At 37.9% G+C, this 288,358-nt stretch overlaps 1 protein-coding gene and 1 long non-coding RNA gene across 3 annotated transcripts; both read right to left on the reverse strand.

Moving 5' to 3' along the window:
• Positions 1 to 41,404: 41,404 nt before the first annotated feature.
• On the reverse strand, positions 41,405 to 177,281 carry pcdh11 (protocadherin 11). 2 transcript variants are annotated; one of them, XM_026142903.2, is made up of 7 exons: positions 177,142 to 177,281; positions 170,362 to 170,942; positions 161,796 to 164,303; positions 121,396 to 121,455; positions 98,239 to 98,274; positions 87,948 to 88,146; positions 41,405 to 45,790 (listed from the first exon to the last, which is right to left on the reverse strand). In XM_026142903.2, the coding sequence occupies exons 2-7, from the start codon at positions 170,899 to 170,901 to the stop codon at positions 45,336 to 45,338; spliced, it is 3,798 nt and encodes a 1,265-aa protein (XP_025998688.1). In that variant the 5' UTR covers positions 170,902 to 170,942; positions 177,142 to 177,281; the 3' UTR covers positions 41,405 to 45,335. The 2 variants fall into 2 exon arrangements, with proteins under 2 accessions (XP_025998688.1, XP_025998697.1); XM_026142912.2 differs by lacking the exons at positions 41,405 to 45,790; positions 87,948 to 88,146; positions 98,239 to 98,274; positions 121,396 to 121,455 and adding an exon at positions 154,326 to 156,425.
• A 35,994-nt stretch (positions 177,282 to 213,275) lies between these two features.
• LOC145431600 (uncharacterized) lies at positions 213,276 to 214,249 on the reverse strand. The gene is made up of 2 exons (XR_013911947.1): positions 214,115 to 214,249; positions 213,276 to 213,524 (listed from the first exon to the last, which is right to left on the reverse strand). It is a non-coding gene; the product is annotated as an uncharacterized LOC145431600 (long non-coding RNA).
• Between the last annotated feature and the right edge of the window lie 74,109 nt (positions 214,250 to 288,358).

A 288,358-nucleotide genomic window follows, 5' to 3' on the forward strand; every position in this document is an offset into this window, starting at 1 on the left:
ATTTTAATCGATAATGGTTGCTGCATTTTATTTTAATAGTTAACATAGGCAATTTAATCTAATGTAGGTATTATGTGAATGTTGTGGTTTATTTCTAAAATAAATAAATAACTTCTTTATATTGATACAGACATTTGTCACTAACACTGACACTTCTGTCTTCTCTGCTGGGTCTTGAAGTTCAAATATTGACCGGAAAAGGTATTAGAATTCCGCTTTTCTAAGTTGACTGTTGACTGACTGATGGCATTATTTTATTAATGATTTTTCACTGAACTTTGCATTGTGCTGACACGAGAGATGGGGAAGCTAAGCTTTGAATTAAGCCCCAAATCCCTGCCTGGCAGTCTGCTCATCACCATTACTTATTCACCAGAAATAAAAACGGGGCTTCCAGTGTGGTAGCGTCTCTCTACATACACTATATCCTCCAAGTCCTACCTACCTGTTATAATCCTGCATAATGGAAAAGTGGAATGTCACCTTGTGTGAGAGGCAGCTGATATCTCTCAGCGAGTGGAAAAAAAAGTCATTTAGCACAAGTGCAGATCACATTTAATTAGATGAGAGGATTTAAATTGCCATGCATCAAACACTGCCGCTGACCAAAACGGAAAGAACTTGGGCCACGGGCCAGATTCCATGAGCTCTTCCATAACCCATCAAAATCCCCTGAGCTACAGGGGGTCAATAAGTCAGAACACAGCCGCCTTAATTAACAATGACCATAGCTAGGAGGTGTCCAGAATTTCAATGCTGCTACCAGCATTCCAGTGAAATATGGAGGAAATTTACAAATGAGCATTATTGTTTATTTCAGTGCAAGATTCAGCTACAAAGGTCTGTGCAGGAATTTGCCATTAAGAATCCTCCCGGACAACAAAAAAAATCTTCTTTCTCATTGCACATATGAGATTGATATCTCCATAAGGCGCCTCAGATAAAATGAGTTTGATGCTCCGAGTTCACTAATGATTCCAGCCCAGGTATGGTGGGGTGATTTTTTTTATACACGTTAACCTGTCAGTGTGGGTGAATGTTTTCACCATTTAGCTGCCACCTATTGTTGAGGAGTGATTTCACTTTCATTATGCTTCACAAAGACATCAATAATGGCCACACAGCTGTCAGGGTCCATTAAGACCCATCTACATAAGGATGGGAGCAAATATTCATCGGCATATCAGTTTTCCTGGAGCAGCTTGGTGAGATAGATTGGAATGACACTAGGATGAACTCCCTTTCGAATGCATTGTGGGACTGGGAACTGCAACACTGGCTCAAGGTAAAATATCGCCCACACGTATATGCGCTTGAATATCATACATGTCCAGAAAAACACACACACACACACACACACACACACACACACACACACACACACACACACACACACACACACACACACACACACACACACACACTTATCTTTACAATGAGACACAGTAGAAGAAAATATGGCTAGCTGATACCTTGGCTATTCAGGGTCTGAGCACTGACAGTTGGAAAGGACCCACTGTATCTGCACTGCTAATTATTATTTACAAAAATTTGTTGCTTATCTGAAGGATTAAACCTTTTTTGCACTCAATCCAGGTCTGTTGTAAATTTCAGTATTTTATGGGTCTCGCACATGGATGGAGCAAAACGGCTCTGTAGCACCCCTATAAAAGTTGCAAAAGACGAACCCCACTGCTGTGTTTTTGTGTCATGAAATTTGGTTCACATGTGTAACGTAACAAGATGCTATAAAAAAAAACCTTGGAGCCATGCCCTAAACTAAACAGGAAGTCCACATTTTGTAATTTATTGGTGGTTTTAGTGCCATTTTTGCCGTTTCTACGGGTTGTAATTTTTCAATCTACTCCTACGGTTTTAATGGCATCAGTACTTTGTGTTTATACTTTAAAGCGCTGAAACTTGACACGCACCTTTCATGCCATGGGTCTGGCAAACTGTCTTCATAGGTACCACCTCCAAAATGTCATCTAAGTGTCTGAATTTCATACCCTCATCTCCCAAGACATGAGAAAAAGTTTCTTGGACCCATGCCCTAAACTGATTTTATCATGACCATGGTGATTTATTTATTTGTAGAAAGGTGTATGTATCCCTGGCAGCACACTGAATTTTGATCATTTGTCACAGCACACACAATTTTTACATGCCAGAAGTATACTACTGAATATGTCCTATGATCAAGTTAATGGTAATGTAGCCATGCAACAACAGTATTGATTAGGACCCCTTTCATGTATTTTGCATATACATGAAAATATATCATGTCAGTCATCAAATACTCAGATTTTGTCAAACCTATTGTCGTCTTACAGTTTTTTATAGACGCTAGGACACATTTCTCAATACTTAGGTCACGTTTGCAAAACTCCTCACACAGTGAGCACAACAGAAGTCTATGTGGGCTAAACTGAGGATCAGTTATCATTGTTTTGGCACAAAATGCATTCAATGACTACATCTCTCAAATTTCATGAATTATCTTCTCACTCAGACACAACAACTGCCAAAAATCTTTGTACGGACAGGACATTTTGCATGTGCTTACATACTGTTTTCAAAACTGTTAAACTTATGGCCAAAACAATAACACAATGCAAAACTTAAAAAGACAGCAAAATCCAACAGCAATATTTCATTGAAACATATTTTAAATCTAAAAATGCAGTTTAACCAGCCACAGCTGATCCTCATTGTAGATGAACATCTACACAGGTGTTACTCCTTCAATTTTTCAACTCCTTCAATTCTGGCAGCCAGAAGATTCTTTCCTAGGTGTATCGCCCTAGATGACATAAGATGTGATGTGGATGAGAACCTGTGGCCAAATGGAGAAGATCGAGTAGAATAGCATTACTATTGTATGTGTATCAGTGGATGGTGTGTATACAAATTCTTGTATTTTGGGATTACTTAGTGCAAAAAAATAAAAATACATAAACAAATATTAACGAATTCAGCATGATGTCTGATTCATTCCAGTAACATATATTGAAATTATAAACAGAGATGTGTCCTTGTTTTACACAAGAAAACACTGTGTAATGCTACATGTTGTTAGTGTTTTTTAGGTCATTGTTTTGTGGGTGACAAAGTGTGTTTGTCGGCTGTCAACCTTTGCTAGTGTTCTGGAAGAATGAGTTTATTTGAGACCTGAATGAAGTGTTTTGGTAGTTGTAGTGCATTTTGAATGTGAAATGAACTGCTTTGCCAAGCTGACGGTCAGTTAGGAGGATTGTGTGAAGTGTTTTGCAAAAGTATTGAGACGTGTGTCCTAGCGTCTGTAAAAAAACTGTAAACTTGATTTGTTGTCAGTGTGGGTAATTTTCCATCTATACAGAAAAATATTTCATGGGAATTCAAACATTGCACAGTTACTGATAAGTTCTCCAACAAGCCAGCAGCCCAGTGGTCGTCTGCACTTTGTTAGCAACTGGTTAAAAATGAGAAAATGAAATGAACAATGCAGAGTCCCCCACTGAAATGGAAGAAGCACCAAAAACAACCAAGATAAAAGACAGATGGGAAGCACCAAGCATGGCTGCAGCAGGCAGTTTTAATAGTTTATTATATATATCACTGAGTTTCACTCCGCTACAAAGACATTTTTGTACTTTATAGCTTCTGTCACACAGGCAAAGTTAAAATATAAATGTGACCAAGTAAAGTCTTCATCTTTGATTATTTCATATATTTCTCCAGTATCCCCAAATGACATTCACTGGCAGACATACATCCAGAATTCTGCATGACACCATGTCCTACCATCACACATTTGCCACTACACAGTAACACAACAGAGTACACACAAGGTGTCCTTTGGCATTGGTGTTCTGATGCACTGGCAATAGTCAGACTAGTCTGACAGCCAACTTATCGCATATGGACACTTGACATTTAAAGCACTGGTACCCTTAAGCAATATGTTACAACATGCAGGGTTAACATTATAAACTGGTGTTATTTGCCAGTCCATAATGACTTCATAAACCTAACCAAGTGATTTGCAGTGGCGAAAGCCAGTAGAGCTGCAAGGGAAAGCAAAAGTAAGTAGAAATAGTAAAACACAAAGATGCTATGTGTGGATTAAAGTATGCTGTCTTACATCAAAGCACCCCAATTGTTTTTAGAGAACCTTAACTAGTGTTTTAAACTGTACTGTCGGTTCTCACCATCCATTGGCATCAAGCTGGCTAATTCAGAATTTATGTTAGCTAATCAAACTAAAAAAACCGACAATAGCATAGATATTTTTAAAAATGCATTGTGGGAAATCTGAATAAAAAAAATTTAACAAAGTTGGACAAACATGAGCAAGCAACAAAAACAAACTCATGCAAAGATGTTTCAAGAATCAATCCTTCTTCATTAGGGCTGCATTGCTTTGTACAGTAACAAGCAACAAGAACTTACCTCATTGTTCTCCCTTCACATCTGTAATATACCGGGCAAAATGAGCAAATTGAGTTAGCAGACACTGACATTATTGCATTGATGATGTGATAGCCCCCAGCAGTATCTGCACAATGAGGACAATCTTCTTGATTATCTAATAATTACTGCATATTACTTTGCACAGGCTTCATTTAAGCCAAACACAAATCTACACGCATTGTTGGTGGTGTTATATCAAAAGGCTGATTCCTTTACTTGTCTGAACTCAGCAAATAAATATACACGAAAGAAACAAAGAAAAACCAAAATAATGTGCTGCACCAGTACTGATTCAAATCCCAGATGGAGCAGGATCATAACAGTGACCGAGCATCCCAGCCCACATCCAGGTGTCCCTGGAAGCACTGGTATTGACCATCACAACAGTGCTGTGGCGAGAACAAGCTTCCCTGTGGGGCCCAGATGAGTAAGGAGCTGTCAAGCTTGGCTCCCCTAAGTGTTAATAGACCCCCTGCCTGCAACTATCTCCAGGTCTGCATCTACCCTTGAGCTGAGTTCTCCAAAGCTTTTCCTGTACCCAATTTCTATAGTCACCTTCTTTTTCTATCTCACAGACGAAGCAATGAACAAAATCTATCAAAAATTGGTTAAGATTAAAACTGTGACTTGTAAATCTGTAACATGATCAACTTTGATTAACACTCATTTGCACAAAATGGAAAATTAGCACCAGGATCCAGTCTAACATCATAAAGTTGTCATGGAATCAAACACATTTTGTTGATTAGACCTTTATGTTATTTTACAAGAGTCTTCCATTCACGCACTTGGATAAAGCGTTCAGCCCATGTGCACAAAGGCTTTACAAGAAAAGTTTTTTGGATTTATTTCAGTGGTACTGCTGTGAGTTTTATATTACTTTTTACTGTCCACTCTCCTATTGTAGTGGGGCTAAGTTACAAATGCAGTATCTGCTATACTTTTCACATCCAAAGCTTTTAACTGACAAAGCAATATGTAGCTTTTGTTGTAGCATTTCTAGTATGTGTTAAAGTAAATGTCACTGTCTGGTAAGCTCTGAGTACAATCATTCAGTTCATAAAGTCAACATAAAAACAGCCTTTTTTGACAATATCTTCTTTTTTTCTTTTCTTTTCTTTTCTTTTCTTTTCTTTTCTTTTCTTTTCTTTTCTTTTCTTTTGGTAGAGCAGTTTTAAAATGTAGTGGGTGGGATAGAACAAAAGGTGCAGCCACAGAAAGCTTTGAGATGAAGACCAAAGTAACCAATTCCTATTACTGTGGAATTTTTTAATGTTGACTTTTTCCCCCTTCTTAGGAGAAAAGTAGGTCACCAGTGCATTGTATCCACCTGTTACCAGCATGTGTCTCCTTTGCAGAGAACGGATATAAATCAGCATTGTTGAGACCAAAGCATCCCTCATGTGCATTTTTGTCTTGCTGTGCATTTGGCATGTACTAGTTCACATGTACTAGTTCTTTATTTCTTATATATTTCACTGTATATAATATAGAAGAGATTTTAATGAACTAATTATTTTAGAGTTTACTTTTCTCCGTTACTCTATTTAAAAATAATCCATAGCATGGATGATGTCTATGTAAAGGTAAGTCTTTTTAGAAATTTAGAAAAAAAAATGTGCTTCTTATCCTCAAACATTCCTTATCCCCATGTTTTACTTCTGCCATACCTTCATTAAAATGATCTAATTTACCCTTCCTCTAACTTAAATCCACATTTAAAACAAGGGATTGTTGCTTTAATTGGGAGAGCACTGATTGCAGTGGCAAATCAACACTGTGCAGATCTTACAGTTCCACTGCTTGTCATCAGCATTCGTAACAATCTGCTCAAGTAGACCAAGAGGTATCAAGTTTGACAAAACTGTGTGGAAAATTACTGGCCAGAAGGGCAAGTAGGCCTGAAAAACAAATGGACATCAATGAGGCTTTAGTTTTTACTGTCATTGGAGCTTAAGTGGATGTCTCATTAGCCTTCTTTCTGGAAACCTGTAAATTCAGCAATAAACACACTGGTCTGCAAACTAATGTCAAAAATCTTATTTTTTTTCACTTTAGCACACAGTGTGAGTTTATACATGACATCTCAGTGAATAGCTAAAAGCTGTCTGGTCCAATTTGGGTGTTGATGTCCATATAATACATAGCAGCCATTCTGTGTTCAGTCATAACCTCCTCTCAACTGAGGCAGCTAACACCATTCAGACAGTGTGAGATGCAAATGTATCTCCACGGGACGTGCCATGAATCATAGCATTAGCTCATTACTCCCAAAAAATGTAATCATTGTTACATTTGTCTTTCAGCTTAACTATTGTTCATGTCATTGTGATCATAGATTTTTGAACCCCAGAGTTTTTTTCTTTCCAAGGCAGAGAAATGCCAATACAAATGTTCAACAAAACATATTTTTGCTTTTTGAGTTGTGATAGCTAGATAGATAAATAGCTGGACAGATAAATAGATACCTAAGCCAAGGTCCCACTTGTATGTCTAAGACTTCATCAACTCTTACAAACATGTTGTCAGAGTTTCATGTTGAATGCCATCAGTACTCTGCCTCAGTTAATCGACAAGGGCTAAAACACAAGCGACAATAGGAAATGTAAAGAGTTAAAGGTTTCTATGACAACGGAAAAAAGCTTTGATAACTCTTCACATCAGATGATGAAGATTTAGAAAGACTTTGTGGATTTCTATCCCAACTCTGCACCTTGAGAAAATAGTGGCCATTTAAATTCCTGTCAATTACAAAGAAACCTTCAAACCCGTTGAATGTAATGTAATGTTAAACATTTTTTCTCATCTGAGTAATTATATTTTACTGAAAGTTCTGTATGTACTGCAAACATAATGCCCTACTAAGGCCTTGGCCATCGGCTTTCTCTGTAGTTTCTGAATTGTGTTATTGGAAAAACAGAACCTTTGTCATGTTACAAGTAACTGGATAATTCTTTTAAAACAGTGCCTGGTAACATATACTTGGATTTCTATACGTTAAATTCCTGACCCATACACGTGCTCTGTCAAAAATGAATAAAAGAGAAAAAAAAAAACCTTTCTTATCAGGCTGCTGTTATTTTACAAACATATCACTTTGCTAACTCTTGTTATCTAATGTCACTTCAGTTGTATAGTTTATTCCTTGAGAAGAAAAAAACACATGGTAAGCCTTGCTGAAATGTTAAAGTACCTGGCACCTTCTTGCTTTTTGAGAGTTGTGAAAGATAGATAGATAGATAGATAGATAGATAGATAGATAGATAGATAGATAGATAGATAGATAGATAGATAGATAGATAGATAGATAGATAGATAGATAGATAGATAGATAGATAGATAGATAGATAGATAGATAGATTATCCAAGGTCCCACTTGTATGTCTAAGACTTCATTAACTCTTACAAACATGTTGTAAGAGTTTCATGGTGAATACCAGCAGAACTCTGCCTTATTCAGATGGACAAGGGCAAAAACACAAGCGACAATAGGAAATGTAAAGGGTAAAAGGTTTCCATGACAACGGAAAAAAGGGCTTTGATAACTCTTGGCATCAGATGATGAAGATTTAGAAAGACTTTGTGGATTTCTATCTCAGCTCTGCACCTTGAGAAAAGAGCGGCTATTTAAATTCCTGTCATCCACAAAGAAACCTTCAAACCTGTTGAATATAAAGTTAAACATTTTTTCTCATCTGAGTAATTATATTTTACTGAAAGTTCTGTATGTACTGCACACATAATGCCCTACTAAGGCCTTGGCCATTGGCTTTCTCTGTAGTCTCTGCATTGCGTTACTGGAAAAATAGAACCTTTGTCCTGTTGCAAGTAACTTGATATTGGTAACATTTATTTAGATTTGTGTCATGTCAAAAATTAATAAAAGAAAAAAACCTGAAAACACTTCCGTATCAGACTGCTGTTATTTTACAAACATATCTCTTTGCTAACTGTTGTTATCTAAAGTCACGTCAGTTGTATGGTTTATTTCTTGAGAACACATGGTATGCCTTGCTGAAATGTAAAAGTGCCTGCCACATTTTAGAGCCAGCCTGTCAGAGTACATTATTACAAGCCTTATTGATTCCATGATTTTCATTTAATCTGCCTCCGAGATGCATTAATGCTCACTCTTTATGATCTCATATTGTTTTATTGAACATGCATTGTGCTTCTGTGGTAGTGCTTGCTTTTATGGCACTGCAGTAAATTCCACTCTTTTAAGATGGAATCTGAAATTACTTTGAAAAGTTGGTGCTGAATTGCACAAAAGGAATATACTAAAAGAAATATGTGGTGTAGTGAGAAGTGGTTAAATGACAGATTCACAGAATGTAATTGTTAACTATGGCAGAGTGGAATTTATTTAACTGAAATCTGCAACAGCAGAAAAGCAGCTGAATTGAATTTAAGAACATGCTTTTACCCTGACTACTTGAAAATGACATGGACAAAACACACTGGTTGTCTTTCTCTGCCTAGAAACATCCTCTAGCAAGCACACGCGGAATATGAAGGTTGCCATGGTGTGGCTCAGGATTGAAAATGCCTGCTGAGGACTGACGACAGTTTAGCTAACATCATAAATGAACGCATTCCAAATTTGGAAGATAACAAGACTATAAATAGATGAGAGACCACTCTTAATAGCTTTGTGTGTGTGTGTGTGTGTGTGTGTGTGTGTGTGTGTGTGTGTGTGTGTGTGTGCGTGCGTGTGTGTGTGTGTGTGTGTGTGTGTGTTTATTAGGTGCACTTAATTATGAGTAACATGTACAGACTGTAAATAAAAGATAGAGAGCAGATAGCGACTGGCCAAAATAGCCTGTGTCAGCATCCACCTGCTAGTTAGCAGCCACATCTCTAATAATGCATAACTTTGAGACTTAATAGAGTTTAAATGAGTCTCCCCAAAATAAATAAATAAATACTTCACCTCTGCTTTAAGCATTTTAACATGGACATTTGAGGAGATTGACTCTGAACTGCAGTTTTGGCATTTCTGTTGGTTTTCTTTTTAAAGGTTTATAGGTGGTTTAGACAACTTACTATTAGGATGGAAAGAAAACATCAAAAACAGAAAGATGCAGGACAGTGACTCCGTTTTAATTCAACTGTCAGAAAATATGTATTTGACCAGAATATTGACTTTAACATAAATCTCTTTGTCTTCTTTTATTATAATTATTATATTTTATTTTATTTATTTAGCATCTCTGGTTTGTTTTCTCTCGATTATTCTTCTAGAGACACATTATGAAAGAATCATAAATCCCAGTGAATGAATTACTTATTAAATCAAAGTTAAACAATAATATTGAACACTAATTTACTACTGCTGTCTATTGTTTTTCAGTCCACCCATGTACTGTGCATTAAAAATACATGTTGATGTATGCAGACAAACACGCTTACATTTAGAATTAGCAAATTTTATATTGAAAGTGTAATCATTATTACATGAGGGTATTACGTGTTGTTACACATGCTGATTTAACTGGGAACTTTACATTTAACTGAATCTGAGTGTTGGCTTTGAAATCTAAAAGCAGGTTCCTCTTGAAAATTGAATTTCTAAATTGGAATCAAAATCAGGCTTACATACAGACTGAGAAAAATCCTACTATTCTATAACAAATAGTCATGTGACTAATGCAGAGGGTCAAAACACATCCATGTCAAAGGCTTTTTTTGAAGGATAGCACATACTAATAATATAAAAACAGGACCACAGGAACATCCTCTCTGGTTTCCACAAGAATTGCCATGGAAACCAATAAAGCATGGCTTAACTGTGTTTTATGGGAATTATTGGCTCAACCGGAGCACATCTTTGACCAAATTGCTTGGCCCAAACTACACATTATTTAACAGTGTATTAACCACCAATTATGAGTCAGCAAAATTCAAGTTGTATTAACGTCTTTTTCACTCTGCCCGTGGTGAAAGATGTTGCTTTATTTGACTGAACATGTAGATGGGTAACATGCTTCAGTTCATTCAGGCAAAAAGGCGAACAGCTGGATTTGGGACAATAAAACTAGGACTCATGTAATCTAAAGCATCTTGGGGTATAGGTACAATAAACCTACTCTAACACCACTCTGCAGCTCTGGTTATTATCGCTGTGTTATACCAGATTTTTCAGCTGACCTTGAAACCTTTGTGTTAATGCAAATCTAAGTAATACAGATATGTTTCCATATCAGAGCATCTAAGAAAAACTATTTTTTCCCTAGCATAAAGTCTTCCATATCTTAAACACAGAAGTCTGGAACAACTGCTCAGGTGATGCCATCTACATCTGTTTTGTGGAGACCTCCTGTTGATATTTAGCAAGACATATTCATTGCAACTATTTGTCATGATCAGGAGCTCTAGCCCAAGGGCTGCATATAGGCGAATTCTTCACATTGAAAAGAATCATATGGACGTATAAATCAAAAAGTGCATTCTCAAGTGATAAAGAGGAAGATAAATAGGCTCAATCCAATAATGCCTCTGGAAGGAGCAGTGAGCTTGAGGCATTCAAAAGCAGCCCACCCTCTTCAATAAGCCATGAGCAGATGAATGGACTGTTCTCCCATTCCGGGCTGATTGGTGCTGACAAACTATAGATCACCTGTGAGGGAGCAGCACCCTATTTCACCAGGAGTTGTCTCACTCTATTCCTCAGCCACAAGAATCACTCTACCAAAGACAAAACTGCAACTCGGGCCTTTTGTGTGACTTCGTGATTTTCACCCTCACACACAGTTTAGTTCTAATGGAAGCTACTTTTTTGTGGATACAGCATGGGTGATGCCAGGGTCGGGCTTACAGGGCTTAAACCCTGAGTGTTTTCAGCAAAGCTCTAAATCTTTTACTGTCAGTCTCTTGCTGCATTTTCTATTCTAAACCCAGTCATAGCTGCATGGGAATCAATGAGTTTTAAGTGGGATGGTCTGAGTGAAGCACTGATAAAATGGAAGAAGAAGCCTCTTCCCCGTGTAGTGTGTGTTTGCATGTGTAGGGGATAGTATCAGTGGGCAACTTTTGTGTCTTGATAATCAGATCGTGTTTATATAGGAATATTAAGTGACCTCTAACTCATTTGCTACTTTTTGCTGCTTCCTTATTCACAAGTTTCATTTGAAGTGAAGCCACATGACCCCATCTCATTTTATGTTCTTTAATCAGAGGATGGATAATCTTTCACCCAAACAAGTAATTTGTTTACAGTTACAGTTGTCTTTCATAATTGTATTTGGGGGGATTTTGTCCTTATATTTGCACTTATCCGGACACATTTAGATTTTCTTGACGCTTCTATTTTGTTATGGATCCTAACTGGGGAGAAGATTCCAACTTTGCTGGGAACTTTATCATTGGTTACGGTTCATGTCTGATGTTGCGCTTTGTCTAGGTGACAAAAAACACCACATTCAGAAAGTGCTGCCAAATTATGCTGACATGTAGTTCTTATGGATTCCAGAAATATCATGCAGTTGAGAACATTTGACAAATGATGTAATGGACCTACGCCTACAGTGGCTTTTACTTTGAAAAACATCTCATTAGAGGCAGAGAAAAGTGTATATTCCTGGGTATAACAAAGAGCAGTTGGGTTAGTTGTTATTGGAGAATTATGGTGTACGTGTGTGTGTGAGGAAAATAACTCGAGAACTACAGGCAATGCCAAACTTATCAATTGAATAAATTGCATGATTTATATCCTGTTAATATATCCTTCAAACCCATCTTTAATACATATTTTATTGCCTGGGGCAAAACTCTGTTTCTTTGATCTTCTGCAAGTCAGTGCATAAAGGATCATAAGGAATTGTGCCATTAGGATTAGGAGAACAGCTTCTTTTATCAATTACATCAAAGTTTCAGCTGGTGCCCATTAAATACATGCTCTCGCAGACACGCAGTCATACAAACACACATCCACGCCATTTCATTCTCTGGACATCTAAAAGATTGTTGGTAAAAATAAGGAGCACATTTTTGTACTCGACTTGTCTCAGTGTCTGCATAGTAATCAGCTTGTAAATTTGGGTTGAATCACAAGTCAATCCTCAAAGCATCATGCTTGTTAGACCCATGGGCTTGAGGCTAGAAGCTTGGAAGACAGCCAGGGGCATTTAAAAAACAGTCTTCTTTCCAAAGAAGGGATGAAAGCTTACTTTTAACTCCTGCTATGCTACCACTGTTGAAAGTGCAATTCTGACACTGTTATTATGTTCTGTGCAAACATGCTGAAATGTACACCAGCTGTAGATGACACTAATGACAATAACCAGCAGGAGATATTTTGCTATTACCACATACTACAGAGAATATCTTATTTGTAAGGGAAAAAATGCAGCTTTTACAATGTACAAAATTTAACAAAGAAACAAACAGTTTATGCTCAAGATGGAAAATATTTGCTGCATTTTTTGCATCAATTACTTAAAAAAGTTGTAATACCGCTGAGCACTAGAAGGTAAAAAGCACAACCTCTACAATGCCCTTGTGAGACAGTAAATTTTATGATGGAGCCCCCTGTGTTGGGCATTCACTAAATAAAATCCCTCATGACTTGTTATATGGCAGCTAAGCGGAGATGGATCACCCGCTCAAAGCAGATGTTGTCACCACACACAGGGCCCTTTGAAAACAATGTGATCCTTCAGAACTAACTAAGTGCACACAGACACAAACAGATCTCAAAGTCACACTAACACACACTAATGTTAATATATTACAAAAAACTTGCTTGCTCCATTATAGCAGAAAAGACATAACATTGCAAAAAGCTTTCAATAAAATCATTGTACCTTGTGGTGTTTATTTTAGTGTGACAGCTAAGGTCATGCCAGGTTACAGACAGTAATTTCCTATTGAGTAAATATATATTGAACACTGATTTTATATTCTTATTGTCATTGTTTAAGTCTGGAGCAAATGATGGAGGGCTCACATGAAAACATCCAGACAAGCATCCAGGTGTATCTATAGTCGCCACATCACAATTAATTCTTATTTTGATGGTATCATATTTTTGTTTTTGTTTGTTTGTTTAAAGAAAAATCTCGAACTAACAGTATGCAATTTTAAAAATCATTACATTTTTCATATTTGATATTTCATCTCCTTAAATATGATTAATTAAAGACATTTTAGTGCTGAATACTTCCCTCAGGTCCTAATTTCACCTTCACATTTGAATTTACAGCTTTTCCTACTGAAATAAATAAGATATATTCTCTTTATCCCACTGCAGTGCATTAAAGAAAATTCAAAGATTTTTACTGCAGCTATTATGAAAAAATATCTAAATAAATAAATAAGTGCCTTGAGGCAACTGCCATTGTGATTTGGTGCTATATAAGTAAAACTGAAATAAATTTAAATAAATATATATATATATATATATATATATATATTTTTTTTTTTTAAATTGTGTCTGTTTGTTTGCCCTTGAACCCCTCCTACATGAGCTGAGCAACCAATGGTGGTACACAGGTAAATCTTAGACTGCTGAAGGTTCTTTTCTATATCACATATTACGATGACATCATGTTGCCCAGCAACCACTATTAACTAGCTAAAATGACTCATCTGTAGCATTTACTGTATGTACCTAGAACACCTCATGAAAGTATCATGTCGTTTCTTCAGATGTAAGTACATTTTGTGGTACGTAACCTAACAATGACTCCCATATTGATAAATAAATGTAAACAGCATCTACCACTCCCATGGTTCTTTTTAGTTTTCTCAGTGTGATTAAGTAAAGCAATTTGCCAACACTATGAACAGACCAAATAATAGAATAGCAAGGAGATGTACTGTAATAATAATATTATAATAATAATTGAAGTAGCATTTTCAAAATCAAAAATGCAAAACTGAATATAAACTGGAAATAAAATGTTAAAAATGGAACTCTAGCTGATTCTCTCCTTGACAGATGGGTCACACTGTTATGCAGTTATTGTTTGAGGCATGGAAGATTTCCTGTATTTTTCTCTCTGGTGGGGAAGCTAAGTCAGTCTGTCAGAGGTGCAGAGGTTGGTCGGCATTATTCATGACGGAAAACAGTTTGTTCGCTGACCTGATCTTTAACACAGCTTCAAAGAGGAAAATTTCACTTCCGTGTGACACCAGACCAGAGGTCTGTCTGACAAAGCAAAATTTCTACTTATCCAGATAACTTCAGGGTTAACCCAAGGTTTCTCAAGTATGAAGGCCACTCACTTGTTACTGGGGTATACTGCCATTGTTACTGCCATGTTGCTAACCTAACATTCTCTGGAACAGGTTATGTTCAAGATTAGAGCTCAACAGGTATGAGATCACTACTGACCAATCGGTTCTCTGAAACATAGTCACCTTTCCTGGAACACCACATGGACATCTATGGATATATTAGGAGAGTCTAAAGTTTTTTTAATGGAGTCAAATTTCTTTGTATTGTCTAAGCATCATACTTATTCTTTACTTTCTCTCATACCCTTAAACACCACCAAGGCTGCAGTTGAAATAATAAAAACTAAAACTGTCTTTTAAATATTTATTTCAATTAATATTTGATTATAATCCATCTGATTTTCTCATGTCTTAATGACAGAGTTGTGAATTTACACAGTTGACTTTTTACCAGCTTTCTTTCCTGGCTTCAAATAGGCTAGACTTCATCAGTATGTCCAGTCTTACCAAGGAACAAGGGGCATACAGCGCTTTTAATACTAAACTACAGTATAGTGCTTATCCTCTCACACACTCATGATGCTGCCTTGTCTGCAGCAGCTGTATTGCTTTCTGTCTATATGATATGTTTAACCTATTCATATAGTATAGTTTAGTCTTTTTTGTTGGAAGACTAAGTCTGTTCTTAAACTGATCGTTTGTCCTGATGTTACGATAAGTGAATCCAAATAATGCAAAGATACCATGGGCATGTAGATATTTTTTTAGAGTACAGAGCTCTGTTTCCCCAGCTTAGACCGTATCCACTGGGATCATACTATGGTTAAAATACTCGGTTAAGAAATATTGATTTATTACATATGTTATGAAAGGGCATATTTAAACCAACCCTAACAAAGCCATTTTGTAACCTAAACATAACCGCTTGTTTGTTTGTGGTGCTTTTGAAATAACACACCACACACAATGATGCTCTAAAAACCAGATAAATCTAAGAGCTTCTTCCTACTGACGAAGAAGCTCACAGGGGATCTTTTTTTATTCCTTGCTGATATCTGTTTTCATTTAGAAATTCAGATGCTTGCATGTTTTCTAAAGTCACCATTGTCATGGGAATAGAAATGGAGCACACTCATGCACAGAACTAAATGTCAACTGCCTCCCTTGGGTAACTGATTCATATGGTGTTTGAAGACTGGAATAGAAAGGTGTTTAATAGACCCACATTGGACCAAAGTTAAAGTTGGTGGTAGATGGCCTATTAAAATGTGTCACACTAACATTTGGCCAAAAGTGTTCTATTCTTATTCAATAAATTACAAAACAAAATAAAATAATTTAAATTTCAATGTAAAAATAAAACGAGTTCTAAGTGTCCCATGAGAAATATGAATAGAATAGAAAAAAAAATCAGGATTCCTATTTCCCTCACTTCTTAAATGTTTATGCTGAATAGATCTCTATTCAGCATGCAGATAGATGAATATACATGATGTAATCAATGTTAATCTTACAATCTTAGGGGAATGTCCTCAGCAGGAAGCACAGTGCTACAAACTCTGCGTCTCTTTTGTCTCATCTGTGAATGAGACACAGTTTGTATTATGTGTCATTGGTAAAGGGATTAGGAGACATGATTTATGCTCGAAAGACATTTATCTTTGAAAGCAAATGAGTTTCTTTTCTCAAAGGAACAATGGGGGCCTGCCTGACTCCTCCCTTAATCTTTGTGAACAAAAAGAGCTCACCAAACTGGAACTCAGAGTCCATGTAATTCAGACCCTGATTAAACCACTTCTTCTAATTTTACATTAGCCTTACTTTCTAGTCCCTCATTAAGACCGTTAATCACAGTTATACAGACCAACCAGTGGTCAAAACAATGAATCTGGTAGATTTGTTTTTATTGGTTGCTTTAGATACAGACAGCCAAAAGCTAAAATCAGAGGTTTTTTTTAGTCTTTGAAATAGAAGATTTGTAGAAGCAAAAAGTAAAGAGAAAAATGCTTTGGTTTCTTTTGTTCTTTTTTCTCTTTGTCCAGAGAGCCATTTGTAGACCATGGCTCTTTCGTTTCTCTGAATTAGGCAGTTGCAAAAAACTGCCTACTGTTTACTACTGTCCCTTTTGAAAATGATTTGCTGGAATTGGTTTCTGACACAGCTCCAAGGTATTTTGTTGTTAACATCCCAGATTCAAAAGTGTTTGTTTTTCCCTTCTTCCTTCTCCATCACAGATCACCTGCTACACTCTGAAAGCACATGCTGTAACCCCTGTTTGAACTTTGGTCCGTTAATATAAGGCTGACAGGGCTGAATGAAATGTTTTCTTTGTACTGTACATTATGTTTTTTTTACAGTCATCATGGGTTCGCACATAATCTTGATGAGCCCAAGGGAATATAAGAGTCAGAAAAGTCAATATGACTGGCATGACTTTCAACCTTGGTGGTGGGGCTTGGCAATGAAATGGGGGTTGGGGTTTTCTTGGCTGTTAACACATGGCGTGGTACTCAGCCAGGGAGATTAATGGTTCTGACTGCATCAGCCCAGTGACTGGGGATCAGAGGATGTAATTGGGTTGAGACCAAATATGGGCATTCTAGACAGCTGCTCATAGCAGGAGCCAATCACAGGATCTCATCTCTGCCACGCTTCCAGTTGTTCACCAACTCAGGTAAAGATAAGAGATTCTCTTATGCTGTAGAGAAGCCGCCTTGAGACTGTGATTCTGATTACTCTCATGTTGAAGGAGGTTCTTTCTAAAATTAACCATCTGTTATCTTAGAAACTTCTCGTCTACTGTGAAATAGAATCACTGGGATTATTACCACTATAAAGAACTACTCACACAAATAATATTTTAAAGGAAGTTTTATAATGTTTGCAGCATCAGTGTACAATATTTCCAGTACATGTATGTACTTTAAATATGACTGTTCAGATTCTCAGTCACCCAGGTCCTGGTAGTCTCTGTCCGGTGGTGCTGGGTCATGATCGCCCCGAATTTGTGTCGTTGGTGGTGGGCATTGAAGAGTAAGTACTGATCTGTGTGTGGGTTTCAGATAAACTTGAATCATGTGACAGCTTACATGGCTAATAGTAGGTCAGCAACTCTCAGGACCACCTCCAAGGGTGCAACCCTCATAAGGGGTTACATACCTGGGACTTTCTGTTGGTTGTTTTAAAAGTGAAGAAACCCTGTGGATGAGAGGTGAAACATCTTCACATACCAAAAAAGAGCATCTTTTGAAGCACTTGAATTTACTTTAAATAAGCTGCATTAATATAAGCACCTATTTGTTGCTTATATGAAAAGAATTCCCTCACAAAAGAGTGCATATACCATGTTACTGCAAACATTTCCATTAATTCTCTGGACACCATCTCCTCCTTCCCATTCTCTCTACTCCATGTAAATGCTTTTTATGTTATATATTTCCCGCTTTACAGGTATAATAGATACTCAGTAGGTACACAACATGCTATTCTTGTGTTGAAACAATAGTAATTGCATTTTTGTTTTACTATACACTATATATAAATGACATATTAATCCTTACCTCAAAACTAGCCAACTTGAAATGAACTGGTCCCGCTCTTTTGACATTGTCATGCTCTCCTAATTTCAGCAAAGTTCCCACTCTGATCCCAGCTGTAGCAAGACAGAAATCATGTAAATTTATTGGTGACATTGAGATGGTTCTTTGCTATTCAAATGAGGGCTGCCTCATCAGACACTAAACTGTACCGCATATTGGCTTGTAGCGGTAACCTCCCCGCAAACAGCTGTGACCCCATGCAGGAAGTCAGACATCCCACTTCCTGTGGCAAGCTGTGCCACTGGCTCTCTTGGCTGAGGATGGCTTTCTAATTGGTGTCCTCTCACCCTTTTACTTTGAGATGCTCCTGCCTGACAGGTCCTGGCAGCAGGAGAAGACGTCCTTGGGGGGGGCCGGGAGATAGTGGTGGTGGGGGATCTGAGAAAATGCCAGAGCCCAACATTTTCGAAAATGTCCCTCAAAGTCTTTTCAGAAAGTAAACTGAGGGGGAGTTTTATTAGATATAAAGAACACAGAAGAAAAGAATCCATGTGAGCCTGTCAGGGGCTGCCTGCTATTGATGTAAGACAGATACTTGAAGCAAACTGAACTTCATTTTATCACCCAATTGCCTGCTAGTTTAAGAGGTGGCAAGCAGTCGATCAAATTCTATCTTTGTATGAGAGGGTAGATTGGGTATGTAATGGGAATTTTTGATTGATAAAAATAATCTAGGTTTGCAAGGTGAAGTACATGTAAAAAAAAAAAAAGACTAGTAATGAAGTGTGTTTATTTCTGCCATATTTTGGTTGAAGTATTCAGTCACATGTTTTTTGAACCAAGCTACATTCAAACTTTGAAAAGATGGATGCACAAAGCGCACAGAAAACAGAATTTAAGATCTGATGTCGTCTGCAAAAGGGGAACAGCAGACAAGAAATGGAAATGGAAAAAAGATACAGCAATTAATTGAAGCATACACAAACACAAAAGGAAATACAACACAAAAGCCAAAAGCAGAATTTCTAAAACTGCAACAAGCTTGAAAGTTAATATTTTGCATGACCACAATTATTCTTCAACACAGCTTGAACTCTATTTGGCAAGCTTTCTTGTAATTTCTTGTAAATTCTCCAGTCTTCTTGAAGGACATTCCAAAATCTTTCTTTGGATGTTGGCAACTTTTGTTTTCCTCTCTCCCACATTGATGTTGGGGTCTGGGCTCTAGGGAAGCCAGTCTATGTGTGGTTTTCTATGCAGGTATGTTTTTACTGCAGTGTGTTTTGGATCACTGCCATGCCGAAAAATTAAGCTGGTGCCAATAAGACACTTTACAGATAGTATTGCGTGGTGGATTAAAATCTGGCAGTACTTTTCTGGATCCATGACAAGATCCTCAACACCACTGGCTGAAATACCACCACAAACCATGACAGAAACTCAACAGTGTTTTAAAGATGGCAATTTCTTACAATAAAATTGTAATTATTCTACCTTGGTGCCTTGGAAGAAAAATAGAAAGAAATAAGTGTACAAGTAATGTATAATAATCAGTGAGCCTGTTTTGGTAGAAGCACATTGAATAATTGTAATCTGTGATTATCTTTCTGAAAATAATAGTTAATTTACCATTCATTTTACACTTTACAGACACACTATACGGACAAAAGTATTGGGCCACATCTAGTTCAGGAGTTGCACCTAGCCATATAGTAGGTCTTTACAAAGATTTGTGAAAGAATGTCTTGATCATCCTGCATTGGAGCATGGTGTTGTATTAGGATCCCACAATTGCAACGAGCCAATTTGTTAAATTTCTTCCCTCCTAGATATTCCATGATCAACTTTAAATGATATTGATAGCAATAAAGGGGTCATGTTTAGGAACACAGAAACTCAGCCATAAAAGAGCAGACTCTGTAATGTTATAAAGTTGCATGGTGTGTAAAAATCACCAACAATCTGTAATTGGATCCCAAACCTCTTCTAGCATTAGCACTGGCATTCAAATTGTTCACCAGGAGCTTTATAGCATGGTTTCCACGTCCGAACAGCTCCTATAGATGTAGTGTGTGGTTGATCAACTACCTTTGTAAATTTAAGAGTGTCTCTTCTATATTTATGCAGAGCTAGACTTGGGTGTAGAAAAGTATATACTGTAAGACTTTATAATTTTGATGAAAATGTGTTTCGTTCTGCCACTTCAAATAAAAGCAGCGTGTACACTTGTCTTTGGAGAATCTTATTTATTCATCTTCAGATGAATTTAATCATTCATCATAAAAAAAATATTTGTTACCATTCCCATAGCAATGTCAGAAACATTAAGAACATAACTGAAAAATTATTAGTAATGCAGTTTTGTGACGAAGATAGAAAGATTGGTAATTTACAGTGCAATATCTGCAGTGCACTGTTGCACTTTAATTGGCAGTCTGATTTGCATTTAGCTGTAGAGATCATCGAGGAAACAAATACTACCCACATAAATATAAAAGGGTCACTTTCCTTCACGATTTTCTAGTTGCACTTTTGACTTCAGGTTCAGTTCTGAATCTTGCAGCCTCCGGCAATTCTTTGATGATTTCGTTATAGTGGGTGTCTGGTGGAGTAAGAAGAACCATCTGCAGCTAAATGTCAGTAAGATCAAGGGGTTGGTGGTGGATTTCCGACAGACCGAGAAGCTACTGACACATGTCATCATTCAGGGTGAAGAAGTGAAGATGCTGCAGACCAACGAGTACCTGTGTGTGTACACCACCATACGAGTCTGAGTCAACAAAAAAGAGACATTGTATGACTGAGGGCAGTGCAGTTTAAAAGAGAGCTACTGTATATGGAACAGACTACTCTTCATGTTTAATCCAGCGACTGAGCCCAGGGCACTTCAGTTTACGGCTGTAAAGACGGGCTGAGCGGTTTAAATAAAGTCTGCATTGAAAGAAATAGAGGTTTTTACCTCCTACTACACACAGCTGTCATGTGTGGTGCTTGGTGCTCATCAGGATCAACTTTGGATGCAGTGTCTTGCTCAAGGACACTTGAGCATGAGGATTGGGAGGAGTTGAACTGAATCACCAACAAACAGTCTACTACCTGAGCCACAGCCACCCACCGTTCCACCTCAGACAGCTCCTTCTTAATTCTTGATTTATTTCTGCTTTAACTACCGCTGCTCTTTCTTCTCTTATTGCATATTTAGCCAGACTCAGATTCAGACAATTTATACATACCTACCCAGAGTCAGTTCTTTAGAGTCTGTTTTGCTTTTTTTGTGTATCTGATGTTTAAATTATCTGCTTTGCTCTATTTGTATTTTATTTTATTTTTTATCAATATTCCTCTTAGATGTGTTATTTTGCTTTTTGGTTCTTTTAAAGTTGCCCTATGGTAATTATAAAACATCGGTCTTATCTTGTCTTCCCACAGATAAGGCACAATATTTTCACTCCAAATGTTTGAATCCTATACAGAATTCCATTGTATAGAGCGAGATACTGCAGTAAGAGTTAATATAATAGGGGAATCCAGAGTGTGGAACATGCAGCAAGCCTGATATCCATGGTTCTGATACAGAGCGCACTGGCTGTGCTTTGAGACTCTATCTGATGGTGCGCAGAGGAAAGGAGCACTATCTATATTGTTAATGCCAAAGCCTGTGGGCATCAAACATCGAAATGTCAGAGTTGGGCTAAATTCAAAGGATAAATTATTCATATGGCCCTAGTAAATGCTGTGCGTGAGGTCACCTGCAGGCCTCACAAGCAAAGGAGAACTTGACAGGGAGCAGCACACAAGTAGTCTTCCAAGCCCTGTTCGGAAGAGGGAGGTCATCACTGAAGCAGCTGTTCAAGCAAGCAGGGGAAGTGACCTGCTCACTAAACCATAAACAAGTGTGAGGAATATGCAAAAAAGGCTTCTGTACTGTACGCTGAGTTGGAGTTGGCAAGATAGCACGTTCACCTTGGGGAGGTGATGAATTGAGATGAGAGAGGCTTGCCAAGTCAAATGCACTGATGTCACTGCAGATTTAAGGAAGCATTTGATCCCACTGATGTACCTAACAACATGACAGGAGCACTTGCCACCGCCTATCAGATGACAAAAAAACAATCTCGGGTAAAATGAAACAGGATGTTGTGGTTTGGCTTGCACTGTGGGTACGAACGAGTGCGAGAAAACATCAGATTTTGTTCTTTTCTTTCAAGTGATATTAGATAGCAAAGATGCTAAGATGATTACATGCACAACATGACACAAGACAGGTAACAAGGGTTTCATCTTAGACAGCCTCTGCTGGGAGAGTAACTCCAGATACACGTAATGGCTTATGAATATAGAAGTTTATAATTGATTTTTAGTGTTATCCGTATTTCCTGGGGCAGTTTCGTATATAAAGGCATTTCCAAAGACATAGATTTAAGAGAGATAGTCTATAGAAAATAGCCTGACTAATTAACACCAGTGTACAAAATGATTTGACTGTTTCCAGCTTTGACATTGCCAGACATTATTTCTTTAGATTAATCATGAATCTAAACCTTTATTTTGTCTTCAGTGACTTCTTCTTCTTTTAGTTAGTTAGTTCACTGGTTTACTTTGAAAGTTCCTCTTTTCTCCCAGTATGCGGGCATGCTGCTCATATGGTGTGTGCGCACATCTTGCTCATATTGAAAACTGTTGTGCTCTAAAGAGAAGTTTTATTGAGCCAATTAAACACTACAGACAAAAGCAACCCCTTCCTATTTTGAAAGACCCTTTTCTTTCAAAAAACACAGATTGCTATATTTCTGCCACGTCTCTGTGGCAGTGACAAGGAAACCAATGTTGACCTTCATTTAGAGAATTGAATGACAATACCGGAGGGGGATGAGAAAGTGAGGGGGCAAAAGAAAAAAGGAAAATCAATAGCTCATTTTCTGCTTTTTTGTATAGGGATTCTGATGTTTGCTGAGATAAAGGTCGACAAGCCTGAGAGATCTCTTGCACCGTCTCAACTTGAACAACCATGAAATTGCTATTGTGTCCACGGCAATTTAAATCTGGGAAATCAGATCTTGCCCCATAGCCTTTAATGTGTCTTTTTGTGCAGTTATGTTCATTGTCTTCATTCTCCTGCAGAAAGTAGGATTTATAATACTTCTGATTATTTTTTGGTTCATATTTAAAAATGAGTGAGAAAACAAGGAAAATAAAACCCACAAACAAATGAGCATCTCTCCTGTTGAGATTTACAGTAATATCGGGCTAAAGCAAATATCAAAAAAAATGAAACTACAACAATGATAGGGAAATTATATGTGTCAGTAAATTCCAGTTGTATTGTAACTATATGGATCAGAAGGGGGAAAAAAGGAAAACAAAGAGATTCTGAGAGAAGCATCAGCTGGTAAGGTGTGTCTAAGCTCTGTACATGATACAAGATACTTGAAGCGAAACATCAAAAACACTGAAAACAGCTTGGATGGGCGGACCACCAGATGTTTAATTCTGATATCACGAATTATGACTGATGAGGGGGTGTCTGTGAAGCAAAGCCATAGACGTAAGTGGAACAGTTTGCTTCTTGACTGACACGGCAGTTAGCAGTTGTAAACACAGTTGAATTAGTACAAGAATAAGAGGATGAGATCTGAAAAAAAAAGATTAATTGGAAACTAAGAAAAAAAAAAAACGGTCCTCTTGTTTAAAAATAAAGTTAACAGAATATTTCAACATTTAATTTAAATTGAATCAATTTTACAGATTACCCCGAAGCATTGTCCTTTCTTTTGTGCAGAAGAGAAAGTGTCTAAAAGGCTTCAGCAATAATGATGATCCTCTTATGTAAAAATAGAATCCTACTTCCCATTTTAGAAGAGCTGTCCATTCCTCACCACATGTTGCCCGTTGTGTGTTCTCACAATAATTTTTAAGTTACAAGAGTGTGATTATGTCCACAGGAGGCTTTGCTCTTCCATCCTCACTTCCATCATTTCCACAATTCAAACAGAACAACTGTCAAGTTCACAGTCTCTGGTAATTATGGTGTTTCTTCTCAGCGAAAACAGGCATGTTGAAATGGGTCAGAAACCCCCCACCTCCTGTTTTACCCTACCATCCACATAGAGACCGAGGAATCAATAACCAATAAACAGGCTGTTCAAAACACGTTGCCATATCCTAATTTGTAGTTTCTAGTCCAATACATAATTGGTTGTCATGGAGAATGAGCAGCAATGTGTGGATTCATATTATATTTGGTTGTAATTCTGCAAAATCTAGTGTTGTGGTGTTGTGTAACATGCTGTGTATTGAGGCAAATACTTCCAACAGAGATAGAAAAGACAAAGTTGTAATGTTGCATCTAGTTTTTAAGGGTTTGCATACACAGATTGTATCTAATCATTAATTAAAAGACAGCTACTAAAATATAATTTCATGAAGAAAAAGTAAGAGGATTATCACCAAAAAAAGCACAGAGGAATATTCAACACCAGCCAGAAAAGGTAATAAAAGGCCTTTTTTAACTGGGCTTTTTTTTGAGTGAGTTTGCACCTCCAGTGTCCTCTACAGGGTTCTCTACACCCCGAAGAAGGTGCAAGCTGATACACTTTGGTCTATTTTTAATGTTTTTAAACTAGCAAAATAAAAGCCTCTTATTAATTTTCCAAACTCTGACTTGATGTTTTATGCTATTTTTTGCTCACAATCTTCTCATTTTTCTTTTTGCTATTGTTCCCCTCCAATAGCACTGGGGGTTTGAGGGACACAAATAATGCAGCTCTTATTTCCTTTTCTTTCTTTTCCTTTTGTTGTATTGAGCAGTTATCGGTTAAATCTTCTTTTGAAACCCAAAGTGACTAGTGTATGACGGCTGGTCGTGTTCAGCAAACATCCCCCAGCTAATTAAGTGCAGAACAGATCCTGATTAACTGATGGCAACTTTTTCAGTGAAAGTTTGAGTTGCAGTCCAATGAAAACTGAAACAAATTTCCTTCTAATAGGTGTACTTATATATTTAGCTTTAAAAATTAAAGCTAAAAATAAAAAAAAAATAACAGAGAGAAAAATGTAATACTGTCATTTAAATAAACACCAATAAGGTCTGTATGAAAACAGTCCAGAATAGTATAATGCAATGCACAAGGCTACTGGATGTTGGAAGACCTGTTGCTGCAAGCCGCCTGTTGTATGTGATTATTTGTGACATTGATGGCATAAGGACTGGAACCAGATAACAGATGCTTCTATCTAACCAGTCTGCTGCTACTAATGAATCACAAAGTCCTTGAATGCTAAGTGGCATTTGAGAAGTCCCAGGGTATGTGTGTTGTTGTTTTTTTTTTAAATTCTGAATGGTTTTCCCTGTGCACCTGCACTCTGACAGTTAAATGACTCTCCAAAGGCTGTCTAGTGTCTGGTTAGGGATTGCATGCTTTAATGAGGAAATGTTATGCAGTCACAAATGATGCACGATATCCACGATTATGTTTGTCCAACATTTAAATGTATTTTCTGCCAGGTTGATTTGCTGTCAATCATGCTATCAACGTATCAATGGGAGTGACTGGTGAAATGCTAGAGATCTTTTATCTGAATAAGCAGCATCCTTTTGCCCCTTACAATTGACTTGCACACATCAGCTGTTGTCTGCCATGATCAATTACCTCAGATTAAAGTGACAAGGCTACTGCACCTCTACAGTGAAGCATTTCCTGTGCTAGCCTCACTGCAAGGAGTGATGGTATGTCTCTGTCAGCAAATCTATCTCTTGAAATTCAAGCCTCTCAGCTGTGACACATGCTCAAAAAGCAACAGAGATGTGACTACGGTATGGAAGAGAGGTGTCAGCTATTGAATGACCCTCTCATATATTGGTGGAAAAGAATGAGGTGTCAGAACAAAAGTGGTAATAGACTGGAATATATTAAATGATGTGTAGTATCCGGCCAACTGGAACCAATTTTGCCCGTTTCTTTAAGGCTCGGTTACCTAAGAATCAGTGTAAGAGAGCTCATACCTGAAGGAGGTTTGGGGTGTTTTACGTGATTATGCTTATGATTTTTTTTTAAATGTAAACGACGCGGTGTGAGCTAAAAACACAATTTTTTATTTAGTTTTCTAACGTTTATGTTGTGACTGCTGTTGAATTTCTGTGCTGTTATGTGGTGCTGATGTATTTCTCTTTCTTTTTATAAGGTCTGCACAGTGTGTTTTACTAAGGAGTGAGGGACAGTATAACCGGTGCTTTGATCGGAGCAGCACTCCACAGCTCAGACATGATTTGCTGCAAGCTTCATAGGGAGCCAAGCCAACATAGGGCTGCCATCTGGATAGAGGATTCATAAACTTCTCCACCTTACAACCACCCATGCTGCCTTTTATTTTGAACAGGTTTGTTTGGGTTACTTTCAGAGCTTAGTTGTTGTGTTTTGGTTTGTTTGTTTCACTAAGGTTTTGAGTCCTGCACTACAATGCAAGTTCAACCATGCTGAACAACACTCAATTTTTTATTCATTTTGCTCAGGAAATGGGAAGTTGATGCAGTTTTTTGGGATGTGCAAACATACACAGAAAGGCTAAAATTGAGCTTTTATAATTTAACTAACTTGGAAGTCAATATGTAGTTTGACCACTGAATTCTCTGAGGCAAAGTTACTTGTAATTTCTTTAAGTAGACTTCATGAATAGTTCTTCAGGCTTCTTGAAGGTCATTCAAAACTTTTTTTTTTCAATGGTGGCTGCCTTTTATTCTGTTCTTTCCCAAGATGATTGTCCACTGCTTCAATAACATTGAGGCCCATTCTCTGGGGAAGCAAGACTACGACTGGAAGTGTTTCATTGTGCATTTTTTAAATCTTTTATTGCACTGACAATATGTTTGGGATCAATACCGTGCTGAAAAACGAAGCTGTTACCAATCAGACACTTTCAAACGCTGACAGTACTCGTCTGCATTCACAGTTCAAACAGTTTTGACAAGATCTCTAACACCACTGCCTGAAATCCAGCCCCTAACCATGACAGGGCCTCCGTTGTGTTTAAAAGATAGGTGTAGACACTCACTGTTGTACTTCTCTCCTGACCTCCTCCATACATATTGATAACAATTTTAATCAAAAGTTTTACATTTGGATTCATCACTCCATAAGAACTGCAGCCAATGATTTTAGTACACTTCTTGTGTAATTCAACATATTGCAGCCTTTTCCCTTACCTAAAAATTGCTTCCTGGTAGCCAGTCTTGCATTTCTGAATTGGCTTCAATGAAACAGTATATGGATCAGCTGAAGGGCCAGATGCAGCTCTCAGGTGTATTTGTTTTTTTCCTTACCTATTTCTTCAGGACATGACTTTCAGATACTATTCATGCACCTTAGTTTTTTGTGCAGTGTCCTCAAAATGTTTAATATCACACTCCATATGTAGTTCATTGGAAAACACCTTTATGGTGAAAACATACTCGTAACCTCAACCTGGATATATTTCCACGATCTGGGTTCACCTTGTCTAATATAGGCAATTAAGCTAAATTGACATCCAAAGGTGATCAACAGCTCAAAAAGTTAAACTACAGTCTGGTTTCCCAACCTAGTCACAAGTGTGTTTACATGACGGGATGGCATTTACAGTATATAACCGGAAACATGGAGACGTCCACTGACAGCAGGGTTGCTGCTTTTGCAAAGAAAGATACATCGATAATATTACAAAATAGGAAGAATTATACATAATTGTACATAACACATGGTGAAAGCAACAAAGCTACCTCAGCCAAAGCAGTGGTGTGAGTGTGTGTCAAAATGAAGAGTATTAAAGCTGCCTATATGTGTGTGAACGTTAAGCAGTTTTTTCAGTAAGACTGGAAAAGACCTACCATATTAATAATATTCAGTCTATTTGAAATCAAGAAGAAAAGCCAACAGAAATACTCACTGCTATTCAAACAGACTTATCATTATAAGGCCTCTATCATTAAGAAACAGGAAAATATGGTGAATAATAATTGTTTTTAATTAACTTAATGTTTAGATGTGCAGCTTTTATTTTTGGGTTGCAGCACTGGTGGTCTTTAACAGTCTGAAAGCAAATATAGAATGAATATAAAAAAAACTGGAAAAAAAGAATATGTACGTACACTATTTTAGGATCATAATGTTTAAAAAAGATGAAGAAAGATAAAATCTGTAGGCACAAACAAAGTACAAAATACCTTTAGAAGTTCCCTTTCTATAGAAAGTCCCCTGGATAATGTCACCATAAATTATTTTCCAAAGACTTGATTGGTCAGTAGAAGATGATGATTTCATATTTGTTGGTCTTTACTTAGGTCTATAGCATATGTAACCACAAGGATATAGATTGGTAAAAAGTAAAGCCTGAAGTGAGCCAAATACGACTCTATAGACTTATTTTTGTCTGTCGCTTAGTATTGGCTCATTCGTACGTCAGTTTATGCTCCTGTATTTGGTAAAGTGTTGTTAAATATCTGGATGTTTATTTGTTATTGTTTTTTGTCGGAAGATGGAAGTTTTTCATGTTGCGTCTCAGCCTCCCTGGCAGGCCGTCATAAAAGATTAGCTATCATAGACTATCTCAAAATACTGTTCATTTCTTGTAAAAGAAGAAAAAGGCAGTTTTAATTACACACTGAATTGAACTTTTAAAGGAAATAGTTGCTAAGTTGACCTAATCAAGTACTTTCACTGCATTTACATACTGTATTCCTTTACCTTTTATACTTTTTTTTATTGTGGATATTTGCTTTGAGCACAGATGTGTTCATAATTTGCCACAATTCACAAGCTTGACACTTCAAAGTGCACATGGTAAAGGAGAGAAAAACATTCTTTCATCCATTTCCTAAGCCTTTTAAAAGAAAAAAAAATGTCACCACTTTATTATCTTATGCATTTGCATGTTGACACCACACCTAAGCTTCACCACATCATCGTTATGGAAACATAATGCCTCTTGTGAATCTTATTTGTCTGACATTTCAAATAATTTCAAAGTACATCTACTTCCCTCCCCCTCGTTCTCTCCTTTTCTCTCTCATGCACACACGAACTCATCCTTCCACACCCTCCTCTCTAGTCTAGTAAATCTCATAGCATCGGCTGTGAAAGCTGCTGGGATCTGCTATTTTGTTCTCTTTGGGATTGCTGCCTCTTCCCACTTGATCCAAACAGTCAGCTTAGGGAGCTTGTGGCACACAGGCGCACAAGTTGCCAAGGAGCTGTCACAGAGATGTCCGCACAAAGGATTTCTGCTGCAGACTAGTGGAGTTTGATACACAGAACAGCGCTTTACCTCGGTATTTTGAATGTACATAGCAGTAGGGGGTGATCCAATTGCAGCCCCAGGAAGTGTCGAATTTTACCAAAAACCCAGTTTAGTAACAAAATGACAGCTTGAGATATAAATTGGTGTCGATGATGCACAAAATGCATCTTGACAATGCTGGCAAAAGGACTAATTTAAAAAATTGTTGATAACTGTGCCATGCAAACAGATTTCAGGCAAGAGTAAAATATGGGAGTGAAGGTTGACAGCATGGTTGTCGAGTATTTTTTAAAAGCTAGTACTCTAGATAGGGTGGAGTGCAACAATGTGATTTGAAATACATTAAAAAATGCACTGCTACTAAGTCTGTTCATAAGTTACAAGTCACAAGTTAGTCTGCTTCCTCAAATTAACAACTAAACACTCATAATATTCTCATTGTTAGTATGTTCTGAGTACTACTGGCACACAGTGTCATTCAGTTTGGACAGTTTTGGTTCAAGAGCTAAAAAACACCAGAGTGAATCTTCAACCGCTGTCCATCTAAAGACATCAGAGACTTGAGCAAGCCTCCATCTATAGACAGCACTCAATCAGTCTGAGCCTTCAAACTGACCTTGCTCTGCAATCATCTAGCTACAGGGGATTAGGCAATCACTCAAACTACCTGGAAAAGACTGTTTGTTCACATCCCACAACCTCCATCATATCACAGATATATGTCAAAGCCCTTTTTTTCTTTTAAGCCCTCGGATTCATCAATAACTCGTTGATTAGGGAGCAACCCCAGAGTTTTGGAGAAACACATTTAGAGTGTCAATTGTTCATTTATGGCTTCCATTTTTTAGATGGAGGCAAGCCTATAGACTACTAATTGGACACTGTTGCTTGATTATATCTATTATACAATCAGGATAATGAGGAGCTTCACAAGAGAAATTCATTTTTGCCTGATTTTAGGAATCACATATAGAGGAGTTTCCAGCTCATTACAGTACATATCTGTTTTTTTCTTAGTCTTTTTAATTGTTTTTGTCTTCAAAAGCAGCTTTTTTTTTTTTTCAATAAATTTCCTGTCAGAAGAGGGGTCGTAGCATTATCAGGTCGCAGCGTGACAATTATTTCCCCCCTTATTCGAGCGGTTTTCATAGTTTGTTCTGTAATTGCAAACAAAACGATCAAAGAGAGATTATGATTGAAGGTCGCAGCGATGGTGTTCTGTCTATTGTTACCTTTTTGGCATTGTTTGGTGTCCTTAATTGTCTTATGTCAATAATCCATTCAGAATATTATTAATGCTGACTTCAATGATGAAAATATGTTGAGAATCTTTTTAAAATATGACTGTCAAAACATTAATGCTAGATTTTCTGTTTTGAACATAAAATACCTTGTGTATAAAATGGAGATGGACCGATCCGATATTACATATTGGTATCAGTCCGATACTGACCTAAATTACTGGATCGGATTTGGAGAGAAATAAAAAATGTAATCTGATCCCTTAAATATCAAAAAAGCACCTCACACGCTGTAACTCGCCTCATAACCTTAGCACGTCGGAGCAGTATGCGTCACGTGATAGAGCGGCTGTGGCGTGCAAGACCTGTTGGTAGTCTGGTTGGGCATTAACAGGGAAAAGGGGGGGCACAAAGACAGACTTTTCTTTCTTATTCTCATTTAAAATGTCGAGCTTTTAATAAATAATTATCCGAATCTTACGCTCAAAGTTTTAATCTGATGTAAAATGTATAGAAGTCCATTACTGTATATAGTAACTATTAAGTCTAATATACCCTAGTAAGCTATACTACTTTTTCCATCTGTGCCTCCTGCAATTCTGTTGAAGAAAGATGCTGAAGTTATTTAATTATTCTTGAAAAATAATTGAGTTCTGTGCATTTTTTTTCACACTGTATCAAATGAAAGTTGATTACGTCGATTAAGCATCATGAGGTGAAGGGTGGGGGGTGGTTCCCTATTTTTTTTTTTTTTTTTGCTGGGAGTTTTAGAGCCCTATTGGTTAGGTTGCTTACTCTTTAAAATACCAGAATAAGAAGGATGGAGTAGGTAGGTTTAAGTTTATTAGATTGATCAGTATTGCTGAACTATGAAATGTTTTGGGTGCAGTGTATTTTTTGCATACAGGTATAACAGAATAGCTTTAGTGTTTGTTTTTTTGTAACTTGAGTATGAACTTATACAAAAAGCAGCAAGATATTAAAAAAACATTTTTATTGATTAAAAAACACACAATATCGAATTCATATCTGTATCGGCAGATATCCAATTTTATGATATCAGTATCGGTATTGGACATAAACAAGTGGTATCGTGCCATCTCTAGTATAAAATAACGTCCTTTGATGTCAGGTTTGATTTGTGTCTGTGGCACTTGATTGGCAGTGACTGAAAAGTGTACTGTAGCTGTGCTTTTGATTCAGTTCTTATATTAAAGCACTTTCTCACTTGATGTAAAGCATTCAACAAGGGGATTACTGTATAGCTTTCTGAATAGTCACATTTTATTTGAAGTGAACTTTCTTTTGTCTGAAGCCTCTGCATCACAGCTCAGTGACCCTCAGTAGGGAGAGTGAACTTGCACTTCCCGTCAAAACACTCAATGACAAAACTCATCGATATGCATATTCATTAAACTCTGAAGCCAGCTGTTGGAAAGGAGCACCTAGAGCACCTACTCAATGTCAGGCCTTTACAAAAATGCTAATACTTTTGGCATTTTTAGTTTTATGTGGTGTGAGTACGGTTCACTTGGTTCTGTCCTCAGCGTTGCAACTGCTCTGAATTTCCTTCAAAACATCAGTAAGATTATAACGATATTTTAAAAAAGAACGATTTTTGTTTTGAAATGGCTTGATTGCAAAATAATGTTAATATATGCTATTTATTTATTTAGGTAAGAATATACAGTTTTTATACTGCATTTTAGGAATTTACAAAAATGGAGTTAACCAATATGTGTCCGCCCATCTCTAAATGAGTGAGTGGTTTTCGCTTTGTTTGTTAGCATAGGTGAGTCATATTGTGCCATTATGCTGATTTGGTATCTCTCCAGAAATATGAACACTAAACAGCACAATTGAAGTAAAGAAGAAGTAAACTACAAAATCAACAGTGTTAATAAAAGAGTACAGTAACCTTTGTTTTCACCTTCATATAAAGTAAAAACGTGGTACCACAGATTGCAATTTAATGTCTAATTCTGATCTTCCAAATTACAGGGAGAGTTTCATTTGAAATTAACATCTGCCACAATATTGTTAATTTAATGTGGATAATTAAAGTTGTTTTTTATTGTAACTTTGAACACATACCACTAATTTTTAAGTAACTCAGGACAAATCTTGAGAAAGGCACTAAGGTGGTATGAGGCAAAGTCGGAATGAATCAGCTTTACTGAAGAACCCTGGACTTTATGTGTGATTGTATTAGTTTATATAAGTTAATGAACCTTGTTATTTATACAAGCACATTCACACATATGCACACACTCACTGTTAATCTCTTAATCAAACTCTTTTTTTTTTTTTTTATAGATTTTCAGTTAAATACCAACCCTCTGGCAACTGATAGGAAAAGCCTTTATTTCATGTTGGAGGTTGCTGGCTGTTGCTGTCTCAGAAAGAATGCTGCATAGAAGAAAAAAAACCCTCCTTGCTTTGGTTGCTAGCAAATTGCCATGCAGCAGTTTTCCCACTGTTTGCATGAAAGATCCACTCACTCATTACTCATCCACTCATTAACCTGTCGCAGAATTAACATTTGTCTCCAGCAACCACCAGCCACTAGTAAAAAATATGTATACTCTGACTGGTGGTTGTTAGGTGGTCACCGAAAACATCTAGGGCCATGTGACTGGGGCATGAGTGAACAATAATTAACTTACACCACCACCATCATCTTCTGCCTTTCCAGTTTTTTGTTCCACCAGATTGTAAACCATCAAAGCAAATTAATGGATACTATTTCCTGAGTTTTTAAAGAATTGAAAAGAAATTGTATTCATTGCAGAATACTGATGTATGTGCGCGTGTGAAAAAAAGGAAAAGAATTGAGGCTGTTAAGATGATTTAACAGATTTTGTGACTATCCCGTTTTCTGTAAGACTATGTTTTTCATTCAGTAGCAGCTTTGAATATCTCAATATTACAGATGATTCTTCCAATCAAATGTCAGTGGATTTTTTTTTGATGTGACAGGGACTAGAAAAAAAACCTCCCATATTTCCCTGTTTCTCACATATTAGCTTCTCTTCACTAGCTCTCTGTTAAATAGAGAATTGAATTTAAAATCCCTCTCTTATACACCACTACTCCTTTTAATAATTAGTAATTATTAAACTCTGGCTCTTCTCCCACAATGTGTTTTTCGTCCTGTCTCTCTTTCCCTGCTCCTCTTTCCCCTGACCCCCAGTTGGTCACAGCAGATGGATGCCCTGGGCTCACCCTGGTTCTACAGGAAGCTTCTTCCTGTTAAAAGGGAGTTTTTCTTTGCCACTGTCACTGAGTTCTTGCTCATAGGGGGTTGTGTGATTGTTGGTGTTTCTTTTGAATACTGTATGGTCTTGATCTTTCAATTTAAAGTGCTTTAAGGTGACTGTTGTTGTGAAATGGCACTATATAAATAAACTGAACTGATGAAAAAAATTAGAATGTTAATAAGTTACTGTAACACTGGACTAACAATAAAGCAAAATACAAGGAATGCTTTCAAAGTATTTCTTCTTCAGCGCTCACCAAGTTCTTTGGCTAATTGATTTCATGGGTTGAATTTAGCCTGTGGTGGGTAACTAGCTCGCCATTACATACAAAGAATATTTTGAAAATGCCTTAGATTTCCAGTTTTCAAGGACAACATCTAGCATGTTTTTGTTTTAAAAATAATCCTTTTGTACATCAGGCTAGAGGCCTGTCACACACTGCTCAAGCCTTTTAATTCAGCTGATTTGATGTCATTAACATATTTTATTATACTTAAAAATCAAGAAATTTGTCATCCTCACAGCACAACCACTACAAACGTGCGTATTTTGACTTTTGATACATCATGCACAATTTCCCACTAATATAGTCGAACTATATACTTAAAGTTTTACTACTTCTACTGCTAAAATAAGCAGATAAATAAATATAATAAAAACAAATAAATTCCTTCAGCATTTGCTATTGTCACCTAATAGTAAATAAGTTTTGGTAATTTGCAGAAATAAAATTTTACAATTCTTCAGCCAGGAAGGACGTCCATGTAAAGCGCAGACAAGCGGCACAAAGGGTGTGCTTTGATCTGATACAGTTTGCCTTGTTAAATTCTTAAATGTAGCAAATCGTCTCTGTCTGCCTTTATGTAAAAATCACTGCACACCACAGATTTATAGTATATGTTACAATCTATAAATTTGCTGTAACTAGGCAAAATTCTGACCAAACAGCCAGGGGGAATTAAATGCATGAAATGAGAGAGCCAGGCTTGACTTCTCAAGCCTAGATCCAAAACATTGCATCTGCTCATCCCTGGACTAACTGCTATGTCAATGAATTGCTACAAATGAGAAGGATTTGCTGGCGGTCATTTTCGATCATCCTGCAGCATCTCTCTCACCTACTTTGTAGTGTTCTCAATAATAAAGCCTTGTTTCAGGAGCAAAAAAAAAAGAAAAGAAGAAGAAGCTGCCCTGTTCTTGCTTCATGTGATACATCCTGCATCCAATTATAGGACATATTAGGCTAATTTTCTCACAGTGCTGCATTTGCATTCTGTATGAGACAGGCGACAAGGATGTCAGTCATTAATCATTGCGCAATGAGGGCTGTCAGAGCATTGTCATGCTTGTCAAATGTCTGCTCTCTAAACTCCCTCCAGTTATCAAATCCAGATCTCTGACCCACCTGCAAAGCTTGACAGAGCTGGAGGTGACCTCTTTCGAGCAGGTAAAAGCATGGAGTGGCGGAGGTGTATAAATGTGTGCGTTTATCTGGTTTCCCTGTCCTTCCTTTTACGCTTGCCCTATGCCAATCTCTCTTTGCATGTCATGTGTGAGTGACTGTTTTGTCGAAAATCTCAATTATCTAATCACCAGGTTTGCTGCTTGTGTTTTTAGGCTTTTCGTAACCAGTAAAAGAATAATGGGAAACTGAGTTTTAACAGAGGCTGGTGATTGTGAACAAACATAAAGAACAACCTAGTGATTAGATTTCAGCCATGGCAAAACAACAAAAAATACAACTTGCGTTTTTGCAGTCATGTGACACTAAATATATGCCAGAAGCACCAGATCTGAGAAAATGAATTGTTTGCACTATTCGAATCGGCTTTATGTCACTTCTCCTTTTTGGGTTCTCGAAATAACACCCTGGTGTCCATTATCTGCACGCATAATTGCTATATTGATTTTCCTTGTTGCTTCTTTCTTTTCATCCCGCCATGCTTTCACTTGCCATTGTGCCAAAGATGTTTTTGAAAGTAAAGGTTGATTGCCAAGTATAATACTGTTTTGGAAGGACAAACTGTATCATTGCTTTTGCATATTTGGCCCTAATTACGACATACCACACACATTTAGTGTTACTGCAATCTGTTTTCACAAGCCCACTGTAGTATTTTTATTTTTTTAAGTCCATTACATGTCATGGTAGGATACATAGATAGATGGATAGATACAACACAAAGTAAAGAGACATAACAATCTATTAATGCTTTCACTATCAGTTTAGTAATACAGTAGCAATGCAACAACAAATAAAACATCTATCCCTGGAAACTGATTATATATTCAAACCTCAAACACACCCTGCGTTAACATTGTTGTTTTGTTTGATCTTCCGGATTTCAAAGAGGAGGGAGAGGCATCCTACCATCGGATAGACCCTGACAATAAACTCCATGGAGGAAGAGCTTCAGGGACTTGCTGCCTTAACTGCAGGAAAGCTGCATGTGTGCGGAACACGAACAGGCTTGTCAGGCTGTGATACTGTCTTTAGATGCGCACAAAGAACTCGCAGTAAAAGCAGTTTCACTAAAGTACTTCCTCACTGCGAAAGGGGCACAGTGTGAACTTCGTTTCTTTTCATTACTTATCAGGCGAGCCAACCCTTCAAACATCTTTTTTCTGCTAGGTGCCACAACCCTGAGAAAAGCAGCGCTAGTGATAGATGTTATTAATCAATTTAAGGGAAAAAAAACACAATCATTTTTATTTTTTTTAAAACTAAGTTTAAAAGCTTAGTCAAGCTGTGGATGTATTCGCTGTGTGGTCTGCATGATCTGAAACGCTTTACTCCAAACTAAAAACCTCAAACCTTTTCACAAGTCTTTCCATTATATTTGTACAGCCAGAGTTTAACACATTTGTCCCTGGATCTCTGATGACTTTTGATTCTAATAATCCTCCGTTTATTCCCGTCTCTCCTACGAGGGGGTCAGAATTTTATGTGACTCAGTAGGCGCATTGCTAAATACTTACACAACAAATGACATTCCTATCATCAGCAGCTGCAGTTTGTGCTTCACTAGGAAATATTAGCATGTCGAGTGGGTAAACTTAAATGGTAACCCTATAACATGCTAAGCATACCGGGTTCAGATAAAGTGTTTCTCTGCAGAAATAAACAGAGTACCAGGCACTGAAAAAAGTCATTCATTTAAGCTATGCTGCACCAAGGAAGAAGAGGCCACAGTACGTTAGAATTAAGTATGTAGTGGATTATAATGCCTTCCATATAATTTATTGTTCACTTATACTTTCTTATTTTTCTTACTGTGTGGAATTGGGGGGATTGACTTTTAAAACAATAATAAATCCAGTATTTATATCACGGGTCATTAACAAGGCTGGTTATTATGATCACCCTGAGCCACTGTCTCCAAGCTCCCATATAAAGAACTTTAATGATTTGGTTTATTTTAAAACAATGCAAATAATGTTTAACACTAAACTGAAGTTATTTAGGATTTTTCTCAGTACAGGAGCGTAAGTAAGTCATTTGACAGATTTTTGTATTTTAACTTAATAAAAAGAACTAAAAAGAGATTAAACAAAGATGTATTTCTGTTGTTTGGGTTAAATTGTGGACTGATGCTGATACGTGCATCAAAAAGTGCAATTGTTTGTGGTCTTCAAAGGAAGGCTCTACAAATATGTTTTTGCAGGTTACGTGTGAGAATATTGTTGGTTATCTGTTGTCGATGTAATTTCTTTTTACGTGGAAAGGGTATCTTTATGAGAAGAATATAGGCCTATAGGTATTATTTGTAATATAGCTATGGATCTCAAAGAAATTATTTTGCACAGTCTGGGTGACATGTAATAAATGAATGAATAAATAAATATCAAATATTAATAATAAATGTCAAATTTTGGTACATTCCTAATAAATTGTTATAGGTGGATTAACTTGTAAAACTATGCGAATGCTAGATCTCATGACAGTGGGTTCTCAGATGTGACCAAGTTTTTTGAGCCAAGTATTTTAAATAAAGACACACAAGCAGCTGCACACATTTTATCTTGCGTTAATGTGTACTGATTCCTATCAGTAATTGCTCTCTAATGGCAGGTGGAGAGGGTGGGATCTGGCATCGCGGCAGCTCTCCAATGTCCAAGAGAACAAGGTCCTTGTTAATTACTACCAATTACCACAAATTTTGGCTAATCATTTGAATCCTCTGCGATGGTGATAAAGAGTCATGTTTCTGACCTTCTTTCAAAGCATCGCACAAATAGTCGACTGAGATCATATTGAATTCAGATATTCAGAGAACTTCCCCATAAAGTTAGGAAAAGTGTCATGGTGCTCATGGGTGACTTTTTCTGCTTTACTAATAGAGAGACTGTAAAAATGAACTAGCCATGTGAAAAGACAATTCATTTCTTTTTTCCCTGTTACAGGAGAAAAGAAAGAGTCCACAGATGTCTAATCATTTACTGTAGATTCAGAGCTATCTACTTATGCCACCTAGAAATAAAGTGAAGGGTTCTGTATGAGATCCTAGCAGTAATTTCAGCAAAGTGTCCCTAAAGGTTAAACAGAGATGGGGAAGAAACTATCTTAGACCTCTATCTGCTCAGTGCAGAATACTTCACAGAAACATTTCCAGCATGATAGAGATGCTTTTAATGGTTTTGTCACGTAGGCAGATGCATCTGTTGAAATATGTTAACAGTGCTTTGCTTTTTGTCTCTAATTTTTTTTCTTAATTTAAATGTACAAGTGTTGATTTCTTTCACTTAAATTAATTACCTTATGTCTCTGCTGGAGATCATCATAGGTAGAAAATAACAAATAATATAGAAAGTTGTTTTTCTGTTTTTAAGCACACTGCTTTTGTTGTTGTTGCTGTTAATATTCTTAAGGCGTCCCAAGACAGACATCTTTTCTCTTCAAAATCCTTTACATTACCTTTACATAAGCCAGTGGATTCTCTCTCCAACATTTCTCTTTTCAAAAGTTGGATTTTGTCCTTATACTTTTATTCCAGACACCTCTTTTTCACGGAGGAAAAAGTTCTTGTTTTATCCAGCTAGTGACCTTATTTTTATAGCCATCCTGAAATCTTTGAGTATGTGTACACTCAGACGCCCCTTGGATGTCGTTGGCATGTCTCCGAAGCAATTTTCTCAACTATGAATAATTCACCAGATATTATTCCAAAGGTCATCTTATAGTAATTAGTACCCTGCTGTTGACTAAACAGCCTCTAGGTACCTGATGGCCAGTTTAATTACAATTTGAAATGAGTGTACTGTTTGACAATCTCTATATGTTCTCCTGACACTTCAACAGATGACACCTTGAGAACTAAGTAGGCTTACAATAAGTTGGTGCTTGTTAGCAGATGGGAATGAGGGTGTGGGGTGTATGTGTGTGTGTATGTGTGTGTGCATGGCAAGCATTCAAGTCACTGTAAGGATCACAAAGTTCTTTCTGTTCAAATATGCAGTAATTACTGGAAATGCAGATTTGTGTAGTTGGGTATGTGTTTTGACAGTGCAGACATCCTTGGGACTTTCACTGTCTCATTATTAACCAATTACCATGGAAAACTAATGGGGCAGGTCAAAGCCAGCTCTCTTAAGGAGATTGGGGACTGAGCATATGCTGAAGATGCTACGAGATGACACAGTCCAGAAAGGCTTTGAAGTCTTACAAGCTACATGACATGACTCTTTGTGTCACACAAGTTAGGAGTCAGTGCCAAGAGATCCTGTCATGTCCTGTTGTTGTGAGCATCAATAGTGTACTGTATGCCTGAGGTTCCCCCTCTGAGGTCTTGTGTATTCATGAAAGTATAGTGGATAAAGCATTAAGCCAGAAGGGCCTCAGGTAGAATTCATAGCCCAAGGGGATTGTTGAGGCTGTTTTACAGTTTGCCTTTGAGGCATCAAAGTTCTCATGGATGGATAGATTGAGAGATGAGTACTTGGCTGATGGATGACAGGGACGGTCAGATGCATGGAAGACAAATACACCCGGTAAAGTTGTATTAAAAGCAACAACAACAATAATACATTTTATTCACTTATCCTAAACCTAAATTAACTACTCGTGTGTTCACGACACAGTCCTGTTGTTGTCTTCAAATGGTTTCAAATCATACTTTGGTGTTTCACCAGAGGACTATTTGGAAATAGGAGTTTTTTTCTGCTGTCTTATTTACTGTTTTCTTCATCTTCTATATGCAGTTTCAGCAAACTTTGTTTAAAAAAAACCATACAAACAGTATTTTATGTGTCATGGGGTGCAATGCATGCCTGGTGGAAATACAGTCTTAAATAGATGCGATGGGATTGCAACTTAGACACATTTTCCTGTGTCCTATGGTCGTTGTCAAGATATTGTTCAACAACTGATTAACAAGATAGATTATGGAAGGGCCACTGGGGAAAAAACAAAAACAAAAACTGGGCATGTCTTTTTTTTTCTTCTTTTCCAGAATTCTAAGAAAAAACTCAAAAAATTATTTTTTCTCAGAATGTTGACTTTTTTCTCAGAATTCTGAGAAAAAATAATTCTGATGAAAAAAGTCAGAATTCTGAGAAATTCTGACTTTCAGCAGAATTTTTCTCAGAATGCTGACTTTTTTCATCAGAATTATTTTTTCTCAGAATTCTGAGAAAAACGATTTTTTTTACTTTAATCTCAGAATTCTGACTTTTTTCTCAGAATTCTGGAAAAGAAGAAAAAAAAGAGGTTTTCTCAGAATTCTGAGATTAAAGTCAGAATTCTCTTCTGTTATAGATTGATGGATAGAGAAATTCTTCAAATTTTGTGTCTAGATCTTTCTGAGTCACTCACAAATTATGCATGCATTATTGTTACAATGCTTATTCTAATCTTCTTAAAATTTGCCGCTGACAACCCTTTATAATATCAAAGTAAAAAACAACAAAACTATTTAAAACTTACCGAAAACCACAAACTAACTTAAACTAAATTGAAATCAAAAATTAGAAATTAGATAAAAAACAAATAAAAGATACAATCCGACAGTTGCACTGGGTCTTATTCTGCCACTTGGTACAGTCTGAACTGCTGAATTGCAAGTGATCAACAGCAGTTGAACTATTGGAATTGTTTCCACTGGTTTCAAAGTCTCTCTGTCTGTTTGTCTGTGAATTAGGAAGTCTTGTTGCATTGAAATTTAGGTGATTTTGCTTTTTTAGGCGACACCTTGACAGTGCAGTTTAAATTTAGGTGAATCAGCTTCTCAGACAGCATGCTGAGGTGTAAACTCTTTACATTATTTCCTCAGAAGTGCTAATTTGCAGAAGTGAAAAAAAAAGGTGACATGTCACTTCCCATTTGATCGATCGTCTATCATTAGCTTGTATTTGTCATAATTGGAATATGATGACAGTATGCTCTCACGTTGCTTCGCTGATACACCACTGCTCTTAGAAAACCTTATCAAACAATAATTAACAGTGAAGGACAAACATGATCCATTAATTCTTCAAGGACTCAATATTTAATGGCTCAAGTAAAATTCAATGACAGGAAAAATCATTTCACCATGTAAGTTAATTTTTTTCATAGATTTATGTGGGATATCTTACAAAGGCATAACAACACAGACTGTATAGCTTTAACTAAGAAATACAGATTCGCTGGCAAGCACTGAAGCCTTCTCTCAACGCAAACTTGACCTGACTCACTGATGACTAATTTACAAGCATATACTTAAGTCTTATATCGTATTTTGATATAGTTTTTTACAAGATACATTAGTGTACATAAAATACTCTGGCAATGTACATGCCAGTATACACACCCACTCACGCATACATGCAAGGAAATACACGCTCTCTCATTTACACACATACAACATCACTTGTTAACACTTTCAAACACACCCTCATTGATATTATGTATCAATTTACATTACAACTGAGATTGTCATCTCCTCAGTTCTCACTTTTTTCCCTTTTGCAGTTTTTATGAACAAAGTGATTTATAGAATTGAAGTAGGCTTTAGTATTTACCATGTGTGTCTTTCCAGTTTGTGACCCTTATTACTAGTTCTTAGGGGTACTGCTATGTACAGCTTAAATTCCGGTTTACCTGACAGTATAGATGTATAGATAGATTTGTGTGCACGTAGGCGTAAGTGGTATGCACACGTCACAAGGATTGACCATGTACACGGTGTAACATTGGTTTGTTCCATAAGACAGACAAACGTGTAAAGCAGTAAACATCAATACTGACATCAATTCTAATGACTGATGCATGAACCACGTAGTCAAGTGTCAAAAGGCCTTGTGGAAGTTCAAACAGTTCATGCAGTTTATGACACAGCTTGACATGTTAATCATGAAACACATTTCGAATAGAAATAGTCTTAAAATAAAAAGGAATCCTCATCTTTATGTATAGCGTCGTCTCTACATCTATTGCTAGGGCGTAAGAAATTTAAAAAACTCAAAAGTAATAGTGAGAGCAGAATCATGCAAAGTCGACATTTAGTCTTTCCATTTGATGTTTTTTAACGGATGAAAATTTTTGACACAGAGAGAGTACTTACTTAAAAAAAACCAGGACATTCATATGGTATGCACTTTGTTCTGAAAATAAATAAAACACCACTTTGACCCGTGAGAGGACATAAGATATAACAAAATGAATGCGGCCACACAACAATAATAAAAGAAAATCATATTTTTGCAAAAAGCAACATCCTGCTGGTGTACATTCATGCAGTTGCTATAGTTTTCCCTCTAAAAGTAGTATTTCATGTAGTCTTTAATGGATCTGCTGCAATATTACAGTACATAGGAGTTATGTAGGCAGAGTAAGTCAAAACACAGGGTACAGTTAGTATTGTGCTCACGTTGCATGTGTGACTGGGCAGTGTATTTTAAACAATCACATTTTTATTACAGTGTAACAGTGTGTTAACTCATACATGTTCTCTTAGATACACTCTTTTCATGATATGAGAACAGTACAGATTACCATATTTAGAAACAAGCTGACATTACCTATACTGATTGAATTAATTAATGGGTACATTTCTTAAAAACCTAATTCTTATTTTGGAAAAATGTTACTGAGAATTTTTTTTTACCCTTCACATAGCTGTAGACAGAACTTGAAAAGACTTTTAATGATTTTGAGACAGGTTTTGGATTAGACGTTGTGATGGCAGATATGAAGTGCTGGATCTGTATTTGGCAGAGATAAAATTCCAATTTTCAGTGACATCATGATGTATGTTCCTTTTGATATGTGCTCCTTTTGATTAAAAATGCATTGTTCATATCATTGTGTGATGCCCGCCCCCCCCTTCCGCACTCCTACACCAACACCAGTGGAATCATATGAAATGAAAATGATAGAGAAAAGAAAATGAAAGTATTAGTAAATAGGTCGAAATTGGATTCCCAAACAGGGCAATTTCCATCAGTGTATGTTTACAGGAGGATTTAACTTTTGAATTTGATTCATTTTCATAATTGACTAAGGTGAAATTGAATTGCCCCTTCTTTTTTTATTTTTAGTCCTTGACGCCGTTCCTTTAAGTGATCGTTTCACAAAGTCTCTGATAAATCCCCTTTATAAGGATAAGAGCTCTGATCTGAGAGAATAGGTGTGGCAACTAATAGCATACTAACACAATTTGCCTTGCACCCTCCCTTGAGAATACCGTGTTGCATTATAGATTTAGGCCTGTTCCCAATTTGCAAGGTGGTACTACAAAATTAATCACATGAATCACATACCTGATGATGTAGACACCTGGCTTGGATGTTACAGGCAAGAAAAATGGATATCAGCAAAGTCACTTATTGCTGTAGCAATAGATTATACTGCACCCAATCTGTTACAGCAGGAAGTTAGTCTGAAGTAGTTATTATCATCAGTACAATTTGCACACACCGGCAGTGATGTAGTGTGTTTATCGAACCTTGTGAGCGACAGCCTGCAGGGAGGGCCTTTCAAATAGTACCGATGCCTATTCTTATGATAACTGCCAAAATAACATTAACATCAATAATTCAGCTAGACTCAAAGCCCTGAAGAAATTTTTGCTCCCTGGTCTATTATTCCAGTGTCAACACATTGTAAAAACTGATAATAGAAACTTTGCAGTGTAACTTAGTGAAATGAAAACAGAGTAGTAATTAATAGCAGGAACACAGGTGTTAAAATACAGTGGGAATAAAGGAAGTGTTAAGCTGCTTTTGCTGTGTTATTGTCACCTTTACACTTCGTCTGCACACGTAGAGCATGTTTTAGGAAAAGCAATAGATTTAATCCAAACCTCCAAACCACAATGAGGGTCACTACAGAGATCACACATCAAAGTAATTAGACTGAGAATTTCATAATTGGCTCCAGAGCTGTTACCATTTGAATGTTTCTCAGCAGCAAAATGAGAGAAATAGAAACAAAAAGGAAGAAAACAGAGACGACATTTCCAAAGCGCATCTGTCTGCTCCTTTCAAGGCTAAGCTACTGCGACATGGCTAAGTGTGAACATTTTCTTAATAGAGTTGGCAGGCATAGAGCAATCACCACATATGAAAAAAACAAAACAAAAAACGTATGTGTATGTGCAACGCTTTGTGTTTGTGGGTTTTTTTATGCATTGGTCCAGGGTGAGAATGTAGAATTGTAGAATTGTAGAATGCAAAAGAATGCAAAAGACGAAGATGCAGCACTGTCTACTATTGGCCCAGTTATGCTTTGTAGACATTTTTTATCCTTCTGAAGCCCCTTGACCAAAATAGTCTTCTAAAACATGTCCAGACAAGACAAAAGAAACATATTCCTCCACCAAAAAGGTTTGTGCCATGTGCTTTACAAAGCAATACTTCACTAGAACATCAACAGAAAAAAAAACCAAAAAAAAACAAACCATCCACTCAAGAGTTTGTAATTAGCATTTAGCCCAATTTAGCTCACATAACACAAAGTACTGCATTTGCTTTTGCTTCTGTGCAGGGAAATTGTCTTTTGGAATGCACTTACACAAAACTAAACCCAAGGAGCTGAAGGTGTACACTGGCCTTTTTTATCGCTAAGCAAACTTCACCAAACAGAAAGCAAGATTATCCTTTTTTTGTGATGGATCTACTTTGGCATATAACCATTTATTTATTATACATGTGTCTTCTATGTTAAGACTTGCTTGCTCCTTCCTCGCTTGTCAGACTGGTTTCACATGATTTCTTTTTTTAACATCATCATAATTATCTCCAATCCATTCTCAGATATCTTAATTAGTGAAACTGAGCTTGAGCTGGTCATTGAGCTGGTCAAGTTATTCCAATTATGCATACCCCACAAATACGCATACATACTAATCTAATAGTTGTAGGCCATCTTTGGATGGAGTCACGTTTATGCTAAGCCAATGAAGATCCGTGTTTTACTATTACAACTGGTTCTCATGTAAGAAAGAGCTGCCGCCCCCACCAGTCTGCTGCCCGGGAGAGGAGAAGCTTGCCAGGGGAATGACCTTGATGGGGTCCTCCTTCTTACTGCAGTGTCTATCCAGGGTGTTGTAGAACTGTGGACGATTGATCCCTTTGTCCAGTTCATCTTTTTTGGGCACAGACCTGCCCAACGTATGGCGGCCATCCATGACCCCCATGCTGCCCATGTTAGCTTTTATTCCCCGGGCACAGCTCTGCTGGAAACCAAAAGAGGGGAGGGCAGCAGTGATGGCAGTAGTGGTAGGGGTGGAGATGGGGCTGTTGCTGCCAGGACCCTGGAACTGGGCCAGGGCTGGGGGCATCCAGCAGCTGTCAGAGTGGCCTAGTATTAGACACTCCTGGGTACAGGTCTCAGAGGCCTCAGCCAAGGCTTTCTGCAGGTTTACCTCGATGGCTGTAAAAAAGCAGACAAAGAAAGAAGGAGAAAAAAACAAAACAAAGTTAAAACAACAGGTCAGAACATACAGAGAACTGGAAAACAACAATTTTACTGTGGTGATGTAAAAGGGCTGAATGAACTCGTGAATCATAATGCAAATAAAAGAAAGTTGTCCACTTATCAATGGTTGACCCAGAAAATGTCAGCCTTTTAGTGAAATGAAAGTCAGTGATAAATGTTTCATTTCATCTTGTAATGAGAAAAACACCAGCAGAGCATTTAATTTCCATTGGTATTCCCATGACTCTGTCTGTTTACCTACAATATGCACTGAATTCCCTGTAGCTTAATTAGTTAGAAAAAAATGTCTTGCTGTTTGTGTCTTGGATTGGCTTTACTGTATTCAATTTTTAATGAACATCTTAACAAAATACTGTTTATTTTAATCACTGTCAATGTGCCACTCCTTAGACTCCTTTGATCTTTTAGAATCCAAAATAAATCTGGTCAAATAAGCTGTGAAAAAGATACGAATCATTCCAGAATCTTATTCAGGTAAAATTCATGCTCGTTGGGCCAAGAATTAGGCTGCACGCTTGGAAAAATTAGGGGGAAAAAAACAAAAAATCTGAAAACTCAATGAAGAGGCAAAATGGGCAAGGCTAAGCACTCAGACTATCTCATCTTATTATCCCAGAACTGACATCACATGTGGAATGAGTCTGGGATGAGACCTCAGCATTGAGCCTCTGCAATAAAGTCTGTCATGCCAGATAATTAGAATGTAAAACAGTATGCACCAAGGCAACCAGAAGCCTGCAGTGTTATGGTTCCTAGGCCATGCAAAGGCAAGAGGGGTCCTCATTCAGACATCACATCTCTCCTCTAGGCCTCAGCTTCAAGCTGTCATGCAGAAATTATTTAGTGTATTTGCATAAGTAAGAATGCTTTAAATAATTAAGGCGTCTTAGACCCTAGTACGCTGGAAAGACTATTTCTTCCACACGCAATTCTACATAGTCTATGTGAGTCTCTTTCCCAGACATCTTCCTATCACCTTGTTTATTGTTTTATGGCTTTTTATGAATGAAAATGAATATCGTGATTACCGTCTAGTAGTAATACGAATTGTCTTGATTGCTGCGTAACGGCACGGCGAACATGCTTTGTATATCGTTGCTACCCTACACTGAATACCACGACGTCAACTTTAATTATAAGAGTAGCTACTGAAAATGAATCACCTGGTATAAATTGTAAGGATATATTTGAAGTATCCACGTGGAGTCAAATCTGTCCTCTCCATATTGAACTGAAGCCGTGAAGCGGGAGTGTATAAATCCCCTGGGCGGTAAATGTGTCACCTTTCAAAGGGTCACTAACTTAATTAAGGGAAAAATGGATGCTGCTTTCTCATTCTCTGAGCTAGGACAATGGGGCCAAGCCAAGTCTCGGCCGTGCGCTGATTCAATCTTTCTCCAAGTGTTTTCTCCTGTTGGTAATGCCTTTTTAGGTTGCTGATGTTTTTGATTAGGTAATGTAATTAGCATAAATGCCCTATTACCCACCCAGACACACAGAAAATGTTGCCTTGTCCTCAATATTTTTCCTTCCTCCTCAGATTCTATTTAAAGGTGACGCTTTTACAAATGAAAGGTACGTTTTCCCTCTATGACTTTAGACAGACTGAACTCATCGCATTTCTATGTCAACAGCCTTCAATGCCTACAAATTTTATATGAAATATTTACCGACCCGCCTCTCTCAACGACATGGGCTCGTACTATTTTCTATTCCGGTGGGGTAGTTTGGATAGGCGGCGGCGGCGGGTTCGGGAGGGTGGGCACACGGTATGAGTGATGTCGCTGACAGCTCTTGCTGCCTTCGTCAGCTAGAGGTATGCCGCAGCCTGCTTGTGATGCCGCTGTCTTTTGTATTCAGGGGGAACAATTGTACCCCACGGAGCTTTTGGGAGAAATCACACATCACTGATGCCACAGATCCCCTGATGCTGTGAACATACTTTTCTACATTCCCTTCAAGGAAATTTGAATGGCAGACAAGTGGGGATAATAGCAAACAATGAGTTGTAATAGAAGTGAGATCAGACGTAGTGTTCTCGTTTAAGATGATTTATTTTTACTGAGTAGCATGCGTTTGAAAAATAACTCTGATAACTGTTTATTCTGTTAATTTAACATTTAATAAAAGCAATTACTGTAAATAATTGTTTCCTTCCCAAATTAAATACTGTTTGCTTTATGGCCTGTTTGATGGTCTAGGTGATCTATTCTGCATTTTTAGACAGTGTGTCACACTTTCGGGAATATGCATACCAGCCGTACCTTTCAGCATTCTTGTTCTGCAACATCAACACATCCTGTGGCCAGCCACAGATCGAAAACTGCTGCATTCACCTTCAGCTGACCTTCCATTTGGTGTGGTCAAACATTTACAGCTTGTATAAATATTGAACAAGTGTAAGAGAAAGGTGTGAGGATGCTGGATGGTGTGTAAACCATTCCCAAAATGTTTTTCTGGGTGCTGAATGAAAATATAGAACAAATAACATCCCGCAATTTGACTTTAAACCAGGTGGGGTTGATATAATGCAAATGCCTCTCACTAATGGGAGTACTTGCAATCTTTTAATTAAAAATATAATGGGGTTGAAGACAATGCCTGGAATGTGTGCAGCATTTTACAACTTGGTCCAATAACTTTACACAACTTTGTGAGGTATACTATGTTTGCTCAGACTTTTAAGTTGTGTAATTTATGTTTTTTTTAGCTGAAAAAAATAACATCAGCACTGATATCACATGAAGATGTTTTTCACTCTGCTTGGTCCAGTACACCAACAAAAGCAATTAAAAGCTGCATAAACCCATTTTGGAGGCAGACATAACAAAGTGTCTAACTGTGTTATAGCATACAGATGGTCATCTTGTTTTTTACAGCCTCTGTTAAAAGACATTTTATATTATTCTAGTCATCTGGGGTTCAGGTGACACGCTGATAATAATCTTCCTTTAAGTGTAGTTTTAATCTTATCCCAGGAAACAAATTCATGTTCTCTTAGCCATCCAGGCTATTCCCACATCACTTTTCTATGTCAGTTCATACCACATAATGCTTGGCTAACGGCTAGTTTGGCATATGCTCTCATAAAAAATGAGCAGCCAACTCACATTTTGCCATTTTTATGTAATGAATAGAACAGCTTCTGCTAACTCTTAAATTACTGTGGGCAAATCCTTTCTGTTGGCACGTAACCAGCATTAGTTATTTTCACTGGACCAGCTGACCAGTCAGAGTGTGCTTATTCGTTAATCATTACTTTCATTTTTTTGCTTAATGATGTTGTTTGGCAAACTCAAATAAATTGGTAATTTCACAACTGCCTGTCGCCCACTCTGCAATCCAAGAGCCTAGAAGAATTCAGGCAGCCCTCTTGAACTTACACTCACGCACTACAGCTGGTGACACAGGATGCCATTTAAGTTGATGAGGGCTTAGTGCTTCGGATTGCATTCAGATTCACTTAATTTTTTTTCATGACCATAAACTTCATCAGAACATGCATGTTCTAACAGGCAGAAACACAAATGGACACACACATACATAGCTAGGATCAATTTAAGCATCTTATTGGGCCTTTTCAGTACAATAGCATGAGATATTTAACATGACAGTTGATGATATTTACCGACAAAGCTTGTTACATCTTGATGAGCTTCACATTAAGGTCTGCACACATATCACGATTCAAGTCATTATTTCAGCATGCACAAACTCATTATTGCTAATTAAAAGGATAATTGCATGCATCTAGGACATTAAATTCTTCCAACAGCCATCAAGAAGGTGGACTAGGCCCGTGACTCATCCTACAGAGTTAATTGGTTCAGTCTTTGCAAATCTTTTGCAAGAAACTTGCATGCATCTATGCATCAAACACATTTACTCTCAAATGAAAGCCATATTATATATTTTTGAATTAATGCATGTGTCATTTAGTAAAATTATTTTTAACAGAAAGACTATAGAAGTTATTTATAGTACAAAACTTTATTAATGTAGAAACATTCATAAAAATTATTTAATATAAACACATCTTTCTCCACCTCAAACAATCTGATTATTAGATGGTGATGTATGGATGCTCATAGCACTATTTCACACTCCAGGCCTGTACTGCATTGACTGAGGATCTTATTTTCAACAAGCTGCTGTGCCGTGTTGTTGTGCTTTTTATCAAATATACATAAATCCTCAAAAAAACTGTTAAATTGTTATCCAACCCATCTATATTCTTGGTTCATTTATACCACACCTTTAAGCTAAGCTTTTAAATTCCCATGATGCACAAAACAGCCCCCGGGCTCACAGTCTTCCACTAATATTTTATTGCTTTTAAAAGCACAAATCACTACCTGGCCACAATTTTCAGATATTTCAGAAAAAAAAGCTTAAGGTCACACTTTCAGGAGCAAAAATTTCAAAGTATATAAGAACATATTAATTTGCACCATGTGTTTAGGATCTGTCTGTCTTGCTGCACAGTTGCAGTTTTCTCCATTTTCAACATCTCTGCCCTTCCATATAATAGAGTTGAATACGATTCCATCCTAAACGTGTAAAAGATATTGCCAGTGTTATATTTATAGTCAAAAAATGCCCCTGTAGCTATGGATTTGCTGATACTAATTTAACCTCACTGACATTTCATTTTTCATCTGCATTTATGTAGAGTTACAACAGCTTCAGTCAATTTGACACCAACAGGAATAACAGTGCCAAAAGATGCAAGAGCCTTTTAAAATGAAGTCTGCGACTTTTATCAAAAGTTATCAAACCAGGTAACACAGTTATCAAGAGTGCAGACTGAGTGTTATTATACATTATATGTTCTTGTTTGTTAGATAGGAAATGAGAAAGAAACTGGGAAAAGAAAAGAAACAAGATACACTCTGTACAAGCACGTGTCTTGTCTCTGGAGGGAGACCAACACACAGAAATAGAAGAATATGAAAGATTATTTCAAACAAATAGAATCTCAGTAGAAATAATTGGGTTTGTAATTACTAAGACTTTATCACTTCACTCGGCCTTATGCCCACTCCAAATGTACAATCTGGATAAGCAAATGGATGGTCATTAATAATAATAGCGCTATTAAAACCCCTTGGTGTTGCACTGAAAAGAGGGATGCCATTACTTTCATCGCAGCTCTGGCAATCGTCATTTGAAGGAGAGACAACTGTCTAATTTTCACAGCATCACAAAAACAAGACGGCATTTCAACATCCTCCTTCCTTTCTCAGGGCTTACATTTTTGATGCTCGTCTTATAGTTTGATGATGTCTACTGATGTGTGAACTCCTGTTGTACTCAAAAGCTTTAAGCTGAGACGGATTTCTGAAGAGATGGAAATGATATGACAACATCTGTGACTTCACTGGAAAGGGCCAACATTTATCTGAATCAGTCTGAAAATGAACTTTGTAAGCTTCAAATGCTGTTTGATTTTTTTCTACTTTTATCAGGAGGAGATACATTAAAATCCCTGATGAAGATGACATTGTTAAGCATTTTCTACACTAAAAATTTTGATTTCCAAAATTCATGCACCAAAATGGTGAAAATATTTTGACCAATAAAACGATCCAAATATTACAATAACGTGTTTTTTACAGGGATCCATCACAAAGAGAATAAAGAACGTTTAGCGGAGCTAGAGTTTAGCAAGAAGTTAGCTTGCTAGTTTCCCTCTAAAGATGACATATCACAATGTGACTGAAGTATTTCTGAAAAAAAACAAACACACAGCAGTGCAATAGCTTTGGGCATAGAAAAGACAGAAGGCTAAGTAGCACTGAGGTTTAGGGTTTAAGGAAGTCGAGCTACCTGACGCATAATAACCTGCCATGTGGTGGCTAGCTACAGTGCTATGATTATGCTAATATAAACGCATGAGTACAAGGAAAATGTAGAGCTCAAGATTAGCCCATCCACAACATGAGGTTAGTAATTAACACGTTGGACTGTGGTTTGAATTACTTGCTATCACAAAGTCTTGATTCTTAATGTCCTCCTCACATGTTAGTTGGTCCAAAAGTTTAAATATTTTATATCTGGGACATGCCGAGGGTTTTCTCTGGCAAGTTTGACCACTGATTGATTACTTTGGGCCCCCCAAAGGCCCATGTTTTGGAAATAGGGCTGATACATCATTATTTCATGAACTGATAAACAGACTGTCCTTGCAGCCAAAGGGATGGCTGTAGAAGTAATTAAAGCATTCCTTTGTGGCAGTAGAAAAATGACGTGTTTGAACTTGAGAGTTTGTCCAAATTAACTCTGAAGAGGCTCTCCAATCCAGCTACTTCTGTCGTGTAAAAAAAGCTATGCTGAGGTAAACAGTTTGTAGGGGCCTCTTTGGAATTATTTTTAACATGGATTTATGGTATTATGTTAAAACACACGTTGGGATTAGCACCTGCCTTGTTTGGTCATCCTCAACAAGCATTAGAACCCCTGAGAACTTTTACTTGTGTTACAAGCTCAGTGTGGATTTTTCCACTGAAATACATTATTTAGGGCAATTCTCTGTTGCAAACGATACAAAGCCAGATATAAGAAGTGGCAGAGTAATAGTTGCCCCTTTTTACTTCTTAAAACAAATAGTGCCAGATGTAATGAATGGCCTTTTTTGTAAAGGAGACAATGTGATGCAGATAAGAAGGGAGCAAGGTTGTCCATATATACTCTAGACTAATTACTTTTGATGCATTTACGGAGACATTCCTGACAACGGTGAGTCTCTGAGCCACATACGTATTTATCAGCACTTGTGGGACCTATACAGTTCCTCGCCTGTAATCCATCTAGCCTTGTCTTCTCTCGACCCTTTTTGCTTTCCTAGTGTTTGACCCATTGTAACTGAAAGTAATTGCAGGCAGAAAACAACATCTAATGATTACTTTATCTGGGAGTCTGAGAGAGAGTGAAAAGTCACAGACAGGTACTTTCAACAAAAGGAGGAGGCCTTTTTGTTCCCGACACACAATTTCAGACAACAAAGAATATTATTGACTTGCCAGAGATTAGAACACCAAAACAAATAACAAAGCACAGAGAGAGGACAAAGTGCACAAAGAGAGAAAGGATCTCTTGAACAACCAAGTGCCAAACACTTGCTTCTTTCTTTTTGTTGCCATTGATTAAAAGTATGTTGTAGGTAGAAACACCCATTTCTCCACTGAGAACGTACAAAACAGAGAGAATGTACAGACTTAATTTAATGCAAATTCCTTTATCTCCAAGTCACCTTTGTTGTGAAGAACAAGAAAAACCCTCAAATTTTCTATTTCGCCCAGCATAAAGCGTTTGCTAAAAAAGCAAGCCCCGACATCAACAACCACGACTGTCTGATTTCCATCAACAGAGAGCACAGTCGGGAAGGTAGAACACAGAAACAGTTTTCTTTCACTTGACTTTTTGTGTGTGACATTGGTTGATTACATCTCCTTCATTATGTCTGGACCACTATTGGGCCTTCCCACCCGAGGACAAGATGCCGGTGTCACCATCAACACAATCAGGCCTGGCCAAATACTCAGCATGGGCCAGATAGATGAGAGGTGCAAACACCATAACAATCTGCAATCAGCGCTCATCAACACAATGACACACAGAGGTGGAGGCACAGAGTTTCTATGGGGGGTAGAAACACAAGACATGTTGATGTAGGTACACACACACACACTCTGATGCTTTCATTTGAAAATCTTCTACAAGGGTAGCAATTCATTTTATTTTTATTTTTTTTGTAAACCTGTATGCTGCGAAGGCACTGGATGAAAGTGCAGATATACTGTACAGGTGTGCTGTTACCAACAAAAAAGCAATACATAAATGTATATTTATAAGACTAAAAAAATTGGATCTACCTTAAAATTCATTGCTCGTGGATGAATGTCTGAACATTTCCATATTGTGGAGATAATTTGAGAACTGGGAAATGGAAATAAAGCGTGTAAAATGAAAAGGAAGTAAAAAAAACATTACTGGAGAATTAAGACAGAAAGAAAAACAGGCTGATTAAGTGGGACATAACAAAGCACTCTGATATTTGCAAAAAGATTGGATTGTTCCAGCAGGAATACTATCTAAACAATCATGATTTTTAGGAAATGACTTTGATCTAAAAATGAAAATGCCACTCATAACACTCTTAGCTTTCGTTTTAAAATCAAATCGGAAGCTGATTTGAAGCGTAAGCAGGTCCTCAGAATCAAATCTATTATGTAAGAACTGGATATTTTCTGAAAATAGCTAATAACTATGAGACCCCTGATTCACATGATGGAAAAAACAAAACAAAAAAACGACTAGACAGACAAACTGTACAGCAGCCACCGACGTGCTACCTCCTGTGTCGTGTAACAAGCAAATTCATCACACTGACCCATTGCCCCCAATTATTATGGAAAACAAGAATGAATCAAATTAACATTGAAGAAGCTCTCCAGTCCAGTAGCTGTCTGTATAGCCGATGGATTCAACGACAGGAGAAGAGAGGGTAATAAACAAGGTTCCACTGTATATGCTATATATCTTGCAGTCATTGATGATTAGCTCTGTTTTCCCTTAGCCATACATTACGGTTATTGCCTTCATGGCCGAGCAGATAGGAAGCGGATACAAAGACATTGTGAAGCCCATCTTTCAACTGATAACTGGCAGGCTGAAAACCACTCAGCACCACGGGCTGCATGTTTTCAGTGTTTGAGTAATCTGGACATGCTGAAAATTGTAATCTCTTATATGACAAAGGTGAGAGGAGGACCTGATGTTTTTGTTGTGCTCTGCCAGGATGTCAGTTTATTGTACAGTGAGGTATTTTTGAGGGGAAATCATTCACTCTGTTATCAAAAATGAGTCTCTCTTCAGGAGTCAGCAGCCAAAGTCCTGGTGTTTTGTCCTAATAGGCAATACTGAAAATGTGTAATCTGTTTAAGGTGTCAGTATCAGAGGCAGACACTCATGCTGCCCTTTTCTCCTGCCTTTTCACTCTCCAGCTTTAAAATATTTTGCAGACAGCTTAGGCATGAATGGAGGCTGTATACAGCGTTAGCGACAGTCATTAGTGATGAGCAAACTTGCATTTGCAATATCAGTGTGTATGGTAGCATGGTAACGGTTTTAATATGAAGGGCAGACTCTCCCCAAATCCCCCTGAGCATGTACACTTTAAAGGTTTTCCTTTTCCGAAGCACCACAGACCCTCCTCCGGGGACAACTATTAATTTTTCACTGGAACCTCCCCTGAATAATGAATTCTGTCCTATTTATACGCTGTGATAAGTCCACTGAATGTCTAAAAAGGGGTTATCGTGAAAAGGGTAAGGCTTTCAGAGAAAGACCTGTTCCTGCTTAACATGTTTAATTCATCCGCATCGCCATGTTCTTGAAAGCAGGAGAAAAGTCATATAATGTATCACTGGCAAACATGAAAGCAGACACAAACGGCACATTCAATAAATCACGGCTTTACTTTTACTGTTTTGATGTTGACTGTCACAATCCTCCACCCAAACACCAGTCGCTGAAAGTTCAGATATATGCTTTTTACTCCTCCAGGCCCTGGCTGACAGATATGCTCTCACTAAAATCACAGAGGTACTCAGTGGCTTGTGTTAATGTTTCTGTCACAACGCACTTTATTTGGGGTGTGCTGAGTGCAGACATTGTCAACTAACGCTCACAACAGAGAGAGCGACAGCCACAGATAGACATGCAGAGGGGCAGAGCGCGTGGAAAATGGCAGTTGCTGAAACATAAGCAAAAGAGGTGTAAAGTTAAGTCCATAAATAATTCAATAAAAACTAGAACATGACTTCAAAATCTGAACAAAAAGAACAACCTAAAATACTTTTGATACTTAAAATAACTGTTTCTGCCGTGACTTTATTACTCCAGGATAGAAAAATGCTTAATTTTGTTGCAAAACTATTCATTACAGTCTCACTGTAACTATAGCACATAATAACAGTGTATAGTTGGAGTCAACATTTAGCAGTGTGCAAAAGTCTTGAGCTATCCTTTCTTTATATCTCGCTTTCAAGGAGCCAGGCTTTGTTGTGTTTTCTTTAACTGTTCTTATGCAATAGTTCTCCAGATGGATGCTTTTTCACTTATTCTGACATTCAGCAGAGATGGACACGTCAGGCTGCTCTGCAAGCTAAGTTAACTAAGATAACATCAAAGTAAACAGAAACAATAATATGATGCTATTACAATATAATGTTACAGCTAAGCAGCATTTCACTTTTTAACATTGCATTTAATTGATGTTATCAGCTCACCACAGACTTGCTTTAATTCTCATTTTCTTCTTTACTTTTTCCTTTTTTCACTCCTAGCAGGGTAATGATGCCAATCCTTTTCATTGATTGGCATCACTTGTAATGGGAGTGAGTGCAGTCAGGTGGGGCCCCCTTATGGAGAAATTTTGGTTTAGCAGTGGCAGCACACGGGCAATCCATTGCCAGCCTGTGGGGAGCTTCAGACTGCCTGTCTACCTGCAGAGAACGTCTGTTGCCTGATGGGGGCAGAGAGAAAAATATGTGGTACCACAGGTTTGTGGGCTACTTGTACATGTGCTGTTGGTGGTCCATCAACCAGTCACGGAGAAGAGTGAAGTTACATAATTTCAAAAAGCTGTACTTTTCATATTGTATTTGGTTTTTTGTCTCTGATGTTTTTGTGCTTCTCTGCCGTCACTTCCTTTCTGTCCCACATGCAAATGTCAACCAATCAGCATTCAACTGACGCATAGTGTCATCCTTGTTGAGCACTGTGCATTTGGGGTTTTAGTGGACTGCAGGGGATCACATTAGTGGTGATAGATTATAGGCCTTCTGTAGGCAAATATCTCCACAAATGGATACAACTGCAATAGTATAACTTAGAATCAGACAGTTCAGGTCTCTCTGACTTTCATTACAAACTTTGCACATTGCCACTGCTAAAGTTTAAGGTTTGTGAGCCCTTGGAGGCTTCCAACTGGCCGGAGACTCTAGGAAGATGCGTGCCTTACTTGATGGCACGTGGCGCCTCTGGGAACACTACCAATCTATGAATTGCCCTCCACATTACTATAAGCAGACAGAGAATGAAACAAAAGTCAGAAAGCAATGTCCTCCAAGAAGCCTAGAGAACTGTTCCTGAAGACTTCTTAAAGAAATTATAAGAAAGTGTGCCTAAGAGAATTCGGGCTGTCAGGAATAAAGGTGATCACACTAGATATTGACTTTAAAGCTCTTTAGAGTAGTACAGGCCCTATGCCTTATGTAAAGTAGGTTCACTGATTGTATTCTGTCTGCAATGATGAAGGCAGTCCTCCAGTGGCTACAGCTTTCCACAGAGGAGAAGACAGTTAACAGTTACGTGACTCCTTTGCGCTACAGACTGCCAACATCCCATTGACCTCACTGTCTTTTATATTGTTTAGTCCTGTGTGCTAACTTGAAGATATTAACACGCCACACCTTTGATTTTTCATTCACTCAGGACACCATCCTCTTTGTATTAAAAAATGTCCATAAAGAGGGTAGAAAAAGTGGTAATGCAAGCTGTATCTGCTATATCGTTTATGTGTTAGCACACTTAAAGAATTAGATTGAAAGTACAGGTAGTTTGCCGCAGAAAGTCAAAAGTCTTGGATGTCACTAACATGTCCGTATGTTTATGGAATTATTAAAGTAATTGCCAGCAACCCCCGGCTCATCGATACAATCACCCCGGCTACACTGACATCACTATAGCCAGCTCTATTTGGGGCTTTATTCTAAGATACTGTGTCTGCTTGTGGGCATGCACATATCTGTGCATGTGTGAGAGCGAAACAGAAACAGGCTCTCTCTTTGTAATTCAGTGTGTGAAGGCACCAATACCTATCTCTATGATAATTTCCTATTCACTATGAGCAAAGACAGCAACACTGATACAATTCATTTCCCCTTTATTAACTGGTGCGGAAATGTTGGACCCAGCAGAAGTGACTTCTGAAGTCTTTCGGGGCTGTAGGGTGGTCGAGTTTGTTTTACGGCTGGGAAGAGAAAGCTGCTCATACAGGGTGGCTGATCTTAGGGGTCCAGCATACATAATAGTGTATCTGCCAGACAGAATTTTAGTCTTCACTGAACATTTAGTGGCCTCTCGAATCTACATGATACTTTGAGCGAAAGTGTATCAGTTCCAAAAGTACACATGCTTTTTCAAAAGAAAAAAAAATTAAACTGCCCAGTTGTCTCTATAAATCTTTCACAAAGTTTCGGTATCATTTGTGGTGTTTACATTCCCTGGTTAAGTTTCATGTGTGACATCCAGCGGCAAGTCCAGTCAATCACAGTGACATTCAATTCACTAGAATTGATGACTTGCCATTTTTATCTAGCGCTGATGTCCTTTTTATTTGTCTTCATCCCTGACTTGTCCTCTCTCCACTCTGACATTGCTAATTATTTCAAACTATCAGGTAGACAGCTTCAATTTCAATTAAATCTCATCTTCTCTGTTGACCTTGGAGTGGAAAACAGGGTTGCACTCGCAGCCCTGAATAGTTCCTCTGGAAGTTATGGGTGTCATTTAAGATTTAAATTCAATTTGAGCTTGACTTCAGTGAACACACAGTGAGACAGAAGTGTGGTCAGTATATGTATTCCAGTAACACACTTAATGTGATAATCGAGAGGGACCCAATTAAAGCTTCAAGGCATAACTGGCTACTCCAACACACCCTGGGGCAGCTAGCAAGGACAGATTTACAGCCATACGCTGCTAATCTAGCTGTCTAGTAAGGGGTATGAATCTTAATGCACCGATGTTAAGATGACATACATGACATGGTAGTTTATGCTCACAGTATTAACAAGAATGTAAATGTAGGTTTACCAACAGAACGGTCACTTGCATCAAACTCATACTAACTGAAATATATACAGTATATATGTATTATTGAAAAGAAATGTAATTAATTTAAAAAAAAATCTGCAAAAATAGCTACATGCAGTTGTAGAGCCTGCTGAGAAAAAAGAAAGAAATGAAAAACAGAGACTAAACAGAGGGCACCATGTATGTAAGAAAAACAATTACGTGATATTGACAGCTAGTGCAATCAAACGCTCCCCTGCCAGACTCAATGAGGTGCCAATCAACTGAGTGTCTCTGTGTCGTGTTATTGCTGCTACTGCTGCCTTTCATTTTAGAGTCAGAGGAGATTCTGGCGTAGTGAATCATCAGTCGATACCTCAGAGCTGACGGTTAATGCTGATTGATGACACTCAATCCCTTAAACCAACTCCCCAGCATACCCGGCTCTCATCTGTAATAAACAGTAAGGCTAACAATAATAATAATAATAATAATAATAATCAAGTAGTATTGAGATAAAAGTATAGACATAGTGATATAAGTCTTGTTTTAATTAATACTGTGCCCAACTACCATCCTCCCCCCCATTTTAATGACTTTATTGCTGCTTTTTTCCCAGAAATGGGTTCCTCTGCAAATATTTACAAAAGGTCATCCATGATTAATTCAAGCTATAATTATAAAGATTATTAAAACAAAAGACGGAACACCGGGTGCTTTCTCCACATTGTCCAATGAAATACTGTGAATTCAAATGCCATCAAAAGAATGGCATTAGCCAACACAATGTGCAGACGCTGAAGAACAACTTAGTACACACATGCAATTAAAGTGATTCTATCAAATGTGACATTTCTATCATCATAACACTCTACCTTGCACTCCTTTTGCCTTCACCTGTGGTGACTTGCTCATGACGAGAATAATAGAACAAGACCACTCCTCGACAGAGAAAAAGATAATTTCTATCTAATGTGAATTTGTGTGAAACATGACGATAGGAGCCTGTAATAGGCACTTTCTAACCCAGAAATGTCAAGCAGAAGGAGGAACATTGCAACAAAACATAGGTATGAAATGGAATTGGTCAGGACTGTCACCCCTAGAAAGAACATAAAGTGATTCTCTCACTGTTCTACGGTCTTTGTCTCTACTCTGTCTGTCTCGATTTCGTGCTATTTGCACTTCTCTGCCTTCTTCTTGCTGTTTATTGTCGGGACAATTTCAGGTAGTCTGATTTATTAAATCACGCTTTGGAAAAGGCAACTTCCCGTGCTCGTCTGGATACAGTCTAAAAATATATTGTACGCTCAACCTCATCCAAACATGATCTATAGTTAGGACCAATTCTTGCATTTCTTTCTTTCAGTTCTCTCCAACGCTGACTTTTTGTGGTACCTTTCAGTCAATTTACTAATTTGCAAGCATGTCACCCAAATAATGTCTAATTTGAAATTCAGTATGGAAATGTATTCACACTTATTATTTTACCATTTACCAAAAGTTTGTTTCTTTAAGAAGCAAAAGGAATACACATCATTCTATAATATTGTTAGAGATTAAAACAAGCTGCCTGCACAGTGCTTTGAGACTGCAAGTGATGTGGGCTCGCATCCCCTTGATTCCAGTTGCCCTTTCATTCATATGTGCTTATAAAGAGCAAGGTTGCCCAATTATCATTTAAAGTGGTTAACATGCCCCAGCTGACATTTCTTTCCATTTTCATCAAAACTATTATTCATTGTCATTATCAAACATGTTGAGAGCCCTCGTTGGAGTTGGCTGGCTATATTGCACATCTTCGCTTCAAGTACCGGTAAACAAACCTAAAGCTGGCAAACCCGAGTGGCAATATGGGAAATAATCATTAAGAAGCAGCTTCCTTGAAGCCCTGACCCGTCAAAAACAATTATCAAGGATTCAAATGCTATAAGAATGTGAATCACAAAAATGTTCCGTTTCTGACACCTTCTCTCCCTCCACTCTTCATTCCGTCTGCACTTTGCAGCAAACACAACAAAGAACTGTAAACTGTACTGGCAGAAGAAGAAAGGATATTAATTTTTCAACCTGGAAACTGTAAACTGAAAATACCTGTGAAGTGGATAATTCTGTCTGGGGGAGACATGTATTTTCCCCTTCCTTGTGTCAACACAACTTCTTTTGAGGTGTGCAGCGATGTCTGTATGGACCTGATAAGTCTCTTATTTTCAGCAAAGAGTAATTTGCAAAATGCAGATGGCTGTACACAGACTCTCCACATTGTTAATTAAATCATTCTGCCTTTGATGTTTTCTCAGGTTTTAATGGGAAAATAACAAAATTAAATAGGATGCTGTCTTCCCTTCTAGTGAAAAGAATGATCCATGGATGCTACATCAATTATTGAAGCTGAAATACTGTAAATAAATTAAATTAACCATAAATAAACCAGCATGACTTCCTAGTGAAAGCCCAGTATTGTTTTTCTTTAAACCTGTCAAGACACTGGTATGTGAAGGCCAGCATATATTATTCACAGCTATTTGCAAATCATACCTGTTGCCAAATGATCACGGACACTACGTTAAAGGAATAACAATACGTGGGTCTAATTCAAATGAAACATTGTATTTCGATGTAACCATATTATTTGAAATCTATGCAGGAGATTAATCAAAAAAGGACAAACTAAAAAATAAAAACATTAAAAAAAGAGGTCGCCAAGTAGACGGGGTGGTTTGGCGCCTTATGATTATGATTATATTCATCAGAATCCACCTTTCAGCATTTTACAATCTCCTACAACCTGTCTCTTAATTTGATCAATAAAGATGAGTTTCTCTCCTTAATGAAATCTGCACTCAATCACAAGTTTGTCAGCGAAAAGGTCAAGCAATAAAAGGAGATTTTGTTTGCAGAGGGGGAAAAAAAGGCACTGCCTAATTAGTTTACTCTGCTCAAAATGGGACAGCTAAACAGCAGTCTTTCGGAAAAGTATGATGCAATCCATTTTATTTAGTCAATAGCTTCCTGGGCCACAAATATGCTGGGAGTATTACATGGCGACCTTTGCACTAATCAATCCTCTAACGCTTTGTGTCTAAAGAGTAAAGTCTGCAAATAAGGCAGAGCGAGTGTGTTTTCCAAGCAGGGTCAAGCTGATAGCACAATACAGCCCCTAAGGTGTTGATGGCAGGCTGATTATCTGAGCGGTTAGTGTTTTTACTCTGACCTCTAATTACTTCCAAGGCTAGTCTTTGAAAAAGCAATTATGAGCTGGGCCAAACTCTACATCTCACTTTAATGGTTCAATAATGTTAGAATTTATTTGTTCTAATTTGCAAAATGTCAGCAATAAGCAGACCAAAAAACCAAATAATTAAAAAAAAATCACTTTCATTTTTCCTCTACAGTGTGCCACAGGGTCCATGTTCCATTAAAAATCAAATGTTTCTTTTAGAGTCTAACCTAGTATTAATTAAATTTAGTCATCGCGTTTGGATCTGAAATGTGTACAACTGCAATCAAACATTCACACAACATGCATCCATATGACAAAAAAAGAAAAATAAATGTAATTTGTTATTCGCTAATATGCAGATGGTTTAATATTTGGCTTAATGACTAACCCTGTATTTGTAAAATATAAAGTTAGTAAAACACTTATATTAAGCACAATATGGGATGCATGGAAGCATCCAAGGAAGTCTCTCTGCATTTAACTGCCAGAAGAGGGCATACGCTGTAGTCTCCCTCAGTGAGTCATTTCAATGTCTTGCTGTGTTAAGAAGTTACTTGAGACCCTTAATGCCGCTGCTAAGCCCTCTGATGTGCTATATGATCTGGTGCCTGTGTTGCAGAGTGATACCAACAATGCATGCTTACAAGATGCATCTATGTAACACTGCACAAGGCAACGAAATAGACATAAATTCTCTCTGGGATCAAGAAATGTGCAGTTGCTGTTGTTTGTGTTTTTTAGTTGTGCTCAAACAGAAAAAGTGTACACATAAAAAGAACAGATTACATTGCATGTTGCATGATTATTTTGTGTAAATTGCGTTCACCGTGTAGCTTATCCACCCACTTCAATCTTCAAGTTCAAAGGCAAGTGCTGCGGGTAAGGTTAGATTATTATAAGCGATCTTGTAATATTATGAAGGTATGAGGCACCTGCCTAAATGATATGTCCTGCTCCTGTCTAGCCACAGTTGTCCAAAGGCAACTTGACAGCATGGCCCCACAGACAGGCCCAAGATTAATGATTTGTGACAGCTTCAACGAGCCAGGATATGAACAGTCATCCTGCAGCCATTACATAAGTACAAACAGCTGTTGTTTCGGCAGAGGCTGTGATTTCTTACTGTAGCTGCTCCACATAGAACTGTGGCGGGAGAAGGGACCCCTGTCACATACAAATAGGCTGAACAATATTGTGGGGCAGCAGGGTTTACGGAGCAAGTGGCTGCATCACTGGTTGCAATTTCAATAGAGCAGGACTTTTCGATGTAGTCATTCTTCCTCTGGTCCCAAAATACTGAGACTGAGATATCTGAGGCATATGTGAAAAGAAGTAATTCGCTTTATACTGATGGCTTTGAGCATTCATGCCAATTCCTGTTGTGCAATTATAACAGACTCAGTTATGTTTGGCGCTAATTCTCCTGCTCAGGCTATGTTGTGATTAGCATAGGCATGAATGGAGCTAGACTAAACCTAGTCGGAGAATATAGTGAAAGGCCTGCGATTATATACAACATTATTTCTTTTCTGTTTCATTCTGAGAACATTGCCTTGTTCTGTAACAATAGGATTGAGATAGTCCCATTGTAATGAAAGCCTATTTTCAAACCTAGTGAATGTATGCAACATGACGAACCACTTTGTTTTAGAAGACAAAAGAGAGACTTGGCCTTGGCATATGCTTTCTGATACAGTCTGCTTGCTATTTCTAACTCTTTTCTTTCTAGATCACCCTAAAGGGGCATGCGGAGGAGCTTTGACTAGATGAAAACAGTTTAGAGTTTGCTTTGCACGGAAGGCCAGGTTGAATCCTTTTGAATGACCATCTAATCTGGTTTGTTAAACCACCAGTAATCATGAGCTGTTATTCAGCTATTATATTACAGAAAAATAAAATTTTTCTTTAACAAAATGTTCTGTTGCTACATTGTAATGATACATTATTATACATCTTAATTTACTTTTTCCAGGAAGGCTACACATTCTAGAAAAAATTGTGTTTAAAAAAAAGGCACCACATTCACCTTTTATACAGTTCTACATCATATTTGCAAAATGTCATTGCATGTCTGCATGCACTGTCCTTGCTTAGGATTCAGCAGATGGAACCATGGGATGGAGGTTATCAGCCATCCCATTCCCCTCTGGACGGTAATTCGTTGTCGACAATGTGCTATGGACCCTAAAGGCCTGCCATCTGCTTACTTTTGCTCCTTCCAAAGGTGAGAAATTTCAAACTCCCACCTGGTTGATGTTTTAGCCATCAGGCCACCTCATGACTAGTGCCAATTACATGTCATGTAATAAATATGATACTTGTTTTCAATAAAGTAACTCTGGAATGTAAGTTGACAGAATACTATTTGCCCTTAAAATCTCTGTGTATTCTGATTGGTACAAGTATTTATTTCCTCTTTTTGAGGTTTTCTGAAAATTCAAAACCTATAAAAGGAACTAAACACACGCACTCCATTAACAATGACCCCCCTTCCCCCAATATAATACTAACAAGAATTCTAAGTTGGGGTTTTTTGCCTCCTTTTTGAGTTAACTCTTGATCTAAGCAGAAAACAGAGCAGTGACTTAACAGATACACTGTGTCCCAAGGGTGTCTTTATACTTAAATATTGAGCTCTTATCCTAAGCTTCCTGCATAACACTCTATACATCATCAAATTGATCCAATAAGGAAGATTTAAGCCTTAGCTCCGATACAGATCTCTCATTCTAAGGTCAGTTACTGGGAGCCAAAGGTCACGGGTCACCTGCCTCCTCACACCTGCCCTTGATGTATCCCCAGCAAAACTCCCTGAGGATCCAAGTGATTCCTATTCTGCTGATGAGTTAAATCTGCTTGAGCCACAGAAATCCACAGGATTTCCATTGGCCTTGTCTGCTGCTGTGTAGGACAGCAATCGTACTTCTTAGCTACATCAATCAATAACTACACAACATGGGCACAGCATGTTGCTGCTGATGCACGACGTTCTAAGTTTGTCCAGCAAACCAAAGTTAATCCTGCAAAAACTCAAGGTAATTCATCATCAGATGGATTATACTGGGAAACTTTGACTCTGCATAGACACATAAATTCCTCAGGAGGCATAATCTTTTTACACTAAATCACTCATTCCCTTGATGCATAGATAGAGGGAGTGGTGAACTGTGAAACCATACAGTATGATGCAGGGTTGCTAAGTATAGTGCATGCAGCCCATAGAAGTTGTGGACAGAAGGTATCCCCTGGGCGCTCAGAGAAATGCTATGTATGAAATGGAGCGGCAAACTTCCTCTTTTTTGAAATGAGGCATTATGTATGCATCTGAGGATGTTTGTTAAAAACCCTTGTCTGCTGTCAGGCTTCACCTCCTTTCCTAAGCTCATAGAAGGAAACGTAAGCTGTTTACAAATGCAGTATGACAGGATGGATACTGCTAACTTAAGTTTTGATGTCAAAACCTGTTACTGACATTTAACAAGAAGAAAAAGCAAGTCAGAGCCTGAAAAAAATCCAACTGACATGTGGATGAAAATAATGCTTAAATCTGGAAGTGCTACGATGTATTTGTTCAGAGTAAACAAAGCTTGTGCTAAGTTGTGATCCCATACTATTTTTATTTAGTGATATAAGCTTCTAATTATTTAGTGGAATGGAAATAATTATCTCTAGAAAATAATAATGACTTATATTAGAAATAATAAGATTGTCTTTATGTGTGGGCAGACTGTATGTTACACTTTAGAGTCCTGCTATAATTCGTTGCCACAAATACCACTGTTTCTTTATGTTTTTTATCCACCTATAGCAGAATGTATACAGGAAAAATATTGAGTTTGGTGAGAAAGGCTTTGGGCTGTTTTGAGTTCAACTGGGAATAGATTTTTTTCAAGGGCAGTGTGCAATCATGGAGCTGTGTTATTCCCTATGATTGCCAGACCACTGGCAAAATGTGCAAACACACACACACACACATGCACATACACACACACACACATAGATGTGCACATGGCATCACTGTGTGAAAATGTGACTTCAAAACATCAACAAAATATTCAGAGGGAAGATCAGAGTGCAGAGACATCACACATCCAAGTCCAGGTGATATTACCATTTTTGTGCATCATTCTGCTCTTCTCTATGGCCCAACAGTTGTGGCCCATGCACTATGGATTAGCTAAATCTGTTGTCAAGGCAACATGATAGATAAAAAAAACAACAACAACAACAACAACAACAAAACAAAATTAAGAGGCTTTTACAGCTAAAAAAAACTTCTCGATATGAAGCTCAGAAAAAGAGGTCACTGTAAAATCAAACAGAGAGTGGAGACAGATTAATAGATTCAGTGTGTTGTTTCAAAATGAAATAGAGCAATACAATTTTGAGGAATCAGAAACATTTTGATACAAGCTAGCATACAACATTAATTTGACTGTCCCATGCAAAAACAAACACAGGTGTACTTACTGTAAAATTCAGGATTTATGCTTTGCACTGGAGTGAACTGTGCTCATTGATAAAGCTCCATTTGGCAATGCTAAAAAAACACTCAACTTCAATTTCTGCTGGAAAAGCTACATTTCGACTTTTCAATTAAGAGCGGCTTTGGCTCAGGTGAAGAAAAAAAAAGTGCTTTGTCCACCAGGATGGTGATTCAATCCGCAGCTCATCCACTTTGCATATTGAAGTGTCCTTGGGCATTATACAAAAGCCAAAAATTGCACTTATGTCACTGGTGTGTGTGTGACAAAAAATGAACTCTATGTTTAGCTTTGTGTGATTGTGGCTTGTAGAGGAAAGGAATATCTGAGTGTCTGATGAAACTCGAGAAAACGCCACACAAATTCCATCTGTTTATCTTACATGATATGCATTGTACTCTGCTGCAATTGTCAGAATAACTCATCTTGATAAGTTACGTTTTTTTGTAATTTTTTTAATTTTCTCCAACTTTGTGATTTGTGTCTGTATATATTTTGATTGCCTGTAGTGCTTTGGAGGGGGTTTTAAATAATGAAAGGGAAATAACTTCAAAGAGATTAACTCATCAACTTTGGATAATAATGAAACAATGAGGTAGCACATTGTTTTCTTTTCCTTTCACGGCCACTGTATTAGAAATCAGAAAAGAACATGTAGAGTGATTTCATTATGTTTTTGTCTTGCTAGCTGTCTTTCACTGCCATTTCTAATTTTTTATTTTTTAGCACTCTTTTGTTAGAAGGAATAATTCAGTTCAAGGGCAGTTTACTAGCACCCACTCAACCACGGTTGATCTTCCATCACTGCCAGCAGCAGTGAAAAGCCAGTGAAGAAGTCAAGGAAGATCACGAGCCTTACTGCAAAGAAAAAATATTTGTTTTCCCTTTTGACTTTGGTATTCAGAAAGTCAGCGAGCACCTTATGAGGACCAAGCATTATTAGAGAATCATACAAATGTGCCTGGACTGTGAGTGTAGTATGACTTCAAGCTTGTTAAAGGGGCCTGGTCAAGTTATGTCAGATTTTAACAGCCATTCGCACAGATTGGCCTCGCTGGCATTCTGAAGGCCCATAAAGCCTGATTCATCACCCCTATCACTTGCAGAGGGCATGCTGAAGGCAGGGAAAGAGCAGCTCTCAGGTATGCTAAAGTCATTCATGATGGAATCTGTCAACTCTACAAATGGCTCCCTTTCACCCTGCTGCCTAGTGCATTTTATCAGCAGAAAGAGTCGGTGACAGAAACTCTATTGAACTCTGACTGTCTCTCCACACATATTATTTTGTTCCTTTGAGAAACATTTGTATTAGGACAGTGTTAGATTATCAGTCAAATTTGGGCCTGAGAATAATAATAAGAGCCAAGTAGGTAATACTTGTCAGAACCCCGAGTCTCATTGTTTGCCAGTAGTATCCTTGCTTGGCTCTTCTTTTTCACCTTCCCCCTAGTAACCATAATTATATTGGGAAATTCTATTTGTTGCAAGGCTGCTGACAACCCTTGAGAATGGAAAATACAATTTAATAATTTGCTGCTGCCGACACATCTTCAAGCACAGCAGGATTCAGGGGCAGAAGACAACGGGAGGGCTTTAGAAGCATTATGGATGCTATTGGATCATTTTTTGAGTGACAGATAACAAGCTTGGAGGCCCAGGGAAGTTCTCCCTAGATGAATATAGTCTGCTTTGTGCCAGTTAACAGATATGTTTATTCTTGTCATTAAAAACAGTGAAAATGTGGAAATAAAATTGATTATCCACACTATTTTCATTGTATTTGCTGAATCAATAACTGTTTTTTCTTTGTATGTATCAAATATTTATCATTCATTCTTTCCCTTAGAAGCTATTCTGTCCCAGATTGTAACCACAAATGTGCTAATACGTAACCCAAATATATGTGCCATTGATATCAAGGATGAATGCAATTTTTTTTTTGTGGTGGAAAATTGAGTATCGGAGTGTGGATCTTGGCATACCAGCTGCTGGGCTGCCTCCTTACATTCTGTTTCCCTCCACTAGTCCAATTTCATATTGATGAGCTCTGCAGCAATTCAAATTGCATGTCTTCTTTAAACATTTAACTAGCAAAGAGAGCAATCACAGTCTTTGCTCAAATCCTGCCTCTGTTGAAAAATGCAAATGCTACTGCTGTGAAAGAAAAATCAGAAACTAGGTAAGCTACCTGAAGAAGTTCAGATTTTCCACTTAATAAAAATTGGCTTTGTCTTACATGCATAACCCAGGCTGTGTGTTTAGCCAATTCACATGATGGATCCTTTGTAATTCACCTTCCAATAAAAATCAATAGTAATACTGATTTGTAACTTCACCATTTGTTTCAAAATAAAATTGCAACTTGCTCCCAAGGATTTGCCGTGGTGCATATGTACTGCTGAAAGGATAATAACTGTATATATATTACAAAAAAAAGCCTTTATCTAATATTTGTGGAATCCATGGATATGTTGACAGTGTTTTAGAACAAAAAGTCTTCCCTGTACCATCCCGAGACCACAATTGATATTTTGGGGTTTAAGCTAAGGTTTGCATGAATTATTTAAAAGAAATGTAGAAACACTGCATTGCCACAAGATTGGATAACAAAATATTACTACTCCATGACTACTTAAAAACAACAACAACAACAACTAAGAACAAAAATCAAGAACAAAGGGCTCTCTTGGCATTATTCTGATGATATAACAGCAGTATGCTAAATGTGTCACATGCCTAAAACTAGATGAGTTCAAATTACAACACTAGCTGGCCTGAGAAAGTGAAGCTCACACAGTGCTGTTGCTTTTGAGGTAAAACTACACTTGAAACACACTTGGATCAGTGTGAGCAGTAACAGGAGCAAAACATATGGAGGAAAATACACTTGTGAAATAACCTAAATGGTTGGGTCCATTTTTTTTTCCATCCTTGGCTTTTATAATGCTGATTCTAGTTGCTCCCAAGAATGCTGCTTAAAAATGATAATCCAGGGAAGGAAGGGAGGATCTCCACAGACCTGCCTCAAGCCTGCTTCCAAAACTATTAAGAAATATTATGCATCCTTCCAAAGACACCAGCCTCACTCTGCCTCTCACACACGTTTCCTCCTTTATTCTTTCTGACAAACAAGTGTTGGAACAAAAATGTAAGTACCTGCAAAATACCAGATCATAAGAAATGGTTTTTGTGGGTGTGTGACCGATTTTCAAATATTCAAATGTTTTCAGCCACCCTTTCTTATTTTGAAACATACACCAAAATACAGAAATACATAAAAAAAAAACACAGTTTGGACAATTCGGATGAACTTGAAAGTCAAAATTTACTATGATTACCTTTATTCTTCAACACAGCGAGTTTCTTTCCCCTCGCCATCTCCCTTCTTAACAGTTGACCTGTAACACTGCTCCCACTGCCAGACTGCAGCTGCACCTTATGTACATTTTGTAGTATTCATTCCACCTCATTCATTTCTGTATTTTATGTATATAAGTTTAGATTCGTTATTTATAGTTGGTTTACACAGCTTTGTGTATGTATGTGTAATGTGTATATATAGACACTTGTGTGTGTGTGGGTGTGTGTGTGAGATTTACATTGCTGTGCTTGAGAGCCACCATCTACCGAAACCAAATTCCCTGTATGTGTCTGCACATATACTTGGCCAATAAACACGATTCTGATTCTGATTCTGAGCTTGATCTCTTTTTAGCAGTGTTCTTGTAATTTCTTTAAGTAGTCTTCAGAAATAGTTATCCAGGCTTCTTGAAGGACATTCCAAAGCTCTGCTTTGGATATTGGCTCCGTTTTTTGTTCCGTTTTCTGTCAAGATGTTGGCATCTGTGAGTTGGAGAGGCCAATCCGTGACTGATAGTGTTCTACTATTTGTTTTTCTACTCATGTATGCTTTTACTGCATTGGTAGCGTGTTTGGGATCACTGTCATGCTGAAAAATGAAGCCATTGCCAATCAGATGCTTTCCAGATGGTATTGCATGGTGGATCAAAATCTGATGGTACTTTTCTGCATTCATAATCCCATCAATTTTAACAACATCCCTGAAACTGCTAGCTGAAATGCAGCCCTAAAACTGTGACTGTCTTGCGGTGCCTCCACAGTATTTCACAGACGGCTGCAGAAACTCACTGTTGTACCTCTCTCCTGACCTCCTCTGTATGTGCTGACAATGATTTGAACCAAACATTTAAATATGGATTTTTCACACCATGAGACCTATCTTGCAAGATAGGCAATATCCAACAAACTTTCAAGACCTTTAAAAAGAACTATTGTTAAGGCCCATTTAAAATTGCAAGACAATCTGGCTCCCTCGAAGCAAAATATAAATAAATGAATGCTGGCTCAAGCCTTTTGTACAGTACTGTTTCCACATTTTTTTAAATAAGTATTCCAATGTCTTTTTTATGTTACTGTATGTATTCTGCTATTAAAAATACAATGGTGTTAGTATAACACAAAAAGTCTCCACTTTAAACACAGGATGCCTGATTAAGTGCAAATATTTAAAAGATTTTACAAGAGTTGCTCTGCATCTGGATGAACCTAGCAAAATTTGAAACTACAATCACGCATTTACTACACAAACAAACCAAATCCTAAAACAGCACATAGAAGATATTTGGTTGCATGCCTTTCAGCTTTATATCGACTGTAATTGTGCCACTGGCAAACTGGGGGACTGCTAAAATACATGTAGGAAACAGTTTATACTCAGAGTGTTTTGCAGATAACCAGGGGTGGTGCCAATGTGGCATAGTGTAGAAACTGCCACGAGTTGCCACTCCGCGTGAATATTTCTAATAATAATCTAATCTAACAATCTTACTATTGAGAGATCCACTGAATGTGCACTTCATTTACATTCGACTGTAAAAGATTTTGCGGGATAACAACAAGTTGCAATAAATTATCTTAAAAGTTTATGTGCATACTTTTTTAAGTTGTCTTAAAAATGTATGACCTTATGGGTACTCGGAGGCCTGTGATGTGCAGTATTTCTACATGAAGAAATTGTAAATTTATTAATTTGAATATCTGGTATGAATATCTGCTATAATACGTGGTCTGCCACACATGCAACCTTTTTTTGACTCCCATCTAAATTGCATAAAAATGGCATTATCTATGAAACTATGAGCTATGGTGAAGTTTTTTTGAAAGCTTTTTCATCTAGTAACAGCCAGCCACCTCCAGCAACCACTCACCAACTGATTTGAGAATACGCATTTTTCACACAGGACTAGTTGGTGCCAGGGGGATCACCAGCCAGCTAATATAATATAATATAATATAATATAATATAATATAATATAATATAATATAAAGTGTATTGGATTTAGTGGCTAAGTTAAAGAAGAAAAAACTAACTTCTGTAAAACATGGAAGGACAGAGGGAGTCCACATGGTGGTCTCTTGGAAGAGAACTCACTCCCATGTAGATATAAAGCATTCACTGAAAGATAATAAAAACATGGCAAGTCTAAATATTCCATTTTAATCACTAGATGTCCATAATTCCAACAGAAAGGGAAGAACTCTGTCTTGCCCTGTATTATCAGTAATTTGTGGATTTAGTTGGTCAGTGTGGGTTTTAGTTTAGTTTAAACACACTGCTTTGTCAATATCCATCATTGCTGAAATCCTTATAGCGCACGCAGTGTTCAACGACTCCTTTAATGACGGTCTCTCTTGTGGCATATATGTCAATTTGTCTGGTGATTTATTTGTTGGCTGACTGGCCTGGTATCACCTAACTCATTCAGGTAGACAGAGTGTGTATGTGTGCGTGTGAGTCACAGTGGGAAAAAGAATGAGCGAGAGCGAGAGCGAATGAGAGAGACAGCCTATGCAATGCAATCATACTTGGCCTGCATCCACTCACGTTGTAATGGGAAAAGCAGTGTGCAAGCAAAACTCTCATGAGAAAACAGGGAAAGATGAGAAAATAAGTGGGTCAAGCACTAGGCGTGAGGGGCAGGATTGGCAAAGAGGACACCAGTGAAATCAATGCACATCTCAAGGCTTGCTTTGGTGGGATATCGAACACCAGAAAAGTGTACTGTGGTGGTAAACGATGGGCTAAAAGCTGTAGGTGCCCTGTCTGAGTTTGATTATCTCGTTCCCAAGGTATTCGTCGTCATCATATCTTGCGAGATAAGTATCATAATAGTTGTGTATTTTTGCTGTTACAGTAAATGCTACCCAAATTGTTAGCCATTATAACTCTTGTCTCCTGAGATAGAAGCAATGATACTTCACGGGCATCCTGGTGTTAAAGAAGCTAATTGTTTCTGTCAGTCCCTGAGCAAACATGAACCGGCCTTCACAGCATTTACCAGGGACATTCAAATACAAATGGCAAACAAACAATACTCACAAAAACCAATACAGTTTTAACATTTGACCTTAACCTTCATACATTTGCATTTCCACATTCTAATTTGACACATTTCAGATTTGTATTAATGAAAATTGGTCTTTCAGAGAAAACTTGGCAAGATACGTGCCCATTAGTGAGTTAGGAGCTGCAGCACAATGATCGGTTTTTATTAAAATAAATAATATCAGTTTAGACTCTCCATTACAAACACAAGGTGAAGGGAACCGATCTAAGAATATACAAATAAAAACAATCAATGGAATTCCAAAAAACACGTTTTACAAGGTCAACATGTTATCTGACGGATTTGTCAATATTCAACAATTCAAATTCTCTTTCTATTCTACATATTTGGAGAGAAGAAATAATCATTTCATGATTTCAAACTGAATCAAATAAAAATTAAAGCTAATAAGAGTCAAAGCCCTTACATTTTAGAGCAATATAATCCCATTAATGTTATCAAAATGAAATCTGCTTTGATTATTTTAAGGTTTTTAAGAAGCCTTTGATGAACATGGGTTAGGGTTAGGGTTAGCACACGTGAACATAAACTAGATCGGTGCAAATTTGAACCAGATTAAGGGTCCAAATTGAAACTTACAGTTTTGTGGTACACATGCAGCAATGTTCAGTTCTCTGAACTGCTCTAGGTATCTCAGTTTAAGTAACCTCACTGTTGTTTTTATTTATTTTTTGACACACTGAAACCTTTTTAGGCTGTTGGCTCCCATTATCTGGGATGTTGCTGCGGTGAATCCGAAAGTGCTCTGTCAAAACAGTAGCCCTAAAACAGGTAGCTTTTATCTATAAAGGGAATCAACATATGGAATCCGTTACACACACAGCACAAAACTGACTGAAATTGGGGCTCTTTCAGAATACAAAATAGAACACTTTCCAGGGTCTGTCTCTGTCTCTCCTTTCCCCCCACCTTCAGCAGTGCGCTATAAATGTTCTGTGCTTGAAATTTACTGTTCATGTATTCTCACCCACCATTAACACAATGGGGCATTCATACCCTTAAGCTTCTCCAAAATTGACAGAAAAAAAAAAAAAGCAAAACAAGAGTCCTCAGGTGTGAATTTCGCTGTCACATCTCCATTATTTTTTGAATCAATATGATTTCTTCTTTTTTGGTAAGCATTTTCATTTCATATAAATCACCACAGGTCTAGATTGGCGAAGGAAAAAAAATCTCATTTACAAATTGTGTCCTCGTTTGTTAGTGGCACAGCACCTCAATTACCCAGTGAGCAGGTTTTTATTTATTCATGCAGACAAAGTCACGTATTCATGAGGATTAACCCAAAACTCGCTCATAGACTGGCAGGCACAGATTGCATATTTTACCATATGAGCAATAGCTGACGCATTTACCCTCAAAAGATTGAGACAAAGCATGAGAGAGGCAGACCAGAGAGAGCTTTTGGGTCACTGCATGGTCAGTTTCACTAACTTTATTCTGATTTGTGTTTTCAAGAATATATAAAAGGGTAATGTATTGTGAATAATATTGTATGTGTGCAGTGGAGAGCGTTCTTGCTCGGGAGAAGCGAAAGAGCATATGGAGCAGGAAACAAAAATAGGAAACTGAGTAATAGTTTGTTTTTGTAACGCTACTTTTTTGTTTTCTCCGCAATATGAGTTTGGTATGTGACGCTCCGAAAAACAGTTTCAAATGAAATGTTGCCTGAAGAGGTCCAAATCCAGCATTTACATCCACATTCATGAACAAGATGGGAAACAAAATAAACAATGTACGAATCGGTTCCAGTAAGTAAAAAAAAAAAAGTCATACAGTAATACACTGAATGTCAGCAAAATGCATTCCCTTCAGATCAAATGTACTCTCTCCGGAAAATATCAAATCATCCTAATAGCCAAATTTCTCTTCAGAAATTGTTAGGGAAATCCTCTGTCCCCTGTCATATTACCCACATTTATCAGGATGCAGCATAGCCATTAAGTCTGGAGGTTTATCAAATTATCTGCTTGCAGAATGGCCGAAAAGGGACACATTACAACCAGTCGACTTTGTCTGAGCTGCTGCAAAGCAATATTCCGGGATGCTGCAGCAACCAAAAGCAAATTATGGTGAACATAACACAGAGTTCAGTGGAGCGTTAACAGAATGGATGGCCCTATCCTGATTTTCTATCTGTTGGGACAGATGTCGCTAAGTCCCCGTGACTCGTGAGGTGGACGGCCCTGTAAGCAATGGCAGATGCTCCAAAGGTAAGACAGATGGATTTTGCCAGGGTTCTATGGCAGTATGCGCATTTTTCACTTGGAAGAAAATTAACAGTAATAACTGCAATGTCTAGTTTGAAATGATGAGGAAAGAAACTCTTAATGTCCTCTATTTAAAATAACATATGCCATACTATTCAGACAGACCCTTGCAAATATGGCCATTAATAGTATGGGCCAAGTAAAATATAGTTAAAGCCAAGAACATGTTTTGAATAACCAGCAGCCAGAACTTTATAAACTTAAAAACACAACTTGTAAAAGACAGGGCAAGAAACCTGTATGGAAGTGTAACGTGTTGGCTTTGGTTTGTCTGAAACTGTGAGTATAAAGTGTAACAAACATACATATGCTGTTCTGAAAAATCAGTGATAAGGGATAAGGCAAGAAAAGGCATCCCTTCACTAATTATGTGTCCAGTTGTCTTTCTTATCTGCATTTGTTGACAGTATAAGTGGGCCTGTGGGTGTATATCAGCGCCTGCTCGAGAGCACACAGGCATGTGTCTGCTGCACATGTGAATGTGTGTGTGTGTGTGTGCTTGTTATATTCAAATCCTGGCTGCTGCACACAAGTCGCCCAAACCCAGTATTTCACAAACACCATGCCTTCTAATACGCTGCAATATCAAGCTCCTATTGTTGGATAATTGCCACTGATGGAGAAAAAAAAAAGACCAATATTTCATTCTGCACAATCTGTGGTAAACTGAAATCAATGAGGCCGAGTACTGTGATTAAAATGTGATCGGATCACTGACGACCAACAATGACAACAAACATGAAACAGAGCTCCTTTTTTGAACAGACAAAGCTGCTCAGTGGTTTAAATTTTGTCCACTGTGACCAGGATAATGGCAACCTATTGATCGCTTTTGGCATTTACGCTGAAACTCTAACTTTCTAAGCGGTTCACGTTAATTTTTAAAAGAAATCGTGACGTTACGTGAGACCTGTTTTGTGTGGAGGGGAGACTGGGGGACTTTTTGTTTTGCTCGAGTTTTGGACTGATCTCGTGTTGGGCAGCTCTGCTTTTTGTTTGATCTCCTGCAGCAGGAGAATCACACTGAAGAAAGATCTACAAGGGAGGTTTTCAAAGACCCTTAGGTTGTCGATGCTAGTGCTTTGTGTTCGACCTCTCTGTTCTTAACTGTAGTTGTGCAACGTGGGAGGTTTGTTCAGCTAGATGCCGATCAAGGTGTATTCCTATGTATGTGCTTCTGTAGGAATGCTTTATATATATGCTTGGCATATAAAGGGTCTGCATGCGCTGTGTCTCTCTGGACAACAAGGGTGATTAATAAAGAAACAAAACAACAAATAAGATGTTCATTTTATTTTATTTTTTATTTTTATTTTTTTTAAGCCTTAAGAGTGATGAAGCTGAACTTCAGAAAAGAGCAGATTTTATATGTCCTTCCTCACAGGACTTTCTCTTTTACTCTCTGCCAATTCATTAACTTGAAGAATTGAGAAATATTGTCTTGCGTGGTCTCAAAGATCTTCTTAACAAAATTCCAGGGCCACTAAACTGCACTTTCATTTTCTGTACGACTAAAATGTTCCCAAATTGACAGTTGCTGACTACCTTTTGCTTTTGCTCTTCGTGTTTACTTTCCTTCATCTCAAACATTTTAGTGTTTGTGCTTTTCTTCTGCATTATATGTTTAGAAAACTGTAACTATAATTAGACGCTTCAAGGCAACAACAGCTTAAAAGAGGGCTTTTAGTGATCAAATGTCTCAAGTTCTTCGGGGATGAATTCAGCCTTTTATTCAAGAAGTTAAGGTGCAAGAGAGGGCTTTCCATGGTGCATTATATGGAACTGTATTCGCTCAATCATCCATTATACCACATGAAATGAAAGTCAGCATGAGACCCCATGGCACCTCTGTCCACACCACCATGTGTTGTATTAAGGGTGTATTATAGCACGGACCAGTGGGTCCCAGATGCGACAGCAGGACTGATCATCAATTATTATACCTCACTGGATCAAAATGAGCATTTCTGCTCATTCCAACATCCCCAGCGCTGGCCTGTGGTGGCTAAGCTGAGGCTTAATGCACCTCCAACCCCCCATCCCCTCTACAGGCTCAGCAACACCAGCAATAGCCCTCGTGGAGGCAGTGGGACATGCCTCAAGACAGCATCTGCCTCCCCTTGGTGACCTGCCGAGTTAAGCCAACTGAAGAATCAAGGGCACACTTGCAGAGGTCCCCGATTTTATCATAACAAAGACATTGCTGCTGCTAGTGCCTGTAACTAGCTTCAGGAGATGTTTCAGTCTATTTCTGCTAATACTATGAACTCACTCTCTCTAACGTTGCCTTTCTTTCACCCAGTATTTTCTTCTCTCTCTTACCATTCTGTCTGAAATGAACACCGAGGGATACATCCAAAGAACCGCATTTATGTCAGTAAATACTTCGGATACGCTGTTTACAGTAAAAGAATATTTTAGAACTTTGAAGAGTGTTGAGATGTCTAAATGGAAAATAAAATAAAAGGGTGTCTTGTTTTTCAGCAACCACTGGTGTTATGTTTTGCTGTTTTAGCCTGAATATCTTATAAATGGAATAATAATCCAGAGAAGTAGTACAATTTCCACAAAATCCTGGAAATTGTCAATATTATTTTTTCTTTTTGAATTAGTCAGGATGACAGATGTTTGACGCTTGAAATCCAGTGGGACATCTGGCTAAATAGAATAAGGACAAATCAATGCAATCATGCAGGTGTCAGGGGGAAATGGGGACAACAGCACACAGTCTGTCTGCTTGCTCGCAGGAGCTTCTGGCAAGTATTTTGTGCACCAGGTCTGCTTCTGCATGCATGGAGTGGCAGACTGCTCACGAGTGCTACATTGCCTTGAGGTCCCCACAGATGCCTCACAAAGAGCACGGGCAGAAGTGCACCACAAACTTGTGATGGTGGATGTGATGAATGCCTCAGCTTTCTTGCAGCATAGAGTACACAACAATCAGGTTTATGTGTTCAGTGTCAAGCCTCCTTGAACTCCACTGTCATTTTCTGTTAGGCCGAACATGTCCTGGAGGGCCTAGCTGAAGATCAACCCCCTTGTCCTATCTGAAAGCCTCACTCTCTTTCTTCTCTCTTTTTTCTTGCACTCATTCAGTACAACTTCTTCCGTCGTTTCTCACCACACTCTGACTCCATGCATCAGTATTACCAGCATGTGAGGGGTTCCACATCTCCATGAATACCAATTTATCAACCAGTCGGTGTATACATTGATTGAGCGTGGTTAGGTTCCATATAATGCAGTGGAGTAATCCCAAGCATGCTTGTGCATTCAACACCCGGATTAAATGATTGTGTTAATTCAGAATACAATTTCAAAACATACTGTAACCTGTATTCTTTACCATATAGAAATATATTTTTATTATATTTCAGCCAACTCGATTAAAAGCTGGTAACTTCATCAGAAATCAGTTGGGTATGTATGTGTATGAGTACTGTTAAGCATGAAATTTATTGCAGTTTTATGCTTGTGCTTGTGAAATTAATGATTTCACAGAAAAATATTGCATTTCTTGTGAATGACACATTTTAGCAGAAATATGCTAATACGTGAAATATAGACAGATGGCATCATAGTTGTAGCCGTCTGTCATCATATCATTGATGTCATTGCTGCAATGCTGAAGCTATCACTGTAAATTGAATCTAATCAAAACTGCAGTTAATCTCATAACGCTTTCGTATTGGAAAATAAGGCAGAGAAAAGCCGCAATATAATTTTACTTTAGTCACAGCAGGCTGTTCTTCAAGTAAATATCTGCTTAATGTTCATTTTTCTCATCTGTCAGAACACTTCTATTATTCAGCTTCCCCTGATGTGTAAATAATTGTGCTCTTTTTAGGACAATGAAGCTTTAAGACGTCTTTGCCATATGCTTCTAGCCCGCTATTGGTGTACTGCATGCAGAGTATCCGGACAACCCAGGTCAATGACATTAAAGGCTGAGAGAGTTGGTGAAAATACAACTCATGTGATGCTGTGGTCTGCTCAGCCTTCAGGAGACATATTGATGCACAGTTATTTTGGTCAATAAGTCCTTCTGAGCAGAGGCCATCCTTATCCTTGAGACCGACTGCATGTGAAAAATGAGAATGGGATGAGACCATGCATTTTAATATGCAGCAATATCTTAAAGGAAGGGACGCGGAGAAAGAAGGAGAGGTGTGCTGTGTGGGAAGAGAAAAAATGCCATGCGCTTTTCACAGGGGAAGCAACACCTACAATTATTTATTGTAATTTCAATGAGAACCGGTGGTATGGCATGCAGCGTAATTCAGAAATGGTGATCGTGCTTGTGTGCGGCACCACACTTTGCCAAGGTGATTAGCAACATACAACTTATCTATCGAGATAATAAATCACAGAGTAATTTGCTAACTTACTTCCTACTGCTAAGTAGCATCTGCACATGTGTACAATAATTTGCACATCCAAAATAAAACCCCAAATTTCAATGCTAAATAACTGTCAGCTGGTGGTCTTTTCTTGGCGTCTAATCATGGTTGAAAAATAGTTCAAAAATGAAAGCTCCTAAGGAATTCTGTGTTCAATTTTTTTTCCCTACTATATCTTTAATCATTAGAATAAAGTTACTTTCGGCTGGTCTCTTATTCACAAGGGGTCACCACAGCAGGTAGCGCCACATGTTAGATTTAGCAGATTTTTAAGGCATGACCTTCTAAACTCAAAGGGATTTGTCTTTCCTTCCAGAACAGAAATGGGATCTTCAGATTTTTTTGTGAACAATACTAAAACTAAATAGCCAAAATGAAAAGGAAAAGAAACTTGGTAGAATCAATGAAAAGGAAAAAGAGAAAACACAACTGCAAAAGTGTAAGTCGAACGTGAACACTCTTGTCATTGGGTTCAGCACTTTTCCTATGAGCTCTTTGTGTTTAAATAATAGCAATCCCGAGCTTATCCTGCTTTTGTTTCCCGACATTATGGACAGAGAGGGGCTAATCATAAGAGTTGCTGTTAATTACTGTGCAACAAATGAAATAGAATTTATATGTAAAAAACTATAAATGGCATAAAATTATTGTTTATTTTTATTAAAAGAATATTAAAAGATTCTAAACTTTGTGCAACCAGTTTGTAGTACTAACCTTATTAGCTGTTGTTTAAAAATATAAATAAATAAATAAATAAATAAAACAAAGGCTAAAACATGTCATTTCTTCCTTGCCAGTATTTCTCACTTTGTAAGAAAAGGTCTGATTTGACCTGTGATGTGACGATTTTGACCATAGAAATGACGTCAAATATTTCAACGATGTTTGCTGGGACAGTTCTGGTCTTCCTATCAGTTTCCCATCAAAGAGCAGTAGCTAATCCATCTTGCTTTGTTTTATTTATTTATTTATTTATTTTTTAATCAGACAGAACACGGTTTTGAGACCCAAAAAGTTAAATTTCACTGGCCAGACACTGCTTACCTATGTTTTAGTGACTGGATATGTAAATATTATTTTCTGTAGTCAAAGCAGAGGTGCTAAAACAGTGCAGCCAGCATGCCAATTTGAACTGAATGTAGCGTTGGTTGCACAATCAAATGCTGCAGGTTGGTGCAGAGGTGATATTATTTTTCACTTTTACATCTTTCCCTTTTTTTTTTTAACGTCATCTACATTTGGGATTTTTGTGAAAGCTATCTGTATCTAATTAAGTTGAATAAAATATTAGCAAATCCATATTTTATAGCTTCCCATGTTTTCCTCTTGCTTCTGTAGGGACTCAGAGGTTCTTGCTCTACAGTCAGGTGTAACCTCAGGTCATCATACTTGAAGGAGAGATCTTAGGAAATGTTTGGAGCATTGTGGGATCCAAATGTGTGATGAGGTTTTCTTCCGAATTTAAAAATTCATCTTGGTTATTGTCTGAGGAGCTCTGACCAGAAGCTCAAGACAAGGCTTAGTGGTTGTTTATTTCCAACCAGACTAAAATATATGACTATAAAAACCTACAGCTAATCGCACCATGCATATGCCAGACACCATTATCATCAAATACATAGCTCGCAGATTTTTTACTTCAAGTGTGTTGTTTTTGCTTTTGATGATTCATGTTTGATAATACTGAGACCAAATCAGCTATGGAATCGAGGACTCACAACACTCACCTCTTTCAAACACAATATTTTACAGGTTTTATATGCAGCCTGAGCCATATTCCAGTTTGGGAATCACAGAGTCAGTGAAATGGAACAAAGTGGATTGCTGGCTGGGGCCTTTGAGCGGCTATCCTTGTTTGAAGTCTCTCTCCAGCCCTGCCGAGTTCAGAATACATTGTCCAGAGATACGATCAAACTTGGCAGCTATTGATTCCTTCCCAAATCAGACATAAGACATACTGAACATGTTAAGAACTTTCAAATACGTTTTTTAATTGTGTACGTCTTTCAAAAACCCACTCGTATCACAGTGCTGCTGAGTCAGTTTGAAAAAGGAGCTTTTGGACAGTCAGACACTGTATCATGCCAATATTTTTATTTTTCTCTCAAAAATTTCATTCTGAGGACGCTCATGCATAAATGTGCAAGAAGACGAGCCTTCCTTGTGTCACTGTGACAAATATAATGTTCTTTTTCTTTGTTTGTTTCTTTTTTTTTGGTGATCTAGTTAAAATAATACTAAGTGTACGTTGGTTCTGAACTGCTCCAAAGCCCTGGAGCTCAATGAGTGTAAACCAGTCATGATCACTTTTGTTTTACTTTCGGTTTATATCACTCTCCCTCTTTGCCTTCCTCCCCTGACAACCAGGCTGTTTTTATTTTTCTAGGTAGAGTTTCCACAGTAACTCCTTTTGTTTCACCATCCACCATTTCAGCTACCTGGGGAAAGCTGCCAATAGGTACTGGGGGAAAAAATCCACTCTCCTCTACCTATTTGGGTTGCACAACTGTGCCTCACATTTTCCCTGCGTATGTTGATACATAGTGGCAGACAGAATAGCATAGTGGAAAAAAAAGGCTTATGGGGAACCAACCTAAAAGGGGATGGTCTCATGATTCTATAGCCACTACATTGTGCAATTAGCATTTATTTCATAGTGAAATTAAACATTTAAAAAAAATAAAAAATCAGCTGCCTATTGCCTTTTTCACAGATGCTGAAATAAAAGTATCAAAGGATCCAATAATAACACAAACATTTTTTCATTTAAAACAGAAATATAATCCCCTACAATAGTTGAAAAAAGTACATTTATCCACATAAAGCACATAGTTAGGACTTCAAGTCAGTGGTGTACTAAAAATATATCTACCTAATATCCTGTGGATAATATGCAGTTAGTTTGCAGCTCTCAGCTCTAATAACATGCTCAACTTTCAATATGTAGAGCTGTTAAAATGTCTTAAATCTACAACTGCCACTCTCGAGATCTTTCATGGTAAGTTCTGTCTGATTGCACCAGAAAGCTCCTGTCTCAACTTCACAGAAGACTTTGGCAGGCCAACAAAGAACAGGCCCTAATACTGTGGAAAAGGAGGTTTCTAACATGACACTTTTCAGCTGTTTGAAGGAGGGTGGAGAGAGATTTCTGTGAGCTGAGTTGACTCCTCCAGATCAATAGCTCGTCTCTTTCTCTCTCCAAGACAACTGGTGTGGCATTTGAACCAGATAAAACAAGGGTTCCCCTCCACCTCACCTCTGACAACTGAGCACTTCCACCAAATCCCAGTTGGATGAGAAGGATACAGATGAGTCCATTTAAATCCCCTTTCCAACTCAGTTCTAGACCCCCAGTGATCAGAGAATGCAGGAAAAAGCACCTAAAATCATCTTGAAAGGAAAGGTCCAATCTATGTAGGTTAATATTCACTGTTGCTTCATTTAGCTCTGTTGCAGGCCCACTGGGGCAGCTGTAAAAAAAGTTCTGGGAGCCAGAAGGCACAAAGGCTTTTATTTATTTATATCGTGGAGAAATATATAGCAGGAAGCAAACTGGTGCAAATGATGTGAAAGAAAAACTAGTCTGAAGAAGTTATCTTGCAGATTGTGGGATAACTGCAAGAGAAGGAATAGGCTGCATTACCATTTTATGTGCGGTATGAATTAAATATACACACTGCTGCCAGAATAAGTCAGATAACATGACAATATGTAAGGTAATCCTTCTTCCCATCCTTCAACCACCAGCGATGTACCCTTAAGCAAGGCACTTGGTTCTTAATTACTCCTGTGAAGCTGCTCATTTGTCAGCAGCAGATGATGAGATGGGCCGGCAAAAGTAAAAGGTTGCATTGGCAGCTAAAGTAAGTGTGGCATTGCTATCAAAGAGAATGCCTGCTCAGCCAACCTTGCACATAAAAGCTGGAAAAAAAAAAAACTACTCTTACAACAGTTCATCATCTTTCTAACCTGTGGTCAGCCAATTATCTGGCTCTTGCTACAATATTGGACTTTTAACTCTCTGAACAAGGGTCCTCTTCTCCCTTGCATGTCAGCTTAGTCTTTCCCCCTGGTCGCTCATGACATTGTAACACTAATTACAGCTAATTGTTCTATGCTGAATGGATTTAGTCACATTGCAAATGATATGCCATTGGTCAGTGTCACAATGTTTCCACAGAAAAAAATTCAATGGGGAATGGAAATTTGCACAAATGAATGTAATTAAGAAGCACATTCATTACTTCTAATTGCATATGAGAACCCTCAAAGTGAAACCGAGATCCGGCTCATATGAATAATTAATGCAGCTAACTGTACTGAACACTGTAATGTTGCTGCTGTCACATAATGATGTGCTAAACTATTGCTTTTAATGATAAACTGTAGTGTTATACTTTTTCGTAATGCACAGTCCCAATCACCCACAAACTTATTTTTTTCCTCATTAAATCCCTTTATTTGCTGGCAGATTGTGTCTAGACAGTTGAATTCCAATCTCAGCACAAGCGAATGGGCGGCCAGACATACTGAGTAGAGTTGGAGGTTAGAGAAGTATTAAAAATTCAAGTGGTACCAACGTGTTTGGCACACTAGATCAAGTCAAGTGGCCTTTTCCAAAGACAAGAAAAGGGCAGTTGTAAATCAGCCAACTGGAAACTCAGTCTGAGAGCCATTATGAAAATTTTGGACCTACAGAAATCAAAGAGTTGAGAATGTAACCCCCAGAAAGTATGAACTTTGCAAGCCTTTAATCAGATTATTTGTCTGCTGGTATCACAGGAATTATAGAATGTGCCATAAAAGACCCCCCAAAAATGTTAAAGTAAACATCACACAAAAAATAATGATTGAAATCTCTGATTTGATGAGTAATTACTTTTTTTTTTTTTTAGATTTATACAGAATGCATTGCAACACATTCAGAACTGTAATCGTATTACATTTGGAGTATTTAAAAAGGATTGGCTTATTTTAATAGCAGATTTAGATCTTAGACAGACAAGGTGTAAGCTGGTCATTTGAAAGCCATATGCCACAGATTAAGATACGGCACTGTGCTGTGCAGATATTTCATGTTCCTTCCAGAGGCTAATGCACTTCGTCGGAACTGCCTTTGCTGAGCTGCTTGTAAGTGGGCAAAAGTACAAGCTCCTAAATCCCTCAACTCCAACAACAGGAGAAAGAAATAAGTATATTACAAATCGTCCGGAGAACAAAATTGTGTATTGTTTGAAAAATGTGAGGGATTTAGACTCAGGGATTTGCTCCCACTTTGCCCCACTTTGTCTGAGGGCTTAGCACTGATCGCTGCTCGCGACATGATGATTCCCATCATTCTTCAAAAGCCTTTCAGGTCATCATTAGTACGACATATGCTTAACGGCACAGGTTACCACAAAAAAAGTGAAGCAGATAAAAAGTGAGGTTAAAAATTAACACAGAAATATGTCAGTGTCCACACAGGTTGACAGATCAAGAGTATGCTCACGCTACCCACAAACATAGTGTAGATGCCAAAGCAAAGAATTACATGTATGTCCCATTTTGAACTATTCACCATGTTTAATTGTTCTGATTGTATAGTTTTGCACTTGCCAGCTGTTTGACGTATACAGCTCTGACATAAAAACGTACGTGCAAATGATGTTAATTAGGACTTTTTATATATTTGTCGAGACAGAAGAAGAACTAACAAAATCTTCGAAATAATGTGTGACAAGAGAGGTGACAGCTTAAGACTGATGGCGGGGTGGTGAAATAAGCCTGGAGGGGGAGGCAAGAACCCATAAAATGAACAGCCGCCTTACTCATAAATAATAGAAACATAAAATGTCATATGAACTTTATATCAAGAGAGGGTGGTCTAATAAAGATGCAGGTTTAAAGAGGAGTTGAGAAATTCATTGTCATAAGAAGGCCACATGGCTTGCCTTTGGCACAGACAATTATTCAGAGCAAGTTGACATTCAGGTTCTAGCTGAAGCACCTTTAAGAAACAACACTGCTTTTGACTCTCGAAATTCTCTCGTTCTACTGTTGCTCGGGTCTTTCAATCTCTCAGCTCTGTTTCTCACTTTTCACTTGGAGTCATTCCATCTCCTCTCTCCTCTTTACACTTTTCCTTGTTCTTTCTGCTTTACAAATTGAGACGACACGATAAGAGATTGCCACTGCCATGCCAGCCTGGTGCTCATTGATAAAACCATATCTAATCCATCTTAGGCCCCCCTCTGTCACCAACACACTCATCTCTGAGACAGTCAACGTGCACAGGATCCATCTCTCTTTTTGAACTGAGCTGCACAGAGTCAGAGTTTATCTGACTTAACTTCTGAAAGAAGAAAATGGAGCTCGATGAGTCAGGTGAATTTCACTCTGCCTTGAAATGATGTGCAAGTGTGTTGTGTGTTGAATCGGTAGCATCCAAAAGCAAATGAAAAAGACTCTTGGTTTTAGGTGGAAATGCATGGTTTATGAAAGATCTATTTTATAGGAATTAAAATGAGATTTTCCTGTAATTTCCTCGAGCCTGTAAACTCATCAAGGTTCTGCTAAATTACACAAGATGCATATTAATCAAATCGCTTTATATGGCTTGCACATTAGCTTTGAAAATGATCCATTCTCCTCTTCCCTGCCTTTACTATTTATCTGTTAGAACTATATTGACTTTAATACAGTATTACGCGTGACTTTGTGGTCAAATAACTAGAAATAGCTTTTCTAATATCCAACTACTTATATTAGACTCCGATACAGCACTCACTAGGATTTTTCATGCAGCAATTTGTAAAAGTACACATGCATTTATTACATTAGTATGGTCTTCTGTCTAAAGCTAAGACACTTCAACAAATATTACCCCAGAGGGAAAGTGGGTAATAAGTGGAGTATTTGAGCAAGTTTATGAAGTATGAGATGTTTATGTCTCTGTATATTAATGGAATCATGAGCAATTGCCTCACTATTCGAATGAATCACATATGAATCACTTCTGTCAACATGGTGAATACATTATAGAGAACAGCTGGGGAAGGAGATGTGCTGCATGCATTTATAAAAATGCATGTGTACAGATGTGTGAAAACTGTTTTTTTAAACGTACAAAAATGTCTTGTTATAACTTCACAATCTTGCCATGAACAGAAGGCCATCACCACAATGTCGCCCATTTTGTTTAATACCTAACACAAGCGTTCACAATCACACTCACACTGACACCCAGGCCCCAAACCTGTCAGCCCAGATGCTGGGGAGACACCAGGGACTCTTGTCTCACTTACAACAATGACACAATGGCTTTACTGCATGTAGGTGTATACAAAGAAATCTATTTTTCAGTGTTCTTTGGATCTTATATGCTGCATAGGAAAAAGAAAAAACGGTCTCACATTTTGACAGAAAACTGAAAATCAACAGAGTGAAGATCTACACCAGTCCTGTCCGAAATATACGATGGAGGGTTATATCCAGAAAATGAAATCGGATTCACTTGGATTCACTGGGACCCACAATAGCCTTGTTCATGCTGTCTTGTCATATATGGCGAAATAATTTCAGCAGCATCTCTGGTATGCTGCTTGTGTTTCATCACTGACACTGATGAAAAAACCCAGAGTTTTTTTGTTTTGTTTTGGGTTTTTTCTACACTGTCTTAAGGACGTTTCTTTTTCCATCTGGAACTTGTTTGAGCAACTATTAAAATGTATATGCATGAGGAAGGAGTTGTGTATCCCTGAGTTTAAAAAGGCTTGTTTTATGGAAAACAGCAGTGGGCAGTAAGCCATGGAGTGACAGCTGTCTTGTGAATCATTAAAATACAATTTGGCAACACAGTTAAAACTTCAGAGGAATAATTCCCATTACGTTGTACAGCTTAACACTGGACAACAGTTAAAAAAAATTAACCTTACAAAATAAATTTTAAGTAGCAAACACACTATTGTGCAAATTACATCCTTTTTATTTTATTCTGCTTTCCCATGACAGAATCACTGCTTGTGTTTTTCTTTTTTTTAATGAAACCAATTCACTTGCATATTTTAAAATGACTGAGATGGTGTTTGGTTTAATCTGTATAAAGAAAACTGTCAAATATAACACACTAAGAATGAGTACGTAGCGAAATATTGGATTTTTTTTTTGCTTGCTTAAAGAATGAACTCACAAAAACAACATGCATAGCTAGTTGTTTTTGGGTTTTTTTGTACAAAAATGGCCGCTGGTTTAGTGTTTGCAAAGCTGTGTTGTTACAATTACAATCACAGCTGTAATCTCAGTAAATAATTGTACTGTTTTAAAACACAGATGGCCACTTGTAAATTATGCTGTCAGCCTCACAAAGCACAAACAATAATAAAAATGAAAAACATAAAAGAAAGGATTTGCCTGCTGTCAGATCTAGCAAAAATATACTACTCACTGGATTCAGGGTCTGAGTTTCCATCTCCCTCGGTCCGGCTGTTAGGTGATGTTTGCTCATAGTACTCCTCTTGTGGGAAGCTAAGGGGAAGAGGCTGGGTGGTACTGGCAGTGATGCTAGGCTCCGGGTCTCCAAGCCCGCTGTCACTGCAACTCTCCTGGGAACCGTCTGGAAGATGGAACGTCACACGGCGCTGGGTCTGAGGCACACCAGAAGATAAGAAATGTTTATATGAGAAACGCTTCTGTCCTGTTAATATGAACATCATGATCATCATACTACTACTACTAATAATAATAACAATACAGAAACCTACATTATTATAGTGACTGTAAGCAGTTTAAGAGGTAAGGGGTGAACATTTTTTTTTAAATTTGTAGTTACTCTCATACTAAAGACAGACCTAGACAGCAGATCTTTTAAGTCCATCCTGGATCAGACTTGCTCCACATTCCTCAGCAACAAACACCCTGTCACCATTTTATGGTTCTCCTCTCACTCATCACAGCTTAACACAAACAGCCCTTGTTATTAGACCCAGTCGTCTGGCTCAAACAATCTGGCCTTTGTCAAAGCGTCTCAGGTCCTTACGCTTCCTCATTCTCCCCGGTCCCGCATTTTGACGACAACAGCTCACTCTTTACTTAAATCGCATAAATCCCAGACCCTGACATGTGCTGCTGTTAGGAGATAACCTATATGATTGTTTCACCTGTGAGTGGTCATAAACAATGGGCTGATTGCTGAATGAATAAAACCCACTGTATCGGTCCAGGTTTTGAAATATCCACCTCTAAGATTTTTACCTTCACCCCATTGCAAGGATGAATGAAATCTCAGTTTTTGTTTTGACTATAGAGAGACTACAGAGTTGAGAAATTACATTGAAATATTGGCAGCAATGCTTCATTCTAGAAGTAGTGTTAAAGGTACTCTTTATAATCCATAGAACAGAGTGAACTGTTTTCTTTTTTTAAAGACTGTTTTATTCAGCAGTGAGGAGTTCCTATGAATACTTCAAAGTGAGATCTGTCTGGAAAAACAAGGACATTTCTTCTACAGAAAAACACTGTTTAATCTTTTAAAATATATCAAAGCTTTGAGCACCACAATCAAAATTCTTCTCACAGCCATTGTGCTGGGGTGAGGGCAGAAATCTCAAAACTATGTGTATGGTGTTAACCGCAACACTTGAGATTTTTTTTTTCTTTTTTGACTGAAGGGGCAAACAGAATAAAAGGCTTTAGTGATTCACTAAACCAGTGTTATCATCAATTGAAACTGTGATTGTTGAGTCCTGTTTCTTCCATTTCTATTTCTTCTATACAAATACAGACCAGACCATTTCATATCAAGATGTTGATTCAATTAACCTTAACATGTAAGTAGGGTAAGGCTCATGGGTGAGCTTGGTGTTTAACTAATTATCATTTACACTGTAGGCTTTAGGTCATAGATATTTTACAGTATCAGAGACTAGTTTGTTCCAGTACCAGTAAAATTACACAATACTCAGTAGCCATTTTTTCCAACTATCGAAAAAAAAAAAAAAACATCACTACTTAGACATAAAATCTTTTATTATAAAGTAATTTAAAGACACCAACAAGGTGGTGACAAACTTGTTACTTAAAACGTTAACATGATACTTTGTTTATAAGACGAAAAGACTGAATGAAATGGTTGGAAAGGTAACCTGCTAATGGTACTATGAAGTCGATCATTAGCTCCAATATGTTAGCTCATTCATTCATTTATTTATCTTTTTAGCCATTGCAAACATTATAGCCTATGGGACATAACTGATATCATAATGCCAATTCCAAATAAAAAGGTAGTGTGTATTTTATATAAACAGTATAAAAGATGGCCTTAGCTACAGTGACACTGCCCGCTGGTTTCTGAAGAAGTAAATTGTTGAATGACGCATCAATTAAAAGTCGTTAGCTAACATGCAGTTTCATATCGTAGACAATTATCTATTTTGAAACATAGTAAAGAGTAAGCAAAACACGTACTGTTAGAAACAGCAGTTTGTGAATTTTACATGATTGCTGGTAGAATAACAGTAGAAGTGGCTACATTGACTCCAGACACGCTCACAAAAGTATGGGTTTGACTATCGTGTAGATATACGCATCCAGAAGAGGGACGCACCGAACACTTTTGCATTTTAAGCTTAACATTATGCTGAAACTGCAGAAAGGTTGGGTTGCGAGTTACAGTGCAAACTACAATCAGGAGGAACTTTTAACAGTCCTGTTGTGATTCCCCAAACACTCCTCATCTCTAAGTATGCGTACAGACATTAAGCACATAACACAGTGTTTAACAAATGAAAACACAAATAGAAATCTGAAATCAGTCAAAAATGTGTTTGAAATTATATTGTTATTTATTAAGCAAATACCAAACTGAATTTGTGTTTTTATTCACACATTTGAGCCGGCACACAGGACTTCTGTGAGACGTCAGAAATTAATCAAGCATAACAATCAACCATTAAAACTAATTTTTCTGTTCAGGAATGCAAGTAAATAATTGTGATTTGGCACCTTAATCAAATAATAATAATAATAATAATAATGTCCTTTACTTTTTTTCAGCTGTTTTATAAAACAGCAAATTTGAAAATTCATGGATTACAACAGTTATTATATTTTTGCATTTTAAAATATTTGGATTAAATAACTTGTGTGTACTGGTAGATTAAGCATTACAGAAAAATAAACAATGATTTTTGGTAATTACCAACACTGTTAATTTAGGTCAGCTGTGGCATAAACCTTACACTGGGTGGTCTAATAAATGTGTTAAGCACTGTATTACACATTATGAACATATACTGGATGGGATTTAATATTAAGTATAAAATGAATAAACACACTGAGCACTTGTGAACATTATTTTACATGTGAAACTCTATATTCAGACGTGCTGTATTTTAAAATTGAAACTTCCATCACTTTAATAATATATAGCCTTTTGAAATCAGATTATTCTTTCTGAGACACCATGTATAACAAAGATTTACAATAATTCGTTTTTATTCAGTGTGACCTAAAATGAGTGATTGAGGCCATGAAGTCAGCAGAAAAGTGTTTGTCGAGGTCAAAACAGAAACCTGTTTTTTCTACAGACCCCTATAGCCCCAGAATTCTTTGTGCACCACAGCTATTGTCATCTTAAAATACAGGTTTAAGGTACGGTATTTCAGCATAACAATGCAAAATACTTCCATCCCCGACTTCTACTGTCTTTCGTAACAATAAGTCAGGCCAGCGGCACTAGCCGCCATCTTCCATGTAAAGTTTTTTTTCTGTGGTTCATATAGTTCAGCATATAGCATATAAGAGTAGACATGAACACATGTTTATGTTCAAGATGTATGCTGTCCCCATCGGTTTCTGAACAATAGCAGCATATGTACCTTTGTTTTCTTTGATTTTTTTTTATCTGTGACACTTAAACAAAAATAGTTTTTGTTTTTTTAGAATTTTGGTATTGAAAAGTAGCACAGGTATTGGTTCTGGTCACATCCCCCTAAGGCAAGGGTGTCTAACATAAGGCCCTTAGTGTTACAGCTTTTCTGATTGATATAGAGCCCCACCGTCCATTGCCACCCATACTACACCGAAGCACACGAACATTTTCTGTTAACTATTGAAAACTCTATAGTCTAAATTCATAATTACAGGCACAATGATCAATGTCTTCTGTAATGTTACATGTTTATTGTGTTTCACTGGTGCGACCCACTTCACATCGAAGTGGGCTGTATGCGGCCCACGATGTAAAATGTGTTTCACATCCCTGCTCTAAGGACACCACCAATGACAAAGACAGAATATTAACACCAAGGAAGGAGTGACAGCAACACTTACTCATAGACGAATGAGTATAGTGAGATGACATTTCCAAGGGAAATCCATGCCTAAATGTTTTTCATGACTTGTGTTATCTAGTGTTTATCTTCTTTTACAGTAACTCCATAGTGTATCCATCTTTAAACTGAATAACTGAGACAGTGACCTTATATTGGCAAAATGTTTTGGGTGTCTCAGGCCTATTAAATATGGCGTTATTTTTGTGCCACTATTCTGAGCGATGTGTTGCTCGCGCTCTCAACATTTCTGCCCGTGCGCGCTCAACTCTTTCTCTACACCGTTATATTTGTGCCACAAAACCGGCCAATCACAGATTTGGATGCAAAAAAATCTGATTGGCTGTTCTGGTCTCCAATCAGCTCGAAATGACAAAATGCAATATCCCAAAATCCATTTCGTCCAAAATTCAGACGAGGCAGTGGCGGAGGAACTCAGAGTGGCGGAGTTTGAAATATTACTCTGTCTGGGTCACAAAATAAACTTTTAAGATATTTTCATGTGAGAATGGTGCTGTGTAAACTTCTAATATCTGCTCGATTCATCAAGACATCACATATTTGCATAACTGCTCTAACGTTTTCGGAGATGCCTGTTACCCATCAGCTGACCGGGTGGTCACTCGGGTTAAACATAATATATAAGGATGAACTGACAAAAAATCACCGACTACACCACCAGGTATTATAGGAAAAACCATAAAGCCTTTGAACTAAAACAAACGCTGTTGTAACAGTGATGTACACTGTCTTGTTGGTATATATGTATGATTTGTATAACCTTCATGTTTCCAAACCGATATCATGAGCAGCAGCTTTAACAGCTGTGGCTCCAGCAAACACCAGCTGATACTAGAAAGTAATATTAAATAAATTCTAACAACAGCTGATCAAGCTTGAACATGCTGTTGTTGTTTCTCCTCAAAATACAACACTTGCACCTGCAAACTTTTTTTTACGTGCGCTCACAATAGTGGCACAAAATAATTAATTTACTTTTCCTATATAGGGTATCTGTAAGGCTTGTAATTGACACTTGTGCAGTACAGGTCCTGTGGTATATGGGATGTGTATTAACAGGTTGAAATACTGTATGTCCTAGTTTTCCTTCTCACCCAATTTAGACACAAAAGAAGTGGAAACGTGTGTGGAGGCTGAGACTTTGATTTGTAAAGTCTTGGGGATCACAGGAGTGTGGGCATTTTCTTCTCAACAGTACAGGCTTCTTTGATTTCTCTGGAGGTTTACAGAAGTTTATGTTGTGACCTTTCTTTGGAGCTAACAAAGAAATATACTCTGTAAGTATCTCCGTTAACATGTTTGCTAATCTAACAGAAAGCAAACTACATGGTTACAGTCCTTTATATTGTGGGCAATCTTTAGACTCCACAGACTTTTATATTTTTACTTTGATAAAAAAATTGTTTCCTTTACAAAGACAAAATCAGAAATGAGGATATCTGAGTTTGATGCAGCCATGGTGAAACACAGTGCAGTCTCTGTAATATAGACTGCAGCTTGAATTTATGTCTACACATGATTCCCTCAGTAACATCATACTGCATCACGCTGTATAGAGGCATAAAACGTATAAAATATAATTACGCCCTCAGCTTCGGTTATTGCGGCGAATTTTATTCATCCCATTATTCAAACTGATAAGATTTTTTTTTTCCGAGAGCAAATACAACTGGCACAAATGACTATCTTGATTTTCCATTGCTATAGCAACAAAAGCAATATGCATGTCCTGAATTAAAAACATCATTAACACTTGCGCCTTTAAGCTCAGGAGAAGCTGCGCACACATATTTTTCCATAGTCACCACAGTGTATAGATAAAGCAGTTGTTGTTGTTTGATAAGTCTAAATAAGGCAAAGGAAACAGAGGAGAGATGGAGAGCGAACTAAAGTCTGGCTCTAAAGAAGGACAAGCTGCCAAAAACAAAGTGCACCAAAAAGCTTCATTTAAAAATTATTAGAGTGGGCTGCCTAACCTAAATCCTCACAATTAGCACCCTGAAAGCACAAACTGAGTGGTTTCAATACTGTGATGTTCAAGCAGTTTGTTAAATACTCTTTTTTTTCTCTTTCTTGATTCATCTGGAACCCGAGGCCTCAAATCCTGCTCTCCGTTTGTGCGAGTGTGTGTGAGAGTTTGAGTGTGCGTATGCCCTTAAAAAGACAGACGAGAAATAAGAAGAAAAAGACAGAAAAAGGGGGCATGCAGTCAAAGAAACAAACAGCCAAACACACATAGCCGTCAACTATTGTCTGACATAAAAACTCTGAAACAAAAGCGTTTTGTTGGAGGAATAATGTATTTGTTCACATGCGCTGCATTAATTTCTCAAATACATAAAAACACAAGACGTAGTACTAAAATCAATCTTCTTTTTATTGCACATGGCGGGAGATTCTCTGGTGGTATATATTCTACAGCACAGAGCCTTTTTTTTCTCATGGTTTTATTCATTTTCTAAGACAGAGTGGAAGAAGAAATACCTTGCTGGCAAAATTATATAGTTATGTGTGCCATGTTTGCCCACGCTTTCAAGTGGTCTAAATATCTACTTGTTCTCAAACAGCGTTGGCAGCTGTTTCTCAAATTACTGGAGGATGCACGCAAATGCAATGTCCAGGTTCCAGCAAAAGAAAAAGCCCACTTACGGAAGGTTGGCAGCTTTACAAAAAAGCACGCTTTCTCTCCACATGATTCTAATTACTGAAAACTTGCTTCAACAATGGCTCCCAGAATCTATTAGAACAAACAGCTGCCCGTGACAATTAGGACATAATCATTTTGCATGAGGGAGTGTCTTCATTTTTAGACTGTTGTTTATTCAGGCTCCTTCAAGTTGATGCCAGATGTTAAGAAAAGCCTAATTCGATTTCATGGTGCCCTCGCTACAAAGTCACTCGGAGCTACAATATTAATTACAATTAAATACCATTAATAGCTCTTAAATAAATAAAAGTTTTGCTCCCAGAGGTAATGACTAATGCGAATAAAACATTAATGTCGAAAAACAAACACCACAAACAAAAACAAACATTCACCAAGGAGTCAAGGTGAGTGTTTTGCTAAGCATAATCACTTATTTAAAGAAGCTGCCAGAAATCCATAAACCAAAGACAAGCTGCTGTAAGAGATATCAAGACCAAACAAAGCCCGTTCAGCCAGATAAAACACTGCCTTGAGAAGTATGTACACAGAGATAAACGAACAGGAGACGTGCATGCCAAGTTCTACCATATAACAAGCTCGAAAATCCAAAACCAGCCCTCTGGTAACCACCCTGGCAGGGATGAATTCACGGGTTACTGGATTATAAGTCGGCTATATTTAGATAGAGAAGAGGGGAGGCCAAGTGGTTGCCACCTTGTTCTCTGGTAGGCTGCAGCTCTATGGCTTTTATTATTACATATACTGCCCCCCCCAACTGCCGTTCTCTCAAAATAGCAAAGAAGTCAGCGGTGCACAGAGGGGGACTTGGCTGACAACCACCTTACTGAGTGATAAACAGAGACCACTTAGGAGTGAATCAGGGGAGATTGGCTCTGCCATTTCAGATAAGGATCAGCTCGCGGGCACACCTAGACCTGCATAAATCTGTTCAGAGGAGATGGCGATTTGTCATGTCACACGTGTCTTATGTAGAGTGAAAAAAAGCGGCTATACAGCAATGGCAAGATCCAAAAAGCAGTGTCCTGCATGTCCCAGTGTTGCTTGATGTGAAGGTGGTGCAACATTGGCAATAAATAAATAAAAACCAATGTGGTTTTAGGTATTTCTTTAGTCCTTTCTTTGATATTTTTTGTACATGCTGTTCCAGTTCTGCCTATTATGTGTAAGGCGATATGCCGCTGCTTGTGAGATGATGAGTTAGCAGGAACACACAAGAAGGAGGTGATTCTAACAAGTGGGCTGAGAGATTACTGGGTGGTTTTTTTGACTGTCATCAGTCTTTGAGTCATCTGCTGTTATACACTGATAATTCTGATATTCTTTGTGTGACACTGTTATGACAAAACATATAATATCTCCAGTCCTGGCAAACTGTGGTCTCACACTGAAATGTGAAATGTCACCAACATGATGACTTCAGTATGAATAAGCAACAGATGTTATTAATAATTCTGACTGTGTAGTCAAAAAACTAATGTGAGAGTTTAACACAAGCATTTTCTGCCGCTTAACATTATGCTGAAACTGCAGAAAAGTTGGGTTGCAAGTTACTGTGCAAACAGTAAGGAAGAACTTTAACAGTCCTGTTGTGATTCCCCCAAACACTCCTCATCCCTCAGGATGCTTACAGACATAATACAAATCTATTAGACTACCTGTCATAAAACATGAAAACACACATCTGAAATCAGATGTGTGTTTTATATTGTTATTTATTAGGCAAATGACAAACTGAATTTGTGCTTTTATACCCATAACAGAGCCAGCACACAGGACTGCTGTGAGAAGTCAGAAATTAATCAAGCATAACAATCAACCACTAAAACTAATTTTTCTGTTCAGGAAGCCAAGTAAATAATTGTGATTTGGCACCTTAATCAAAAAATAATAATGATGTGCTTTACTTTTTTCAGCTGTTTTATAAAACAGCAAATTTGAAAATTCATGGATTACAACAGTTATTATATTTTTGCATTTTAAAATATTTTGATGATAGATTTACCATTACATTGTATTGTTATTACCAATAGTCTAAATTTAGGTCAGCTGTGGCATAAACCTTACAGTGAAACATTATGAACATATACTGGATGGGATTTAGTGATAAATGAATAAACATTTCACTCTGTCATGTATCCAACAAACAACTTTTAAAGTAATAAGACGATGCTTTTCAATACTTATGACATTATACTGTTGTCAACATGAAATTTGACAACATCTTTCAGCTATTTATGGAGCCTGATGGGGACACTGGTGGACAAAATATTACTGCATGGCAACAAGTTAGTTATTTGTGATGACAAGATCAATAACTTGTGGCTAAGAGGCAGTTAGGAATACAGATATGATAACTAAATTGTTGCCATGTGTTATTAATGCCTGGCCACAAGATACAGAATCTGTTGTTTACTGACAGCATCAAGCGAGCTCTTTAGGGAAATTATCACACATGAAGCATCTATAAATTTGATTTAATTTTGTTTTATTTTAACCTTGGGATGAGTTATAATAATATCCTGCATTATCAGCAGTGGGAGGGGCCCTGAACCAGCTCTCGCTCTCTCAGTCCTGTTACATGTCTGTTGTTTTCTTCTGTGTAAGGAATTATATAATTGAGGAATACTGAGTAGTGGCTAAGAAATCAAAATACGTGACATGACGGATGTGTTGATAACCTGTGTTCTGTTTAAACACAGCCTGGCACCTAAAAACAACAACCTGCTCTGAAGCAACAACAAAAATAGTTTGTAATTTTGTTGTTTATGCTATTTTTATACACGTATAGATCTTGAGAGGGCAAAAATTACAAGCATCTGACTTGATGGTTGAGCCCAGACGTGAACAAAGCTCTATGCGCTTCAGGCAACAATTAAAAGATCAGACACCTTGCAGCTTTCTGATCTTGTTTATCTCATATTCAAAGTCATGGACACTTTATAATGAAGTTGTGGCCACGATTTAATATCTAATTCCCATGTCTTATTAACTCGTGAATACTATTTAATTATCTCATTCACATGTCTTATTATGGACACAAGTTATTGGTCGTTTGGTCACACATTACCATGTGGCCAGGAGGGCTTTATAGCTCTAACTCGCGTTAGTCGTATTTATACTAGAATATGATTATAACAAACGGAAAAGGCCATCACAATAAGAAGATTTGCCATTTCTGTTAGCTATTTCCAGAATTTTTAGAATCAAATCCAGCAATGGACTTTCATCTGTGCTTTTTGTTTAAGATTCAACCAACGGCATAAGCAGAGCTGTTTATTATTTGCTATTTTTAGTGAGGAACGACATGTTTTTTAAGCAAAACAAAAAATGTGTTACACTCGAGACAAAAAGCATTTAAAGTCTGAAACTAGCGCTCAATTGCATGTAACCATATTTAAACCATACAGTGTTAATATAATGGCACACCTGTGCAGTTAAAAAATAATATTGTGGAGGAATGTGCATCTGACAGTGAGCGTCAAACATTCGTTAGTGAGATGTGTTTGACTCTAATTGCACAGAGTAAATAATTATTGTGTTGAAAAAGACAACAGTTCTTGACATCTGTAATGTTCACCCAAGTATTAACATTAGCTGACAGTGTTAATTTGTTTGCTGTAAAATATAATAGCAGTCCAAACAAGTGCTTTATCAGGCAACATTCATGCTGATAGATGTGAACATGCAAGAGAGAGCAGAAAAAAATGTTTAGCACTCACATTCACAGAGGTGATCTTCCCCAATTGACAGGCCTCCTGCAAGGAAAGATGACAGATTTTTACATCGCTGTCTGACTGTAACTCTATAGAGAATTTACAATTGAAATTGATATTTGAACTCAGCAAAGGAAAGTGCACGGGGAACTTTCCGGTGTTCTTAGAGTCAATCAGAGTTCACAATCGAGAACCACGTAGATTTGAGAGTTTTTTGAAGTAGGAATTGAGAATAAGGATACATATTGATTTCTTGCTCGGATACAAACTTTGTGCAGTGCACTTCCGTGCCCAGTTGGCTCGCCAGCAAACCAGGCTGCAGAGTACACACCCGCTCCCCAGAAAAGTAAAGAATAGGGCAAACCTGACATCCTGACAACAGAAGCCCTACATCTGATACTTTGATAAAGATGTTTTCTCCACATGTCAGGGAGGAAAGTGAACAGAATATCAAATGAAGCATCAAAAATTAACAATAAACAGTGACAAGCTTCTAAATTGGGAACAAAAGACACCCGCAAGCCTGCAAAATAGCATCCTCTCTCTGGGGACTTAGATAACTCACAGAGAGATAAGAGTATTTAATTTTTAATCACCAATTTTGTTTTCTTTGTACTGTGTATAATAATCTGAATACGTGACTTTATTTGCAAAGAAAATAGAAGAAATGTGGCAGTGAAGTGCCACTTAGACAGGGGAGAAGCTGAGAGGACTACTGGGGTGGAACGGTAAAACAATGAACAGGAAACAAGTTCATGTCAACAGATTATCCCTCCATAATTATTCGCCAAGGGATGCTGTTACTGACTGAGCGATAGAGGAGTACGCCCCAAGATATTCACTAAAAACAAAATGGTTCTTTGTGGTGGCCAGTTAAATTAAAAAGAAAAAAATAAGAATCCATAAAGGGTTTTAGTATCTTTCAACTCATTGTTATAGTTTTACAGCCCATACATTTACGGTTTGGCTCCATCTCACCTCTCATCATCATCCACTGTGCCCAGAACACCCTACTGTTGCATTTATAGCACAAAAGCTCTGATAAAGCCAACACTAAAAGGCAGACAAGCAAAGCTAGCAGTTAGCTGATAAGCATATCATTTAGCAGTGTTTCCCTCAAAAGCTGGAGTCTAAATATATGGAGTTAACATATGTTAATATTGGCTTTAGAGTATGATGTGCATACAGAAAATGATGGCTTTTAAAAAATCTTTTGTAGGCAGCAACAACCTTATGTTGCATAAACTGTTTATGAAAGTTCATTTGCAATATTATTGATCATATATTCCCCAGCATGGACAACAGTGACACAAACCTAAACATGCCTGAAAGTAACACAACATGATGGCCTCTGATGACAATTTAGTACCTAGAAAAGAAGCCACTTCAATACTATTGAAGTGGTTTGGCTACAAGAAGTCAGACCTCTGAGCACAATACAAAAGAATACTTTTCTCGAGAAAAACAGAAACGACAAGCTTCACAACTCGAATCAAAAACAGACCATCCAGTACAACCAGTGTAAGAAGGCCTACAAGGAGCAGGTACTAACAACTGGTAGTGTAACCCATTAGTAAACAAATGACTCAACTGAGAAAATTTTAAATGTAAAACCTTGCCTAGGCCTTACTTTTGTGCTTACACTTGACTTATGCTGTGTCACTGGATGTATTGCTGTTTCACTACAATTGCACTATAATGCTGCTGCTGGCACCTTGTGGCAATAGATTTAAACAAATGAATTAGGAGGTATGTTATCAATGCCAATTGCTTAGTGGAAAAGAAGGATGGGAAATGTCCCTTCGTTTTGTTTTCGCTCATAAATCCTGCTGGCTGCGAGGATTTTTACATTGTGTCGTCTTAGGTATTATTGCAAATGGGGCAGATTTCAAAGCCACCTTCCATTTCTTTTATTTCTATGTTTTTTTTCTCCATATCTAAATTTTCTGCAAGGCAAAAATATGATTAAGATCTTTCTAACACAGTCACGATACTTGCTTGGCATATGAATCACTGTAATTACTATGAAATCAGCAGCACATCAATTTCAAAAGTATCCTGTTCAAGAACTGCAACTGTAGATGCACTCTTAACAATCTCTTCTACATATGGAGACAATGTCACTCATATCAAAGTAGATTACATAAGCTTGTAATTAGAATTAACACTCCACTTATCATTTCATCATCACATTATGCCCTAAATATCTACTAAGCACTCATAATCAGATTATAAGGAATACAAAAATATTATAAAGGCATATATCGGTGTCTTTCTTTAAATGTACCTTTACTGTTTACGCAAATGAGAAGTACATGTTTATTTTATTATTTATGTATTTTGTCTGCACATTTGAGACTAACAACACCAGTCAAGTCTGTCTGAAGATTTACTCATTTGCATCTAATGACTGGTCATTTAAAGCAGAATTTTACTTAGGGCTGCCACCGGGCAGTTGTTTCTTCTTCAAGTAATGTTTTATTCAACATCTTGTGACACATACTTCAAGTTAGAGACCTTGCCAACCAATTAAATATATGATAATGCACATAAGGGACCTGAGAAAGTGACCTGTGGTTGTTTCATATTTAGATGACATTCAAAGCAGTAGTTGTACATCTGACTGTCAGAGACCATAAATGTATGAGTTTTCTCTTTTTTTCTCTCCTCAGTATGGATTGGTCAGTGACCCTCTCTCTGGATTTACGCCTCTCAAACTAGCAGTTTCAAAGCACTCATATGCAAGCCTGGGAGAGAGTTATGCTTAAGATAAGTGCATTTGTTGGTGAACCACATCAAAGTACAGAGGGATGTCTTAGCGAGCAAAGGCAGTGGAGCTCAAACCTCGCCTTTGATCACCCCAGGCACTCTGATCATTAAAATATTGGATAAATAATTGATTAAAAACACCAGACCTTATTGTGCTCTGTTTCTGTATCCAAATGTATCCTAATTTTGAGACACTGTGGGTACACTGTACATAGGAATAAAAGGGACATATAGGACATATTGTTGCTTTGGAGGGCATGTTTTGCAAAATATTTGCTAGTAATGAGACTTGATAGTGAACCGACTAGAGGACTGAGTTACTGACTGAGTTCCAGTATGAACTGAAGGCAGGTTGAAGTCCTATGACAAACCTTCTTCACAAGCAATGGTCTGAGCTCTGGCATGCCAAGCTGCTACAGTGGTAGAGAAACCGAGAAAAAACAAATCAAAAGTCACAGAAATGAGTGCATTCCAGCTGAGCGTAGGTTACAGGAGGGTAGCTAATATTCCATCTACAGTGGAAACTGTGCACGCAGTATGCAAGACAAGCGCAACATGAACACTATGTGTATATTAGGGATATTAAAAAGGCTATTTTCCTTCATCTTACGCTTATATATGGGCCAGTATTGAAGTCTCCCTAAGTACATATACATTTGCATATTGAGTATAAAAAATGAGTCTAAGGTAATCAAAATTTATTCCTGTTCCAACTTATAATACTTGGCCTGTGGCGAAGTACAAATTCTGGACCCCATGCAGAGTCTCACTGGGCCCACTTATCCATTGAATAAATCCATTACCACGTTTGTATGAGTAACTAAATCAACGTGTGTATGCCTGTTCAACCGTAGTGGTTCATGATCACGATGATCATTTTTTCTAAACATATTCTGATTACCGCACGTGTTCTTCACTGTCAGGTTTCACCTCATTATTCCTGTTATTTTAACATATTTATTGGACTCTTTGCATGAGACAAAGGTGCAAAGTGATCAGTCTAAAGAATGGTTGCCTTACATTTTCTAATGAGATAACATGAAAGGCCTTACAGAGATCGTGTTTTATGTGCAGAGATAAGATAGCATATTAAAACTAAACCCAAGTACAACTAATTGATCTACAAAACTAATTAAATCAAGTGTTTGAACTGATAAGTCAATACCTACAATTGCTCCCATGCTGACTGGGCTTTATTAGTTGAATGTCTGAAAAATAGAAATTTTGCGATGCTGCTAAAGGTGGGGGGGGGGGGGGGGGTGTTGACTCCAGTTTGGAGTGAGCTTCAAGCGGTGCCTACAGGAACTATTTTTTTTTTCCAATTGCATTGTCTTTCAGCTATGGAGGTTGCCCCTGGGTAGCTATTGACAATCATAAGGTACTCCAATGCTATGCTGTCTTTTTGACACTAAAGGGGAACATGATTTACAAGATCATGTTGTCCAAAATAAGATTTAAAATTAACACCTAAGACCATAAACCATAGATCACAAACTCATTTAGGAACTGGTTACTGAGATCATCTAACAGGAGAACAGTAACCTTATTTTTTCAAAGACTGCACAATCAATCAAACTTTTGTTTTGTTGAGCTGTCCACTACCGGCCAGAGGAAAGAATGCAGGTGTAAAACACTTGGCTTCAATTTTGAACTCTTGAAAGGTGCATCTATCTTTTTTTAACTTCAATAAAATTTTTAGGTGTTCAGAACACCCCAGACTTGTATTTTACTTACAGATACATTTGTAGTCCAAAGGACATTACAAACAGAGACTTATTTGTAAACATATGTCACCAGAGAAGGACAACAAACATTGATATTAAATTACACCACACTCTAATGACATTTAGTAGCCACAATGGGGTCCAATTTTAACTTCATCAAGCTCTAAACACATTCAAGTGCACTTTAAAACCACAGAAACACAGCTGGGAGCCAAAAATAGTTAAATTACCACATATCACAAACATGTAACACATTTATAATCCAGTAATTTCCACAGGCATCCATTAACACAATGGCAATCAAATCACTGACTCCTGTTATTCCATCATTTTTGTGACTTTTTCTTGATCTCTGTTAACATCATGGCACAAAGGTCCATGCTCAATTATGACCGCTCTAATATGTTAGCAATTAAGATATAAGTATCACAATAATAAGCTTTGCTGAGTAAGTTCCATTAGCAATAACTTCAAAGTAAAAGAAAAAATAACTTCCTCACTGCACTTTGTGAAAACATTTTTAAAGAGCATATGATGTGATAACTTCAAGCTACAGTGAAAGCCTTAAAACCCCTCATCCCTGGGGTCCTCATGCTCCTAATAGTTTAACACTAATGAGATCTGCTGCTCCCATCTTTACAGCCTCCCACATAACAGTTTATTTCATAGTGTAAATACCTTTGAAGGTAGGGAGAAGCACAGAGCAAGCCAGAGAGACGAGAACCTTTCTAGTTGGCCACGGTCTCTTAACTTGTATATTTCGCATTTGTTTTGACTGCAACTTAGGGTTCCTTGGTGAAACTCGGGTCTTCTGCAATTCAGTTAGTCTTACTGCATGAAGTCTGTGAAAACAATGGTCAGGCAGCACTTTGACAAGATTGGAGTATTTGAAAAAAACGTGCCGTGGTCTATTACTTGAGCTCTTTGGAGACGGTGGGAGAAAAGCACATGGCCCGCTATCAGCTGCTTTCCCAGAGGAAGAGATGGATGTGTCCGAATTTATCAAAAGGAGCAAATTGTCAACTGTCAGGTAGCCTCAAAACAATGAGACACATGCATACATATGCACACATAACTATTCACCACGGAAAACTTGGATGTGCATGCCATCTGCTAATGCACGCAGACTCGAGAGACATGGATGTCTCAGCCAAGACAAAGTGAGCAGAGTTCAAGTTTACATCTCTTATATATCTGGCAAACACAGCATGCCTTAGACAGCATAATAAAACGGTTGCAAAACAAAACACCTCCTCATCGAAAGAGGCTAATAAAGTCTTCAATATACTTAAGTGTAGCCTTAGATAAATAGAATAACCATTTCCCTCTGCACTGGTGTTCAGTTGTCCAAAGTGTATTGATGTACTTATTGACATTCATTAAAGGGAAACCCTCTCAGCAAACCACAGAGAGCGGTGTAAATCCTGTAAACTTCTTGAGTGTGCATAAGGAGCAACATTTCTTTAACACAATTACTAAACAGCAATAATGTCACCGTATGTTCGAACCAGTTTTGATTTACAAGTGGACACCATGTTGCCTTTTAATCAGCTTATTATTATTAAGTGGTCTGTATATGTGTGTGTTTCCCCTGGACAATCCCCCTTCTTGCTTCACTCTTAGCGAGGTATTGATCCTCCCAGTGTACCAGCCCCTCCTGATTTCATTAAGCTAGCTGCTGTTAATTACTCCACACTCTAACCTTTTGCTGTTTCATTTGGGCCAACAAATTGGGTGAATTAAAAAAAGGTGATGTGGGAAGAGGAAAAGAGAGAAAGGAGGGGGAAAAGCTCCTTGGCAGCTATGCTGGTGGACCCCCTCCCTTTCTGTGGCGTTTGTGTCAGAATCCCAAGCGGCATAATAATTAAAAAAGTTCATCAATGTTCTCTTTGCTCATCAAATTATGCAGAAGGAGGCTACTCCAGTAATTGTGGCAGAGGATTCATTTATGAAAACCATATGAGCTAGAACTAGTATGGTTGTCTTGGGAATTGAAGAATTTTGTCCTTTTTTCACGTCTTTGGGCTCGTGTCAAAGGTAGTGTAGAGTCAAGCCGATTGGTGATTAAAACCCATTTTATTTACCAGGATCACGTGATGGTCCTAAGATTTTATTTTTCACTAAATCAAAATCCAGCACACACCAATTTGTCTTCTTAGGGAAGGTATTAAAAGAGTGCGGCATGACACATAGCTGCAAAGTTATAATTAGACTTCATTTAATACCTTATGTCATGAGATTACATGCGCGGTGCATGGCATCTAAAGCATACTTAAATCTCAGGGGATATAATTGATTAACCATATGAGGGCGGGAAACAGATGATGAGGATGATGCTCTAAATCCATGTTAAATCGATATAGCCACTTCCTACACATCAAGGGATTATTGACAGAAATTACTACCAGCCGCAATCGCTCGCGTACATCGGATCATTTCTAACTTGGTGTATTAATGTGTGAATGTGCACAAGTGAGTCAAAAACATTCCACTGCTGTGACTGCTCTAAGAAATCATCAAGCTTAAAGTGGGACAATTTTGCGACATGGATACATTACCAAGAGAGCAAGTAAAATTTATAGGATCTTTTGGAGCCATTATGAAAGATGCCCTTTTCTCAAGGTTGAGTACATTCTAGTTGAAAAGATTCTACATGATGCAGAAGGAGCCATTCAGAGAACTCCCTTTGGCTGAGATAATAACTTCATCATAATTAGCTTGTGGTGCTCAGGAGTGTTGAATTGTCGGTTGCAGTGGGATCTGCGCTGATTTATTGCTTGATTTAATTACGTATCAAAATTCAATTAGACATGCTTTCAACCAAATTCAAAGTGAGCTTTGTCAAGCTGTCCCTTGAAATCAGGTACAGCTTGAAGGACATCCTTCATAATGCAGTGACATCTAACTTAATAATTACCACTTACCAAAAATCATTCATGTGCTTAAAAGGCAAAAAAAAATGCTATGCCAGTTTTAGAGAAAAAGAAATAAAACATTCTTACTTTGCCATTACTTTTTCCATATTTCAACTGGCATCAAACAGCATCATACCATGTGAAGCACACCTTGATTCAGTAGTGATGTGAAGAGGGTTGCAGGTACTTTACCAAGTGAAGATACATGACAAAATGCTCTTTGAGGTTGACTACAGTTGAGGAAGTGTCTGGCTTTCTTTACCCACATCACTCAATGCCTTCTCACCTCCTTTTGCTCCAGACTACACTAGGGAAAAAAGAGGAGCTGTTTTGAATAAGTGTCACCGCAGCCTCCAAGAGCTACATTGATCTTTACTGCTATGCAAATTTAGGATGTCATGGTGTCTATGCTAAGAAGTCAAGGAACGGAACGAATATTTCAGCCTGAGGTCTCTAACTGAAGTCGAGTCCTTTACTACTATTGTAAATACTTCCATTGACAATTCTAAGTACACCTAAGTAATAGGGTCATCTTTTGACCTCCAGAGATGCCCCCTTTTTTTAAAGTATGATTCAATAAGTTGCTAAAGATGTTACATTAGGATTTCGATCTATTGTGACTTTACTGCAAAGTTTTTGCAGTTTTTCATTGTTACAGATGCTATGAACATCCCACTTCACCTCACCATAAAAGTGTTTTATTGGGTTGTGATCTGGGGACTGTACAGACCACTGGAGTAAAGTAAAGCAATTTCCTGGAACCATCTTGAGACAATGACACATTTTCTTGCAAAAAAACTTCCTTCTTAAAAAAACAGAATAAGACAGAATGGTAAGCAGTAATGTTAGATATATTTATGGAAGCAATAATATGATGAAAGTACCGACCAAACACTGTTTTTCTGTTTTCACTCAATCTTCAATTTGGTTCCTTCCAATATCAAGTAGTTATAGCACAGAAGACATACCTTGCTCTTTCTTACAGTACCACCAACACTTGAAGTCAGGCCCCAGATATTTTTACACTGGTTAATGGCAGTGTTGTGGATTGACTTGTAGAGGGACAGAACAAGCACTGCCTAGTTTGTTTGCCCTGATTGAATTATATATATATATATATATATGTATATATATATATATATATATATATATATATATATATATATATATATATATATATATTCCACACAGCCACACTGACTGAGATAGTGTGTAAGTGAGAGAAGATACTCGTGCCCCTTGCTGATTTCCACCTTGTCTACACTTAGTTTTCCCCCTGTTTGGTGATAGCATGTCAGCTGGTGCTGTCACAATGGATGATAACAATCTTACTAATGCATAATAACATCCAGGGCTTTATATCCGCCTCGCAGTCTCTGCATTATTACAATATTATTTGCTACAAGAAAATGAAGATTTTGCTGCTGGCTAAAACACAATATGAAAGGACAGACAGGGAAAAAAAAGTTAAGTGTTTTAGCAACACTAGTCATACGACCCTAGTGTGCTATTAACTGTAATATTGTTGCGGAAAAAACTCATGTTATATGTATTGAGAGCCATTTTCTTTTACTCGCCAGTGGCAGGATTTTAAGGTTGTCATGGTCTAAAGAATTGTCAAAATTTGCCCACTTTTTAGAAACTCGGTTTTATTCACCATGTCTGCTAAAGGTTCTACAGTGATATCCAGTTCAGAGTTTTGTCCAGTGGTTTTTATACCAATTTAAAAACTGATGCAGAATTTGACAGGAATTAAGTTAAATATACTGTAAATGTTGGTGACATAAGAGCAGACGCTACATGTTTCAATGGCTAATAATTGAACTGTTCAGCCCTGTCTGCATGTCTGCCTCCATAGTGAGTCACAAGAGCTTGAGCAGCATTAACAGTGAGGTTTATCTAATAAAGTGCACTGCCAAGGAGGAAACACGAAAAAAAGAGAATGGAAAGACCCACTAATGTGTCATACCTTGGTTTATCAAGATCCTGTTGTAATATGAGTTGTTCACCAATTTGATCGCTCTCCTACTGAAACATTTGACAGTTTTCCTCATTGACACTTATGGAAGCATTATCCAAAGACTGTGATGTGCAAATACGTAGTGAATCATAAGCTCGAGTGTGGAGAAAAGAGCCTGAACCACTGTCATTCTCTGACGAACATGAAACACAGTTATGATACTGATTAATCATTGTCACTAAATCTATGGTACTGATCTCCTAAAAGTGGTAGATGCTTCTGTCTTAAACACACTGCCATTTGCCAAATGGTAGCTATAATGTTATTAATGTTATTGAATTGACATTCAATGTCATTCTTCACATATTACAACAGGCGTAAGGATCAGACATAGAAGCTCGTGAAACATTAGATGACAGTGGCCTTGTTATAGTGTGTGTGTGTGTGTGTGTGTGTGTGTGTGTGTGTGTGTGTGTGTGTGCACACACACACACACACACACACACACACACACACACACACACACACACACACACACACACACACACACACACACACACACACACACACACACACACACCACCACCTCCCTCCCTCCCTCCCTCCCTCCCTCCCTCCCTCCAAAAAAAAAAAAAAAAAAAAAAAAAAAAAAAAAAAAAAAAACACAACCAACAGTGTGGGTTCATCTCCAAGAAATTGATTCTGATTGTCTTTCTATATTCCAGAATAGTTTTTTTCCGCATTGGTAACAGGTGTGTTTTCATTACTCAGTGGTGAAAAGTGTTGTTCTTTTTTTTAAAAACAAACAGCTCATATAGGTTTAATATAACCAAAAGACTGTAGTTATAATAGTCCAGTAACCGTAAAACTTAAAAGGTAAGTTCTGAGTATTGTTACAGTAAGTATATTTTTTTCCATTACTGTTTTTTTTTATTGGTTTGGCGCAGTTTTCATAAGCAATTGGTACATTTTCAAAACTCTTAGGACTTATATCACAACAGATCATCAAAAGTGCACCTTTTTCAAACATTTCAGCATATTTTCAAAAAGTAGTGAAAATATCCTTTTCACTACACAAAATAAGTGTTCCATCTAAATAAATGTTTCGTTCACAGTTACTGCCTTTCATAATGTTATCACTATAAAATTTTTGATTTGCATCTTTTATTATTCAGTTTAATACATTTGTCTGTCATTTAATTCGACTGATCTTAATGTTTAATCAGTGAATCATTCATTATGTCCATGGATTTTCAACTTGACTGATTGTTGTCTGGTCATTTGTAAGTTACACATTGCTGCAAGAGCTTTCAATCTAGAAATACTAATTGCTAATTGTTTCCCTCTGATGATCACAATTAGTTACCATATAAGTAGAACTGTGTTTGAGACTTCGCACTGTTCAAATATGGAGCAGGATAGACTCGTAGGGAGAGGAAACCTTCATCGAAGAGGTGGTGGTGCTCCTCGACAGAGAGATGGTCTTCAGAGAAATGTAGGCAGAAGACAACGCATCATCATCTCTAATGAAGTCCGGGCCATCATTGTTGACCATGAGGTTAACAGAGGCCTTACCATGGCTGAGGCTGCCAGGTTGGTACAGCCTAATTTACAAAGGTCAACTGTCAGCTCTATCATCAGAACTTTTCGCCAAGAAAACCGGTATGTCTGCTACAGCAACTTCACTTCTAAAATATAGTACTCTATTGTATAGATGAACAACATGTAATTGTCAGTTTACAGTAATGTAATTTGTAATACTTCAATATTGACAGTATATGATTGTCCTCAGAATTAACAGGAGACAACCTGGTGGTGGTCGCCCACGTGTTTTGACTGACCAGCAGGAGTTGGCTGTGGTGGAAATGGTCAGGGCAAGGAATGACACACGGCTGTCTGAAATCAAACAGGCTATTGAGAACAGCAATGACACCTTTGCCAATGTGCCATCAATTAGCCTTCCAACGATTGCCCGGCTTTTGAAGAAGCACCAGGTTTCCATGAAACAAATTTACTTGGTTCCTTTTGAGAGGAACAATGTCCGGGTGAAACAACTGCGTTCAGAATATATTCAGGTACAACACTAAACTGGCATGCAATTACTGAAACAGTACTGACAACTATTAGTTGTAAAAAAAACTAACTAAATTATCATTTTAGAGGGTGATGGAGCTGGACGCTGCTGTGAATCATCACAAGTATATTTTTGTTGATGAGGCCGGTTTCAATCTGGCAAAAACTAGACGCAGAGGACGTAACCTTATTGGACAAAGGGCTACCATCCCAGTCCCTGGAAAACATGGGGGAAACATCTCAATGGGTGCAGCTATATCTGAAGATGGTGTGGTTGTGGCTGTAGACCAGTTCTAGGGTCATACAACACTGAACACCTGATAGTTTTTTTTAAATGAACTGGAGCAGGCCTGTCAGGGAGAAGACATCGTCTATGTTGTTGTGTGGGACAATGTCAGCTTCCACCATGCACAGCTGGTTCAGGAATGGTTTCAAACACATTCTCGCTTCATGACCCTCTATCTTCCACTATATTCCCCTATCCTCAACCCAACTGAGGAATTCTTCTCTACATGGAGGTGGAAGGTGTATGATCGCAATCCCCATGAGCATGTCTCCCTTCTTCAAGCCATGTGTGAAGCTTGTGGTGATATAACTGCTGAGCAATGTCAAGCCTGGATTCGTCATGCCAGGAGATTTTTCCCACGGTGCCTGAACAACGAAGACATCCACTGTGATGTTGATGAAAATTTATGGCCCAATGTTAATGACCGGCTTGACCTTTTTCGTGTGATATATGTGTGTGTGTGTGTGTATATATATATATATATATAGATATAGATAGATACATACATGGAGACCAGAACAGCCAATCAGATTTTTTTTGCATCCAAATCTGTGATTGGCTGGTTTTGTGGCACAAATATAACGGTGTACAGAAAGAGTTGAGCGCGCACGGGCAGAAATGTTGAGAGCGCAAGCAACACATTGCGAGTGAGCGCAAATGCAAAAACTGAGCGACAGGGGCTGCTATTGTGTGTGTGTGGATAATAGCAAACACTGAAATACATTTTTTGCACGCAGCAATGAATTTTGTTCAGTCAAATTCAGCTTTTCTTCGCTCAAAATAAATTTCTCCTCAAAATGCAACACTTGCACCTGCAATTTTTTTTTACGTGCGCTCAATTTTCTTTTACGTGCGCTCAGAATAGTGGCACAAAAATAACGCAATACATTAGAGGCTAAATTAAAAGCAGCGTCAGACCATGTCTCCATGGTGTTTTCTATATAAAGTTCACAACTTACTGTTAGCACCTCAGAAACTCATTTGAAGGTGACAAGTGCTGTGCTTTAGGTTAACTGATCAGAAAGTCTGGGTTAAACAGAAACTTTTGTACTGGAAAATATTTTCCTTTAAGGGAAGTAGCCATGTGAATAACCAGAGATAGGTCCAGTGTGGTAGGATGTGAGCATGTAACTAGGACACAGTGCACAAAGAGTCAAACAATGGTTGTATGTGGCTAAGTTTTTGGTGTAACAGTTATCTAAATGTTTGTGCCATGTGCACTGCCCTGTGAAAAAGGAAACAAATCATGCAACGTTATGATGGTGTCTTTTTGCCTCCCCCTCATCACCATAGAGCTGGCCCGAACAGTAAAGGTTAGCAGCTAACGAGCCAGGCTGGAGTAGAAATACACCAACATTTGAAACTTTTAGAAAATCTTGACAAGTAAAATGCAAACTCTGTGAGCGGAAATTTGCATAGGATTTAGCAAAGAAAAAAATAAAACATTGTAAACTGCTTAAACTAGTAGGTTGCAGGAAAAAGAGAGACGCCAGTTATTTCACAGCAGTTATTGTGAACTGTATTAATTCCTTTTTTCTTATCATTATGTTTTTACATGTTGTTCAAAGTTAGATAAAAAAAAACAAGCCAAAAGAACTTCAACACAAATGATGCATGTGTACTGCCACGCGTTGTATTAGGACAAATTAACATGGCAGCTTGACATGGTTTGTGATAAAGGATGGCCAAATTACACTCAAATGACAAAATTTGAATTAGGTTTGAATCCTACTTCTACTTACAGCCTACAAGATCTCTTCTTGAAAACAGACAAAAATCTTAGCAGAACAGTCTCGATAAATTAGAGGCTATTTTCATAAACATATTCCCATTTCCTTCATGCATATATTCCCCAAATACATTGTTGTCAGCTTCTCTGGCAAAGGAGCCAGTTAGAGGTGTGCCACTGATGCAATTCAAAAGCCATCCAATACAGAGTATCCTCTCTTCTCCAGCCTGCTTTACTCAATTGGGGTCCATCACCATCATGAAAACAAACGTCTCCTCACTGCCAGGGTAATTTTTCCTCCTCTTCCACCACTGACTCATATTAATATCTTTGTAGAAGGCTATGTGTGCTCCAGGAGGCCAGTCCCATGTGTTTTTTTTCCAAACCTCTCGCTGTTTCTCTGGCCACAGCCAAGTGCATTAACATATGTTCTCACAGCGCACAGTGCTACTCTGCATTGGTAAATGCCTTATTACAGCAAGACCCGCTCTGTGCTCTTCCATTGAATATCCGTAAGTAGTAAAACACAGCCATACCAGCCCACTCAGAACAGTAGGAATGTGTCTCACATGACAGGAGGGCTCCTTAACATTTAGTCAGAGGCCCTCTTTGTCAATTTAATATTCCTCCTACTCACAGTAATTGCGGGTGGTAATAATGACAAATAAAGGCAATATTGCTACTGCATGTTACATACTGAGTGTAATAAGGTCATCTGCTGGTTATGTTTTTTCCCCTGTATTTATGCCTTTTTAGCATGCAGAGTCAAATCTCTCAGTATGACTTACATCTCGAAAGATATGCCAGTGTGAAATATGCAAAGGCAGAGGGTGAGAAAAATATCCCGAGCAATGCAGCTTGTTCTTGCCTAGAGAGCTTACATGCTTGTAATCATTTCCTAACTGCGGTTTCCTCTTTCATTTGTTGGTTTTTATTCTCTTCTGTCTTAAGTAATATCAAGCATTTCAGAGATCATGAAATCAGTGTCATAACATAAATACACACGCATATATCTCCTTTACAATTGTAGAGAAAACAAAAGCTGGCTTTCACTTTGTGGAAACAAAGTGGTGCACACGGTTGGCAATGGTGCACAAACTAGAGTGTATTAAAACAAAAGTCAAAGAGACAGAGGAATACATCTCCCACAGTATGATGGGATATTTTTGACAAAACACTTGTTAATTGAACATTTTGTGTGTGTGTTTACTAGTAGTGTGTAAATTCCAAGTAATATAATTACTTCATAAAATAAATAAGTGTGGACATCCCAAAAACATGCGACATATTAACATCAATTAAGAATGCAGCTTGATTGCCACCTACAGTGAAAGTGTTGCTTGTATGATGAGTAAAATTGTGAAACTGGAGGACAGATAATGCACCCACTATCTTATCTGAGAATGCAGCAGGCTGATGATTATGCTGATTGCTGCAGGAGCAGTTTTGGGTTAAAATGTGTTCACAGTGCTCAAAACTCTCACTTTTAGGGTAAGGCTGTTTTGCTTTTGTGCTTCTTTTTTTTAACGTTTACTTTGCATTTCAGATTTCTGTGATCTTTGTTCTGTCTGCCAGGGAAACAGTTGTGCTGTGTTGATCTGAAGACATATTCAATGTGCATCAAATACTAGAGGGAACTCATCTTATTCTTGCACAGAGAACTGAGGGCTGGCATCCATGACATCCCACTGCACTGCACTGATTTATAATCTTAGGGAGGATACATCTTAGCAAGGATACATCGCTGAAACATGAAGGCATTGAATAATACTTTTCTCATGAATAAAATCATTAAAAGAAGCTTTTTTATATAACTTAAACCTCACCCGTGAATGCTGAATGCTGAGCATTTTGTGATTAATGTTCAGCTATAAATTAAACATGCTGGATTTTGAGGATATTTTTTTTACATTTATTTATGTTCTTTTAATCATTTATTATTTAATGCCTTTTCTGACAAGTCAGATAACCTAAGGACACAAGTTATGTTTGCTTTAACTTTTCAAATCTATTCCTAGATAATCTAGCTTGCACCGACGTGCTAACTAATGAAGCCTATAATGCTGTTTTTAAGTCATTAAACACGAAAGCCTAACAACACAGCTTTTGCCTAATGACAATTTGTGACAATGTCTTGTTTCAGTATTGCTGTTACAATAAACAAAAAAACTACACCCTGTGAAATTGCCCAGTTATTTAAAAAAATATATGTTATTGCATAATCTTACAGTATTTGCACTGTTTTTAAGTGAAAGTGTATAATTAAAACCAGAGACTACACAGCAAATTTACAATTGGATGAGATCACGTTATTTCTACTGCCATACAAATGATTGGACATATAATTTCCAATTCAAGGTTAACTGTAAAGACACGGTTACCAAGGAAAAGACGTGACCGCAAATACAGCTGGAGCTTCGCATTTTTGACTGTTGCTACACAGTCCTGCATATTAGGGACTTAAAACCTCAAACACATGCAGCAGTTATTAGAAAGTATAGAAAGAGCTACAAGTATCCTTAAATAATGATGCCAAATAAAATCTAGTATTTAAAGTGCCTTAAAAAACAGATGAGTGCTCCTGGCTTGGCACAAGGAATCCTTGGAAACTGTTGTTTCACTGATGTTCACAGTGCAAAGAATATTGCATGACGCCAAACTCTGCAACTGGTTTCCAAGAAAACTACTGCTTGTAAAATAGCTCAAAACCTCAAGACCTTAAAAAACATTTCTGTGCATTTTAGAGAGTTTTTAATCATGCCCAGGAAAAAAGAAAAAAACGGGTGGGAACACAAAATATAAGAGAATAAAATGTCACTGATGATGATGATGACAATGACCAGACTAGGGTTGTATTATCTTATCTTTATTCTTTTGAGTTTTTATTTATTACAACAGAACAGAATTTCATTCTGTAACATGATATAAGTAAAAATGTGTAGTTATACTTACATGTATATTGTTTTTTACACATTGTAAAAGGGCTTCCAGAACCATCTATCATGCTCAGTGTTAGATTAGACACAAAGAGTAGGTGGTGGTAGGTTGGAGGATTGGTTTAGATGGCAGTTCTGATCCAATCTCGCAATGACCATCCATCATAGCTTCCTGTGATGCCGTGTTTAACGTCTGCCAATATCTTATTAGAAATGTGCTAGATCGTAAAAATGAAAACTCCTAGGTATTTAAAGGAGCTCACTATGTCATCGCTTGAGACAAGATTCTACATGAGATACTCTAAGAAGAAGCAACTTGGTTTGAAACTCTGAAGGCTATGATAAATCACTATAAGAAGTTATAGGGAGCTTTACAGAGGCTCTAAAAATATGTTGGGTTTTCAAAACAAAAACAATAAAAGATAATAATTATTTAGTTATATGTATTATTGCTGAATTTGCTGAAACCCAAGGTCCCTTTATATAAGAGTATAAAGAAACAAAGGCTAAAGGTTGAAGACTTTTTTAGGAGGTGAGTTTTGGCAAGCTTATTAAAGTAGCCCAATCACACTTAAATGAACTTAAATACACTGAAAATATTGTATTTATAATGTTTTTAATTCTGCCTTTTCCTAAGGAGGACATATCAAACAGCACCGGTGAGACAGGCACACTCACAATGTCCTCTAAATATATTTAGGTTATATTTTTTTCTCTTGATAAGCATTGTCTGATTATTCACTATTATATACTGCTATTGCTTGGTTAAAATTTGGTTGTGAACAGGAACTCTTGACCTTAAGTTACTATTACCACAATCTGAATTAGTGTATTTAAGTCTTAGGTTTAGCTGTATTTCAGTTTTAGTTGTATTCAGAAGTTTTCTCTTCAACTGTTCAAAAGTGAACATGCACAAGTAAACAGCACTCGCATGATGAAAATCTGAATTTCTATTTGGTATTTCTGGGGCACCATTTGCAGTGGATTAGCTCATGTACTAAAGTATTTTGTCACAGCAGGTTGCATGTAGGGCTGGGCCATATTATACCGTTCACGGTAATACCGGTATAATGTTAGGCAACGATAGGAAAATGAAATATCGCGATAGAATGGGAGTAAAACGCGCATGCGCAGTGCCTTTGTTTTCATACGCACATGGCCGATTGTTGAGTTAAACAGATGAACCAGAATTGGTTTGTAAAAATGGTGCAACTTCCGTGATGTGGAACTGGTTTGGTGTTTGTCCGTCAGATACACAACAAAGCACATTTTTTTGTAGAACATGCAAGCGGCCGTTGTTATTGTCGTATTTGTCGGACTAAGATGCTCTTAAATCTGGGAGTAATCTGGGTCCTAAACTCCGTATACTTCAGGTCAAACAACACTGCAGCATCACTTAGAGTTAAAAACTGTCTAAATTCTTTCATCTTTAATAAAACGATCAGCATTGCTGCTTTACCAGGTGTAACTATAAAGTTTAACTTCCAGGCATCCATGAAAACAAAAGTTATTACATTTAACGGAGTTAGAAGTTAGCAGGAAGCTAGCGGAAGTTAGCTCGCTAGTTTCGCTAGTTACCTAAGCATGATATTGCATGTTCTGACTGAGAGATTTCTGAAAAAAATCAAACGTACAGCTCTGCTATCACTTCCAACATAAATGAAGACAGGAAACTAAACAGCAGTGACGTTTGTAGGGTTACTGAAGTTGGGCTAGCTGGTATATAATGATGTGCTACGTGATCGCTAGCGACACAGCTATGTTAGCATAACATAAACAGTGAAGCTGGAGGACGAACACTAACACTTTTCCACTTAAAAAAGTTAACGTGAAGGTTCTTCATGGTTAGAAACAAATGCAATCGCATGGCAGGATGCTGTAAACGGACCAAACTTCAGTCAGGAGAACAACTGAGATAATCCATCCACAATACGAGGTTAGTCATTAATATACTGCAACAACATGGGAATAGAGCAGCTGCCAGAGAATTCAACATTAATGAATCAATGGTACAGAAGTGGAGGAAGCAAGAAGAATGAGTTTAATAAAGTTTGATTTATCTGACTGCTTTGTTTCGCTTAATGTGCCTTATAATCCCATGCACCTTATGGTCCGAAAAATGCGTACTGCACACTGCAGTTGAATGTTGCAAAGCACCTCTTTTTAACTTCAGTGGATATTATACATGGTTATGCTCAGGATATGTCAGCCCATTTCTACTGGAAATGCCTTTTGGTTAAACTTTCAGCAAGGAATTTGCATTTGCACTGTTACATTTTTATAAAGCTTTAATGTACATAAAAACCAGCTTCTTGTTTAAGTGAAAATAAATGGAAGGTTGTCTTTTTGCGCTAGTAATGTTGTGGAGTTGTATTTTGTCTCGCATCAATTATATCGTCGGTTATATCGTTATCGCAAATTTTCAAATATATATCGTGATAAATATTTTTGGCCATATCGCCCTGCTCTAGTTGCATGTGATAATTTAGAGTTTTAAAATACACGGGTACTCTTGTAGTCGTTGTACAGTCCATTTGAAAACTTCAAGTAGGATCCATGAGATTCATATTCCGTTTGCCTACAAAGTTCAAATCATTTGCTATTATCCTCTGTTTGACTAAGATGCTTAAACACTAGCAATCTAGGAGACCAGGCAGCTGGACTGCAGTCCTGGCGCACAAAATGACTTCCCATTAATAGGTTGGGGAGCATCAGGAGAGCCCACCCTGAGCAGAGATTTCCACATGGATATGGCCTATAGCACAAGGGTACCTGCCCTCAGCCATCTGCACTGATTTGACAAATGATTCTATATCAAAGGCCTCTGCACTGATTTGGGTCGTAATTGATTGGAGGCGAGGCCCTCAAATCCCTGATTGGTTTAGCTGGATGTGGGGAGGGAGATACGTGGCGAGTGAGAGGAAAGGACAGCCAGCATGTGAGAGAGTACAGTGCAGGGGATCTGGGAAATATACTAACAGAAGTGAGCCTCATTTGCACTTTGAGAGAATTCAGAATGAAATTTGTGTGGTACGCAATTTCGTCAAACAATATGCATGGTACATTCTTTTACAGAGCAACCCATGTTGTCTCTGAGCTTGTGTTTCTTTTTCCAATGTGACTGTGGGGATATCCAATTTGTTACTGTGTCCATAAAGATCGGATTTCACCATACAAAAAGAAGAATTTGGTTAGAAATGGAATATTATTGATTTGTTCCACACGGAGGTGTGGTCTGATGCAGATATATGAGAATTGTAAGTTGGCTGAAAGGAAAGCATCGATTATATATTTCTTCATCATTTTACCCTGAATATTTGATACCATTAACTGCTGTTACGGAAATTATGTGACAAGTGAAATATCATCAGAGAGGATAGCCATTGTTCACTTAACATCCTGAAAGTTACCTAAACCTCATTACCGATTAAATGGATTAAGGGGATGTCAAATACTTTTTTATCCTTTTTTTTCAGTTAGATTTCCAAAGAACATGAATTTCTTCCTTGATATGCCAGGTATGATCTTGAAAAGTGTATTTTTTTAATAATATTGTAGATAATTTTCCATTCTGTCATTTATACTATGGTGCGTAGAAGATGTCCTGCAGATGAGCCAGGATACTGTGGAGCCCTCTTAATACAATTGTGACTGTGATGTTATGTATATAGAGGCCTACTCCCTTCATTACATGGCAGGCTGGCTGCACCACATACCTTTTGCCATTTGACACAGACATGCGGTGCTTGCTAGTGACAGATGCTGCACAGCACTGGTCCCAGAGGTCACAGATGACCTTTTGGATTGTCTTTTTTTCAGTCACAAAGCATTATTTATTTGACGATGGCCACCAATGCAACCCCAGGCACCTTGATGGAGCCGTGGGTTGTTGCTGCTTGTCTTCTGAGATTACATTTACCTCAAATGAATTGGAGTTGAGTGACTGACTGTGTTTGCCCGTGCACTTGCATGTGCGAGGATGTGGACGTACATCTTTAGGAAGATACATTACTTATCCATAGTCTGCTTGACGCAAATAACAAAGCTTAATTGCTGCATGACAGGCCTTTTGTTTGGATGCCTGAGGGATTTCCTTTTATTATACAGAGTGAATCACCATTGAAATGTGTTTATTCGGTGGCCTTTCCTTGGCTTTAAAAAGCTCCTGCACACTGTATGTCTTAAGAATTTTATCTGTAACACTCAGCGCATTTACATTCATGTCTTTGTCAAACTTCACAGAATAAAGTCTAACCCTTCAAGAAGCAAGGTGTTTCTCTCGCATGCTCATCACTCAACCTTTACATTGTTAGGTGACATTTCACAAGAGAGTTTGTCTTTTGTGGAAATAAAAACTGTGAAACGCGAGGAAAACAAAACTGTGAAATGGCATCCCGGAGTCACACGGCTTTAGTTTACCGTAGCTATTTCAGAGTTGGCAAGAACAAGGTGCAGTGCAGGCCCCATATTGTCAGAGGTGCTTGATCCCCACCCCCATCCCTTGTCCTCTCCATCTGTCACCTATTTAAATTGTGGTGTTCACAAAGACATACACATACTTTGGCATGCTTACACACACATTATTATACACAGCCACCTCAGATACCAAGAACCGTATTATAATGAACTACTTGTATGTTATAGCTTGTCAGACGCACATGACTTTATGTACAGAACCAAGCATGTGCATCCCTATTCACATTTTATTACTACCCTGTTGTGCTATAATGAGGAGTTGTTATTCACGCTGTCGATTCACAGGAAAACCTTGTGAAAACCCTTGTGAAACAATTTTCTGTAGCCTGAAGCCTCATGTCAGAAATATGATCTTACCCTCACCTCTTACCCCGACTGCCGTAGTGTGATGATGCTCTGAGGTGAGCCCACACATCAATTATTCACATAATGCAAAATTTTTACTCTTTATCTTCTCGCCAGCTAGGGGAGACAATTTAAGAAAATAAGAAGAGAAAATAAATGATGAGCAGAGGGAAAACGCAGCAAGACACTTGGTGGGTGAATAAGAGAGTTTGCGGTGGACAGACAATGCTCTTGATGTGAGTTATAATTGTAGTTTAACAATGTGTGGACCTCTGGGATATTCACTATGCAATATATGGCCTTTAGACTAGAATCACTATGGAAACCAAAGGCCCTGAACGACCTGCAGTGCCCACCCACTTGGACAGCCGTTAATCATCTTCGCTCAGATCCTGGCACTGCAGAATTTGGCCAATGTGTCAAGAAGCAATTATATATACTTAGTGCTCGGGCACCCGATCTCCTCCCTCTCCTCGCTCTCTCACTCTCACATTCTTAATATAATCACAGAGTAGTCAGTTTAAAAGCCCTCTGTTCATTTCGCTATCTATCTGGGGGATGCACACAATGCAGATGAAGAGAAGTTTAAAAAGCCAGTGGATATTCTATTCTGAGAGCCATTATAATCAGAATATTCTTTACATATAAATCATATCCAGCCATTTACTCATTTTACCAGCCTCCTGAACTGACTGACATACTAAATTACCCCAGCTGGCCCAATGCATTCGCTGCACATATTGGGCTGGTGTGGATCATGGAGACTAATGTGAGCTGACTAGAGGGAGATTATGTTCAGCTGCTAACAGCTAAAACGTGAATAACACTATCCGCAAACCCACAGTGTTCCCCCATTACATCAGTCCTGATCAGCTGGGTAAAAATGGAAAGAGTGAAAGAGAGAGAAGTATGGGGTCCAGAGGAAACAAGACGTAGACATAGTATGTGGAGCAATCGAAAGTGATGTCTTCTTACATTAACACATCTGTAACACCCCATTAGAGCTACGGCACGCTGTAATTTCTCACCAAAAGCAACCCAAATTTGAAAAGTTCATGCCTTACATGGATGTGCGTTCTTATTCTACAATGATAGATATGCAGATAATTTACTTTTTCCAGTGATTTTCCAGTGACAGAGCAGAGAAACGGGTATCATATTTTGTTATTATTTACTGTCCGACCACTGTCTGCATATTTTAATGCCACCAAAGTCATTTCAGACAGCTAGCTGTGCATTAGGGATGTAGAGCGGTGTTAGGCTTTGAACAGTTGATGACAGCCTGTCAGACAGCTTCCATCTATTGGGCTCCTTTTACCAAGGTCCACTCTTGCAATAAGCCACTCTCAGCCATAACGCCCATTCATCCAGAAAAGGACACAGGCATTTTTGACACGTTTGGTGCTAAGTGAACTGAAATTGCGCGAATTTCACTGCATGGCACATTATCACATTTGCAAGAGTCACGCATCAGGAGTAGAGGTTGAAGGGGACAGTGACTTCAGTCAGTGTGTGGTGACGACTTGAGACCATCACAGTGAAGTGATGACTTTGACTGTGCATGTACAAGACTAATTAGCATTGAATAAATTTGCCCTTCTCGCTTCATGTTAAATAAATCTCGAACGATTAGCAGAACGCACAGAGGAAGAACAGAAAACAGATGAAACTGTTGTCTTGGAAATGAAAATAGTTTCTTTAAGAACCCATGATAAACAAATTCATTTTGCACACCATTTGGCAAAGAGTCTTGCAATGATATGGTGAATGGAACATCAGATATGTGAGAAGATGAAAAGGGTCTTGACATATTATGCAGCTAATTTACAAATGCAAAATTGCAAATAGACACAGAATCACAGCTTAATAAGAACATCGTATTCTTAAAATATCTGTAATTATTTCACATAATGCTGTTTATTCCTTGCCTGAAAGCAAACTGGAGCTTACCTTATGAGGACAAATGGGAGGCGGTGAGTTAAAAGACTTCTCTGGTGTCTGGCTCTGGTTCTAGTAGAAAAAAAAAACATTATCAGGGACATGTTTCATTGGAGGCATATCCTTGCATAAAGTTTCATCTTATTTACTATTCCTTGCTATTAGTATTTTTGCTGTGTTTTTAAGTGGGGGTTAACTCCCACTCTTTACTACCCACTAAGCCAAGATCACAACATTTGTCAAGCGTCACATTTTAAATCTCTATCTTGACAGCGTCGTCTTATCTGACATAACGTGAGCGGAGTGATTTTTTTTGTTATTTGTTTTTGTGTTCCCTTATTTCTATCCCTGCTCAAAGATTATAAATCCTTCTTTGTCAGAAGATTTCGCTGAACATATGTTCGGATTTTTCGTACACGCCCGACTGCATTTTTTGAGGTTAAATGATTATCACATTGTTAATACACCAATACATCACTCAGATACAAGAAAACACCATTAAAAGCAGACACAAGGTAAGTCAACAAGCCAACAACAGATGGTCCTGCTGCTTGTGATTATGCAAAGATCCAAAGTATTTGCATACTCACAATGCCATCATAAAAAAAAAAGAAAAAACAATAAGCCATCTTGAGCTGACCTCAGTGAGAAATGAAAAAAAAAAGAGCAATGGGTGAAACAGAACCAGCAGGGAAGCGGAGGGGCTCGGAAAACTTCTTTTGGAATCTACCGAGGGCTTGCCTCGTGGGAAGGCCCTGTTGATTTTCAAGCAGGTGCTTTCAGTTATGTCCTCATTTCCAATTATGTGCCTGTGGTACGTCTGATGCTCTGTGACACTATTAATGGCTGCCTTATGGTTTCTCTAGGACAGATGAGACACTCGACTCTCCAGACTCTTAACATCTATATTTCATCGCAACGTAGAAGGAGAACACCTCTCTGGACAAGGCAACTAAGAGAGGGGAGAAAAAAAAAATCAGCCAGGCATTCACTGTAGCGTAAACACCAGGTCATGAAATATAAATGAATAAATGGGCCTTGCTGGGACGATGGAATTAGTAGACAAAATTTTCCCTACAGATTGAGTAGGCAATATAACCATGATATCTTAATTGATGTGACAAATAAACATGAATTATTTTCTTTGTGGGTAGGAGCAGGAAATGGAGTTTCCTTCTGCATGTTCCCAGTGGGGGAAAATGAATGACCTTGATTCTGAACACTGCCTCCAAAATTGTGAATATTAGATTCTACAGGATATTGTAGAGTTAGGAGGAGAGTGACAAAAAAGAAAAAAAGAGAGTCCAATCAATTATAATGTGAACCACAGTGTTTGCAATGTACAGATAACTCGGCACACCATCAATACTGGCGATTAATCAAGGCATGACTTGCAAAAACTTCACACAAAGCATTCAGGAAAATATTCCCTTTACCACCAATGCCAAATATGCTAAAACTATTGAACACACAATGTGATGTTTATGCAAAAGTATTTAGTTATTTATTTGTTTTGTTTTGTTGAATTTGTACAAAACAATATGTGATCCAAATTAACAACTACTATAATTTGGAAGTACAAATACTGTTAAAGAAGAGACATTATCAAATGCAAAAAAGTAAAAAAAACAATAAAGCTAACCACCACTTTTCACTCATGCCATTTCTAATAAATTCCTAGTTTAACTCACTCGTTGAATCTATATAATAATCATTAGTGTTTCATCAGCGTGGAAACTGTACAGCTTTTCTGACAAACAGCTCATAGTTCATCTCCGCACAGTTACAGGAGAGACAGTAGAGTAGAGAGGTGATAAGGGAAAACATATGGAAGTAAAAACGACTGTCATTTTTCAACTCACCTTTGTCTGGGACATTTTGCATCTGATAATGAAGACTATTGACAATGCTTGCAACAGAGGGATTTGGATTACGCCACATATTGATGTTTTTGTCTTCTCACCATGCATGGGCTGGTCATTGTAATAGGATGAGGCCCAGAGAGAGCGCATGTTACACACATATATATTACAGTTTCTGAAGAAAATATAAGACAATTTTATCTTTCTGATTTCTTGGAAATGTTTTGATAAAATCTAAGAATGAGCTCTATTTCTATCTCGCTGTCTTTACTCTCATCATATAAATTAGGAGCCTCACTCAGCAGCTCACAAACTGTGTAAGTCTTAATTGTGTACTTTAATAAATGTCGCACAGTTTTTCCGCTAAAAGTCTGCATAAAACACAAATGAAAACAAAAATATGCAAAATATTTATACTTGTTATTTAAAAGGGTTTTTTGTTTTTGCTATAAATACATACTCTTTTTTTTTTATTTCACTTTACCAACATGTGCGTAAAAAGCTGCATGGGACAGAGAGTTGTTCTATGGTTCTTGAACAATGAGACTGACTGCCTTCTGAAAGTCACTGGAGTATTTCTTTTAAAGATATTCCATGTGGGAATCTGCCAAAAAATGTACATTGTGTGCTACTCCTTTCACAGTCCAACACAATCTTGGTCTAAGGTTATAGTAATGACAGTGCCAGCTGAGGACCTGTGAGTTGTCTGCTTCTCTGTTGAAAGTTTCCCACACGGAATCTTAAATTTCTTCAGAACAAGCATACTTTGAAGAGTTTCAGATGAAAGTTTTCTTGATTTTTACTTTGTCTTTTTTTTTTTTTTTAAAACAACAGAACTGAAAAAGGTGAATGTTAAAAATGGGCTTTTATGTGCCTGTTAAGATATAATAATAAAAATCTGAAATCTTTTGTCATAAAAGACTTCATAAATAACTATTTGTCATTTATATGTTTTCTGTCTCTATTAATCTTGTGTGATATTAGAAAAAACATTTAAGAGAAGATGTGCATCACTGAACACAAGTAAAGCTTCAGTAAAACTTTTCAGGTGTGAGGTGATAAAAATGTTACGTCTTCTCTTCGGCTCCGGGATCATGCTCTTGCAAAAACAAAAACAAAAAAGTTTTGATATACAACTTTCTGAGAAAATGGGTAAGTTTTTAAAAAATATATGTTTTTTTATTTTTTTTATTTTGCATTGTAAGGTATAAAAAACTCCACTCAGCAGCCATATACACCTCAACAAGTCAACGTTTCTCAGATTTGAGGTGAGCAACTGAAGCAACTACAGCTAAAAGTGCAGGATACTGTTGATTGACATATGACCTGGTAGTAAATGCATTAGAGGGTTACCTAGGCAACCAGAGTCTGCACCTACATTAACTTCAAAGTGATATGGATGAGTGAATCGCTCTCTGTGTGGATGTCACTTCAGGTTTTAAAAAAGCTTTTCTACTCTCAGCTTTGCTGCTGTATAATATATAGATTAGAAATAGTCCCCAGATTCTTTCATGATAGTGTTACAATAGACTCTCTTATAATGTTCCTGGCTTTAACTTTCATCTAGTGGATGAACTGTGTTTAATGACAATGATTTTCAGAAATGTGTCTGAGCCTGTGCAATGATTTTCACTACAGAGCGACATCTATTTTAAAGCAGTTGTGCCTGATAATTCACCGATCACATCTATTCAATATGTGTTTTTTGCCTGATCCTTTGTGCACAGAGTTGTCTAATTCTTTGGACGCCTTTACTTTAAGTCCTGAACAAAATCTCAAATTTCTTTACAATGTTTTGTGGACAAGTGTTTTTTGCAAGTTGTGAAAACCTTCAGGCTCTATAGGGATGGTGCTGCTTTTACACCCAACATGAAATATTGCAGTTCAAGAATTGCATAGGTTTTTTTAAAAGTGTAATATATCATATGTAAATTCACAATGAATTAAAATTAATAAATAATAAATACAATTTGGTATGTTGTTGTTCTGCCATTTGATTATATAGCATATTTTTGTAAACCATCCAATTTTTTAAACATATGTATAAAAGAATCTTCAGGAAAATGAACTAGCCAGAAACTCAACTTGACTGGGAGAAGTCGTAGCCCAAACCCTGTGTAGCTTGCACTCTGTTTCTGTGTGGCAGATGTAGTATAAGGCAGTCTAGTCACATTCACCGAGCCAACTTCCCCAACAAGTATAGTGAAAAAAAACAAGAGCACTATTCAGTGCTGAGTGGACACTGACTTGTGGCACATTTGTGTTTCTAGTCCCATCAACTCAGCCTCCATTTTCTCCCCACACAAGGAGGCTTTATACTATTTTCTTCCCCAGCTCCCACAAAAGTACTGTGCCACATTTAGTAAACTGTATTTCTACCAGCTAGTTACTGCTTCTTCAGCTCTGTTTGTCACCCCAACATTGTTTCAGCCCTCCTCCCCCAATAAAATATAGTTCTCTCGCTAGGATTAAAGGAGCATTGTAGTTCAAGGATTATCAAATGCCTTTGATCATGTGACTGCCACGTTTTTGATCTGCAGCACATAGCACCAAATATATTCTCTTTTTCTTGCCTTCTGTCTCTTTGCCTCTCCACGGATTTCCCGTTGCTTGCCAGTTCTCTGCAAAGTGAGAATAGTTCTAGACAGGCAGTGAAAGGAGAAAATGTAACAAGTATAAAACACATATTTGTAATATTGTGATGACAGAGATCATGCTTCCACTGCTTATCAGTCCACAGAAACATATGCCATAAAGATGTCCAGTGCTGAAGTTAACACTTGAAACTATGACACGTTGGAATATATATCTCGTTTTAGCGAGTCATCTGTAGTTTTCCTTAGTGCACATTTATTGTCTCCCGACACTTTTAAGGCAGTGACACAGATGTTTGGAGTATAAAGAAATCGACCACAGATTATTTGCCTTTGAAACATGAAGTAAGGTTTCAATGCCTTTATCACACAGTGCAACCCCAGCTGCACCCTGGTGATGTTCATTAGCAATTTCTGAGCCTTGGGCTATTTTGTTTCAATCCCTGCATTATTATTTAGTGGCTGACTTGGACATGCAATCAAAAGGACACGCAATATGTGCAACACTTGTATCTCAAAGCAATGGCTGTTCCATGATGCCCAGACTAAAAACGTATAATTGTGAGCCAGGGGATTCATGGCTGAAATTTAGTCAACATACCTCAAAAAATGCTTTTTATCCTCATTGTACAATCACCTCCTATTAATGTCATTGCCAAGTCAAAAACGGAACATATCAAAACAATTATTTTGATGTGGCTTCAAGCAACACAACATTTCAATGTGAATGGCGCTCGAACCTTGAATCATTATAAGGCGTGGTTTGGGGCAAAAAAAAGCGCATCAAAAATGATTGAATATCATTTTAATGGGTAGAAACCTACGAGGCTTTCGTACTGTCTACCTGCCATGTTATTAGATAGACCATGCCAGTCAAGTTGAACAACACAAAATCAACATACAGACAGGCTGACAAGACATAAGCATACTGCCTTCCATCTTCCTCCCAGCCTGGCATGTTTATCTAGCCTTCCATGTGAGCTTAGCGCAGTACTGTGCATATGCATAGAGAATGATGAAGGTTCAGAAACTAGTGCCTGAAGGAAGCTGCACATATAGCACAAGCTCTTTGAAATCGTGCCAGAGTGGGCCTCATTTGCAAAGCAATTTGACAACAAAAGTAAAATACTCTGCAACCTCAAACCAAATTCCAGAGATGCCAAATGGTGCATCTCTGCAGTTTGCTGAGAGAGGGAATTCAAGAGGGCTACATCCGGTGTCTTGTGCGTATGCTTCTGACATGGCTTATTTGCAGGCCTAGCATTACACCAGTGCAATGTCATGATTGCTTTGGCAAGGAAAGGGGCTCTTATTTACATGAGGGAGTCCACACAGGAGGTTGCCTTTGACCAAGGTGCCAACAAGCCTGCAGAAAAAGTAATTACAACCTACAAAGCTGCTTGTTTAAAACAACTATTGCTTAAAACAGCAGAAGACAACACTAGTTAATAAGTCAGTTATCCAATTGGCCAAGACCGATAATTGTGCTAATGTTTAATTAGATTATCCCTTATACAGTCAATTGTAGATTTGATTGCACGCGATAAATAAAGTACTTCCTGTTTGAATATGCAAAGCGTTCGTACGCAGTCTCCTCCTCGGGCTGAGCAGAATGCTGTGCACCTCCAACATTAAACAGCTTGCCAGTGTCAATAGTTGCACCGTTCCCCATTTATTTTGGAATTTTCTTGCCCCTATAATTTTGAACTTTTTTTTTTTACAAATGCAGTTTTGTTGTGGATTAACAACAGTCGGATTTCACCGAATGTGGGTTTCCGATAATCTAAATGCTGAAGAAGCTTAATATTGTTTTTATTGCTCTGACTTTGCATTAGGAGATTTTGTTTTCAGAACCATCATACAGAAAACAGACACACAATTTTTTAAGCTGATACTTGTAATAGTGATATGCTATACATGCCATGTATTATATATGCAATATTTAGTGGCTAAATATCAGTTCATGCTCTACTTCAGTCCAAAATAAAGATAACATTTCACTAACCACCATTTTTCCCTGCGTGTTTCATTTGAAAAGAATAACTCTCCCAAACCATAAACACAGAGCATCATTCACTGGCTGTAATCACTGATGATGGTGGCAATGATGAGTTTGTTGAAATATGAAGCAAGTAATACATTCTGAATCAATAATCCATCAGAGAAAATTACATTAGCATGTATTACACAACATATATTTTTTTCAGATTATTTCTACAATTATCTGAAATGCATTTCTGTATGTAAACATCCTGATTTACACAATAATTCGGGTTTATTTGGATAAAGTTGGAAATATTGTAATGTGCATTTAGAAATTTCTACATTTCCAACACTGTGAAACATAAGCAAATACTACTAAACTATTGTTGCTAAAAATAAAAGGGCAGTTCAATGAAAATTGAGGCCACGAGACGAGAGACCGCATGCTGAAAAGCTCTGTAATCCAGTCATATTTTGGGTGACTTTCTAAGATAAATTCTTTGGCATTGTCACGATGAAAGACCCTCGCCTCATTTAAGTGTCTTTGGGATCTCGATCAATCCGCGTGGCAGGAGTCAGACTTGTACACTTGACCATATAATATGGCATGCTTGTCGAAACCCGGAATGCATTTCTCTCTTCAAAGTATATTTCTTGGCTTGCTCTCTCCCTCACTCACTCCCTCAAACCAATTTGTCATTCTAAGCCTAGCCTCACTGCTGCCAGCGCCCGGATGATAGCAGTGGGCCTTTCTGATCCCGGCAGTGGCTAGGGAGCAGGCCAAGTGTTACGCGAGCCACCCTGGGACACCAAGCAGGCGCCTCTGCCGGCTGATGCACGCCTCCACGGCCGAGAGCAACTGGCTTTGCAGATGCTTTCGATTCGACACAGAATGGAGCTCATCTACTTTGTGAGGACATTTGCTTTGTGTTTGTGCACTGCATATGAGCTTCTATGTGTATTTCGCAAGCAAACGTGCATGAGCATCCACATGTGTGCGTCAAAAAGATTAAGAGTGGTCTCCCTGTGCGTACGCTTTTAAGTTTGTGCGCATGCACGAGAAGCTGTTGACACAAATGAAATGAAATGCTGAAATGAGGCCACGTTGTTTTGTTTTTTCTGTTTGTTTGTTTGTTTGTTTTTGTCATTTGCAATTAAAGTATTCGCCAAGTTCTGATGACTGGAAGTACTACTTCTCTGCTGATGTCCTTTAGAAGTAAGCAAGTCACCATTTTCCTCCACTGGCAGACGTTCCTCTCAAGAGCAAGAGGCAACACAACACTGCTGTTGTCACTTCATTATTCCTGTTTTAAACAACCATTAATGCCCTCATTCAAATGCTTGGATGCTGCTTTGCTGTTAAGCTTATCAGTAACAGTCAACCGATTTATTACTGCAGTCCCCTCTCTAGTCGGCTAAGCAGAGCATTAAGTGTATTCAAAATTACATTAGCTACACATTGTTATTGACTTCTTCTCATGGTCAGGCAATGGCTTTTTTGATAAATGACAATATTTAACATCTTAGCAAGTTATATTATTCAGTGCATGTGTTATTAAAAAAAGCATTCTGATTTGACTGCTGTTTGACAAAAGAGGTCAGAATGATAAATGTGATGCATAACAGTACATCCGAGGAACGAGAATTAAAAACAAAGTCTCCAACTTGCACTTCTCATCAGTTACAGGTGAGATGCTCTCGTTTAGATGAGCAGTCTACTCTTGTTTAAGCTGCTCAATACTGACCTTTTAGATCCTTGTGTTTTTGTTTTGCAACCTTTTATAACAGTTATTTAGGATTAAAATATGCATGGCTAATGGCATTTCCTCAGGAGCAGATGTATTTATCTTGACACGCAGATTGTCACCCAGTATTTTGCACCCTACAATCAGCTCTCTGACAACAGCCCCCTTCATTTGCTGAAAAATTGAGACCGCAAAGTAGCTCGTTGAACACCTAGCCCAAACTTTCTTGTTAGACACTGATACCAGACTTGGAAAGCGACACCAGCATTTTATCTGTCTGGGCACAATTCAGTATTTGATTAGGAATAAATCTAGAAGGCTCCAATCAGTTTCCCTTGTATGAGCACAGTTAACATGTGTGTTACTGCTCCTTGAGCGCTGATGGCAGAGACATGGGCGATTAAGGCCAGAGTCCAATCAAACCAGCTGTGTGCCATTCCCCCCATGGTACTGGTCGTGCCAGGCATGTGTTCCACACTACTAGCAGAAAGAGAGACCTCGACCAAACCTTCAGTCTGGGGAGTCACGGCCACACATGAACCAGGACATGTAGGCAGATTGGGGTTTTAGCAATACAAACATGTTTTTTCAGAGACAGAGCTGCTATGCAAGCATAAATAATCTCATTGGTTGCGTTAAACCCCAGTGGAGAACTTCTGTGGCCAAGTAGCAGCAGCAGGCTGCTGAAGCCTGGTGTAAAAGGCAGAGTTAAGTCAGAAAGTATTATGAATGGATTTCTTTCTGGGAAAGAGGATATAATTAATCCATGGTGGTGTTGAATGTCAAAAAGTCATATTGTTTTTACAGTTTATATTTATATATATTGTTTACTGTGCTCCGCCGAACTAATTCTTGCTGTAAAATGTAATGTGACTATTATAGGACAAAAATATATAACAATTCTTAATTAATGAACAACCGAAGAAATGAAAAATGTTAAAAATTGCACGACGAGACTTCAGATATCTTTAAAATCCATTTTCGCAATGATTAAGAATTAACTCATAGATTCATCTATTTTTTGGCAGGTACTCCAATGGGAGACTGTCTGCTCTTGTGAATCCAATATGACACTCAGTTTTAAATATGATTTAGACACAATATAACTGTCATTTAAATCCAATTGGACACATCAATCTAATATTATATAATTCACATATCTACTAGTCAACTAATCTATTCCATTCTCTGCAGCCCAACTGGGACTGAAGCTAATCACATCGCCGACACCAACGTCTCTCTTTTTAGATCTAACATGGTACAAAGTGTACATTTGAGAACTGGCTTTAAACTTTTTTGAATCACCACACAATCACACATGGCTTGTCAAATACACAAAAACACAGTATTATGCTGGGGTGGTGAGTTCATAATTACAGTGACTAAATGTAGCAGTGAATCGTTTGGCAGATTCAATAATTTAAAAGGGACTTTCTTAAAAGAGGCTGCCCTGACAATTACCAGATAGCCATAACAAAATAACTTGGGTGTTTTGAGCATGAATGCACATCTTTTCATCTCTTTCAGGTGGGAATATAGATTAACTTAGTGAAAATACTCTGTTTTACAAGATTTGGGGGTTGGGGTTTATTTGGGGGGCTTTTGATTACATGTTTCAGTTGTTCAGCCAAGGCCTCCTGTGGTGAATTCTGATCTTGCTTCCATCCCGCCCACTCAACACAAAACATTTTCTCTGAATGACATGTCGAACCATTAGCAGGCTATCAAATGGAGACACATACAAGGCCTTCTAAACACCTATTAGAGCTATCGATGGCAGAGGCAGAGATTATGACCGTGGAATGGAGAGGGTATTTGTGTCTCCCACTTCGCATTGCCAGCATCTTTGAAAAAAAAAACCTTTATAGATTTGGACAGAGGAAAAGAAAAGCTTTATCAGCACCAACACAGAGAAACACATTAAGAGATCAGAACCCCAAAGGTCAATTGTGGCTGTGGGCGGCGCTTTGTTCTGGTGTCCTCTCGGTTAATACTGCACTGGTGCCAAGTGACCCATGTGAAACAAGTAATGATACCAATTTGTGTACATTTTAGATGTGCAGTAGAAAGCGAACACTCCTTCCATTCTTAAGCTAAAACGTGTTGCATAGTTCTCATATAGACACGTCTACTGCTTGGCATTGCTCTTTATCACGTGTTCCCAACAATAGGATGACATTGATGTAACACAGAATAATATGACAGCAAAAATAAAATGTCAAGCTGCGCATTTAGATAACAGGAAATTTCACTGATCTGTCCTCTATGATGGATTGAAAACTGAGCCCGAATGTCGTTTTTAATTTCAGTATCTTTTTTAGAAAAATGTTACTGGTTTTCCATGCATGAGACGCTGTTATTAAAAAAATAAAACTAAGTATATGTATTTTGTTACACTGTGTTGTGATTTAGTTGTATTTTGCAGGGCAACACTACTCACTGGGACAAAATGAGACAAATCCTTAATCCCTCACAAGATAATAATAATAATGTAATCCTTATTCCCATATGGAACCGTATTCAGAAAAGACAGTTTCTGTCCCCACAGAGGTTCTATTCAAGAAGAAAAGCATTGGGAATTTATTTAAAATACACAGCAATTAAAATAAGACACACTGTCCAATCCTTCCCGCCATGCTAATCCTTTCTGATACAGATGTAGCTGTTGTAGTATAAAAAAGTTACTCATTTGACGGTGTCTATTGTGTATCTGTATACAATGCTGTACACTTACTCTCCTCCCAAGCGTATTTCTTCAGACAATGATAACGTATTCTTTTCAGTTGCCAGTAGGTACAACTGGTGATCTGACAACGTGCTATTTGAAGATGCACAAGATTTTATACGCAATACAAAATACGTGTGGAGGGGGAAAAAAGGAGAAAAAAATATAGCTGCAACAGCTGCTGCACTGCTACTGTAGAATAAATGCAGCACAGATGAAAGATGATGAGGGCCTTTTTACTTGTGGACTTCACAAACATCTTAGAACACACACACACACGCGCAGGCGTTCACGCAGAGAAGCACATCCACAAATGCAAAATGCAGGAAAATACAAGGCTTTGATGCAAAAGACAACTAATTTGAAAAATAAACAGAATCTTTCCTAGCCCTGAAAACTGTTTATGGCCACATAATGATGGCGAATAATCCCACATCATGTTCTTCATCCCCATCTTGCTACTGGCATGTAGGCCATTATAAAATGTTAATTGTTATGCTAATCTTTTAGTGATAACTGCAGAAAGTGCATGTATGAGGAATACTTCATGCATAATGCATATTTCTTTTTATTCTCTTGTAATATTTTCTCTATTTTAGTTTTCCATTTCTTTTGTCTTTCATTCTCCGCTTTTTCATTTTGAAAGGCAGTCTCTCTAAATCCAATACAGTTTCTCGCAGCGTGAGGCAGCTTCAAAGCCCTGCTCTGTGGTCAGGCCCGTCGATCCTCTCACCTACCTCCTGGTTGTTTAAGAGAGCAAAAGCACAGCAGTGCAGTTTCTTAAACACACAGATACACCCCAGCACCAACAGAGGGACCGCTGTTTGGCAAAAGAGCGTCTCTTTCTCTTTCACTCTCTCTCACTCTCCTGCTCTTCCACTATCTCACCTTGGACTCTGACACCCCCTCCTCTCTTTACCCACCCTCCTCCATAGACCTCATTATACCAGGATACTCCTCTCTCTTTCTCTCCACCCCTCTGTCTCCCATCTAACTGGGCAGCTCCCTCATTTTACAATTCACCTTCCGCTCCTTCTCTTATGCTCACTCTATCTGTCAGTTATAGTACTCTCTATCCCTCTACCTTCATTTACCTTTTTTTTTCTATCCCCAGCTACTTCAGCTGTCCTCACTCTTTACCTGGCACTCTATTCTGATGTCCTGCCTCCTCTCTATTTTTGCAGCAGCTCAATCTCTATCGCCGCCTCTGACTTACACTCCGATCTCGATGTTGCCATTCCTCATACCACACACGCAACGGCATCACACTAAGTCCAGATGGGATGCCATTACCTTGGAAAGGGAGTTGAAGTGAAAGGTGGCTATTGAAGGTTTGGTGAACAAGCCATGCCCACCCATGTCTGAATGAAGGCTGGCTTCTAGGGCCCCTTGGTGGGGAGCACGAATTGGTACACTGGAGTGCTCATTATAGCTCTGTAGGGACTGTCCTGCAGGGCATCTACTGTGTGGCTTTGGAGCTCATTACGCCAGGCAGCTACGGAGCTCAAGGCACCCAGAAGCAGCAGGGCTTGTTGCAGAGATAAAAAAGGGGAGGGCTAGCCAGATTACCCTTAATCAGAGGCACCTGTAGACAGCCGGCGCCTCCCTCCTCATTGCCTTCCATGAAGCCCCTATACCCTTCCCAACAGGCACAGACTTTTCTTGCTGCTGTAATTATTGCAATTGCTTCACTTGACTTTCATTCCTGAGCACGGAGTTGCACAGTTTGCCTTCTAATGAGAAACCCAAGCTATGATCCAGAGGTGTTATTTATTTATTTAATTATTTATTCAACACAGCATGTATAATGTCAATTATTTAAATTAGTGTGATTTTTTTTTTTTTTTTTTTTGCCGAGCTCTCCCCACTGCGCCTTATTGGCACTCAACTCACACATCACACTCCTCATTATGGCGGACGGAGAGTTAATTAAGTTTTAACGTGTCATATGCGGCAAAATGAAGGGATCAGCTTCAAATCAGCTATTATTGAAACAGGAGTTGTCACCTATAAAGAAAATTCCTGGGTGCAAAGTGTTGTAAAACAGCAAAGCAAATTATTAGAACTAGAGAAAATCTATCCAAACAAACATCTGTGTGGACACAAAGGGTTTTCTTCTATATCATTTACCGTTTTCAGATTTGAAATTTCATAATCTCCTTTCTTTCCCCTGTAAATTGATGCGAAACCAGTACCACCCTACAGCGAGAACAATGGAAATTCACTCTTGCCTATTTTGCATAAGGAATGTTACTGTCAGTTGTTTGGGCAAATGTCTATTACTAAAGCTGACACAATAAACAAGTGCTGACTTTGATGCGAGTTAGAGGGTGCTAGCTAAAGTCTGTTTTAAGTGCTGCAGAGATGTACAGTGGGAATTAATAAAAACAAGAACAGTGTGATGTGCATGAGTGAACCACTTTTGTGATTCTCCCCTTCCTTGCACACCTCCCTTCAGGTGCTGAGATGTTCTTTGAAACCAACTGTCAAGCTGTTGTCTGTGCAGGCAGCATACAAAGAGTTCATCCAAAACCTGCACTTTTTTTGGATTCACTTGAATAAATATGTGGCTTGGCTTTTCTTACCACACCATTTGTGATATGTTTGAGACACTCACTGATCACCTTTATCAGTATCATACTTTCAGTCTAATTGAGAACAGTGTGAAGCGTAATAACGGTGCTGTGTCAGAGATATACAGGTATTGTTTTTCAAGCAGTAAACACCTTATGCTACGACTGTGCCGCGGGAGCAAAGTAAAACGTCATCCTGGAATACTTAAATTGCTATTCAAATTACATTATTTAATGTCACTTAATGGGTATTAGGAATTATAAAACCAAAAAATGCATAAACATTTAAACTCCTAAGCTGCTAAAACTCTCCACCCACATTAATCTTTCATGTCACAAAACAGATTCTGCCTCAATTAAATTAATACGCCCACTTATAAAGTGGTTTCTGGATTTATGACTTCAACCGACAGTATACATTTATTTATTTATTTAATTATTTATGGGAGACGGGGGAGAGGGGGTATTGTAGTCCTGCAAAAGGAGTGCTGTGGTGAGAAATGCCACTGCTTGTGAGCAACACAAATAATAAGAATAATAATAATTAAAAAAAGAAAATAGGATCTTTGGTGAAATAATGACAAGAACCAACTGTCTGACAAAGGAAACAGTTTACTGTCACATAAATATCTAAAGAGTCTGTCACTAATCATGGAATGTGGCCTCATTATTTCAGCTTGATGAGCTGCCACACCTGACAGAAATATGACATGAATAACAAAAACAAAAGATTTGTGTTGAGAGGCTGATCAGCTCGTTCCCTCAGTGCCCAGTAAGAAGGCTTACTTCATGGGCTACACAGCACTTGCACCGTTGGGGGGGAAATCAAGTTCAAAGACGTTGTCGTCTCACAAACTGGAATAAAGTGGTGAAACATTCAAAAAACATCCAGTTTTATACGTGTTTTATCTCCAAGTTTAGCAGATGAAATGGAAGCGGCACGCATTTTGTTTTGCCTGCAGTGGTAAGGCAAAAGGTGAAACAGAGAAACAAAAAGCAGGAAAGAGAAAAGAGGTACTTTCAGCGTATGATGTATTTTCAATCTCTGTCATGGTCACAAATCAAAATCCCCCAAGTTTTATAAAACATGTCGAGCCACCAGCCTTCATTTGTACTTCTTTATTCTGTTTGTAGTTACGCAACGCTAGAAACTAAAAGCTAAGAGCTTCTGACAGACTTGCTGGAACTAAATTGTCATAATTTCTTTCCTGCTTACAAGATGATGGATTACCTTCATCAGGGTAAGGCTTCTAATCTAATCTGGAGCTGCTCTCATCAAACACCTCAGAGAAAGTACGCTGATCTAGGATCACTAAATATGTCCTTGTTTTTCTTCCATTTTCAACATGATCTGAAGCTAAAACTGATGTCAGATCAGCATGGGCACTTTGGAAATAATAGTCCTGATCTCATTTGTGCTCTGATGAACGACACTACCATTTATGAACATCTGCATGAAAGAATAGTTTAATACTGTAACGATAGATAGATAGATAGATAGATAGATAGATAGATAGATAGATAGATAGATAGATAGATAGATAGATAGATAGATAGATAGATAGATAGATAGATAGATAGATAGATAGATAGATAGATAGATAGATAGATAGATAGATAGATAGATAGATAGATAGAATCTGTTTTTTAGTTTCAGCAGAAGTCTGCAATTAGAGCACTTTTTGGCTTTCCTTCTCCCTGCCCACACATAATGACACACTTGAGTTGCTAGGTCTGCCGTTCAGGATATACTACAGCCGCAGTTCTCATACAAAATGACAGTGGAATGTTAACTGCAGTGTAGTGTGTTTCTTTTCTTCAGGTTGCAAGTGCATTTGTTTTCATTAGGTGGGATTGGTCAGCACTCTAGGCCCCTGTGTCCAGTAATGAAGCGTACAATTGGAGGCCCGTTATAGACTCCCAGTGAAATCAAAGATATATTGATCTTAAATATTTCCATGCTCTCGTGTCTCTCTGAACAGCTGTTACCACCACCATACCACGGAAAACTTGCTGTGCCAATTTTTAGGCAATATTCGATCTTGCTTCTTGCATACCACACTTTATTTGTCACTCTACAACAGACACATGTTGTAGACTCTGCGGTAGACTTTATGTATAAACTTCATGTCTTAAAATATTACGTCTGCAAACAATAAGGCAATGCAATCACGGCTAATGTAAAGTAGTAATGAAAACAAACCATGCGCAGAGGTGCAACACTGAGCATTAATGAAATTACGAAGCTGGAACTCAGTAGACTCCTGTCTGTATTGTGCAATGAAACAGAACGGAACAGGAAAGCAACTGATGCATGCAAGTCACAGTCACAATTACTATTTCATTAAGGAGCTGCCACCATTGGCAGGCGTTCTCTGGCATTGTTGTTGAGATGCTGGCATGGGACCGGAAGGGGGGTGGGGACGTCGGGATGTCGGGTGTCGGAGGGGAAATCTGGGAGGGAAGGGGGAGCTTTGGGTGGGAGGAAACATGCTTCAATTTGGGTCATCTCCTAGTCTGCATGGGGTCAGGCGACAGAGCCTTTTCCGCACTTAATCTGAAAACACATATGGCGTAATGGGCATCCACCTGAATTAATTGCCCCAATTATTCCTAATACAAGAGAGACAGGGAGTCTGAGACATGAAAACAAAAATGGTGAAAAAAAAAGTAATGTGGTGTTTCAGTACCGTAAAGACTTATTGCTGTAGCATGCACGCATTTAAGGAGATGAAGGCAACCTGTCAAGATGACAAGCCATCTCTTAATTGCGTTAAAAGGAGGAACATGCTCATGCTTTAAAGAGTGTCGTGTGGTTGTCGGGGGAGGAGGGGGAAGCAATCTTTGTTACCACATCTGAAGCAGCCAGGCGCCATGAGTCAAAGCTGCCTTGGAGGCCACGCTGCACCGCGCTAAACAGCTCGTGTGCATATCTCATGGTAACTTTTCAAACCCAGCCAAAAGAACAAACAATAAACAACAATGAAACATTAACAATTTCTAGTTACACAGAGAGTAAAAGGTGAAAAAGAATGTAACGGTGTTACTTGCTCGAAGTGAACCTCTGCTGTCGTGATACAGAGGAATCATTTTCCAGAATTAAATCGAAGAAAGGGTCACAGCCTGATCTCTGAGTGTGTACTGTATAGAAAAAGGACATTTCAATCCAGACTAATATGTTAAAAAAAAAGATAAAAAAAAAAAAAGGAAAACAAACTGTGACTAAAACTCCAGCATCTCACTGCACAAATAGCTGGAATTATAGCTCATTACAATTTATTTTTAAATTAGCTTCAGTTAGCCTGACCACCTCAACCGTCACAAACTGTGGTTGATGGTAGCTAATTTTTGCAGGTGTTATAGTGCACTTTATTCATCTCACTTTATGTGTAACTGGTTATGTTAATAAGATTTCAACTCAATTTATTCAAGTGCTGATCAATGGCATGCAATCTCGGCCTTCATGCATTATGTATTTTAATGGAACTCACTTGTTTTATGGCTGAATGGCTAAAGGTTAACAGTCCCAATAGGTGGGACTCCCTGAAGACTAATCTGAACTTCAAACACAGCTTCTTTTCACATTGCAAGGCAAAAGCGCACAACAACAGAAAAGTTGTTTTTTATCACCACCTCTTATGGCTCATTGAGAGAAAGAAGCGATTTATTACCTCACATCCTTTGCTCATATTAATGTGATTAAACTGCCCATGGATATTTTACTCTCTGTAGGAAGTGAGTGAGAGAAAACAGGGAGTTAGAGGTTGGGGAATTAGTGAGAAGGGTGGTGGTGCAAAAAGGGTCCAGGGGAAAAGTGAGGGTGGGAAATGATTAGAGGAACGTGTAGGTGGCGTGGAAGTGAAAAAAGAGACTAAGAAAGGGAGTAGGATAGTATAAGTGGGATAAAATCTCAGCCCAACAACAGACCTAGATATGTCACAGTTTCCATAATTATGCTAATTTCCATATCATTTAACTGGCATTTTCACATTGAAAATGAGTCATTTCACTAGTGAGATCTTAAGTCGTGTTCTCTTCAGTTTAATATGGAAAACATCCAGGCGTCTCTAAGGACCCTTGTCTCTCTCCACTGCCACTCCCTGCTCTATAAAACTGGCATGCTATTCCCAAGATGAGAGTCCCACTGGACTGTGTGAGGACTGTGCATTAAAAACCCCTCCAGTCCCTTCTAAATCTAGAAGTGGAAGACAGAAGGGGCTAGAGACACATCCCATGAGGGTCACTCGGCAGTTTTCACCTTATTGTCTTCTCAGTCATAAAAATTTGCCTGTGGCTTCTTTGGAAAATGATGTTGAGCTGCCCACAAGATGACTTTTTTTGTATTCTTATGGAAAGTCTACATTTTAAAAAGGCATTTTTGTCACCTTGCCAAAGAGAAGCCACTTGGAGATCTCTGTTATGCACATTATGCATGAAAAATGTCAGCAGTGTAATGGATTGTTGAAAAGATGTAAAGATTTGATCAAGGGTTATTTAGAAGCAATTGAACGCTGAAAAACCAAGAAAACAATCTGGCTTTTTTGGAGCTTAAATGGACAAGTGCTGCAGAAAGCCTCACAGCTGGCCTGCTTGAATATGGATTGCACTGCAGGGACATTTTACACTATTGCTAGGTAAACAAGCATGAATGCATGAATCAATTCAGAATAAGTTAATGAGAACAAAACTGACTTGCGCAATCAAAATGTGGCCACATTAGCTGCCATTATCATTCTGTCATTGTTTTAGTTTCACATGGATGAAAGTGGATTAATGGTAAGATGTATGATTGCTGAGGGAATAAGGGTATTTGGTGAGGCGAGTGGAGGCTTAAAGCTGTCAGAATATCACTTAGTCGACAAAAGATTCCAGTCAGAAACATGTAGTATAAGTTGTAAAGAAGCACTTGCCCTCAACACAGTCTGAGAAGGTTCCAGCCATTTTAACTGGCGCCATCAGTCTCCTCCAGGTAATGCAATTAGATGCCACTAATATCTTGGGATGCTCTTCAAACTGCAAAAGCACTTTTGCTAAACAGCACACACTGTAATAACTAGTGACAGCACTCAAGGAGCCAGATTGAAAAAGCTTTTGCATGTGATTGGTTCAAGTAATTGCACATACAGAATGCTCCAACTGATAGAAAACTGAAAACAGATGTTATCCAAATCTATGCTGGCTTGTTTGTGTGGTTCCCAGGCATGAGAGCTCACCTTGGATTAAAGCTCGCATACTAAATTTGGGGAGCCCGGGCAGTCGTAAAGTGGAAGCCTGTGATTTCATCTTTACATCGAGACAATTGGAATAAAAACAACGATTAGAATAAAAACAAACAACAACTCTTAGGCTAAATTAAACTCTTAGACAATATGTATCTGCTCTACTATTCACATTTAGAACCACCTACTATAGCCCCAGAGTACCCTGAGAGAAGCCGTCTAGCTTCAGACCATCGATACATCACTCCAATCCTCTTGCTACTCTAACGCGGAACAGTCAAAGTCGCCCACACTTAACACATACGAGCAAACAAATGCATATGAACGCACATACAGCGCATCAAGAAAATGCCATAGGGCTACAGACACAAGTAATCAAAAGTTCATTGAATCATTGTAATCTTAGCTTAAATCTCTTCACTTGACGGATTAACTGGAATATCAAAGAACACAATGCAATATAACTAAATAGGGCTGATCAGGAGCTGAGATAGTGGCTATGTATCCAGAGACACAGAGATAGAGAGACAGAGAGTGAGGGAATAGGATCTGCTTCTTGCTCCCACTATTCCCCTCAAGGCAACGTCAGGATAAATCTTCTAAGGGATTATCCCGGCTACACAATGTTCTCTGTTCTGCCCATTGTATGCCTCTTTAAGCACAATTGATAAATTAGTTATTTATATTGTGCATGGATCAAAGTCAAACACTGGATTTTCTTTTGATTGTCTGGTTTGGGAAGCATTACAAATAATCGGCTGCGTGTGTTCTGTCTATGCCAAATTCCACCGTGCAGACATGTGACTCGGTATACGATTATATTATATAGAGGATGGAATTGCTAACAGGCTAAAAGTTTCACTTCTTTATAGCCAAAAGGTATTTTTTCACATAGACAGATACTTTCACAGAGACTTATATAGCTCAATAGGGGCCCAATCAGTGTTAAATGACTTACACATGGGATCGCATATCTCTCAGGGAACCCTTCTGCTTTTAATTTAAGGTAAACTAATAGCTTCATTTATTTGTAATTAGAAAAAAATAATATCTGCTTTAACTGTGTCTCATCCTCTCCACTTCCTGCTGGCAGCTCTCTCTTCAAAAGTTCATGAATTTTAATTCATTTTGGTGGTTAGGCCAATCCCCTGTTGTATGAAGCGACAGAGTTTTAGTCAAATTGAATTACCCTCTCTGTGTTCCACTGCACTCACCTCCTACTGTCCTCATTTCTCTCATTCTCTTTCTCCTCCCTTCCTCCTCGCCTTCCTTTCATTTTACTCTTCCTCTGCTGCCTCATTTTACCTATCCCTTACAACTTCCTTATTTTCTTCATACACTGCCTCTAGACAGCAGTAAGTTGTATGTCTGTGTTTTAACTCTGGTTGCCCCTAGCACATGTAAATGACTTTGGCACTTGATGTTTGAAGAGAAAAGATGAAGAAAAAATCCCTAAGTGCAAAATCAAACAGATAAGAGCCAAGAATCTTCACGTTGCTGGGGAATGTGTGTCTTGACATGCACCGCCTTTCATGTTTTCCTTTAAAGTAGTCAAGGACAGTTAGTTTTGGAGGAATTCTAATCCTGAATGTTAAGGATACGATTATGGGCTCCATTTCTGTAACATTTTTTTTTTTAAATTTTATTTTATGAGAAATCTAATGGAGGGATAACGGGAAGTCTCTATAACTTTAATATTGAACAAACCTGATGTGTAAAGCCTCTTGTGTTATCACCAAGCCCCATATGTGTGGCATTGCACTCCACCAGTCACAGCTATGTAATAATATAACGATAGTAAAAAAAAAAAAAATGCAAAAGAGTAAAAATCTCACATGTCAGGAAGTTGGTTTCCTGGTGTGTTTGATGTGACCCACATTACAACAAGTCATTCAAATGACCTCTGAGGTGTTATCTCCAAAAGGCAAACATGGCAGCATTACTCCCCCTTCCTACTTGGTAAGGATGAAAATATCTGACTTTGCAAAGATTCTGTCTCTCTGCATCTGCAGTATCATATTTTCAAGGTTAAATGTTATATTAAAAATATGTGAGATGATGGTGTTACAGTAAATGACGGGGATAAACCCATATCCCTAACAGAGTTTCGGTCAAATAAAATCATGGTTAAGCAGTTCTTAGTGACTACAAAATAAACCGTCCTAAGCTAGTATGTATTATTGCAGGGTCTACCTTACAGTATAAAGCGCCTTGAGGCGACTGTTGTTTTGATTTGGCACTCTATAAATGAAAATTGAACCGAATTGAATTGAATGTCCTATGTATTTATATATATATATATATATATATATATATATATATATATATATATATATATACATACAGTGGGGCAAAAAAGTATTTAGTCAGCCACCGATTGTGCAAGTTCCCCCACCTAAAATGATGACAGAGGTCAGTAATTTGCACCAGAGGTACACTTCAACTGTGAGAGACAGAATGTGAAAAAAAAAATCCATGAATCCACATGGTAGGATTTGTAAAGAATTTATTCGTAAATCAGGGTGGAAAATAAGTATTTGGTCAATAACAAAAATACAACTCAATACTTTGTAACATAACCTTTGTTAGCAATAACAGAGGTCAAACGTTTACTATAGGTCTTTACCAGGTTTGCACACACAGTAGCTGGTATTTTGGCCCATTCCTCCATGCAGATCTTCTCGAGAGCAGTGATGTTTTGGGGCTGTCGCCGAGCAACACGGACTTTCAACTCCCGCCACAGATTTTCTATGGGGTTGAGGTCTGGAGACTGGCTAGGCCACTCCAGGACTTTCAAATGCTTCTTACGGAGCCACTCCTTTGTTGCCCGGGCGGTGTGTTTTGGATCATTGTCATGTTGGCCATGTATCTCACGATACATGGCCCCATTCATTCTGTCCTTAACACGGATCAGTCGTCCTGTCCCCTTGGCAGAAAAACAGCCCCATAGCATGATGTTTCCACCCCCATGCTTCACAGTAGGTATGGTGTTCTTGGGATGCAACTCGGTATTCTTCTTCCTCCAAACACGACGAGTTGAGTTTATACCAAAAAGTTCTACTTTGGTTTCATCTGACCACATGACATTCTCCCAATCCTCTGCTGTATCATCCATGTGCTCTCTGGCAAACTTCAGACGGGCCTGGACATGCACTGGCTTCAGCAGCGGAACACGTCTGGCACTGCGGGATTTGATTCCCTGCCGTTGTAGTGTGTTACTGATGGTGACCTTTGTTACTTTGGTCCCAGCTCTCTGCAGGTCATTCACCAGGTCCCCCCGTGTGGTTCTGGGATCTTTGCTCACCGTTCTCATGATCATTTTGACCCCACGGGATGAGATCTTGCGTGGAGCCCCAGATCGAGGGAGATTATCAGTGGTCTTGTATGTCTTCCATTTTCTGATGATTGCTCCCACAGTTGATTTTTTCACACCAAGCTGCTTGCCTATTGTAGATTCACTCTTCCCAGTCTGGTGCAGGTCTACAATACTTTTCCTGGTGTCCTTCGAAAGCTCTTTGGTCTTGGCCATGGCGGAGTTTGGAGTCTGACTGTTTGAGGCTGTGGACAGGTGTTTATACAGATGATGAGTTCAAACAGGTGCCATTCATACAGGTAACGAGTGGGGGACAGAAAAGCTTCTTAGAGAAGACGTTACAGGTCTGTGAGAGCCAGAGATTTTCCTTGTTTGAGGTGACCAAATACTTATTTTCCACCCTAATTTACGAATAAATTCTTTACAAATCCTACCATGTGAATTCATGGATTTTTTTTTCACATTCTGTCTCTCACAGTTGAAGTGTACCTGTGGTGCAAATTACTGACCTCTGTCATCATTTTAAGTGGGGGAACTTGCACAATCGGTGGCTGACTAAATACTTTTTTGCCCCACTGTATATATATATATATATATATATATATATATATATATATATATATATATATATATATATATATATATATATATGCCCGTGATCAGGTACTCAGCTGGTATAATAAGTTGGCCAAAGGAGGAGATAGAAGTCACGGAGCAAGAAAGCTCCTTACCATGCATGGAGGGTATCACCCCAAGTCCAGCACCCTGAGGCTGTACGCTAAGCGGAAAGGGGCCCGGGGACTGGTGAGTGTCAGCACCACAGTCCAGGATGAGAAAACGAACATCCAAGAATACATTGAGAAGATGGCCCCAACTGACAGCGTGCTCAGTGAATACCTCAGGCAGCAGAAACCCAAGAAAGAGGAGGGAGACAAGGAACCATCATGGAAGGACAAGCCCCTGCACGGTATGTACCACCGGCAGATAAAGAGAAATACCAAGGGCTCAGAGAAGAGCTCGAGAGGATGTGGAGGGTGAAGGTAACGGTGGTCCCCGTGGTAATCAGAGCACTAGGTGTGGTGACTCCCAAGCTAGGCGAGTGGCTCCAGCAGATCCTGGGAACAACATCGGAGATCTCTGTCCAGAAGAGCGCAGTCCTGGGAACAGCTAAGATACTGAGCAGGACCATCAAGCTCCCAGGCCTCTGGTAGAGGACCCGAGCTTGAAGGATAAACCGCCTGCAGGGGTGAGCTGGGTGTTTATAATATTTACCTTAAAATATTATATATTTTAAGGTAAAGACCCCACTTACTGAAGAGAAAACCCCAAGCAGTTTAGAATGAGTATAAAAAGCAAAATGATTATATTTTGCTGGAGGTTAAGTTGATAAGTAGAGTGGGAATAATAAAACAGTTTAAAAAGTTGAGAGTTTAGGCTCTATCGAGTGATCTTTCTTAAGATTGTGCTGTAACTTCTGGTGTGGAGTGCTTTGTCCTTCTCTGACCTGGATCATAAACAGTAAACCCATTAGAAAGAGAACACCAGATGACAAATAACCCAGCATCATGCTGAGCATTCATCTGCCGTATTTGTCTGAGTGACAAAGCAATTCTTGCTGGCAGGGCGGGTCATCTTACAGGCTTGCTATGCATGTAGCCAATACAATACACACTGCACATAACTCAGAATCAACTCCAGTGATCTTACTGATAACATCCGTAATCTATTAAGGTGAAAAAATTACCATCTATTGACACATCTATTCTTTGAGCCCCACAGAGGCTTAATTGAAATTGTCTGGAGGGAGGCACAGAGCTCCATTTTTACCCAGCATGTCTTTAAGCATTGAAGTAAGCAGTTCTTCATTGACAAGTTGGCTAAAACTCCACAACTTAACTAGAGAGATTGGACACCGCTGGCAATCTCTTTGTTCTATCTAAATATAGTGAGTCCCATAAGTCGCTCTTGTAAAAAAAAAAAAAAAAAAAAAAAAAAAAATAGGGAGAATTCATTATTTCATTACATCCCCCTACTCTGATTTACATACACAGCAGAGGAAGAGTAGTTTTTTTTTTATTTATTTTTTTACCATGGCTGTTGCAAGAATCTGTTTACTGATCCCCAGCAGAATAGCAAGGCACAAAAACAAGCCAGAGATCCACGCAGTGCACCCTTCCCTCAAGAGGTAGACATGATCTCATGTTATCCATGTTTTCCCCAAAGTCATATGTGCATCATGTCAGTGAGACTCAGAGTCTGGAACTCAGCCTTTTCAGTCACTTTGTTAAATAATGTATCAAAGCGCTGAATAGAGTTAAGTTGAGATGAATGCAAGATTCAGTAATGCATCATCTTTTGTGATGTCTTCATTTGCTTGATGTTTTACTTCCCTATATGTGATGCATACTTAAGTACTTGGATGTATCTTTATATTCCTAAAAAAAACTTTCATTGACTCACTGCCACTGTACTTTGCTGTGCACTTGCACTAATAGAGCCCTTTCTTAACTTTTCTGAGTAAGTAAGTCTACCTTTGTCGAGTCAGTGTCCAGAGCTAATGCATAGCAATAGTATTCTCATGAGTCACTGCATGTTTTGATGCTTTGCACTCTCATCATATTGCTAATATTGTTGGACAGTCTAAGAAGTATGTCACAAACTATAGTTTTCAGGAAAAAACATTCAGAAAGTGGTGCTCTGACAACAAACAAAAAAACAAACTCGTATATCTGTAGAGTTGAACTCAGAATGGACTTGTATCAAACTTATACAGGAGTACCAATCATTCTGAAAGTCTTCCTAAGCGTGCTGGTCACTGTTTGCATTGGAAAGGATTCCCACAATGCACTCCCAAATGATTTGCAGACATCGGCTGATGTGAGTCACCCGGCAAACAAATGTGGTGTGTCTGGGTGACCTTAATCACTTCCAGGTTCATCGAGACTCAGATTTCACTTGTGTGCCTTATTTCAGGTCATTGCCTCAAAGTCAAAGTAGGGCACAGTCATTATCTGAGGGAGCATCACACAATCATCCACACAATACAAAAAGGTCGGCACAATTCACTGAAGTCATTGAAGTGTTGTCCATTATTTCTGGGTTGGAACACATGTCTGCTCCATCACAGGGAGTGCATATCTATATGTGTGGATTACAGGTAATCTAAGTTGTGCCATTCCATTTCTTTTGCTGAAAAGTGTATATAAAAAGATATATTGTGGACATTCTGTAAGATCAGTACTGTATGACACTAAGATGTTCAAATTTATGTGTACAAACTCCTACCTTTTGGTTTCATTAGCTCAAGAGAAACAGAGCACAAAATGCAAATAGAGTAAAAGCGTTCTGTTATACTTATTTTTTTAGTTTATAACACAGTCATAACACAATTATAATGCAGTCTTAACAGCAGTTTTATCTTAAAAGGTGAGTGTTAAGCACAAGTGTCTGACATGAAACCTTATCATTTTATAAAGAGTCTCTTGCCATTCAAAAAATACAGACACTGTCAGAATACTATAAAATAGTATGACTGATCTTGGGAATGGCTTGCTGCTGTTTTTGAATACTGTATGCATTGAAATTCTGTGTGCCAATTTGTGACTTTCTCACACATTACTAAAGAAGACTTTTCCTTGATTCTATTATCCTTTTGCATTTCAAGATCTTGGTCTCTTTCCTTTTCTTATTGTGGCATATGTTTCCAAGCACTGGAGCTAAAGTTTTCAGTGCTAGCTGCTGCATAATAAAAGCCGTTTCTGAAGGCATTGGGTCAAAAAGTTAAGTTAAAGGCACTGATGTGTTCTGTTTTGTTTTTGTGAACCTCAAAGAGCCAGCGACGTCTTAACTCTGGTACACGGAAAGGTCCAAGCAATTAGTATGAGCTGCATGATGCGTGTTACCACAGCCTAGCATTAGCTTTATGTGGTTCACCATCTAATATTCTCTGTTAATGGTTCTGTACATACCTCCTTGCTGACATCAGCTTTCAAGCACATCACATTGAATAAATTTTTATTACGAGGAAGCACTTAAATAGCACAGCACAGACGAGAAGAAACAAATGCAATAACTGCATCAATTACAGCAAGTATCACACAAAGATATCAAGCTATGCTGATAGGTGCAATTACAATGTATAATGTTTGTGTGTCTCATGCAAATTGTTTTGAAAATGACCGTTCCCCTCAAAAGGCTTGTTCGAGAGCGCTTGACTATTTTGCTTGTGTCTGGATGAAGTGAGAGCGCACAAAGACAATCAGCATGTCATTGTGTATATGTGGATTAACTTTGCACCGTGTACATGTTTGAGTAGGATGGATTCTGGGCTGCTTGTCTTTTGTGCTTCTACACCAGACTGAGCCTGACAGCTATGCACAATATCCTGTTATAGCACACAACTGCAGAGACAAAGAAAAAAAATGGATGCAACAAATGCTTTAGTTAAATAGTCCTTCCGCTCGCATATGCCGTGCACAGTTCTAATTAGTCGATGGGCTGATCTCATTTCTTCAAATGCTTTTGTTGCAGGTGTCCAGTCCAAGCTGAGAAGATTGCCGGAGGTATTAAGTGTAGAGAGGTAGACTTAGGGAACCAATATAAATGACTTAATGGATTACATCCCATCATGCTTACAGCTTACATAAATGCTACTGAAGATATTGCAGTCCAAAAACCAAAAAAAGTTACTGTTGCTCCTTTTTTTAACAGTTAAATTGTATACTTACAATTTTCAGGGAGAAGAGAGTCTTAACATGTATTATTTTTAATATTGGCTGTTTACTGGCTTTTTTTAAATTACCTTAAAACTTTGATGGGACCTTGGCTTGTCTCTGTCTCTTTTTATAATACGTCAGCCCACTAGTGGTTCAGTCCTGAAGTGTTACAATTACCCTCAAGAACTTTCTGGGGGTTCATAGTGTGTTTGTGTGTAACCACACTGAGGAAAAAGCCTCAAAAGGGAGTGTTAATGGATTTATCACTTGTGGGAAGTCGTCTTACTCACTGGATACGGTATGTCCACTGCACCAGAACAGCAAGTGTTCAAAATGTAGTGATTAGCGCAGTGTCCAGTTAATTTTAACAGGGTTTGCAATGGGACTAATCAGGAATTAAGAGTTGGCATCTACTTTAAATCGCCTTCTTTACGCATTCGTGGGGGGATACTGTCAGGATGGGAAAAAAGCAATTGTCTGCGGTCTCCTGATTATCCCCTGCAAAAGCCTATAATCTGGCTGAAAGTACTTAAAGAGTCAAGCAGCAAAATAAACAACATTGATTATCATCCCACTGTTCTTTTTTTCCCCCTCAAAGTAGACCAAGCAGAGAGGGAGGGGGATGAAGGTTAAGGTTGTGCCTTCCCCCGTCAGCGCCATCTGCTTGGGCAAATGTTAAGGCAAGCTAAATACCCCCTCATTCCTCTGTTCAAACCAGATTATCAGCTATTCTAAGGAGGCGGACGAGCATCTTATCATCTCCCAATCTCTTTTACAAAAGCAAATCAAGAATCCTGCAGGAGGATTACCAGGATTAAGGGGAGCACAGACATAGCCTTCCTTGGACATTGTCTTTAAGTTGCCGCCTTCTAGTCTGGCCACCTTCAGCTTGCAAAAATTCATGCATCTTGCCATGACAACATCCTTAACACTGACTAATTCTCTTGAGCGAAGACATTATTCCTAGGAGTGGTTGTTTTTGTCACACGAAGTATTGTTAGTCTCTTTCAAAAAGAGTAGTGTTCAGATCCAGACAGCTGAACCCTGATTTGCATATCACCAGTCATTACATGCCATCAGTCAAGCAACCCAGCTACATTTCAGAAAAGAATATCTGCTTCGCACAATTTTGACAGCATCACATAGTATTAAACAGTGATCCATAGTGAGAAGTGGCAATGAAATAGCACAATAGATTGGCATGCAGGTATTCTACTGTATGCTTTAAAAAAAGTAAAACTATTAATTCTCTCACAATGGGAAGACACCAGCACCAATGATCACACCCGCTCCATCACAGCTACACACTTCCCAGACTGCATGCCCTGACATTATTGCATTAACAGGAAAGAAAACAAAACACAACAGCAACAGTAAACTACAATGAACACTAAAAGTAGTTAAAGAACAATAACACTAATGACCATTCACCAGATAATATCAGTGGCAAATTAGAACCCAATTTATTTAAACCATTGTCCACAGATAAAATCCTCTGTGACAGAAGATGCAGGAAAAAATCTGCTCACTGCTGCGAATCATATTTTACATCTTCTAAAAACAGTACTGTGTGAAGCTACTTGCAGAATATGACATTTGACTCCAAATCGTTTTGAGGAAAACCTTTCTTGTAGTTAAATTACACCAAATGAGATGAAATGACTCCAGCACTTTTGATTTTACTCTGTATCAGCACACTGCTGTGGCTGGTAATGAGGAACTAATTTAAACTCAAACAGCCTTTATGTGAGTGGTTTTTTTTTTTTACAGATGTCCACAACAGGTAGCGAAAACTGATAAAGAAAAAAACCCAAACATCAGGGCTGGACTAGGACAAAAAATCGGCCCGGGCATGTTGACTAGAGACCGGCCCACCAGGTATTATAGGAAAAATCATAAAGCCTTTGAATGAAAACGAAGGCTGTTGTGACAGTGATTTAAACTGTCTTGTTGATCTATGTATGATTTCTATAAGTTGTACATCAGATAAAAACTTTGGTTGTAAGATTCAGATAATTATTTAATAAAAGCTAGATATTTTAAATGAGAATAAGAAAGAAAAGTATTTCTTTGTGCCCCCCTCTCCCTACTAATGCCCCACCTGCACCCTGGCAAAGCTTTGCTAGACCCGCCCCTGCACAGTTACCAGCTGTCAGCTACACAGAAAGGATCCTGGTGTTATTTGTCTCTCAGAAACAGTTCATAACTTCCCTTCAACTTATTCATGTCATCTAAAAGGTAAACCTGTTTCTCCATCACCTGTTCAGCTCTGATGATTTAGTAAGGACATCTCCTGGTTTCATCTTCATGTTTCCCTCTCACCAGATAACCAAACCGACATAATGACCAGCAGCTTTTACAGCTGTGGCTCCAGCAAACATCAGCTGATACTAGAAATTAGTATTAAATAAATTCTAACAACAGCTGATCAAGCTTAAACGTGCTGCTGTTGTTTAGCGCGACATCCGCTGGTTTCCTCTTTCTGGCGCAAAGTGGGCGATAAACAAACAACAGAGAAAAGCCGATCAGCTGATCATTGATCAATTTCATGATTGAATGAGAGAAGAGGCAGCTGCAGCGTAAAGACAGAGAAAAACTCCAGTTTTGTGTCTTTTTCCATTGTAGCTGAAGTACGGGACAAACTGTGTTCCTTTTCACCTCAATTTGAAACGCGTAATATTTTCTCTTTTTAGGGGACGGTTGGCAACTCTACTAACTAACCTTATGAATAAAATAAAGTTCACTATCAGTAACATCATAGCACCCACCCAGCTGTAGAAACTCCGTCATGCTAGCTACCACGCAGTACGAGTTATTGTAACTGACTGTAAAAAGTCAGCACAACGAAAATAAACTCCACCTAAACTTGGTTTAAATCCGACCCAGATAGACTGCAGGTCATACTTCTTACCTGAAGTTCAGTTCACCTGACACTCGGACCAGCGGCCACCTCGGGTCTCTCCTCCTGCTGCTTCTCCTTTCCCTCATCCACCTGGCCTCTTGTGGCAGCTCCGCCATAGCCACCACCAAACAACTAAGTTATTTTTACACATCTGCCAGCATCTGGCCAATCCATCACCTTTCATTTTTTATACTGTTATAAAAATAAATAAATATGCCAGATGGCCAGTCCAGCTATGCCAAACATATAAAACAGAATAACAATTTTACATTTTGCCTAATCTTTACAGTACTCTTTTTTTTTTTACAGGGGAATTAGAGCTAAGCAAAGCTTGAATCCACACGAGTACCTCAAAGAATTGTGGGATAAGGGAAATGGGAAGGCTGCTATCTGCTGAAAAATGTTGTAAAGATCATTTATCTGTATGAAGTAATGTACATTCACAAAAGATAAAATGCAATAAAAAGAATAATATAAATCAGGTCCTGATAAAGCCATGTTAACCCACCCGAAACTGTGATTTAAGAATTTTATGTGGTCATTAATCAAAAGGCATTATTAAGCCCACACAAGCGATCACAATGGATTTCTTTACCTGGGATATTTTTGGAAATACAGAAGCACACTAACTGTCTTAAGGGCACACCAGCCAACCATATGCTCCTTGCACACTAACGGCGTCCACTGTTTTAGATCACACTTTTAACAAGGAACAAACAATTGTACAAGCAATCGATGTTCTTCAGATGCCTGCTCCACAGTCACACCTCGTTTAATCAACACAATTGTTTTCAATGAAAACAATCTCCGGGCTGTAGAGCTACTCAGTGTCTCAGAAAGAACCACACGGCAGGCTTCCACACTGATTTGATTGTTGCACACACAAAGGTAGATAGACCACTGCAGCTATGGGGGATGATTGAATTATTCAGTTTGGCAGAGATTTGGCAGCAATTGTGTGGAGTGTTGCCTTGAGTGGAGTGCAACAGAAAAAAAAAAAAACACAGCATCTTCTTGTTTCCTGCACCACTGCACAGCACATGCATAAATAGCCTCTGCTTACACAGTCAGTTTTGCTTCAGGACAACTTCACATCATACCCTGAGCATGCTTGCTGCTTGTTAAATTGACCTACACCTCCCCAAAGACAACCAAACTATTAAATGCCTTCACTTTAACCTGTGTTATTCTCTATAACATAAAAAGACATCAAATATATGCAATACCATCCTCAGAATTCACCAATTCACCATTTAAAAAGTGAACTTACAAAGCAAATACGGCAATCATTTGGTTTAAAAATCTGTAATCTTGAATTGTAATTTTATACCGTCTACAGCGGATATCAATGATCCCAGAAGAGAACGTGAGTGACTTGTAAAATCAATGTGTAATGGTTTTTGCCTACTCAGTTACTCCTTTGCAATCTTAACCACATAAATAACAGACATGCTTTAGTTTTATGTTACATTTATTAGAGGCAAAGAACTGATAACAGGGCTGATGTACTGATTGCACTGATTGCATGCATTCTCAAGGTTGAGGAAAGTCACTGGGTCAGCTATGCAATCTTTGTCTGGTATAACAAACTTCACACATACTTTCTGAGTATTGTGAAGTATTCCCAACTAGTTATTAGGATGCAATCTTAAATAACGAAGTGAATAGCTGACATTACAGGAAAATAAGAAGCCACTGTCTAAATGATTAAGCAAACAAAGTGGAAAAAGAAACATATCCATATAATTTAATGAAGGGCATTTAGCAAGCCTCTCCACGAACATAACCACTGGCCGCATGTGTGTCTGTGTAAAGCCCAGCATGTTGGTCCATATATATGATGCTCCAGCTGCAAACGTATCATTGCATTATACAATAAGTAATCAAACTTAGTACATATAACTTGCTTCCTGGCCTGGTAAATGAAATTGAACACTGCCGTCTCATAAATCATGAATCAATATGTCAACAAAGAAACTCTGCTAATGCTTTGCTCAGTGACACGCTGTAATGTAGCTATGGGGCAAGCTTTAATAGCCATGTAAAAAGATTAAAAGCACTGGATTTTGTGTGCCTTTTCTAACAACCAAAAAACAAAAAAACAAACAAAGAAAAACAGTGATTCACAGACAGAGCTAGAACCCAGCATCCACTGAATAAATTTCCTTTTCTTGTTTCTTTCTTCCTTCTTAATTTGGACTTTGCACCAAGATGCTGGAGAAAACTCCATCTAACACATACCACTCATGAACAAATGTCAATACTCATTAATGGTTGGCTGTTAAATTTATTTATGGTTCATCTGAAAACATGTATTGCCTAATTATATATGAAAGAAAAAAATCAAGCTGAATTTGTGTTCCTCAAAGAGATACATCTACCTTATTATCTATCTACGCTCTCTGTTTTTACGCCAAGACGATGCATTTATCAGGTTTACATTTATCTATTAATAGAAAGTTGACATTTATGCACTCTCCATTGGAGAACGCTTTTCTTGAGTGTGCACCACTTTCTCAAATCACCAAGGACACTTTCCCCACGGGAACTGATTAGCTCGCTTGGTTTCAAACTATGAAGTAACTCTGATAAGCAATTAAACATTTTCTGTTGTCTCGACTCAGACTTTGTTTTATGTCTTTCAAGTCTGTATTTTTGGATCAAATCCGCATAAACAGCACAAAACACAATGTTTGAGCAGTGGTTATTGTACTTTCTAGCATCAGTCTCTCTCAGATGTGTAAACCCCTGTTTTCGTGCCCTACTGTACATCATAATAGCTGAGTTATCTTTATCAAATGATCATTATCAGCTCTCATGGAAGGAAGATAAATTTTTAAAAAAAAGTGTCGGTCCAAAAAAAGCTCCTGTTTGGCTGTTTTCTGTCTCTGCACTTCAAAGGATGCGTTCTTCTCGAGATTTCCATAACTTATTTATCTGTAATCTGTTCCTAATTAGCGATGTAAATCATTGTTTTTTGTTTCTTTTGCCTATTTAAATGCTATACTGTTGCAAAATGTAGAAGAAATGTATGGGTGTTTTTCTGTGGCTGAAATTGACCTGTTAATGCTGCCTCAACCAACACAGCTACATATATTTTTTACAGGCCACAGCCTGTTTTACCAATACTTAATGTTACCAACTAAGTGTATATGAGAAAAACAACAAATTATTCTACAACATGTGCTGGCCTCATTATAGTCTCACTGTTCTCATCAGGCAGACACGGCATCGTGTGCAGAAAACTGTGTGATGTAAACTAATATTGGATGCTTAAAACAATGAATAAGAAGAGTCATCGAAATATGCAATACAATGCAAAAGACTTTAATAAATTTCAGAAGCGCACACATACATAAACAAAACATTTACAGTTTTCTCCACACTGGCAAATCAAAGTCAATTACAAAGATCATGTAAGGTGCATATTGTACTTCACATTGAATAAAAGTGAGGTTTCTGTCTCCCTTACAAGGACAAAAGCTTTCCCCTGCATGTTTTTTTTTGTCTTTTCCCCAAAGATCAGGCAAATCTAATTATTACACAGTGCTAGGATGCTATGTATATTTCATACTGTGGCTCCTACGCAGTAGTGAATACATTTGATACCATAATTACATGAATATACCTCCTTAAATAATAACAACCTGCCTTACAAAGAGGTGACACACATAAAATTAAAAGCTTTAAAATGGACACAGCCTGTACAACCATGACAGATCAAAGACTGGAACAAAATGAAAAAAAGGCATCTTGTCTGTGCAGTCATTTCATTTAACTATATATAGGAGGGAAAACAGCACCTACCCAAGTCAAGCCGCACATTTCTAACTGACTACACAGACTTTGTCCATTTTAATTACTCTAATTCTATGTTTATATTTCTGTACTGAAGTTGCCTTTTAGGCCTTACCTATTAAAGACGTTTAGCTTACCAATTAACAGGATTATTGAACAATAACGCTGCAAACCCATCGAGCCAGTTACTGGTGTGCATGGTAGAAATGATTCAATAAGACATAATGTGTCATGGTGGTCCTATGAGTGGAGAAAAAGTAGAAAAAAAGCATTGCTCTGAATAATAAGTATTAAGTGCATCATAGTGGATTTTTTTAAAATCAAATCTTAACTTATTGCTTGTTTTTAAACTCAATCCTGGAGTACCTATTTATTTTGGTGTTCAGTGTTGTTCTCATCAGAAAATACGTTTCTCTTTTTTTCAGTGTAAATAAGTGTACAAAGTGAAGCACTTTTTGCTTGAACCCAAGAAATATTAATGACTGCCAGAGGATTATAATTATGATTTTTTTCCCCTACCATCTGGAGTCATTTTAATATGGGTCCCAACAGTTAAATCAGTTCTGACTTCGAAATAGTAAGCGACACACAAAAGGTTAGGCTTAGTGCTCTTCAAATCTGCCCTACATAAACAGCTTTTGATTATAACCCCAGCAGTTAGTCCCTTGTGATTGTGGCTTAGCTCAAAGTATTAAACTTGTCCTACCATTTCTACCAGTGTAATAACAGCATGGCGAACGGTAGCACAGCTAAAAAGCACTGCGAATCTGTTGGTATTGTAGGGCCATGCATGCATCTGCAACATCAGCCACACTTGTCACCAACAATGTAATCAGTTGCAAAAGTGGAAATAAACGAGGCAAAGGGTGACAGACATGATACACTGTGAGCGGGCTCAATACTAATGGAAGCCTACAGATCATAGGCTTTGCAGCATAAATATATTAAAAGTCATTAGTTCCATGAGCAAGCCCAGATAGAGCAACATCAAATGATACAAAAAATAGAAAGTAGGAAAATAAAAATGGCCACCAGGCAGTTTTGAAAACAAAGCAAATAAAAGGCAATCAATAAATATAAACACCATCAACTCTGTGATAGATATACATACATACATATAAACATACTTTACAGATCTACTGACTGTATTTGACACCTATTTTACAGAGTGGGTGCTGGAGTGGGACATTTTTTGAGGAGGGTATGGGGCATACAATATCATCCCCACTGACAAAGGTAAATAATAGCAGAGGACTCAGTAAAGCATTTCCAACTTCCAACAGATTCACATGAAGGGCTTTGTCAAGTTTCAGGCAGCAACATGAAGCATTGTCTGTTCTTTTCTGAGACTCCCCTTCCCCCCCCACCCCCTCTAAATTCATCTTTTCGCTCAATTGTGTGAAGAGGTGTGGTTTGAGGCGGTAGAGGCAGTAAAGTACTTGTTTTCACCTCTTCAGTTCTTGCCTTCCTCCTTTCCTCCCTCTGCCCTCTCCCTCTCTCTTTTTTCTTTCTTTTCTCTCTTTTGGGAGCTAGAGATTGATTTTAATCCTGTGGGAGCGAGCTGTACCTGTGCCACAGAGTGTGCCATAGTGTGGTGGTTTCAGTGCCATCTCCTGAAATATAGAGAGACAGACAGATATAGGGAGATTGTAGTTACAATATCATTGAGCTCTGAGCAGCCTATGCTGTAGCCTTATCAGTGTGAGGCTACGTTGAACACTGATTAAAGAAAACTCCAAAAAGAGTGTGGATGATATTTAAAAAAATAAAAATAAAAAAATAAAAAATAAAGCATTCTTCAAGGTACGGCTGGCAATCAAGTCATTATCTTGTCAGGTTTCCTTGAAGAATGCTACAGGTATCACACATTTGTGCATTTTCCTGTACTTATCAGAGCATGCAATCTCATCCAATTACCACTCCCAATTTGTCTTTTTTTCTCTCCCACCACACTAGTGCAGCACTCTTCATTTCCCCTCAAAAAAGAAAAAAAAATATTTGGATCAATTTAGGCCCAGTCTTTATTTCGGACCCTTGCCAGTGGGTCCTCTGATATGTACAGAATATTACATTTTGCTGTTCCTCACAAAGGTACCAACATATCTGCGATTGGGAAGGATCTGTCTTGATAGTGCTCACATTAACAAAGCACAGTGATTACAGATGCAATGACTCAACAATGACTCAACAGAAATAAACAAATAATAATAATAAAATGCAAAAAATGACCAAAAAACCCTACTACAAACAAAACCATAATCAGTTGCAAGGATTTGAAACTGATCACCTTGTGAAATCATAGCTTTAATGCCCGGCTGTGCACCCACTACCATTAAGCACAAACATCCTGCAATCAAACATCAAACTATAGGTGGCAAGTGTTACTGGCCCATTCCTTCCCCCGCATAAATAAAAGATTTCTGCACAAATAAGGTTTAATATTGCCTTTGTTATCCAATACATCTATAAAATATCTTTATTTATTCAATGTCCAGTACTGTGGTCATCCAATTTCTTGATATTTTGCTATATTTTTGGAAATTTATTAAAAAATGTGCAAAGATACATGGGAATACAGTATGCACGTAAGGCAAAAACAATGCTTATACAATTCTGACCAGCTTCAAAGTCAATATTTGGTATGACCAACTTTAATCTCTAAGACAGCCTGAACTCTCTTAAGTATTCTTGTAATTTCTTTAAATCGTCTCCATGAATAGTTCTCCGGGCTTCTTGAAGGATATTCAAAGCTCTTCTTTGGATGTCGGCTGCCTTTTGTTCAGTTCTTTGTCATGATGATCCCACACAGGTCCAGACTCTGCAGAGGCCAATCCATGACCGAGTGTTCCACTCTGTGCTTTTCCACCCAGGTTTATTTTTACATTATTGAAGTGTGTTTGGGATCATTGTCATGCTGGAAAATGAAGCCATTGCTATTTAGATGCTTTCCAGAAGGTATTGCATGGTGGATCAAAATTTGATGACACTTTTTTATGTTAGTAATCAATTTTGACAAGGTTCCCAGAACCACTGGTTAAAATGGATCCCAAAACCATGACAAAGCCTCCACCATGCTTTACATACATACTGACAATGATTTGAAACAAAAAAGTTACATTTGGATTAATTAATCCATCAGACCTGTCGCCACTGAGTTTCAATCCAGTTTGTGTAATTTGACATACCTCAATATTTGTCCATGGAGACCACTGGCACCATGTTTTTGTGTCACATTTAAGCAAAAAAGGGCCTATATTGTAGAGGCATCACTGGCTTATCCCTTGAGTTATGTGTTTTTTATGCTATAATAATAAAACATTCCTCTAAAACTGGTCAGGTAGTGGGATTTGACTGAAAAAGAGAGAAAAAAAGCAGCCAATGTCCAAAGAAAAACTTTGAAAGACCTTCCGGAAGCCTGGAGAACTATTCCTTAGGACAACTTTAAAATTGAGAACAATGTCTGGCTTCTTGGAATGAAAAAATCAAGAAATCAAGGAGAGCTCAATACTTTTGCACAGTACTCTGTGAAGTGGTACCAGAAGACACTAACAAATTGTTAATCTCAATTCCTGCACTGTGGGCGTAGAATTATGGGCCAAACATAAGAAAATATTAGCCAACCTATTCATCATGATGTCTGAGATCACTTAAGCAGGGTGGTAGTCATTTGATCTGATTCCTCTAAATCACATATGCTCACAAGTGCTCCTCATCACTGGAGGCAGATTGACCTCTAATATCGAGGGGGTAGGGGTTAAAAGAAAATGATGAGATGCATAAAAAATAGGAAGAGAAGGGAGGGAAAAGAGGAGATTTGCATTTATAGCTCTTACTGTATAATGAAGCCATATGGTGGCACAAATCTGTAGTCTCTGAAGTATTTTTACAAGCTTTAGTCTTTATCAGCTACATCTGTAAAGTCCCTGGAAACGTTTTGTTGACCTTCAACCATAATTATCTCCTCCCGCATTCCCTCTCTATTGTTATTCAATGGCTCGGCTTTTTGTCTGTTTCATTTTCACCTTCTTCTGTGACAATTAGATATTACTTTAATGCACAAAAGAACTGCGTCACTTTGATGAAGAACAGGGAAAACTACCTATGATCTTCGCGTTTGGAGTTTTTTTATTAAGTTAAGCTGAACAGAGAGTGAATAGCTGCCACTTACAGACCAAATGTAGTTTTTCTTTTAAGAACCACACTACAAATGATCTCTACAAGTTCTCAAACATTATGTTTATACCACATCAGATCAAGAATCATACACATTTTGAAGTGTTGTTTATAAGTGCTATTTAAAACTTTGAAAATGTAGTCTCTTTGAAGAAGCGTAAAGATAAAATCAAACAGATTCAATTTTAATAGTCCTTTAGCAAACAGGGCTGCTGGGCATCTATTGTCATATCGCTTTGGATCCTGAGGACAGGACTCACTCAAGGCTAGTTTATGGTACTCCTGATAATCTTAAAGGACAGCTAACTTTTTCTTCTTTCTTATCAGCCTCTTTCTCAAACCAATTAGAGTGATTTTAATCATACTGTATTACGAGTGATTAACCCTTTAGTGCATTTAATTAACCTTTGCAGCCAATGATTCTCATCAGGCAAAGCTTCATGCTATTTTTTTCTATGACATAGGCTTTAAATAAGCACACTTTAAACTTGTGGGAAATCTAATGTGTAAAGTGGGAGGAATCACTTGCCAATTGCTCAAGGGGACAGAGAGAAAAAAATAGATATATTGCCAGCTTAACATCACTAAAGATGGATTGCTGAGGAAAACCAATGAGAACAATTTTTTTTTGCTAATATTGAAATATTAGTTGGATATAATACCAGAATATGAGAATATTAAACCCATGTTCTATTAGAAGTGTGGATAAATATACCTTAGAAATAATCAGATAGAACCATAGCCGAAGAGATTTGGCAGAAAGTTTACTAATTAAATATTCATTGATTTGAAATTATTTGCAAAAAAAAATAAAAATAACAATTCTTCACTCTGATCAGTAACATGAGTGGAAATCAATTTCAATCCTTGATGCATAAAATTCATAACGGATAATAATTTAGGATGGTTGAACACAGGCTGAATATTTCTGCATATTTCAGGGCAGCCACTACTTGTAAGAGGGGAAAATCATTCTGACAACTCGTCAGTGTGTCATATAAACACATTATGGATGAAATCTTTGGTACCAGGGGCATGTAGCAGGCTTATGTATAATGTACCATGGCAGAGCATAGCTTTTAACTAGGGGTTCAAATAAAAGGTGGATGAAGGGAATGACTATCAAGTCTGTGTGGGTGTCTTCATAAATTAGCCTAAGTACAATACTTCACAGGATCAACAGTCATTTGCCACAACTACGCTATGATGAATTTTAAAGCTTGCTAGATCTCAAATAGAAGCATAGTGAGAGCAAAAAGAAAGAAGTGAACCAAAGATCGAGAAACTGTGTGCAATATGATGCTAGACACAAAGAAAAGCAAGCACCTCATCAAACAAAATCAATTATTGATGCAATATCATGAAATTGGCCCAGAATTGCATGAATGACAGTTGTGAAAGTCATGATCAAAACAGTAACAAAAACGAAAGCTAGTGCAACCAAGCAACAATGGGAATCATCAAAAATCTTAAAAGAAGCAAAACGAAAGACAAGGAAATGATTGGAAAAGCTAGAAAAAATCAACTGGATGTTTGACACTAAGGGAAAACTATGGCAACACACACAGATCGGTATGAATAAATTACGACCCCACGCACAGACCAATCAACCTTCATTAATTCCATCGTCAGAGTGATAGCAGGTCAAATATCAACATGATATTACTTTGTCACGTATTAGAAATACAACAACATCACCCTGTCGAACACAAACTGCAACACATCAGTGTGGCAAACCTTTGTTGTGATCCTCTCTAACGTGAGACCATTTAAAAAATGTAAAGTATTTGAATCAACATATGCCATTTATAACAATAATTGGGGTCATTAAAGTAGGACATTTATGGGCTAAATGCAACACTGGCCTGGCTGGCTTTTTTATTTTACTGCTCCCTTGGTGTTTATGTATACTGGTCTCAAGGCTCTGCGTCACCTTGATCCTTGTGACCCCCCCCTCTCTCTCTCTCTCTCTCTCCCCCGCCCCAAACAGTACTCAGTCTTCCCCACAGCGCTCTGCTCTGGCTGTCAGCACAGAGCAAGGCCACCTCTCCTTACTTCTGATTTACATTTATTTCCCTTTGCCAGTTTTTATTTATTGGGGCACTTCACATTTGGCAAATATCTCTTAGGGAATCATAAGCCCTTTGCTATACCTTGGCATTCAAATGAGTTTCACTCCCACAAAGAAGCACTGGCACAGTTAAGCTAGGACTTAATATTTTCACGACTGAAGCCACAAAAATATGGGATTTCTTTATCAAGTTGTTTTAGCACATTTTTTTTCTTTTTTTGCACTTTTACTTTCACACTTGTGCCTTTGACAATGTTAGCCAAATAGTCACAGCTTCATTCATCCTAATAACTCAAATTCAGAGTTGCTGCATATCCCAGTTTGCACCGCCAGCAACTACTCCCTGTCCATTTTAAAACAGCTAGCCACTGTAGTTGTTCTGCTTCCATTGCTCAAAGATTGGATTTTGAAAGCTGAGCATGTTTTATGGTAAATGATTATACAGTTATGGTTGCATTTAAATGGTCAAAATGAAAACAGGGTGGATTAACAACAGTACAGTGGAAGGTTTGCTGCATTAATTGCAACAAATTACGTTTTCTTTCATTTTTGTTTGTTTCATTTCTTCCCATTTTTAGGTGGAAATGACATTCATGAAGACATGGTCATGGTCTGTGTAGGTAAATCCCCTTCCTTCATGCTCCCACCCACCCCCTTTAACATCACCTACCAGAGGACAGCAAGGGGAGCGTGAGTGGGGACTAGTGTGGGTGGGTTTAAAAAGGAAGTCATGAATTACCTGTCGGTTGGTGCTTTGCCCCGCAGTCTTGAATCCCCCCTGACAGCTGCACTCTGAGACACTGTATGGGTCGGAGCTAGTCGATGAGCATTTGGAGAGTGAGTCACATCCCACCACAAATGTGTTGTCCAAGGGGAGCTCCTGGATCACGTGGTGTTTCTTTGGGGCCACTGGTGTTTCGGGTTTGATTTGAAACGTAGGCTGAGGGGATGCAGATTTGTAATGCTTGGCTAAATCGGGGCTGTCAGGTTTGAAGGTGGTCGGCGTGGTTGCCCAGTTGTACTTCCCCATGGTTTGCTCCTCTAGCTCCACAGGGAGATCCAGTGTGCCATTAACATGCTCGTGCGTGGGGTCGTCAGGCTTGGATTCATCTATGGTCACAAAGTTCAGGAGGAGGCTCTTAGGAGATCGCTTCTTTCTCTTCTTCTTTTTCTTGATCTGACGGTTTTCTTGGTTAGGTGACACCCACTCTCCACTTTGCTTGCCCTTCTGCACTACTTTATGTCTGGGTGTCTGTCGGCAGCGCACTAAAGCGGTCACAAATATCACCAAGATGACAGTCATGGTCCCTGCTATGATAGCTATGACGACAATCACATATCCGTTAGCTTGAGGGGCTACCTCACTGTCCCCTATGTTGCGATCCAATGGTGTCTCCATACTTTTTCGCAGTTGCTCTTGTATAAAGGTAGCATTTGACACAGAGTCATTTACAAACAAGTGAACGAGTGCAATAGCATGTAATGACTCCGGCTGGCCTAAATCTTTGACTTTGACTACCAGCCTGTGCAGCCCCTGATCAGCTGCAACTATTTTCTCCTGCAGTGTTATGTTACCCGTTGTTTTGTCGATGGCAAAGAGACCTCGAGGGGAGACCCTAGATGTAATGATGATGCTGCTAATAAGACTGTATTGCAGTTCAGCATTCATACCAGTGTCATTGTCAATGGCAAACACTCTGGTGACCACAGCACCAGGGGTGGTGGTGGTTCGCACTAGGTCATATGAGTAATTGGAGGACGGAATGACGAACACGGGGCGATTGTCATTCACATCGACTACATTGATAGTGACCTTGGCATAGGAGGAGCTTGGAGGTTGTCCTCCATCAACTGCCTTTACCATAAATGTGTAGGAGCTTTGCTGTTCCCTATCAAAGGTAATATTGGGTTTGATCACGCCAGTTTGGGGGTCAATGATAAAATTGTCTTTCCCATTCAAAATGGACAAAGTTACAACAGCATTATCTCCTGCATCTGCATCCGTTACTGTGATTAAACCAACAGTTCCATAGAGAGGCAGGTTTTCAGGCACATAGAAGTTGTACTCAGGGTGTGTGAAAGTTGGGCTGTTGTCATTAAGGTCCTGGACAATTAGCTTGACAGTGACATTGCTCTGCAGGGATGTAGAGCCATTGTCCCTCGCTATGACAGTGAATGAGTACCTCTCCTGCTTCTCTCTGTCCAGTCGTTTGCCAACAGAGAGAATTCCTGACCGTCTGTCAATGTTAAACCCATCAGGCGCATCAGGGCTGAGAGTATAAATAATCTCTGCATTATGTCCACTGTCTGCGTCAGTGGCGCTTATTTTTATTAACTGTGTAGAGGGGTCATTGTTCTCCGGTATGGAAAGCTGGATTTCTGGCTGGGGAAAGATGGGCGCATTGTCGTTCTCATCCTTGATTTTAATTAAGACCATAGCTGAAGTGTTCAAAGGAGGTGTCCCCCTATCCGAGGCCACTATCTTAATTGCATATTCTCGAGTCGTCTCATAATCTAGAGGAGCAGCTGTCTCGAGTAAAAACTGATCATTAAAGACAGGCTTCAATCGAAAAGGAACATCATGGTCAGTGTAGCAAGCTACTTTGCCATAAAGATCTGCATCCTTGTCAGTAACAGTAATTAGGGCTATTTTGGTGTTCAGAGGTGCATTCTCAGACAGCAGAACAGTTCCATTAACCAGGTTGATAATGTAGCGAGTGTCTATAGAGGGAACATTGTCATTAATGTCTGTTACATTAACAGTCACTGTGGCTCTGGAAGGGGTGGAGCTGCCATCACTGGCCAGGACAATGAGTTTATGAACAGGAGTTACCTCCCTGTCCAGTGGCTGCTTCACAGTGATAAGTCCAGTAGAGCTGTTGATGGCAAAGTGACGTTTGGTCGAGGAAGAGATCTGGTTGCTGAAGGCAAAGTGGATCTGCGCATTGGAACCCAAGTCTGCATCCGTGGCATGAAGCTGAGCGACCGATGTTCCCACTGGTGCGTTTTCTGGTACTGTGACTTCCAGCTCACTGTCCTTGAAAATGGGGCGATTGTCATTGACGTCAGAAATGGTGACTTGGAGAATGGCTGTGCTGGATTTGGGAGGGTTGCCACCATCCTCCACCTTTATCTTCATGACAAAGGTATCCTTCTGTTCACGATCCAGGTTCTGCTGAACAATAAGCTGCGGCCACTTGTCACCTTCGGGCGTCTCAATGATGTCTAAGCCAAACTCACTGACACTCTGCAAAGACAGGACAATATATTTAATTGTAGGTGTTGATTTTATATACCTATTTGAATAATGGAAACAAAATGAAACCAGCTTGTTAGTGTTAAATAGCATTTTACATGTCCACTCATTGTTTTTAACTTCAAATGACATTTCTTACAGGATTTTATCCTTAAGTTTTTGTTTCTTTCTTTGTTTTTTAGGGGCTTTCCCCTTTATACTGTCTGGCACAAGACAGTGTGAGTTTCATTTGGTGCAAAAATTGCTAAGCCACTTCAATAAAACCAGACTCGACTGATATATTAGTACCATAACTAAGAACATCACATTTTGACTTGGGTAATAACAAAGAAATATGTGATAACAATTCCAAGGCATCCTTGGGCATTTTTGTTCTTAAATTGCAGATTTTTCAATTATCTTATAACAACAAACATCTTGTTGAGGTTTCTCCTTAGGTTATTCAGGTTCCTTTGTAGCCCTTCTTATGCATCCTGATGAATGTCAAGTTAAACAGCCTGGGAAATTCTTCAACAAAGGCAGCTGGCTCTTTGCTCTGCTCTGCTCATCTCAGTTGGGTCCCTGCAAATGTGCAAACATGCTAATCATCAGCTTTTTTTCAGGCTTTTTGTTTTGACACTTTCTAAACACATCCCAAAAAATATATGAAATACTTGGTAATAAATCCTTTTCAAATGACCATTTTTTAGTAAATGATCTGTTTCGACTAACTACTACTTTAAGAGATTTGTTTACCTTTTTATCCTCATCATCCAGTTTCTGCTACTATCAATAAAATCAGACTTCACTCAACCTTTCTGTACAGTCTCAAGTTAAAATAAAACAGCTGTCTTTATAAACATTTAAACTTTGACATAGGAGTGAGAGACAGCCAAGAATGGAGACACACCAATAAAGCACTTGCACACGCCTCAAGAAGTCTCTATACATAAAAAGAAAGACAGTTAAAAAGTCTGCATATTAGAAATGCTTTTCAGTCAGGAGGAGCTAAATCTAGGCAAAAGTAAAGCTGGAGGATGATAAAAACAAATACAAGAATAATCCACATGATAAACCCGAGGATCTGGCACTCAATGCTAAGAGTAATTGCCTTCCACCCCCCTAAAAAACTAGCATTAATGTTCACTATTTTCGTAGTCCTGACAAATACATGGTATGGATCCATACCATAGCATACTAGTATGAGGGAGAGAGGGAAAAAAACAGAGAGTGAGAGAGAGAGAGAGTAGGGGGAGGAAATAAGAAGACGATCAAGCCCATGAATGAGCTGCATGCACATTATGAAACAAAGAAGCCCTTTGAAGCTCTTTCAGTCAGAAGCAGTTTCATGGTAAAACAAGAAAAAGCATCCTCTTTAAAGAGATAAGCTTCATGCTGCACATAATGTTGGAAGAGATTACTCTGTCTAGGCACAGCTATCAAATGAGATTAAGATATATACATTCTGCTTATTCAAGGGAGAAACACTTCAACCAAATTGTGAGCACAAGAGTCCTCAGTAGGTTTCAACATCTAGAACTGTCCTTGTGCCAACATAGCTTTGTAGCCGACACAAGAAAACGTGCAGCTGCAGCATGTAAATTATTGTGTACTCTGAAAAATTGCTTGCAGAGGGAATGTTGTCAACATGTCAGTGATTGACAGAACTACTTAAAACAGCCAACACTGCAGCAATGATCTTTCAGACCTTATTTTGTCATCCTTCTGGCAAGCAAAAGTCATATAGGGATAAGCAGACATTGCATATAAAACTCTGCGTGGAACTGTAGAAAAAAAATTGCCTTATGGATAAACTCTGCTGAATCTTTATGTACCCAGCAGAAGTATTTCTAACTGAAAAGTCCAAGACAACATTCTAGGGGCTGTATTGTTAAGCACTACTCGAGCTATACAGATCTCCTCAATCCTCAGTCGTTTGAATAGTTTGCAGATTCGGCACAGTATAGCTGCACGCTGATATTTTCGCAAAGCCCGATGTTAATAGTAGGATGTCGAGTTAGCATGTGTCAAAGGGAATGCTGCACAATGATTTATAAGCCAGCGTTTCCTCTATGCTTTTGTCTTTTTTCCACACAATTTTACAACTGACAAGGCAGCACTCACCGCATTTCAATAACTTGGGGAGAGCTATCTCTCAGGCTGTGCATCCTCCTGAATGCAGAATTAGTCTGGTGGATTGTGATAAGATCTAGGGCAGGCTAAGAAAAGGCCAAATACTAGCATGAATCACTCACTGGAAACCTTAAGGCTGAGTGAGAAGGACAAAGCTCTCTAAACGGTCAAGTGTGCACATTAGACCATGCCTTGCTCTGCCACCTCACATATTCCGTACAGGTACATGTCTTCTTGAACTTTGATGACTTGCCTTTCATCCCACATTACAGGGCCACAGGTTCTCTGGAAGCCAAGGGGGGGATTAGAGCACCGTATATGTGAGGTTTGTGAAGTACAAAATCTAATCAGAGTTGGCTAATTTAAATGAAAATGATTGAGGGACACTGACAGAAGCAGAGGTGGCAGATGATGAGGGAAGGATGAATCTGAACCCCATTTTGCCGACAGTGCCTCAGATTATCAGTAGATGCATCTTTCACTCAATTTGATGACCTTATTAAAACTCAGAGGAGACTCAGATTGGGCTGTGAATATATCAGGAAGACTCTAGTCACGGTGATGCCCATGGATGGGACTAAATAGGCAGAGGTATTCATCACAAGCTATAGCACCTCTTTATAATGCTGATAGAAACTCTCTCTCTCTCTCTCTCTCTCTCTCTCTCTCTCTTCCTCATTCTTTCTCTCTATCCCTCATCCCCTTTTGCCCCTGGCCATGATCTCATGCATATAATTAAGACAAAGGAACCTAGGAAGTGTTTGCCTCTTTTCGTCAACCCCTAGAAGAAGAAAATGTGTCAAAATAGGATGCTAATGAAAAGTAGAAATGCTTGAGAGTAAGTTCTCCACCCAAATATTCAATGCCTATAGGCGCCATGCAATGAATTAATCACATTTTTCTTGCTACATGGGAATGAAGCTTGAATAAATTTTGCATCTTCAAATCAGTTTGGGAATGAATTTGGTCAGGCTCAGACTTGGAGTACCAGAAAAAAAGACTACTCCGCTTCAAATCTAAGGTATATTTCAGTTAGAAATGTAAAAAAACAAAACAAAACAGTGGATTGGACTTGGAAATAACTTCAGACAAAATATGTTGTTGGAATAAGGTTAAGCATAAATGCCCTAAATACAGACATTGTTTTATTAGTGGAACATAGTCAAGCTAGTGACAGAATCAAATTTAAACTAAATATATTCTGTTTTAAATCTACTGAAAGATGCTGACGTGAATGCAAGGGCACATGTCAAGTACCAAGCACCGGAATAAAGAACGGTGCCAACTTTTGAAATTGTAAAAAGCGAGAGGAAAACAAACGCTAAAATCTCATTTAGTCCTGAGTACGTTTCTGTGTTGACCCGACTTATCCTGTGAATATGTAGTGATCAAATCTCCCTTCGTGGGGGATTCTTCTCCAGTCATGCATGTGATTACTTTCTCTGACCTTGACCATTTCTTAGGACAACTTCTATTCAATTCAGGTGACGTAACACACCGCTGCACTGATGGTGGAGTTTTGCTCAAAGTATGATTACCAACCATTATATGTGGAGCTGGAGCACTGTGTAGGACGAAATTACCCGTTGTCCTTCTTGGCTTTGAAAAAGAAGGAAGTTGCACAAAAAAGGCCACCATGTTTCTTTCATTTCTTCTGTATATTGACAACTCAGGCAAGTTACATGTGGAGTGACACACCACTGAGTATGGCTCATTGTGCTACACAATGGAAGCAATTTTAGCACTGTGCCCTGTACAACATGAGAAAAAAACTGGGCAAACTATCATTCTGAGGGAGCTTCTGAGACAAATCTCACAGGACCATACAAAGATAGTCCAAGGGTGGCTTAGCGGCCAAGAGCTATTCTAGGAATTGCTTACACATTCCTTCCCCCCTAAACCCCTGGCTTTCTACTTCACCACTGAAATAAAACATACCAAAGGCTGAAAGTGCATCCAACTCACTTTAATGCTTCACCCTACATCGTTTTACTCATATGGAACCTGGGATACAAGCAAATTAATCTTGAATACAATGAGAATATAATGAGAAGTACCGAAACGGGGCTGTGGAGCCAAGGATGCTGAAAGAAGACTTTCCTGGAAAAGATAACACAACCACAGCCTAGGTACAGCTTTTAGAAAGCTCCATATTGTAGAAAGGGTAAAGAAAATTATTGCAAATGATCATCGTAATGAGCAGAACATTTGGTTGGTGATTTTCCAGGCATGAACAATTCAGGACATTGCGCTGGAGAGGTCTTGGCAGTGGGGAGACTCTTTAAAAATGCAAATTGGTATTCAAGGCAGACACAGACAGCAATGATTCTGTTCATTCCTACACAATGTTAACGTCATCTGAGACTCCACGGTGTACTTGTCATGCTGCCTCACACCGTTCCCTTAAGTACAACAACTTTTTTGCATTTGTTATTATTACAGTTATATAATTTCGTTTTATGTGATCATGTAATCTTCACTACTTATCTGCAAAGCCTTAAGTGTTGTCTAGACTATAATTGAAGAACACATGATAATATCTTACATTTTTCAACTTGGAGCTGAATTCATTAGGTAACAAAGAATATTACAGTGCAGAAAAAAGGCTTTTCCTAGTTCTGTACTGGATGCATATTACAACAATACAGTTTATTCCTTTACACCTGCTTTAATGCGCTATGTTTAGCATATGTAACCTGTTGCTGGACATGCAGTTTATGATGTGTCTGCACTTTCTGCTACATGTTCTCTGTTAATACACAGTGAAAACAGCCTTCTCTACTAATGAAAAACATATGGAGATATTAATGGCTGGTATCTAATCTTTTAGACTCTCCAACATATTGCACTGTATGAAAAAGTAGGTCATATTTTCAATGCAAATTGGGAATTCATTTGCAGTATGCATATATACACGATAGCACTACACTCTACAGCACCATAAAGGGTTTAAAGAATCAGCTAATGCAGAATCTGAGTCGTATTAAATGAAGTCTACAAAACTGACAAAGAAAAAGGATGTAAGAGCTCATTAATTAACAAATAGTCAGCTATTCAGACCTGATGTACACAGGTGGCATGTTGCAGGCATAAGAGTTTGTCACAGCTTAATCAATAATGTGAGCACTGAATATTGTGCTTGCTTCGAAGAAAGTCAGACAATTAATTTCATACTTTCTATTGTGTGTTTGTTCTTTAAAAGTGTTTCTCCAAAACAAATTACTACAATCGTTTTCAATCTCTCAAATGTGTGGCTGTAACTGCTCGGAAAGTTACATACATAACAGACAATTAAAGTTTATTTATTTTATTTAGTCCTTTCAGTAAACGTGTACCTTGAATGCTGTTCCAGTAACACAGTGCTTCGGGCCATATTCTTTCAGTCACTTACTACTCCATTTAATTTGGAAGAAACAGCATTTAGTTTAGGCTGCCAGCATGGAGTATTATAGTGAAGTTGATATTTTAATTAGTCTTTACGTGGAAATTCTTTTCTGATACCTGGATGAGTTTGATTATTAATGAATTTGTTACAGTTGAGAGTTCAGCACATATCAAACAAAACAGGGATACATTAGTGCTAGGGACTCAGACACAGTGATTTTTAAACAAAATCGTAATTCGTAAAAGAATCAAATACAACATCCGAAATCGGAAGAACCAACAAAAAGCATTAGATCCATCGGAGGTCTGTTAAACATTTCAGGTTCATTAATGAAAAAGCTCATTACAAAATCCACTTTGAACCAGATATTTAAAAAACTTGATTCTTCCAATACTTCCAATAATCTTTTGAAAATTCACTAATGTATAAGTAAATACCGCCTTATTTCATTTTCCATTTTAACATTAATAAGATTTCAAAGACCACAACAAAATACTTTATTCCTTTTTTTCTCTTTTTAGATATCAATAATGAAACAGGCTTAATCCTCACCTTGACTAGTTCATAATGTTGGATCCCATTGATCCCAACATCAGGGTCAAATGCTGAGGGCACCGGGTATCGTGTGTTAATGGCTGTGTTCTCTGGGATGGAGATGTTTATTACAGTGGACTGGAAAAGGGGTGCGTTGTCATTCACATCCTCAATCAGGAAGCGGATCTTGACCAATCTGAAGATCTCATCCGGCAACACTGCCACCTCAATCTCGTAATAGCAGCGTTTCTCATTGAAGACCCCGGAGCACAGCTTCTCCCGGTCAATTCTGTGATTGGTGGTAAAGATCTCCCCTGTGTTAGCCTCCACCCTCACCAAAGGCACATCGCCCGTTTTATACACAGGCTTGAACTGCAACGGCGAGGATAGCCTGATGCTGGGGTCTAGGTTCAGGTCCAGGTCCTTGCGCAGATTCCCAATTCGGACGTTCTCTGGTTGCTCCTCCTTCACTGTGTAGTCCCTCTCCTGGGCCTGGCATTGTAAGACCACACAGGTGAGCAAGACCACCAGCACATGAGCCTGACTTGCTAAGTCCATACTCAAGAGTAGATGGGAGCCTCACTTTCACTGCAGCAAATCTGTCATGACAGACGAGCCAGAGGGGAAAAAAAGAAGAGAGAAAGACAGAACGCACAATGTCAGTGCAGAAAATTACACGGTATTCAAGTTCTGCTGTAATTAGTACTATTTTCCCTCATGGAGAGTTTTCAACTTGACCTCTTCATCCTAACTAGTTATGAGCCAACATCCTTCCCATGTCTTTGAGAGCAAATTAATGGCAGTTTTACACAATTAACCTTTGATGACATCCGTTGAGCAAGCGGACACGTAAAGGCTAGTAGTTCATGCATTCCATCAATCCATTTCATCGCTGTAATGAACCATTTAATATTTTTATTGAGAAGTATGAAAGCAGTTAGATTCAGTGTTACAATGAAATAGTTTTCTTTCAAAACTTGTTAACAAACTACTTTGCCTGAAAAAAGAAGAACCAAAAAATTGGATAAAAGCTTCATTTATATCCATCCATTTCCCTAACCGCTTGTCCATTTGAGAGTTGCTGTGGGGGGTTGGAGCCCAGCTGTCATAGGGCAAAAGCAGAGTACACGCTGGACAGGTCGCCAATCTATCACAGGCTAACACAGAGAGACAGACAGACAACCACTCATGCTCACATTCACACCTACAGCCAATTTGGAATCACCAATTTAACTAACTTGTATGTCTCTGGACTGTGGGAGGAAGCCAGTGTACAAAGAGAGAACCCACGCAGGCGCCCTTTTGCTTTGAGGCAGTACTAACCACCGTTCTGCTGTTCCGCCATCATATATGAGTCGGTCTAAGTCAATATGCTACAGTAGTGTCCTTATAAAGCGCATCCACACGCAGGCTTTGGCTCATTTGGAAAAAGCAGAAATGAGCCTTAAGCACTGTTGCTTCCATGCATGAACGCACACACACACACATGCACACACAAAGACACTTGGAGTTGTACCGCTTGACAGCAGCTATTAATGGAGATTATCATTTGTTTGGAATGTAAACAATCGAGCTCTCAAATATTTCATGAACGTCCGTGTGTGCATAAACTAGCACAGTATGATAAAAGCATTGTTTTAAGTAAGAGCAGTAGAAGGAAACAACAACGTGAAATGATTTATTGCGAGAGCCACCATTAGTCAAATTAGAGAAATTTAATCTGAACTTCATTACATGCTAGCAAATGTTTTATCTCCAGCATTAAATTTAAACTGCACACAGTTTGCTGTTTGCAAGGCAAAAATGTTTAAAACACAGTGAGGCTGATTTCACATAAGTTAACAATATTCACTGATGACTTTTCAAGCACAGAGTCCCAATTCGTTTGAGTCTGTTATACATTTTTCTTTTGTACAAGTACAAAAGCTTGCCAAAGCGCAAGATCCTCGATTGCTAAAATCCAGGTAGCTCATCGGAAGACGATACTGAGTAATACCTTACAATTCAGCACATATTGTAGCATAAATATTGACTGCTTTCCACTGGTTAAAGCTGCAGTAGGCAGAAAGTGAGAAAAGGTTGCAGGGAAAAAAAATACCAGATTTTAAAAATGGCAGCCCTCCTGCAGCTCCCCCCTTTCAGTTCTGAGCACATGGACATATGCACATACTACAAGCTAAAAATATGTCAATATGCTACAAAAACTCAAACCCTGTTTATCCCTGCTTATCACATTACGCCACTGTGTTATACCTCCTATCTTGGCTTTTCCATTCACTATACTAATTTGTACAGCTCGCCTGATTTGGTCTAATAAGGTTACTAACGTACTAAAGTCTGCAGTCACAGGCTAAATTTTCTATTGTTTGAAAACCTAGAAAGAGGATAGGAGAGAAGTAGAGACTAGATCTCTGTGAGAGCATTTTAATTTAATATACCACACGGTTATTATTAATTTGTTTGGCCAGTGACACCAAATACATGTTGCCTCCTGAACCCTTACCTGTTATTAAGTGAGTTACTCTATGTGTGATGTGATTTGCTAGCTAGCATTTTCTATGAGGTCATTCATTTAACGTTCTTGGATTTACTCAAGAGACTGTATTCCGTAGTGTCACCCACAGCTGCGCTGGTCTCCACTGAGGTTTTGCCACATATGCATTAATAGGCAGAAGTTAAGTCTTATTACAAAAGTGCATCCTTCTTTGCTAGATTTTTTTTTTTGGGGGGGGGGGGACAGGAATATTATATTACTGGTCTGTTTTTAATCAACATGTAAGGGTAAAGTCTTAAAAGTCTTATAAGCATACCCCCACCCCACAGCCACAACCACCCATCTGCATTGCAGCACAATTAACAGCTAATAACTTTCCCAGTGAGTGTTTGTTAACCTTATATGAATATCCACAAGATATCGATTTGTATTCACAAGGCGGCTGCCTTGAAATCAAACACACATTTGCGTCGAAGGATGGCAAATGTGTATGACAGCCACGACACAACAGTTTACAGATTCTACTTTAAATTTGTACGCATACCCGACTTGTTGCTATCCAGGTATAATATTACCTACTTTATAAAATTTCCATCCATTTGAGACAGTATTCTGTAGAAAAAGTATGACTACCTAAACTGCACTACAGGGGTCCTCTAAATTGGCAAGGCAACAGCGTTCATAGCTATTGAAGCTTTCTGCCCGCTGACAAAGGGGAATTGATTAAAAATAAGAATTTAATTAAGCTGGTTTTGAATCTCCAACAATTGCAAGGCATTCATGAAATGTGTAGACACAGACTTCCCACATTTCACAAAGCAGTCGCACGAGACTCATTAAAGAACAGTTGAACAGAAAAAAAAAGCGAGATGACATTGATCTGTGTGAGGGTTACTCATTCTACACGTGCAATATTAGCAGTGCTGTACTGTCACGTCAAAATATCGATGAGATATATCCTATTAGTAACCGTGACACACTTTACTTTGAAGTGTGCATCTTTCTTAGAGTGAGCAGCAATTGCTTTACTGTGATGGTCGCCATGCAGTGTAAGGCTGAGCTCGCACGACGCAAAATGAAGTTTAAATTACATCCTTAAATGGGATGTGATTCGCTGAAGTGAAAAAAACAGAAAAGATCAAAGCATGATCTAGATCTCCTCTTTCTGGTAAGTGACAATAATGTGCTGCAGGATGAAGGCGTGTAGTATGTTTTTCATTCAGTACATGCAGGAGTACAAATGTAGTAATAAGCAAGACACCCTTGCATCGCTAATGGGTGTTGCAAATGCGTTTTTTTTTTCTATTTCAGATATACATATACATCAGGATAAATACACATTTGTAGCTATTTAACTAATGAAGTTAAAATATTAACTATTTAACAAGTGAGAGGTACGCCTTGCCCTTGAACATATTTACTCCTGGTATTCTATTAATTTGATGTGGGATCTTTTCTCTGAACCATGATTTTCAACAAGTGCAGTGATTTTCACTTGTCACACTTCTTTAAAAACCTGTCCATAAGGGATCAGCTAGGTGAGAAAGGAATTATGCTGGAGGGGGGAAAAGTAAGAGGAGGGGGATTCTAGGTGTCAGTCAGAGTGTCTCCTTTGCTTACATTTCACTAGTCTGCTGAAATGCTATTTTGAGCCCCAGACAGCAGGTTGAATCCAGTAGGCAAACTCAAGCCTCCCTCTTGGGAAACACAGCGAAGAGGAGCAGGCTGGCCCGAGATCACTTTCCACGACAGTGTGATGGACAGGTCTTCCTGTGGTTTGCAACCGCTGAAGGGAGCAGCGGGAGAGGAGACATACATCTACTGCCACCTCCTACCTTCACCCCTAAAAGATACCCTTATTGGAAACTTTCAGTGTAGTTACTCTGACATTTGGAGTCCTTTAACTGTCAAAGCCAGGTTTTTACCACAGTTGTATATCAATATTGCCTGTGGATCCAAAGAGATTTTAAAGAGAGGGCACCGGTAGATGGAATACGTTTGATTGTCATGAGCATTTTCCCTTTTAACAGCTTTAAGGATCGCTGACAGTCTGACAGACCAGGTTTCTGTCATGATCAGTCAGTTCTTTTTTAGTGCACACCGCTAGACCAATTCTCTTCACATGGTGGTGGAACAAAAGTTGTTTTCTCTTGGGAAACTTCAGCAATGTCTATATTGCCTAAGCTGTAGTGCTTAGACAATATAATAGTGCAAGGTAATATACTGCAAGAAAAAATATCCTCGATATGGAAATAATACCAGCAATGTATGTAGAGTGAAGTTCAACTAAAAAAGAGGGTTACCTACTACATAAAAAAAAGTTCTGATTCATAATATCTAGCATAATGTTTAAGTAGATTCAAGCAATGCTGTTTGGCTGACTGAGCCACTGCATATTCACCTCTGAATCAATTTAATACTTAGATTAACTAGCATAAGAAGACTTTTACTACACAGGTAAACAAATGACCTCCGCTATTTCCAAGATGACAAGCTAAATATCAGTGCTGTAATCATGGACCTCAAGAGGGCAGTCCATACATGGAAATCCAAAAGCTAAATCAGTGATCGATTCGATTGGTGCAGTTTTACGTCATCTCTCAAGTTAAATATAACTTGTAAGTACATTTTAAAATCGTATTAAATTTTTATTTATGGGTCTGGGTTGACTAATCCTAAATTCAATCCTAAATAGTCAGAGAAACTATCAAAATAATAAAACTTATGAAAAACTTGTGAAAAAATTCACTATTATGAATAAGTGCTAAAATATAAATGTCTCCCTTAATGATGTGGAAAGACGCTTCCAAAATGTTCCAAAAGTTTTCCATTGTGGATTCTGAAATCATTTCAGAAAAGATACATTTTATAAAGGTAGTCAAATTTAATAAGTCATAGTTGATGAAGAATGAAAAGGACACCTTCTGCTATCTGCTACAGTGTGTCATCAGAAAGTCACCCAAGAGAGGAACTAAAATGAACTTAAATTGTGGAGAAATCCTTAATTAACTGTATTATATAAACTAATTATAACTGTGGAAAGAGTTTGAACGCAAATGCAGAAAGACACCATTCCTGGTAAGAATCCCTGACACCACAGTTACTTACTGTATTAGCTCTTCAGAACACATAGTGTGTCCCTGAGCAAGTTAATGACTCCCAAAACTCAGCACTCGGTAGTGCTGTAGTTCAACCTCTAAGAGCCATAAAACAAATTTGGAGCATGTCATGCAAGGATATTAAAGACTACAGTCAGTTGGTTCAGTTGCGTTTGGCGATTTTAAAATGTGGATGTGAATGATAAAATATTTTTTTTGTGTTTTGCAAATAAAGTATATACCTTGCTTCCATCATCCACTGACTCCCTTTTTAATATAAACCGCCGAGGATATTGCCAAAATATCTGGCACATCTCGGGAGCTTCACATTACCATTTGAAGTTATTCTCCAGGAAATACTGAGTTTAACAGGCCTCTCAAAACAGCCACAATAATAATATGCATGCGGGTCAGGTATAGCAAATTATCTACAAAAGCCAACCGTGGTGTTTAATTCTAGGAAGAAGTGGAATTCATATTGACTATTTGAACTATTATTCCTCGAACAAATTCACTCCGTGTTTGCTTCCCCCCCCCCCCGAGTAGAAGTGTGAACAGGATGAAAGCCCCTGAGGTTATGGTCTGTGACAGCTAAACCGCTTGACCAGGAGCGCGCTGTTGCCGCGCACCCACGCACCGAGCTTAGCGGCCAAGCTGTTGAGAAACCTGCGCTGAAAAGTCCCTGTTGTTGGATGCTCTTGGAAAGTAGGCCTATCTATCTAGCGATCAGCAACGAGCAAGACTAAATAAAGCCCGAAGTCGTGACCGGCCACGCGGTACACATTCATGGTGCGACAACTCCGCTTAGATGCTCCACGATGCACCGTGTAAATGGATAATTTGTATTTACACTCGGTTCACGGGGACGCCTATTATATCTTTGGAGCAGCTCTAGGAAAACCTACTCAGCATCAAAATTACCCACTGTCGCAACACTATCAAACTACCTTTTAGGCTTTACAGTCCCCGAATTTCGCCCAGTTTATGTTGTTGTCCTTGATTTTATATATATATATTTAAATATATATACTTCATGTCCTCACCCTTACCGAAATTTCAGTACGTACAGAGTAAATAAATTAGGTTATGGAGCTCTCCAAATACGCACACAGGATAGAGCGGTCATATGCGCCTACATTCAGAGAGCGCTAAAGTAAAATGCATTTCGTTTTTAACAGTAAAGTAGTAAATAAGAGCGAAGCTTACCTTTCCGTTCGAATACGATGAAAAAAATCAACCGTGAGTACCGTCGCGCAGAGACATCACTGATTCACAAAAAAGAAGTGCCATGAATTAATGTGAAGTGGGGGAAACGGGCAGAAAGGATCCTCATCAAAATCGGAAAGAAGCGTAGAAAAAATGTTATCCACTACAAAAACTTATCCATGTGCTAAAAAAATGTGGTCCTCCCGTGCAAGAGAAAAAGGGCATGCACAGCGATCAACTTAAAGGACGCTGTAATTCCTCTTCGGATGTATTGGGCTCACAATCCCACAGGCGGAGATACGCAGTGATCCACGCTTGTTTTACATAAACTTTGTCTCTCTAGCCTAATTTGCCTTGAAATTCCTATTTTCGCCAGCTGGCAGCAAACTTGCACGTGTGTGCGTTAAAAGCCTCTTAAACCGCACATCAAACTTAAATCCAAGAGGGCGAAAAAAACAGAGAGAGACTTCTGATGAAGAAGTGAAAGCTTAAACCTATTTTAATGTTATAACCACTTGTTTTGACTGATTCAAGGCTGTACGCGCTCTCCCCCCAAAAAAACTCTTAAATGCGGGATGCATAGAGCGCATCGCCCCCCCAGTGGAGTTGGATCAAAGTGTGCCTCAGTGCAGCATCACTTACAGGAGCCGGGATAGGCGGTTCACCGTATCTGTCTGCTAAGCTGTAGATGTCTCAGTAGTATTGTATGAACTCAGTTCCTCAATGCTGCTCACCTCTCTCCCTCTCGCTCTCCCTCCGACTGACATCATGGAGGTAGGAGGAGCCAAGCTCAGATTTAAGAGCCCCGGTTCTCTTAAAGCCGCACTGCGTTGGAGAGATGTTCGCACTGAGATGTACAGTAGGTGGATGTTGGGGTATACGTGGACCACAGATGCCTCTGCTGTTTGCTGTAGACAGAGTGCTCCAGGAATCTACCTGAAAGCAAGAGGGGGGCACTGTTCGCGTTTATACAAAGCCTTCAGTGAGGGACTACTGTAACAATGGCACGTTTGTGTAATGATCTGAGATTTGAATTCTTTTCAGACATTCCTGAGATGTCAGCATATAAAAGCTGAGACATACTCCGGGATGAAAAGTAGGGTTATGAATTTTCTTACATTTTTCACAACTTGTATTTATAAATACAGAAATAATTACTATGGGCTATGAGTATTACAGACCATCTTAGTAGCATGAATAGCTTGAATGCTTGAGATGTAAGAAATAACAAGATGACAATGAACAAAGTTAAAAAATGCCAATGCCTTGTCTAAAAGTATACCTCATTTAAACAATACAGAGCATTTATTTGGTATTAGCAAAGCGATGCCATTTCTTTAACTCTAGAACCAAAATATCAGCAAATACAGTTGCAGGTTCAAGTCTCATTGTCAGATGGGGATCAGTTTAATGTTACCAATTACTAATCACATACTGTCAAGCTACTACTTTCCTGCTGTGGTGAGATGAATGAGTTTTCTGTCCCTAAATAGCTTCCAGTAGATTCTAACAGATTCTTTTACAGGGGTCAAAAAGGGTTATGGTTGCAGAGGGTCAAATCATCATGACCAACATCATGTTACTGCCAATTACCTTTGTCCCTCTGACATCACCTCATACAACAAATGGCTGTTGCATTTTAACAAGTTTAGCCTCTGGCATGATTTTATGTGCTTTTCCCTCACTTGTTCACTGTTTCCTTTCAAAGGATTCCATGTTGTGCTCTTCATCCGCGAAGACAGGGACTTCACCAGATGATTCCACTGTAAGTTTAGACCAAATAATACTTGTTTTTAGCAGAAAAACCACAGGCTGCTGTTTTTTCTTAATTTACTATGAAACGAGGGGTGATTTATTTTCTTCCTATTGAGAAAACACTGTATAATACACAATGTGTTTTCTTAATTTAACTGTCTCTGAGGATTTCTGAAGAACGCATTTGCAGTATCTGAACGGCAAAAAGCAATATTATCTGTCAGAAGGCACATAATTCCTCATGTCAAATTTTATAAGATGAATCCCCAAAGTAATATAATTCAACATGAAATACAGCCATGGGTGTAAAACTTATTTGATACTGGTTCATATTTCTGTTTAACCTTCTTGATTATTCTTGGCACAAAAAGAAATCCTCAGTTATAATGTTGCAGCAGCTTAACCAAAGCTGATTATCTTAAATGTCCACTCGACAGTTTTTTTTTGTTAGGTTTTTGTTCAGAGTAATGTCAAATCACCCAAACCCCAATGTGTTTTTTCCTAATCTTTTTTGTCTTTCCTTAACTAGGAGAGGTAGTGTTGTGACAGGAAAGTTGTGGACTGTGCATGTTAATATGAATGCAACTTTAATACCTAGTAATAAACAAGTATTAACACAAAATACTAACTAAAGTGTTGTCTAGATCTAGAGCTATCTAGATAGACAGAGATATATATGTGTGTGTGTATCTACATAGATAGATAGAACTTTGCAGTCATTTCCTACAATCTTAACTACATTTTTTTTTACATTTTTCAAATAGCAAAACTTGCTTTTCTGTTTTTTATAGATATGATCAAATTGACACTCTACCCATCATTGCTTTTAATCATACTTGCAGTGAATCCATGACTTGTTATGCTCACATGTAGCAGAAATGGAAGGAGCACACTCACTAATATACCTTATCAGTGTGGTACAGCTGGGCAAAGGGATGGGTGAAGGAATGGGTTGCAGAGCTAAATAGCAAGGTCGTCGTGCGTTAACATTCAGAGGTGCTGAGAGACGACAGCGGTTTTGCCGACCATACTTGATTCAATACTGTTCTGTGGTTTTGTATTATCCTTTCAGCTTAAACAGCATAACTTGTCCAAAGACACAGCAATGAAGTTCGTGCTATGCTATTGTCTTTGTTCACCACTCTACAAGTTGCCATGGATATATAAAAAAAACCAAAAGCAAAATCTTTGCATTTGCACATTTGAGCTTAAATTGTTAACACTGTATGATTTTCTGGTAGGAAAAAAGTACCCCACAGCATGTCGCTCAGAAAGAAAGCAGTGCAAATATGTCTAAAGCGTAGTCTGTAGAAATACAGAAGATATTTTTGAAGAGTTTGATACATCCTGACAAAACATTTTTTTTCCACATCCATACAGGCTGGGTTTGTATCCATGGCAACTTTCAAGAACCACTGAGGTTTACCACAATGAGTTGAAACTATCGCTATTGCCTCATTTCTTCCTGCCTGTGTCTTTCTCTCCCACTTTCTCAAGGATCTCTGGAGAAAGAAAAAGATTTGAGAAAGATGGAGTGGACGAAGTGAGGACAATTCAATATTTGCTTTTACCTTATTGGCATCCGAGAGAGAATTTTAAAAGTGTTGAAACACAGGACAGACACAAAGAATCTCTGAAAGAAATAATATTTGAACTGTTCCATGGGGCATGAATATGCAGCATGAATGAGCAGTAGATATAGAAAAAGACTATGTCTGTGACATTATTGCTGAAACCAAAAAGAAAATATTAGGAGGAAGCAGTGGGTCCACCTGAGACTTCTGAATATTAGCATTCATACACAAAATCTGAATTATCTGTCTACATTAGATGAAAATAAATTTGCTTGCATTTCAGCCTTTTGTACTTTGTGCCTTTGCTCTTTGTAACAAAAAGAATGATGGCAAAAATCATCATTTTAAACAGCATAATTTATTTGCCACATACTTTATGTTTGCTTTGCATTTTTGTTCACTTTCCAGAATTTGCTTCAGACTGCAAATGCTATCATAGTGGTGATGAGATTTAGGAAGAAATGGAAATTTACTTACACTGACCATTAAATTAAAGTCCTTTCTCTTTGTTTTCTGATTTTTCTTTAATAGCATTGTGCCCTTAAAGCTAAGTGATATAGCACTGTGTATGCTTGTGTGTTTCCTACACACACACACACACACACACACACACACACACACACACACACACACACACACACACACACACACACACACACACACACACACACACACACACAAGACACTGCAGTTTAGGGGTGTTTGCGGAAAGACACCAACAGTAAATCATACTGGCATTCCAACAGGGAGGAACCCTGACATGCAGACCTAAAGACCAGCTGGCAACAACCTGGAAACCACGAGTCACAAGGGCAAAATGTGCAATCTCTGACTGGTTGGCAAACGTTTTGCAGGCGGTTGCTGACAGTTGCAGTGATGAAAGTGGTTACAAAAAGCTACATGGTGCTGAACAGACTGCTTTGGTTAGTAGCAGATTCAGGTGTTGCCTGTGGTTTGCATGAAACACACCAACTCTGAAAAGTGCAAAGATGAAGTTTGCATTTAAGGTGAATTTCCGGTCTACACCACATTTCTTTAAAAGTTTTTTAGAAAATTTGACAACTTGCAACCAATTTCTCCCACAGCCACCTCCAACAACCACTCACCAACCAGTTGTAGAAGAATATACATTTTTTTTCCTTTGTGTAAAGTGGTTGCCACATGGTCTCTAGGCACAGGTGACTGGGGCCCAACTGGAGCTAAAACATGCATTTTGGCCCATCAACTGATGGTTAAAAAGATCTGAATTAAAATAAATGATCAAAAGTCTAAACAATTTCCCATGCATATAAGCAAAAGAGTGCTTATGAGATTAGCAAGCACAATTTTATTTATAAAAACTCTTGCATTTGGTTTGATTCAAACAGTCAGCCTAATACCAATAGAAAAGTCTATTGTGGAGGCAACTCATGTCACTAATATCCTGTCAGATAAGTTTGAAGCATGGTTATAACAGAATAGGACCGAATTCATTAAGCAAAAAACTCTCAAAACTAATGAGGGGTCGGTCTAACGCCGAGTGGCATGTAGTTGGAATGCACCAATTAGACTAAAGTCTTTGAACCACATTATTGTCAATTTACATGTCCTCACCTAATGTTCCACAGGAATATTAATATATGTATGTGTGTGTGTTTATGTGCGTGAGTGATGATACAAATCTTAGTTAATGTTGTGCATTAAACTAACTGCATACAAGCACTGTAGTGATTAGGCTGACTTCTCCGTGAATGTATCATGTCAGGTTTGTCCTTGACAGCAGCTGAACTGTTAATTGCTTTTGACAACCTAACAAGTAAGAGTACTCTTATCAGAATGTTGTTATGTTTAGAAGAATAGCCATATTTTCACAAAGAGGTACTGACAGGATTGGAAATAAAAAAAAATGCTTTTTAAAAGGAAATTTGTCGTGCTTATTTATTATTTATGAGCCACCTATTTACCACATGGCGGTAATAAGATCTGTATTCCAGGTTATAAATAGATTTAACTAAAAGGGCTTATCATATGATAAAGAACAGGTGGGAAGTGTGTCAGTTAATGACAACATACACTGACATGACTTTGTGTTTACATTATTAATGAAAGACTCCTAGTGTTTTGCACCTCTGCTTTGTTTCAACATCATACGTCTGCTTTTTTCATAGTATGGTGCTAGATCAATTTGTAGCGCAACATGCTTCACCTATTCACTTTCAACTGTCAATTTTTTGCTGAAAATAAACACACCAAGTACAAATGCTCAACAGTACCTGCAGAACGTTAACAGATCAGTATGAAAATGTTTCTCGTTTTAAGATGGATGCATAAACTATATAATTCCTGCTTCCTGGAAAGCTTTCCCTTTCTCAAGAAGTAACTGACTGTTAAAACACCCTTTGTGTGTTTGATGAAGGCGATTGTACATGCTGTGGTGATGTTTCCTTCCATCTGTCTACTGTGAAACAGAGCCCGGGGCAACGCTGTCAGACGAGAGTGGTTTGCTTGGCTGTATACTGTACAGTCGGCAGTATGCAGTCCCAGTGTAAATTCATGCACATTTGTGCAGTCATTAATTTCTTTGCACACTAGTTGTGAAAAATCCTTGATTGAAAAAAAAAATACAGTGCACAATGTTGATGATGATACAACTGCAAGAAAAAAATTGCTTTTTATAAAAATAACTAAAGATTAACATGTTGAAATTTTAACCTCTTCTGTAGTACTCACTGAGGACTCATTAATAAAGATATGCAACATTTGTTTAGCACATCATCTGACATTGGGATGGGCTTGACATCATGTTTGCCTTTGCATTGTGAAGGTCACTGAATTGATTTCAAATACATTTTTAGAGATTGCAGGGTTAATGGTGAATCTTTGTAAGGTCACAAAAAAGACTCGCCTTGGTGGCAACAAAAGGAAGTGAAAAATAAATTGTATGGGTGTAATTAAAGGCTTGGAGGAGGAGTTTAAAAATCAGCTTCTTTCAATTTATAGCTTTTTCAACTCCCTATTGAACATTGCATGTTTCCCAACACGAGATTCCTACCAGTGTCATCGAAACACATGGTGAGATTAGTGCTCACACATATTTCTCTTTCATCCACTATTTTTAAGGTGTGACAGGCACGAATAAGAATAACTGTTCCATGATCACTAAGGAGCGATTATTTGGCAATCTTCCTCCCCAGATGGCCAAATGCTTGATGTTCTTGTCACGTTCTGTTGCATTTTCCCTGCCTTGAATGGGCTGTGTACACAACCATTGTTTGATGAGTAAAATTGAAGGCAAGCCTTGTAAACTGTGGATGCCCCCTTGCCAAAGACATGGCACTGCAAAGACAATGTGTGCAGACATCTCTTTTGCACTCTTGAGACTTTACGCGCCTTAGTTCGAAGCTTAAGAGAAGCAAAAAAAAAAAAGTACTGTAACAAAAATAGAAATTTTTTGTTTTGGAAATTGTAAAATGTGTTATAGCTCTTGATAGTTGCACTTGATAAACACTTCCTTGCTGTTAAATCTCATCATCAACCAAATAATAATTAAGACTCCAGGAACATCAACATTTTCTGAGGGATATCTGTATCTGCTATTTTAAGAGTCCTTGCAGTTCACAAACAATTGTATTTGACAGAAAACATGTTTATTAATCTGTAACGGCCAAGTCTTCGAGTGCCACAAAATAGAAATTTATTACGCCTTTTTGATTTCCTTTAGTAAATGTAATCAAATTGGAATGAAATCTTCATAAAACTGAGTGCTTTTAAAAACACAAACTTAAATAATAGTCACCATCAATAAGCTTCAAACTACCTAACTCCATCCATTCATAAATTCATCAAGGACCAAGAAGCCCATTAAGACTTTGGTTAGCCAAATGTAGACAAAACACATCTACTTGGATCGTTTTGGAAAAGTCACCTTTTTCTACAGTGGGGTTCTCAGCTCAATACTCCTGAATGCTAGTGGTCTGGTTCTGGGGCATATTTAATAAGATAACACCTTAATAATTTAGTGTCCTCAAATTTGTAGAAACAAAGCCCTTTTCTCTTGACATTAAAGTAGGCTACCTCAGTGGACAAAGGGAATTCCAGTGTGAGCTTCACTGATGTCTTTAGAGTCTCACTGCAACTGTACAAGACATATTTGGATTTGCTTGAACACCAATTGCAAGCCAGGGCTTTATGCTCTTATGGGTGAATGGGAGCAAAGGTCTGCAGCTAGCTTAAAAAATCCCAAGGATCTGGCATTCACTCCAAGTTCATCATACTGAGCTCCGAAATGCTTTAATAAAAATTCCACTAAAGTCAGAAAGACAGCATCATCTGCAAAAAGCAAACATATTGATCCAAACATTACCAAGATACTGATTCTCAAGACCACAGCTGAACTTAAAATTCTGGGCACACTGTCCTACACTAAAGTACCAGACTCCAACAGCTTTAATAATTTCTGGCCAAAATGTAACTTTAACATACGACTCCAACACAGAAAAGTACACATAAAATCGATGTAGTGGCAAAGGGGATAATACCTCAAGTCATTCAGGACAGCCTAAACAAATAAATAAGGAACCAAATCAAAACAAAGTGACCTAGGTCATACTATGCTATAACTGTATATTTGTTTAAGTGTATTTTAGCCTATTTTTGAGTTTGATATACAATACAATAAGTTGCTATTCTAACCATGTACTTCCATTCCAGAAGCCTTTCCCTTAATACGTTTGAAAATCTGCATGAGCATATGGTGTTTATGTTTGTAGGTTTCGGTTGAGTTGATAAAAATGTAATCAATGGAAAACAACATTTCTGAAATGACAATCTGTAAATTTGTAAAATAAAATAGTACTCACACAAAAATATCACATTTTAAGTACAGTTACATCGCTATATCTGCTCCAGGTCACATAGACATGAAAGCATGCTTATTTACAGTGTAGACTTTTCTTCAAGAGGACTGATAGAGCCAACAGCTGAGTTTTTTTTAGGATACTGGCAAGGAGGGAATCAGTATGTTTAATCATAAGCAATAACATCTTTTGATCATGTCGTTCAGCAAGACAAGATTTTACTGAATGCACACTGTTTACTTTAAGTGACCTTGGTGCAGAATTGGACTAGGTAAAATGTATTGCACAGTTATCAGCCTAATCAAAATTTCAAGGTGAGCTAAAGTATTATGAGTATATGTGATTTTCAGTTTGACGTAATATAGGAGTAATCTGTGTTTAACAGGAAAAGATGTTATAAAATGGCTCAAACTCTTCATAAAATGCCTGTATAAAATCTCATAAAACAGAACATAAAGTTTATTATTTACCACATCAACCACATTTCTGCACTCGTCTTGGTAAATAAGCAGTTCAAGGTGAAAAAAAAAACAAATTAAAGTTCCAAGTGATTGTTTTGTCCTCAATACTGTGTGTAGTCTATGCAGACGCATGACTGTCTGTATGCATGTATATATGTAATAATAATACTGTATGTGTCATGATTTCTGTTTCCAACTAGCACCATTGAGCAGATAGCTCCCTTTAAAAGAAAAAAAACAACAACTTCTATTGTGAGTTTGTTCATGGTCATTGTACATTGTAACTAAGTGTGCAAAATGATGATAGCTAATAAATGGGTTCTTTTCTGCTTGACTGAGGCTTGACTCACAAATATGATCGGGAGCTCTCACCCAGTGGCTACACAGCTACACGGCTAGATCAGGGATGAAAACACTATGGAAGTGGTGCATACAGTCATGTGAAAAAACTACATTTTCAAAGGAGTCTATGTAGTCCTATGAAAAATGTGTAAAAATGTTGAGTAGTTTGTAGATACAATAGCTTGTATCTATAATAGCAATGACTTAAAGTAAATATTTCCTGTATGACTTTACCAGTCTCTCATATTATTGGGGAGGATTCTTGGCTCATTCTTCTTTACAGAGTTGCTTCAATAAATTACATTTTGAGGAATTTATCCGGTGTTCTCCTAAGGCCCCATCCCAGCACTTCAGCCAAGTTGCTCAAAACTTCGACTGGGCCACAGGAACAGGAACAGTTGTAGTTGTAAAGGAAGTCTATGGGAAAACTGCTTCTTGTCTTAACAGCTGGGGGTCATATTGATTAAAAATATAATAATAATAATAGCAATAATAATAGATAAAATGAAGACTGAGCAGAACTGAGTTCATCTTATTGGTGTGGCCCTCTACAACAGTCCCATTTTCTCATGTGGCCCACTGGGAAAATTAATTGGCCAACACAGCTCTAGAGGATTGTGATACTATAATATAATCCCAAGGTGTTCGTGCATCCATCATCTCACCTAACCTAGGATATTCACTTGTATCTATGAAGATAAATCACTAGTGCTTTATTCTTCTGGGTTTGCACCACTGCAAACATGCAAACTTACTGTAAATGCAAATACAAACACAGTTGGTTGGCATAATAAATATTTAAAGCAAAGAATGCAATCTATGGTTTACTTAGTTTTTTGTCACATAAAGTCTTTTTATAATGATGGCAAGACATATGATAATATTTGACTGAATAACAGACAACATATAAAAGTTAATTAACAACAGAACAAATATATGAGTGATTAGTGCCTAATAACCTAAAATTACCTGCCTTGTAAATCCAATAGACTAATTTCCGTGAAGTTCAAAATGAAAAGAATCACAGAGGTGATCAGTGATCTTAGACATAGATAAATAAGCTGCTCTAATGGTAGGTTTTTATATATGTATATAAACTGTATGCACAAATGTAATGTGAATATTTCCTTTGTTGGATTTTTCATTTGTGGATACCTTTAAAACTGCCCCAGACAAGCAGAAATGATAAAGACTCTGTCATACAACATTTAAGAATTTTTTAAAAATATAAATGTATTATATATATTATTTTATATAAAGATATTCTTTAATCAAGAGTATTTATTAAAAGATTTAATGGTGAATAAAAATGAAAATAGTTAATTTAGCAATGCATTGACCTAACATATTAAATAACCACCAAATTATGCCCTTTCATTCTTGACTAATGTGATCACTGTCATTGTCATGTACCCTGTTGCACTTATGATTCTCTCATCTTTGGGCTGTCAGTGCATGTAGTCCTTGTCCTCCACTTGCTTCCTCCTTTTTCTGCTGGTTTGGTATTCTTTTTCACATTAACTTTAATGTCAAGACTTTTCTTTCCTTTATGTCTCAGGAGACACAAAATTCATCGTCTTGGTTGCAGCCCAGGCCTTTTCTTCAAAGGGAACGCTTTGAAAAGGGTACATTTTGTAAATTCAACTTCAGATACTATTGTTTTAACTAATTGAATAGCTTCTTCTTTGTTTAAGAGCCATCCTTGTAAAATAATCTTCTTGTTGATTTTAGCTTGTTTGGTTGTTTTTACTATTATTTGTATTAAGTAATAAAATTTATGTCCTTATGGACCATGGATATCATGCTGTACAGAATTGATGGAGCATGACTGCAAATATCAGGTGCATAGTCATGTACAACAAAACTAGCTGCTGTAGCGCACACTCAAGAATTAACGAAATCACAAGTCTAGGGAACTGGGAACCAATTAACTATGTGGTGGATGCCGAGAGACTGATTTTTATGTTTTCTATTTTCTTTCTGAGCGCTATAATTGACAGCATATACAGACATATACAAAAAACAAATAAACTTTTCTTCAGTGCTTAGTTTTATTTTATTAATAAATGAAATCGTTAAACTTTACAATTCTCCCCAACTGCACTTACAGGATCTTCTCTCGGCTGAACAACTCTGAAAATAAAGTGCTATGGTACTGGAAGGAGGTATAAATAATTAACTGAAAATGATGCACTGTACACACACCTTTGTCTGTTTTAGCTTACCAAATAAAAGCAGGTGCAACAGCTTTATATAACCAAACAAATGTCAGTTTCTAGTATTCCCTCTTATATTTACTTCTCTCCATAATTTTGTTAGTAATTGTATTGTGTTTTTACACAATGCAATGTGTTGTTCATACTGAGGCAGCTGGCTCTACACTCTGGCTAGCTTTAGCTTTAGCCACTTTCCCTTTTCTCCAGTCTGGGTATTCTCAGTTGGTCAATAGTGATTTAAATGTGTTATTTGGTTTGTTGTTACAGATATTTTTGTGGTGGTTCCACCACTGTTTACTTTGGCTTGTTTTGAATCGCCCTCACTCACAGTGAAGAACTTGCTAACTGCCACAACTTCACGCTAACAACATGATAGCATGTGACTGCGACAGCTATTGGCTCATGCCTGTGTTGCCTATCCTTAAAATAGGCCACCAGCTCAAATGTAAGACTAACTGGCCAGTCACCATCTGGGCTCAGCATGCTAAAATCGGCACATTCCAGTCTAGATCTTAAATATGTCTTGGTGTGGTCACTAAAGGTGAAAGAAAGAAAGAAATGAATGACATACTACTTTTTATATATGCATTGTGTATCACAACAAAAGTTAAACACAATGCAGACAGACAAAGAATAAAAAGCAAACAAATGAAATCAAATAAAGGGAATATCAATCATATAAGAGCGATTTATAAGATGTCAACATGATCGACAGATCGTAAAATTTCCATAGGTAAAAATGAAATTCAGTTTTATTGCATCTTTGTGTGTGTGTGTTTATTTCCTTACTGCATATATATTTTACAATGTAAAAACTCAAACAAGCAGAGACATCCCCTTCTATATACATTTCTCTCTGTTAACGCCACAAGGACTCCAAGCTTTATAAGTCCTAATCAAAACTGGATAACCAAAAGCTTTCAAGCCAAAACTGCGCTTAATCCTGCACCTCTTACCACTCTCTTGGTTTTGTGTGTGTGGGCACAGACTGAGTTACAACAGAATTTCCTTTTTCGCCGTAAGCTGCCTAGCAGGCCTCAGTGGTGGAAGGAATATAACTAGCATGGTCATTTTAAAGAAAACACCATTCCACAATGGTCATCCACTTCCACCTTTTCCCTGGTCTGACTAATGAACAAGCAGATGGTGCACAACAACTCTGACAACTTTCCTAGTCTAAACACTGACCCCATTTTGTTAGCATTCTCTGGGAACCTATACTGTAGCTCTGTTGAGTCCTAGACACAAATACACTGTAAAATCTTCACCAGAAAGCTGTTTTTTTTTTTTTTTTGTAGCTTCTGCCATCATTTCTGTTATAGAAATGCTAGGAGGAAATTGTAAACATGGCAGTAGAATCCTGTGCATATCAATGAATAAAGTCAGTTTGATGTTTTTCCTCAATGCATCACACATTTCTAGTTGGTCAGCAACCCTTTGTTGGGATATTCAAAACCAAGAGCAACTCATTAATGTCATTTTCAGACATACAAATCTCTTTAGCTCAGTGGTTCCCAAACTTCTTTTTTCTAGCCCCCCCTTTGTTTTACAAGAAAATCTTGTAAAACAAACTAACAGAAACATTATACAGGGTCTTTTATACTGTAACTATACTGTATAAAGAGCTAACATCTCCAAAATGTCAGGAGTAGTTAGTCATTACAAGAAGTGTTTGTGAATGTGGGACACTGCTTGTCCGTGATTTGGACAGCCCAGCGCGTGCTCCCGACACAGGGGAAACTAATTCTGCAGGGGAGACCTACCTTCGCACTTGTGCAGGTGAAGCCAAAGGCAGGATATGCTTCATCATATTTTCTAGTATTTGTTCTGGAAGGAAGTTGGTTTGGAAACCTATTTGACGATGCTTGATGTTCTGCTTTGCATTTGTGTGCGAGCCCCATCAAAAACCTGTCCATTATGCTAGCAGTGTCCAAGCATTTTTATTTATTTATTTTTTATTCATACCGCACCCCTTGCAATGGCTCGCCCCACACTTTGGGAACCTCTACTTTAGCTGCAATTTCTAAGACGTTTAAAGATTAAAAGCAACATGTTAGGTGAAGGGACTGGTGTCACATCCCTGTAGAACCCATCTAGAGCTTTCTGGTGATATATTTTCTATTTCAGAATTTTAAGGATATTAAAAGGCAAAGTTTAACCATTTGCAATGAGCTTTTCCAGCATTTCCTTGGCTCCTACGGTTACACTTTATAGTAATAGGAACAGTTGTTGCAGTCTTATGGCATCTATCTCAGATGTTGGAGGCTCCTAATGATCCTATAAGACTACCCTGCGCACTGCAAAATGATACCAACATATGTTTACTCTCTTTCTTTTTGTGATGTCTGGTACCAGCAGTGGTAGGCAGACATGATATCAAAAGATAAAATAGTCTCTTTTTTGCAGGGAGTTAACTTTCTAATGCCCACATATTTTTATGTGGGTTACAATAAAGTAAGACATTTGCAAACTTAAACAGCTCAACTGGCTGAAAAGGAGACAAATATAGAAATCTTGCAGGTTAGATAAGAATCACCTGAAACCTTAAGAGTGTCCATTGGTTGAGTTTTAAAAAAAAAGAAAGTCTTTTTTTTTATTAGCAAAGTTACAACATCTTCTCCACACAGCAGAGTGATTAAGGCCGTGGAGCTTAACAGATGGTATAGTCTTGGTGAAAAAGAACATGGTTGATTCTATTTTTCCTTGCACTATTTATCTCCATTCTGGCAATTTGTCTTTGTTATTGCCCTTCTGTGTGTTTCATAACACTTTCATTTTGAAAGATCTGTGTTTTGCCAAATTACTGCCATGCCAGATATATTATAGATGCTTCACTTGAGATGTCTTTCTTGTAATGTAATTGCGACTAAAATTATAATAGGTTGGATATGTTAAACCAGTCAAACGGGAATGACTGAGCTTGATCCTTAGACCTTGTTGTTTAATGTAATCTGTGTGAATAGATATAGCCTAAAAGGGATTTTTTTTTAAAGCTATCAACATTAGTTTGCCATGATATAATGGCAGGGAGGTAACGGAAGAGAAGTGGGAGAGGAGTGAATGGTTACTGAATAGAGGAAGGGCAGCACCCTGAATGCCACTGAAAGGACATTGATGAGTAAATGAATAAAATCTGTGTGCACCAATGGCATTTATAGATTGTTATTGTGTTAGACAGCATCTTGTTTCAGGGCCACTTCTGCTTTCTGTATTGTATTGCTTTTATTTGTAGGAGGTGATAGTATGCACTGTAATTAAAGTTTCAGAGTAAAATGAAATCTAGTGTGGTGACCTGCACCAATAATGCTCTTAACTTTGTAAGTATTACACTGTCATGTGTTCTTCAGTATCACAGTCTGATGATCATTTTCCAGGAAAGCAGAGGCAAACCTGGCATTTGGCATTCACAACATGTAAGGTGAGAAAAAATGCTCATTTATATGTGAAATTTGACATAAAATATGAATCAGTCAGAAGAATTGGGTCATTATAAGGAAGCAGACTATAGAAACTATAGTTCCCATGGTCTTTTTTTTCTTGTAAAAGTTTGTGTGAGATTAAACCTCGCACCATCTAATCGGCAGGTGGAATACATGATGTAACCCTGGAAGTAATAAAAAAAAATCTTGTTTATTATGGAGCTTATGAATTTTTAACCTACCTTTTTTTGGCATTCTAAGACCTGGTAAGTCATTGTTAGTATGCTGTTTTTTAAATAACTTAAAACAGGAATTTCTTGCAGTATGATTTTAACAGTAGGCTTGTTCGGTCTCTGGGATGGAAATGCAAAAAAAATTGCAACAGTGGTTTTGGTTAACCTTTAAAATAATTAAAAACAACAGGCTGCTTTTAACTGACAAAGGACTGTAATGTTGTTGTTGTTGTTTTTTTTTCATTTTTTGCAAAATATGCAGACTACTGGCCTGTAACCAAAAAGAAAAAAACAAAACAACAAAAAGCCACACTTGAAACAAAATATTAAGCGAAAGAACCCTTTTATTCACTGTAGCTGTGTTCTGGTAATGAACAGAACACATTATCTATACTATCTAGTATCTTTATTCTGCTGTTCTGTTCATACCTATTTGTTATCCAACAGCAGCAAACTGTTAAACATATCATGTTTCAATATGATTGCGAGAGCCTCATGTCACGCTGGATGAGAGCTTAAAACAATATATTTTAGACTCTCTTCAAGCAAATACTTGTGTTTTTGTGCAGTAGTTTCGTCATTAGTCATTACTAGTTAGACAAAGCTAAATCTTCCCCTTGCAAATACAGTGCTGTACACGTCATGTGATTTCAAATCAAAGCATCTGCTGCCCTGTGGTGTGGACAGGTGTAAAAAATTTAAAAAAAACTGTAGGGAGTGGAAAAGCAAAATATTTAACATTATTCAAATACATCTCCTTGCTGTCAGTGAATAGTAACTTCCTGTAGAGCTGTCTGTGTCAGTCCATCAATTACATTCACAATCTAACTGGGGCTCAATCAAGTGCAGTCTTGGTAAGGTGAATTTGTCTGTCCCCAGTATGTGTCCATCAAAAGGAAAATGTTGTATTGATTTCATGTCTGGAGATTCTACAAACTGCAGCTGGAAGTGACAGTCAGTGACTCAGCTCTGTTCTGGTGACAGACAAAAGCTAAAAGAGAAACAGCTTTGAAGGTGCAGGAAGAAACTATCAAGCAGATGTTTATTGTAAAGACAGAAAATAATTTCTTCTTGACAATGTCATGCAAGTAATAGGTGCCAAGTAGCGTAGCATTGGTGAACTCATAACTATGTTATTTCTGATAAGAAGAATGACAGCATTATGCCAAGTTTGTGGCAGTTTGCCAACTGCTGATGCCAAGACAGCAGCTCTGTGTAAATTCAAATTAATCTTCTTGCCAAGTAATTGCAAAAAAAGCTAAGAATAATGAAAATGGTAGTATCAGTTTTGTCCCGTTCTTTTGTGCTTGGTATTCTGCCATCCATGTTGCTTACTGACTGTTGATATTTACTTTTTATTGTTTTCTGTGTTTTGGCAGGTCAAACTTTTATAATGAGGGCAAATGGGGAAGCCAGAATGTCTAAACAGAGAGCCAAGATTGTGTTTTGAAGTTAAATGCAAAATATTTGCTGCCAAAAAGAAATGATAATGCTTACTCAGAAAAGTAATTTTCTATATCATGATGCTTATGGAGGATGGGACTCGCCAAATTCAAAAAACAAGAAAAGAATAAATAAAAGAGTGGAGTCTAACCCAGCTCTTATAGGGCCATATTAAAAATGAACAAACAATATATGAATATATAAATGAATAAATGGATAGAAAAAAATAGGCTGAATGAATAAATAAACAAATAAACAAATAAAAGACAACTTGTGAAACAGATAAAGGCAGAATAAGTAGGTTGAAAAACACATAAAATAATAAATTGGTTGCGCAAGCAAAAAGTTCAAAAAGTGGCTTATTTGATTAGTTTTCTAGAAGAACAACTTTTCTCTCTTAAAAGCAAACATGGCAGAAAAGCCTAGGTTTGCAAAGTTTGAATGAACAAGACCTGGGCACCCTGCAGTTACTGAGTTAACCATAAACTCCTCTGTATATATCAGAGCATTGTAGAGTCAAATGAGAGGCCATCTGTCTGACAGCTAAAGCTTGGTCCAAACTGGGTTTTGCAGCAGGACAATGGTCCCAAATACACCAGCAAATCTAAAGCAGACTGGCCGAGAAAGAAAAGAATTAAAGCGTTGGAATGGCCCACACCTCAACCTGATTGAAATGTTGTTGCGGGACCTTAAGAGAGCTGTGGATGAGCAAATGTCAACAAAACTCAATGAACTGAAACAGTGATGTTCAAAGAAGATTGGCTCAAAATTACTACACAACCATATGAGAGACTGATAAATCTAGCAGAAAACGGCTACTTCAGGCTAACGCTCTGACTCAGACTAAGATGGTTCTACAGGCTGTTGAGGGTTAAAAAAGTGAAGAAAAAAAATCTGATGACATCCTCACGAGCACATGCAGCGTGTTTGCGAAAGACTAACAACAACTAACATATGCCATCCTCCCATCACGAGAAGCTAAAGTTGTTAACTAACTTCATCAACTTTGAGAAGTTGTTCCCCTGAAGAAATGTGAGGATGAGAAAGACCCCCTCCTGTACAGGCACATTTTTGGATTGCAACAATTCTTACAGACAGTTTATTTCACACTCCCCTACTGAGAAAGAGGGTTATCAAAGTGCCAAAAACAAAAATTCTGAATGTCTTGAAATCACATAACTAAACTTGCCTGATGCTGAAACTCCTCTAACATGTGAAGAAGTGAAGAATAAAATAAAAAAACAACAACAACTATTTTCTGTTCTGCCTTAAAAACAGATTGAAGACATTTTTACGGAGGCAAAAGGGCTTGTGTTCAATGTTTATTAAAAAGCTCTTGAAGTCCCTCCCTCTATTTTGTCAAAGCAGGAGTACAATTCTCCTTCAATTTTCTTATTTGGAGGCTTAAACAATTTTGTTTGAAGTGTCTCGTTTTTTGTTTTTTAAGGATGGCTTGTAACCATGGCTTCACAATGTTTTTTGTTTTTTTTTGTGCCGCTAGATTTACATAAATAGCTCGCAGTCTGAAAAGTTTGCACAGATTCTGGCGAAAAGTAGCCTAAGGATGAGCGACAAAATGAAAGCCTCGAGGACCAGCGGGTGGTAGCGAAGGTGGGGGTGGTGTGTATGTGTGTGTGTTTGTGTAGGGTGGTGTGGGGCAGGGGTGGGAGGTTGTTTGTGGTGAGGGCAAGCAGAAGGGTGAGTGGGGGGTATGGAGGGGGGGTTGCTGGGTAGCTGAGCTTTAGCCTGGCTGTGTTAGAGAGCAGCAAATCCGACTTGGTTGGTAAACAGAGGCTCCAGGGACACTTCTTTTGCATGCAGGCTGCTGCTGACTAGATGGAAGCCCTCTGTGATTCTAATAGAGTAAGCTCATAGAAACCACTATAGAAAATTCAAATAAGGCTGTATGCCAGCACTACAACACAACACAGACTTTCACTGAAACACATCAATGCTGAAAATGACACAACCCGCAAGTAGAAAAATATGCTTTTACTTCTGAGCGCTCAGTCTACACATCATTTTCTGAAGAAGAACTCAGTCTTAGCTTACAGTATCATAAAGGTATTATCTCTCTTTAACTTTCACTAGTTTAAAGGAACTATGGCTCCTTTCAACTGCACGCGGCAGCTAACAAACTAATTTTAGGGTTTTGATTTTCTAAGGGGAATTAAAAACGTTTTTGAACTTCTCAAATGATATGTTACGTTATTTTTCATTTAATATTTTTCATTTTATAATTTTTGCCCTTGGACAGTTTGTTAAAAGCTGACTTTGTGTATAAGACTTGCACTCTCATTGAGGTTTATAATATGCTTCACGGAGCTAGAATTTTAATTCATTTTACTGTGAACTTAGAAAGTGTAAGCATTGGCAAATCAGCAGGCCCCAATTTTACACAGCAGTGACATCTCAAATTCAGAGGTTCTGCCTCTGATGTGTAGCTTTAGGAAAGACTGATGCAAGTCCGGAGACATCACACAAACTGTCCTGGGACACTGAAATGATCTATAAATACTTAAAGAGTCTGTCATTACCTTTTAATAAGCCATTTTACTTGGTCTATTCTTCCATGGACCAGCAGTCTGTGTACAGTATGGGCAATCTCCTTTTCTTTCCTCTGCTTTCCTTTCCTTTCTTTTCCTTTAGAGGAAGGCACCTGTAATTTGTCTTCATCAACTGTTATGGACATCCTCAGGAACAAAACCCAGACCCGAAAAGTATCAAATCAACAGCACATTTTTCAGAAAATGGCAGATCCAATTTTATACATGTCCCTGAGGCTTCCCTCTAACTGTTGGTGTGCTGACCCTTCACTCATTTGACGTTGCTTCTCACGGCCTAGCAGAAGCTTTTTAAGATTGTTTCTGTCTTTTACAGCCTGTGAAATGGGCCTCAGCTCAAAAAATGCTAACAAGGTGTCCTATTGATGTACTGTACAACATCTCGAAGACATGCAAACCTGCTCGGCCAAATTGCAAATAATGCGCATCAGACAAAAGAGATGGAGTATTTCCCAGTTTTGACATCTAGCAAGATAGCGCTGTCTTGTTTGTCACGTAATGTGATGTGTGCTGTAAATGTTTTTTGGATCTCCAAAGCGCTTAGTGCATTACCTTTTCTTAGTGCATTCCCCATCTGTATACTTCTGTATATGTTTTCCAGTCTGAAGCGATGACAGGGTTTAAATCAGCGGTTGATAATATAAGAAGGGTATCACAATACACTGTGATATACTCGATTTACTGACCACGAATCAGTATTTGAAATGTGAAAACCTTTCGCCCCCCTTGTAAGACCCCTTTTAATCCTTCACATATCAATTGTTTGATCATATTTTTTCTTGCGGTGGAAACATACGTATTTCTTTGCATATGGGGTAAGTTTGATATTACTGTGGATAAAGTCACAACAACCCACCCTTTAAACCATATTTCATATTTTTTTTTACAAAAACAATAGGATGGAAATAAAGGGTGGTTTGGTAAAAGAAGCTTTTATTCCTGCAAGTCAACTGCTATTGCAGTCTACTTCTTAACAATGTGACACCAAGATTTGTTCATTACTTTTAATATGATTTAGTTGGTACCAAATGCACAAATGTCAAAATATTCATGAATAATTCATATAACTTGTGGAAATAGCAGAGATAATATCCAAATATCACTTAAAGCATCAGGACCATGAATTTAAATATACATAATTTAAATACATCATGGAACTTGAATGCACTATGTGCTAGAATTATGTTAAAATAAAAATCGGTGTTGAAATGAACATGCTCTTGGCTGTGCTCCTGGGTGGTTAAAATCATATACAGGTTATTTGCATAGGTTATCTAATCATTGATCAGTCACACATATTATTCTTATTTTAGTGTCTTTGCATTATGTCTCACAATTAATTAAAATAAACCAATGTGAATTAGACCGTATTTACTGTTACTGTTAAGTAGGCCGCTGCAACATTTTTCATGGTAGTTGAAATTGATTAGCACTTGCTCAATTGCCTCCCACATTGATATTCTATCTGAAAATCTTACAACTGCATAAACAAACAAGGTTTTCCACTGACACTAAAAACACATTGCTGCTACTTTCATTGGAATACTTTATGGGTGTGAGCCAAGAGTGGTATCAAACAATATGGATTGGATCCACTCAACATACAGCAAACTGTCAGGCTCAAATGATAAAACCAGACTGAAATTGGCCTGTGTGCAAAGGCTTGCTGAGGGCAAGGATTATAAAGGTTTTTCACCCACCACCTTGCCCTTATATTGATTGAAGAATAACTAGGAGATTTATCAACACAAAATGTTTGACAGGGAGTTCAGTAACACTTAGGATTAAGTTGCAGTGACTAGGGTGGAATAAAAATGCCACTACAGTGCAGATTTAGGGATGGACAGCTGGGTCAGTCATCTCTGTACAGACTGTACATATTTAATACATATGCCTGTGCCTGTTTTATCTGAGGTGAAATCTGTGAAGCAACATTCTAACCATCTAATCTTGATTAAATGATTAGGATGGTAAGAAACCTGAAGGTTTAGTTTTACATGGACTCAAATAGTTCCTACATTGTTAAATTTCGATACTGTTTCTTTTTTGGTCTATTCTGAGTTGAATTTTTTGTGAAAGAAAGTACATGCAACTGCTGGAAAGATGTTCCACTACTCCTAATCTTAAACTAGAAGTAGGTTCCATAGATGCATTGGCAAAACATCGGAAGTTAGGGATGTGCGTGACTAGTTGAATAAATATTTAATAATTAAAAATATTTGCTAATTGACTACAGCGATACTAGTAGGTATTATTGTTATTGTATTGATGTACCACAGTAAATACTGGTGCGTGACTGCTGGTCACTACCTGGAGATGCAGCCCTGACAAAGAATTCTGCAGTATTTTTATGTAAAAAATAAGCAGTCGTATGTCGGCTTTGTCAGGATAAAACGGAATGCAACCAAGCGTATTCTGCACCAGGATGTGGACACTACCATAGAAGAAACTAATCTGACACCGTGTGTGTTTGTGCAACCTCATGACTCATTTCAGGGAGATTTAAAGATGATATGATTAATGAGTAACATGATTAATGGTTTCATATAGCTCCTAAAATACACTTGAAATAGCATTTACCTTCATATATTTAAAGTGTGCTCAGTTTAACTGTCTTCTGAGGGTTTTCTGTCTTTTAGACCAGCAGACTAGTTACATTTTTTGTTCTCTTGTTTAAACAATTAATAATAATGGATTGCATTTTTATATAGCGCTTTTCAGGACCCCTTAAAGCGCTTTAAAATTCCACTATTCATTCACTCTCACACACTGGTGGAGGCAGCTACAGTTGTATCCACAGCTGCCCTGGGGCAGACTGACAGAAGCGAGGCTGCCATATTGCACCATCGGCCCCTCTGGCCAACACCAGTAGGCGAAGTGTCTTGCCGAAGGACACAACAACCGAGACTGTCCGACCCGGGGCTCGAACCGGCAACCTTCCGATTACAAGACGAACACCCAACTCTTGAGCCACGATCGCCCCGAGTTTCTTGCCAGGGACATGTCGATCACAAATCAGAGTCATGTTTTTCAAGGCTCTTAGCTTCACAAAAGGGACAGCTCGTGAGGACAAACACATTTCAGAGAGACATAATTCTCCATTATTAATGTACAGTCCCATTTATCACAAGAAACCTGCATATCGATATGCATTCTACACTTGTCTAAACCCCCGAGTGCTATATATTTTTTGAAAATTTAAGTCGCTTGAAAAATCTTTTTCTATCTCATTGGTCGACGCAGATACTTATCACTGAGAGAACATTTACACCCCATCTGTTTAACTCAGCAATGTTATCTTTATGGAAAGCAGACTGTGAGCCAAGCACATGTGGAATGAGATAGGAGACGGATACAAGAAGATGGGAGACAACACAGTGCACTGAGCATTGAAGCAAGAAGGCTGCAAGGGAGTATGTCAAGAAATCAAAGCCCAGACAAGTTGAAGGGGTGAGGATTCAGATGCACAAACATGCGTTGTGTTTTTCTAAGACCTGGAGGTGGAAGAGCGGAGTTCAAATCAAATTCCACTTAGCTGTTGTTAAATGTGGGCCAGCTCTCACTGTTTTTTACAACAGCTATGCCCCAAACTGGAAAGGTCTCGCCTGTAACTGACCCGCTTATGTAAACCTGCAAGGTTAACAGCAAAGGCATTTACAAATTTGTACCCCCTTCAAAGAAAACAAAAATATTATTGTTTCAAGATTTTCAAGCAAAGACAGTTTTTTAAATAACTATGGTATTTTAAGGCATCATTGCTTAGCATGTCAGAGAGGTGATGCCTTTTATTAGGAAATATTTCTTTCACAGATCAACAAAACAAGAAAAACTACGGAGCCCCGCAGGGGACATGGGAGAAAAAAAAATTAAGACGGACTTTTGCGAGATCTCGCAAAACTATCTCGGGATCTCGCAAAACTTTTGCGAGATCTCGCAAAACAAACTCGAAAAAGCAAACGTTTTAGCCGCATTCTTCCCGTTAGCTTGAAGCTAACGGGAGGTCGAGACCTACTACAGCCGGGAGGAAAACCGCTTTCCCGGCACATCGTGCCTCGACCTCCCGGTCGGCTTCGAGCCGGCGTTTGAAGAATGCGGCTAAAAGTTTTGCGAGATCCCGAGTTTGTTTTGCGAGATCTCGCAAAAGTCCGTCTTAATTTTTTTTTCTCCCATGTCCCCTGCGGGGCTCCGTAAAAAACAAACAAATGAAAAAAAAACCTTAACATTTTTGTTTTCTGTTTGTTAAGATTATTATTTGGCAGATGTATTTTTATCAAGTTCGGATCGGAGTTTGATGATTACCGTAATTGTCGGGCTATAAGCCGCTACTTTTTGCACAAGCTTTGAACCCTGCGGCTTTTAGTCAGGTGCGGCTTTTCTATGGATTGTCCATGATTTTTGTCATATCGTAAGACGATTTGTTTTGTTTGTTCCGCTGTTGTACGGCACTAAGTTGCCTGGCGGAAGGGCATGTGATCAGACACACAGTATCTGGGTTCAAGAGTGGTATGTTGGTCACATGTCCATCTGCCAGGCAACATAGTGCCGTACAAGTAGCGCGAAAAACTAACTTCAAAGTAGCGCTACGCAGTCAGCGGGAGGCGTGGATGACGAGCAGCAATAAACTTGCGAAAAGCAAGTTATGCTCAACTCCACTGGTGGAATCTGACAGCGTGGAAAAGTGTGAAAACATCCATGATCACCAGCTGATTTCAAAGGGCTGGACTGCTGCATGATGGAGAGGAGGACACCACGGCCCTTCTGAGGGTGTTCGACTCTGACACTGACAATGAGGATTTCTTTGGTTTTGAAAGTGACAACGAAGGAAAGGAGCTGAGAGTGGATGACGTAGCCATCCTGGGCCTGTTCGCATCCGACACTGGAGAAGAGGACTTTTTGTGATTTTAGTGCGCAGGAAGATGGTGGTGAATGACTGACTTTTCTTCTTGTTAAAGCCGTGTCACTGCACCTGAGCCTAAAAGGTAGCCCAATCTATTTTTCTGGTGTGCTGTAGGTTATTGTTATGTACTACATTTGTTACTCATTTATGAAGCACAGTACATGTTTCGTACTTGTAATTACCGCTACTTGTACATATACCTAAAAAGTTGTGCAAATATGTACCCATAACTTGTTTTTCAAAATATTAATAAAAGGGGTGTGTCTCCAAACAGCCATCTCTTTCCTGACAATTCCCTTTGTGCATATTCTCTTACATATGATAAGTCAACATTGAAACACCCGCTGCTTTTAGTCAGGTGCGCTAATGTATGTACAAAACAAGATTTTCCCCTGATTTTAGCTTGTGCGGCTAATATTCAGGTGCGCTTTGTAGTCCAGGAAATACGGTACCTTTATGTATCGTTAAGGATATTTTTGAGGGCTCTATTCTTTAATATAATCTTATTGTAATTTCCAGAAGTTTGATGCCATCATTGGCATAAATCCTGGTGAATGTGGGATAATATGAGTCCTCTATTATCCCACGTTCACCCCACTGCCACCAGAGTCATAGTAAAACACTACAGCTTGCCATAGGGGATTTTTGCTGGAGTTGATCAGCAGCACTGATGCCAGTGATCGCTGCAGTATTTAAATCAAACACCTACACTACTGTTGACTTTTCTCTTTCATGACTGAAAAATCTTCTGCCAGAAGTACAATTTTCCAAATGTTGTCATTTGACTTATCAACATTTTCTTTTAAGCATACTGATTTTTTCTTCCTTTTTCATGTGTCATCTTGATGACAGCCATTTTAATGTCTTTTATAAACATGTTTGATGACAGGCAAGTGCATGAAAGAAGCTGGAAGCTCTGGCTGTACTAGTCATTATTTTCAAGCTCTACCAAGGGTGAATCCTGAAGTGGCATAAAACAGTTTCACTGTGATATTTGATTAATTTCTTTTAACTATATTATGAATATTGGAAATGGTTAATTTCAGCATCAGTGTCAGCTATGAGACTCACATATAGGAAACAATTATCAGAAAGCACATATAACCAAAAAATGACTTAAGATAATTTGATATCTTGTAAGCCTTAGTTAATCAACACATTTTCTGGCTTGTGACCCCAAAGCTTGTTCCTATTTCCTTATATTTATAGAATATAATTAGACCTTGTGACACACTAATCAATCATTTATCACTGCTGCTCACAGATATCAAGATCTTTTTGATGGTTTGCTTGATAAAGGGGATGCGAAGGTCAGTTACTTTGTGAAGGGAACATCTACAATCAAGAGCCACAGACAAGTAACAGAGCTTGATGAAATGAAAGTTATCTTTTTAATTACACTGCACTTGCTTATCTCTGACACCACAGAATCATGATCAGACATTTGGCTATCCTTGTTTTGTCCTTCACCCTCGTCAGTAAAAATATAAACAATATTTACAGTTTATCCTAAAACACTGAGAACTACTGATGCAACACTCCTGTAATTTACACTGATGTTTTTTAGGAGACAACTTGTCATATTTAACTGTGTAAAGAACAAAAAAGAAAAATCTCACAATATGTGATAGAATACAGTTGTAATAGGATTGACATTTTGCCTGCAGGAATTGTGTAAGCGACATCACAGTCACAACTGTTGTTATCTCCAAGAATGGTTGTTCTTTTTTGTGGATAATATATTGTATCTTACTCTTGTTACGTGTTATTTACAGGTAGTCTATGTACTGTACTTTAACTTGTCTTCAGCTTACTGCAATATTTGAAGGGCATTGCAAACTGAACATAAGTTCCATATATGACGCACAAGGACACCAGTCCAAAGGTTTTGCGACAAACAGCACTCTATCATGAGACTACACAGCACCTGCTGTGACCCAGATGTGCTGTAGCAGTTTTTTTACAGGGTGGCTGGCAAAGTGCTCCCTAAGGGACTTGGTGTACAGCTGTGACAGTGGCTACAGTGCATCTGCCTCATCAACAAATTTGAGCTTTTTTTTGCTTCTTTATATGCAGATGTGCAAGAGCTTGTCCGTGCACTTGCGCATGCCCAAGTTTACTCATATAATCCGCATTTAGGAGTCCAGAAATGCGACGAGCTAGGAAAATCAAGACTGTACATCATCCTCTGAGTGCACTGTCTTACTCTGAGTAGCAGGTGGCTGCAGATTGGTGATTGCCTAAGTATAGACTTGAGCTACAATTGAGCAGCTATATAATCTTATTATTATACTATAATAGTATACATTGACCACAATGCTATTTTTGCATATATTTAGGTCAGTTTAACCTTTTCCTATTTTTGTCTGGTATATGGGTATATTTTCTTGTACTCTCTGATTTTTTTCACTGTTTACTCATTTGGGATCCTGAAGTTGTATATGAAACATAAACTAACTGACATATTATGCAATGTTTTTTAGCAAATTTGTAAAACAAGTTCTACCAGTTGCTGCTTGTTTTTCATGAAAATGTGTTCATCCTTGTAGGGTGCCTGGACCATCCAGTATTTGCACACGTTTTCAAAATATTTTAGTCAGTTAGTTACAGGAATTTACCAGCTTATTTTAAGGTGTTGGATTTTCAAAATAAAAGCCCTATATCGATATATCTTTATCTACACCACATTGTCTGTTTCACCACAACCATCAAACTCCAAACTCTGGCAGGTGCGTTCTGTGTAAAGTGTCTGCAGAAAATGAGCCTTCCTTGCCTTCAGAAATGAATGATTATAAAAATCAAAATGAAATTTGTAAAATTTTGTTTAGAAGGAACAAAATTTTTACACATGTTAGATTGCTAATAAATAGTGAATATGTACTTTCTGTAACTTTAATAATGTAACTTTCTGTAAACCTCTATGTAACTTCTGTAAGCTTTCTGAAATCTCCAGCAAGCAATGAAAATATTTATAGATGTTATGGACATTATGGCTTCAATTTTAATACAATGTACTGTAGCAATGCAGCTATTTCTTTAAACAATAAGTAGTCTAGAAAAAAAGTCTAAAGTAGGAAATCATTCTTACAATATGTATAACCAAAAACCTTTTTATGAGTCTTCCAGGTAACCACAAAGGGGATACTATATTACTGAAAATATTACCATACAGCACCAGGATGTTTTTCGTCCTGTTTATTGCAGATACTATGGGTGAAAATGAGTCACTGGAGAGAAGACAGAATCTTTGCCAGGTCATAAAATCTAGTGTTTGTCCTAAGCAAGACAGAACCATGGGAGCAGAACGAGTTTCTCTGAGGAACAATGGCTTTCTGATTCCATTTTTTGCTTGTGGATAGTCACTGTTGTTGCCTAGATTTTTCAATTTAAGAGCTGCTATTGTCTTTCTATGGTGTTTTCAAGCATTTGTCTATTTGAGCATGTGGTCTAATGCATCATGTTTGATTCTTTATGCCATCACAGGTGCTGTGTTTATGTTCAGAATGTTTCTTATGTTTAAAAAGATACAGATAGAAATGTAATGCGATGTAAAGTGTGATGTTTAGATTTCTGACACGTAATCATGGGGAAAACACAGGCATATTAAAAGATAACTGCATTCCCCTTAGGGAAGGACCTGATATTGTACATGCTGGGTTAGTGTCATTGCTTGTTGGCACAGTTAATGGAGCTGTATTCTCTACTAGTACAACTGAAAATTTGTGTCATGAAAGGTATCTATCAAATACCATAGCCGTTCTGTAGGCCTGTAGCTAACCTAATGACAGCAAAAAAGGAACACAAAATGAGGAAAACAGAGGGAAAAGTACAAAATGTCATCTTATCCTCTGCTAATGTTAAAACAAGCTTATAACCAGTTCCTTTTTGAGTGTAGTTAAAGATACACAACCTGTCACATGAAGGCAAATGGCCTCGAAGCCTCGAAACAACCAACCAAGTGCTGTCATTTGTCGAGTATCTTGCCAGCAGCGACCCAGAGGCTCAGCCTGTGTAAAACAGACATTTGCCCAGAGGCATTTTTCTTTTTTCTTTTTTTATACCTCTCTTGTATTTTATGTTCTAGAATCTACCACTACTTTTACACGTGGTCTTTTATAGATTCTGAAAGCATCTGCTTTCATTGGAAGCAAAGGCAAGATGAGCACAGTGAACGATGACCTCAGCTTTAGTGATGATGAATACTCTACATCTGGTTTTAGTTTTCTTGCCTTCTGCATTTTGCAAAGAAGAGGGAATGAATAAACAAGTATGCATATTAAAAAACAAAAACAAAAAACAAAACAAAAACACACACACAGATAAAAAAAAAAACTTTGCTGGTGTCCTACTTTTAGAAGGACTGCTTAAGTATACATAAGCTAAACTAAATAAATCTCCAAACCAGTTAAACAGCACGTGAGTCGTTTGCTGGCAATATCACCATCACTGCTATTTCTGTGCACTTCATCTATCGAGTATTGTACCTTTTCAGAAGAACGGAAAACTGTGCGAATGGTTGTAAACACGGAAAGATGTATTTACAACATTAAGGGATTATGTTCTTAAAATTCTAAAATATGCCAGATTAGTATTTTTGCAGAAATTCCTTTGTGACCTATACTTGGCTGTTTCCAAGTTCCATGTTGCCATTATTTGGTATTTGGTATTATTTGGTAAGTCTTTTTCTGGAAAATGGCACAAGTGCAAAATTAGTGCTGTCAGCGTTAATCTCATTAAAATGACGTTAACGCCATAACCGGATTAACGTGGCAAATCTCCATTAGCGAGTTAGCGGGGATCGCCCCTTGTGTGCGGCACTAACGCGTTAAAGAGCTAACTGTGGAGCCCTCGCACGGGGCAATCCGTGCTAACTCGCTAATGGAGATTTGCCGCGTTAATGCATCGTCATTTTAACGAGATTAACACTGACAGTACCAGACAAAATCTAACAATAGTTCTGGTTTTATTTGCAATATTATTTTGGCATTTTGGGGAATATTTCTGCAAAGTCAATATTGACACAATCTCATGAGTGCCCTGACTGCATTCCTTGTAAATACAACAACAAAGGCTATGGCGATATTCAAATGGGAAAATATCAAAGAAAGCGAAAACAGAGACCTTTCTACTACCACTGGTATATTTTGACAGTTTATTTGTGGATTTTCAGGCTATGAAAGCTGGTAAAGAAATTAATCAGTAGACATCTTTTATGTGACCAGTGCCATGAACATCAACTTTGAGGTTATATCTTACTCCTATGCCCCAAATTTCGTTTTTGAGACCAGATCACCCTACCTCTAACTCATCACCGAGTCTTCACTTTGAATGGTTATAGTTTAGCCCTGATATTTCTAGCCATAAAAAAACAACGGTATTTTGATGACACAGTGGATCTTTACTGAAATGTACTTAACATGTAGAATAGAGCTGCTAATCCTTCACATCAAAAGAGCCACTTGAGGAGGTTCTGGCATCTGACAAGAAGAACTCCTGGGCACCTACAAGGGGTGAGCAATGAATACTCTATAGCACCTCTGCTTATTTTCCTCAGCAGTGCATGTGTGCATGTCTCTGCTTTTACTTGTATTAAATCTGTTACATATATAGTAGAATGTAAAACTGAGGATAAGACCCTTGTGCAGCCCAAGGACAGATTACATGTCTTGGCTACATAAACATCTCTAGGTCTATGAAGTGCTTCCCACCTAACATTCACATGCATTCATACTTAAATGGATGCGTCAGTGTCCTGCCCAAAGAAGATACTTGGCATGCAGACTGGATCAGCCAGAGATCAAACCACCAAGCATCCAATTAGCAGATGACCGGGTCTTCCTCCAGAGCTATAGCCACCCCAATATATGTAGCTACAATCTATGCCATAGATACATTGTAACAGCAAACCCCTACAACGTGACCTACGGCATAACCTAATGTGCAACTCTCTATGAATGTAACATTATTCATTCAGCCTGAAACTATTGAGATTAGCCTATTCAATATAGCTGACTACACCTGTCAAAGTTTGGCTAGTTTTTCCCTGCAGTTTTTGAACTGCAGTCATTGTTTCAATTTAAGAAACGGTAATCATAGCATTAATATAACTCACAAATATCAGCAAATTCCTGGAAAGATTAAAGATGAGATAAAACCACGAGAATGGACATGTGGGAATATGCGAAGAAATTAAAAAACCTGAGGGGAAAATATGTTTGTCCCTGGAAAATAGAAAAATTAATAAAAACTGAAAAATGTATGTGTTTCTATCATAAGGTTTATGTTAATTACAGAGACATGACCACAAGGTAATTCACATATAAGCATAAATAATGACAATGATGTCGACCACTCACACAGGTTACACTATAGGCTTTACAAAGTTTAAAATAAGCTTTACAGACTCTTTCAGGAATTTGTCATCGAAGAGGTGGATATATTATTAACACTTGCCTAACACTGTGTAGGTCTCTCTTATAAGCAAAACAGCACTGACCCATCGGGACCTCTGGGGGTGTGCTGCAGTTTCTGGTATCGGGCATTGGCAGTGGATCCTTTGGGTCTTGTGGGTTGCTGAGTGGGGCCTTCACGGATAAGGCTTGATCTAGTGCATTCCCCGGATGCTCAATTGGATTAGGATCTTGGGACTTTGGAGGCCAGGTAAATGCCTTAAGCCCTTCAGGTTTTTGCGGTGTCGGTGGGTGGCACTGATATTGGAAAAAAATGCCACTGTAGTGCGGGGGGTTGGATTTTCCTGGTGTGCAACATTCTCTTGAATGTTAAAGTAATGTCAGCTTGAATACAATTTTTTTGCAGAATTTTGAACTGTGCAGAAATGAGCCATGCCATTCGCCTCACCTGTTTTCATATTGTGGCCTGTCAGTGTACACGATAACAAGCTGAAAAGCCACTACAACTTATATATCAATAATTTTATACAGAAAATATAAATGACACAAGGTGGATGGAAAGAAAGTACCATCCTTAACATGAAAACTAAAAAGATTGCCACTTTTCTGTGTGTAAAGCAGGCAAAGCAGTGAGCTGTATTAATGGTTTAGCACAGCTGTGTTATTAAATCAATGAGTTTGATAGCAGAAATTTATTTGGTCTACAATGCTAATCCGTTGGTTTATTTCAAAAATCAGTTTGTGTAAACATAACCAGCACCCCAAAATGGAAAAACAAAAACATTAAGACATTTTTGATCGCATCTATTGTGTGATTTCATGCATCAACATTTTTGTTACATCTACTAACAAGGCAGAGTTTCTTTTCCTTCAAAAATTAATTACAAAAGCTGGAGGATGTTATTTGAATTTAACCATTATATAGTTTAGCTTAATTACATAATGTTTTGGTAAACTTGTGGCATTTATAATTTCATAATAAATAACAATAAAAAATGACAGTTATATGTTTTGTTCTCATTTCACATGCAGACTGAGTGCTGACTCATTGACTTAAATTTTCTGAAATATAGAAAATATAGAATATGATATAAAAATATTAGACTGAATCAGTAAGTTTGTAAAGTAAATGAAACAGTTTTAAAAAAGGAGTTATGACTTGGATACAGATTATTACTCTTAAATGTTTTATAATACTTATTTTTGACTGTAGCTCTGGTATTCTTTTCCCTATACTAATTGGGCTCTCAGTGAGGCAGTGACTGCGCTTTAGAATCACGTTTAAAGAGAACTTGTCAAAATCTTTGATATGATAGCTCAAAGTCAGCAAACCATGGCTGAAGCATGGTTTAATAAGGTATCCTTGAAGACTATTACAAGAAGAGAAAAGTGTAACTCTTTCTCTGAGTTTGAAAAAAAAAAACTATTAGTTTTATAACACTGTCAGTATATGACTCACAGCCATTTCAAATGATAATTGCAAATGTAAATTAGAGTTGTGTTAGATGATAAGTCATTTGTATGCATGTGTCAGCATCAAGTGTCAAAAAAGTTTGGGTATACAGGCAAGGAAGCAACAATCCAACACTGACATTAAAGGTGTGACATCACACCCCATATTTCATCAAGAGAAAATGCCTTACTAAATGCAAGCACCTTGAAGTACAGTTATCAAACATATCATGTGATATGATATTAAATCATTCATGTTAAATCATAAAAATCACTAAAGAAACTATAAAGACATCATGTTTTAATGTAAAAATAATGGAAGAAATGAAGAAAATTTACTTTCCTTTGCTTTTTTTAAAAACAGCTTTGCATGTGAAGACAACCACTAGCATTAAAATCCAACTAGAACTCTTCAGATAGCTTGAAAAGTTAAAAAACTGGTTCTTGCTGACATTTTAATGGCAAATCATTGCAACTATACCAACAACCACAGAGAAAATGACAAATTTGAAGGCTGCTTTGTTCACATGCAGCTGCTCTCATGGGTTTTACCGTGGACATGCGGTTGCTGCTTTTTTTTTGTCTGCTGAATGCTCTGTGTGGGTCTCCATCATTATAACTGACATGTGATTCAAAACAAGTAAAATGATTCATAGTAGATTTTGTCCAGCATGGAAAGAATATGACTGTTGGTAGGGGACCTGGATTTATAATTGCTGTTTGCTGCGAGCAGTTTTTGTGCATACAAATGTGCACAAATCTTTATTGCCTGTTACTCTTTTGTGGTAGTTGTATCTCCAAGTTAAGCTAGAAAATTTCTCAACTAAATGCTTTACTGCCAATGTTTTGGAACTACAAATAACTAAGAAAAAATGTAATGTACATGTTTTTTTTCTTGGCTCATAGTAAACACCGGTGCCACTCCTGAGCTTAAAAAGATTTCTTCGCTTACATTTTGAAATATAGATTAGACAGCAACATCAGAAACCACAGGAAATATGATCACTGGAACCAGTTATTCTTTTAATGCTCTGGATAAAATGTCAATGGGCATTAGCTAATTTCATCAGTGATGCTTTTTATTAAATTCTTCTAAAAGCCATTCCAGTTTCCTTGCCAAATATGTCATATTAATTTAAGGCTGGAGACCTTGAAAGAAGGATAACCCAATTTGTACATTAACATGGTAAGTCTATGATACATTTTGGGGGAATTAAAAGCACACACAGCAAAATATTGTCTTTGATAGTGAGATACTCAATTGCAGAGTAATGGCTTTTAAAGTTAGCATCATTCTAAAGCATTTTTGAACATTTACTAAAATGGTAATTGAAAAATATAGAATAAAAAAAGACATTGGTTTCTTTGTTAGTAATAAAATACTGTGTTACCTTAAGAAAGTCAAAGTTCCTATACAGGCTGTAGGCTGAATAACATGAAAAATATTGCATTGTATTCTTTCTCTTGTTGTAAGCTTTTGTTAGAAGCAGATTCAAGGTAAAAACATCTTAAATTAATTACCATAGCTCATAACACTCAAGACAGTCTTTAGTATCGGTTAAATGTCCTCAAACGTCTAAGCATCCCTTTCTGTCTTTTTATGCTGCTGTAACGTATTATATACAAGTAAGATAAGATCGAATACCAGGCTTTTTTTTTGTACCTACCCACTTTTGCGCTGCTTCTGTTTGCTTGATCTTTAATTATTTGCATGCATTAAAGAAAGTTTCTTCCTTTTAATTCAAAGCAGTTTGATATTTACTTACTATATAACCTTATAACCTCAAACATCACCATTCAACCTGACATATACATTGATAAAATCACTTACTGTGAAAGAGTAAAGCCAAAGAACAACAACTACTGCTGAGGAGACCTTATAGTGGCCTTCTACCTCATTTTCCAGATAACAGTTTTTCCTAAATCACTTTGATGCAGTTCTCACATCAGAAACATCATTTTCACTACTCTTAATGCAGTTCTCAAATCAGTCATTTCCTCACCAGTGTTAGCAATTTCTATTTGTGTTTGTGCATGGTTTCTGTGCACACTTCACTGCAAAAGATATTTCTTATTGTGCTGAAACACTTCTCACCTGAATGTCTCAGCTCATCAAAACAATTTGTACTTTTGCCAGCCAGTTTTGCCTGAATATTGTACAGCACTGCATTAATGTTTTCAATCAAATTACTTCGTTTTTAAAAAATATATATATATATGAAATAGCAAGGCCAGTAACACACCAATAATGGTAGCAGTGAAATTGTCCTTCGATAGAAACTGCATACAAACACATTTTTAGAAAAAAAGTTTAGTTGCAGCAAATAGAAATACATACTCTTGTGCCACGGGTGTGTTGATGGCATGACACTGCTAATTACACACAAGCATAAAGTAAAGTAAGTATGTTATAAGTATGTCTGTGCTTCAAATTTTCAGCAACATTGCTTACAAAATCTTCTTACCCAGAAGCTGCCCAGAAGGGATCCTTGTCAGATGCCCGAACCACTCAACTGTCTCCTTTCAATGTGGAGGAGTAACAGCTCTACTCTGAGCTCCTCCTGCATGTCCAAACTCCTCATCCAATCTCTAAGCAAGAGGTCAGCCATTCTTCAGATGAAGCTCATTTCTGCCGCTCGTAATCGCGTTCTCATTCTTTCAGTCACTACCCAATGCTAGTGACCAAAGCTGAGGGTAGGGATGTAGGTCGAGCGGTAAATCGAGATCTTCTCTCTTCACCACAACAGACCAGTACAGCAACCACATCACTGCAGCCACAGCACCAATCTGTCTGTAAATCTCCAGATCCCCTCTCCTGTTACTCATGAACAAGATGCTGAGATATCTCCACTCGGAGCAGTAACTTGTCCCTGACCCAGAGTGGGTACTCCACCTTTTTCTGGCTGAGGACAATGGCATTCACACTCGGCTGCAAACCACTCCAGTACCAGCTGCAGGTTACCACCTGATGAACCAACAATTGTGGTTCAGCTGGGTTCATCAGTGAAAAGCATTGACGAGATACTGAAACCAACGAAGTGAAAGCCTCCCGCCACTTGGCTACACCCAGAAATCCTGTCCATAAAAATTATGAACAGAATCGGTGACAAAGGCCAGCCTGGCGGAGTCCAATACCCACCGGGAATGAGTCTGACTTATTGGCAGCTATGTGGACCAAGCTCTTGCAACCGTTGCACAAGGATCAAATGGCGCATAACAACGGGCCAGACACTCCATACTCCCGAAGCACCTCTCACAGAATACTCCGAGGGAAACGGTTGAATGCAGTCCACAAAATACATGTAGACAGGTTGGGCAAATTTGAATGCACCCTCAAGTATCCTCGAAAGGGTAAAGAACTGGTCCAGTGTTCCATGACTGGGATGAAAATCCACCATTACAGACACAATATTTTTTATTGAAGAAAATAAGACTTTAAAAACCCAAAGTTCTGTCAAAAGAACAGACAGTGGTTGTTTCCACTAAAAGATACCGGCATTTTATAGTGGGTGACTAAAAAAGTCCTTTCTACCTATGAACAAACATTTTATCCATGTGCTGAGTGAAGACAATGAATAGTAATATATATGAATATTCCTCTATGCTAGATTTCCAAGAAAACAGTCTACTTTTATTTTCAGATATTTCTGCTTTACTGTGAAGTCTGCCACCCTCCTTTACCGACATTGGCAAGTGTCGATATAGAGAAGGAAGAAACTGAGTTTAAGGGTTAATGTAATAAATATGTGAAAATACCTCTGTAATGTGCTCCGCAGCATCAGAATATTGTATGTTCTAACCTGTGAATGATGCAGGGAATGATACTCAGTTTGGAGTTGATCTTTTCACTCAGGAGTAGTGCTGCTTCCCACTGTCAGCCTTTCATGGCAGCTGCACCATTACTCGCAAAGCCAACAAACCATGCATGTAATTTCTTCACAGTTGCCCTTCATAACTGTAGGATGTCATAGATGGCAGACCTGAATGCTCTGCAAACCCATATGTTGAAAGAAGAAACTGAAAGAGTTCAGTTTTATAGAATTATGATGTGAAGGATCAGGTAATTCTAGGATTATTTATTTATTTATTTTGTGAGTCTCCTGATAGTCCAAATGTGGTTGATGTATTTTTATTGAATTATTTGTATTTATTACTCTGAAACAGTAATGTTTAGTGGCTTAAAGTTACAATATGAAAATCTCACTACACAGCAAATCCAGCATGTCCAAATTAACACTGTCGGATTTGATTTCAACACTATTAAAGTGTCTATATGGGTCTACACCAGAGAGTGTTAATTTAACTCTTTTTGGAGAGTTGGTACGTTAACTCTGATTTAGTGTTAAACACCAAATCTGTCTGGAGTTGATAATTTAACACTTGGTGTTAAGAGTTTATATATTAACTCTCAAAGAGTATTTTAGTTTAACTACGTAAGAGTTATCTTCTAATTCATTCTAAAAAGCGGGAATTTTACTGTTCTGAACTTCTAGAAATTTCTTTTGGAAATAAACATTTACTAAAAAGATGCAATGGTTTTTGAAAAACATTTATTCTGAACTGTGCACCACAATTTCAAAACATTTTCTGAAAGATGTAGCAGTATACATGTTCTCACTCTCATTAGAATTTTGTTTATCAAAAGGTCTGACATGGTAAATGCAAATAACAGCATTCTCATCACTTATTTCTTCAATACAATATGCATGTCCTTCATTCATCCCTTTGTGGAACTTCAACGCACTTCTGCTCTCCCCCATATTCCATCTTCACAAGCATATCCTGTGCGGAGATTGAATAAAAATTAGTTGACACTAATTAATGGCACAAACAAGTAAACAATTGCAGCACAGTAAAAAAAAAAAAAAAAAAAAGGAATCCTCTTTGAGCCATTACTTGTGTAAAGTATTTTCCCAAAAGACAAGGACACAGGCAACAGGTAATACTGAACTAAATGTAAAACCTCAACCTTTTTAATTTTTACCTAAACCGTGTGCACAAAACTCTGGAGTTATCTATGCTAACGTAGAATCCAGTCAGGACGTCAGCTACTGCTGTTTGCTCGGGGTTTTTTTATTTTTATGGGCGATCGTTTTCAGGCTTCAAGTAGCACCATTATACCAACATTTCACATTCTAGACATTGTTTTAGGTGTATTTGACCAAAAGTTTGACTGAAAATTCACATGCAAGCTTTTTTTCAAGGCTGTGGTATTTGCCCGCAAACAATACCTTTCAGCTAGCTAAAACAGAATATTATGCTATCAGCGAGCAACATGGCTAATGCCTTTCACACAGCTTTGTCTCAACTCCAAAGAGCCACAGAAGTAAAAGCTAATAATAATTGAAACAATCTTTGAAAAAACGACTTACCAAGCATGGCAAACAACTCAAATATGTAGAGCAAAATGTTCTGAAACGGCTTCACTTCAGCTTCGATTGGAGCCGTGCTGGGGGCGGAGTCTGTGAATTTACTCTGTTGGTGTCATAGCCCCTCTAGGAGTTCAGAGTTCAGAGGTCAAGAGTTAATGTTTCCATTGTAACACCTCCAGAGTTGACAGAGAAACACTCATTTTTAACACTCGATTTTAACTACTATCATTTTACACCTCAGAGTTACATTAAAAGAATGTGACTCTACTTAGAGTAAAATTAACTCTACTTTTGCAAGGAGACTATTAACACCAAAACATTTAACACTTTTGAATTTGCTGTGTACTTGAAATCAGTAGAATTTGGTAGACTAAATTTTGTGTTATTACCCCTACCAATTTAAGTCTATAATCCTGGCTATGGTGACCACTGTAGAACAAACAACCCTTGCTGCTGTTCAGCTATAGTGACTGTAGGATGTCAGTCTTTTGTTGTTGTTTTTTACCTCAGCTGCCAGTGTGTCCACATTTGTTTACTCTGGAAGAGACTAAGGTGAGTTGTTGAAGATATCCTGAACTTTTCTATTGGTAAGTGCAGCATTATTTGCCACTGGTAGACTCTGTTAGCTGGTGTTAGTGAAACACTGTTCGAAGTGGATCTCATATTGGACTCTAGACGTGAGAATGTAATCAAAGTGTAGAAAAGTTTTTTTTTAGAAGGATTGTGTAACTATAGCATATACTCAGCAGTTTGTTTAGTAAGCTCCGTGTCAGCTGTCCAGAGTTGGAAGTGTCCCATGCCCAGTATGCCGACAAAAAGTAATTATGGCAATATAAGGAATCAGGAATAAATGAGCATGTTGATGCATGTTTTCATGTGTCAGGTCCCTGTCTTCACTTCAGGGCTCTAATATAATTAGGTGCAGATGAAGAGGATAACATTTTATCTAGATCCTGGTCTCTTTTATTTGCATTTTTGCTTTTTTGGAGAGGAGGGGGACTGCTTCTTATATAATAAGACATGTGTATAATATTTCATATCTTGAGTTTGAGTACAGTACTGTACATACTTTTCTCAAAAGAAGTACAGAACTTACTTGTCCTTCTCCTTTGGCATACTACATATGTGGCCAGTCTTCAGCTACATAGATAAATACAGTTAGGTGGAACAAAGATGTTTGTCTCAGTCACTGTATTCAAGATGTCAGGGCAATATAGCAATTTGTTGAAAGACGTAGTTACACACTAATGTATATTTATTAGTCCACTAAAGCTTTTTTCCCCCTGATAAATAAACTAAAAAAAAAGATTGTCTGTATCTTCAAAGACAATTTGGAATGGAAATTATCCAAATATGGTGCAATTATGGTGAGATAATGTGGATTTGTATGGATATGACTTGTATCCTGTAATGTAATGCCAAGACAATATCTCCCACACCATTACACTACAACCAGCAGCCTGAACGGCTGACACAAGGCAACATGTATTCATGCCTTTATCTTGTTTATGCCAAATTCGGACACTGTCATCAAAATGTTGCGGCAAAAATCAAGACTCATCAGACCAGACAATGTTTTGACAGTCTTCTGCTGTCCAGTTTTGGTGGGCTGGCATGAACTGTGGCCTCAGTTTCCTGTTCTTAATTGACAAGCACTGCATGTGGTAATGGACTGCTCTTGTTGTAATAAATCTGCTTCAAGGTTTGAAGTTCTTTTCTACCAGCCTGAAGCAGTAGAGCCATATTCCTCTAATGCTTGGTATGAACTTAAGCAGTTATTCTTGACCATGACTACATGCTTAAATTCACTAAGTTACTGTCATGTGATTGGCTGTATAAATATCATCTGTTAATGAGCAATTTAAAAATGGGCAGTGAGTGCAGGTCATGTGACGCCACATGTTTCCAGCAGCTGTGAAGTACATGCTGACAGTAACGGTCATTCTGCTTAGCCACATAGTACCTAGATATGTTTAAATTTTACTGTAATGTAAATCTGTCCAAGTATACTGTTAGCTGTGCAGCAATGCTATTTTAAGGAGGCATTTGATTTTTATTTTCATTTTCACAGATTTTGCAAAACAAAAAACAAAACAAAAACCCTGAAACCAAATGAAGTCATGCACCATTACAGGATAAGTTTCACAGACAAAAGACTGATGATATGACTTGTCCCGCTGTGAAACACCAGCAATGTCAGTGTACTGTAGGTCACATGTGAAGATGGACATTGGCTTAAAGGGCATGCACAGATCACTGTCAAAACTTGTGAACTGTGACCCAACCTGAAGCCAGAAAAGCTTGTGTTTGACAGTGGTATACTACATAACAAAAAAATGAAAGAAAAATAGACTGGAAAGTACAGGAAGGAATTGAGCACCAATTTAAAGCCAATTTGCCCTCCAGTCTTGTTAATGCAAAAGGATATGAATTTACAATTGACAGTTATTCATGTAGAGAACCAACAGCGTGCATCTTCACTTAAATAGCTGATGACTTCATTGCTACGAGGCACAAACAATTGCTTGACAGTCAGATTGTGACTTTTAATTTAAAAGAACTGCCAATAAAATGAGAAGTCTATGTGATACGCCACTGAAATCATGGACTTTACCGATGCTGTGGGGTATGAAGACAGCAACAAAAAGAGCAGACAGCAGAAAAAAAAACTTTCCTCTTCATTTCCTTGGGTTGAAAAATTAAACAAGGAGGGCAATAAGGAAGCTGGTTTCAACAGAAAGTCTCTAAAGATTTCTTAAAATGCCTCTGAGCAATGAATGAATATGACTAGTAATATAAATGTTCTTTTATATTTTTAGCTGCTTTTTATTGTCTAAAGTTATAAAAAGAAGCATATTATATTGAAATACCAGCAGGTAACGGTGGTAAACTTTTAGATGAATTGTACCTTCAAATCACTTTAACGTCTCCTCAGATTTTGTAATTTTTGTGAATTATTGGTCAGAAACTGTGATTAACAAAGATCAAAGTCAAAAAGTAAAAACCCTGAAAATGGATTAATCTCAGACAAAAGTCAAACTAACATTATTAAATCATAGTGACTGAGTGAAATTCATCATGACCTGACCCAAAATCAAATAAGAGTTAACAAGCAATGGAAGAAAACCTGCAAATCATGACTTTGAGGGTACTAGAGCCTTTTGAGCAGTTCAGTGGTTAGCACAGTTACAACAATAAGGTTCTGGGTTCAAACCTGCCAGCTGGCAGGATTTCTAGTGGAATTTGAGAGTTCTCCCTGGGTGACTGAATATGATTGGTTATCTGTCTCTCTGTATTACAAATGCAATAGACTGCTGACCTATCCTGGGAATACCCATAGAACATATAAAAGATGGATGTAGCCACTGTGACATCAGCCATTGTGTCTGGACTCCATGTTTAAAGATTCAGCATCAGTTTTTTTGGCTGCCACCATGATGTTTTCATTGTTGTTTTAAGCTGAAGTATGGATAATTCAATTCAATTCAATTCAATTTTATTTATATAGCGCCAAATCACAACATAAGTCGCCTCAAGGCGCTTCATAGATACAGAGAAAAACCCAACAATCATATGACCCCCTATGAGCAAGCACTTTGGCAACAGTGGGAAGGAAAAACTCCCTTTTAACAGGAAGAAACCTCCGGCAGAACCAGGCCCAGGGAGGGGCGGCCATCTGCTGCGACCGGTTGGGCTGAGAGAAGGAAGACAGGATAAAAGACATGCTGTGGAAGAGAGACAGAGGTTAATAACAGATATGATTCAATGCAGAGAGGTCTGTTAATATATAGTGAGCGAGAAAGGTGACTGGAAAGGAAAAACTCAATGCATCATGGGAATCCCCTGGCAGCCTATGTCTATTGCAGCATAACTAAGGGAGGATTCAGGGTCACCTGGTCCAGCCCTAACTATATGCTTTAGCAAAAAGGAAAGTTTTAAGCCTAATCTTGAAAGTAGAGATAGTGTCTGTCTCCTGAATCCAAACTGGAAGCTGGTTCCACAGAAGAGGGGCCTGAAAACTGAAGGCTCTGCCTCCCATTCTACTTTTAAATACTCTAGGAACAACAAGTAGGCCTGCAGAGTGAGAGCGAAGTGCTCTAATAGGGTGATATGGTACTACAAGGTCATTAAGATAAGATGGGGCCTGATTATTTAAGACCTTGTGTGGATAAAAGGATGGTGTACTAAGTTAGGAGCTTAAGCTGAAAAGCTTGGTTAGCAACCTACATCTGCATGTTTACAATGCTGAGACACATATATCAGTACTAAGAAATGGACTAAAAAACCAAAATCACCACACTCAGAGTTGCTATGAAGAAGAAAACCAACCATAGTGACCGAAAAGTTTTTGCCAGGCTAAAGGTAAAGTTGAGCATTATAATTTTAGACTTTATGGGTCTTTACTCCCTTTTGGAGTCAAGTGGGATGTAGAGGAACTACAGTTTTTTGGCACTTTCGCATTGCCTTCACTTTTCCACTCCAGTGGTTGCGCCTTGGGAGTACCCTGCTTCTCTCCAGATATCAGCTGGAATAGGCTCCAGCACCGTTATGAAAATGTCTTGTATAAGTGGATGGACATGAATTTTCAATAAAAATGTGAACATAACATGAGTTCAATTGTAAAAAAGAAAAGAAAACTTATTTTGAAAATGAACAATGACAGTAATATGTAGAGGAAGCATACCTTACATTGTTAGAGGCTTACAGTGAATCTCTGTCAGGATTATCATTATAACTAATATTCGTCCACAGCTTAAAAAGTTTTAGTCTACAAAGCTGAACTTTTCACTTTGATGCTATAAAAAAATACAGAATTTAGAGACCTTAAAGCCAAATATATTCTACTTACTGTATCTTTATCAAAACAGAATCCATGTAAGATGATTTTACAGTTTGGCATCTTAAAGTTAAGACACTCCTCGTTGAGCTGTTGCAAATACTGCCTACACACACCTGTATAATCTGTAAACGTCATATCCAACATGCTTACTTCCCTCGTTTAGCTGAGGGGAGGTGAAGGTGCTCTTAGCCTGCAATATTTTCCTAATTGTTTTTTAATTACACCTCAGACTGTGTCATCTGCAGTAATTTGAGACAGCAGGTCAGTTGCCTGATAGAGTAATAACACATTAATGAAATATTAGCTCTTTTAAGACTTCCAGTCCCATTAATTATAAGTTGTTTAAATTAAGGGAATAATTATTTTGTCGCATTAGTCTGATTATTCTTTGTTAGAGATATGAATATAACCTATAGCTGAAATTCTTCTCTTAATAGTGTACAATGAGTTAATGGATTGCAGTCCAAAATATCTGCCTTAAAGTTGATACACCTCACATATTCTATAGAAGACTGTTACATAAACTATATTGAAGGTTTAATCCTGCAGTCTGTACTGTACAGCATTCCTCTCTTGAATGCAGGGTATTTCTGTAAATTCAACCACTGCAGCAGTAGAAATATACTTTTTTAATAAGGCATAATAATGATGTAAAGCTCCCTGGATCTTTGCAAACTGTGCTTGTTGGCAACATCCAGCTGTCTCTCTAGTTTCTTTAGAAGATGATGACCTTGAAGTGGGTTTCAGGCAATTTGACTCTCCTCCACCCATTGAAAATGTAAGAACATCCTTATTTGGCTTAACGTCGCGCTTTACATCTGTGTGTATGGGACTTTGGGCAGTGTTTAGAAGAAAGATTTGTGACTTGAACATTGTAAGGTAAATATGAAAAACATACAAACATTCCACAGGTTTCTTTCTCAGGGTAGTGTGATAAAGACAATAATAGATTTCTAAATAATCTTATGCGCTTTACTGTTTTAGCCAGCAGCAAAGTGGGCTTTGATATGCTGATATAAGATTTGTATAGTGGGATGAACTATATTGCCTGTGCTTAGTCACTTCTCTTGCTTAATTATACCTGTCTTTGTACTCTTCTTGTTTATATTCATCAAGAATCTGCTAACTTTTTTTATGATTTCATAGTAGTAATCTACATACACGCTCTCATGAGTGCTGTTTCATTGCAATAACTTGGTTACATCTGCCTCATGTATACAAGCCATCCAAGAGCTGTAGCACCAACTGTACCATGTCCCATTTTGATAGGAGTGATAGAGGTGGCCATTTTTAGTGTAAGACTGTTGTCTCACACCTGCTTTAAAGTGAATGGATGCTAAAGACCCATTTTTTCCAAGTCAAATAAAAGCCTGTTTACGATCTTATGAGTCTGTGTAGGTGTTTCTTTGGGTACAAGATAACCTATTATTCATCAACAATCAGAAAGCAGAAATATTAATGAACTATTTATCAGCCGAAATGGGAGAAATGGATACTTCTGAAAGTACAATCATATGCTCTTTTTTTTAAATTTGCAGCTAATAGTAAAGAGAGACTGTTTGGAAGCATATATACTTTTCTCCTTGTTTTCGCTTCCCTGCTGTGCTTTCATTATGTGTCAATCTCAGATAACTCCAGTGAAGTGGAAGCAGTCAATATCACCCTGTTCTGTATCATGTGAAGAGTGAACTCTAATCGGAGGCTGCATTGGGTGCACTGGTCCTCTAAGGGATGGCTCATTTTCCAGATAAAAAGTGTTAAAGCAGAAAGAACGAGAATGCTGATTGCTTTTAAAATGCTTTAGAGTATCCACTGAACTAATACAGAATGTTTGGATTCTAAAGCATGGGGCAACGTTTAATCTCTCAGTGGCATTTGTAATATGAATAGTTTACTGTAAAAGGAAATTATGCCAACAACTAGAAATTGCTTACAACAATAAGAAAAATGTCAAATAACAAATAATTACATTTATATTAAGGGACCAAAATTCAATCAGGTGTTAAATGTTTGCTGAAGTTGTAGAACCAGTTGTAAGAACATTTCAGCCTCTCAAATACAGCTACAGCCTGAAAAGAATGGATCCTAAAATTATGTGTTTATGTGTTGCATTGGATCATGTATGAGATTGCTTCCTAAACAGATTTCACAATCAGCAGATGGACTTATTAGTAGCTTAGCTTTTGAAATCGCATATCTGCAGAAAATCCTAGCTTGCTTTCACACCACAAACAAACCACCCACCTTTTCAAGCTGTCTCAGTTGTTAGGTCTGCACTATAGTTTGAGTAAAAGCTTTCACACCAGCCTAAATGAACCCAACCAAACAGGTTAGGTGTGAAATCATAATGTAAGCTATAGATATACAGTTAAGTCTGTAATCTTTGGACAGTTACAGATTTTCTTTTGGTCATTTTAAGTCAAAACACTGAGATGTTATTCAAAGAGCAGAGTTTCAGCTTTAATTTAAGGGGTGGCACTAACTCTCTAGGAATTAAAGCCATTTTTATACAATGTGCCCCATTTTCAGAGGCTCAAAATTAATTGGAAAAACTAGCACATCTGGCATAGTTTTTAATATTTGGATCAAATTCTTTGCCGTCAAAGACTCCCTGAAGTGTAGAATCCAAGGACTACCAAATGCTATTTCCTCCCCTGAGAGGCTCTGCTGGGCCTTTACTGCAGCTTATACTTAAGGGAATTAGTAAAAAGGGAATTTTGGACTCTTTTGAAAAGACATTAATAAAATTATTTTTCTTCAGTGATACAGTTAGGTCAATTTTGGACATTTTTGAAATTTAAATAAGTTAAATAAGTCAACATGACACTTAAATTTTTGATTCAAGGAGGCTAACAAAAGTATTGTATTAACTGTGAGATATTTATATACAAAAATAATTAAACAATTGACTGACAAGCAGTTTCATGGCCAGGTGAGGCTGGTTCCCTGATAAACTAAGCACGTGAAAGATCTGGGTTTGAATTTGCATTTGGCATCTTTTCACTGGAATTCTTAATATGAAGTTCAATAGAGATGTCAACGCAAATGAAAGACACCATCATTCGGCTGAAAAACCAAATTGCCCCTATTGGAACGACTGCAAAAATGTTACAAGTGGTCAAATCAACAATCTGCTACGTTTTTAAAAAGAAGAAATGCACTAGCCAACTTAACAACACTAAAAGACATGGAAGCACTTAGAGTAATCAGTATAATAGAAAATGTCCAACTGTATGCTGCAGTTGCAATACTGCAAAGTGGCTGATAATTAAAGACAAAATGTAAAACTCAGTGAACCAACAGAGTGTCGGTATTAGATTCTGTTGCATCATGATTACTTTAAGGAGGTCTTTGTTTTACACGTTTTGGCCAAAAACAGACCAGCATGGAATAAAAATAAAGACCAATAAATTAGTAAAAACAGTCACACCTTAGTGCATCTTTATCTGCCACCCACACCCACTTTAACAGACACTGTCCCATGTTGCATCTGGTCCTAGAGGTGTTACTGTTGATGAATTTGAGCCAGAATTTCAGAAATTGATTTTTTACAGGAAAAGTGATACTGTATTTTTTAAATGTTATATTTTAAATGAGCTGAGTTTTTTTTTACATCTTATTTTTGTGTCTGAAAAACAGAGGAAGAACAACCGCTTCCTCTGCCACAAAAATATAAAAGACTACCAAACTGTTAATTGTCAGCAATTGCCAACCCTGGTGAGGAAGCATACTGTAGCACAGCTATGATGGCAAACCCATTAAACTAGATTGTTGAATGTAATAACCAAATGATGGTTGCTGCTGGTGGTAATAGTGCCTTAAGGTTATAGCTGTCAGTGATCATCTCCAGCAATGAGCATTACAGGCTGAGCCCTCCCCACACCCGTCGTCCAGGATCCATAAAGGCCACCCTGAGCTTTTGCACAGGCAATCAAGATATGCATGGACATTAGTTTTGAAAGCCAAATGGTGCAATTCAACCCTGACCTGCCTTCAGCATAAAATGAATTGAGACTGAATTATTCTCCCCCAGTTACTTTCCTATGCAGCACCATCATAAAGAGCAGTTGCTCTAATTTCCTTTGACAAATCGTTAAAGAGTCCCAGCACTAATGTGTCTATTCATCCCCACTCAGGCAATTTTAGCACAATATCTATGCAGAGTATTTACACAAAATCAGAACTGCAAGACACATATACAGTTGTTTGTGTACTACATCACGTCCACATTAATTTTGCAGTTAAAAACAAAAGAGCTTCTTTAAAAGTCATCAGTTGCAGTACCTGTAAAATGGCTGTACTAATTAAAATCAATTTGCTGCCCTGGTGACAATAAAAAACTGTTGATGTGATATGCTTATTAGAAAAATAATCACCTGGTAGCAATAGAAATGTAGATATTTACTGGGCTTAATGCTCGCCAGCAAACAAACTCAGTTCACTTTTCACTTAAAAAAAGAAAGAGTTAAAAGTTAAATTAAATATGAACATTGTTTTCCCTTTTATGTTTTTATCTGTTGTGTTTTTGACTTGTGAATTCATATTGATCATCGTGAGAGACTGTGCAGTTGAAAGCTGAAGAAAACTCAGTATTCTCAGACAGCACAGTTACATATATTGGCAGACAGCAGTGCAATAACTAACACTGGCCTTTTGATGTATTCTTTAGTTAACTGTGGCCTCGATGAAGTTAGTGCATCTTTTAGTTATGCCGTACTTGCACAAATATATGAGAGAAAACCATTTTTATCTTTTACATTTGATGCCTACCTACAATTATTTGTGAACACTTGTGATAAAACTTACAGGAATGTCATCAAGATTTCTGTTTGCTAGGCTGTACACTTTTTTTTTTTTTTTACCTTTTCAAGTTTTTAAGTTTTTTGTTCGACTAACTCCAAATTGTCATTTTTAATGAAGTCAAAGATGCCAAATACATATCTCCATTCAATAAATCCATTTAATTGAAAGATAACTTGATTATGTTGAAGTCGCTTCAAACATTGCAATGTTTTAGGAAGTGTGTAAGAAGTAACGTTATGAAAGCATAATTTCAACCAAATGAAGTCCCTGCTGAGAGGGCTGATTAAGTTAAGGTTACCAGTTAGGAAGCCAAAGTAATGGCAAAGTGGAACTTTTTGAAGAATGGAAGCTGAGAAAGAATTAGTGTATCATTCAGCAACAATCAATGACATTGCATTGAAAAGGTCAATTGGTGTCAAGATCTCTGTCTAAATAAATAAATAAATCTGGGTAAATTCCCAGATGATTAAACATGCAACTATTTTGCTGCTAATGCCAGAAATGAGTAAAGAAAATCAACAGTCTATTTATGCAAGATAATTCATAACTTTATTGGAGGGGTTATATTGGTTGGGTCTGGAAATTATGCCCCTGACAGGTGGAGACCACTGGCATCTTTCCCCTTCTCTGTCCTGACAGTTTTTTCACTGGTTTTGAATTTGGTTAGGTTCAGTGTTACTACTGGTAAAATAAAATAAAATCCTGCTCTTATTCATATTCTTTTCCCTTTTTCAGCTTGCTGAAACTGCTGAAACTGCTTTGAATCAAATGCACTTGATTATGTGATTATAAGTGTCAGTGTCCCAGGAGTGGACATCTGAGCAAATTCATCCCTAGTTCAGACTGTGTAATGCAATACTCAGATATATTCTTCAGATTTTACAGGCTACAAAAAATTACATCCGAAAAAAAAAATTCTGGAGCATTATCTTTAGGATAGACCTGACCAAAGTGGATATGTTTGGCCATAATGCATGGTATCATTTGGCAAAGTTAGCAAAAACTGACACCAGTAATTCAACTACTGTGTCAAGTACACTGGTGGAGGGGCAATGATTTAGGCTTGTTTTGCAGCCACAAAACCCAGGCACCTTGCAGTCCTTGAGTTAACCATGAACTCTTCTTAAAACTGAAGCTTTCTAGTGGCAAATATAAGGACATCTGTACAGCAGTAATTGCCCAAAATTGCATCAAAAACACAGCAGTGGTTTCACACACAACAGCAAAAGCACAACAGTATGGCTGAAAAAGAAAGGAATTAAGTTGTTGTAGTGGCTCAGCCAAAGTCCAGACCCCAGCTTGACTGAAATGCTGTGTCAAAATCTAAATGAACTGGAACAATGTTTCAATGACAATGATATGAGAGCCTGATAAAGTCATACAGAAAACATTAAAGTTATTGCTGCTACACATGTTTCTAGAAACTACTGAATACTGCAGTTTGTTTTTTACAGAACTGCAAAAATCTCATAAAATAAAAAATTTGCCTTTGTCGTTTTGTTTCTTTTTTAAGCATATTTGAATGTTTTAAATAGGAGGACGCACAAGCTTTTCATATTCAGAATGAGTGAAAAAACTCCCTTTCTTTCCTCTTATCTTGATCAAGAGGGTTGTCATCTGGCTCCTCATTCTCAAAGAATTTTTAATTGATGGATTATGCTACAAAGAAAAGTTCAGAATACTACTATGAATTCAAAAAGCTATATAGACTATATGAAGACATAAATTAGAGTTAAAGCAGCCTTAGAGCAGAACAGGCAAAGGTGTAGGTGGGGATGGATTTTCCCACTAAGCTCTTTCTTAAATGTCTCAAAAAAGATTAAAAAAAATTAAGTTTCTATTTCTGTTTTGTCATTTGTGGTAAAGTAATCAAATAATATTTTTACCATTAATACCTTTTTTTTTTTTTAGAAAATCCAAAGAATACAAGATACTTGGCTGCTCAATCAACTCAGTCTTGGATTTTGCAGCCTGCTATATTTCTACTTAGTTCCTAAAGGAGCTAGTCCTAATTTCACCCCATCAACTAAAAACGTGAGTTTAAAATGTTATTCAAGGACAACTACAGCAATTTTTGAAGTGCTATCATGTTTTTCTTACAGATTCCTATAAGCACACTTATATTGCAAATGAAATGTGACAGGCTTAGTAACATTGCACTTGTTTATTGCATGATACACCACATACTGTAAAAATCAATGCCTCTCCGGTCTCTTTCACAGCGTTACGCATCTTTTCACCTGCCTTCCTTCACTATCAAGTCTCTATCTTTGAGCCTGCCACGTTTAAGGTTTTCTTACATCCTACACAATATTTATATAGCCTCTATTCATAATCAAAAGCACATATTTCTCAATGGATTTTTAACCTGTTTACCGAGCTGTTACTCCAACCACACAGTGGCAACACCTCTTTTTTATGTATTTATTCTCAAATAGGTTCACTACTCAGAAAATACACCAAGCAAGCTAAATGTTGTTTTCTCCAACAGAGTTGGGTACATTTGTTTTAGGTCATCACCTTCATCTGCAAACACTGCATACACCAGCTTGTAAGAACATTAAAGGAGCCTACTTTATTGTGCCAGGTCCCCTCCTGCATTTAAAACATCTCTCATCTGGGGCAAGTACATGGGAAGTCAGGACTAACTGGCAGTAGTGACAGTGGCTCATTTGGTTACTGTGACTTGCAGGGTGCGTGCGGACATTTGATCAGATTAGGACCTGGGATGTTTGGAGGATTATTCAAAACATAGAGCTCACATAAAGCTCTTTGTTGTGTTGATCATGCTGCTTCTGATAAGCTTTTGTGGTGTGCCAAGCATTGTTCTGCTGGCAGAGGCCTCTGTCATTTCTGTTTGGTCTTCAACAATTTTTAGTTGTCAGAAGTGCATGTCACAGTAACAATGAGTTCTAGGAGCCAAGGTTTTGCAGCAGAACATTACATGATGGTGATGATTATGATGATGACAAGGCAGATGCTATTTATTTGTCACTGGTTTAATACTGTGCCTGAATGATCAATAAATACATACTCATCCATAGATCTCATAATGCTGTAAAGTTTCATGGTGTGAAAACAAAAAGCTACTTTTCATACTATACATCAGCTACAGTTGTGTGACATGTAAATCATTATAACATGTCTGATTTGTAAAATGGTGGAGAGGAATGATAGTATCTAAAAACAGTGCCTCTGTTTCTGCATCATTATTTGTTTAGGCAGTTTATGCAAAGCTTCAGCAACTGTAGCCAGGCTCCTTTTTCAGTTTTGTCGGGCTATGTCTTCAGTGTTGTGTAACGCAGCCATTCATCTGTTGCAAAAACTTTTCTTCCTTCTCAGTTATTTCATGTACTTTGTGTCTGCTTCTCTCTCTGTTTACTGGTGTATCCCTGGTAACAGTGCCCCTGATAAATACTAATACATTTTTAAAAAATCTTTTCACACTGGTTGGTTCTTAAGAAACAAAATGACACTAACGGAGCTCAGCTGAAACAGACCTAATCTTGTTGGTCCCAATTTTCAAAATGACATTTAGAAGTGGTCTGAGAGGGGATAATTGTGCGGCCAGCCTCAGGGAATAGACACAGAAAGACCTATTTTTTAAAAAAAAGAAAAAAAGATTTTTAAGGTTTTTGTTTTTTTATATTTCTCATACTTGTTCTTGAATGTATATATCTATATAAACAAGCATTTCAGTCTTTTGAACTGACTATTTGTCCAAGGCTACATTTCTTACATTGAATAACAATGGTATGGCCTCACCTTCCCTAACTTTAAAGATTTAACTTCTTTAATTTATGAACCAACTCTTGCAACTAAACTTTCAGGCAGCTGCTAGCTCACCATATTTCACAGATCTCTGTGATATTCAGTCTTTCTGTAGCTTACAAGATAAATTTCTACCAGATCAAAGTAAAACATATTGCAAAACTTGGTTAACTCTTTTTATTTCCTATTATCTTGTAACTCTTTTCCAAATCAATTTTCCTTTTCCAGATGTCATGAGGTCAAGCAAAAGTCTAAAGGGGACTTTCTGAGCACTGAGGAAAAGCTTGGTACTTGGATCCTCTATAGTAAAATTAATTAATGATAATCCTAAAGGTTGGCAACATAAAATAGATATATGTAAAGCAAGCTGAAGTATAGTGAACTTTAATAAAATGTAAACAAATGTTTACATAGTTAAAAGAACATATTATACAATAGCATTATTTTCATTGATCAGTTTTAGTTTCATCAGAATATTATTAAAAATTCTTAAACAGATCAGATGGCATTAAATGAAAAATTTGCATTACTTATAATTAATAATGACGTGATCTGTGCCACTTGTTAGTTATGTTCATGAACAATCAGATGGTACGACACTTTGAATTATGGGATGAAACTATCCATTTTATTTTCATAAAATATGCTTCAGTGTAACTTATGGTAAATGAAATATTAAAGGAAGCACAGAAGCATCTTATTATGGCTGCCTTGTAAGTACTTCACTCAGGAACCTTCCTAAACAAAACTATTTGACCGCAATTTTGAATGCATTGTGGTGAGTGGTGGACATAATGCATTCCAAAGTATGCATTAATGTTCTCAGTAATCACATTACACTTACAATTAAGTAATCCCTTGTGTTGAAACGGTTCTTCAGTTCTTTTCACAGAGAGTGGGCAGAAAGAAAAAAAACATCAAATATGCCGTTTTCTCTCCCCACTTGTGCTGCAATCAGCTGATTTCAGTTTGTGTGCAGGGGGTAAGGAAACTGAGGGAGAGGTCTCCTAATTTTGTGGAGTGGACACGCAGTCATTACTTTTATTTTTATAGCATGAATGGACAAGAGCACGATAGCAAAAAAAAAACCTGCATGAAACTGCTAACACAGCATCAGGTCTTTGCAAACATCTGCACAGACAGCATGCTAACACAATACCAGAGAAGAACCTGGAGCGATGTTAAAGCTGAGCATATGCTGACCCCGGTCCAACAGCCAGAGCGTGATCTTCAACAGGTAAAAAGGCAGGGCTGATCAATCAAGTTATGGCCTCCGTTTATATTTCTGCAGTAGCGTCATAGTGGCGATTATTACCTTACTTAAGCACTAAAAGAAAGACTGTGTGTCTCTCGTCATTAGGATGGGGATTTATGTCACTGTGTGGGACTGTAACTTAAGGTCTGTACTGATAACTAATAATTATATGATAATGCATTCTGATTACAACAGAAGTAAAGTGACGAGTAGCGTCATTTACTTTCTTTTCATTACATTTGAAAAAAGTGACAAATAATGTGCAACGAATGTAAAATTGAATGCAGTTGACAGAATACATTCATACCAAATATTGTGCTCCAAACCAAAATGGTAACAGTTTACCCTCTAAAACTACAGAACCTAAAGAGAGTCACCCAGAACAAGTGTCAGAGTTATTTTTTTTAACAACACCAGAATGTGCAAAATGGCAGAGGGGTGGAGGAGAGCATGCATGCAGGTGAGCTCCACCACAGGTTTCCTTCCAGAGAGGAATTTTGCACAGGGGATGTTTCATTCAGAAGCCTACAGAAAGGAGGCTGATACACTGATAATGACAGTGGAGGCAAGGGAAAAATGGATAAATACTTGAGGAATAGTCAAACTAGAAAACATAACTGAGTTTAGACTTGTTACCGCTTATAACGCTGTATTGATCTGGCAATGGCAGTGGATGAAAAGCCAGTCCTTTTATGTTCAGGTAATGAGTTGATGCAAGACAGATGTGCCAGTCTGAGATTCAGCAGGAACAGGTGAAGGGACAGGCCTCGTGCCAATCCCCACAAGGAAGGTGAGCTTGCAACTCACACACTGACATGAGAGACAGAGAAGGAGAGAGAGACAGAGAAAGAAAAAGAAGAGAGAAAGAAGGCCAGGGGCGAGGTACTGTGGGACTATTGTATAACATAAACATGAGAGATTGTAGTTAAATATATAAAGAAAATATAAAAATAGGAAAAACTGAGTGAACACGCAGCTACAATAAACTTTGTGAGATATAATGTGATGCACTAAATGACTCAGATGCATTTGAATTAAGGATAAAACACGTATCTCAACTTGTTTTGTCACGATGCCTAAAACGTCAGGAAAAGTAATTGAATAGACTAAATTGATTCTTTTGGTGTTTTTATTCATAAAAATAATCTGCTTTCAGATGAATAGCCAATAAAGATTGCCAACTGCATTTGAGAAAAGTCATATCATTAACTAAAATCTAATGGTACGTAGTCATCTACCAAGGAGGCCTATATAACCGTTTTAGGTTAGTGTATATTACTGCATTAGTGTTACTTGTGTAGTGCACAAAACCCAATAGGCTATTTTGTCAAATCGACATTCTGGAAAAAAGCACCATTTGACTATGAGTATGGTGCTAGCTGCTGCGCTTTGCAATTATTTACAATTTTTATGTTTTTCACTAAATATTTAATGTCAAACACTTTGACATTCACTCAACACTTTATTAACAGTACCATAGTATAATAAAATATCTAGTTGTAGCTTGCTAGCACCTGCATTATTGTCAGTAATGATGACATATGCTCCTAATTGCTCAAACTTGTTCATAGGCCCCATTCTTCCTACATGGCAACCTCTGAAAGCAAACTTTGAAAGAGTACAGAACACCGCATTCAACTTTATGAGTGGTGATTGTTGGCCTACATAAACGTGCATAAACATAAAAGTCATGTTATGAATCAGTGATGAAGGAAAGCACAAAAAACAATAAATAAATGCTGCTAATTTTAGACAGTGGCATAATATTTACAGTACTCAATGAGTAATACAGATAATAATATAGTATATATATATAGTACATTTATCTATTTTAATGTTAACGTATCCCATTCTATCTTTCCACTTTCTTTTTAATAATGTAGTGGATTGTCTACAAGAAAAAAAGATCTGGACTTTTTCATCTAGATTATCTGACTCTGTCAACACTTTCTATGTTTTCCTTTTCTGTCGCACTAGCTGTCTACATATCCTTCTTCACTGCATCCACAAATCTTCTCTGTGGTCTTCCTCTTTTCCTCCTGTCTGGCAGCTCCATAGTCAACATCCTTTGCCCAATATATCCACTATCTCTCCTCTGGATGTTCAAACCATCTCAGGCTTGCCTATCTAACTTTCTCTTTGCTTCTAGTGACTTTCATTCCTCTTTTCTCCAGTGCACATCTCCACTTCTCCAGGGTCTCTCCCACTTGCTCCCTATTCTCACTGCAGATTACAATGTTGTCATAGTCCACAGAGGCTCTTGTCTGACCTCATGTGACAACTTGCAAACAAGGAGCTCAGAGCTGAACCCTGATGTAATGCTACCCCCACCTCAAACCCATCTGTCGCTCCTGCACCTTACGACCAGCTTGCTGTCCACATACATGTTCTGCAACACCCTTATGTGCTTCTTCGCCACCTCCGATTTCTTCGTGCAGTATTACAGCTTTTCTCTTGACACCCTAACATAAGCTTTTTAGATCTAGTGCAGCTCCTTCTGATCTGCTTTATACTTCTCCATCAACACTCTCAGAGCAAACATCACATCTGTAGTGCTCTTTCTCAGCATGAAGCCATACTGCTGCCCACTGATTGTTACCTCTCTTCTTAATCTAACTTCAACAACTATTTCCCATATGGCATGGCTCATCAACTTTATCTCTCTGTAGTTGCTATAGCTCTGCACATCAGCCTTGTTCTTGAAAAATGGTACAAGTATACTTCTTATCCCTTCTCTAACGTATCCGCTCACTCTCCAGGATTGTGTTAAACAATCTGGTTAAAGAGCCCACTTCCCTCTCTCCTACACATCTCCATAGCCTTCAAAAGTATGTCATCTATACCAACTGCCTTTCCACTCTTCATCTTCTTCATAAGTGGCCCCCCTTTCTCCTTATTAATCTTCTACACTTCCTGATTCACGAACTTTTCTGCACTAACTATTATAAATATATAAATATATATCTTAAGTAAACCATATGTTTTAAGTGATTTTTCTGTTTCATTTTACAAGAAAATTGTGTACAGCACCTATGTATTGGTTTAAGACTGGGGTCACCATCCTTCAACACCAAAAGTGCCAAACAAACAACAAGAGAAAGCGAGTCACATGCATAGGTGACTGTTGGTGGGGGTTAAGAGTGCTGGGATGGATGTACCGTATTTTTCGGACCATAAGGCGCACCAGATTATAAGACGCATTAAGCTAAACAAAACGGTCAGATAAGTCAAACTTTACTCAGCTCATTCTTCTTGCTTCCTCCACTACCATTGATTCATTAATATTGAATTCTCTCGCAACTGAATTCTCTCCCGTGTCGTTGCAGTATATTGCAAAAACAGTTGTTCTCCTGACTGAAGTTCAGTCCGTTTACAGCATCCCGACATGCGACTGCATTTGTCTCTAACCATCCGGAACCCTCACATCAACTTTTATTGAGTGGAAAAAAGTTAGTGTTCATCCTCCAGCTTTACTGTGTTTGTTATGCTAACAAAGCTGTGTCGCTAGCGATCATTATATACCAGCTAGTCCAACTTCAGTAACCCTACAAACATCACAGGTTTTCTGTTCTCATTTATGTTGGAAGTGAAAGCAGAGCTGTACATTTACATTTTTTCAGAAATCTCTCAGTCAGAACATGGTATATCATGTTTAGGTGGAAACTAGCGAGTTAACTTCCTGCTAACTTCTAACGCCATTAAATTTATTTAAATAAAATTCTGTGTTCACGGATGCCTGGATGTTAAACTTAATTGTTACAACTGGTAAAGCACCAACGCTGATCATTTTATTAAAGATGAAAGAATTTAGACAGTTTTTAACTCTCAGTAATGCTGCAGGACCCTGATTACTCCGTGAGGCTCCTGACTACGGTAGCCATAATGCTCCGAGAATCCATCAAGCGGTGCGGCTTCGTAGCTTACTAAACTCGTACGAAAACATTTTTGACAGATTTTTGAATGCCGTGTACCACATAAAATCGGTTCGGGGTCAGTAAGCACAATCAGAATTCATACATTAGGCGCACAGGATTATAAGGCGCACTGTCGATTTTTGAGAAAATTAAAGGATTTTAGTGCGACTTATAGTGCGAAAAATATGGTAACTGGAAGATGATAAATTCATGCATATGTATTAATAGGGTTATGGTTAACCCTAGGATTACGTGGGCTCATGAGCCACTAAAGAGCCATGTTGGTTAAGAGAAGCAGATTTTCACATTTGACATTTGAAAGGCACATTTCCAAAGACCAAAAAGGCATTATTGTTAAACTAAGTATATTATTAACGACAGGACAAATCCTTAGTCATGGAATTGTAATATCGTGTAATTTCTTTCAGAGGAGACATGTCAACATTATCTTGGTCTAAGGGTCTCCTGTTCACTAAAGCAGGCACACTCAATATACCTCACCTGTTGTAAATATGCAGTGGATTTGTGGCATGCTGCTAATCTTTTTTTTAATTATGGAGGTGGGAAGAGTGATCTTCCTTTTGTTGCTGTTCTCAGTCTAAAGCTGCTAAGACTATTAGGATTGAACCATGGCAAAGGCTTTGGGGAAGTCTTTTGTTAAGTAGATGTTGGTGCATAAACGATAACAAGATTGAGTTGCTTTTATGTTCAACAGCAAAGTTTTGGATAATGCACTGACAACATAGGGGTAATGTGTTGTGGCATCAACAGGAAGGCCTCTAAGCTCATCTTATTGGTTGGTTCAGCAGATTGCAAAATCAAAATTCCACCCCAGTCTTGATTTAAACTGAGGGTATAAACTATAAGCAGGGACAGATGACTCAATTAACTCTAATCTCCTCATGACAACACTCTTCACTTTCAGGAATTCCAAACAAATACAGCCATCCGTAAAGTGGTTTCCCCTAATAAATAAACATAGTGATAGATGAGTGAAAGCAAAATAAATAAATAAACGCTTGCATGTCAAGTTGGCACTCAGACAAAACATTTATAATATGCATTGAGGTTTGCTCCAGATGTACTGTTAGAACAAGCTACTAAAGGATAAATTCTTCAGATTCCATGCCATAAACTTCTGTAGTCAGCACATGGTAATGTAACATGCCCCCTTGTTTAGTTTTTTTTTTTGTTAAATGATCTACACATAATTCTGTTTTCAGAACATGTAAAAATATTTATACAGAAATATACCATACTGTCATAATGTGATATTTTATTGGATAAAAACAATGAGATGATGGAGAAAATGTAGCATAAAAATGAGATCCTAATGTATGCTTTACTAAGAGCCATATTATTCAACTGTTTGACTGTGAGCAATACACACACACTCACACACACATATACAATTTAGCCGTCTATGTTGTTATACAGTGTTTTCTCTCGCAATCTCTCCTTTCCCCTCAATCCTTTCAGGAATTCTTTTCTATCTGCTGCCATACAGGAGGCAGCCTACCATTGTTCTTATTTTGCTCTCAGGTGTTAGGCTCAAGAAGCCAGGGGGGAATCCTGAAAAGAAAAAAAAACCTGTGTAAGGATACAGGGGCAAAGATTAGGGATGACTGTGGCTTAGATGGCTGAATTGTTTGTCCACTAACCACAGGGTGGTAAAATTCCAGGCTCCTCCTGTCCACATGCTGAGGTATTCATGGACAAGTATTTAAACTTCAAGTCCCAGATGAGATCTTGATATAGCCTATAGGCAGACCCTAACTGAGGATTTGAAGAATGAAGGAAGCCTGGTACCAAGAGGTCACAACATTAAACATAAGATTTACACTTTTACCTTCAAACGAAGAACAATGTCTGACTTACTGTAGAATTAATTACAGCATTATAATATGATAATACCACAGACCATCATGTTATTACCAACATATTACTAGTTTTGCATAACAGGCATATTTTTGTTTCCACAAATTTCTGTACTTACAGAATTTTTTTCACAAATTTCAATGTAATGCTGTTTAGCTATAACTAATCTTTATGCAAGATGATTATGGGGACATTACTTTGATAATTAAGTTGTAATAACTTGGGGTGATCGTGGCTCAAAGAGTTGGCAATTCGTCTTGTAACCCCGGCTCGAACCGTCTCGGTTGTTGTGTCCTTGGGCCAGACACTTCACCTGCTGCCTACTGGTGTTGGAATTGTAAAGTGCTTTGAGGGCCCTGAAAAGCACTATATAAATGCAATCCATTATTATTATTATTATTATTTACTCCTATTGTTTCCACCTTATTACTATGCTATTACCACATTATTACTAAGCTGTAATACTTGTTTTCTTTGTTATTTTAAGGTAAGTTATTGTAGCTCCTTTTTAAAGATCGAATTACTATATAACAGCATTTCATTTGCTTTTTAAACTTTCAGATTCAGGTTATGTATTGAACACAATAATCCTGTGAAAGTAACATAGTGGATTTTCATTTTTATAAAAAACAGAAAGAAAGAAATTAGTAGTCAGCATCAAATAAATCAACACTTTGCATCTACATAAGTTCAATTCAGACATCAATGATATGTTTAATCAACAAGTAAAAAGTCATGAAGAAACAACAATGACAAATCTATATACTTGATTTCTGGGCTATCTGTGGACATCTGTCTGTGTGACAACTTTGGACAGGTATTTATTTCACTGCGCATGCACTGTGCAGCTACACAGTTGCTCAGTTGTTACACACAAGAAGAAGGGGCTTTGGGGAATATGGGAAGAAGTGGCATACGACTGCCATCGTTTGTGTTACAGAATTCTCCCACTCTTCTTTGCAATGCCACTACACACATATAAAGATTTCTTTGGCTTAAGATGACTGCTCATTGTTTCAAAGCTCACAACTACGTTAGGTCAAGTTTGGTTTGCTTCAGTCAGGTATGATATCTGTCACATGTTAAGGTCTTCAGATGATAAAACTTGAAGGAGAATTATAGTTTTCTTTCAACTGGGCATATTTCCCATGTGTGAAGCTAAATTTCTCTGTGGTCATACTGTCAAAGTCCTTCTGATATCGTCTTCTGAGGAATATGAGCACCTAAATCTAATAGTGGATTATGCCATGAACTGTATATATATTATACACAGACCTTGAGGTTCATTTGCTCACAATAAGAGTCATTTATATATGTGTGTGTGTGTGTGTGTGTGTGTGTGTGTTAGGGATTTAGGCGCACAAAGATCTTCAAGAAATGTCAAAACCATTTAGGAAGAAAAGTTACTATCCTGAGAAAAATCTGAAAATACAACTGCTCCCTGATGATCATGTATCATCTGTGTGTGTGCTGATAACAAAGTTCAGAAAGTTTTCAAAACACAGCATAAAGTCTGGAAATGCTGCATTCATTCCATGAACACTGGACCAAGGGAAATCTGAGTCGACCCACACAGTGAGATTGATCCAGAGCTGAAATTTGCTTTCCTGCTGAAAACACTGAAATTCGTCTCCAGGTTATAGACCAGGGCCAAGGTTAGAAACTTTTCCCCCCCAAGCCTAGGAAGTGTTGTGTCCCTAAAGTGACACCTGAGTCCTAATTGACTTTTGTGATGGCTTGTTAGATAGCCCCGATTCTATTCTGAAATTCCCACTGAAGTCCTTCATTTTCACTGTGAGCCACTGAGTCTTAACAAGATGCCCATTCCTCTAGGCAGGCTGCTATGATTCTCCTGAGGGCAAACAGAACACTCTCTCTCCTCGTATTTCTTAGAAAGGGACTCCCTCGGGTGATGACAGGGGGGCCAGGGATCAAGAAAAGTGTCACTATAACACTCTCACTCTTAAACTCGAGTTCTTTCTTCACCTCCAGTAAATCCAGATAATTGAACCTGATGCCCAGAAAGAAGCCTGACTTCAGTAGTTATGTGAATCTCAGTGATATTCACGGCCAGTGCTGGAATGCCACACAGACTCCAGAAAGCCGAGTTTGCTAAAGTCTAAGTGTGCTTTTTAGGTTTTAGAATTCTGTTGGGGACATTTGGCGAAATGAGCATTTCAGTGCATCTGACAATATATCCATAGGTACACAATATTGACAGATCGGCATCTTATCTTGGTTAATATCCTGTTTAAAACATCGCCTCATTATTGATTGTGCAGTTGACTTTAAAATGCAATATTAGGAGTCTTCTCAAAGAAACCAAGTAAGAGTGACTTTTAATGAAATAAAATTGATTCATCAAAATGCCATTTAGATCTTTAAAGATAATGTTATAGCTCGAGAACTTTATAAATGTAATAAATTTACTGGTCACATTGGTGCCAAAGATTCCTAAATGCTCTTTATAAAGTGGGAATCTTCTCTACCCTTCCACTCTGAAGGACGTCCCTTGTGTAACATAGTTCCCATGAAATATTGTTTACAGACGACTTGTTTATAATTAACTTCATTTTATAATAGGAACTTCTTCTGAGCAACGTGTGACAATGATGGCTGTTCAGTATACATATTTCTAAATGATGTTTTCTCTGAGGGTTTTGAACAAATTTGCTGTACAAGGATAGCCAGTGGCCCAAGACTATATATGGACTTTGTAGTTATGCATCAAATGTTTTGGAAAATTGTTCCTTCTTCATAACAATAGCAATTTGCTTTGTTTTTGTATTGGAAAACACTTTTGTTCTCGGACATAATTGCTTCAAATAGCAGCTTGTTCCAGATGAGAGAGAGATGACTAAACACAAGTGATTTGTGGCAAGACTGAGGTCAATTAAGATTAGGAGCCTGGACTGCTGCTGAATTTCTGTTTGTAATTCAAGGATTTGAATTGATTCACAACACAAGAAATAGCAATACAGACAGACACACACACAGACAAATAGATAGCTATAGATAACGGCAATTTCATAATTAAGTGTTAATAATTTCATGAATTAGGGCGACTCAGCCGTGTTTTACAGTTCCCTCTTCTTTTCCCGCTCCAGCTGTGTGTTTTAGAAGCGACTGTTGATCATTAGCACTTCTCCCACATTGTGCAGTCTCTGGCATCACTCCCTGCTCTGTCATTGGCACACTCTCCCATCTTGTGTTTTAAATTGTAGGAGGCAAAGAATGGAGCTATGTGGGGCTTGTTTGTTAACGACACAACACCCTCATGAGTTTGTGCTGGCAGCATGCCTAGCCACCAGAACTGTGGCGCACTACACTAGAAAACTGGAAGTGAACCCACTCTCATTTTTAAACGTGCATATTTATTTAGTCGTTTACGCAGCAGTCATTAGGGCTATGCGCGCAGCTTTTTTTGTTGTTTTTTTCCTGTGATCTACTCGGGCTAATTATATCAAACTTGCTCTTTGGGTTTAATTTGTTTACAATAGATGGTATAAATGAGGCCTTTACTCCCATGGATTCACAGATGATTGAAATGTTGCACTGAAATGCAGCTGCACCGTGTTTACAGCTTAACCACAGAGTCCCACACCACCAACTCAGTTATTGCCCTTTGATTGGACTTATGCAGCAGTTTTACAAAGTTTGGCACATACCTTGCAAACTAGTGCGGTAATATATGGGGGCACTGAGGCAGAGATAACAAACAAGCATATCGCACACATCAAAAAAGCAATTGCAAGTATCCATGCAGGCACAATATGTAAGTACATGACAACGATGACATCTAAAAAGTTATATTGTATAATGATGAAAGCAAACACCAGAGACCAATAAAAAAGACAGCCTACAGATTTTGCTTTCATTGTTAACTTGTTATTTGATAAAAAGTTTAAGTTTTTACCTCAAATGTACCTAAAAAGGAACATGGGACAATGTAAAAAGGAACATGGAGCAATGTTCCTTTTTATCAAGTGAATCCACTTCTTAAAAAGTGTCTATCAGACACGTGTCTGTCTGCTCTCAGACAGACACATGCTGTCTGCTCTCAGGTTTCACGGCACTCAAACAGAAAAAAATGAAGAGATTTTATCTGAGTGTTGCTGGGAACTTTCAGCAAGAAACTTCAGTTAAGTACTCACGTTCAACGGGCATTAGATGGTCACCATACACCTGTGTGAAGTGAAGCTGATATATATTGCTCTGTGGTATTATTTAAATAATCCATGAAAGCTCTTAAGGGGGCACCAGACAACTGTAACTGGCTTATAAACATTTTATAATAAGCAGAATGATAGTGTATTACTCTGATGGGATTCTGGAATTATACATTAATGAATAGAGCTCGGTCTTGTTCTAAAACCATTTCTGAGTGTGAGGCTTTAAGTGATGGAGCCCATACTTAGAGAGCAAGAGTGCTGAGAATCTGTGAGTCTTGTCATGCATACTCCACAACTGCATTGCACACAGGGCTTAAAGCAAGAAAAAATGTCTCTGCTTGAAACATATAATTCGTGAGAGTATGAAACAAGCAAGTCATTTACTCAAAACTGAGCATGTTTATTTAATTTTCTTCATACCAAGTGTATATGGCAGCTAGAAAATGTGACGGAACACCTTTTCATAAAACACGGACACGAATAGAAGACCCATCAAGGGGGAACTGTGGGATACTTAATTTTCTGCATTCTGTGAAATTCTGTGCACCAATTTGCACCTTTTTTCTGTATCAGTCGGTGCGACTGTTTTAGTTTGCAAAAGGAAAAGCAGTCCTAATGGAAAAGGTCCTGGTATTACTTTCCAATATATACTTTCCTGTATAATACATTTTCTCAATTAATATTGTCAGTGCTGAGTCAAAAAACAGACAGATTTTATATACTTTTATCAAACAACTCGGTGACTTCTTTTAGTTTAAGAGCAGCTTGGGTCTGACACTGACTTACCTGACTAAAGGTAGCTAACTAACTACTAACTACAACCAAGGGGAACAAAGTGTACAAGTGTGTAAGTTACAAGTTTAATGTGATGGGACACTGTTAAAATCCTTTACACTTTACAATGTACTATTCTTGAATAACTTTATTCATGTTTTCTTTTTTCTTAATATTTTTACATAAAAGACTAATCATTATAAAAATGAAAAGAACTTCTGCTTCCAGTTGGTCAAAATACCAAATTCAGCTTTTCCTATGAACACTGGCTCAGTCACAGGTTCTGTATTAATTTGACTATTAAATAAACCACAGGTAGGTTATATTTCATTCTTGGAATAAAAATTTGCATGATCTGTATCAGTCATTTTCTGTCATGTCGAGGTACTGTAGGCATTTCAGTTTCATATGTAAATGCTCTGTAAGGCATAGGGAGCCCTCATGTTACGTGCCTGCTTTCATAGATGTGCACAATAACAAAAGTATGTGGGTGCGGGTGTGCGGGGGTGGGTGCACGCGCTGCCGAGACGGACTTGTCCCTTCTTGTCCCCTTTTTTTGTAGTTTATGAGACTAAAAGCACAGCTTAGCGATCTGCAACAAGCCAGATGGATGATAGCTGTGGTGCATATCGCAACCTGTTTCACAAAGCAAGAACACAATGTAATTATTTCTAAATGTGAGTCTTCACGTTAACTTGAAAGGTTGGTTCACAGAAAATGCATTACTCACCACTTTCTCTGTAGAAAATCGTACCTCGGAACCATAATCATGTCCAAACAGGACTTTCAAAGCCGTAAAGAATATCCATGGTGGCTATCTTCAAAATTTTTAACACTTCCACTTCCTCTTGGTCTCTCACTAGAATATGTGGCGTAATGGATGTATTAATCCATAAGATTGAAACAAGGATGCGAAAACAAAGAGAACAACGTTGGTGCTCATGTTGAGGCAACACTTCATTGAGAAATACTGTAAATAGTTGGGGGGGGGTTAAGCAGGTCTACTTTACTCAGACAAAAAATAGAGATCATGGCTGTACACACACATGAACATCTATATACATTTTTCATGACAACTGCAAAATTGTCATGGAAAATATTCATCTTTGCACGAATATTTTCCATGAACATAAATATCTATTGTCGAATCTAAAACTGAAATGAAAAGCCAGAGACTTTTAAGCCCAGTACGCATTATGAGACACAAAAGAAAATTGCACTTCTCTTTTTATTAGTCCTGCCAGTATATACTAGTAGATTATGCGCGTTATCACTCTTATAAAGATGAATCAAGCCAAAGAGAGAATGCATCAAATTATCAAGATACTGCCAAGGGTATTCATGTTTGTACAAGGTTTAGCAGTGGGGGTGGAAAACAGTTGTAGGTTGTCAGAAACCTTTGAGGATGAATAAATATGATGAAGGGCCTTAATTATGTGATTGCTGGCTTGGAAACCATATCACTGAAAATAGACAAGAGCGCGGCAGGGGGGTAAAGAACTCCTACACTCTTCACAGAGGGAGAATGACAGGTATTTTCTGCCGGGTGTTTGAATGGTAGATTTCTACATTGTGCATCTTTGTGCACCTGTATGATATGATGATATGACACTGACTAGGTCTAAATATATGTGTATACACACCTCACTTGGCAGAGCTCAAGGAAGAGAATAATCTGAAGCAACATGTTAAGTAAATTCCAGTTAAAGTTGAGTCTGAGACATGAGTTCATTGTTGTACCTGTTATTATATGTTCACAAAGACACATACTGGGGTTCCTCAGTTACTCTGCTGACTGGGTTTTGGACATAATGCTGTATAGCTTTGATACACAGACATGGATAACCTTATTTCTTCCACTTTGTCTCTTTTAAATCAAACTTCCACACCATTATGTGTGCAGTTTAATGTCAACAAAACACTGCGACAGCAGTTTTTACTTTTACTACTGGGATTATAAATATAACATTACATACTAAACTCCTACTCAGACTACTCCTACCTTTCAGCGAAACGTTTTCATACTTTTCTGCTGAAGTGTTCTTTACTAGAAGGGGGCACCTCAGGTAGAAGTGACTACTCTGTTAATTGGTTTATTCATAGCAACAGTGTACCCATCACCGGATATCAAAGGCACATGTGTGTCATTAAACTTGAATAAGACTCTAAAGCGTAACCAATAGCCAACTCTGTGCATGTGATGATATCCCCTGGCAATGTGAATGTTACATTTTAGTAATAACAATAGACACATCTCATCCAGTTGTGAAGTGTAAAACAGCTCCACAGCATAGCCATGCTAGAATCATAGGTAGCATTCCTGTATTGCAATGGCAAATATCACAAAGAGAAAAAAAAAGAAACTTGGATGTTTATTCCCATGCAGCTAAGGCACAAAGATGATGTTATTATTTCCTCAGATCAATAATTTTCAGGACTACAACAATAAGATAATGGAAGAAAAAAAACACCTCTTGTGGGCCCATTTTGTTTTTTAGCACAACAAATATGCCATATCTAATGTTCACAATAAGTTGACTTAACACAGAGCTCTCTATTGATTCTATTTCCCTACAGCTCTTTCACACTCTAATCACACTAACAAAACAATGAGACAGGTGCTCCTTGAAGATACTGGCAGCACCATTAAGTATTTAACAACAATGGTGCACCACAGTAGATTCATAGTATTCTATTCTAGGGTAACCCACTTATCACAAGGGTGTAAATGTAAACGCAGATGTGTATAATAGTATTCCTACATGTTTATGCTAATGATGGGGGTAGGTATGATGTCTAAGGAAAGTTTTAAAAAATAGCCATTCAAATTTTTAACAATTGCCTGTGTATGCATACTAAAAACTGAAGAATTCAATGTTGTATTTGCACATCATATAATTTCCTTGTTCTCTATATGCAAGTCTCCCTGTGTGATCCACTGCAGATGTAAAATTTTCTGCCATGGAGACTTTGTTTCAGATTCATAGATCATTCCATCTCTATGCACTACAAGAGATGAAAAATGTCTTTAAAGCGAGAGTGCACAGTTGTCACATTGTTCAGATGCGTAACCTTGCTCTCTGTAGTCCCACAGCAGCATGAGCTTTCCTCACATGGAGCAAGCTCTATTACCCTTTTTTCTTGAACCACAATACCTCAGGGTAAGAGTTTGGTCTGGCCCAGTTGACTGTCAACGAAGCAGTTTAGCATTTTTTTGTCTTTTCCAAGCCTGAGGAGGAAGTATAATTGAGAAATCAGTAGTGCCTTTTCCCTCTCCTCAAAGTCATTTGCTTACATAGTGTGTTCCCACACCAATCATCAGCTTAGCGGCTTAGCTGTATTTGTACTTGAAGATTGTATGGCTGTTGCCGTTAGCTGTCTTATCCAGATAGCGACTGTGAAGGAGAGTAGAAACTTTGGCTTTAACTTGCACATAACACTGATCCATTTGTTGTGTGATTGTCTTACTGAAAATCAGTGATTACAATCACTTCCAATGGATCAACATCTGTGGTTGAATTACCTCAGAAATGCACACACAGACACAACAAGCCAGAATAATCTTGCAGAAGTCAAACACTGAATAACAATGCTGTCACTTGAATAAGTCTTTTCAACAGAGCAGCAGATTTTGTTAATGCTTCTGAAAGATTTGTCAAACAAAAGAAGAAAATATAGTCTTTTGGTAAACCAGTCCAGCAGCGATTTCATTCCAATCATAGAAAGACAAATTCATTGTACTGGGCATAAAAGATTACCAATCATTTTTCAGAGAACTGCTATTGACTAGTGATGGGATTTCCGGCTCTTTTTAGAGAACCGGCTCTTTCGGCTCTGAATCGGCTCTTCAGATTGTTTTGTTGCTTTAATTAATTTATTATTAACAATAATATAAAATTATGCACCAAAGGAATTACTAATGTAAAAAAATGTGCTTTTATTTATATATGTTTATATATAAATATATGCAGTGGCCCCTAGAGACAAAGCACGTACAAACTCCAAAACACATTTCTAGCGTTAACTGAACTTCCAAAACAGAGCTACCTAGATGACTTAAATTACACAATTGAAAGCATATGTGTATTGTTTGTGTATTTATACACAAGCACTCATATATATTCAAATAATTAAAAAAAATGTTCATTTACCTGTTACTACCACACACCAAATCAGGTCGTTGGTACTTGCTGGCTTTTGTAGCCACTGGGTAACAAAGCTCAACACTGCGCCTAGCATGCTGGAGCACTTCTGTGGTCTTTTGTACATGCTTCAGAGTTCGTACGTGATTTGAAGTTTGTATGTGCTTTGTCTCTAGGGGCCACCATAAATAGACATTTATTTATTCACTCCACATAAAATGTAATAAATATATCATATAATACAAAAACCAACTATTCACATTTCAACTTTTAACTATTTAAATTTTCAGCTTTTTCCTTTTAAGTGAAACAACACAAAACACTGCAAACCACAACACAATTAAATATAAATTAAAATATGAAAACAAAAAGAACATGCACATTCTCTGTCATATGGACCTGCATGAATAAACCTGAACCTTTATCGTCTGCAACTGAAAATAGTTGGGGACGATCACTATACCTTTCTAATGTGTTGTTGTTGTCCCTGGCTCTTTCTCTGTCTCTCCCTCCTGCTCTGTTCCTGTGCTACTGAGTGTAACTACTGCCCCTCTCATCCCAGCGTAAAGCACAAGGCTCGCATGCGGAGTGAAGCGGAAAAAGAAGTGCGAGAGAGAGGGTGAGAGAAAGAAAAAAAACCCACGGCTCGCGATCCGGCTCTAAGAGCCATTTCGTTCGCGACCGACACATCACTACTATTGACCTGCTCTAGGGCAGAGGTGGGTCGAGTACCCAAAAATTGTACTCAAATAAGAGTAGCATTACTTTAAAATATTATTACTCAAGTAAAAGTGAAAAGTAGTCATCAAAAAAGTTACTCAAGTAAGAGTAAAAAAGTACTTGGAGAAAAGACTACTCAAGTAGCGAGTAACTGTTTGAAATGTCCAATTTATTTTTTAAATAAATGCTATCAGACAAAAATAAATAAATACACAAATTTTAGTATTTTCAAAAGGAATATATGTAAAAACAACAAAATAAGGCACAACAATTCTAATTTCCAGATTTCAGTTTTTCACAACAAAGCTTTTTTCATCAATGCCTACAGTAAATATATAAACAGTGCAAACAATTTCCAGTGACAAGTATGTGACCTTTATCTTTTTTTCTTTTGCCTGGGTGGCAGCTCTCCGCTTCCGTACTACGCTTCCGAGGCTTTTCAATGTGGCCTCACAAAATTATCACGACTACAACAACCATGAAAAGAGTTGGGTGGACATTGCTGCTCAATTGCAGCTGCCTTGTCAATGTTTTTCCTTAGTAATTTAGCAAAGTTGATGGTGTGTGTGTGTGAGTGAAAGACAGAGAGAGGGAGAGGGAGAGACAGATTTTGTATGATAAGCTTCATGTTATGGACGCACTCAGGTCGCATCAGAGCAGTTAAACGGTTAACAGTTAAAGCAGTAGAGACGAGCTGTTTACATGTGCGCTGAAAAATTGGTTTGTTTTGGCTCTCACTGAAGACACAGACACTGAAGACATAGCTGTTCTTTTTTACTGCTTTTAAGCGAAACATTCTTTGTATGTGAGGCCAAAGGTGTTCATCCTCTTCAGCTCTAGCGTAGATAATTGGCTCTGCTATGTTTTCATGTTTCTTCCTTCCGTGTGTCCGCTACTTTGAAACGCTTGGGCCGCTCTGCCCGCCACAGTTTTAAACTGGTCATGTGACTGCATGGCCACATCTGATAGGAAAAATGTTACCGGAAACTCCACTGGTTGCATGTTATCTAATGTGCTAAACTAATTATTTTTTAAAAAAGTAACGAGTCAAATTTTGCAAATGTAGTGGAGTAAAAGTACCGTTTCTTCTTCACAAATGTACTCAAGTAAAAGTAAAAAGTATCGTACTTTAAAAGTTTTTTTTTTTTCAAAAACTTACTCAAGTAAATGTAATGGAGTAAATGTAACTCGTTACTACCCACCTCTGCTCTAGGGTGTAGGACACAGCTGAGAAGCAAGATGGGGGATAAATAGAAAAAATAAAAATTAAATAAAAGCAAAAAAAAGCCTTAAAGATTATGGAATATCTATTTCTAGTTACATACTGTACAATGGTTAAGAAAGCTTGCAAAAGTTCGTTGAAATAAATTAATTATTTGACAGTTCTTTACTGTTTAAATTCAAAAGTGTGTTGTTACCTATTTGAAAAGCCAAGGGGAAGGGGGAAAAGAACAGCAGAAAAGTATTCAACTTACTGAGAAAAATATGCTGAGAAGTGGCCTACTATAAATTAATATGTAATCAGTTGTGGGGAGGTTACAGCGACGAGTCAAACCCTTGGAGAGGTGGTCATTCTCTGCTTTTTAAGGTGAGAAAATTGTCTCCTGAATTGGCCATGCCTGGCTGCACCTGGTTTCTGAAATTGTTCTACAGTATCTTTAAGCCAAGTAACACAAGATAGTATGATAATGCATCTTGTATATTTTGTGTATTTCAGATTTTGAAAGAAATAAAAGCAAATATTTAGTCTCCAAGCACATCATTACCAAACTGCCCTAAATGAAAAACACAAGTCTCACATTATATACTAAATCCAGAATTACCAACTGTTTAACAATGCAAATGATATTCCTTTAACAATTATCTGACTTACTCCCAACTGAAGCATGACTCCCTTATCAAGACTATACGCTGACACTGGAAGAACCTATATAAATAAATCAAAGATGTAAAGTAATATCAGAGCTCATAATAAAAGAGATGACTAATTAAAATTAGGAAAGGGAATTAATTTTTCTTGTCAGCAGTTGATGTAAAAGTATTGACTGGCATATCTAATTGTTGTGTCTCACCTCTTATGCAAGCTTGCACAGGTGCAGCAATTGCAGAACTTGCTAATTTGAATATAATAAAGAACCTTAGGGAACAATACGTTACAGTGTTTCTGCATGGAGCCCACCAGCCATACTACTAGTCCCTTCCACAACAGAATCAATCTGCCAGGACATTTAAGGTACAACTCAAAAACTCTGCACGGAGTCATGATTGGAATGATCTTGCTTTCCAATCAGAATCATAATATTTTATTAATCCCACAGGAAATTATGTGATCATAGTTGCTTCAAGGCAGTTCGAACAGCAACTGACTAAACTAAAATAAATAATACAATATATTGCAAAGTTATAAAATTGCTTTGATAAATACAAATAGCTCTAATTATAAATATTCCAGTATATTACACAAAATCAAATACTTGAAATTAAGGTGCCCCTCTTATCATAGTGAAAATTGAAGCAAACAGCAACTTCCAAACAGAAGCTAAATTTCTCTTTAGTTAACCAACTGTGTATGTATTTGCACTCTTGTTAGGGAGTTCTTGTGTCAGCTTGCCTTTTCCACAATATACCAATAGGCCCCTGACAAGTTTGCTGATGAATGCAAGAAGATTCTTCATTGGCTAAATGTAATGTTTTGCATCGTTTTACTTGAGTCGCTATAAATTGAAATCGATTGCATATAGCTTTTTTCCTTGCTATGTAGCACCAGCTCACATTTCCTCTAGTCTTATCTCATTATTTCTTATGGAGGGTATTTTGAAAGAACCAGTTTACCTGTTTGATTGCACTTCAGTGAGTTTAATGTATTTTATTTAAGATTAAGTTATTTATTTTTAAAATGAATGCTTGTTTTATTTCTATCAAGTTTCCTCCCCCCTCCTTTAGTTGCATGTGGTGCATGAGCAGCAGACTATTAGTATTTGATATTACTTAATTCCTAGAAAGACTCTCCTATGCATCCATAATCATGTTCCATAAATGTGTACATTATGAAAATATGGTAATATTACAAATTTGCAATACTTGTAAGACACTTGTGAGGCATAAATTAGTCACAAGTGCTAGAGTTTACTTGTAAGGAGAATGTGAGGCTCATAGTTTTAAAGTATTTAAACAAACCAGTGCTGTTTTTGTGATGAAGCAATGGACCAGCTTCAAAGTTATTTGCATATATGATGTCTTACCATATTTAGAAGGCTTAAGTAGTTAGGCCAATTAGGTGATTGATCAAGCAAATTATTCTAGCAAGTAAAAAATATTTCTGTATACATCCATGTCTAAGGAATTACAGTTATATCTTTTTGAATTGTTTGTTTAGTCGCCATCATGCACTCCAAAGTGAGGTCTTTTTATATAATTAATTGAATTTATTTGTATTAAACTGAATTCTTTTTAATGGTTTTCCATCTAACTGAAAAACTGACTTAGTGAGATATACACAAAATCTTTTGCAAAAGTCCTTGGAACTGTTTCACTCAATAAAACTCTTAAATTGTTTGTCTTTTACCACAAGATTATTATTGCAAAATAAAGGACATATCTTAAATGTATTAAATTTTCTGGTTCGGAAATGTAAAAGTCTGTAACTGCATTGCATTTCACAATAAAAAATGTGCTACAGTTTTATTATAATACTGCATAGGCAAACTTTTTCAAGGATGTCTTGACTGAGCAGATTCAACAGTTAGCTATAGAAAATTTCCCTCTTATTCTCCCCTTTTCCTTCACCTGTCCTATTAATTGTTGTGTAACAACATAATACATATATGGAGTCAAGTCATCTGGTCCATATTCCCTTTAAACCAGTTGACTATAACGGCATTGCACGTTTACTTGGCGAATAATTTCTACCTTCATTTATTTATTAATTTGAAATAACTGAAATTTCTGAAATGTTATTATGTCTTAAACAGGTCTTGACATTATTATTACTGACATCTGTGTTTTTTATATAAAGTATGCTTTAGTATATATGTTGAGTTAGTATGTTTAGTATGAGAAACTTAACTCTTCATGGAGCATACAACATATTTAATAAAATCGTTATATTTTTCACATCTACATGAGCATAGAAAATTAATTATGTATTTCATGGTTTTTATTTTGTATAGATTCTTTTGAAAAGGGGAAACAATTTAAATATGCAGGTAAAATGCCTATAGACCTGCTAGTGGAGCAATGCCTGTAATCCTTGGTACTAGCACACTAATCTTCCCATTTGAAAGGTTTAAAAAATGGCAGCAGTGTTTCCTGAAGTTAAAACACAGTACCTTAAGGCACTGAGTGAACAACCAATGTGGTTGTACATAAAAAAGGCAACAGTAAAGGTGCTTTGCTTTACAGATTCATGGGGCAGATGACAATAGTAGCCTAAGGGTTTGGTGGCTATAAAGCTTTAGCTTGATGTTATCCACCTGCCAGTGTTTTATGTGCTTTGCTGTTCTTGATTTTATAGCTATCCAGGTTATTCTGGAGTATAACCTGAATAGATTTCAATATTAAAGTTATTGTGAAAAGCCCATCTTCAACAGGAACTGGGGTCTGGTTTAATGTTTTCCATTGTGAACAGTCTTCTCACTTAACGGCATCATACAAAAGCATGATCAATGATCATTACCAAAGTAATTTGTACACATTTACACATGAGAAGCAACAGTGGTCACTTAATTACTATCTGCTCTCTTGGAGACATGGTCTTTGGAGTTCTAAAGGTAAATGATATTTGTACTGTTGTTGAGAGTGACACAGACAATGTGTGATGTTGAAATACAGCTCTCGCTTGCCTCAAACTGAACGTGCAGGGTGTTTAATATTTGTTTTATTATTACAAGAACCTTTATTATGCCCAGGAGGCATCTTAGTCAGATGCCTGAACCACTCCAACTGGCTCTTTTGAGTATAGAGAAGTAGCATCTCTACTTTGAGTCTATCCAGAATGACCAAATGCCTTGCCCTATCTCTAGAGGAAGACATGGGTGTGTATGGCCCATGGGTCAAATGGAAGTTCATGAAAAGAAGTAATAAAACAAAACCAAGCCAAGGAGCAAACCAGATCAACTGACTGGAGGGTCTTACAGCATTGAGGTTTTGTTGTTGTTTCACGACCCCGGTTGAACCTCCAATCCAATGACTTGTTTCCCCAGCTGAATGATTTTATGCAAAGTTTACCATATGGTGACTTATCACTGAAAGGAGAACAACTTTGCCAAAAATGCAGCTTCGGACTGCTTCTTTCTCAGCTTCTTTCACACTCGCTGCTAGACTTAAGAAAGCAGATTATGGAACATTTCTATCTGAACATTTCTATCGTGCCAAATTCAGATGATCTAACTGGTTGACTGCAAGCAGGGTGTGGCAATAAGTTCAAATGGAAAATCATGTTTACAGTTAAAAACAATTATTTACCAATGTAAGAGGTAAAAACATGCGCTTAGTTTATTAAAAGCATATCTCTGTGTTTAAACTTGAGTCACGAATTACAGGAACTTGAATGGACATCTAAACATTTCCTAGAAGGGTCAAGGTTTACACATCCAGGAATGAAGCAGTCAAGACCAACTTTGTATTTTCACAAAGATCACAAAGAAAACCGCATATAAGAAGACCTATTTTGGTTTCTTTGAATATACCTTCATGAAAGAACATTTTTAGTGGTGAAGTTTAACAAACCATATGGATCCTCTCTCAGTGACACTCACCTGTTCAATAACCTTTGTATTTGCACCCCAAACATTGATCTTGATTTTAATGTATTGGTTGAAGGCAAAAAAACAGAATCAATTTCATACACTAAACAAGCAAAACAGAGACCCTGGAAATGCACCAAAATGGAAACCATTATCACTTAGCTAAGCCTAGGAATTTTGAACAACAAAGGGCAGCCCTGGCAGTGGCCAACAAAAGCTGTAAATGGGTCTAAATTGTTCCTGGGGATGAAGTGCAAGCTCTCACTGTGTTTGTACAGTGACTAAATGGCCTGTAACGGTGGACCAGATACAGATCTTCCACTGGAGACTGGGAATGATTCTAAGTGGAACTTAGAATCACTAGGTGGAGCACACACCCTCCAGGCAATTTCCTTATAAAGGGGAGCCAGCAATCTGCCAGTCCATAAAAACTGCCTCAGATCTCCATGCAATGTTTCCATGCAATGTCTGGTTCAGGGATTGCCACTATGACTTGCACCAACCACCTTGTGGCCACAGCTACCAAAGCAACGATAGGGTGAAACATGGTCCTTCAGTGTCCCAGCCCCATCTAAGAAGGCTAGCAAAGTGGGAATTTAAGATCTGGTGCCAAATGAGCTTACAGACACGAACACGCTGTTTGTTATGGACAATGCAGAAGTCCAATAACAGAACATTGCTCATCTTCGGATTGGGCTGGCCTAAACACACCCCTGTTTCACTGCTTGTATCCACCTGGATAATAAAGTCATCCAGTAAGACAAGGGAGTTTCCTGATGTAACACCCTCCAGCATCCCATTCAGTGACTCCAAGAAGGCTGCACTCTCTGAACTGTTGTTCATCAAAAAAGTGCAAATGACAATCAGGACCCATTCCCCGAAGAAACAAGAAGTTATACCTCTCGTCGACTGGACGAGAAGTATAGAAGTATACCCCTGGTATATGTACTTCTATTACGCTCAACTTGGGGAAACTCCAGGTTAGAACAGAATCCAAATTCCAAAAGACTCCAATTCAATTTAGTTCACTTCAATTTTATTTATACAGCACTAAGTCAGCCAGGAATTCCAAAACAAGAACCATCTTGCTGTCAGGTGACAACAGTAAATACTGTATCATTGTGCTGGCTTAATTTATGCACATTATATCCCTTCAAATTATGTCTTATGTCTATTTTTTGCACGTGTTTCCTTTAAACCACAACCTGAAAATATGAATTCAAATTTGCTTCTGTCAAAAGCATTTCAGAGAATCTTTGATATTGGATGGTTAAACAATACTTCATCAGTACATATTATACAAATGATACGTACTTCCAGCACCAGATGAACTACCTTCTAAATATTTGTGGCATGTTAAATGGTTGATGTGTAGTAAAACCTTAGAGGAACTTTAAAAAGCCCACAAATATCTTTCCTGTTAATTTATCTCAACTGTTTTCCTTTGAGATAATACCTGTATTCAGTTTTCTGTTTATTTTGGCTGTGGACCAAACATGAGTCCTGCAGAGTAACTCAAGGATACTATTTAAATGAATCCCAAACTCAATTAGAACCAAAAGACCCAGCACACAGTCCTACAGTTCTCTAGTCATTCAACCATTCACTGGAAAATAATTGAAAAAATAGTAATACTAAAAAAAGAGAGAGAGAGAGCAGGAATAAACTTTTACCATGCATTATTTACTCCGGGTTCACCTTGGCAGCTTGCTGTATGAGATTAAAAGAATAATTTCAAAGCTGTAAATAATCTGTGCAGGCACACACCACATCCTCTGAAGGGCAGTGAATTATTTATTGTAATCTGGCAATGCAAGGTTGTTTATCACATATTAATGTGATACATCAGGGGAGTAATTCTCCTCTGGCACACCACAAGCAGTTTCACTCACTATGCGTCAGGGTACATACTCTATCTATGAGGATTCATGAGGCTGTAATCTGAGTGGGAGCTAATCTACACCTGCAGCACCCTGTCAGGAGCTGATGGTAATTATTTGCAAAGATTTGTGTGACTACATATAAATTGCTCAGGTATTATTTTCAGCATGGTCTATGAAGGTAAGTTGTATAGATGAGATTTGTTCCTTTTGTGCATCGTTCTAGTTCTTGTAAGCTGTAATAAAAGAATTTCCATAATAAAAAAAAAACAACCAGGAACATGAAGATACTGCATTGAGCTTGTATATATTATTTCACGAGTTACATTACATTGGTGGTTTTAAGGGGCTCTGCACTCAGACTAGGAAGAGCTGATACACACACTGTAAACCAACACATCATTAAGACATGTCTTTTTTTTTTCTTTTGTAAGTGATTAATGTAAAACAACTAGTAAATTATTAATGTGTTGAATTGCTTTTTTATTTCTAGTCCACTGATAAGCTATAAGCTTAATTCAAAAATTATAGAAATTCTAAAGGACTTGTTAAAAACTCTCAATTTGTTAACTTTTAATTTAAAATGTCCTACATTTAAATAAATCCACACTGCTTGTACTTTAAAGTTTGCTCATTCTAGCTCTTGCTTGCCTCTATAATACTAAAAAAAATTAGAGCAAAGTGGTGGTGACAACGAACTTCATTTTCTGGTGGCTGGTCCTCAGTCTGTGGGCAGACGATGTGTCACCAGTTGCACAAGAGACATGGCTATAAGTTGGAGAATGAGAGATTGCCTTTAGGCTCATTAGGAACAACAGCTGGTTGGGTAATGAAGAGGAAACAGCATGTCAAGAGGTTCCCTAAACTTCCCAAGAGATGCATTTGCCGAGTATGCGATTGAAAAGAAAGATTAATGTTGATGCATCATCACTTTACCGCACTTAAATGACTTTGACAATAGAGTAGTCACTGTCATTTGTTATTATTGTTGTGAAAATTATTGCTAAGACAATGTACTAGTTTGGACAATATTATCCGTTAGCGAGGGAGCCGTGAGGCACTGCAAATTAATAGTTTCATGCAAATAAAGAAAACATCTTTACTGATTTGAGAACATATGCAAAAAAATTCTAACAATGCTGCAAATTAAAAGAACTGACTAGAAAGATAAGCTACAGATACACCAAATATGGAAACAGGCAGCAGAATTATCATATGCCAAAAATATATTATTGTTATTGTTAAATGCATTGTATTACATGTTTGCTTTTTAGCTCATTTTCCATTAATCACTGAAAAGTAGTGGACTTTAGTGACTTGATGAACCACCATGACAAGAGCCAGCTTGTCACCTTCCCTTTTTAGTGGCCCCTGCAAACATTTTCATTGCACTTGCTCAGTATTTCATAGTATTCTCTTGTGTGATGTGTCTGTGTGTTTTCAAATTGGCAAAGATGTTTTCTCATTTTTCTTTTCTTAAAGGGCAATGCAGCAAGCACTCAGATACACTGTATCAAACTCATAAAGACATTTGCTAATTAAGAAATAGTTACCTTGAGGTTACTTTATAAAAACTGATGCAGCTTTTTTGGCTGTGCAGAAACAGTCAGTTAGCATACCGTATCACAAAACTAGAGCAGGAGAAAACAGCCTGGCTTTGATAAAAATCTTCAAAAGCTCACTATCTATAGCACCCATGGTTTACAACAACAACAACAGTAACAAAAAGTGGTATTTCATGCCTTTGTTTTTTTTTTTTTTTAACTGCATTATTTGTGAGCTTTGTTTTTCCCATAGTCTTTTCTTTAGTTTCAACCATTCATTCTCTGCTCGTATTATATATGTAAAATATATTTCCCCTCACTAGATGAATAGATGTAAAAACAGTAAATGGTGTTAATTTTGATTCGCATCCCATTTCCCTCCATCACAGTGTCAGCTTGTTAGGTAATAACCTTTACATCTTGTCAAAGGGTTTCACACAAAGATGCTTGCCAATGTTGACTTTGCTGCTTCCCACAGTGGCATCAAGTTGACTAGAAGTAGATCTCTACTCCAAATGTTCAATCTCATCTCGCAGATGCTCAATTGGACTGAAATCGTGTGACTGGGCATTACGCTGAATTTACTGTCATGTTCATGGAGCCTTTCCTGGACAATTCTGTTCATGCGGCATGGGGCATTACCCTGCTGGAAAAATTCTTCCGCAGCAGTGCCTCCATGCTGTTAGGGATGCACCTGATTGGCAATAACACTCTGCTATCCTGTGGCATTGAACCATTGCTTCTCTTTTATCAAGGGTCCAAATACGATATGTGCCACAGAGAAAAAAGACCGCACATCACTGTGCCATGGCCTGATGTGTGGCATGATTCATGCACTCATGTGGATTTCCCTCCATACTCTAGTCTTTTCATCAGTCTGGAACAGCAGGAACCAGGATTCATCTATATTTTCAATTGTCTAGTGCAGTCTGCTGTTCCTTACTCCACTGAATCCACAGCAACTGTTTCAGCCGAAAGAAGAAGAACTCTGTAAGTTCACTCATGGCATGTTGTCTCTAGGTCATTGGCATTTGTCAAGAAAGAAGATTAATACTGGCGTAGTTTGCTCATTGATTACTTTTATCAAATGTTGTCCTTAAATATTTATGCCCTATTTATGCCATACATCCAGCTATCAATAAATTACATTTTTGTGCTATCTTTGATTCATGTGCCAGCTGGAATTTGCTTCCATCAAAATCATTGCCCATCATTTCACATGGATGAATTATAACTGCAGGATGACAAGGATGTCTGTCAGCAGGATATTTGGCAAAACCGACTTGTATCTTACTATTTGTGAAGCTGATGGCAACAGAAATTTTAGAGATCAACTCACATATTTTGACATATTAGCTGAAAAAATGCCCAAGTGAGGCACAAAGGAGTAATGATTAAGACTTGCAAAATAGCTCAGTATCATCCCCTAAGGTGAGAACAGCAAAAAGGATGATTAATGGCATGCTTTCCTACGTGGCTCTTGTTCGCTGTTGAAGAATATTTTGACTCATCATTCTTTGTTTTCTTCCATTATTTTCGATTTAGTCCCGATTGTAAATCTGATGTGTCAGTCAGCAAAGAGCAAAGTGGTTCCCACGTTGTAGGTCTTCAGGCTGACTTACCTTATGATCAGCAGGATACCATTAAGTGTGCTTTCCCCCATCTAAAAATACATTAATTTAACTGAAAACACCAAGCTATAAATTAGTGTAAATGACAAAATTTTGAATCTTATATATGTGGTATAAAAAAGTGCTTTTTGTGAGTGTTTGTCACTTTTGAAGATGACAAGCAGAAGCTGACATCCCCTCCTTTGTCGTATCAGCCTCACTGTAGATAAGAAAAAGGGTTGTGAAGGTTGAGATGTCTTATTTGATGGGATTTAAGAAGCATTCAGGCAACCCTGAAGTTTATATGTCAGGATGTATCACATTTTTTTCAGTAGATAAGAATGAAGTGCTTTTAAGAAATCATTTAGAATTGGACTTGCACTATGTTGATTATTGTTGTGCTACTCAACATAGTTCAAGGAGAGGCTTTAGGGTAAATGAAGGGCACATGTATATGAATCACAGGAAATTGGCACGTTTTCTTTAAGCTGACATATGGGCTGCCACTTTTGTATTGTCCCATAATGTGAGACTAAATCGCTTGATTACTTCATTCTCACTTTGGATAATGGTGCCAGTCCTTGCAGTCAGCATAGCTGTAGTATATGTTTACCTTGTGGTGCACAAATTCCTTAACAAGTTACATCCTCCTAGAATAATATAGTGTTTATGAACCAGAATTTAAAATTGTGACATTGCCATCTTAAGTAGCTTAAATGCACATGTGTTAATGGGTTCTCCATTCAGAATAAATTATGTGTTCATGTATGGGTGGCCTGGCAGGTACAAATGTCTATACTAACCTTTTTCAGTGGCAGTGGCCGTTGGGTCCACTATTGAATTTATAATTATCTTGTGAGGAAATGTGGGCATTTTTCTATTAAAAGAGACATCTTGTCAATTACAATCCTTGCAGAGATATTCACTGAGCTTCCTGTTGGAAGAAAGGTCAATAGCTGTGTGTAATGAGTAATTGACTCAAGGCAGAGAGCAGCTCAGGCTCAGGCTGTGGTTCTGATCAAGAAGCAAAATGTGATTTATTTCCATATCATTTTCTCTCTCATTTTCTAACATGTTACAGAAAATCAGGCCTGATTGAAGTGCCACTGTTGGGGCCAATTCATCATCAAAAATGACTTAGGAAAATGGCGCTTAAATGGGCTGAATGATGAAAAGAACATGGGTTTTTGAAAATGAACAATGGCACAGACAGGGACTAATGACCTGTTAGGCTGAATATCAGACTTAAACAATAGGCTAATGTTTGTAGTCCACTGATGATGGACCACAGAGCTAACAGGGAAACAGAAGTGAGCAGCATTCACACACAGGTTGACATTGCCCGGAAGATATTTATAAGCCTAACTGAATGACAGATGGGTGCTTTGTTAGCCTATATTTCCTGAAATATGCAGCTAAATTTATACGGAAAGCACAGATATAAATGCCAGTACTATGGGATATCTGATAAAGTTTTATTCTTCTTCAGTTTATGAACACTTTTTTTATAAGTCAAATTTCAAGACATTGTTTAACGTATCCCAGCAAAACAAATATCTCACCTTGTTTACCAGAAAGTTCATATAAACTTCTTGGGGCAGATTCCACATTCAAAGGGATGCAAGACATAAATTTATAAGTGAAATCATGAGCTGAAGCGTGCCTTAGATGTGGCTTTTATTTTGCTGAGGTTTATATTCTGAAAAGCAAACATAAAAAATAAAGGCATGATATAAGAAAAAATAATTCATAAGAGGGCTTAGAAATAAATAATGTAAGGGGTGGTGAGATTGTATTTTGGAAACTTGGTGTTCTGCTGGTAGTCAAGCTGATTGAATATTTATAGAAATGTATGACTAATGACACAGACATTACAGTACACACAAGAGTTTGATGATGGCTTTTGGGCATATGAGGCATAAGAGAATTGTGTTTGTAGGGGATACATGCATACACAATCACACACAACCACACTTACAGCAAAACATGCACATTATCCACACACCCTGTTGACAGTTACGGTCTTTTATGTGTGTTAAAGTTTGATTACTGGGATATAAATCAACCTGTCCAAAACAAAATTATTACCTGGTGAAAAGTTTCAAACTACCATGCAAGACGTTGCCTTGAGGCAAGATCATTCACTTTGGCCACAAGTTCCCCAGAATATCATGAAAATTCAGCTCCATGCATTTCAGACAGAAAATGAAAGATTTGGCAGTTTTTCATCAACAGGCAAAGGAGTTCCCATGATACCGGGCAATATCACTCAGACATCACAGTCACACATTGAGACCTTAGCTTAGATGTTCCTCTCAGCGCTGAAGGCAAGATATGTAAACATATTTGGCAGTGTTAATCTTGACAGCTGTTTAACATGGATGTATTAGGTCTGTATGATGTTGAGCTTGCACTGTTGAAACCCCATGTATAATTCTCTGTGAAGTGTAACAGCTAAAACTCTAAATGCTTCTGACAGATCCCAGCAGGTAAAAGTTTGGAGAGCTTTTGGATGTGGATTTTAGCTGCCTTAGTGAAGGTGGTGGCACATTTCCAGACTGTATCATAATGCAAATATTTCCATAAAAGTCCTCCACATTCAGAACAAGCACAGCGCTCTGATATTTTAAAATTATCTTCACTGAAATACACGAGACCAAGCTTTTTACCCACAAAGACCAGCCATCTTTATTATTAAGGCTTGCTCACCTTTCTCTTGTACATTATAGCAATGAGAAAACTTATGAATATTAATTTAAATAAGAATATTAATGAATAAAAGCCCTGTAAAATTAATTAGGCACCTTATTTTAATCAGAACTAGTCACTTGTGACTCTTCATGATTTGCTACCCTAATGTCATAGATGCATTTTAGCAGCAGGTTTTTCAATAGGAAAGGCCATCCCTAATAGTTTTATCATGAATGAAGATGAATTTTCTTATTTTGTGGCATATTTATCCCACTTACATGTCATTTCCTCAACGCTTGTTAAATAAGACAAGAAAGGATAACCTTTATGAGCACCACAGTTTGGAAATTCACATTAGTACAGCAGAATAGTAGGAGCAAAACAGAATGCTTCATAGTACAGTGGTTGGATGTTTATTAGCAACAGGTATCAAATGCATCATGAATTAATGTGATTAACCTAATGTTTTTCAAATGCTGTGTTCAGTTTCACTAGCCACACCCAGCCCTGTCAGACCTGCTGAATCAAGGAACAACTAACATAGAACATGTCTGACAAAGTGATGAAAAGATCTAAAAGATCTCAAAAATCAACACATCGTGCCACGATCTAAAGAAACACAGGACCAGCTGAGAAACAGTCACTGACATCTACACGTTTGGAAGGGATACTAAGCCATTTCATAGGCTTTGGAACTCCAGCAAACCACACTGAGAGCCATTATCCACAAACGGAGGGAACTTAGAATATTGGTGAACCTTCACAAAAGTGACCAGCCAACCAAAATTACTGCAGGAGCGTATCAACAACTCATCCAGGAGGTTACAAAAGAACCCAGAACAACATCTAAAGAACTGCAGCGTTCACTTGCTTTGGTTAAGCTTAGCCTTCAAGATTCAAGAATGAGAAGAAGCTACTTTCGGCTGCTCCCGGAGCACAAAGGGACACCATAGTGGGTTGTTCTGTATGTCTGATTTGGCAGAGTTGCACCCTTCCTGACGCAACCCCAAAGGGGATTTGTGTCTCTGTCTGGAATTGAACCAGCAACCTTTTGCTTGCCAAGTGAATGTGGGAACCAAATGGCATCCATGGGAGAGTTCCAAAGAGAAAACCACTGCTGACCAAAAAGAACACAAAAGCTCTTCTCATCGCGATGATCCCCAAGACATTTTTGGAAACTATTCTGTGAAATGATCTGGAGACAAAAGTTGAACTTTTTAGAAGGTGTGAGCCCCATTACATCCGATGTAATATTAACACAGCATTTCATAACAAGAACATCATACCCACAGTCAAACATGGTGATGGTAGTGTGATGGTCTGGGGCTTATTTGGTGCTTGTTTTTTCATATAGGGCCAGTTAGGTGTGGACACGTTTTTTTTCCTGTGTGAGAAAAGTACCACTTAAGATCTGCAGATGGCCACGTTTAACACTATAAAAATATAAGATATAAAGAATGTAACTGGGAGACACTGGCATTCTTATGTCTTTCAACATGTGTCCCTTGTTGCTTTAGAGAGAAATCTTAGCTGTCAAACAATATAAAGATAAGACCCCTGTTGTGCAATACTTAAACTGTACCATCCCAGAGAGAATTTCACCAGGAAATTTAGAGACATCCCTCTCCTCAAACTGATTTGATGAAAACCAAGTGAATAGAAAATCAAATCTCAAAGTCAATCAAAGAATGTGAGACACGATGGAGAATAATTCACTTTTGGAGAGGACTTCTTGACTGTGAACTTTTTTCTTTTATCACTGTTTTCCACCAACTTTATTCTAGTCGCTGTTCATTTGTAATATCAGTCAGCAGTCTCACAATCCTCACAGATTCAACACTTGTCAGCAGCAAATGTCAAGACAGTCCAGCTGACCTGAGCTGCCAAAGCACTGCTTTCCTCAAGGACTTTAAAATGCCATCACACAGTCAAATGGACCAACACTAAAACGGAAAAGGGGATGTATTTCCATAAACTATGACACTTTAAAGACTTTTTATGTAGGATTTTGCTGCCACATTAAAGAATATGCCACAAAACCAGGAAAACATCAACAGTAAATATAAAAGCAAGTAGTAGTTAGAAAACATGAAAATCACTTCACTTGGAATCCTTCCACTGCTACCAGGCTATTTCAAAAAAGCCTTTCATGGTATGTAATGCTGCTCTGCAAGTGACTCTGGATACTGAAATTACTTTCAAATGAATACATTTATGTGCACTAAGAGCTCAAAAAGCAGATACAGCCAGAAATCTCCCTCTCAAACATGCAAATACACTTACATGTACAAAGCGCACGGTGATTTTTCATGCACTTTTTTGCCCATTTCTGCTCTGCTGTTCAATGGAAATACCAAATGACCCTTATGATGGTGCACAAGAATATGCAGGTAGATGTTTGACATTCCTCCAGAAGCACCTGTCTCCTTTGCAGAACCATCAGTGCTGTATCAGTAAAGCCTCATTAGAGCTGGAATCTGACTGTAGAAAGGAAATTTTTGCAACATTAACTTTAACATTGCCAATCTAGTAAATAATATTCCAGTCATGGCCCTGATTACCTGCTAGTGACAGAAAGTGAAAGAGAGGCAGGAAGTATTCTGAAAAGGAAATGCATGTAAATGTGTAATTTGCTCAAGATTTTCTGGTTTTGTTTTGAGGGGGTTTTTTGTGACTTGAGAAGCAGTTTAAGAGAAGTGCAGGGATACTGAAATTGCCTTTGAGTGTGACTAGTGTATCAATTTTGGGTGTTAGAGAAAATTGTGATGTATTGCAAGACTGTGCACTAAAATACACCATGTTGCAATAGATAAATAATTATGGCTGTTATGTCCCATCTAGGGGTGGCAGAGACACAACATGCAAGAGATCCATCTTCCCCAGGTCCCAAGCAGTGACAGGAATATCTTGTTAAATCTGATATATGCTGTTTTCATTTGGCAGTGGGTTTACAACACTTTCTGTGCTCAAATTAGCATCAGGGTGACCAAAGGCCAAAATAAAAAAACAAGCAGAAAAATCCCTAAAAATAAAAGGAAAGCCAAGATAACCTAACCTACAGACCAATACCAAAGTACTACTTACCTCCCTGTCTAAAATAAGAGGAAAAAAATAGGCAGCTAACCCCAAGACTACTTTACAGGAACAAGCAAACCATGGCAAAACCTACAGAGAGAATCATGTGTAACTTGCAGAAATGAGGGAAAGACTAATTGATCATATCCCCTTTTTTCTTTTTCTTTTTTCTGCCTGGTATCAGGTGAATAGTCCTTCAGGATTTGTGACTGGAAACCACTTTGCCAAGAATAAGCATTAGCAAAGATTATAAAATAACATAAAAATCGTATATGCTTACAATTGGAATTAGAGAACAAAGGAATATTCAGTTTTATATGTATGCAATTCTGAAACTTCTTCATCTTGTTTTGGTGATAAACACTAAGCCTTGATATTTCCAAGGCTTGGGCATACTGATAGCTAATGTCAAATGATATTAACTGGTCGCAACCAAATTTGACAAATGAGACGTTACTTTTGCAGGATTTATAAATCACACTAATCTAATACTCCAACTAAGACACTTTTCCTTAAATACAGATGAATTTGTAATAAGATTTCCACATGACTAATTTGGAAAAATCTTTATTTTTAACTGTGGCATCAATCTACTCAAAACTGATAACTTTAAAAAAAAAAGAAGCTACTATTTAATGTTTAATGTGTTCACCTTTTCCTGTCTCCTTCTCTCTGTCAGCTTGCTAATGTTAGTGTGCCAGCACTCAGCAATGTGAGCAGAAAAATGAAAAATGCTACTGGAAGCATCACTGTTGAACCCATGACCCCTTTTTTTGTTGTCCACCATTTATCCACCAAAACAAAGGTAACTGCCCACCATATTTCCTTTCTTCTTGATTGTTTACCCTCTTTTACCTTTTGAACATCTTTGATGCTTCTGTGGAAGGTGAGAACAATTTATTGCTGTTGCAAACTTTTTTTCTCCTATTAGAGTTTTTCCGTTGTTTTGAAACTTATATTATTCTGTTATTCATTCTATTTTTTTTTTTAAAAAAACGCCCACAGCTTTATTTATTTATTTTTATACACCCTTAAATACCACTGTGCTATTAATACTACACTGGTTGCCACGTCGACAGCAGCTGGTGTATTTGATTTTAAAAGGTGGCCAGGCTTCCCATAAAACTCAAGGTCAGTGCATGGGATTTCTAATGAGTTTTTAATTTCAGCAGTCAACAAATTCAAAGTACAAATGCTGTGATCTTATTTTATGCTTGTCTGAATCAATACTGTGGAGGGGCAATTATAGATATTATTTCAAGACATCCTGCTACCAGACAGCAAATCCATGGGTCAATTGTCAAAGAGTAGGAATTACTTCCTGGGACAAAATACAAGTGAGTCAGCCAGGATTGTAGCGAGCATGTCTGTCCCTAAAAGCTTAAAATAGAGCCAGAAGTTATTTGTTTTATCTTCCAAAGGTGCCTTCCTGTCTCTTGCTTCTTCTCTCCTTTTGTCTTTCCCTCTTTTCCTTTCTATCTATCCTTCGATCTATGTGCTGAGTTGGCTAAAGTGGAGTTAACGAGGATAAGTGGACCACACATAGGCGAAATACTTCAATAAAGAAAGCTAGAGCAGATGTTAATGATTAAGGATTTACAAGGATGGGGAAGAATACATAATCGCTCCTCACCTGGATCTACAGCTTCACTATGTACGTTTACTTTCAGCACAAAAGTTTAAAGAAGGAAACAATTTATTGCATTTTTTCAGCTGTTCTCAGGAAATAGATTCAGTGAATATCATTAACGGTTCAAGAGTTTAGAGTTTCTCTCATGGTGAACTTTATATCTTCTTCTGTTTTGCTATATGAAAATGTTCCAAACAATCCAGAAACCTTCATCACTTTATATTTAGTCTTTTTTTTTTTCTTCCAATCTTGGTGCCAACACATTATAGAATACTATCAGTTCCACTACCTTCCCTCATATTAATTTTTCTCCTGGTTGGTTTTATATCCTTTCCCTCACCCCTAACTCTTAACTCTGCCACATTAAAGCTGCATACCAATCATTCCAGGTTTAATACCCCACTGAGATTAGCAGGTACAATATTATGGAAGACATCCACAGTACTGTAGTACAATAGCCAGCAAAGTATGCAAACTTGCACCTAGTAGTTTATAACAGAGCAAACTATTATCAGAACATGGAGGCCCGTGTAGTCATGTAAGCTAAGACTACAGTTTAATGTGCCTTGGAAGATTTGCAAAGGGTAAATATAGAGATATAAATAAAAACATAAATATTTGATGCCACATGGTGAAAGTTATATATTCAATGGCGCAGTATAGGAATCACAGCGGTTCAACCTTTCCACAGTTGAGCTACTCATTAAGTAACAAAACAGGTCATTGATTTTACAGCTTTGTCCAGGGATTTTATAGAACATAAGTGACTCTCATAAGATTTGACTATGCCTCATTAAATCAGAGATGTAGATGATCCCGCAAACATTTTCACCACTGATGACTATAAGCCGAAGCCCTCTAAGAAGGTGGTCGCGGATCTGAGAGGACAACTCAAGGTCACCTCATTATTGTGTGGATTATTCTTGATCTGTCACAACAAAAAATAAAGCCTAATAACTAATTAAACTAAAAAAAACAATTCCTTCTGGCATAAAACAAGTAAATGTCCTAATTCAGCTATAAATATATAAATATTGAAGAATAATATATGTGCACGTGCAATCCCATTTTTAAAATTGATTTCATAATACATGAAAAGGCTTTTAAAGCTTGCATAACTTAATGGATGACCTTCTTATGAGACAGTTGCATTGAAGTGCAAAAATGTTGCTTGATCACTAAGAGTACTGGTAGACATGCAAATGGTGCCATCTGTCCACTTTGGAATCCTAATATGAGAACTAAATTAGACTTCGAAATATTCATGCGGTCCCCTGCTCTACCTTTTTTTTTTTTTTTTTTAATTTTACAAGACAAGATAACATTTAATATCATTTAAAGGTTTGTTTTAGTTTTTTTTTTTAAAAACTGTTCCTTCCTTTAACCCTTTTGTCTCGTGGCTTTGTCCTTTTCTTAACATTTACAATTTGGACTTTTTCAGTTATAAAAAACATATTTGGGTCATATTGCTTTCCCTGAAAGAAAAAAAAACAGTGGAATTAAAAGGCTTTACTCTGTTTATTCTATTCCCCTCTGTCATTGATTTTAGACTATCAAGTAATACTTCTGAAACTAGGGCAGATGAGGTAACTATCACATGATCCTTTTTAAGGAAAACACTGGATCAGGACATGCAGAGAGACTGATATGGGTTGACTGCTGGGGTTTTCAGAGGTCATTTACAATGATGAGTTCTTTCCAGATGTCATTAAATCTGCAATCAATGACTATAGCGAACATAGTAAATGAACAATAATTTGATTTTTTTTACCCTTCCTTTATGTTGCACAGTATTATTTGCTTTATGTAACTGTCTAGAAGAAAATAATTCACCACATACACTGTTATTCGTGGATATTTTAAACCTTTGTTGTGTAAGCTTCAATATACTTATTATGTTGTAGACTGCAATTAGTGAAACCATTTTAAGGACTTTGCAAGATAATAGGATGATTTAATGTTTGACTCCTATTTGTTACTATAGGCATTGCTGTAATTAATGTCTAAGTATAGGTATGGACCATACCTTGTAACACAACTGCTTCTTAAAAAAAGAAAAGAAAAACAGGTTATAAATGTGTATTCTTATAAAATCAATGGTGATTGATGAACAGTCGTGCAAAATACTACTTGATATGATAGTTGTATTGTACTTTGGGTGTATTAAAGAAGCACACACTGTATGAGAATGCACATAAAAAGCAAATATCTAATTTTCTGAGTTCTATCTATAGTTTCTTTTTCTTCAATATTACAAATGAATGCACAATGTGACCATATGGTGCAAAACTTTTATAGAGGTGCCAAAAAGAATTAGGAGTTTCAAGTAACAAATGGCATACCAATTACCGAACCACCGGGCTACTGTGATGATTAGAACTTTGTGCACAAAATCAATTTTTCTGGTTATAATGGAATTATAATATGCAAATCTATTGTAAAATTGCAGTAAATTGGTTTTAAATGGTCAAAATGTCTCATGGGCAGGACCCCCAGAAACCCTTTCTAAGGCTATGCACTTTTTGACCTTATTAAAATTTCTTTTGAGCTTCTCTGACACACTTGGGTGTGGGGGTGGATGGGTGGGCAGGCAGACTTGCAAATGGGTATGGAAAAATGATCAGGAAAGCTACATGGAACTGTTGAATTACCTTTGCAACAGCTGGAATAAAACTGCATCTGTAAACAGGCTCTGAATGTGATAAATTATTTGCCAAAATAGTATTTGTAACCCAGAAGGGACATAAGTGAAATGAAGAAATTCTGTTTTGCTCACTGTGGTTTACAAGTACAAATGGACAACAAGCCAACTAAAAGTCAAGAATGCAGTAATAAAGTCATTCTAGTCTGACACACTGTATCCTTTATTGTTAATAATTGTGTTTTCTTTTAAAAAAAAACCCCAAAAAACATAAAAAGTACCCATAAAATCTAAGGATCTAAAATACACATGTTCAATTCACACGCTGTTTTTTGTGCATAAAAAATATTCAGGGTGATACCTGAATAAGTAAAAGAATAAAATATAATTTAACCTTTTAAATCATTGTCCTATTTGCTGTTCTTTTGAACAGCACAATATACTCAGCTAACGGTTTTATTGTGATATAAATGTTAGGTTATCCAGTCATTGTCATTTCATTGTTTCCGTGCTTTTGTCAATTATTTTGATTTGGGTCTTTGCTTGATGAGGTGCTCTGTTGTCCAAAGGGATTACATGTCTGGCTGGTGTTGCCAGTGGCTACACTGGTGTGTTAGGAGTGGCAGCGCAGTTATTCAGTGTAACTTGAAGATAGCATCTAAATGTTTGTCAGATCCATTTCCTACTGTTTAGGGTTGCCATTACTTTTATTCTGTCAGGACTGTCACTTCAGATGGGGAACTGCATCAGCTCACTGTTGTCCCCCAAAGCAGAATGACTACAAGAGACTGTATTCCTCTAAAGATACAGCTTTCCAAATCTGAAGCAGCCAGGCCTTAGGCTGCAGACCCTGAAAAATGTGTCGCAGAGGAACATTTATTTGGAATATGTGATCATTAGAAGAAAATATGATCTGTAAATGAAATGCTTAGTAGCACTCTACAATTGTGGCTGCATTCAGACAAGGCAGTGCAAGTATTTTGATGGATGGGTCTTGGACCACAACCACATAGTTTCTTGCGTGTCACTTTCTGGTTTCTTGGGGGAATTTCCACTAAATGTGCAGCAACACAATGGAAAATGTACTTCTATATCTGTATAAATGACAATAGATCAAGATCTAGATCGAGATCTATCACCATATTTGGTGGCATGGTGGTGCAGTAAGTTAACACTGTAGCCTCACAGCAAGAGGGTCCTGGGCTGGAATCCACCAGTCATCTGGGACTTCTCTGTGCAGCTTTACCTTGTGGCTGTGTGGGTTGCCTCCAGTTACTCTGGCTTCCTCCTACAATCCAAAGACATGTATGTCAGTTTAATTGGTGATTCCATATTGACCATAGGTGTTAATGTAAGCATACATATATATATATATATATATATATATATATATATATATATATATATATATATATATATATATATATATATATATATATATAGCAGCTGGATAGCTTAGTGGTTAAATTACACGCCATTGGAACGGGAGTCGTAGGAGACAGAAAGAGACAGAAAACTGAAGCCTTACTCGGACGTCGCCTGGATTAACAAGGTTCGCATCAGGTGTTGAGGAACCAGGACACACTGATGACAAGTGGGCTACAGGAACAAGAAGGCATACGTGGGCACTGTTGGAATGCTACTTCACAAGTAACCCCAGCGGAAGGGGTTACATGAATAAGATGTGGGACCTATGAAACTTTGATACCCACCATCCAGACTGATGGTAAAACGACTAGTAGCAAACAGGGCATCCATTGAACTCCATACCTAAGTGGCCGGCATAGTATACAGAAACATATGTGCTGAGTATGGCCTGGAAGTCCTGAGGTCAAAATGGGAGACACCCCCTAGAATGGTTGACAATGATTGAGCTAAGATCCAGTGGGACTTCCAGATACAGATGGACAAAATCATGATTGTTAATAATAATAATGGATACTTTATTGATCCCCATGGGGAAATTACTTGTTTTTCTCTGCATTTGACCCATTCACTCAGTGAAGCAGTGGGCAGCCCACTAAGCAGGCGCCCGGGGAGCAGTGTGTAGGGACGGTACCTTGCTCAGGGGTACCTCAGGGTAGCCGTTAAGTGGATTCGAACCGCCGACCTTCCGATCATGGGGCGACCACTTTACCTACTGAGCTATCCCTGCCCCAATAACCAACGTAACAGTAGTCCCAGTGGTAATCGGAGCACTCGGTGCAGTGACCGAATTAAGGAGTTGCTCATGGAGCTTTATAAGTGGGGTAAAACTTAAAGACACATCATAGTATTATGCAAATATTTGAAATAAATTGTATTTATCATTGTACCTATTTAACTAAATTGCATGCTTGTACAGTTTATAAAGTATATGAGGAGTTTCTGCCTAATGGAATGCAAATGGAGCAGAATTATTTATGTGTGAATGCACTGGCATATTTCTCTTTACATTTTTAAATCTGTTTTTTTTTTTTTTTTTTTAGCATTTAGGCATTTATAACACCACCAAGTGTTTTGTGAGATAATAAAATATATACTAATAAAATAATAATAGTAAACAAAACATTGTTTCACACCAGTTTGCTGAAATAATTTCCAGCACACACAGACAATCTTTGTGTCTGAATGACTCTAATTGTGATATTTTAAAACTAATGAGTCATAATTCAATTCAGTTCAGGTTTATTTACATAGTGCCAAATAGCAACAACAGCTGTCTCTGGGTGTTTTATATTGTAAGGTAAAGACCCTACATTCAAGCAACCATCTATAAGCAAGCATTTTTTGATGATGGGAAGGAAAAACTAGCATTTAAGAGGAAAAAACCTCCGGCAGAACCAGACTCAGGGAGGGGCAGCCATCTGCCTGAATTGGTTAAGGGGGGTGAGGGGAAAGAAAAAAGAAAAAAAGAGAAGAAAGAAGAGACCATAGTTATACAGAACAATAAACAGACTAAGAGAGAGAGAGGAGGCAAAAATGGCGCATGTGGGGGACATGTAAAGAATGAATAGTGGTGAATGGAGAAAAAGTGTTTAGTGCATTAGATGAAGATCTACAGCAAACTGAGCCTGTAACAGTATAAATAAGGCATGGTTTAGGGTCACCTTTTCCAGCTTTATCAAAATGGAATCCAAACTTGGAGCTGCTTCCAGAGGAGATGAACTTCATAGCTGAAGGGTCTGCCTCCCATTCTGCTTTTAGAAACTCTAAGAACAAGTGAGTCTGCAGTCTTAGTCCTGGTATAGTCTTGGGATAATACCCACATAGCAGACAAGTCTGGCCCAGATCTGGTGTCAAGCTGGCAGTGCTGGCTGACTGCTGGCATGGTAAATGATATGTCATACAGATATGGGCCAGGCCTGGCATAGATAGCACTGTTTATGTGATAGCATGCCACATCTGGCCCGATAATGTTTTGGTTTATGTGGCCCAGGCTCATAGAAAACAGGTCTGGCTCGGATCCGGCATCAAGCTGGCACTTGTGACTGACTAGTGTCATGGCAGGGTGTATGTCAACCAGATGTGGGCCAGGTCTGGCAATGATGGCACTATTTATGTTCCTATTTTCCTATTTTAGTTCGAAGACCCAAATGCAATACTATACTGCTTTGGTAGCCAACATTTCAAATGCAGGTTTGACAGGTTTGTGAGTGTACACTTTATTCCTAGTGAGGGTTTACTCATGCTTAACACTGGGTGCCTGTATCTCAGGAGGTAGAGCAGATCACCTACTGATTGGAAGGGTAGTGGTTCGATCGCTGGTTCCTCCAGTCTTTATGTCAAGAGTATGAATATAGTTAGGAAGCTCTCAGTTTAAGGGAAGTGTGTGAATGTCGCATGCTGTATAGAGCACTTTGAATAATCTGGGAGAGTAGAAAAGCGCTATATGAATCAGTCCATTCACTGTCTGAACAGAGTTTTGTCGTGTTACTTTTGCATTATTATGTTCCGGCACATGTTGTTATTACATGGCTTGATTAAGGTACACATTAGGCTGACATCTGGGGCCAGAGCTGAGACTGTTCTGGGCTAGCGCAGGCCAGCAGTGTGTCTGCAACTGGCCTTGTGCTGGCCCATGGGTGGGCCACCAGAGGGCCGTCATTCTTTGCGCTATGTGGGCCATGTGCATGCACATTGTGTGGGCCAGATCCGGGTCATACCAAGTTTGCTATGTGGGTATGGTAGTGTGAGGTCTTTAAGATATGATGGGGGCTAATCATTCAACAGAGAAGAGTTTTAAATCCTAAGAAAAAACACATCCCTGCCGGTATGCTCACTGCAGTCCTTTTTAAGGACCTTTTAGAACTCTGTGGCACTCTGACTAACTCTCATATGTAAACAAGACCCTTATTTTACATGAACAGATTGGAATCATTTCCTCTATTTCCTTCCTTCGTTCTATTCCTTTAATACCAACATTGCCTTGTCATAAGTACACCCTTACCCTTATTTAGCCTCTTAATTCCAGATGAATTATGGTCAGCTTCTGCTAATTCTACAGTGACAAAAATTATTTACAACAGTGTTGTTGAAATACAACACTGTTGCCAATACAACTGCCAATCTTCCCAGGAGTGGATGCCCTAGAAAACTGACCCCAAGGTCAGCCATGCAATGCTGAGAGAAATTCCAAAAACACCCCAGAGCTATGTCTCAGACTCTACAGGTCAAGTTCTGACCTTGGGGTGAATTTGGTGGTCTGTCCACTCCTGGCAAGACTGGCAAGTGGTTTGAAAGTTCTCTACTTGTGAATATTATTTCTTAATGTAGAATAATGGACTTTAATCCATCCATCCATTTTCTTCCACTTATCCGGAGCAGGGTTGCAGGGGCAGCAGCCCAAGCAGAGAAGCCCAGACCTCCCTCTCCCCAGCCACCTCCTCCAGCTTGTCCGGGAGAACACCAAGGTGTTCCCCGGCCAGCCGAGAGATATAATCTCTCCAGCGTGTCCTGGGTCTGCCCTGGGGCCTCCTCCCTGCCTCCTCTCCTCCGCTAATCGCTACCTCATCGTGGTGGAGGGGTTTGTGTGTCCCAGGGATCCCAGGGGCTATGTTGTCTGGGGGCTTTTGCCTCCCATGGAAAATTGGTCCTGGATGAGGGACCAGACAATGAGCGATTCAGAAGACCCGTATGAAAAGACCATCAAGGGAACAGTTCACCCTGCCCGGGATAGGGTTACCGGGGCCCGCCTTGGAGCCAGGCCCGGGGAGGGTGCCCGAGGGCGAGCGTCTGGTGGCCGGGCCTTAGTTCATGGGGCCCGGCCAGGCACAGCCCGAAAAAGGGACATGGGCCCATTTTCCTGCAGGCCCACCACTCGTAGGAGGCAACGTAGGGGTTGATTGCAATGTGAACCGGGCGGCGTCCAGGAGCGGAGGTCCTGGTGGACTGATCCCCGGCTACCAAGACATGTAAACTGTTTGGAAATATCCTTAGAAGCCTTCCTGATACCATTCCTTCTTGACATTGTCCTAAAGCAGACGTGAATGTTGAGACCACTAAACAAATCTTGTAACTCTATAGAGGTGGTCACACTTGCTGAAGCTCAATTAATCAAGTACATCTGATGAAGTGCACCTGTCTGCTATTTACATTCTTAATGCCGATGGAAACACTAAGACTGTATGCAGTGTTTCACACACTGCTTCTGTATTTGGTCTGGTTTTTGTTAAATATTTGTTGGTTCCAAATCCATATGTAGCCAACAAATCTGACATGACTCAGATTTGTTGGCTACACATCAGATGCTGCACATCTGCACATTTGATGTGACTCTCTTGTCACGTCAAAGTCTGATCCTACTATGAATGTTTATGAGGCCCATTATATTAGGCACTGCTTTTCAATCTTCTGCTGAAGCCCATGGCACTGAAGCTTCTATTTCTTCTTCTTAACAGATAGGAGTGGCAGCTGGTGTGGTCTTCTACTAGTGTAGCTCATCAGCTTCAAAATTAGATATGTCACAAGTTCAGAGATGTTCTTCTGCATACCTTGGTTGTTGCTGTATGAGTGGTTATTTGAGTTACTATTGCTTTTCTACCAGCTTCAAGCAGTGTTGTCATTCTCTTCTGACCTTTGACATCAAAACGGCACAAAGAACTGCCGCTCACTGGATGTTTTCTTTTTTTTTACTTATGTTTTTGTTTTTCAAATATTCTCTGTATACCCTAGAGATGGTTGCACAGGAAAATCCCAGTAAATCACCAGTTTCTGAAATACTCAGACCTGGCACCAACAACCATGCCACATTCAAAGTTACAAAAATCACCTTTCTGATTTTGTAAAGATTCGTGATTATGTTTATGTTATTAATTTATTTTAAGAAGTGACGCACTGACTTAATGCATGGCATTAGCTTTGTTACCACACCGTGACCACATAACAAGAATGAAACATTATATGACTTTCACTTAATTGGCTGTAGTGCAGTATAGCAATGACCTATTAGCCATTGTTTCTGAAATTCCTTTTTTCAATTTGTTAACTAATAGAGTTTTGGTGAACATGATTTGATAGTTTCACCAACTGGTGATTATTACAAGAATACAGTTTCACTGTCAACAACAATGCATCTTAAAATAGAGCAAATGCACAGTCCTTCCACATTACAGATGAGAGGCAATAGGTCTCAGACTGTTCCACCTCCACTTTGAGAAGTGTGACATCACATGTCTGCAGAGATAATCTACTAACACCGTAATGAAGCATCAGGACTTGCAGAAGAATAAATAATGCCTGATATCTGCCCTCTGTAACCAACAGATACTTCAGCGAGAAGGGAAGGAAGTTAGTCTGGCACCCAGTATACACAGATCATAGAGATTATATGAGCCACAGATGAGGTCAGCCTTGACTTGAGGTAAAAGGTCAATAATGTGTTGCTCTTTCATTTGCTGGATGAAAACTGCTTGGATGGTGAGATTGTGGTAAATCTGCTCAGGAAGAGACTCTGTGTAACTGATTGCCTAAAGAAGTGACCAGTTCAACAGATTATATAGCATCCATTGCTTGTTGCATGCAATATTATGTGCTGATAAACATTGCTGGCCAACAGCTGCATTGGTTTTGTGTTGTGTTTAGGTGAGAAATGCATTTCAATCACGGCAAATGAGAGGGAGATTAGAAGGTAACCCACAAATATTAAAACATGAATCTAATTATTGGATATTTACTAAAATTTTCAGAGTGGATTTCTTACATCAGTGTTTCTTTATTAGTCTGCAAGTATACAGTTGGACCATAGTGAGATAAATATCGTCATCGGCTGGTAAGCACTGGAGTACATTTCACAATGTCCACCCCACCAGTTTGTGGTAGTGATCCATACTATACTGCAGGGGCACAAACTATGCATTTTTGTTCTTCAGCTAACCTGGAGGAAAAGCCAAGAAGAACTGCTTGTTTCTAGTTGTCCAAGTGATGTACCCGCAAATGGGTACAAATGCTTCAAAATATCAGTGCATGCTTCCATATTTTATTGTCACTACTACAAATGCACATAGAAACAATGTTGAAAAAAAAAAGCTTTAGACGTCCTGACATATACCTCCAGTTTTAGTTGAGTCATACAATGCTCACTAGCAGATTATCTCTCTGGGAACAGAAGACACAAAGTACAAATGTGCACAACAAGGCATTGAAGGTTCTCTGTGCCCTCTTTGCTCTGCTGAGCTGAGTCCAATTTGCCCTCGTTTGAATATGTGCTGTGGGAACGGTGCTGCTAATGGTGGCCTCGCTCCACCTTTATAGTGACATGAGTATACATCTGACAAGCAGCAGCGATGACTGGGATTGGAATGAAATCTGCACCCCTATAACTCACTTGCTGGCATAGCTTTCCTGATAACACAGCGGTAATTGACACATCCCTTTGTTAATTATCAAGGTGATATGACACATGTACTCATAGAGATCAGTGAATCTGCTTTGTAGACACATTCTCTGCTCAGCATGTCAGCAAGGTGTCCTTTGGAAGCAAGCCTCTGTCTCTGGTGATTAAAGATCCTATCATGTTACATCTTCCAGGGCCAATAATTAAAACAGAAACGTAAAGCAGCATCTAATGAACTTCAGCTTGATGATTATTCATCAATAATAAATGCATAACATTCACATTTATTTTTGTCCCTGAGTTAATGCGCTGTTTGCACTTTAGGGATATGTCAATTATTGTTTGGGGACAATAAGACATAAACAGAAAGCATCTTACTCGGAATTAGGACCAGCATCTGTATAGGTATACTTGTAATATCCTGGGTTATGACGTGAAATGCAATGTGTTTTACACTGGTTTAAACACAATGGTACCATGACTGAAACTTAACTGGGAAGATCAATATGAACAAATGTCGTGATATATGCAGTTCTCAGGGAGACCTCAAAATGTTCTTCAACATACATCTACATTTGCATCAATAATCCATTAGCCTTGTCCAGGTCATACGAGTGCTGGAGATTATTTCAGTTCACAGGATTCCCAATGACACAGAACTAGTCATGGTCACATTCACACCTACAGCTAATTTAGGTAACTAAGCAGCATATTTTTTGGCCTGCAGGAGGAAGAGTAAAACACGCATAATGGTCCGAGCCAGCCAGCAGGTTGGGAAGTTCTTACTGAGATGTGACAGTGATATCCACTGTAGCGCTGTCGACACCCATTTCAATTAAATAAGCTGCAATTTCAAGTTTTAAAATGTAAGTGAACTGTAATATTAATCAAACCAAAACTATATTGACTGTTATAGGTTATGTGTTCATTATACTACTCACATCCTGAACATGAAACAACGATTAAAGTGTAATACAAACATAAGAATAATGAAGAAAATGTCCTAAAAAACCTTTATTATTAAGCTTTTTTATATAACACTGAGAACACTGTCGTTGCAGGATATAGTGCAATTTCTCTGAAATTCAAAGTGCCAATACCAGGCTTTTTGAGTTTTCCTTTTTCTTTAATGTATTATATAAGCTTTAGTGCATGTGAGAGCTCTACACATTTACAAAACCCCAAAACCCTGCAAAAGGAAAATATTCTCCTTAACAAAGAAGACTGCTCCTGAAATATCTGAAATGCCCCTTTCTTTCTTTCTTTCTTTCTTTCTTTCTTTCTTTCTTTCTTTCTTTCTTTCTTTCTTTCTTTATTTTCCCGTTACTTATCTATGTCACTAAGTACAAAATTTACATAATGCCTGCCAAGCAGCTACTTTGGCATACCCTTAAAGAGTGCAGAGCAACCTCATAGCCTGTCACTTTTAGTTACTCACTCCAGCCATTTCCTCTAACTCTAAAATGTCTCAGCCATGGAAATCACAAAAAGGAAAAATAAGTTATTTTTTGGCTGCCAGAGCAAATACAAGAATGCTCTAACATTTCCAACATTTGAGTAACCAAAGATCCAGATCAATCTAATGTGGCTAACCTTGTCAATAATGTTGCGTCACAAATGTAATTTTGACAGTCATAAATCATTGAACACAAGACCAATCGGAGCACGCTAAACAAGGACTAGGTGCATTTAACAATATGTGCACCTTTTGTTAACATGACTAGTTTGGTAAACTCAAAGGCCAAACATCAGATGGTGCTGACCTGATACAGGAACCTGCTGGTAAATAGTTCTTACTACCAAACTACTGCCAGCCAGAACTTGACTTTAGCAAAGTTCTTCCTACTTTGCTGCCAGTATAAAGCATACAAAAACACAGATTCATGTGAATTTCTGATTTAAATGGGTCACTGATAAGCCATAATTGGCAAACATTAGATAGCAACATACTGTAGTTAGTTTCAGAGTTACTGTAATCACCATTTCAGAGCAATGGTGACAAAGTAGAAACATTTTGGCTAGGTCAACATCATATGGCATAAATCTATATAAAAGTATTTACAATGTCAGTGTAAATGAGCCACCATATTATCTGGGTTGTTATGGAGAGAGAAGGATTGTTGCACTTTGGCCATTTCACTTGTATGACACAATTACAGTATGAGAAGTGAACAGTGAGGTTACATTGCAGTTTCATACTATTCTTCTGTGTCCATAAGTATGCTATTTTATAGGCCTTTCCTTATTGTGATTTAAAGCTCCAATTGCAAACCAATTCAATACATTACAGCAGACACATTTTTTTAAAGCAGTAGAAACCCCATTGTAGTTATAGCTGGAATTCAAATATTTCAAAAGCAAGCTGCTTCACAATGTATCAGAAACATATTTACAGTTAAGGGTGAGCAATTTAATTCTCTTAAATATAGTTGAGGTAGTGGTTTTAATCATTTTTTTTTAAATCCCAGTGTTCAGGCAGAGAAGGAGATGAGCTACAGAATGGTTGTGATCTCTGAGGATTACTGTGCTCACCGGGCACTCTCAAAAGGTAAAAGGAAAATCACATTAGCTCATTATATTAAGGCTCTGTTTCTACTGGCAACAGATAGACAGGCTGCAATGCATGATGGTCTAATTGTCAATTAATGTAAGATACAGCTTCTATAAGTAACCTCGGTTGTTTCATAGGGCTACCTGATCAATCAAAGCACAATGACCTTTTCGGCATAAATAAGAAGGTTAAAACGAAGCTTTTAAAACTGGGGCAGGGTAGGGTGGGCACGGCTCCCCTTTAAAGTGTGAGAAAAACATCATCAGTAAATCAATGGTGTAATCACTGGTGATGACACCTACCCTACACCCCTACCCCTTTGTTGTCCTTTGATTGTCAAGACATGGAAAAATACATTTTATAAAACAATGCACATTCTGTTAACATAGGGTTAAGATTATAGTTAGGGACATTACTAATGATAACTTCATGGGGTAAAAAAAACTAGAATATTTTTTGGATAATTGCAAAAAATACATGAGCCTGTAAATAAGTGTATTTTGGACACTTTGTTCATTGTGTCCTCCATGTACTAGTCCAACAAAATTATTTACTTTGCAAAACAAGCTTACTGATCGGCAGCTTGCGGTGAATTTCATTTTCTGGATTATCATGAAGGCTGTTTAATCCCCTGCTCATGAGTCAAATATCAAAATAAAATTATATTCATTTTAATGTCAAGATGACTCTTTGCATTTATGACAGTGTCAAATGGATGCATGAGTGGCAGCCCTTCCCTGCTCAAAATATGAATTTTCATGTTTTGGTATATAAGAAATGATAATGATGCGGCCATAGTTAAAGAAATGCAATTTTTTATGCTCGACACTTCACTCAGCGAGAGTGCATTATGCACAAAAATGCTCAAACTAATAATTTTCAATTCCCACTTCAGCACAAATAGAGTAGTCCCTACCAGTCTATTATATCCGGCATTGTCTCGCATTCTGCATTTAAATATAGGCTGACATGCTTAATTCATTGGAAGTCATTACGCTGTAATAAGGTGCTGGAGAGGGGACTGGTAGACTGGTGACTGAGCTGGTCTTAGACAGAATGAGTTCCTTTTCTAATTAAGATCATTTTGTTCCCATGTCCCATCATATTGTTCTGGAGTATTAACGCATCTGTATAAGAAGGTCAAAGCCTGCTCCACGCACACTGTGGCTCATATTTTAGGGCATCATCAAGCCCCAGGCACAAAGCTAAACGCCATGAGCTTGTCCGTTTCACTAATGATGATATGTCACAAGAATTTTCATTTAAAGGCTCTCGTCTGTGTATATTTTCAGGACCTGTGTGTGTGGGTGTGTGCACATACCCCAAATGCATAACAAGCAAAAAATACAAAAATATTAATCTCATATTTCTAATGATAAATATTTATTAGCAAAGAGTCAGATATCTTTACTAAATGTAATCGATTTTAGAAATAAAAGTACTTCCTGATAATGTGCAATAATAATTATACGATCTCACTAAGATGTTAACCTATACACTGTCAGAACAATGTAACTGTTTGGAGTATTCAATTTACAAATTCTGCTGTAAATTTGTAAGGTATTAATGGTAATAGAGTGAGCGAAGATCTATTGTATTCATGGTGATATATCCACCAATTATAATAGCTCTGTATTCTGTTTGCACAGCTCAAACACTACAGAATGGAAGTCAAATGTAACCGGCAAATATGGTGTTGAAAAAAAGAAGAAACAGAAAAAAAGAAAAAGGGAGTCTGTATAGTTGGCTCAAGTGTGTATGCTCTACGGCTAACATGGTGCCGTGGTAAGGAGGGGAAAGATAAGGACTGTGGTGTTTTCACACAGCTGAGGGCTGTGAGAAGGCTCAGGAGTGATATGTGGTGACAGCACAGTGCCACGCTGTTGACACAGCCTGCATCTCTTGGGTAGTGAGGGCGGGATTGCCCCAGGCTTGATTATTTACCGGCCTGCGTGCCTTCAAAAATGTTCTCTGAGGACACTTTGAAAAACCCTCCTTTGCAAGGCCTTTTAATTGGATCAGAGCTATCATTTATTAATGGGACTGACTATATGCAAGTCTACTTTTTTTCACACCCCATCATTATTAATGGCTACTGGATCAAAAGGCTGATATGACCTGTATGATGTTCCATGTCAGCCTGAAAGAGAAATAGATTTCCATCATCAAATTGCAGAGGTTGGAAGAGAAAAACTGCCGTTCACACGGCCAGAGAAAGCCCAGGATTTTTGGAGTACGCTGACCCTGTAAGACATGCACAGTAATTTCAGTGAAATCCCTTAAAATATTGACTTGCATTGAATTGCATCATACAGTGAATTTGAATGGAGGGTTAGACGGATGCTGATCTATGCTGAGGGTTCAATACAGTCAGTCTACTCCCCAAAACACTGGGAAAAAGATTGTTTCAAAGAATGATTGTTTGATTTTCTTTCTGAACAAATTCACAGTGGAACATACAGTGGCCTCTGATGCTTTCAATATCATGTGTTTGACTGTTAAAATTCCCCAAGATAAAAACATAAACAGACTTTTAAAAAATTCTATGCAAAAAAAACTATGTTGAGTGTGTTTTCAACGCTAGTCTCAAAACTGAGACACAATCAACATTTGTTGCCAACCATTACCTACTTTGAGCTTCTTTTAGGAGTCTGTGTACATATTAGGCTATTCTCATTCTCATTCATCTCATGAAGATAAAGTGAAAATACAAATTTAGTATATTGTTAAAGTGAGCTAAAAGAAATGATACAATAAACCCTCAATTTGAAAATCACTTTCCTAAAACAGTCCAATAGTTTCCTGTTTGTCACATGTTTCATGATTGCCTTTTTTCACTCATTGTAAACAAATGAGACATGACATTCTCAACTGCTTACTTCATCAGCGTAATTATTTACAACCTGGATGGAAAAGTGTGTCTGTCATTGTGCTAGAGGGAATGCTCTTGTCACTCAGTGGACTAACCTTTTTAAGCACCCTAACGGAAAGCTAGTTATTGTTTTCTGTGATAGTTTCCCACAATATTTTTTTTCTTTTTAACTATGTTCTTAAAATTGATTCATATATTCCATTGCACTATGACTGGCTATGGACCAGACATTTTCAGTTGGCATAGAAATGCATCAGTGTCAAATAGAGACCAACAAGGCGACAGCTTCCAGCCATGTGCTGTCCCTATTAGTTAAAAATGAAGAGTGCATTGAGACTGCCACTAGCCCTCTTTAGAATGCCACTGAAGATGATAACACCATACGTCAATCACTTTTATGAAAGATGCATTAGGGTGACAGTTACAACTTAAAAGGGAAAAAGCAAACACTCATCTTTTAAAAGCAAACCATTTTTGTAACCTGTGCTGTATCGAGGTATTAGCACCAACACTGCACGCTGAGGATGTATGAGTATATTTTTGCACATCTGTCTCAGAGCTAACCTTTTGTGACCAAATGCACAAACACATGTTTATATATGTCCCTGTTCCATACCCCTTTTTAGTGGCAAAGCTTGAAAGTTGTTTTTTTTACCCTAAAGTTCAACATGATCGTTTGATGTGACAGATGTGAGAATGGGAGTGGGTGGACTTGACTGATGCTGAGCTCTCAGCACTCTGCTATGATTGAAACTGGAATTACGGCTGCTGTGAAGAAATAACCCTCGCTGACTTTTGACTGAATGTGTATGTGCGTGTTTGTGCATGTTTATCTCGACATCAATCTATGCGTGATCAATACAATTGCAAATTTCAATCTATTGCAGTCTAAATGGTCTGTGTGGTAATGGTGCAAACTGAAATTTGTTTTTGTTCATAAATGTCTGCCCTAGATGTATCAATGGACAACAACCTTTTAAAAAAATGTGTTCAAATTCCCACAAGCTTATTGAATGACAAATTGAAATAATACAAGTGACTGGCATTCTTCCATGTACAAAGGCCTTAATGTGCTAATGAGTTCAAAAAGACATTTAACATGAGAATGTCAATCAAGCCATTGGCATTTTGGCATCTGACAGTTGGGTCACATGTTCCTCTGAGGGACACTAACACTTTACCCATATTATACAGTACTTGGCTTGTTTTATTGAGCCACTGAAGAGAGAATTAGCAAAATTTACAGAAAAACATCGGTCGCTGAAATGTGTGTTAATGTAAATATGCTTTTTATAGTGGTTGTTTGTAATCATTTTACAACAGGACAGCATCACTGATATACTGAGTGTGCTGTGTTCAGCCGTTACTAGTACTATGTAAAGGGATTTGTTTACCTGGTTCTGATTTACAGCAACTGCTTTGACTCACAACAGCTTTGGGGATGATTTTTGTTGCTTTTTAGAAATAACATAAATATTAATTCCCATCTATATTTAGTTACCTGAATGAATAATTCACATATGTATTAAGAGTATTTTTCACAACAAAAAAAGATGAATTCACATTTCACAAAGGTTCTTAACTTATCTGCTAAAAAAATTGAAATTTGAAAACCTGAGCTTAAAAAGATCTAAAATGAAATGAGGAGCATTACTGAAACTTGTATATATGTAAGATTTAGCAAAGTATGTATCAGTCGTGAATTACTGGCAATGCAGCTACTTTCACTGTGGAGGGAAAAAAGTTAAAATTTTTTATTCTGTCTTTTGTTTTTGTTTTCAGAAAAAAATGGACAATAAAGGTCTTGTAGAATATATATATAGTTGGAAAATGACATACTGTAGGACAGGAGAGGACAGGAAGAGATTATCTCAAAAGTTAAGTCACTTAAAATTTACGTGTAATGTCTATTTATGGTCAGAACGGCACTCAAAGAATTCTGAATTGAGTTTTTGGACACTTTTCCAACAGCAAATGTAGTAGTAAAGGTATAAAGTTCAGGGGAAAAGCTTAACATTAAAACTTTTAAGCACTTTCTTGTTGAATCATATTTGACTGGATATACTGTGTACGCAGTGTTATATCCCCTTGGCCACTGGCTGGATAGTTTTGTTTCCCAAATAACTGCCCAAAGTAGTATAATCTGTTTCAGTATTGCTACCACACAAAACAACTTTCATTTAGAGAGAATAGTAGGAGTCATCAGTTTGAATTTAAGCCATATTCTTTAGCAGCACTTGCCAAATTCCACCTTTATACTAGCCAGCAGTCAGAAAGCTGCAATGGTGGCTCATACAACATCCAGTTCTATATAATAGGACAAAGAGCAGTAAACCTTATAACGACCTGCAGCACTGGTCAGCTGATCATAGTCTGTCCAGAAAGAAACCAAATCTACTGAGGCGCATAATAGAAATATGACTTTAGTCATCCTGTGTACCTCACAAAAATGTATACAATCTTGTATACATAATATAGCATTAGTAGTACAGAAATCAGAACAACTTAGGGAAAATTCTACTATTTCTAATATTATTATTTCATATTCTAATATTGTGTAATTAAAATACATTTACTCCAAGCTGTATGTGCTCTTTAACTATAAAAGTATATTTGTAAAAGTAGTTTACTTTGACTTTATCACTCACTTATCTGATTAAATTTAAAGCTTGGTAAATAAAGGGACCATGTAGATACCTCTGTAAAGAATAAATCTTTCCCATTTTGGCTTTACAGGCCTCGAAAATGCTACTAATGATCTCAAAACCATTGTATGAATATCACCTTTTTGTAGGTTGAAGTCCAGTTACTACAGGTTTGTATGACACGTGTTCACTGCTCTTTCATTTTGCTAGCATAGGCTGGTGATTCACTTTTTCTCCATGGGGGTCTGGTGCAGGTAAGGTCTTTCCAAATCCACAAGTGAATATTTCTTTGTGAGCAAAAGTGGGTCACATAGGTTTCTCCAGAAGCAACACAGGTAGACACACCAGGACAGAATCTGCAACAAAAGAGAACAGGTCAAGTAAGTAGAGAGCATATGTCAACAGGTAAGCAAGCAAACAAGGCCTCAAACTAAGTGGCCTCAATTACTCTACCACACTGACTAGCTAAACAGCCCAGCTACAGTAGGAACGAGAGGAGAATCAGGGTTATATACTGCTGGAGATGGCAGATGAGGATCAGGTGCACTGGTGGAAACTGGGACAGCCACACCTAGTTCTGGGAGAGGTAAGCAGAATTAATACTCACGCCCACACACACACACATGAACATGACAGTGTGAGGAGAACTAGAGCAGGTAAAGGAGAACAGAAAGAAGGCAGGTCAGAACCTAAGAGGACAGGAGGGGACCATGACGAAATGGTTATTGCACTGTGTCTGGTAAAACTCCTTCAGCCACACTTTCATTTCAAATCCACTGCAATAGTGAACAACTACAAAAAATATGTCACTCTGCAAATATTCACTCTGTATTACCCATAAATAACTTCTTTTGGCATTTTGGAACAGTTTATTAATACATTTTTGATTTCTGTTTGTTTTTACTGGTCTAGTGCCTTAAGTTTGACGATTGTGACGCCGAGTTTTGGTTTTGTGATTTTGTTTCATGTTCATCCTGGTATAATAAGCTTGTATTGTTTGAGGTTTGACTCTTATTTTACATTTTGAGTTCTTTATTTTCATTACTGTTTAAATGTTGCTGGAGCTTTAATTTGTGTTTTATTGGATTTCCTTCCTTGTTTTAAGTTGTCTGTTATGTCTTGTGTTTCTCCCAGAGGTGGGACCAAGTCATTGTTTTGCAAGTCTCAAGTAAGTCTCAAGTCTTTATCCTCAAGTCTCAAGTCAAGTCTCAAGTAATGTCAGGCAAGTCAGAGTCGAGTCTCAAGTCACTGGTGTAAAAGTCCGAGTCAAGTCACAAGTCTGAAACTTTGAATTTCAAGTCCTTTCGAGTCTTTAAAAAAAAAAACAACGAAAAAATAATGTTGCAGTTATGCTAAATGTAAATATTAGACCATGTAATTTTAAATCTGTGTTTTTCTCAACACATGACAAAAGTGAACGTAGAAAATATACACAAATTGTGAAATTGCACCTCTTTAAAATGCAGCTCAATTAAACCTAGCTCCAAGAATAATTTTCACCGACAGTTCTGAGATAAGCTGCATGTTATTCTTGGATGCGGTTGTAGGACCAGCTTTAAAATCGCATGACAAAAATATCATACACATTAAAAAAAACTGTATCACCAACGTAGCCTGGACAACATTTGCTAGTTAGATGAAGTCAGCTATCTCATTGTAGCATATTTATATGCATATTTATAATCATACGGTTCTTGGAGTGAGTGCATACACTCATGAAGTTTAGTAACTTCAGGTCACTGCAACAAGCCCAGGTACAGTTTACCGACGGATGGGTACAGGACCTTGAAATGCACCGTGTAGAACGAAAGACCATCGTACGTATCATAAGTTTACCAGTCTCACAAATTGTCGTCATAAATACACATTCGTTAACCGTTTATTAATAGGACCTTTGAGCTCAACGGTAATTAATTAGCAGTGGAAATAATTTCTGGTACCCATCACAGAAATGTAGCAGTGACAATAATATTGTATGCTGTAATCGTACTGGGCAATTAGTGATACAAAAAACCTGTTTTATCCTGTGAATAAAAGTATATGTTTTTGTCAATGTACCATAATAACAGAAGCGAAACGCAATATTGTGTCAGGACAATTCACTATTTATGCACAATAAATAACGGAGCATAGCGCGACAATTTCTGTTCAGCGCCAGACTTGCTTGTAACCTATATCACCAATTATGTTATGAAAATGACGTATTAACTACTAAAAAACACTGACCTTCGTGTAAATGCTTGGAGCAGACTAACCTGTGAGCTGGAGTGTTCTGGGACGTTATATTTGATCTTTGAATGGCTGCAATCCAGGCCATCCGTCGTGTCTTTGTTACTTCGGAAACATGGCTTGAACAATTTCTCTTTAACGACGTAATCCGATAACAACCGATCTCTTTACCCGTCGGCTTCTCGTGGCTGTCATGCGACCGGCTATTGCAGTTAATAATACAACGGCTTCTTGACATTTTTGTGTTTCTTTTTATCGCTGTTTAACTGATTTTAATTGAAAGCCTGCGTGCGCTAGTACCGCTTGCCACGAGTTCCCAGAATCCTTTGCGGTTCTACCCGTGAATGACGTCACATTTTCAATCTCTATATAATATGCATGTTAAATTTTATATTTGGGGTAAAATATCAAGTCTTTTCAAGTAAACCGGTTCAAGTCCAATTCAAGTCCCAAGTCATTGGTGTAAAAGTCCAAGTCAAGTCACAAGTCTTAGAACATTTTTTCAAGTCAAGTCTAAAGTCATAAAATTAATGACTCGAGTCTGACTCGAGTCCAAGTCATGTGACTCGAGTCCACACCTCTGGTTTCTCCTCCTCTGTCTGGTAACGCCTGCTCCTACGCTTTTGTTTTTATGTTTCTGTGTGGTTTGTCCATTCATATCTTATTTATCTTCAGTAGATTCCAGATTGTTTGAAACTACCAACAGCTTTAATGTGTGACCTGTTCCCAACATTTTAGGCATCCTCAGTCAGTTTTTACTGTATTTTTAGTCTAATTTGTCCTCTGTCAGTATGTCATGTCTGTGATGTGCATCCCTGATTTCTCTAAAGATTCTTTGGCCTCTTGCGTTTCAGGAATTTTGCTTTTTACCTCACATTTTGGACTTAATTTAGACTTTATGTGATATTTCATTTCATTTCCTTTTTGATTCCATTTGCTTTTTCATCTTACATTTGGTTCCTCTCAATTTTATACACTGTGACATTTGATTCATTTCACCTTCCGTTTTGCAATTGCATACAAACAAAACAAAAGCTCACATAAAGCAAAACTTCAAGAACTGGAGAAGAGTCAAAACCAATTGTCATCTGGAAAAATGCTTCCACACTAATGTATTTGTTTTTCATAAATCACTGTACTGTAGTGACTATATTGTACTGACAATAAGATTCCATTCTACCAAGTCAATTTTCAACAACTGGCATTACTCCGTCTCTGTCATTTTTTCTCAGCTGAGGTGAGAAATGAGGAGAATCCATGGGAAAATTGGTCAGAAGGCTAGTTATCTTGAGCCTATGAAAAACAAAAAGGAGTGCAGCAGCACATCAATACTTGCCCTGTCACAAGGGTCTCAAGAAAGCGACTGAAATTTTATTTTTGGAGTCACTAACTTTTGACTTGTCAGATTCTTGCAACCTGTCATCACTTCAAATGTGTCAGTGGGCCTCCACTGCTACCTTAAAACTCTGACTCAAGTCCTGTATAATTTCCCCATCTTCCCAGCTACCTCTGTGCTAAATTGCATTGGAAGATGGATTTTTGGCATCTGAAGCTGTCAGGTCTTAGCCATGGAAGACTTTATGCACTGGTACACCGTGTATGAAAGTGAATTCTGGAGGGATGGAGGGGAATAACAGCGGTGAGTCAAGTACCGCCACTCCAGCTGGTCTTTGGGCATTTTTTCAGGCTGTGATTGTATGTATTTAATAATAATGTCGAAGCTGCATATCTATTTTTTCCCGTCCTCATCTTTCCTTTCTCATTTTCTCTGTCTCTCTAAATGTATTTCTCCTGTATTACCTAGATCTGAATCTCTGGTAGGTTTCCTAATGATGATAGGATGTGGTCCGGCAGCAATCTGAAGACCATCTTCATTCCAGAAAGAACTATTATCTTCATTTTCATTATAGTTATTACAGTGTCCATATGCATGAATTGTAGAACATATTTTACATTAAAACATAGCCTGGCGGAAAACGCTGTTCTGATTGGTGGAAAGGTGTTCGTTAATTTTTGATAAAAGATCCCTCAAACAAAACGTTGCTATCACCAGGGATGGTAATTATACTTTCCTTCTTGGCAAGGAAAAAACTCAAATGTCTGCCATGCTGAATTTAAGTCAGTGCTTAGTGTTCTCCATGTCCCAGTCGTAGCAGCACAACTATGTGCAGCTTTCAGGAGTCTGTGTTTACTTTTCCTATCAGTGTATGTTCAAATATGAGAGGATAAACCTCATCTGTAAGACAGCTGTATACATTTGAAAAGGCCCAGGCAAGTCCCAGTGAAAGAACAGCAAAGCAAGAGGCTATCAGAACAATTAAGTTGACAATATTTGCTGACAATTACTTGGAAACACACCCAAACGCCTGCTGTTTATTTCAAGGAGCCTAAAAATAGGTTCAAGCTATCTTTTAAAGGTCAGAGTGCAATTACTGTTTATTAAAAGAGAACATTTAAAGCATGAAATTTGTGGCCAAAACCAATTTGGTAAACCAATTATCTTTTCATTTAACTAATAGATTTGAGAATGTCTCAGTGTCTATTCTTTGCAAACTGTTCATCCAATCTACTTCAAATTTGATATATGTATTTCAGGAGACTCAAGCAACTGTGTGTTGAGACAGCCACTTTAGGAAATTGACTGTCTTAAAATTTCAAATTGTTGATTCACAGACTTAACCCCATAATTAATAACGGGACTGAATGAAGTTGTTATGCAGTATAATGAGTCATGTTGGTCTGAAGTCTGATCTGAAAATTCTAAGGTAAAAAAAAATTAATACTTTTTTTCTTTTGAGTTGTCTGCCTGGTTTCCTTGTTTCTGAAATAAAAAATGACAACACGTTGATTATGTTCCCAGATAATACACTAAATAAAACAGTTATATTTCTTTGTGCGTTAATTTAAAAAGATAAACGTTCATACAGTCTCTATAATAATTCAATGCAAAGTGAAATACAATTATGACATGTTTAGAGGGTGTATAAAAAACAAAAGAAAAACAACATAGTGCAATGATTTGAAAATCTCATAAACCCATATTTTATTTACAACAAAATACACAATACAAAATTCAAAATGAGACAAATTATTATTTTATGAACTATATTGGATTATTTTAAATTTCACGGCAGCAAGACGTCTCAAAAATGTTAGGGTAGAGTCAACAAAAGGATTGATTGTACAAATTGTGGAACAATTTCAGAAAAAATTTCAACATAAAATTGTGAACAGTTTGATTGTATCATCATCGACAATAGATAATATCGTCAAAAAATTCTGAAAATTTATAGAAATCTCTTTGGCCAAAAAAGAACAAGGCCAATTAAACTGCTATTAAAAACAGATGTGATTCTTTCATGGATATCACTGTATCGGCTCAGGAACACCTCCAGAACACCTGTTTTTTCCCCTGCCCATTTAAAATGACTAGGCCTAAGTGGAAAACTGCTCTGTGGTTAGATGAATCAAAATGTTATTTTATTTTTCATTTTTTTGAAAACATGGATGCCATAGTCCTCTAGAATAAAGAGGAGAGGGACCATATGGCTTATTATCAGTGCTCAGTTCAAAAGCCTGATAGTACGGGGGTGCATTAGCGGTTATGGAATTGCCAGCTTGCACATGAATTGTATATTTTTTCTTATTAATAGTGACTATTGAGACCTTGTGATACACAGTTTGTATTACTAATATTATTATTACATTTAATTATTCTCTGTATACTCTACTTATAGGAAAATTGGGAATAGACAGAAAAATAGGGAGATAGTGAGGAGTAATGACCCATGGGAAATGGTCCGGTGCAGTCCCAGCTTGTTTTTGGAATGTGAGTCACCTGCTTGACCAGGTGAGCGTCAGCAGTGCGCTTGTAGCAGCTATTTTTAAGTTGTCTGAACACTGTTGCTGCTTTTATTGATTAGCACACCCTTGCCAAAAAAGGTTTTTAGTCTTGGCAAAACTCTTACTTTAGATAAAGATAAACACGATATAAAAACACTTGCTTTGCAGAATTGCAGCTTTTTTGGATTTCTTTTTTTTGTTGTTTTTCTTTGAATAGAACGTGTTATGTTTAGTAACTTAAAATCAGTATGCAAGGTCAGGAAAAGATCTTTTACTATTTTAACATAGGCAAAAGCTTTCATGAAAATAGTTGAAAACAGATTCTTACATGTAACCAACTTCAAAAAAATATTTTCTTGCCTTTAAAGAAAGAATTTTTGTTACCAAAAACAAATCACAGGCTGTGAAACTCGGTCTACTGTGAGTATTGAACCGCTTGTTGATTCTGATACATTTCTATGTGGCACTTTAAACACAATTGTTATTCAGTGCTCAAACCATTTTCTGATAAATAAAGTTGAATATGACCCAGTACACACTTGCACACAATAAATCCAGCCTTGCACCTTTGACCTCTGCAAGCACTCAGATTTGCCTGTTCCTTACTCAATACTGGACTCTTTCAGAGCTCTCATGGTTTTCCATCCATGATACAATTTAACAATGACTGATGACTAGCAAACCTCGCTGGACAATGTAACATTCTGTTTCATTTATGTAAATAGGCTGGGTTTCATTTAGGGTAAACAGCATGTAATGGGTTATATCCCCAGCTTAGAGTCCACTCCCAAGAAAGGGCCTGCAGCCCAGATTAATTCGAGGTGCTGAGCAGCAGTTTATTAACTTTAATGTTAAGCAGTGCTCAAAACAACAAACAAAAACTTCAAATGATCCCTATTATCCCCTAACAGAAAATTTAAAAAGCAAACAACTGATCATTCTCTAACCCAGGGGTTCCCAAACTTTTTTCGCTGGGCCCCCCTTTGTTTTACAAGAATAATTCACGCATGTACTAACACATCCTCCAACCACACACACCCATATTTTGCTCAATTGCGGTTTATTTCACACCTCAAACATTTGGTAAACAATTAAGCAAATACAAGTAATCTGCAGGTAGTAAGAAAATAAACTACTAACTCTTTTACGCTACGTCCACACCTACATAGGTATTTTTGAAAACGCAGCTGTTTCGTCCACACATAAA

Source organism: Astatotilapia calliptera, chromosome 2, assembly GCF_964374335.1.
Source record: "Astatotilapia calliptera chromosome 2, fAstCal68.1, whole genome shotgun sequence".
In the NCBI taxonomy this organism is placed as follows: Eukaryota; Metazoa; Chordata; class Actinopteri; order Cichliformes; family Cichlidae; genus Astatotilapia; species Astatotilapia calliptera.

Coding starts and splice junctions, on each gene's coding strand:
- pcdh11 (XM_026142903.2), bottom strand. CDS start 170,901: ATGGACTTAGCAAGTCAGGCTCATGTGCTGGTGGTCTTGCTCACCTGT. Junction 121,456..161,795: donor GGCAAAGCACCAACCGACAG/GTAATTCATGAC, acceptor TTTTTCTACTAG/AACCAGAGCCAGACACCAGA. Junction 88,147..98,238: donor GGAAGATCACCTCTGTGAAT/GTGAGTGCTAAA, acceptor GGTGTGCCTCAG/ACCCAGCGCCGTGTGACGTT.